This window comes from Amyelois transitella, chromosome 8 (assembly GCF_032362555.1).
Source record: "Amyelois transitella isolate CPQ chromosome 8, ilAmyTran1.1, whole genome shotgun sequence".
Taxonomy (NCBI): Eukaryota; Metazoa; Arthropoda; class Insecta; order Lepidoptera; family Pyralidae; genus Amyelois; species Amyelois transitella.
In genome coordinates this window covers 7,531,867-7,820,224 of record NC_083511.1, presented here as the reverse complement: position 1 = coordinate 7,820,224, position 288,358 = coordinate 7,531,867, and the positions used below count along the sequence as shown (strand labels likewise).

At 34.4% G+C, this 288,358-nt stretch overlaps 14 protein-coding genes and 2 non-coding genes across 18 annotated transcripts; 6 read left to right on the top strand and 10 right to left on the bottom strand.

Moving 5' to 3' along the window:
- Nucleotides 1-10,435: 10,435 nt before the first annotated feature.
- Trnaf-gaa (transfer RNA phenylalanine (anticodon GAA)) lies at nt 10,436-10,508 on the bottom strand. The gene has a single exon. It is a non-coding gene; the product is annotated as a tRNA-Phe (tRNA).
- A 6,882-nt stretch (nt 10,509-17,390) lies between these two features.
- Nucleotides 17,391-17,463, bottom strand: Trnam-cau (transfer RNA methionine (anticodon CAU)). Its single transcript has one exon. It is a non-coding gene; the product is annotated as a tRNA-Met (tRNA).
- Nucleotides 17,464-63,116: 45,653 nt separating this feature from the next.
- Nucleotides 63,117-64,328, top strand: LOC132902002 (uncharacterized). The gene has a single exon (XM_060945500.1). It carries the CDS (start codon nt 63,194-63,196, stop codon nt 64,100-64,102), a length of 909 nt encoding a protein of 302 aa, XP_060801483.1. The 5' UTR covers nt 63,117-63,193; the 3' UTR covers nt 64,103-64,328.
- Nucleotides 64,329-85,786: 21,458 nt separating this feature from the next.
- LOC106136705 (transcription factor collier) lies at nt 85,787-163,955 on the bottom strand (the record flags this gene model as incomplete). The annotated part of the gene is made up of 20 exons (XM_060945627.1): nt 163,896-163,955; nt 163,535-163,651; nt 160,031-160,143; nt 159,502-159,667; nt 158,381-158,503; nt 157,003-157,158; nt 143,186-143,318; nt 142,094-142,232; nt 136,065-136,221; nt 134,067-134,130; nt 132,339-132,394; nt 125,369-125,442; nt 123,498-123,566; nt 95,026-95,107; nt 91,632-91,785; nt 89,079-89,236; nt 88,804-88,930; nt 86,750-86,841; nt 86,234-86,408; nt 85,787-85,851 (listed from the first exon to the last, which is right to left on the bottom strand). Coding segments are annotated over exons 1-20 (2,280 nt in total), but the record flags the coding sequence as incomplete, so codon positions are not given.
- A 120-nt stretch (nt 163,956-164,075) lies between these two features.
- Nucleotides 164,076-169,000, top strand: LOC106135159 (kallikrein 1-related peptidase b3-like). The gene is made up of 7 exons (XM_013335387.2): nt 164,076-164,094; nt 165,220-165,257; nt 165,607-165,764; nt 166,495-166,657; nt 166,949-167,077; nt 167,943-168,068; nt 168,770-169,000. Exons 1-7 carry the CDS (start codon nt 164,076-164,078, stop codon nt 168,998-169,000), a joined length of 864 nt encoding a protein of 287 aa, XP_013190841.2.
- A 373-nt stretch (nt 169,001-169,373) lies between these two features.
- Nucleotides 169,374-172,391, bottom strand: LOC106135151 (uncharacterized). Its single transcript, XM_060945626.1, has 6 exons — nt 172,337-172,391; nt 171,851-171,972; nt 171,179-171,341; nt 170,834-170,944; nt 170,245-170,376; nt 169,374-169,592 (listed from the first exon to the last, which is right to left on the bottom strand). The coding sequence occupies exons 2-6, from the start codon at nt 171,955-171,957 to the stop codon at nt 169,374-169,376; spliced, it is 732 nt and encodes a 243-aa protein (XP_060801609.1). The 5' UTR covers nt 171,958-171,972; nt 172,337-172,391.
- Nucleotides 172,392-176,551: 4,160 nt separating this feature from the next.
- Nucleotides 176,552-179,562, bottom strand: LOC106135365 (acyl-CoA Delta(11) desaturase-like). Its single transcript, NM_001312665.1, is given in 4 exon segments — nt 176,552-177,157; nt 177,445-177,781; nt 178,699-178,914; nt 179,436-179,562. Coding segments are annotated over 3 exon segments (981 nt in total). The 5' UTR covers nt 178,901-178,914; nt 179,436-179,562; the 3' UTR covers nt 176,552-176,715.
- A 2,960-nt stretch (nt 179,563-182,522) lies between these two features.
- On the bottom strand, nt 182,523-184,250 carry LOC106135143 (acyl-CoA Delta(11) desaturase). Its single transcript, XM_013335362.2, has 3 exons — nt 184,049-184,250; nt 183,416-183,752; nt 182,523-183,024 (listed from the first exon to the last, which is right to left on the bottom strand). Exons 1-3 carry the CDS (start codon nt 184,248-184,250, stop codon nt 182,523-182,525), a joined length of 1,041 nt encoding a protein of 346 aa, XP_013190816.2.
- A 1,970-nt stretch (nt 184,251-186,220) lies between these two features.
- Nucleotides 186,221-191,954, top strand: LOC106136048 (mucin-2). The gene is made up of 3 exons (XM_013336487.2): nt 186,221-186,270; nt 188,719-189,849; nt 191,215-191,954. Exons 1-3 carry the CDS (start codon nt 186,231-186,233, stop codon nt 191,379-191,381), a joined length of 1,338 nt encoding a protein of 445 aa, XP_013191941.2. The 5' UTR covers nt 186,221-186,230; the 3' UTR covers nt 191,382-191,954.
- A 127-nt stretch (nt 191,955-192,081) lies between these two features.
- On the bottom strand, nt 192,082-201,355 carry LOC106136040 (cyclin-dependent kinase 8). Its single transcript, XM_013336478.2, has 8 exons — nt 200,940-201,355; nt 200,126-200,377; nt 199,597-199,786; nt 195,446-195,659; nt 194,841-195,009; nt 194,068-194,193; nt 193,352-193,424; nt 192,082-192,262 (listed from the first exon to the last, which is right to left on the bottom strand). The coding sequence occupies exons 1-8, from the start codon at nt 201,186-201,188 to the stop codon at nt 192,135-192,137; spliced, it is 1,401 nt and encodes a 466-aa protein (XP_013191932.1). The 5' UTR covers nt 201,189-201,355; the 3' UTR covers nt 192,082-192,134.
- A 529-nt stretch (nt 201,356-201,884) lies between these two features.
- Nucleotides 201,885-223,425, top strand: LOC106135138 (uncharacterized). 3 transcript variants are annotated; one of them, XM_060945551.1, is made up of 9 exons: nt 201,885-202,215; nt 205,529-208,250; nt 208,599-208,857; nt 209,320-209,436; nt 209,834-209,943; nt 210,302-210,434; nt 212,644-212,777; nt 213,249-213,359; nt 213,761-223,425. In XM_060945551.1, exons 1-9 carry the CDS (start codon nt 202,098-202,100, stop codon nt 213,837-213,839), a joined length of 3,783 nt encoding a protein of 1,260 aa, XP_060801534.1. In that variant the 5' UTR covers nt 201,885-202,097; the 3' UTR covers nt 213,840-223,425. The 3 variants fall into 3 exon arrangements, with proteins under 3 accessions (XP_060801534.1, XP_060801535.1, XP_060801536.1); XM_060945552.1 differs by lacking the exon at nt 201,885-202,215 and adding an exon at nt 202,273-202,667; XM_060945553.1 differs by lacking the exon at nt 201,885-202,215 and adding an exon at nt 202,870-202,942.
- A 13,638-nt stretch (nt 223,426-237,063) lies between these two features.
- LOC106136030 (cuticle protein 16.5) lies at nt 237,064-238,148 on the top strand. The gene is made up of 2 exons (XM_013336465.2): nt 237,064-237,085; nt 237,291-238,148. The coding sequence occupies exons 1-2, from the start codon at nt 237,074-237,076 to the stop codon at nt 238,113-238,115; spliced, it is 837 nt and encodes a 278-aa protein (XP_013191919.2). The 5' UTR covers nt 237,064-237,073; the 3' UTR covers nt 238,116-238,148.
- A 2,705-nt stretch (nt 238,149-240,853) lies between these two features.
- On the top strand, nt 240,854-241,938 carry LOC132902000 (cuticle protein 16.5-like). The gene is made up of 2 exons (XM_060945487.1): nt 240,854-240,865; nt 241,264-241,938. The coding sequence occupies exons 1-2, from the start codon at nt 240,854-240,856 to the stop codon at nt 241,936-241,938; spliced, it is 687 nt and encodes a 228-aa protein (XP_060801470.1).
- Nucleotides 241,939-244,285: 2,347 nt separating this feature from the next.
- Nucleotides 244,286-251,269, bottom strand: LOC106135916 (ice-structuring glycoprotein-like). The gene is made up of 8 exons (XM_013336328.2): nt 251,252-251,269; nt 250,436-251,125; nt 249,018-249,802; nt 248,263-248,383; nt 247,636-247,855; nt 247,366-247,495; nt 245,430-245,475; nt 244,286-244,960 (listed from the first exon to the last, which is right to left on the bottom strand). Exons 1-8 carry the CDS (start codon nt 251,261-251,263, stop codon nt 244,286-244,288), a joined length of 2,679 nt encoding a protein of 892 aa, XP_013191782.2. The 5' UTR covers nt 251,264-251,269.
- A 2,718-nt stretch (nt 251,270-253,987) lies between these two features.
- On the bottom strand, nt 253,988-265,006 carry LOC106135100 (pupal cuticle protein G1A). Its single transcript, XM_060945527.1, has 3 exons — nt 264,982-265,006; nt 263,628-264,166; nt 253,988-254,654 (listed from the first exon to the last, which is right to left on the bottom strand). Exons 1-3 carry the CDS (start codon nt 264,991-264,993, stop codon nt 253,988-253,990), a joined length of 1,218 nt encoding a protein of 405 aa, XP_060801510.1. The 5' UTR covers nt 264,994-265,006.
- A 4,465-nt stretch (nt 265,007-269,471) lies between these two features.
- On the bottom strand, nt 269,472-270,258 carry LOC106135092 (pupal cuticle protein G1A-like). Its single transcript, XM_013335289.2, has 2 exons — nt 270,247-270,258; nt 269,472-270,125 (listed from the first exon to the last, which is right to left on the bottom strand). Exons 1-2 carry the CDS (start codon nt 270,256-270,258, stop codon nt 269,472-269,474), a joined length of 666 nt encoding a protein of 221 aa, XP_013190743.2.
- Between the last annotated feature and the right edge of the window lie 18,100 nt (nt 270,259-288,358).

The following is a 288,358-nucleotide window of genomic DNA, read 5'->3' as shown; positions in this document are numbered from 1 at the left end:
TAGTCCTGAAAATGGTTTTTCGCTCAATTAGTATCTGTTGAGAGATGTTGATGACAGTAGTACAAAAGAAACTATAGAGTTGCTTTGAAGAAATTTAAAACGAGTTAATATATTTTTTTCTAGTTTAAATGAGTTTTATAACTTAAAATACCACAACAGCATAACAGCTTCTGACGATACAAACGTGAGAGCATGTGGAGGAACAGAGATGAGAAACAGAGAGTATCATGAATTGTTTTTTCTTTCTTAAATGCTTCTGTATATTAAATATGTTCTATTCTTTTTTGTGTAATTACAGGAACCTTTCCAAAGATATCTGTTGCAGTAGGAATACTTGTTTTTCCGCATCACGTGCTTATAACTTGGACCATACCGCAAACTGCATTGTATAGGCTCTTCGTCCTTTTAACGCCACTCGTGTGTTTGAGTCGCCGAGTATTACAAGTCCATTAGGATCGCTTGCGGATATGTTCTAACTTCTTAGAACATAGATGGGGAGGAGTCGGTTTAATATATATTTTTTAGTTTGGTCGTACAAGATTGAAACAAATTATTTTTAAATATTAATAGATTTTTTTATTATATAATATTAGAAATTTAAAATCAACTATGAATATATCTACAAAACAAACTTAATGTAATAGAAAATGAATAAAAACTTGTACGTTGATTTTTGCACTTTACGTTTTACCGTACACCAGCACCTAACGATACTGTTTTTTTTTTCTAATTTAATTTCTTTACTAGTAACGATACTCCTCGAGAAATATTTTTTTCTAGATAGAGCAGAAACATGGACAATATTCAAGAGGTAAAAATTTCATCCAATGGGAAATAAAAGGTGAAAAAGAGAATTACTGGTGTGAAACATTGCGTCGTTTATTTTGTTGCGTAAACTTCAAATTGCTTATTAAAACAACGTATGAGTAATTTCAAAACTTCTAGTAATTGAACCTGAGACTTGGTTCTGGTTTCCTGTCGTTTATAAAGACGTCAACAGAAGATAATGTGGCAAAGACAAATAAACATATTCGTTTTAAATTCTCTAAGCTTATTACTTTTGCGTATGGCAACATTACTCTGATGTGTTTTATATCTTTTTTGATAACTGCATGTCGTTTGTTTTCCAGTTTGTTTCTGCGAAAATTCATTTTAAACCTTTGATATAAACTGATTGAGAGACATACACATTTATTTTCGGCGCTAACCCAATGCTAATTTACTAAATTTTGATGGGTAAAACATGGGTCGAACAATGTCTTATAAATTTTCTAATTGGGCGGACATACTGTAATCAAACCTACTTGCTGTTTGAAATAAAATATTTTATATATTTTTTCAGATTGTCGTAGGCATTTTTGTTGGCGTCATCGAAATGGTAATATTACAAAAGTCTTATAACAAAATATTGATAATTTTCAATTGTAGAGTATTATTCCTATTTTGTTTCTGTGTTCCTAGCGCCGTCCTTTGGGGTCTTTCAAATTATTTATCTATACCCATTACATTTTTGGACAAAAGACGTCGAGTGTTTGGTCGTCGGCTGTGGAGAGACGAACAAATAAACGGGCAAATAGCCATGGTTCCCACGGGTTTGTAGGACTTCGACCTGAGTGAACCATGATTGATTGATGAATTAATGATTATATATGCTAATAGAAGAAAATAAACTAAGGATAATATTTTCTAATATCTATAAATAAGATTTATTCTAACTATTATAGAATATTCCAATCGGCACGAAGTTTCCTACTGGCCTTTAAATTTTGGCACGTAAGTTCCATGCCTAATTTTGCATATAATATGTAATTACATACATATATACCTTACCTTATGTATACGGGACAAATTACACAGATTGAGTTAGCCTCGAAGTCAGTTCGAAACTTGGATTACGAGATACTAACTCAACGATACTATATATTAAGACCTAGGCCGATCAGAATACGATTGTTTCTTTAGATACGATTGTGATTGCCAATCATCATCATCTGGTCGGGATTCAAACCCGGGAAATAATAATGTGGTCTAAACGCAGTGCACGTCGGAATCAATCTAGGTGAAGTATGGTATGTAGGGCGACGAAAGGCTACGCAGACCGCCATTTCGGTCCAATTTGGTTCCTGGTATTCTAAAATATCTATGAATCTTGGTCTTTAAAATTCCAAAATATTCACATCAAATACGCAAAGCATGTCTCACGTCACGTAAAAATCAGTAGACGAATAACGCAGAAGGTTCATTTGACGCGAGTGGAACAAGTTCAGAAACACGTCAAGGCCGAACGCGGTGCTTCAAATCAATTTGAATCTACACACAGACAGATAGACATTAAAAGTCAATCGTTCATTCGATAACATACTAATGAGTGCTCGTTGAGAACAGACTTATCTCGATGAGAGGCTCAGCCACTCCATTAATAATCCGTACATATAATAACATCATTACCTCAAAGGTGGACCACCCAAAATCATCACCTATGTATGTACATTTCGTGATCGTAAACAAAAAGATAAGAAAGAAAATGCGCGGGAAATCAAAAATTAAGAGAAATCGCTCTTATGGTAATTGACTTTAGGCCAATTTGCATACGATATGAGCCGCTAATGGCTGTAAGATACGATTTTTCTGAACATTCCCGGTATGAGCATGTACAATCGCTATTAGCATAGATAACTACCAAAGATGATGATAATGCACCGTGTCATTGATTTTTATACTTTTTTAATATGTAGAATTGAGTACAATGTAGTGCATTAGGTATTTAGTAAAATTCATATTTTATATGTTCTTTACCTTTCTTTAGATAAGAGATAATATTTTTTGAGGTTTATCATTAACGAACATTAATAAGCTATTGGTAGGCGTTCTCTTTTGAACCAAAGAGTCTTTCCACTTTGGTCACCTGGGTGAGCAAATTCCACATTTGAACTATTGTTTTAAAATGGCCTATATTGCCACTTTATTTTTTTAAAATTTAAATATTGGTATTTTTGTTTTTATTGTTTACTAACTTAGTTTATAGGACTACTAACTAACCAATGTGGGTCCTAGTTACATTAAATAAAAAAATTCATTTATTCAAAGGCTTCCTCCACTTTTATGACACTCTGCCTTAAAATTGCATACTCTTTGTCTTAACTGTACTTCAATCTTGCTAATAAAATATGCATCGACAGTTTCGGTAGGCGTTCCGACATGTAATGAGCGTATTTAGCAGACATTATTTAAAAAAATAATTTATTGACCACACAGTTAAGGGGAGACCAATTCTCGATACAATTCATTCATTTGATAAAATGTGGTTTATTAAGTCCCGTCACATTCCCTTTAAAATATGGTTACCTTAAAAATGTAGCCTCCTGAAAAACACTAATTGCAATAATTTGGTACAAAACTTAACGTCCACATAATAGTAAATATTTAGCAAACTTTTTAGGACGGGCTGTCTATTTGACATCTTAGGTTTCAGATCGATGTTTTCTGCACTGTTCCTAGTCTCAGATATTCTTAGATTTTATCCGACTTCAAGAAAGGATAAGATTCTCAATGCGACCGTTTTTTTTTATTGTTGTATATTGCCATGGTAAAGAGTTGCGGTTTAATTTGACTTTAGCGTTAACTATAACGAACCGTTGTCAATGGTAAGCAAAACTAAAGTGGTAGTGGTAAATTTTGCTAAACCGAAGAATTTTTGACAGCTTGATAACTTTTTGTTTGGTTAACTCGTTATGGTGCAACCCACACTCATTTTCTGTAAACTTGCTATTCCGTAGAAATCACAAAATCAGTTTGTTTGTCGTTTTAAACATATTATTAGTAGCCGTGTGGTTTCAGTGCGAGTGACGTACATACGTGAGGGTACAATTATTTTTTAATTATGAACATGAGATCCTTAACACAATATTTGTGATAATTCAGACGTCACGATATCACGTTTCTTGTTCAGTTCATTATTCTTCGGATCTAGTTATATCCTGCGGTATTATATTAACCTTTTTCGTAGAGTAGCTACAGAATTTAATCTCTTACGAAATTTAAAATCAAATTTAAAATAACCAAAAGGCTTAACTTTGCGCAAGTATTTGATATGTAATGCAAACTAATATTATAAATACGAAAGTAAGTATATTTGTTTTTACTTACTGATTAATGTTAATTGCTGAACCAATCTTCTTGAAATTTTGCTTGTATGTAATTGTGAGTCTAAAGAAAATTTTGATAAGATAAATGTCTTGCCCTTATACGGTGCTAAAAAAATGGTTATTGATTAAGTCTTGTAATCTTTCAATTTGTGACGCCGCCTCTGGCTACCGGCGCCCGCGCAGTTTCCCTCAAAAGATATCGTAATTTTGTAGCGATTTGAAAGCAGATTATATTTAAATTGCTTTTATGCATTTAGAATATTACACGGATATGTTTTATTTTTCCTTTTCAATTTCTTTAAAATGCAGTCGCTCCACATAATGGTCTGACTTTCTCAATCCTGTTTTATAGACGTAAATAAATTTCTGTACTGAACGGGAACAACATACTACACAGGAAAAATCATCCTTATATTATAAATGCGAAAGTTTGCAAGGATGCGTAGATTTGTGTTTGTTACTCTCACCAAAATCTACTAGACGGATTTTGATTTTTCATTTTCGTACAAATATAACGTGCATTTACATAAGTACTTTTTATCCCGAAATTGCCACGGGAACGAAGTCCCGGGAACCAGATAGTAAATAAATGTGAGAACCATTAAAAAATCTATTATTGGCTTTTTCCCTATCGCTATTGATTTTTATTGCAACTTATCAAGGATTTTCTTTACGTAATACAAGAAACACTATGTTACTATAAACATCACAAAGTTTAAATTCAATAAAAAAAAACGACTTATATTCCGTGGTGCTTTATAATTGGTCGTGATTATAGTCTTATGCTTAACCTCATAAGACCAGAGAACCTTGGCTGGAATTACTTCCATCTGAAACAATACGAATGAATTATTTATGCAATTGACTAATTCAAAATTTTACTGATAATATCTAGGCGTTTTTATATTTATGACTTATCTCTTCCTATAGAGTTAAAATGGATTTTTATGGTCTATTATTTTCGGCAAGTCTATTGATACTACATTTTCTATATTATGTTATTAAAATTATCTTCATCTGTCATAAGTTCTGGTTGTCCCCTCACCCTGTGGTAGCCAGAAGTCCGTTTATAACTATGATTCTGGAGTAGGTAAGTTAATTAGTTGAAGCAACTGCAGTCATTAAAATTTTAAGTCTACATACATACATACATACATAAACTCACGCCTCTTTCCCGGAGGGGTAGGGTATTTTTCAAAGAATTAACAAAATCATGTTACTCTATTTTTCTTGTGTTTCCTTGTCCTTTAATACCACAAATCTAATCATCCATGAGCATTATTGAGGCAATTCTCAAACTGAAATGGTTTAGTTCTGTCGTCTATTGTAAGACCTTGGTTCGAAGAATTATAATTTTAAATTTTAGTCACAAATAGTTTTATTGAACTGAAATAGTAATAAAGTTACATACTAATTAATTAACGCAGTAAATTAATATACATACTAATTAAATACTAATTTCCTGTTGTTTAAGATTCCACATAATAAATCAATCAGTCTACACAATAAAATTACGTTTATGATCTTAATGCGTGTATTTTTTTGCATTTTGGTCTATGATAACATATTTAATAAGATTCTTAAGATCAGGGAATAATATTTAAATAATAAAATCAAAATATAAAATAATAATATTCCTTAGATTTTCTCAACATTTCCCAAATTTTTCCGATCACTAGATTATGATCAAAAATACTTTGTCGTCAATGAAATAATCCGATGTTTTGACGTTCTTACGTAAAAGTGAGTAGCATATCAAATATCACTAATTATATTTTTGCAAGCAGTTATCGTAAACAATCAAATGTGTCGTGATTTAATGCTATTTATATTATAAAACAATTTTGATGATAACATTTGATATTGTACAGGATGTAATTAATTAATGTAATGAAGAAATTCCGACACATGATTGGAATTCTATGCCCAACTAATAAGTAGTGGATTCTACGTTTATTTATCTAATAATATCTCAACAAAGTACTTATAAAAGTTATATAAGTATTAAAATTAAGTTTATATTATATACTAGCTTTGCCCGCGACTCCGTCCTAGTGGAATAATTATTATGGGCATTATTCCTCAAGGGTAAATTTTTTTTTTCACATTTGCCATTATTTCTTCGCTCCTAATAATTGCAGCGTGATGATAAATAGCCTAAAGCTTTCCTCGATAAATGGTCTACTAAACACAAAAATAATTTTTCAATTCGAACCAGTCCTGAGATTAGCGCGTTCAAACAAACAAACTCTTCAGCTTTATAATATTTGTACAGATAATCTAACTAAATGCCTTTATTTAATCACAATCTAGCCATATTTTATAGGCAGAGGAGTAATTTTACTGTTACTTAGTTTTATAAAAATGTGTTCATTGGTACTTTACTGTCTCTAATTGAGAAGAGGTCACTTTATTCATGTAATCAAAAAATTGCACTTTTTGACTAAGTGTAAACATGTCATGGATTCAGTTTTTTTATTTCTTTTTTGATGAGATTCAGTTTTTTGACGCAGAAAACCGATTGTGATTATTTATTTTAATTATTTAAGTGGATTAAAGTAATCATTTCATACTTGAAAAGAAGAAAAACAGTGGAATGGAAGAAAGTGTAGTATAAAAATTACGACGAAATTATCATGAAACTATTTTGCACAAATCTATGGTACTGTATATGTTTATATCACCTTAAACATAATCACTTATAAATACGATAATCAATAATCCGGATATTGTCGCCGAATATCACATCCGGTGTTAGCATGGGGATCAGTTAACAATATACATACATATTGTATATCACATCTTTATGCCTTACGGGGTAAACAGAGCCAGCAGTCTCAAAGAGGCTGGAAGCCCACGTTCAGCAGTTGTCAGCCATTGCGATTTCTTACTACGACTAGTGACTTGTAGCAGTCTTATGGCGTTCTGCGTCTGGTGTTTTCTAAAATCAATCAAGGGAAAGAGTAATAAACTTGGGATTCTTATTTTTGACGATAAGCTAGCAACGTGTCACTATTTGAATCTCAAGTCATCATTAAGTCATTTACTTACAGCTTCGGCTGAACGTGGTCCTGGTCATATCCTTTTCACAAGACCTGTCTTTGAGATGAAGCCATGATTCTATGCATGTATTTAGTTTAAACTTATTAGTTGAGAAAGCAAATGGAACATTTGAGAATTTAACAATGGATTTATAAAGATTATTTTATTTATCTATGTATAGCCGAACAACTAAGGTTAGTAGGTACTTAAAATTGTTAGTAAACTAGTCGCGGCGTTGATAAAAACAAATTCCATTTGTTTTTATTTATTTTATTTAACATCATTAGACATTTGCATACAATATAACACGTTCGGAACGGTGGCGCCGAAACGCCTACGCGAATCTTCAACAGATTGTACCTTGTCGTAGTAAACCTTTAGTTAAAGGTTCGGCAGATTTATAAGCACTTTGAGAAGTTGCTTATTATGAAAAGGTTGTATTTCGCGATTGTAAATTACTTGTTAAATAGTAATTAATTATCACGAAAACTAGTTTTGGTCCTTCGAATGTAATTTGTCTGGTTTGTTAAGAAGACCTTATAATTTATACTGATGATTAATTAGTCTGATATTTTATGATTAAATAAAATAAATCCGGCTATAACTAGATGCATTTTATATTGTATTGTTTTCTTCTTTTCAATTTAATTAACATTAACTGTTTCTAAATGAATAATCATGTCGAATATTCTATTAATTAATACTTGTTTTGTTTATTTAAATTAATTAATCACAATTGTAAATTAACAAGATTCGTAAATACCACTTATTTTTATATTTATACCTCAAAATTTTAATAATAAGAAGATATTAAATTTTACGAAGTATTTAATAATAGAATAATGTAACGCGATTGAAATTTTTTGTTTGTGAGCATTTCGTTTCTTATATGTCTACGGGTTCGACAGAGTCTAATGTTTCAAAACTTTTTATTGATTGACTTATACAATCGGCAGCCATCGTGTTTTTTATTCGCTGCCAAATCAAAATGGGAGCTTGTACAACAATTTGTCTTTAAGAAAAGAGATGGGTTGGTCCTTTTCAAGTGCAGAGAACCACACGGCTATATGCAGAAGAAAGAGTAACTAAAATATCCCCTTCATATCATAATTGACTACAAGTAGGGTTATTTATTATTATATTTAGTCACCAATTACACTGCGTGGCAATAATTAGTTGGGCATTACAAGAGTAATTTACTGCGTAATGGACGATCATCGGGCCATTATTTTCGTGCGAGTATGTGTATCGATTTATTTTCAATCGAGTAAACGTGGGAGAATATTTTCAAAGTGGTTGAAAAATTCTTTTCTGAACAATAAGTAAGTCACAGTCCATAAATGCATAATATAACACACCCCTTTTTTTCGGAGAGATAGGCAGAGATATCTTTCTTATAGCTACGATCCCTACATAACTACTTCTTTCGCGTTATCTATCATATTTATCATTGTAAGTTCGCCAGTTTAGGGTACTCTTAGATTATCTAACCTATCGTCAAGCGTCTGAATCTTTTTGGTCCATAAATCTTATAAAGCTTGTAGAAAACGGAAATTTGTTCCTTGGCAAATGTAGCGGAGGATTTTCCAAAATTGACACTTGAGAGGCAAAAGGTGGTATGCTGAGCAAATAAACAAAACATTTCCCGGCACTTTCATAGAATAGGACCATTCTATCACTCGTGGATGTCGTGAAAGGCGACTAAGGGAATGGCAAATAAACTTGGTATTCTTTTTGAATTTGATAGGCTAGCAACCTTTTACTATTTGAATTTCGATTCTATCACTAGGCCATGCAGTTGAACGTGGTCTTTCAGTCATTTCAAGACTGTTGGCTCTGTCTACACAGCAAGGCAAATAGACAACATTATATGTATGTATGTATAAAGAAAAATAATATCGTAATTTACCTAAAGTAGGTACGTCCAGTGTGTCCAACAAAGTCGCAATGTTTAAAGTACCTACCATAGGTAATGTTAACATCGAAAAAAGGCTTATCGAGGAGGCCTTCACCTAAGTACGGCAACGACAGTACTAATACATACTTACACCACAATAATCGACCATCGCTGATAGATTTACTGACGTTCCTACTTGATTAATTTTAGCATTCATTTCTTTTTTATTACACTACATATCATGTAAGCGGGCTGAGAGGCCCTATAATTCGCAGCGATGGATGGCGCGATTAAAATTAAAAACTACAATACGTTTTCGCCAGCGTAAACCAGTACACAACAAATGGTCGAGCATTTAAAGTAACACCCTATGGTATTACCCAATGAATTCCCTATTCGTGGTTTTGCGCCATACGTTAAGTACAATTATTTAGAGTAGAACGCGCGATTTAAATTATGAACTTAAAATTTCAAAATTGGGACTTTTTTTTTTAATTTTTTGCGTGTATTTATTCGACGTTGTGATTAGTTACAGATTTAGTGCAAGATTGGTTTTATATCCTTATTCCTTATGGAGTAAACAGAACCAATAGTCATAATCGCAAGAGACTCAATGGCCACTTTTAGCTGAGTGGCATAATGATGGATTGATAATGGCAAGATGACAGTAACAGATAAAATGTATAATACTTTCCTTTGATTGACTTACAATTTGCACGAAAAAAAAGTACTTACCTAGCTGATATACTTTTAAAGGGTCATTCTGTTTATCTAAAAATTTTAACTAAAGAACCTATTTATTACTATTAGGTACCTACTGAACGCTTAAAATAAGCGTGTATTACTTGGATTTAATTGAAAGCAGAATATTGTTGGCTTCAAAATGGTCTTCGCTAAACATGTTTTTATGTGCACCTTATTTTTAATAATAAAAATATAAATATATAAAATAAAAATTGCAACTAATTTGCGCATTCTACATTTATTTTACTCTTAGTTTCACACCTATTTGTCTGGACTGGCGTATAAATCGGGGATTGTTAATGATACATGCGTGTGTTCGCAAATTGATACCCATCGAGGAAATATTACAGGTATCAAAGTTAATAAGCTGAATTGTATGTGTTAAGCGAGAACATGGATATCATCGAATATATCGTCTTGTTCTCCTTTGTAACGCTAAAAGTTAAACACGTTAGTACTATTGATAATCCTATGCATATTTGCTTGTGTGCGTAAATACGAAGGTGGGGCGCGTCACTTCAGCTTAGACAATCTCTACTAAATTTTACATTTATCTACAAAAAGATTGAAAAAGTTAAATTAAAAAAAGAAAGCGAAAAATAAGGTATGCCGAAACCCGGGATTGAACCGGGGACCTTTAGATCTTCAGTCTAACGCTCTCCCAACTGAGCTATTTCGGCTGATGTGTGAAGTTGTAAAATTAGTGATACTTTTCCGCAGTAAAATATGTGTGGCATTTTATAAACTTGAAAAATACTTAAACAGTTAATAAAATTTGGGTAAAAGAGTTTCAGACAAAGACTACTAAGATTATAAACTACTTAGCTATTTATACCTACTACATCCGTACGAATGTGTTAAAAAAAAATTAAATCTGTATGGGTATCTAGCTAGGTCCCTTCACTGCCTATAGGAAAGAGGACATGAAGACAAAGAGGACATAGATGAATTACTGTAAGTTATGTTCCTACTTAATTTTACTATGAGACAATAGGAATAACTTACAATTTCTGTGGAAAATAATCTTTGTAAGTCCCTACTCAATTTAGAATTCATATGCAGAATATATTTTGCATAAACACATAAATACTTTAACACTAACATCGATATACTAATCCGAGCAACGATTTCGATTCTGAGTGTGATTCCGAGTAACAATAAACAGTAAAGCATGGGAACACACAGGCGGCTCGCGAACAACCACCCAAGTCACTGCTACCTGCCGTGTTCCAGTCAATGACATTGGTTTCGACACTTAAATGTTTGGCACATAATGCTTCGATCAACTATATATCTAAATAATAATAGGTAAGCTATATTGAGTTAGTAATAAAAGTTAGTATAATTTCAAAAAGATGGGCTAGCAAACTGTCATTATTACAATCTCAATTCCATCATTAATGGCATTAAAAATTCTTCTTGCAGGTCTTCTAGTTGCAGATACGGTTCGTTGTATCTTGGTGTGTAAATTATATGACAGTCTGTGAAATTAAGAAGGTAAAAATTATGAAACTGGTGAGATAATTATGAGAATACGAGTACCTACGATTTGAGGACAAAATTTTAATCAACATAAAGTAATTGAAAGTTTTCTTTATTTCCATAAAAGCAATGCTTAGTGCGCTATGAGCAGGGATTAAACTTTTAAACTCGGGCTATAGAATCTAATGCTCTGACCTCAACTGACATAACTTATAACAAGAAATCGATCCAAAATTCGATCCTTTTCGTGGATCCCTATTAAGCTAACCATAGATTTCATCGCCAATCATAGGGATAAACGACTAATCGGCCCATTACCTGAGTAGCTCTTGATTTGAAGTGCCGTCACTAGTAATTTTATATAATTTATGATTTTGTTTTGAGAATGAAGGAAATATCAAAATGTTTTGGTAAAATATTATACTCTTCTGGAAGAGAAGAAAATGTAGAATGTGCTTACTGCTTAAGAGCTGGAATATTTTTGGTCCAAAAAATACACCACCTAATGCCTGCTTGCTATTCCAGAACTTCTTTAGTCATGCACGCATCAACCTTTATTTTGAGACAAGAATTTTCCAAAGATAATAACGACAAAATATAAATTCTCCAATTACTATTAAAAACTTTTTTTAGTGTTTCTCATATTATCTTGGTGACGAACTAGTTATGAACTACCTGCAACTATTTCAGACTGGTTTTTGACTTGTAAGTTTGAATGATTTTACAAACTCAAAATGTTATAACCATAACAAGGCATTAAATGTCTTGATCCATATGAAATAATTAAGGAAAAGACAGGACTTATGGATCGAAGAGAGAGAGAAAGCGAAAAAATGTTGTATAATAAATTTTGTGTCTTCAATTACATATTGTACAGTCCGCTTAATTTACAGCATGTTTTTTTTATAATTACGATTTTGTAGTATAATAATTCCATAGATTTCTAAAAAGAGTATTCGTAAAATGAGGACACCAATATCACAAGATCCTAGAATTCGGAGTAGTATAAGACTATGGAAGTGGTAACGTGTGTACTGAATGTGAAGTCGCAAGTCACAGCAAGTCGCAAGTTGCAGCCGGTGATTGGCGATTGTGACATTAGACCGTTTTCTTCTTGCATCTCAATACTGAGATTTATATTTTTATCGATTTACAATTTCCCTAAAATTGTATGCGATTAAAACTATTATGATTAAGATTATTCCCATAGTTTCTATTTTTTTTTTATTATAACAAGTGTATTATGGTGTCGGCTGTACAATCTCGGTCGAATTCTCCCTTAGGCCTGACGTTACCCTAGCGATCAATTTGGGATAACATCGCCGCAGGTAGCTTCATTAATTGACTATTAAACACGTATCAGCACAAAAGGGCATAAAAGACCAAAAACAATGAATTTCACGAAAGTTGATAACTCAATTTCGATCGGTGTGATAGAACAGAAATGGAATAGAGTAGCCCTATACTTTATGTCTTCAAATAAATTATTATTATACATACATAAATTATTATTACATATGAGCATAAGATACTATGACAATAAAAATAGTGAAGTATTCGCAGAGAAAATATTTTCTTTCAATAAAATGAAAAATTCGTAAACTAGAAAACCATTTCATAATAATATGAAACATTTTAAGAGCATCGGTGTGACAATACCTTTTTTTTGTATGAAATCTCCAATATTGGGATTTATTTGATTAAGCTTGCCCTAAAAAGTAACTCAAATTGGAAAAAAAAATTTGCTTATTACAAATTATGTGTCACTTTTTCTTACTAGGTATGTATTTGTTAGTTAACACATACATTGTTTATTTGTTGTAGATTTATGTATCAAGTCAGCGTCACCGCGCAGCAGTTCCACAAAATATCAGAACTATAGTTACTCAATACATTTTTTAATCGATCGTGTCGGCGTCCTTTGTGAAAAATGCAAGTTGAATATTAATGCGGTTATATATTAAATTTAAGAAATTCCGGCCACACGCACTTAACTATATAAACGTCTAACGCTACTCAGAACTTTTGATTCAGATCACGTATTACTGTTTGAATATCTTGAATTATTTAACAGTATGTACTGTAAACACGTTAGATTGATTAAATTTGTTTATTTGTATGTTTACCGCCCAGGTTGTATTTTTATAACGTCATTTATTTTAATAAAAACTTGGATTTCTGGATACTTTAAGGAAGTGTTATATTTTTAAACAACCAATATTCCATGAAATTGTGTTTTTGTTTGCAAAGTCAATTTAACTTTCAATATTGTCATAATGGAGTCCATGAAATTCAGGGTTTCTATGATTAAGTCCCTATTGAGTCACACTTAATTCTAGTGGTGTTGTAAGTAATAACCAATCTTATTTACAGCTACCAAAACCCTTACAATAGGCGTTTTTTCACCGTCATCCGTTACTAATCAACTATTCTCCTAATGACCGAAGATAAATCTGTAGTTTAGCAGTTAATAGCATTTTAGGCGGCTGCTTGAAAAGGGTATAATTGGGTGATTTTAAGGGAGCATAGTCACTGCCGATTTTAAGGGGAAGCTTACTGGAGAAATTTAAATGCGTTTCTGCCTAAAGAAGAATGAAAAGTTTAATAATATAAGTAAAAATAAATATTGCATTTTCGTTAAGTAGTATCTATAAAAATAATTATATTTTATAAGTATATGTACCTACGAAGGTACGTTAAATTAGAACAAACAAGGATTTTATTATAGTACACTAACTGTTACATACATAGGTAACACACAACACACTATCACGTCCGTTTAAACAAGATACTTATGAAGTCCACATGATAACAAGTTGCTAGCTCATCGTCTTAACGAAGAATCCCTATTTTATAAACCTTTTCCCAAATTTTACAATCTGCGCTATAATAAATCTCTTTTATATAAAAAATATATCATTACATATATTTTTATAACATTAAAATATTTTGAAGAATCATAACAATATTTTTTTTCTAATACTCGTTCAAGTTAAGGGCTTCCCTTTAAGAGTTAAGTGCAGATGTCAAGTTGTGAGGTCAAATGCGAAGGTTTTAATAATGTAATTTAATTAAAGATACCGCCTTTGTAGGCTTCTGATGGAACTGATCGGATAGGGGTGTGTTCACCTTGTTTTGTCAGCATCAAGCGGCATTTAGTCGAACATAAATATTTCTTTGTTGGTTGGTGATTTGTTTTTTCTAAGTAAGTTGTAGAGGGGATGTTTTATCAGTATAGTACCTATAGTATTAAATAATAATACAGAGACGAATTTAAAGTCAGCCTGAAAAATCAAAATACTTACAAGATACAAGTATAAGTTTAATGAATTAATGAAGATTTAGATTTTATTGATACATACCTACATACATATTTATAATCACGTGTATATCCCTTGCGGGGTAGACACAGTCAACAGTCTTAAAAACACTGATAGGCCACGTTCAGCTGTTTGGCTTTATGATAGAGTTGAGATCCAAATAGTGACAGGTTGCTAGCCCATCGCTTAAAAGAAGAAGCTCAAGTTAATAAGAATATCCCTTAGTCGCCTTTTACGACATCCATGGAAAAGTGATGGAGTGGTCCTATTTTTTTTTCTATTGGTGCCGGAAACCACATGGCACTTACATCTTGACCTGACTTCGCCCTTCATGACCCCGCTGTGTTTGGCAATCAAACTACTTGAACACTGGTTAAACATATTTTTGGAATAGGGATGTAGGCACTCATCAATAAAGTTATGAATGAGTTGAGGAATGATAATCGTTGAAACGTGCCGACCGCGGGTGTCAGTCAATGCAAGGTTTACAAGCACGGTGGTGCCTTACCAACATATAATTATGGTCTTACGATGATCACTCATTTGTTTCCTGGGGATCTAATTGCGATTATTCCATTAATTCCGATGCCGGCTTCACAGTTGTGATTGTTAGATATATACTTTTGTTTTAGGATTTGCTTCAAAAAAAAAAAATTGTTTCTTCTGCAGTGACACATTGGAAGCGGCAGTAAATTAAGTTTTAAGTAATTATTTTAACGTCAACCAAAAATATTTGTGAATTTAATAGATATGACAGCTGCTTTTTATTTTGTTAAGATTTTTATTAAAAGTCAAATAGTGTTGTGATTTGTAAGTGGATTGTTAAAATTTACTGTACTAGTTATGGGTAATTGTTTTAAATGGTCCAAGACATATACAAGACAATTAGGTACCTACCTACTTAAACAACACATTATAAATCAATTATTAATATAATTTCAGTCACAAAATCAATTGAACTTTTTTTGTTATAGCTACCTGTCAATTCACTAATACTACCTATATATAAAGTGACCATACGTCCCGCTTTCGGCGGGATTGTCCCGCTTTCAGGCTGTCTGTCCCGCTGTCCCCAGCGAGAGCAAAAATGTCCCGCTTTTGCAAACAAACCAAATTTTTATACTTATTTTATATCAACATTGCACTCAAATCTCGCTGACGAGAACAGTCAGTCAAAAATACTAAATGTACAAACAAATATATTTCTACTGTTTTTTTATATGTATACATAGATACATACATACATACATATGATCACGTCTATATCCCTTGCGGGGTAGACAGAGCCAACAGTCTTGAAAAGACTGAATGGCCACGTTCAGCTATTTGGCTTAATGATAGAACCGAGATTCAAATAAATAAATAAATACATAGATAATTATTTATAATTAACTTATATTTTAAGTATACAATATATTTTTTTATTTTCTTATTCATACAAAATTCCGAAAACGTCCCGCTCTGACGCAAAAAAAATATGGTCACATTACCTATATATATCAAAATTGCATCATCCAGTCATCCAGCTTAATGCAACCTTTGAGTCTGTCTTTTGCCGTGGCTCTGTCTACTCAGCAAGGGATATAGATTTGATATATGTGTGTATGTATGCTTCAATCTCCCGGTAACCCAAGTTACCCGTGCTACAGTGACCTTAACCTAAGGGTCTGGTCGGCGCGTGAAGGAATTCGAAACAATGCTCCATCAAGTAACCACTTTTGTTGCTTTTCTAACTGTCAAACAAGTGTGGCCGGTAGTGTTGCCCACAACGAATTTGAAATTCCATTCATTTTCTGCAATTTATTTTTGTTTTTAAGTAAAGTAAAATTACGATTTTTAGTTCACAAGACGATTACAAGATTTTTTTCTTTTGGATTTGGATTTTTTCATTGTAACTTATCAGATATGAAATAAAGCTCAAACTAAAAAAAAATAGGTTAACAACTTGGTTCGGGTTGTGGCACGGCATGTGAGATCACGAAAGTTCACTTGCAAACTGGTAGTCAAACTCCATATTTTAATATGTCATTATTATGATTAAAATAGCCTGCAAATTTGAAATTTACTTATATCATCGCGCGACAAATTATCAAGGTTTCTCGTGACCAAAGGGCTGGTCGTGGGAATGCTGCCAACCTTCTGGGCAATATACATTAGGGACATGAATCTGCCGGGACCGACATTTTTGTAAGTAGTTTTGTAGTTAAGAGTATTTGAAGGTTTACATCTTATTTTAGGCATTATTTTTTATCATGAAATAAAATGTAAAATTGGTTTTCAAGCTTAGGAAATAGTTTAGTAAAAACAAAATACGCTCTGCGCCATCTAGCGTTTTATACAGATATTACGAAGTAAAACTACCAGTTTATTCTTGGATTGTCACAATAAATAGTTCTTATAAAATATAATAGATGGCAGCTGTCTTAAAGCATTAAAGTGACATCTACATTTTGTTTGAGTAAATTATCATCATTCTTAAGTTTCCATATTTGTTCCATAGATAGCGCTACGTTGCTAATTACAAAATATTAAAAAAAAAAATTCACGCACTATGAATTATTTTCATCGTCGATTTTATTCGGAAATGTTTTTAATTTTCACGTCTTTACAGTTGAAGAAAAAAATTGCAATAAACAAAATGGATAATTTTATATCATATATGCATGTTTTTCTAAGAAAACATAATAATATTTAACTCATATGAGAAAGGAAGAAAACAAAAATATTTCAATGATTTTTTTTCTGACACAAAAAGGGATTTGCCCCGGGTGAGGATCGAACTCACGACCTTAAGATTATGAGACTTACGCGCTGCCTACTGCGCTACCGAGGCTTGCGTAACATGATTGAAAATTTACTATACAATATAAACAAAGTCAACTCAGGAAATGTGTATGTATGTGTATTAGCTGTTTTTTTACCCTTACGTAGATGGTAATACATACTCACTTACCGGAATCCCAACTAATTTCTAAAGTATTGTTATTTGGTTGTTTGTTATCTCTACGTATTATCTACTGAATCAATCTTCTTGAAATTATGCGTATATGATTCTTAAATCAGAACAGAGAATCAGACATGGTACCTACTTATAATCCCGGTAAAAACTATAGTTCCCGTGGAATTAGCTAAACACCTTAAATTTTTTCTAGGTAGCGCTAAATTCGCACGTATAGGTGATGTAACATTCGAGCAGGCGAAGCTGCAGGTAAAAGCAAGTGTTTTTGCAGTTATTCCATCACTTGCGAATCAGCTAAACTTTGCTTTAATGTTTTGTGACTTTTGTCTCTGTCTACCCCGTGAAAGACCAATACTTGATTTGTATCGAAGTGAGTGAATGTGCGAAATTTGCAAAGATGTCGCATGAAACAATATTCTTATTGCTATAATACCTAACTGGCTATGTAGTCTGATAACTTTCAAATCAGTCCCCTAACCGAGGAAGTATTGTAACATCCAATGGGCCAGCCGCCGGCTACACATTTTGCACAGTGGTCATGGATCAAAATATAAGAAACAAGAAAATGAGTTTTCTTTGAGATAATGGAAAAGGACACATGGTTTTATTCAAGTAACGTGTTATGGTATTTTATACTTTGTACTTATGTTTGCTACTTCGCTAAACAAGGCTAAACTTCCGACAAAAAACATAAAGAAGAAAATATGGAATACCTACTTATTTTCATTTATTTATTGTCATGCATCAATAGGTATTTTCAGTCAGTACTTATTTATATAATATAGTTTACAATACAACATTTTAATTTTAGCGTTCATATTTTCATAACAGCACTTTATTTAAGTAAGTATTAAATGAACTTTTGGATTTTTTGAGGTTATGCTCATATATAGTATGTTATTAACGTAATAATAAGTAGCGAATGTCATTTCGTTAAAAAGTGCAAAAAAAGAACGGAACGTCGGTGTAATTCTAAATTGACTTTATTTTTATTTTAAACATAAAACTGTTAGCTATCAGCTTATGGTTAAAATAACAGTTTTTAAGTTGTTAGTAAATGGGTACTAGATATGAGTTTCTTTAAACGAAGATAAAATAAGAATAATATGTATTACTTTACAATTGATTCACGTTGTTGATGAAGGAGTTGCAGATCTACTTAAATAAATATTTTTATAGTATTACATTTAAATTATATACTTATGTATATACGTACAAAACATCAGTCTCCATAAACATTGAAATTTCGAAATTTTGTTGCAATTTAATATTTTGTCCAGCAGAATCCGCTTTCAAACCTCAGTGTACAGCCTTTGGGATTAGAAATCTAATGAAAACTGTCCACCGTCCAGTCCCCAGGTTATTTCTGGACAGACAGACGGAACGACGGAGCTACAAACATATTTCTATAGTTGTCGTACGTACGGTGTAACGCAATTTGCCTAGGATATTGGAATCGAATACAGAATAGATTTCACTAATCCTCTTAGAAAATAGGAAAGTAAAAATAAATCATAAGTTACATCATAGATTTTGATAGGGCTAATAAGTTTTAATATATCCGTGGGTTAATTTGTGCAGCGTTTATTTATCACCGCCTTACGCGCGAATTAAACGCTACCTATAAAAGATTTTTTGGAAGTATACATTTTACTGAGATGAAAGTACCCTATGTCCTTCTCCAGACTCTTAATTAAGTATATGTAGATATGCAAAATGTCAAGAAGAGTAATTCAGTAGATAATTCGCGAAGAACAAGAACAAACAAATGAACTTACTTTCGCATTTATAATATTAGTTAAGATGGGATTAAAAACTATTTTAGAGGGTAAAAAATTCACGTATTGTTGAACCTTAGTTATTTTACTAGGCAAACTACTTAAGAAATTCAGGGCAGACGGTTCCCTAGTAATTACTTTTTGTTTAATGTTGTACGCGAAAATAAAAAAATATATGTAAAAGTGTACTTACTTGTAGAATCCCTCATAGCAAAGGAATATTAACACGATGAATTTTCTTAAATTTTTTTGTAGGGACCTTTTTATATTTCAATAAGACTCATCAATATTCTAAAATATTTTTACGTCCAACTCCAAAGCATAGCAAAGCCTTCTCAAACTTTCGCTAATCGACACGCAAAGTGTCATTATTTTCGAATAAATCCTCTCTGGGGCGATAAATTTTAGGATGTTTTAGACTCAACCCTTCTCCGCAATGGTGAATATTAAAAAGTCGTTGGCAACATTTTAATTGGGCAATCCTGCAAGGATTAAATTATCAAGACACCTAGTTACGGCAACTTGATGAATTCAACATGAATTAACCGCGGTCCCGTTTAATCACGGATTTTTGCATGTCCATACTTGGCCACTTTACTTTCTTTATTGTTATGACACTTAACTTCCAATGACAGTACAATGCACTAGTGTAAAATGTGAGGGAAAATATTACAAGAGTGGAATAACTACATATTTTTCCTTTATTATGTGAACGAACGGTCTTACAATATTTAAACGTTTTTACCGTATAATTTCCGCCAGAGTAGAAGTACCTTATAGAAACTAGTAAGTATTCCTTCTCTTATCGATACTTACCAATCCCGAAGCTTTGAAGCACACCAAAATACGATTTCATAAGCTAATAACGAGATTAACTTAGAGTTTTTTTATTTTAATTAAACTTGAAATCTGTAAAGTTTGGTTACCTAATGTACCTGAAATTTTATTCCGGTAACCAAATTTGTACGTTACCTGTTATTCTCCAGGCTACAAAGAGGTTTTTTAATTCAAAACTCCCGATTCCTAAGCGGACGTAAAATGTTTACTCTCTCCAACGAGGGGACATTCTTAACTTTATTTTTTGAACCTTAATTTTTTAAGGGAGACCTCTTGAGACCCATCCTCGATTCGGAACAGCCGTGTTTAAAAGTTTTAACAGTTAAAAGACTTTCACAATGGGTTACATAAAGCTACGCGACTCTCGTGAATAATTTTATGGACCCCACGAGTTTAGATAAAAACAGCAGGTAAGTACAACAACACACGGTGTTGTTGATACTGATTCCGTAAAAATAATTGAGAAAATTTGTGACAGTATAAATCAGTAATTTTAAAACACTAGGCGGATCGTCTAGCGAAGTTATGGAACTTTATTATAAAGATATAATTATACATCGTGTTCAGACCAAGTCAAACGATTATACAAATTTTTCTATTGAAAATATACCTAATTTGAAACATTGTAGTTAATTTTTTTTGAAATGAAAACATATTATTATTCGTCATCGTCTAACCTTTTCTATATTAACCAAATGTTTAGGTACAAGGGGAGCCGAATGTGTATGGTATTTGGTCATAGTGTTTTTTTCAGGTTGAACCGTAAGTACTGTTAAAAAAACCTCTATAAGTTATTTAGATAAGACGACCTTTTTAGGAAGTTAAGATGCAACCAGCAAGAATGTGATATTTTATTAAGTAAATTCACGAATTCAGTTACCTTTACCTCGCGTAGTTACAAACTGCGCATTACGGAGTCCCTACTACGCGACAATATTTCGTTCACATTAAAATTTATCGCAAGCGAGAGAGTTTACGCGAGCTAGGTGATAAAATAAAATGACAGTTGTTTACTAGGCTCGGGCACGTAGAAATTGAAAGGTATGGGGCGCTTGAGACCTCTTTTATTTATGGCAGAATATGGCTTTTGGATTGCCGCGAGCAAATGCGCTAGACGTTAGGCACTGCCAATTGTTTATTGTTTTTGTAACTCCTTGTGTGGAAAAGGGTGTGTAAGTTAGACACGTTTGTCTTACCTGGCTGCGGCGTTAAATATATACTTACATAAATACATATCATCACGTCTATTTCCCTTGCGGGGTAGACAGAGCCAACAGTCTTGAATAGACTGAAAGGCCACTCATATACAGCTTTTAATACATATTACCTGAAAATATCGTAAACATTTCACATGGTCCGTAATATGAGAAGAAACAAAGTTGATTACAAGCGTCTCAAAAGCAAAGAAAGGTAACTTAGGTTGATAAACCTACATTATTATTGCATAAATAATGTTAAACAGAATGTTAATGTGATTTTTCTTTTAAAATAATAAGTAGTTTCTAAAGCATGATAGTCTTAAAAATAACTATTTTATCTTGTTTCGGAAAATACCTGTAATAATTATATCAGAACATCATAACGTTAGCAAGATCCAAAATCCAGGAGTACATAAACAATACATAACGGATTTTAGTATCCCGACATAAAGGGGTGTGCACACCAGTTCGGATGAGTCTGTCCGGCGCCGTAAACCGGACCGGATTACTTTTATATCTCGTAACGAATAATAGCACATAAAACTTGCGCGAAAAACACTAGTTACGGCGCCCGGATGAATGAGACGTCCGTGGTACGGATAGCATATTGTAAAAAAACATTGTAGGTATTTCGTGTTTTCATCTTTTATGCTATCCTTATCCCACATGATAGTCAATAGTTACAAGATTTGAACCAGATATGTGACAAGTTGCTAGCTCATCGCCTAATAAAAGAAATCTACATATAGTTAGAAATTCCATTGATTGACTTTTACAATCTACGCGCTAAGAAAATTAGCCATGGTGCCATACATTTTTTCTAATAAAAGATTAATCTGATACAATAACCGTTACTAAATAAGAAAATTATGTAGCGGTGTAGATTTTCGTAGCAGTCTCGTAGCCAAACTCTACGAGTTTTATGTAGTACCTAAATCGACAACTTTGAAATAGAGAAAATGTTTTTTTTTGTTTGTAATGAAACTTAAAAACTACTAGACCGATTTTGGCGAAACTAGGTACAAATGTAGATTAGACCTTCAGGCATAAGTTTTTCCACGGGAGATTTATTTTGTTGCAGTCAGTACCGTAATTCCTAATTCGAGCAAAGCAGTAGGGGTGAACCTCTTATAAAAATGTCAGGCAAAGATTTACGCGCTCGAGTGTATTGGGATGTGAAAATATACGTGTTTTCATTGTATTTCCGTCATTTTGTTTATTTAATACTTGTTGTAAGTAGGTATCAAATAATACGTTAATATATAAATAAATAATAAACATTGCGCTGAACGTGGTCTTTCATTGGCTCTGACTCTAATCTACAAGGGATATATACGTCATTATATAATATATATAAATAAAATCGAAATTTTGTGAAACAGAGGGGCAATAACCTAAAAATATATGTGATTTGTTTAGGAAAAGTTTGTCTGTGCAATTAAGAAAACTAAATGAATACTTATTAGTTCACGGTTTTGAAGTCAGCAAGATAAAATATTTATTCTTTGTAGGTAGCATAAAAATATCTACTTTCACAAAAGAAGGTCTCGGAAGTGTACAAAATTAAAACGAAATAGTGTGCGTGTTATTTACTATTTATATTAAAGGAATCTAATTCATTTATTGGCAGTGTTTCTTTCACCTCTTCCCAAAAGAAAAATTGTTTCTTCAAGGACCTTAAAAACCTTAAGTGACCATAAAGCATTCTCCCCCTGTCCCTACAAGACGTCACAAAGACTTTACACCTCATCAAACATTCAGGAATTAATCGCGCCGCCAGCCATATCGTTCACAGTAAAAACTTGGGCAGTAAACTATGAAAATTTTATCAAGCTCAGATTGTCCTTGTAATAATTTTCTTGGAAATGCAATAAAGATGCATTTAGTTGGCTTGTAAGGCCATCATACATATGACAAGATTATACACATAGTTTCGTCCGCATGAATTTAGCATCTTCTACAAAAAGCGACAAATTTAACGCCACCACCTACAAAAAGCGATTACCTAGTATAAATAGATAAAATATGGTTGAGTCGTTGAGTTGGTATCCCTTATCATACGTCTTGAAATACTTTGGCGCTATTAAATAAGCAGTGTGTCCCAAACATTTTTGCTAACTCAGCCCTTTGTGTCCTTTGACTATTTGCTCTGTCTACCCTGTAAGTCTTCAAGGCGGGAAAAATAAAGGAAATGAGTAAATGTGAAAATTCGCAAATGTTCGCATATTAATTTAGGCGCACAAGGCGTGTTAACCCCAAAAACTGCAAACAAAACTTCGTCAACAAAATAAATTGCGTTGGCGATCCGTGCTCCATATCATCCTTCAAAACAGGACCCCCGATGTCATCTGGAATATAATATATTGCGATGACCGGACCCGCGCCTTCCCTAAGGAGACCCTGTTAATTACCAAGTACAAGTCCGCGACAGGGAATACCTTTTAGTTTGTTTATCTTAAACGTTTAAATGCAGTGAAAGCGATATATTTACATTAATATTCATTTATGTGATTGGTCGAAGTTAGATTCTCATTTTGGCTCTTTAAAGCTTAGGTTAATACGAAAATGAAATTCATCTTATGTGTATGTTAAAGACAATAATGATGAGAATCATATTATAAGCACAATAAAAAAAACCCTTCCTGAAATGTGGTTGAGAAAGTATTATTGTAAATTATTAAGAGCTAAATCCTGAACAAAGAATTTAATTTATACAGGAAAACAGTTTAAGACTAAAGAAGGTCGGCCACAGTGTTCGAAAATAAAATAAAAAATAGTATATATTTAAATTTTTTCGTTTTAAATCTGGCTGCTTTCCATTTACTTGTAAATGTTCTTTTTTTGTAATTTTTCAAGATTCTGTTCTACGACGTTTGAACTTGGAACAGCCGCTGGGGATATTTCGCGTCGTTCCAGTTCGAAAATTAAATTTAAATCCCCTCGCATTTTTCCCGCCCTCCAAATTATTGCGAGTCGTAAGGAATTTCCTTGTGTGTTGTTTAATTTACTTGGGGTCAATGTGACCCGGTCCTTTATTGCGTTAAATTGATAAATGTGATTTTTGCAACTGCTTAAATATTTGAAATTTTCATTTTCGTAAATGTCTTTACCTATGCCAAAGTTAACTGTTGTATTTGGACTTTCTATGGAAATAACGTTATAAACTTTTTTTTTGCTCTAAGCTTATTATGTAATTTACTTTATGAGAATGAATTTCAAACCATAGGCATTCCAGTGGTACCATATTATTTCAACCTAATAGGGTTCATATTGTACCTATTTATAACTGTTATTCAACTGATGTAAGTACCATATGATATGTAATAAAAGAAACATGGAGAAGGATAGATTAATGTTGATACCATCATTAGCATTATTTTATAAAGAATTTGAAGAAGTTGCTTCCATATCGTCTTTGTTTTTTTCTTATATGAAGTTGTAACTGAAAAAGGTAAGACTTGGCCGCTAGGGGGCAGCTTCAGGCACTTGTCAGACCTCGTAATATTTTATTAGATAACCAAATAAACTCCGAATTTGCATTTATGAAAAGATGGCTGCTATTTTGTGTTAAGAGAGTGCTAGAATTTTGTACAAGAGAGTTCAGGATTAAAGCAATGTTTTGTTGTTTTTTGATTTGACATATAATTGCTTTATCGACTTTTGGCTTCAAATCGGGGTTAACATAAATATACCTATATATTTTTTTATAACAAAATCAATGAATATCTTTATATTTTCTCTCTATTATTTTTTAATTGTTAGTTATTATTTGATTAAAATAAAATGTTTTGCAAAGATTCATATATTGATAAATTTACTTATGTAACTACAACGTACCAAATTCTTAGAGAAAATTAAGTGCTGTACTAATTTTCTGCCAAAATCTGTGCCATAAAGATGGGTCTACACTCAGCCATATAAAATAATACATTTACCGCACACGCACACCTATTAATATTCATAATACAATTTAACGCAGCGAGGTTAATTCACCTAAATATGTAAATTATCATGAGCCGACCACCGTTAATTCAGAGATGTCAGTTTGTAAATATTTCTCTCTTGCTTTCTCCTATTTATTTGTGTGTTGGGGAGAAAGAGACAGGATTTGTGTGTATTATGAATAAGGTGGTAGGGAAAATTTTAACGGCGCCTATGAGGGTTGTGAATGCTGAAATAACTTTCAAATATTGTCGCTAGGTGGACGGAAAGTTTGGCTCCTAAGGGAGGTTGTTTGGCGGGTCGGCTCGTCTCTGTTTATAAATGGAAGGCATTATTTAAAAACAGACGGCTATGTGTGCCGTCCTTTATTCATATTATTTGTCACAAGAACGAATAAAATCCTAAAAAAAAAAAATTAAATGAATAATCCATTGACTTGATAATTTTATCACATTGTTTTTATCAATGTTCTTTTCAAACTATAAGTTTAAAATGAATATTATAAGATATATTCTTTATAAGATTTAACCATGAATATTGGTCAATTTTCGTTCATCAATATTGTGGTGTAATTTCCGCGGGGGTGGGAATATCGTCACTTTATTATAATATAGCCATAAATAAGTCACTTTCATTTTAAAAAAAGTTAATAGATATGTGTGCGCGTTCCAGCCAAGCAAAGTTTGGTTATTAAAATGAATAGGCGGATTGTCCAACTTTGGATGTGTGTCCCTGCCTTAATTAGCGACATGAGCGCATTAGTAAGGTCATTGACTGGGATGAAAATGAAGAAACGCCTCTATTATGCAATATATTATTTTACCAATGTATTTTGTTGTTTGTCGAGTAAACTCAAATTTAGTTCATATTTGGCACAAAGATGACTAAAATACAAACAAAAAAGCTACTTATATTAATCTTTATACATACATATCATGTCTTTATCCGATACGAAGTAGACAGAGCCCAGATTAATTTATATTTATTTTCCTAAAAATTATATCTGACGACCTTTTTTCAACGTATAAACAAGACTTCTCGGCAAATATCCTCAATTTATTTAATAGTTTAATAAAATATTTACCTAAGTAGTTGTAAGCATTTGCTTCTAAGGTTTTACGAAAACTCTAAATGGTAGGTATAGCGTTCCTGTAAAGGCTACTTTGTTGTAAATAAAAAAAGCTTATAAACAAAGCAATAAAAATCTAAGCGTAGTTAATCTACGAAATTGCGATTCGCGAGTCCATAAAACATAATTAAAAATTCAATTCGGAAAGAGCGCGCGAAAAAAATACCGTTAACGCGGGAATCCTCGTCATCAATCTGAGAATTATTTCATTTGCGTATTAAAATTCTCGTTTTGTCGGTACTGAATTATTCCGTCGCGTTAATTACGCCTGGTTTACTGGGCCCAAGCGGTTTAGATGATAAAGAGGTTCTACTGAAGAGACGACAGGCTACATGTAGGAAAAACACACGAATATTTTTAACGGTGTTTTTTTTTAATTCCTTTAATCTCTTCTTTCTCCTCTTATATTGACACCTCTCTGGAGAAGATCTCGGGGCGTGCCGTTTTGACCATGATTTTGGGCAAGTCAGGTTTTCACACGAAGCGACTCCCGTCTGGCCTCCGCAACCTTTGCACGCTACCTTAAAACTCCATTTTTTTCTAATTAAATTTGATTAAATCTTATATGCTGTATGTCAAAATTAAAATTAGGCAACCTGAAATTGGCATTCACATCGGAATGACATTCTAAATTTCTATAACATTTCACGGCATGAAGTATGCGAAGAAATTGAAATTTAGGTACGTGTATGCATTGTTACTTATTATTTCTTTATTTAGATGGTTTTATTAGGTAAACAAATTTTATAACAATGTCATGTTCACTTCAGATTATTATTAATTTAATCGATGTGCAACGCAAAATACACATTGAGTTAGATAAATCAATAATGGTCATCGGTCTGCGTTGCATTGTAATGAATATCTAATACAACCACTTTAACGGCTTACATTAAATATCATCTGTCTATCCGCTTTCTAATAAATGTTACTTTAGACGACTAAGGGATAGGCTTATTTAGTTAGGTTTCTTCATTTAGGCGATGGTCTAGCAACCTGTCACTATTTGAATATCAATTCTATCTTTTAGTCAATCAGCTGAAAGAGGCCTTTCAGTTTTTTAAGACTGTTGGCTCTTTCTTCCCCGCAAGGGAAATAGACGTGCCTATATGTATGTATATGTTTGTTACTTTGCAGAAGTAAAGATTAAGATTATTAAACCTCTATAGCTTAGACATTTAATAAAAGAGTACACAATCTTTATACGTACATATGTATCTTCATCTTTCTCCTGCCTTTAGTCCCGGTTACATCCTTATTACTCTGGAGAGGAACCCGGGGTATGCTTTTGACCATGTATTCTGGATTTGGTGAATCAGGTTTTTACATGAAATAACTCATCTAACCTCCGTAACGTTTGCAGGGAACCTAACCCATATTGGAATCTTTACATATGGAAAAGTTAGATAGATTGAAAAAACAAATAGTCCCAAAAAGACGGATGAATTAATGACGGAATTAATAAAGATTCAGATAGTGATAAATACGTACTATGTTTTTTATTTAGATATCAGATCAGCATGGGAGATTATAGGCACTTGAATGTGCTTATTTCCAATACATAGTCGACTCATATGACATTTAATAGAAAGACATAGAGAGTTTCTATTCTAAAACAAAAAAAAACTTTGAAAATGGCGGATATTTCTCGTTTTTATAGTCTTGTTTTACAAATGCTACAATGCTATGCTATAGCCATACCTCTAGATTCACCGCAGAGAAATGAGGCATTTAACAGGACGTGTGCCGAGGTGTTAATGAGAGGGACGCCGCGCGTGACGTCACTGCGTGATAACGACGTGATGGGACAATAATGCGATTTTTCAATACGGTCACATTGGTATTGGTACTGTTATAGAACACCATATGACATTTAGTTTGCCTTTAGTATATTAAATGTGCCATAAAGATTTTTATAAATAAGTACTTAGTCGTCATTCTTTCGGCGTTTGTTCTGGGCGCATCCTCACCGCTCTGGAAAGGCCAGGTCCTTGATCTTGTTTGTGTAGGCACGCTTTAATACGGTGCAACTACATAAGTCTATAGCTGACCGTTAGCTCTTTCTACCTCGCAAGGGATAAAGAGGTGATCGATTATAAGTATGTATATATTTGACCATGGTAACATAACCAGTTGTATCGAAAGCCAGGTTTTCCTGATTTATAGATAAGCTAGTCATGAATTTTTTCCTTATTCTAAAAGCATCGCTTGGCAATTTTTAACTATAAACTAAACATACTCGTATTATTCAGAAATCTGAATAAATGAAATGATTTAAATTTTTATCGGAAATACCACCAACGTCTGATCAATTTTAATTCTTATTTCAAAATCATAAAGGTGTGTACAGACTCCCGCGTTCTCTCCTGCCAACCGTCACGCGCTTGCCTAATCGTGTCACGCACCAATGACGCACGTTTGACGTGTTTAATTGGACATACGCTAGAGTAATTTGCGTTAACTAGATCACTATTAGCGGCGGGTATGCTGCGTACCTAATTGCACAATGGTTTTACGTGATTGGCGGGATTATGTGGTTGTTTCCTTACACAATTTTTTATTTTACGTTAAAGCACCAAAATATTTTTGAATAAAGAATAGGCTTTCCATTATCCTTTCCTATGGGTGCTAAATTATCCAAGATTTTTGGCTATACAAGGGGAGTGTAAATGGAATTGTTGGATGGAGAAGGCCAAGACGAGAAATATGGTGTCGGCTCACCTCACGTCACGTTAGGTCAGGTTGCAGGTACTCTAATTCGGCGAACTGGTATGAAAATATTACTAAATGTGGAAGAAGGAAGAAGTATGCAGGGATCGTTAATTTAAAAGATTTTGTCTCTGCCTACTTAGCCGGGAAAAACACATGTGATAAATAAATAGAAACACTAAAATAGTAACCTAAAAAGCAAGCAGAGCGATTGTAGTCACATTTTATGGTCTAGTTTCACGATATTGAAAATTTCTAAACTCATGTTGACTCCGAAAACGACACAGATATTATAATCGCCATCGAATTCCACATTAAAAGAGATAACATCTGCGAGGTCAGGTAATAAAGAGGAGCCGCAAGCAGCAATATTAACATTGGCGATGTAACGACGGGTCGAATGTGCCCGGACGGACGCAACCGCGGCCAAATTGTAAATAGTGCCGGCTCCAGTTTAGTTTGCAATATTCGTGCGGTACCGTGTAAATGGAAAAAGGAGGTGTAGAGTAATGGAGATGAACAGAGCTTTAATTTAAAAAAAAAAAAGTTTTTTTATAAGTACCTAATTATTTTTGAAAAAAGAACAGGAATTGAAAAGACAAGCAGGTAACGAATGAAGAGAAATTTGTTTGCTCTTTACGATCAATACCCATTATACTTGGATTACAAGTATGGACAGGTGTCGGCAAAGACATACAGGTAAAACTATTCTGGTTATTATTATAAGGATGCGAGAATCCTGGAGCTGAAGAACAGAACTTCGAAGGGACGAAGTACTTTTACATGACAAGCATGATTCAAGAAGTTTAATATTTAAGCTGGCTTGTTAACGGAGTCATGGAGGTCAGGCGTAAATAACTTACTCCTTGACTTGCCCACTCCTCAAACCTTAAACCACTGTGTCAATACAAAAAAAAATACATTTTGATTTCTCTGCGCGAACATTGCTCTATGCGTTAAGGGGGTACAACACGATATCGGAAACGCTGATGTGTGTAAGTCGACGGGAATTAGACATTACGACGGTTGGGAATTGCCTCAGACGGGTGGACTCGACTTCCCATAGCATTGGAAAGGTACGTTCCGAACATCAAATTATTGCTGTAGACGATACTTTAATTTTCTTTGTCTCTTGTGGCCCCTTTCTGAACGTTCAAGGGGTTTGAAAAAATAGGTAGGTGTTCAACACTTTTCGGTTTCAGGACTTTTTCTGATGTGCCTTTTCTTATCGGGAGCGTGTAGAGATTATGGCATGCTGCTCATATTGTACTATATAAGTAGTTTTATTTTATAAATAACAGATTTTTCGCGTACATAGGTTTCAGTTCAGTTCATTATTGGACTTCCTAGTACTTATTACTAGCTCGGCATTTGTCTTTTCTCCTACACTATTCTGTATCATTGCGTGCCTATTTTGCGGTAAGTTATTCGATATTTCACCAAACCGGTGTTGTGCTTTTTCTGCCATTGTTCCTGCTGTTAAGTCTTTTCTCGGGACTGAAAATGTTTTTACTTTTTGATTCCATATCCATAATATAAAACAATGTAAGGTTATGAAAATGTCACCACTGTGGAAGAAATCATTTAATAATTGACGACTAAATGAATGGTTAACCTAATCTTAGCTATAACGACAAACACATAGCAGTACGGCTGTTATCAATTTTAATAGCAACATAGTATTTACGATTTTGTAATATTTACCAGTACAAACGACGTAATTAAACTCAAATATGCGCATGATATTTAGTAAAGTCAAGCAGCAGACAGTGCCAAGAGACTTGAGTTCAGCTCCATTATCGTATCGCAGATATGTTGACTGTCGCTTTGTTGCATAGAGTAGACATAAGCTTATTCACATTGAGCTGTTTGAGCGATAATAAGTGCTTCGTTTATTTGTCACTTAAAATCATCACCTAAATAAAATAAGATAGTTAGAAGTTAAACAAAATTAAATCAAATGAACTTCTTGTGTGGTATAACTTACAAACATAATCTTTATTGTACTTATATAATTTAAATGCAACAGAGGTCAAAACATAAAATCATGAGAGTAAGGGTGCAACTGCAGAAACTTAGTATACCGACTATTAGGCATGGCATCCCCGGTGAAGTTAAGTTACTAATGTGTGTAGTTTAGTAGGAACTTTTAGAAAGTAGGTACAGATAACGTAACAGACATTTAAAAAGTTAATACATTGGATTCAGCCATTCATCATTTAAGAGTACAAAAGTCCAGATTTCCATATTTTTTTTCTGGTAATTGTTAAACGTTATTATAAAGGTAACAAAACCATATCCACTAAACTACCTCACATAAATCCACATCGAGATTGACTCTAAAAACAAACAAACGCCAACCAATTTTCCGATTACCGCCCCACGTAATAACGAGCAAGTTAATTTTTTCCGTAAACAAACGAGCGATATTGTCGCCAATAGTGAAGCAATAACAGGGTAACTCCATGTCCATATTTACTTATTGTAAACTCACATGACAGGTGCCCTAATAGGCGGAATAACGTGGCGGGTGCGCCGCTCTGCTGCGTCAAAGATTAAAAGAAACTCTATGAAACACATTAGGGTTATTAGGTAAAATGAACCACGTGATAATTATACTAATAAGGTTTCTTTTCATTATTTATATCGGGTGTTTTATAAATCGCGTTTCATACTTAAAAATATAGTAAATCAGGAACATGGTTAAGGTTATTTTCAAAAATAAAACACCAACAACAATGACATTAGTTTAAAATATCAAAACTAAGGATAAAATAATCTAAATAGTGCACAAGGTCATAGATCAAATAAATCTCTTAATAAGATGCAATATGAAAAACATTAGATATTGTGTCACAAGTCACAATCATCGTTGTGACGTCACGTTCACCAGTAGTGATCAAATTCTCTAAATGCAAACAACACTTACAATCTGTAAAAAAAATTGCTTAATCTGTGTGATTTGACGTTCCATCTTTTTCGCACCTACAACATATTTATCGCTCTATCCTGCTGTCACAGAGATCATATATTTAAATGAAATGAATGAATGAAATCACAGAGACAACTGTTAACAGTGTTTCATTCATTTTGAATGTGTTATCGTTACTGTACCTACTTGCTCTTTGGCAAACGTTGAACGGGGACCTCCTGGGAAATCCACTGTTGCTCGGTAGTTATGGTAGGTGCCACGACCCGGCCGCGCCTCTACCTATAAGTTACCGTAATTAATTAATTTATCGATCTCATATTAACTTCAATATGAGTTTGGGTTGTTATGAGTACTAAGTTGCTAAATATTAACCTTACCCGCGTAATCGTCAAGAATGTATGAAGAGAGTAATGGGTGTGGAGGAAGTAAGAGAAATCTGTTAAGATCGAGCTAGTCTAGAGGACACCCATTGTCTCTGCGTACCCCTGTTTAAAGCAGGCGTAAGTAATGTAAATTTCATGATAATAGATTTATAGTTTCGTTTTCTTAAAAAAACCTACTAATTAAATCTTATTTAAACATATAGACAAATATCTTATTGAAACGGGATAGGCAGAGCCAACAATCTCAAAAAAACAGGAACACTACGTTTAGCTGTACGGCTTAATGATGGAATTGATATTCAAATAATGACAGGTTGCTAGTCCATCGCCTAAAAGAAGAAGCCAAGTTTATAAGCCTATTCCTTGATTGACTTTTACAATCTTTGAATTCTTTTTGAAGTGAGTGTCCACTTTGCATTCAATTTATATCGATTAACATTCCCTAATCTCATGCCAATTTCTACAAAGTACCTGCCGACGCACATAAATCTTTTACCGAAGATCATTCACATAAAATATGTTTCGTTTACCGTATAAAGGGTGAAAATAAAAACAATAATCCAGTGCCCTTTGTCCCAGTAGGCACATTCGCGCCCCAATAATACTTTTTATCATATTTATTGACTGATAAATGGAATGCTATAGTCGAGTGCATTTGTATGTTACAAACATTGGGATTATATTTTTAGATGGTATGGGATTCACATTATTTGAATGAAAATTGATGCTGGAAAGCTTTTAATAACATTGTAAATTCAAATAATAAAAATATGTAAAATTATATGTTAAATGGCGTGTTAAGAAATTAATTTTCTTTTTCCTTATATGTAGAACAAGCCCGCTTAATTCTAATGAAAAAATTGTTCTTGTGAAATTGAAATGTGATGAATGAAATCACTACAGTGATAAGAATGTTTATAACTACGGTTTAAGTAAGACAACAATGTTATCACTAAAATATCGGACATTTTACGAACCAACCTCCTTACCAAAATGGGCCGTCTAAAAAACCCTTTGAAATTCTACCCACGGTGTTGCCAGCGGATGGAAATCTGAATTCCCCGCGCTTTTACCCGATACGCATACGATATGTTATCTGCTAATACCACTGGGGATTACAAGAGTAGTGCTTTGTACTCAAAGGTACCTGTTTTTTCTATAAACAGTATCTATTTCCACTGGTTTGTAACGCTCGAATCTTCAGTGACATTTTTGGGAAATCATATTTTGATGTCTCGCGATATTGAAAACACTCAAGGAATAGGTATATACGTTACTGACTTTTTTATTTTTATAATATAGCAAAATTATTAATGTATAAAAAGGTATATTATTTTTTTACACCCATAAAAAAAAGTAAATCAATACAGCAATTGACGAAAAGATAAAAACTTTACTTTACAAATTAATATAATGATTGATGAGGATGGCACAAATATAAAGTACATTAGGATATTTGTAGTTTAAGATAAAACACACTGACATAACATTTATTGTTAAAAATCTTTAATTGAGGAATGATACAAAGAAAAAATCGTTTAAGTATTAAGTTAATTGAACATGAGTATTTGTGTTAAACAAATATAAGAAGATATTTTATTTAATTATTACCATAAATATTTAGACAAAGTTTTTAGTAAAAGTGTGTAGGATTAACCGATCCCAAGTTAAATCAATTTGTTTTTGAGGCAGCCTATAATATTTCTTTTCGTAATTGGATGGGATGTGAGTAGTAATAAAATTGTAATTAAAAATTAACTTTTTGGTACCATTCGATTCTCCCGAGGGCGCATACTAAGTAGGACTATGCGGACCCATTTGTTTTCTAAACAAAATAAACTATTAGAATTTATAACGCTGCTACATACGACTTATTGGGTTAAGCATGTTACAATTAGCGTAATTAATTATTTTGAATTTTATTACTAAGATATTAAACTTTGGTATCCAAAAATTTTAACATTTTGCGTCCAACCAATTGCATGATGAATTTAATTTTAATTAAAATATTAAATTTAATCTGAAAGAAAACTTTACTTTTTATCAATTATATAGAATTCTGTAGGCTGTGTAGTGACTTCTAATGGATACAACTGCAGCTGCAGTAACCCTTACTATTTGATTATTGGTAAGGTAGTTTTATTTTCCTTAGTCTTAATTGTATAGTTGTCTTTTAGGTTTCATTTTAAATATTTATTAAGATATTTCTTAGAGTAAAAGCCTCTTTCTGATTAAAATGCCTTTGTTACTACAAAAATTTGTCGATATGTCCAGATGAATTATATTTAAAGAAAACAATTTAAACTTTAAAATAACCTCTGAGGTGCAATCCAAACCCACAAGCGATACAAACGCAGCAGGAATCACTCTAAACCTCATAATGTAATTAATTAAACAAACCTCATTACCATGCCATCATTACCATATTATCATTATTTTTATCATTACAACGAGATTAAGCTGCGTCATTTTAACGCTAGCTAAAGTAAACAGAAATTTTGTCACCATGCCCAATGAAAATTAACCTTACCTACTAGATGACTGTGACTTATGACGAAATGACACGCGATGGTGTCATGGTAATGACAGAATAATAAATTATGTTGTAATAACTTATTATACAGGCTTACGATAGCGTCCGGCTAATGGAAATGGGGTAAGTGGCTTAATTAGCAAATTTTGTAATTAAATGCCCGCTAGTGTTTTGGTAGCGATGAAGGGTTGTGACGCTCCTAAATTTTATGAAGATTGATAATATTAAGCTACAAGCTTTCGCACACAGCTTCACCTGCTTTAGAATAAAATTTTCATTTTCATGTTCCGTAAGAATTCCCAAAAAAAAATTACCCTAATTTTAAATTTAAAATTAAAAAAGAAATAAATTTCATTTTCATTATGCGGAAGATGTAAAATAATAAATGAATTATATTTGTGTATTTTTTTCTTTTCTAATAATATCTTTTTTTATAAAATAGCCTAAAATAGTACCTACGTAAATAGTAATACCAATAATGCCTGCAGATAACTTGACCTTATTTTGGTATGGTTTATATGATTAAACAATATTTTTTTCTTAAATAATAATAGATATCATGGTTCGTCGAAGTATCTAAGTAATTCATAATTATTGAATATACTATAGCTGCATTAACTTATACAAGTTAGGGTAGCCACACGTCTGTCAAAAAGAGACACGTCCATCGTAAACCGAGTGAAGAACGGCAGTCGGGACCAAATCGGACAAGTCATCAATTTGTACTGTTATTGATATTGGCGGTTTGTGTTCCAACGTTACATTGCATTTATTGCGCGGTAACTTTATTGAAGATTGTAAAATTAATATTGATTCTGATTTTTATGTGTGACTCGTACTTACAGAAAATTTATGTAGGTACCTGTGTCGAATTGATGTATACTTTTAAAAATTATCATCCTTAGGTTGTAGGTAAGTAGGTTGATATGGCAGGTATTATTCTATAAAGTGAATTAGCGAACAATAAATAAACCAACACCTAAATCCGTAATGACACTTTTGCCGTAAGTATTTGTTTAAAAATTCACCTTAATATTTTTAGAATTAACAAAACTCCTCGCTTAAAAACACACACACAAAAACTGGCCGCAAATGCGCAAGCCCAAAAAAATAAAGGTTAAATCCGCCGGAGGATAGACAACACCTGTATTACCATAACAAGACGTGAAATTTGAATGTACACAAATCGAATAACCCGGCCGCCGCCCGGCCCGGAATTAAGTTATCCACTTTTTGCAAGAAAAGACGGACACGTTAACATATGAATATGACAAATTGTCGGACGGCGGTCAGAGCTCCGGAGTTCTACGACACCCTAGGGATACAAGGGGGGACTTGAAAATTTTTCATTCCACTCCACTACTGCGGAAGAAAAACGGCCAGGTCACTCGTCAAAACTGTTACAATTTCTCAGAAACAATAATGGGATAAAACGTGCCCCCTTGACCAGTGAAAAAGCTATTATGGCACTGTCAATGTTATTTATTTGGAGGCCGCATGTTGAGAATTTTTATTCTATCATGGGATTTCAAGTTTTATTGGCAACGTAACTGATGTGGAAATTTTAGCACCTGCTGCCGTTGAATTTGGAAAGGCACTATAAAAGTAAAGATAATTTAAATTTCATTGAGCAGAGGTATACCAATTCTGCGTAGTACTGTCATCATGGCTATATTAGCCTTACTTTATTTTTTGCAAAAGTGCACCTGTATATTAACGTATGAAAGCAGTTAAAATTAAATTTAAAAAGAATACAATACAATAACAAGAAGTTAATCTTTATTAGAAAAGCTTCGTTTGAAGATAATTTAAGTATTTATTAAAAAATAATAGTTTAAAAAAAACTAAAAAACTACGCTTTTATTGCTAATCAAACTAAAAAATAGAAAATAAAAATTAATGACAAAGGAATTATAAAACAGTATTAGCAAGTCGAACAATCAGTTATAGTCAATTACCTCCGATTAAAATTATAACAAAATTAAATTTATAAACAAAACAATTTAAATCTGAGTAAAAAGCGTGGGGTGCTTGATGTAGTAAATATTAAAATCATTCTATTAGCATATATTTATGACAAGAGAGATATGAAAATGAAGTAAAATGCACCCCACGCTTTTTACTCTGATTTAAATTGTTTTGTTTATAAATTTAATTTTGTTATAATTTTAATCGGAGGTAATTGACTATAACTGATTGTTCGACTTGCTAATACTGTTTTATAATTCCTTTGTCATTAATTTTTATTTTCTATTTTTTAGTTTGATTAGCAATAAAAGCGTAGTTTTTTAGTTTTTTTTAAACTATTATTTATTTTCTATTTTTTAGTTCAATTTGCAATAAAACGCATAGTTTTTTAGTTTTTTTATACAATTATTTTTTGGAAGTTAACACTTCTAGTATAACTATCATACTAGAAAAGACTTTTGCAACCATGCGCCCATCGCCGGAGGTTTTCACAATTAACTTTCTTAAAGTTATATGTGGCCTGATTGGATTAAATCTCATAATGTTCTCATAATGATGATTCTTTTTTAGGCGATGGGCTTGCAACCTGTCACTATTTGAATCTCAATTCTATCTTAAAGCCAAATAGCTGAACGTGGCCTATCAGTCTTTACAATACTGTTGGCTCTGTCTACCCCGCAAGGGATATAGACGTGATTATATGTATGTATGATGACTGTTAAACCCAGTTGAAAAGAATTTTATAGTGATAAATCACTGTTAATAATATTTTTGACTATCCAGCAAACATAATAATTTTCGATTGTGGCCTTGCCAGGAATCAAACCACAAGATTAAGAGGCAGATTGATACAGGAACAAAAATATTTCAAACATACCTCCACTGCCTTTACAACCAGGAACGCAACAATGTTTATCTGAAGACATCGTGGCACTTTCGTTGTAAAACTGTCTTTCACAAAAACAAACACAAACTTGGGACTCCTATCTCAAATAATCAGGTACTTTTTACAGGAGTCCTATCTAAAAAATATCTGCACAACACAGTGAACACAGTCAGAGTCCAATCTCAGATGATAAAATCACACGAATATCCGGAAGAACAAAGCTCGACTCAACGGAAGATTCCAAACTACAAATAACGACAAGTTATCAGCACAAAACAAAGTGCAAATAGGTAAATACACAGGCACCGGTAAAAAACAACAGAAAGAAAGTTTACAGGTGTTCGAATCGAATTCAATCAAAACTTACTGCAAAACTTATTTGACATAAAAAACTGTCACTCATTTTTCAAACGAGTATTACAGTGTTGCTATTATAAATAGGCAAAAGATACCTAATGTTAATTCAAGAATTGCATTAATATGTTAAATACGTATTAAATATCGCAAAGTTCTGTAGGTAGTAACTTTATTCTTGTATTGTTGTAAATTTAGTTGTTCAATTTTCATTTATTACTTTTGTTTTATTACTTATATATTTTTTATTGTTTTAAAATATTCTACTAATTCTACTATTGTTTCTAATGGTAATTCTAAATGGAGCGATGCGATGAAATAAAAAAGCCTCAGGTTAATAGTAACATTATATGGAAATATATTACATCTCTTTTTGGACTCCTTATACGTCAGAACTTCTTGGTTTCTTGTATGGAGATTACTGGCACTGGTGCTATCTCTGTCTCTCTTACTCTCATACGAAGGATCTAAAAATGAATTTATTAATCCTGGCAGTTTTAATAAGGATAATGAGAAACTCTTATCAAAATATTGCATTGTCATCGGTCCTTGATACGTGTGCAAAGTTTCAAGTTGATCAGACGTTTAGAAATCAGTGAAAATTAAGCTCAAAGATTCCGTTACATACATACATACATACATACAACCCAAGCTAATAAAAGCGTAGTAAAAAAATGATACAAAATTTGAATTACGTCGTCATTTAACCAAATCAAATTCACTTCAAAATTTGTATCATTATGTTACCATAAAATTAACGTCAAACAAAACAATTACTGCATATTTGTAAGTTTGTAATATTTTTTTCCGCTTGTAAAAACATAATAAAAAATCCTTTAAAAAGAAATCAATATTGAAATCAGAAAACAACGAGTTTTGTAACAAAAGAAGCGATTTGTGAGTCAGTGGCCATGTGTTATAATAATAATAATAATAAAGCCTTTAATTCCGAACTATAGACATTTTACAAAATTAAAATAAGGTAATTAAAACTGAAATCTTCATTTAACTACAAAAGGTCTCTCAGTTCAGTGTGCCTTATGGCAAAGGCCTCCTCCAACTCTTTCCACTGCTTTCTGTCTTTCTTTCTGGCCATGTGTTAAAAATATTAAAATAAAAAAAAAATATCAAAAAGAAGGCAAACTTTCATCAGTCGTTCAACTCCCGGTGTCAACTACATAGAACAAGCATAGTTTTGCAATGAAAGTACTGATTTGTGAGTTTGCGGCGTCGGTAATTCCCAAATGGAATCAGGAAGAGTGCAGCCGTGCGCCGAATCGCAAATACAGATACGTCGACAATTTTACTGCAGTGGAAATATGGACTGGAATCGAAAATATAAATGCTATTCTTTATATAGGAAGCCCTTTTTTGTTTTAATCAAGAAGTGTAGGTTCACCAGGTTTTTGAAATGGCTTGGTACGTAAAACCTTTTTTTTTTAATTTACTTCATTAAAGATAATCGTCTTCTCCCTTACCCAAAATTATTTCTGGCAAATCTTACAGATAAAAAAACATAATTCTTAAGTTGTGTGTAGCATAAATGGTAATGACCTATTTCGGTATTAATTAAAACAGGCGCAGCATAAATTGTCCAAACGGCTATCAGAAATTTACATTCAAATCTTTATTTTTCACCACATTTCACTCCACAAAGTTCCCTCAGTCGATCCAGCACGCCTTCCAATATAAATGTAAATACAGTCCCGTGAAATATGACAGTTATAATTGCTTTATTGTACTTGGGACGTTCCTAGTTACGCATACATATGCTAATCTGGACAGTGTTGATGCAAAACTAAGTTTGTTTTGTTCAGTTCTGATGCCACGGTAGCTATTTCAGTGACAGTTAGTGAAACCTGTAGTTTGGTGTTGCTAAGTAAAGTGGGACGGAAATGGATGATGGTTATTTAAACTGAAATAATTGCTATTTAGTTTGGAAAATTTTGACGCTTAAAGCTGTTACTGTGATGTTGTGTACTGTTTCGTTAGCAACAAATTAACCTACGTGACGTACCAGTAAATAATATTGTTACACGGAGAACGCATAGTAGGTACATACTAAACGAGGTAACCCAACTTCCAACAATTTACCTTAGTATGTAAGCTGTTGATAAATCTTAATAATTCATGCATTAAATAATTCCTATATTATTCGTATTAACAGGACTTTATGGTTTAAATAACCATCGACATATCTACAAATCCTTTAAAATTTAGTTAGTGATTGGTTTGAAAAAAATAATGTAGGAAGCACATCTCTCTTTATACTAAATCATCTAAATAATATCGTTGCTAAGATTTTATTACTGATTTTCCAAAAACCAGAGATGCTAGAAACACGCTCAGATAAGAGACTGTATTTCTAAAACATTTCTTCATCTATTTACATACAAAAAACTAGAAGCATTAACATCGGCTAAGCAGATCGCCGCTCATAAATATTCAGAGTAACACGAGACGCCTCATTTAGGTCTCTGCCCCTCTTTTTTGCGTTATTGGCTTAATTCGCAAGGGGGTTGTTTGGATCTTGCTTGGAAAATCGATCCCGTTAATGGACCGCTTCTATTAATTACAAGTAAATTTGGAAAGAAAAGCTTTTGCAAGCTGAGTAATGTGCCAGTAAAAAGAAGTGGGCTCGCGAACATCCCAATTAATATTATTAATACAAAAGTAAGTTTATTTATTTATTTGTTGTCTTTTCATGTGTTATCTACTAAACCAATCTTCTTGAAATTTCGCGTACCTATATAAAGAGTCTAGAGGAGGTCGGTTTTTTTCGTCCCGGTAAAAACTTAAGATCCAAGAAACCTGTATTATTTCAGAGTAGGCGTTAAATTCGCGCATGTAGGTTAATCTGATGCGGATGAAATTGCGAGTAAAAGCTTAGTTAAAATATAAGGAAATTTCAACTTAAGACAACAGAGTGCCTATAGTAGACATGTGTAACACAGTACACAGGTGTAAAATTTAAAAATTACTGTTTCTACAACGATTGCCAATAATTTTAGGCCGTTTTAGTTAAAATGTGTTCATAAACCAAAACTACTTTGTAAAAAAGGTGGAAAGTCCTATATCTACATCCTATGTACATACATAACACGTCCTTTTCTTAAATTTACTTTCCCTCGATAATTGTTCTATATTAACTCTTTGATACAATTAAGCATCATTCTCACTGCTGTAAATCAGACGTAGTATTGGGAATAGATCGGGAAGTTAAGTCACGATTGTTGTTCCCGTGCCGCTCCCGCGGGATTCATTACCGCTCGACTGATTACCGGCTAGTCTGGACGGACCCTAGGAATTGAGGAACGTGAACGAAATTTCTAGAATTGTTCGAATTTTGGTTCATTTAAAATCATACAAGTAGTGATATTTCCAGCGCTTTTGTTTCAAAGTTGGTAAATACATACAAGTTAAAATTAAAATAAAATAGAAAATCTTGTAGGTGATGGACTAGCAACCTGTAACTATTTGAGTCTCAATTCCTTCTTTAAGCCATACAGCTGGCCTTGCAGCCTTTTCAAGACTGTTGGCTCTGTTTACCCTACGAGGGATAAATAAGTGACTATATGTATCCATACAAATTAAATATTTTTTAAATTTTCAGGTCTGAGTGAAAAATATATGAAACAACATTAAAGTAACTATATGAAACAATTTAAAAATATATGAAAACATGCGAAAATAGGCTGATACTTGTTAAAAATGTACTCTTATATTTTTTATTACATTTACATATTATTATATATATACTCAGTAGCACCCTCCGTCTATGCTACGTGGCCTGGGGTCTTCTTTCGGGCTTTTATGGTGTTTCTACTTAGTATTTATATTAAAGAAAAGTAATAAATTAGGTATACAGGCTAAGGTTGAAAAATAAAAAAATATGTATCTGAAAACAATCGTATTTAATATACGATTGTTTTCAGATACATATTCCAGTGTGGAATGGATTAAAGAACTCAAGTGTTATTGTTATCATGCACTTGTACAAAACAAGTGCATGATAACAATAACACTTGTCTTCCCAATTATCATAAATTATGAAGCAATAAATAAAAACTGTGATATCATAAGTTCCATAATCAAGTATCTTTTGTTGTTCAAATAATTGTTTTGATAGGAGGGGCGTGCGAAATAATTTATTCAGCACAGCGGGTGTACAGATCAGTGCAAATTGCGCAACATGTGGCCCTATGGTGAAATCGATAGTTTTGTGTATGAAAATTGTATGAAAGATCGAGTAGGGATCACTTTTCTTATTTTGTAATTAAAAATTCAGAGAAGTTGGTTTGTTAACTCGGATACCTAAACATTTATCTTTGTCGCGATATTTTTTCTCGTTACAAAAATTCTAGAAAGAATTTATTTAAATGTGCGGTTAATCTTATTTAATAGGTTTGTTGAAGAATACGCACACGTTTAAAATTGTTTTATAATTAAATTGAGAACTAATTTTATTAACTAGAATTTTAGTTTCAAACAATACAAAATATCCTAAGGATTTTGAAATTCACATTTAGAAAAAACATTTTAAAAAAGAAACTCACATGCATACATCATCTTAATGCATCACGATATAAGCGTATAATGGAATCTATCAGAAATCGAAGGGGTGGGTCGTTGCATCATCCCTAATTTGGTTTTTATATTACAACCCCTCTTACATGGAATTAGTCTTACCATATGCGATGGTACTTGGGTTACACTTTGCCAATGACTGCTCATTTTCAGCGTTTCGCGCCATTATTTTGGCATACATCCAACAATGGCGATATCGTGAATTCTAAGTATTTGGATGTTATTTTCAGATTCCCGAACAATCAGAAAATGGGTGGTAGTTTTTGGTCGAAGATTTCGAAATAAGAAAACGAAAGAAAAGAAAAATTCTAAGCAATTGAACTCCAAAAATGATAAAACAGAATATCGATACATTTTTTAGGCATTTCATTAGAGCCTTTGATTTCGTTAAAAAATAAAAAAAAATGAAATATCTATGTGATATCCTCCTATTTAGAGTTGGGGTTTAAGAATTAGTTGCTTTCTACGCAGCTGTAACATATGATATAGGGGGTTTTACACCGCGTAATCCGAGTAGTGAACATGTGTGCGCGGCTTTAAATTCTGATCTAATAGCGATTACCATCACGCACTCGAAAGTAGCTGTGGTTACAATAATAAGTATTTGTTATTAATAAAAAAAAAATTTAAATTTATTAATAAAATAAAAAAATGTCGGACTTGTGCACTTCTTGAGGTGGGTAAAAAATGTTAAACCCGCGCACCTGATCGAAAATTCGTAATACTGTCATCCGTAGTTGCATAGAAAAAATATGTCTAACGTAAACCCAAGTTTCCACTCCTAGCGACACCGTCAAAGTGCGACCCGTTGCTTCTTATTTTTTTCTCGCAAAAAACTAAATCTGGTTTATATTACGAAGTAATTCGTTATTTTCCTTAATTTTAGTTTTACTTCAAATATATTACCCAAACAAAACCACCACGTCTCAAAAGAATAAAATACTACAATACTTACATATCAGTTCCTATACAATATAACGCCATTTAACCTGTTTACCATAATAATACCTCCTAACAACCATATCATTATCAAAATCGGAATAACAGCAGCAGTTTGCATAATAAAGGACCTTATCAAGTCATTACAACTTTTAAAGGCGCGACGCCGACATTAGACGAACCATATGTTACGTGTTTAATCTATAATGCGTCTTATCGCAATATTTTCCATTTCCTGGATAACCGGGAACGTCGGGGCATCGCCAGGGGAAATAAGCAAGGCGGAGTTTTACTTTGTTTTTTTTTTCTCTCCCGCGCCCGGAAAAATTTTCGTACTTTCTCTTCGTTTACACTTACAGTTACCGGTGTTTCGCGATTGTTACCTGAATCCCGGGGCTTGAATTAAATATGCCCGGGCAAAGGGTAAAACGTCTGGATTTGCATTTTGTTTGCAACAAAGGATCGGTCTCTGTTTGAGTTGAATTGCAGTTTTAAATTAGCAATCGACAAGGTCTTTTGCCATATTACGTTTTTGGTTGAATGTAAATTGTATGTTAAAGTTTGTTTTTTATAAGAAGCGCTCAATAAATGTAACATAAAAGAAATTATGTTGACTGGTTAGATTTTGAGACAGCTTCAAAATCATTTTATTATGGCAAAATTTATCATGTGAAAATATCAGTGTATGTATATTTTGAGAACGATCATAACTTATGTATATTGAATTATTGCTTACAATATTTATGTTCTGTCTGTGAATCAGTCTAGCATTTGGGCATAATTTCTATTTCAATTTAATATTTTCATTATACTCTACTCTTTTGAAGTATGAAAAACAAAAAATAAATACAGCTTCAAATAACCAAAATATAATACAATATCTCATCGATACTCCAGGTATTCAGTAATTAGTTAATGTTCCGCTCATCTCCGATAATTTATTGAGACGGAGCGATCCTCCCGCCTCCCGACTCTCGGGAATTCCCGATGAAAAACTCAGCCAAAATATTAATGCACAGCTCTATGGTAAGTATTGGTGCAAATATAAAAAGCGATTGTACGGTTTTGATCAAAGAACATTCTCTAGAACACTAATTATTTTTAATTAGAACTAGGATCATTCGAAAATGAATACCGATAATAATACATTCCTTTAAAACATAGTCAAATTTCAAATGTTCCTCCATCAACCCAGGATTTTACCTACCATCCGTTTTTTTTGGTTTATCGTGTTTGTAAGTTTGTTTATCGTTTTTGTAAGTGACCAATTTTCAAATCAAAATTTTTGCCATTCTACAGGTGCATTAAAGAATAATGTTGGTCTAACATTTTAATCTCATGCTCTAAAAATTTGTCTCTCTAGAATATTTTTATAATGCAATAATCGCTACGCCAATTTTGCGAGTATCAAAACTAGCTGGTCCACCAATTACCTCTCGCGCTTCAATAGTCTCACGGATTAATCAAGGATTGTTCTGTACCCACTTCGCTGAAAAATTGTCGCCATCAACAGAGCCGGGGCGTCGGCCGTAACTCGATGATGCATCGGTCCGTGCTGAGGTAGAAAAAAAACTGTTCTTTTTCGAGCAAAAGTTTTAGAAAAATGTTTCAGGAAGTGTAATGAACGAATATGAGTTATGTGTTTAACGTGCTTACAATAATTGTTTAATTAAGTTTCGAAAAGTAACTTTAACATGTGCATGTTTTGTTGGTTAACTTAATAGTAAAATAGAAGTTTACTACAATAATTTTGCATAGAGCCTTGGATCTTTATCTCTAGCGGTCTAAACATGCATTGTTATTAGTAAAGATGAAATGGAAATAGGTACTCGTAATATTACGCTACATTTAAAAAACAATGGATTTTGAAGATTCGTGCCAGCCATTGTTCGGCGTGAACATACATACATACATACAAAAAATCACGCCTCTTTCCCGGAGGGGTAGGCAGGGACTACCTCTTTCCACTTGCCACGATCTCTGCATACTTCCTTCGCTTCATCCACATTCATAACTCTCTTCATGCAAGCTCGGTGGTTTCGGCGTGAAAAGCGTACAAAACTAAGCTAGCAAGAAATGGTGTTTTATTGCTTCTTTGAAAATATAAAAACAATTATAATTTTTCAAACTTTGTTTATCATTTTACCGAAACAAGCCTAAAATCACATAACCTACATTTTCAGTCTATACCTACAAGGTTCAACTTTTTCCCATAACAAGTTTGCTTCGCCCCGTGATTGGCTGAACTCCCAGGGGGCCAAACTTCGTCAGCAAATGAGCAGTGAGCTAACACGATAATAATTTATAAGGCTGCAGTGTTATTTATTATGAGTGTTATGGTATCCGATATTCTGGCTACAGATTTTCTTGAACGTGAATGGAATTGAGATTTCATTGAAGGACATGGCGGATGATCAAATGAGAAGCTTGAGATCTTGTAGAGAGAACTTGTACTACCTACCAATACACATCATGATTCAAATCACAAATATCATTGTGTGCTAGTTCAATTAATCTGCTGGAAATCATTGGATGATAAGCAATAAGTGAAAACCTGAACTAGATCCGTATTAGAGAATTATCAACTTCTATAGAAAAAATCATAATTTAAATATAGATATGTTCGAAACTATTTCTAATTAAATTTTAGTCGTAAGCCTGTAGACCTTCTGCCCACTTCAAACCTGTGTATCACATCAAATTTGATGAAATTGTCGTAAAGCGTTATCATGTAGTTGAAAGACATTCTAATGTGAATTTTCACGAAAAAAAGTACCACGTCCTAAATAAAAACAGTTTTTGAACGAGCAATGCTTTTTTTATAAACAAAAAGTCACAAAAGTATTCAGAATGTAACTTATCCGTGCCGTTATAAATAAGTGCAGTGAGGAAGATGTATGGTGAGACGAGGGAATACAATTCGGAGGTCTCCGTTAGTGGAATGTGAGTAAATTTGAATAAAACATGGCGGGCTGCGGTTGCGTGGTCTTTGGCGGGAATCTCGTTTACACGATGTTGCCTGATAATCTTCCATTTTTAAAATACGCCTAAATATTACAGTACCTACTCGTAAAAAATTTCTATCGCTATTTTTGCGTTTCTGGCGTAAACTTTAGCAAAATTTCTAGCAATCACTAATATCATTTAAATATTTTTCATATATTTTTTAATAAACTAGTGTATTAGATACTTTTACTAGGTAATACTATTTTGCTAAGGTTTGTTGGGGTTATCGTCAAACATTTTTTGTTATACTTTTTAAAAATCGTGATATGCAGCCATTTCTACAAGCCACATGTTAAATTGGATACAAAGGAGAGATAACAAAGCTCTGATTCATGACACATTTGTAGGGTCAGAATATAAAATAAAAGACAAATATATTTGAATTATTATTTAATTATCTGTTGCCCGTGTCTTCGTGCACCTTAAATACTTTTTATTTTATAATGTTTTTCCAATGTGTAAGCTATGTTTTTACGTGAATGATATATGAAAAAAATAACAAAACAATTAACCAACTTTTGTTAAATAAAAAAATAACGTCAATTATGAAGTAAAACATGTAAAATAGGAGAATGAAATATAATATTTTAATATTTCTATGGACAAATTTCTGTAAAATTGATAAGGTCTAAGATAGTACATGTACTTACGCTGAAATAATACCTTTTCAAAATATATATGTAGAATTAAAAAGAGACAAAATAAGTTCCTAATAATAAAAAAAAACTTTTTCTGTCCGTACCGTCAAACCAAAAACGAATAAATTACGTTGACAGTGTGATATTTAAAACAGAAGGGTTAAGTAGATACGGGTGTAATCTGCCACCGACTAATATTCTTAATTTTAATTAACGAAACACATTAGTATTGTTAAAATTGTACAAAGTATGGTAAACTGATTCATCTTTTGGTTTGTATATTTTTAATACTTTATTTTAAGAAAATTTTGCTGTGTTTAGACAAGACTAAAATTTTGTTGTTCCTTTTGTTTGGTAATGGGATGGGATAGGAACAAACTTTAGTTTCCTCTGAAACAAAGCACATTAAATGTCACATGTTTATGGGATTTCTATGTAATGTTAATGTGAGACTTTATTGGAATCTATTTCAATCTTAATCTACTAACTTGATGGGATGGAAGCTAGGTCAAGGATAACAACCTTATTTTTAACCAAGCTTAGACTTCATTCTTTACTGTGTACCTACAGATTAAGTACACAATAAAGTATGATTATATAAGAAAACACACAATCAACTATAATAGACAGCAAACCGAATTACTGGTCACCCCAAAGCTGAACTAAGCTGCGCTAACCCGATCAGGCATAATTTGTGACCAATTAGAATAATGGTCGCAGCTCGTGATGTATGCACGACGTGAACGCAAACTGAAAACTGTGGAGTGGACGGTTTCAAAATATTTAGTTGAATACAAAGGAAATACTAATAACAGTAGGGTTTGTAGTCTGTGGTGTAATCTCTTATCTAAATACAACACAATATACTTTTAGCTTCAACGTCTAGACTTCACCAGATATCATATAAGTAACTTAGTTTACAATATCGAACAAAATTTTGTGCATTTTTGTTAAAACTGTATTTTTAATTACATAGTTAATAGAAACAAATACGGTTCATCATAAGTAACAGTGTCCTGTGTTTTACTACAAAATTAAAGAAATTATTTAAGAAATATTTTAAATTGAAAAACTCTTTTATTTCATAAATACAATTACTAAAACACAATAACAGTTTAATTTAATAAAGTAGAGAAAATGTGAGTATTACAATTTCTGAACTGTACCAACTTATAATTAATCTACCTAATTGAACTAAATACTAAAAAAATATATTTTAAGTTTGGACTTCTTGGTTGGATTCTCATCACACAGGCAACATTCCGCTGTGCAAGAAAGCTGCCAAGTGTCACCCGTTGCCTCTCTCAACAGTTTGCCGAGCGCCTTGTAAAGCCCACGTCGCTCCGGCCCTACGAACCAAGTGTCTCGATACCAAAGGGTATAAAGTCATACTGGGTGCCGAGACAATGGTATTTATTTGTCTTATACTTATATACTGGTCACTGGAAGATAAAACGCCGCCAGCGTGTCTGCGCAGATGGCGTTCCACATCAATTAATAATATATATTGAGAAAATAATTCGAATTACTAGATATATGATTAAAATTTTATCTAAATGACAAAACTAACTTTTACATTAATGAAACTCCAATGATTTCTCTGTTCGTTAATAAATGTTTGGGAAAGCGTTTGTCCGGTGGCAGAACGTCAATGTCGCCAATTGTAGTTTCTAGTTATGTATTTATGCACGCCACCGCAACGTAGGGAAGTGGGAGTCTGCAGAATGATTTAAAAATTTGTTCTAGAATTGACATTAAAATAAATCAATATGCGTAGGAAGAGGCAGATCAAGGAGATTATCAACAACTTTTACGTATATAGCTCAATAAGCTTTCAATTAAGATTAGGTAATTGGAGAATAATTCTTAGCTTAGACCAGTAGAAAATTACTGATATCTTCTTGTTCTGACTGTTCCGACGTATAATTTACTTTATTTTATTGTTATCATAGGCTTAAAATTAATTATAGGTACTTGATGTTAATAACAGAGCCGCATTTAGAAAAATTATAATTACTTTTATATAATGATATTGTAAAAAATATATCGACTTCTTAAATAAATCTTTGGCTTTTTATTTGGATGTCTTATAATAGGTATTATCACACTAGTTAATAACTTTTCTATAAAATCTAAGAGAGAATTAAAGTTGACGCTTAAAACTGACACTTAATTAGCATCTTAGTTATGAAACACATTTGAATGTTACATGCATGCTATAAATTAAGTCACCGAAGCATCTCAAAGTACTCCCTTGAGTGATAGGGTTGAACGTAGATTCTGAATTGTTGTTTCTGTACATAGGTGTATGTATGCATCTATAACCAATGTAACATATGAACATTCCATAAACAAGTTATTCTTGGTATATCGACATCAAAGAAATCGCTCAAAAAATGCCATGAGTAATAAAAGCTTAGAGGAAGTGGCTACCAAAAGTTAACCATACGTAATTGTCCTATTTATTCTTTTCTTGTTAGATATGTTGATTTGTATTCCATTTGTACCAGCTGGCAATTTTTTTACCCAAACCTTTTTTGATTCTTATAAGAAAAGTAAATAAACAATTTTGTACTAAATATTTTTTAACTCACCTATTCGATACATACTTACTTGTCACAATTTTGTACTCATAGTTCAAAGAAAGAACATCTTTAAACTTCCACAATTTTTTCCATCATATGTAGTCAATATATTAACATGAATTTTACCTTATAAGTAGATATATTATATCGAATTATTAACCGTAAAACAAATTATCTCATTTAAAACTCATTCCATCTTCGTAATGAGCCATGAGCCATAAATACGGTTGATAAAGTTGCGTCTGCGTTATTATTTACGCGAATAACAAGCGAGCGCGCATTGTCGCGATTGGCGGGAATTTGTCCGGGATATTTATGGCTTTATGCAACATTCAGCCATAAAATAGTAAATTGAACATTTATTTTTAGAGTACAGTTTTTGATCAGTTAGGTTTTCTGACTAATAGATGAGTTGGCGTACACCACTTGAAGAAGAAAGAAGTAGGTACTTACATATAACCATGATTACAATTACTGATATTGCGCTATTTTTTATTTATTTTTATTTGTCAAAATAATACGTTTGTCAATGTCCTGCAGTACTTTTTTATACATTATATTGAAATTTTGAAAGCTTCTAAACCGAACATCCTCAAAATGCCTAATAAACCTGAAATTCTATTAACGTTTCCTATGTAGTATTATAGTATAAGTACTAGTATCCAGACATTTATAAGGAATACATTAATTAATCCAATAGAGAATTAGAGTCTTCTCCTGGCATTAATCCCATTACCTCGTAATCTCTCTCTCTCTTATGACCCTGGATACCAAATCCAGGTTTTTATACGAAGCGACTCACGTCTGACCTCCGCAACCTCTGTAAGGGAACCTAATCCAAATTAAATCATAGTAAATGCTTAGATGAATGTGTCCACTACTGTAGTCGCCTTTAACGAAATCTATGGGAAAGATATGGAGTGGGCCCTCTAGACTATACAAACCTCGATGTAACAGTTCTTTCACCAACAGAAAATAGGCCCATCCATATTTCTTTCATCTAGGTCGCTGCTCGTAAACACTCAATATTGCATACAATTTATGCCGGGGTAATTAAACGTATCATGTTAATTTTGTCCATACTATAGTGCTTAATGTGCTTGCTGTAATTTATCGCATTTAATATTTTTTAAATCAAGAAGGATGAACATTGAACAATGTTTTGCCTATTTTTGTGGTTGATTAGGGCAGTCATTTACATAATAAATAATAAGACTCATGTGTTTAAATTTTCAAAATCATTAACTGCAAAATCTTTTTATTATTTTTATAATCTTCTGTAATTTTAATTTTTACAGCTGTAATTTTATTCGAATATTTACTTTTAAGGCTTATTTTCTTCCTTTATGCGTCTATTTTATCATTATTTGAGCTCATTTAAATTCTTCATAAAATTAATTTAATTTCAATATTTGTTATTACATTCAAAATTGGAAAACTGTTTCATGAAGTGATTCTTGACATGCACAAACATTTTTTGAACCTTGGCTTAAGGTCGCCATAGTTTGATTATACTTAACTTATGTGTAACAATTTAGGCAAATTCATGAGTTTTTAGTGTAGTTACTTAGTTTTCCTGTAAACTCTAGATGACTGAACGGCAACAAAACGACCCTTGTGCCCCAAAATGGCCACAAGAAGGGCTATTTGTCCGAAAAAGTTGAGACAGCGACCGTAAATCGCCGTTTTTTGGTCAAACAAATACGGATATAAATTAGCTGAAGATTGACAAGGGTTCGCCACGCGTTTAACGTACGGGTATTTTAAACTGATGTGTTTCCTTTTCGCGGAGGGTTAAATAGCTAGACTTACATTTTGTTTTTATTTGTTTTTATTGTGATTTTATATTCTCATTAAATAAAAACATTAAAAAATATTATTATATTATATACTAGCTGTTGCCCGCGACTTCGTCCGCGTTAATTTCGAGTTGAATCTTAATCATACAGTCAGATAATCTTAATAATAACACAACTCCCATCAAATCTGTCTTTAAATTTAAATATGTTAACTCTGATAATATATTAAAGGCGTTCAAACAACTTAATTTGAAAAAGTCTGAAGACCATTGGGGTATGTCTGTTAGTATCATAAGTCAAATCATAGACATTATTGCATCTGATCTAGCTTTTATATTTAATGAATGTATTGATGAGGGTATTTTTCCAAATTTAATGAAATGTAGTAAATTAATACCTTTATTCAAAAAAGGGGAGAAAACAGTCCTTGGCAATTATAGACCTATTTCTATATTGCCAGTTTTGAGCAAGGTGTTTGAGAAGATGATGATTAATCAAATGCAACAATATTTTAAAATCAATAACATTTTCCATTCCCAACAATATGGGTTCACTGCCGGGAAGTCCACCACTGATGCGGGAGTAGCACTTGTTACTCAAATCTATGACGCGTGGGAGAGCTCACAGGATTCAGTTGGAGTCTTTTGCGATCTCTCTAAAGCATTTGATTGCGTAGATCATCAGACACTTTTGCGTAAACTTCGTCAATATGGGTTTGACCACAAATCAACTAAACTAATGGCATCCTATTTGACTGATAGGCTTCAAACTGTAGATATTAATGGAGTAAAGTCAAGCGGATCAAGCGTCTCAATGGGTGTTCCTCAGGGCTCAATTTTAGGACCATTCCTCTTCTTGGTATATGTCAATGACCTGCCTTTTATGGTGGAAAAACAGGCGGGTATAGTGCTGTTTGCCGATGACACTTCTTTAATATTTAAATTAGATCGCCATAGCGAAAATGTAAGTTCGGTTAATAATATACTGTCGGCCATATCTATCTGGTTCTCAACCAACAATCTTCTTTTAAATGCTAATAAGACCCAATGCATTAAATTTACCCTTCCAAACGTAAGGCAGACCAATACTGACATAATACTGGAAGGCCAGAAATTAGAATTTGTTGAAAATACAAAGTTTTTAGGAATTATAATTGATGCAAAGCTACAGTGGGGTGCTCATATTTCTAAACTATCCAATAGACTTAGCTTTGCCGCTTATGCTGTTAGGAGGATCCGACAATTGACAGATGTAGCTACAGCTAGGCTTGTTTATTTCAGCTATTTTCATAGCTTGTTATCTTATGGTTTACTTTTATGGGGTAGCGCGGCTGATATACAAACTATTTTTATAATTCAGAAAAGGGCCGTTCGCGCAATTTACGGCTTAGGACCAAGAGACTCGTTAAGACAACTCTTTAAGAAAATAAACATACCTACAGTAGCGTCTCAGTACATTTTTGATCTTATAATGTATGTTAGGAAAAATACCTCTTTTTTTCAAAAAGTTAGTCCACAACTGATAGAAATTTACGTAATAAACATAAATTAGTCATGACTAATTTATGTTTATGCCGTTTCATAGGCTTAGCAAAGTCAGTAAATCATTTATGGGGAACTGTATACGATTTTATAATAGGTTGCCGGAGTCTGTTCTTGATATGCCCAACCGAAAATTCAAAGATTATGTAAAGAATGTACTTTGTGAGAAGGCTTATTATAGGACTGATGATACCTTAATGATAAAAACATCTGGCTCGAGCTTGGCATAGGAACCTCGTCATTAATTGTAGTTTGATTTGATCTAAATCAAAATTCAGTACACTCTGTACATAAATCTTTTTAAAACTGGCAATCCATAAAATATATATAATTATATATATTTTTCTTTTTTCAATATTCTATCTCATATATAAATCTGAACAATGTATTCTCTCGTCCACATTCTATTCTAAGTTTAATTAATATTGTAAAGTTGACGTTGTTGAAGAAAATGCTGCAGTGCAGTTTGTTACCGCTTCTTCTGCACTGACGCCTTGGAAGCGGCAGTAAACTTAGTTTTTAAGTAATTTATTTGACGTCAACCAATGTTGTTAAACAATACGTTTTGACAATTATTAAGCGATATATAGTATCCTATAATAATGAATAAAAATTTTGAATTTGAATTTGAGATACAGACAGACAGACAAAAAATGTAAAAAAAAGAATTCTCTATCCGTTTCAGTCAAAATATTAAATGTACAGTACAGACAAAATATTTTTACCGTTTTATTATAAGTAGTATTTTGATTTTCAGTTTTTTTAAATAAAATACTCAAACAATACAAAAAAAAATATTAAAAAAAAAATATCTTGTAATTGTTGGGATTCGAACTTGGACCGCCAACTTCACAGTCTCACAGGCTAACCACTGGACCATCGAGGCCGTTGCGTTGATGGCGAAATTAAAGTAGATTACATACATATGGTCACGTCTATATCCCTTGCGGGGTAGACAGAGCCAACAGGCTTAAGAAGACTGAATGGCCACGTTCAGCTATTTGACTTAATGATAGAATTGAGATTCAAAAAGTGATAGGTTGCTCGCCCATCGCCTAAAAAAGAATCCCAAGTTTGTAAGCCCATCCCTTAGTCGCCTTTCACTTATATTTATATGTTATAGGTATAATGCTGTCGTATAATGATAAATGACTTTGAATTTTTAATTTCATAACTTATTTGCAGGCAAACTGATGCCTTGAGTTCATTCAAATGTCGATAACTTTTTTTTTAGTGAACCGATTTAGATGAAACAAACTTTAAATGTTATTCTGAGTTAAAACAAAGCAATTGGTGAAAGTTTGAAGTAAATCGGTTCAGTACTTTCGGAGATAATCGTGATCATACATACAGACAGACAAGAAATTAAAAAAAAAAATTTTTGCTTTCTATTATTCATTTTTAGTGTCCCTCTATCCATTTCAGTCAAAAATACTAAATGTACAGACAAAATATTTTTACTGTTTTATTATATGTATAGATGTATAGATTTATGAAAATAAATATTGGTTTTCATTGTTAAATATATTTGTTTTCATTGTTAAAATTTTATCTTTATTTACACACAAAGGTTCCAGGGGTTCCAAGTGAATAATAATAATGAAATTAAAATCATAGATTGCCTACTCACCTCAATTGTATACTCGTAACAATTTACGTATCTCAATCTCCGATAAATCTCTCTCTCTTTAGTCATTGCAATACCGTTCACTGTCTACCCCTTTAGTCGTAAAGACGTGAATATGCATAAGTAAATTTACGTATTCATAATAGACCCGTACTTATTTCCGCATCAGTCCATTGATTCCAATCATACCTAAAGCATTTCACCCCAATGTAAATATTAAAGTGGTTCTCCCATCTCCACATAATTATACGAGAGATAATGTCTCTAACATTAAAGACGGTCAGCCTCTGAGGACTTCGGGACAGAAATTCGAATTGGATATTCATATGGTTTTACAAAAATATTACTTTCCAATTGGATTTCAAATTGAGATGGTATTTGTAGAGCATTGCAATAACGCGGTCTGTTTCATATGCAATTTCTAAAGAGATTATATTTATTAAGATTTATGAAAAATCTGCTGTTGATGTATAAAACATAAGTCATTCCGCTGCACAAAATATTTTTTAAAAAACAATAAAAGCCCAAGACTGAAACTGCAAAAGCATTTTATGTTTAACACCTAAAAATACGGCAAAAAACCAGACTTCTCAATTTTTCGCTTTACAATACAAAATAAACATCTCCAAAACAATGTCCTGATTCGATTTTTCAACCTAATCTCGAATTTGCATTATAGAATATACCCATTACCATCCCCTTATAGATTCCATAAACCAGCTCAGATTAAAAACACAGGCAGGAGGCATAGTCCATTACATGAGCAAGTTTATTGTGATTTTGTGTTTAAACAAAAAGGGGGGTTTACACGATGTAATGAATTTGAGCAGCGAGACATCGGGAGTCTTAAAAATTCAGATGTGAGGGTAGGCGGAGAATTTTCTGCACCTCATTGAATAACATTGCTTCATGCATAATTTTAGAGAGAGGAAATTTGTCGCAAGATGTAGTATGGTGCTTCGTTTTAATAGGTTAATATGTATCTATGATGTTTTGATATGTATTTACAATAAATTAAAAAAAAAGGATGTTGTCGCTCAGCTTAATATTTTTCAAATGAATTGTGTGAAAAAAAAGTAAAGCGTAATACTTTTATTACAATAAAGATTTCATAGATGCTGAAATATAGATCATCATTTAAAACCGTTAAACAAAACCAATCTTCATATATTAAGTAACTATAGGTACGTCTATTCTTCTCATTATCTGTTCTTAATGCATATAATTCCCAATAAAGTCATACATCCATACGCACGGTTCATTGCACCGAAAATATGTAACGAAGCAATGCTTTGTATCATTAAATAGAATATTATGTTTAATATTCCCAAAGGGTTATGGTCAGATACTGTTGTATGGAAAATTTGGCGTAATGTGGAAAATTTTGGGTAATAATAGAGGAAAATTGGGCAGTTCTGCTCAATTTGGCCGTAATTGCTGTATTGAAATATTCTCGCTTCATTGGAAAGGCCCCAAACTAAGTTACCCTGATAGTTCCCTCATTTGAGAATCATTTATTTAACTTACTTGATATTACTACAATAAAACTTTACAACAGCGCTACTTTTTTCATAAGATTTGACTCTTTTATTTATATTAAAAACTGAATGGATTTATATGAAAATGTTTGTACGGAAAAAACAAAATATAAAAAAGCAACTGGAAGTGTAATCATAATCGACCAAATACAGGTAGGGTTCCTCTGTAAAGTTCGCGGAGGTCAGATGGGAGTACCTTCGTGTAAAAACCTGACTACCCAATCTATGGTTAAAGGCATACCCCGGCGGGATCCTCTCCAGAGTGGTGAGGATGCAACCGGGTCTAAAGCCAGGAGGATGAAAATGACAATTTCTTAAACAATACGATATCTTTTAAGAACTGAACCTTTATTCTAAAATCTAAATGTAAAATGTAATGCATAGAGTATATAACTGAATGTTCTCGTAGAGTGACCAGCGACGGTGACGTCATGTCTTCTGGGACCTGCCGTCCATTGCCAAATGAACAGGCTTGATTAATCCGTTTTGCATAGATTCAGACATTGCTAACTCAAAGTGTCTCAGATTCGTATGGGTTGCCGCTTCGGGATACTGTAATAATTCTATACCTATGTTGTATGGAGTGTCCAAATTAACAGGAATGAGAAGGTTTGTTTCACGTTTGTATATTTAAAATACTTATGTATTTTATATTATGGCATTAGATCCAACAGTACTACTGTTGGGTTTAGATGATTTTCATTATGTAGTAAATAATCCATATTGATTTTTATAATTCAAAGGAACAACGACATATTTTTAATGATTGAATCTATTTTTGTTTTCTTTTGATCATAAAGAAAATCCAGTTTTTAAGTTCGCTGTAATATCCATATCTATGCTTAAACATAATGAATAACCGACGAAATTGAGTTGTCAAATACAATTTCAACAAATTACGAACCCATCAATTGAACTTCGTCAGAAATTCAAATTCTGACGTCTGATAAGTTTATTAGTAAAATTAATAGCTATCTAATACGGGCAGGTAGCCATTCCAGGGCCACTCCTGACCGAAACTAATCTCTCCCCTAATTGCGTTAGCGACAACTTTGATCCTCGTTCCCAAGTCTTCCCTCAGGATATGATCTAACAAGGAATTAGATTAGTTATAGTTGGCTTCGCTAATAAAGGGCAAAAACTTGAAGCCATACCGCAGTGGAAGTTTGGATTATTGCGTTTGCGATTGTAAACCGATTGTCGGTATGTTCCTTTACTGTTTTCTGTAAATACTTATTATAATGAAAAGGAGCCATTTTAAGTTGTAAGAAAAATAATGAAAAAAATATAATCAAATATATTTATTTAAAATTAGGATTTGGTATGTTACCTTTGACTTATAATCTGACTGACTGTTCGGTTAACGTACAGCTAAAATTTGTAAACACATCACTGACTAGCGAGAGGCTTTACCTTTTTAAAATATTCCAAAATCCTTCCTTCTATATTGTTCTGATTTTAGATGATTAACCTGCATTTTCATTTTAAATTAATAGTCACATAAAGTCGCATTATAATAATATTCTAATGCAAATGAAGTCACCTGTACTTATCCGCTATTTGCCCCAGAGCTCCGTCATCAGTGGTGGCTTGTTAACTCGTCTCATATATTATGAAGCAGTGTCAAATGTATCTCACTCTACGAATATAGGATGTTAAAGTTTCTACTCAAATCACAGAGTTGTTAATAGGTAGTTGAATATGCTTTAAAATTTTTGAAAAAGTCATCTTACCAATTTATCGTTGCAGCTATTTTAATTTTATAAATATAAGTAGTTGAGGAATTCAAATCCCTGTTATTTCCTTGCTGTAAAAACCTTTTTTATTTGCGGTGCAAAATAAAATCTCATAAGATAGTAAGTATGCAATCTAGAATAATTATTTTGTAGAATAAAACAACAAGAGCGGGTAATCAGCGAAATAAAAAAAACAGTATCAAAAATCGATTGCGTGGCTTTAAAATAAGAAAGCTTATTTCTTATTTATACTGGAATTTTACTTACATTTATTTAAAATAAATTCCGTATTAGATTTAAATTTGGATTCACAACCTGATGTCTTTAAAACACATCATGTATAACGTTTCCAGGAGGCAAAATAAAGGCTCCGAATGTCGCGTCCCGCCGACCTTTGGGGAATCGCCGGCGGCTTACTTATTTAGCTACTGTCTATCTCCCGGTCTAATATTTGCATGTGCACTATTCACACAACGTTAACTGCTTTAGTTACTTCTTTGTTTCGATTTCTAGTCTTTGTTTAATATAAATATTTGTACGAGTATTGTTTGTAAGTATCGTAAGGAGAGAACATTGGTGGAACGGTTAGTGAACATGGATAAAAAAAGCGTGATGCTCGAGAGGCACAGGTTCAAATCCTACTGCGACAATGTACCAAAGCTTCTTTTCTCAGTATATACATAACCCTTATATCATGTTATTTTGATCGCTATAAAGGTTCGTGTTGAGCGGTAAGAGAAAATTTCGTGTGGAGACCTTAGTCTACTGGTAAAAGCAAGTAGAAGTGTAACTATAATGCAATTTAGGTCAGGTTTCTTTGCCAAAGTTGAGGATGTCAGACGGGACTCAATTTGTAAAAATTTCCCAAGATCGTAAACAAGGAAATATTATTGTAACTGGCAACAGCTTGAAAGTTCAGTCAGACAGTTCCTTAAATTTTTCAAACTCGTAAAACGGTAGATAAATTTTGTGAAAAAAAAAACAAACATTGCGGACCCACACAGGTAGATAATTTGTCAAAATAAATTAAGCATAAGACAGTCGAAAAGGCAGGAGTCGTCACAATGTAGTCAAATATTTACAGGGTTGGCAGTCCGGTGTTGCCAGTGGTAATATACGCAACTTTCTACTACTCGGCTTGAAAATTTGGGGAATATTATCGGATTTAAAATATTTGCCTGAATGCAGTATAAATTAGGGATGCAAGTTAAGTTGATATAAATTCTTTCGAAACACAATTTTTCTCAGTGCACAAACTTTCAAAGTTACCTCTTTTAATAAGAAGTCCTCAATAAATATATTGGTTAATTTAAAAAAAAATAATATCATAAACTTTTCTGATGAGAATTTTTCGTTGTAAGTAAATACAAAACATAGTTAGATAAGGTACATAATTGTTCACAAATCTTTTACACAACTGGTTAGCTTTAGTCAAACATAAAAATAGAATATTTTTAGAAAATTACCTATGCATTAAATAAACCCACCAATGTTTATGAATAACAAAGCAACACTATGTATCTTACTTACTCCATTTGTGTACCGTGTAGCGGTATCAAATCTCCTGTGATTTGGTGCTTACAATCCATCATCGTCCAACCGACCACCGTAATAATGCGGGCCAGAATACCAAACACGGAAAAGGTCTTGTTTGACAAAGAAACAAACGAACCGAAATAAAATATTTATCAAACTTTTTGCGACAAACTGATTGATACACTATGAATTTGTCAAGGTTTACGAAATACTGTATAAAAGCAGTTGTTATTTTTCAAATCGAAAATATAAATAAGATCCAATAATCATATCTTTAATAAGTTTCTAATTAAAGTCATTAAAGTCATCAAGTGTATATTATCATGTGCCGTGTGGATCCCGGCACCGATAGAAAAAGGATAGGACCATCTCCTTCCCACGGATGTTGTAAAAGGCGACTAAGGGATTGGCTTGTTATTCTGGCTACTTGGTATTCTTCTTTTAGGTGATGGGTAGTAGGTTATGGTGGTAGCAACCTGTCACACCAAACAACAGCTGAACGTGGCTTATTAGTCTTTTCAAGACTGTTGGAACTGTCTACCCCGAAAGGGATGTAGACATGATTATATGAATGTATCATCAAAATAAGCAAGATTTTTGTCAGTATGAGCCCCAGGGACCAAAATTATTTCAAGTTATTGCTGTATAAATATTATTTTTTGTATTCAAAACCACAATATCAAAAGTACTTTGTAGATGTGGCGTGAATCCATTCGTGATTCGTCATATCTGCATAATGAGTGCATGCGCACTTAGTATTCATTAATTCTAAGCTCGCCTACGCACTCTTCCGCTACGTTGCATTTGTAGATTTGAGTGCATTCTTGTTTTACATTATGTTATGTGGGTTGACGATTTAATTTAGATTTGTAAAGAAATGTTTAATAAGGATAAGAAAGTTTGACCTACATAAAGAAATGATGCTAATGTCGACAATAATGATTGCGTAATCTCAATTATAACTTATTTTATGATTCAGACTGCGAAAATGTATTATCAATTCCATACTCTGATTTCAAGAGTGTTTATCTGTATTTAAATCCTCGAAATACATATACAACATTTGATGTCGTCTATGCTGTTCAAACTATTTTAATGGCTTTTATACTATCTGCATTCTGCATCTAGAGTAAAATATCCCTATTATATTTGGGTATCAATATCTCTAAATACAGAAACCCGTTGATAAGTCAGCGGGCACGACAAGCAAGAAATTAAGAGTGGACGCCATTCTCCGGGGAAATCGACCAATCACGGTCGTCGGAATTGCTCATCGCAATCCCGAGGACACATTAGGACACTTCATATTTCATGATATTGAAAATTTGTGTTTGTTTGTGAACTATATATATTGCACAGAAATATGATGTAATTCCAGTTCCTTAAAATTATGAATTAAAAATATGAACCAAGGCGGACTTATCCCAGTTGGGATTTTTTCCAGTCAACCAAATTATTAGCCTTTTGATAATTCGTAAAGAAGGTAAATAGTTGATTTATCTAAAAGTTGACATCAAATCACACACTTTTCTACAAGGATAGCAGATATATCATCTTTCCACTTGTTACGATCCCTACACACTTCTTCCGCTTCATCCATATAAATAATTCTATTCTATTCATGCAAGAACGTTCCCCATATAATCAAGGTAATTCTTTTGCTTAATTTAATGCTTATTTGTTACTATAAATCTTTAAACTATTAATATAGGTAGGTATATATTGTAAACGCACAATGCCGAATATTTGTTTGAATTAGGAGTACCTGAACATTTCCTTTACTGTGACTGACAGACCTACAACGTATGGTCGAAATAACTGAGCATAGCAAGTAGAAATTTAGGCACGTATGCTCCTTGAGAGGTGTATTTACTAATTAATAGGAGAAATACCTAAATTTGTAAGAAAAACGGGAAAACCATGACATTTTCAATCTCAAAGCAGTTGCGGGCGTAATCTGTTTTTTTATATATAAATCGTTAGTAATCACGAATGTGAACACACATACCTACATATTATCACGTCTATATTCCTTGCGGGACAGACAGAGCCAAGCCAGACTTGTAATGACCGAAAGGCCACCTTCAGCTGTATGGCTTAATGTTCGATTAAGAATTCATATAAGTTGTGACAGGTTACAAGTCCATCACCTACAAGAAGAATTCCAAGTTCATTAGCTTTTCATTTAACCTTACGAATTTTAAATAATTGGAAATAAAGTATCCCTGTATGAACACAGCTCACCAACACGATTTATCTCGCACGCTTTCCCCAATTTCGTCTAGAGGTTATGATGTGCGCTTATTGTAATGTATCTCAGTCACCTTTATGACAAAGGGAAGATGGATGAATTTTGCATGTACAGTAAAGTGTACAGTAAATTTTCGCAACAAAAATGTTTTACAGGCGTGAAATGAGGTGCTATATTTATGCAGTTCTGAAGAATTCATGTCGCATGCATGATATGGAAGAGTTTGTTGTTTTCTTGTTACAAATGTTATTTTATCTCCTTACAAAGTGAGTTTTTTCATATTAAAAAAAGTAGAGTGACAATAACAAGTACCTACTTATTTTTTAAATAAAAACCAGTAATAATCTACCAAGTATGAGAGTATTTACAAATCCTACGTCATAACTCAGTCAAATAGCTCGCACCTTCCCATCCATTACCATAATTAATCCAAAATATAAGTTGTCAAAACATCAATAATCGAAGAAAACATCCCAAAGGAGCGGAGGCAAACACCGAAAGCCGTGAAAGCTTTTAAAATTACAGACTATTCATTGTGAATATTTCTTTGTCATTCCCTCCAATAGAAAACCGCAGTCGCATTCTAAAAACCGTGAATCCAAAGCCATAAAATAAAAAAAATAAAGATTCGAATCTTTGTTCAAAATTTGAATCCCTGGTGATTCGCGCGTCAAACGAACGCGACGCTCCTGAATTACTGATTGATTATGCATTCGCGTCATGCTTGACATGCGACGGTGGCGGGGGTTGAAAACAATATGAAGCAGAGATATTTTTATGTTATTCCTTGTTGGTTGCTCTTTACTGATTTTCAAAATGATTATTCGCCGCTGTTCCTCTTAACATTAATTACGTGGTACGTTGGTTTAATTACGACTAACCAGTTACTTATTAATTACTCAGAACAAAATTTGTAGATACGTATCCAAAACTAACGAAGTTTTTTTAAATGTTATTGTAGCAAAAAGAATCTAGTCACTGCTTAAAATAAATAAATCCAAAGGGAACATATTACACAGATTAAGTTGGCCTCGAAGTTAGTTCAAACTGGTGTTACGGGATACTATCTCAACGATACTATATTTTTAAGTCGCCGTGAGGCATCTGTAGTAAGCGCACGCGCTTGTCTGTTAGAATTATAATTCCCAGTGCTTCCCAAACCTCGGTTACGATGTTCACCTGTATCAGTTGCAATAAGGAGCACTCAGATGGGCCGGTGTGCTGTGTTTGTAAGAACCAGTTCGACTTCGCATGTGCCGGCGTCACAGAAACCGGGTTTAGAAGACTGGGTGAAAGAAGAAATAACTGGCGGTGCCCTGGGTGTAAGTCCGGATCTTCACTTTCGCCTGCCGCAACATCCCCAATGCCTTCCCAGTTGGACAGTATACAGGAGCAGTTGAGTCGGATCACTTTCCAGCTGGAGCCGTTGAAGTCTCTCACGGCAGATGTTGCCGTTATCAAGGCCGAAATGTCAGATTTAAAAGCCTCTGTTGAAATGGCTCACTCGGCTTTTGCGTCTTTGGATGCTCGCGTCAAAAGTGTTGAAAAGGCTTTGACAGAGATCCCTGATTTGCAGGAGGAAGTATGCAGACTGCGGCAAGAGCTTGAGGATAGGGATCAGTGGGCTCGAGCGAACAATGTCGAGATCCGTGGGGTACCCTTAAGGAAGGGAGAAAATCTATATGAGATTGCGGAAAGGATAGGGGAGTTGAGTAATTTCCCTATAAGAAGGGAATCTATAAGCTACATTGCGAGGATACCTACTCGAGTGCCTGATGCTGAGAAACCTATAATAATATCGTTTAATAATAGATATATTAAAGAAGATTTGGTGGCGTCCGCGCGTAAAAGCAAGCAGCTTACGCTCGCAGGTTTGGGTTTCTCTGCTACTGGTCCGTTCTACGTAAACGACCATCTGACCCAGAAGAATAAGACCTTGTTAAGTAAGGCGAGATCACTGGCTCGAGAGACGGATTTCAGATATGTTTGGGTGAAGCATGCAAAAATAATGGCCAGAAAATCCGACACGTCACCTGTTTTTATTATAAGAAACGAAAAAGACCTTTTAAAAATAGTTTAACTTTGTTTCTTGAATGCGTTAGACTCCCGAAGTTGCAGTCTTTTAGATTTTGTTATAAACTTGTAAGCAGATTGAGAACCATGCGTGCATTCCTTCCTTTGTGTTTTTATGTGAGTCGGCTCGGTGGAGCGGGCTACCTGTTTCCGCAGGTAAGTGCTCGTAGGCAACGGCAGTGCGCGCCGCAGCTTCGACTGTGCGCACGCGTTGCAAGAAACACATTTGTATGTTGGAGATTTGACTACGCACTTCGCAGTTTGTTTACATCGCATGTCATTATTTACGCTGAGCTTACGGTATTTCTTATAACTCTCCATTCACTCGCCTGCGTTCTATGCAATTTATTCTTCGGCTTAAATTCCTTATTTGCATTTAGTTTTACCTGGATGCTAGGACACTTTTTTCGGCTAAATAGTTATATTTATTTTGCATATTTCTCTCAGACTATTTTAAATCCTCATTTATCGCCAAACGTTAGTTTAATTTATCTTTGTTATAATTTGCTTAGTGCCAGTGCAGTATCTGTCAGTAATATTTTTATTTGTAGGTTTTTGATGTCATTGTTTATTTTAAGTATTAAACTGATAACGTACATAAATTATTTGCTATATGCAGTACCTTGTGTCGGAACTGATAATATTATTATATATAGTTCGCATAAGTTACTTATGTTATATATAAATATTATAGCTATAGTTAATTATTTTTATTTTATCGTTAACGCATTCGGTACTATTTTTATTTTATGTAAGATTGTGACGTTAAGTAAAAGTAGATTGTCGTTTTTCGTTTATTTACATTATTTCCTTATATATTTTGCAATTGTTCACTGTAATATTATTATCAATTTCTTGATAATATCGATATTGAATAGAAGACTTGTATTGAATACATGTTATTTATACAGATTTCTGTATAAATCGATTAGTTACAATGCTGACATTAATATTATTTTTATCTGGTATCTAGTACTGAGGTTCATTATATTATCTACTATAGTCTTTACAAAGTTTCTACTTAGACTTATGTTGATTATTATTAATTGTGGATTCTAATATTAAAGTTTTTTACCAAAATACTCGAGGGCTTCGTACAAAGACACAAATATTTAAACGTAATCTTTTATTAACATCTTTTGACATTGTTTCGCTGACAGAGACGTGGTTGCTTGAGGGTTTGGGAGACAGTGAGTTGTTTGATGATAGGTACGTAGTATTTAGACGGGATAGAAATTACGAAATGACTGGCGAAAAATATGGCGGCGGAACATTACTCGCCGTTCATAGGGACTTCGCAGCCATTGAACGACCTGAGTGGCGGTCATCTGCAGAGGATATTTGGGTGACAATTACGCTAAAAAATAACAATCTTAAAGAAAACATAAAACTACATGTTTGTACAATATACCTCTGCAAAGAAGCGCTTGGTAACTCTTTTAACATGCAGTTGAGTAATTTTTCAGAAAAGCTTTCGTCTATATTTGATACTTGCCCGAATGACTCGTTTTTAATATTAGGGGATTTTAATTTAAAAATTGTAGAATGGTGTGATGAAGGAAACTATCTGCGTCCTAGTGGGGTATCTGGGGTTTCTCAATTGTTATTTTTTGATACTCTGTCAGAATGTAACCTTAACCAATTTAATTATATTAGAAATTCCTCCTGTAATCGTATCCTGGACTATGTACTATCCAATGGGCCCGTAGTTGTCTCACACTGTGAGGATCCTCTGGTTCCTGAGGACCCACATCACAAATCGCTTGAGATCAAATTATCCTTCTTAACAAATGTCGCACTTAAGAGCAATCCTAGAATTAAATTTGTGTACGAGAAAGCCGACTTTGAGGCAATAGTGAGTTCACTTAATGAAGTCGATTGGAAATTGTTGTTATATAATTGCTCCTTAGATGATGCTACGGATGCCTTCTATAATCACCTATATCGCTTGCGAGATTTATTTGTGCCTAGAAAAATAATTTCTTCAGGCAAATTTCCTGTCTGGTACACGTCCTCTTTAAAAAAATTACTTAAAGAAAAGCGTAAATACTTTATTAAGTTTAAAAAGTATAGAAATTTGAGTGACCGCGAAACTTTTAATCTTTTGAGAGAGAGGGCGAAAAGACTGGAAAAAGAATGCTATGATATGTATATTAAACGGTGCGAAGATACTATAATTGAGGAACCTAAATTATTCTGGTCTTTTATAAAATCTAATAGACATGGTTCGAACTCTTTGCCTTCAACCATGTATCTTGAAGATCAATCAGCTGATACTAGTGATGATATTTCCAATCTTTTTGCTACATATTTCCATTCTAATTTTCAAGACAATTCCACTGATTCTTCAAATTCTGTTCCTGCTGGTCATTTGCATGGATTTAATTCGATCTCGAATATTGAAATTGACACTGATTTTGTTCTCAAATCGTTAACAACTGTTGACATCTCTAAAGGTGCAGGGCCTGACCTGATTGATGCTAAATTTGTTGCTGGCTGTGCTGCTGGTTTATGTCATCCTTTATCGATTCTGTTTAGAAGGTCTATTGTTGAAGGGACTGTGCCTAAAATATGGAAGCAAGCATTTATTACTCCAGTACATAAAAATGGAAGCAAGAGTAATATTAAAAATTATAGACCAATTTCTAAATTATGCATTTTCGTAAAAAATTTTGAGAAAATTATACATGATCAAGTGTACAATGCTTTGGCTTCATCATTTATCGAAGAGCAGCATGGTTTTCTAAGAAAGAGGTCGACTAACTCCAATCTTATTAGTTTTATTGATTATGTTACAGTTAATATGGAATCAGGTGGACAAGTGGACTCTGTGTTCACGGATTTTAGCAAGGCATTCGATCGTATCGATCATGGAATCCTGCTAAAAAAACTTTACTTAGCCGGAATCCATGGAAACCTATTTAGGTGGTTCAGCTCTTATATTGAAAACCGATCCCAAGCCGTAGCTATAAATGGCTCCCTATCTATTTGGAATGTGGTGCCTTCTGGGGTACCTCAAGGCTCATTATTAGGACCCTTACTTTTTAATATTTTCATAAATGATGTGCGCTCCTGCTTCTCAAACTCTCAGGTTCTCCTTTACGCGGATGATATGAAAATTTTCAGTAACATTTCTAGTGTGTCGGATTGTTTACTTCTTCAAGAGGATTTAAATAAATTTGCTGAATATTGCTCTAGTAATAAATTGGACTTAAACATTAATAAATGCTACTATATTTCATTTACCAGAAAGACAAAACCGACGCATTACAATTATTGTTTATTAGGCAATGAACTAAAGAGAGTCGAAGAGATTCGGGACTTAGGTATCATACATGATTCAAAATTAACATACGAAATTCATATCGATCACATAGTTAAAAAGGCCTCTAGATCTTTAGGATTTCTTAAAAGGTCGTGCTCTCAGTTCACTAATGTTAAACTGATAAAAATACTATACTGTGCCCTGGTTCGTAGCTCCCTCGAGTATTGCTCCCAAGTCTGGAATCCTCAGTACAATATATATATTGATAGGCTTGAATCAATCCAAAGAAAATTTTTAAGGTACTTGCAATTTAAAACAAAGTGTTTTGATTCTTACTATAATTCTATGTGTTCAAGGTACCATTTTCTGCCATTATATATTCGCAGACAAACTGCCGATATTATGTTTTTAGTAAAAATTGCTCAAAGCCAGTTAGATACTCCATCTTTATTAAATAAAATTTATTTGAAAGTGCCTACTAGAACTGTTAGGTTGCCCACATTTCTATATGTTCCATATAGTGCATGTAAATATAGACATAACTCTTTCTTTGTCAGATCTGCTATTGAGATAAATAAAATAGCTGCCCACCCAGATCTTGATTTATTCAATTCTAGTGTCAATAAATTTAAAAACACTTTATCTCAGGCATGGTTTAATGGTTCTCTCTCTGCAAGTTAGGTGTTCTCCTTGTGTGATATATCTCTTTTTTTTCTGATTTCTCTCTTTTTTATGTTAGTTTTTTCCCCCTAAATTTTTCTTTCCTTCTCTTTCAGACAAGCTGCTTAGTTACCCATATGCGAGAACATGTTAATGGTCATTTGTTGTTTATTTCTTTGTTTATCTAGTTATGTAAGACTGTTTGTTCTCCAAATAAAATAAAATAAAATAAAATAAAATAAAATACATACTTATATTGATTAACATCCAAGACCCAGACCAATCAAAGTTCTTTTCTCATCATGCCCTGGCCGGGATTCAAACCCTAAACCTCCGGTGTGACGGAAAAGCGCACTACCGCTGCGCGACGTAGGCCGTCATTAAAACGTTGTTAATTAGAATACAAAAATCTTGAAAATTTTAACAAAATAGCAAACCAATTCTAAAATTATCACCAATATTACCCCAGCAATAACTCAATCTAAATCCACGAGAAACTCATTAGCGGGCGACCCTACTCATAATACAAGCTTTTCATCTTGACACCCGGGTTTCCCCAAGACCTTTGCTGACCAATTACGACCCCAGAGATGGCATCCACAGATAGCCGCAATGGCCGGCGACTACAGATAAAACAGTAAAAGCCAACTGTTTCGAAGATACCCCACCGTCCCCTTTAAAATTTAATTTTGTACTATGTTCGTGATTTGGCTGGAACAACTTTTGGTAAAATTTTAGTATAAAATAAATATATTATTATGATCTCTCATTCTAAGTTATGTTATTATTTTTGTGTGTTTTATTAATATATACACATATTTGCTTATTCTGGGGCTTGGGGTATGCTAAAATAAAAGGTTCCAAAGAAGAGTTAAACTTTAAATCTTTATTGATTGTTTTTATATAAGATTATTCTAGTTCCGATCGCTCTATCGCCAATGGCAATGTGCCCGAAACTCAGCCCTTTGTCTTTATAAACAAAACATTATTTTATTTCTTCTTTTTCAGCCCATAAATTCTATCTAGATTAATATATTATAATTTTAGTCATGTCTTATATTATTTTAAGAAGAAATAATTGTATGAATGAATCACTTTTTTACGCCTGACCAGTTGTAAAATGGATCAAAATGCAAGGCAAAATAAATAAACATGTGAAAAAAACTATATCAATAAATCATTGTAATTATGGCAAAAGAGCTTTCTAAATATTTAAATGTCGCATCGGGTCAAAGTGAGGGGTGAACGTGCCGTAGTGACGTTTATAATATTGAATCGATAAAAATATCGATGTAACATGACTGGAATCTGTTAAATATTGTTTTTTTATTGTAGGTCTAATTTCGGTTATTATAATTAAAATAAAATTAAACAAAATTTGCTATTTCTAAGGGAAATTTTTCATAAACATGGCTGTTTCTAATATTATCTTGAAAATTTACCAATACAAAATAATATTTAAAGACTTATATTCAACTATTTTATTTATTACTGTCTTAAAACAATACGGTAGATTGATATTTCAAAATATGATTATTTATTTATGTATAGTTCCTACTACTCTAAGTATCGATACCTATGTTGTTTCCCCATGCCTAAGGCGAGCCCTTTTTTTAAAGCATGTGCCGCTTGGCCACTGAAGCTCTTCACCCAAATTGAGTGCTACTCCACCGTTGATATAGGGCACGTGCTCTTGTTGGTCTGCTTTTTTTTGTTTAAATTTTATTTTGAATTAAAATTATTATTTTAGTTCCTTCCTATCTAATTTATCAAATAAATATACGGAGATACAAAAATTTCATCATTAAGCCGAGCAGCTGAATTGCTATTCAGTTTTTTCGGGACTATTGGCTCTGTCTACCCCGTAAGGGATATAGACGTGACTATATGTATGTATGTATGTATATAAAAATTTTCTTGCTTATTTTCAATCACAGTCTTCAACATAAGTGTTCTTACTCCTTACTTCCCTCTTCTCTCTGAAGAGGAGCCCAGGTTGGCTTAACTTTAGACCATGATCAGGGATTGGTTGAGTCACGTTTTAACATAAAGTAACCCCCATCTGACCTCGCATCGATTAGCGCTCAAACTATTATTCCATAAGACAGAAAACTTTTTCCTACTTGGTGAAGATGAATTGTACACGGCTGAGGTGGGATTTGAACCTGTGCTACCATGCGCATCACGCATTTCAATCACTTTATCGATTCGACCACCGTCACTCTTCAATGTAGGTAACTAAAAGTCTAAATCAGCTAGTGTATCAAAATATTCCTTAGTACTGCTGTTTGATAGTGCTTTGTCAAATCTTTTCGTGACATATTGAGTAAAATTACTTTCTGTCTTCATTACTTACATCCCTTGTAAAGCTAATTTTAAAATACCTATGTAAAATTCTTAACATTAACAAATAGTTTTCTATATAATCTAATTTTACTTAATTCATAAATTTAACCAATCTGTTTTCTTAATATAAATTAATCTCACAATCAAAACAGCCAATTAAAGTCGGCAACGACAACTGTTTATACTATAGGCAATATTTTTAATTGACTCAGACCCCATATGGTGTAATTCAAAAACCATTTTAAATTGAGCCGCGTTAGATTTCAACCCATAATGTTTACGAAGGATTTTTATAATTTAAGGGTAAGTTAGAGGTCTTTGTAAGATGGTTTTGGATTTTGAGGTCATTGTTTACACAAACGGGCAAATAATCAAGAGACAGGGTTTGTTGTCAACATTGTTTGGGTTCAATGTGCTTGTGGTTCAATTATGAAGGACTCTATTGTGGTCTAAAGTATGTTTATCTACGACATTTATTTTATGACATACATTGATTAAAAGTTTATGTTCGTGAGTAAATATAGGTTTATTTTTCTTTGTAATATCAGTTACTCTATTTTTTTAGAAGACCCAGGTTTATAGTGTATCTTCATAAAGTAATATGAATGAAACATTGATAAATTTTCTATGAAATATTTTAGTACATATACTTTGACTTTGAAAGCAGGATAAGTAGTTATTTATACTAAATTGATTGGATTTTTTTATTACGTTGTTCGTGTGTAATCAAATCTTTAACGTTTTCAAAACTATCAACAGAAAAAAAAAATATGAAAAACAGAAATTGCTAAATTAATTTCTTAACAGCCCAGCGCAATTTAAAAAAATCACTTACTCCTTTTTTCGTTGCCCGCGGCGACCCCTTCAGAACCCTGACTTTCTATTCTTAAGGGAAACTTACTCATTCCCTTATTAAGTGTTTGTTCTGTGTTGGAACAGGTCATTATAGAAGCCATGTGATGCGTGAAATGATTTTGTACTTTACACAACTCGGATATGTGCGTATGCGCGGACGAGGGGGGCGCTAGTTTAGTGTGGATAAGAAAATAAACCTTAATTTAAAATGATTTTAATTTGTGCTGAATTGTCTCAGCTGCTGCGTTGTGTTTTATTTAGTTTGAGCATAATAGAATGGAAGAACTATTTCCTCGTGTCATTTCAAGAAATAAATAGTTTACAAGGCAATTAAAATAGGACAAAAGCATTTGTCAAACCGAAAAACTTTGCATATTCTTCTGCCATCAAATCAAAACTCAAATTTCTAAAAATTGTGAAAATAGGTAATAAATATTTTCAGTTTCACTTGATAATAATGATGTTAAAATAGTTTCTCGTACTACGAAATTGTCTTATCCATCCTATTCCCCTTGTAGGCCGTTACTGGGCCCTACTCGATTACGATTCCTATAAAATGAAGTTGTAATGTAATACATCTGCTACCGACCTGTTTGACACTATGATACATTATTCACAATTCCATTAAACCACACCCTTACTTCACTCAAAATAAAGTTTAATATCCCTTGAAAATTTATTGAATTCAAACGAAATGCGAATTCAATTTATAATTGTATAATACGATTGTGTTTATAGAAGTGCCGTTACTGCCTTTTGTAAAGCAATGAGGCGTCAAGAAAAGGATAATTTGAAAATACGTGTTTAAAGTGCTTTATATTTCAGCGAATTGAATGGCTATTAGCGGGGTATTAGAAACACATTGTTTTGTATAAACACTTTGCTAAAATTGAATGTGTTTAGAAAGGATATTTTCCTTTTTATCATATACGATTAATACACTTGTATAATTGTTAGTGAGTAGGATAGATTACTATAAAGTATTAGAAACTGCGATGGTATGATGTGACGTGATTCGTACAAAAATGAGTGAAACGAAACGAAACGAAACAGGTACTTTAGATCATAAACATTGACTACAATTATTTTATTTTCATAATAATAATACTTACCAATTCTATTAAGTCTGGTTGGATCATGGATTTCGGCCTCATAGTACTTTACTTTAGCCATTTCTTTTATTTAGATTTTTAAGTTTAAAATAAATTTTACACAAATACATTGTTTAAATATTTTGATAAAACAAGACCATTTTATGCAACAAACCAAATTCTCTTATATCAAATCTCATACATCGCCCTAAAATACTCGAGCAAAACAAATTTAACACGAAACTCTTTACGCCGAGATCCTACATTCACAAGTATCGTTACATTTGCATTAAAATCTCCCGCATTTCCCCGCATGTCTTGTCTCATCTCGTTTCGCAGTAATAAATTAAATCTACGGAGGTGCTGAAGTGGGTGGATAAAGTCTGCTATTGAAATAAACGAAAACATGAGATTTAAACAGGTGTCTGTCTCCGCTGCGGTGCGAGAAACGGAACGTTTATTTCTTCAGTGGAAGAGAACTCAAGAAGTTGTCCTGAAGAAATAAACTCATCATTATACCTAATTGTTAGTCGCATTTTCGTTTCTGGTTGTACTTTGAAGAAGGAACTTTGTAGTTGTTTTCAGGCCGCTGACGCTGTGTCCTCAGTTAGTCTGCAGGCAGCAATAATGTTATAAGTTTACACGTTTTGACTTTTGCAGCCAAATGAATGATGAGATGAACACTAGCTAATTGCAGGTTTAAATTTACATCAATCGGATATCAGAGTCTATTGACTAGCTTAATAAATTAATAAAAAGAAGTAAGTACAATGGCACAATGCTTCATATTTGTATTGCGTATAAACGAAGTATTCCTCCGCATTTGATTGTTGAGTAGTTCTCAAAAATTTTCCATTTTGATTTCTTTTGTAATATTAATATTTTTCTTAGTCCAATAAAATCTATCTATCTAATACGCCGTCGACGGAAACGCACACGAAGAATAAATCTGATAAGTGCGTGTTTGTGAAAGAATTTCAATCCGCTCACCTGCCAGTGGGGGTTACGGCTAAACTGATATTAATGATTTTTGCGAGATTTTCGCTATTGCTAGGGAATCATGTTACGGAATGTATTTTTCTCCTTTAATTCGGTATTTTTCTTTCTGTTTGAGATATGCTGGTAAGTTAACTTCAATTGATGATGTCAACATGGCATAGCAATAGAAGAAAACAAACAAACATAATTTATATGGAAATGCATTGTTGTTTACTAAACTGAAGTTATTTCTACAATGCAAAGTCAATAGTATCGAAAAGACTCGAAAGCCACGGTCAAGTGGATGTCTTAATGATAGAAAAACAAGGACTTTTTAATCTGTGCAGGAAAAAACACATCGCGCACACACTATATGTTCTTTCCTCGCTACAAGAGCGCCATAAAAGTTAAATGAAATAATAATATCTAATTTACTCGGCCAAACCCTAACGACGCGTTAATACTAGTTTCATCGTACATTGAACACCAATACACACAATACTAACAACGGGACAAATCAAATTTATGGCTTGTCAAATTTCTAAACTACCATTGTGCGATCACCACCACTATAATTGTTCTAACACATGGTATTAAGGAGAAAGGGGTGAACAGACGGACACATGGATTTATTATAACATTCGCGAATACGTCTTGTTACGCCGTATTATTTGTGTAACTCAATTTTTATGGAAAGTTACACACTATTATTTTTTTATAATGATCACATTCATAGATTACATTGTACGGTATTATTTCCTATAAAAGTTTAAAATATTTATTTGTAAAGCAATATTATTTAAAGTAGCATACTATCACCTTTCATTGCAGACTGCTTGATTGAACTTCTTTTTAATTTTTAAATACACATTTTAATCTAGTAGGGTTTATTTTAGTACCTAGTTGGTCCAGATTACGCCTACCTGAGAAGCCTGGAAATAGCCTAATGTCTCTAGAAAAGTCTGATCTGGCTATATGTGCAATTGCCACACAATACAGCCGAACATAGCCTTTCACTCTGCATGAAACTCTTAGCTCTAAATGTGATTACATGTATGTGAGAATAAAAGCGAAACAACGTTGTATAAAAAGTATAATTATCATAACGCTTTCAGGACAAGAGCAGTTACATACACATCAAAAGAAAATTCACGAAATGTCCAACAGTAAAATTCCAAAACAAGAAACTACTAACAATGTCACCGTGAAGACGTCATGTTCCACTGTAATTGACGTACGGGCCGGAGAGACAGCCGGAAAGTTTTGAATTAAACTTCGTGGTTTGCTTTTAAAACTGCCCGCGCGTGTCGTTTGCTAGTTTCATGACTCTATGTTACTTATATGTTGCCGGCTAAGTGAAGATTCGTAGTACGCTGCAGTGGAACCGTCGCCTCTTTTGGCAGATAATTTTCAGTATTATTTTTATAAAAACATAATAATTATAGACTGTAATGTTTTAAATGTTGACACAAAAAGAGGCCTTGAGTGTCTCGCTATTCGCTCTGTTAACTCCACGGATTATGATTAGACAAATTATTTTACGTCCGTGGTTTACTCTTTGAAGAATGAAGCTGATGTTCATGATACATCATCAAATAAGTAATTATAGAATTATGTATTTCTAATTCTTCATTTTATACTTATTTTCTTTTTTAAACAAGATTGAAGTGTAACTTTGAAAAGAGTCACACATGACCCTAGTGGAATTCATAGTAAGAAATTTCCTTTTAAATTGACCACCTCAACAAATGCATTAAAACTCCCATGTCACAAGTATAATTCGGAATACATTTTTTCAATTTCAATAAATCGGCGAACTAAAAACACAGAATAAAATTTAATATTCCGACGGCCACTAGATAGCAACAAACACACGAGCACACTTTAAACTCAGCATCGGGTTCCCTTAAAAGTGCTAAGCCGTGTCGAGACGATGCTATTCCCAGGGACGAGGATCCATCAATATCTTTTGCATATTGTGGTCGGTTCTACGCGGAGGTGTTTTGGATATAGGGTCGAGGGACGTGAGTGATGTGTCTACTTACATTTTATAACTTTGAGTATGATATCAAGTAAACAAATCGAATCAAAAAGTTACGTTGCGTTAACTGAAATAAGTTTATTATATAGTTAAATAGTGCGACTTAACAATCAAGTTTTTCTGGTTTGTTTTCTATGTAGTCGGACTTTTCACTTATAACAATGTTACCAAACACTCTCTTACATACACAAGTCTATATACCTTGCGGTGTAGGCAGAGCCCACAGTCCCGATAAGACTAAATGGCCACATTCAGCTGTATAGATTAATGATAGAATTGAGATTTAAAAATTAACAGGTAGCTGACCGCTTTTATAAGTAGAATCCCAAGTTAATTAGTTCTTCCCTTAGTCGCCTTGAACGATTTCTATCTCCCTTTTTCTTTCCTTCTTCTACAAATTATTTCTTTCTTATACAGTCAAACTACATCCTTTACGTAACATTTTGCATCATGATACTAAATATTCAACATTATGCATTATGTTACTTCAAGTAAATTATAAATTAAGTACTGTATAAGATTGGACTCTTGAACTCTAGGATTGGATTTCTACTTCCCTCTTTTCCTCCTTGCTTTAGTCCCGGATGCATCCTCACCTCTTGAGAGGAGCCTTGGGTATGCCTTTGACCATAAATCCTAGTTTGGGTGAGTGAGGTTTTTACACGAGGCGACTCCCATCTGACCTCCGTAAACTTTGCAGATAAATCTAACTGGTTTCATAACCAATTGCCTGAATGTACAGGCTTCCTCACGATGTTTTCCCTCACTGAAAGAACATCGGTTAGTATTCAAACTAATGTACAAAACTTTGAAACTAGTCATTGGTATATAGCCGATCTTACTGATTATCGAATTGGACCACTTCCCTTTACTGCCCTAACTACTAAGGAGTTAGGAAAAAAGATAAATAAAAACTGTTCACCTACAAAACTGGTATAATGGATATAAGAGGCAAATTCACAAGATTGGCACAAAAGCCGTATTAATAACAGATTATGTATAAGAATAAGTGGTCCATTAAAAGTGAAGATACAATGACAATGCAAAATGAAACATATAAAAAAAAATATAATTTTATATGTTCAATATAGTTTTAATAGGCATTACTAATAATTATAAGTAACGCCTACGCAGTGTTGCTCGCATATGAAGCGTTTAGTTCTTGCTATTGAACTATCAAAGTTTGCAAATCAAAGCAGTTTCATCAAGTAATCACTTCAGATTTCTTTTTGTTTATTTACCATTTATAGACAACAAAAATCCTTAATGTAGCTACTGTATTACGTATCTTTAAGTAGAATTATCCTGAAGATCTATATTCTGTTCTTTTTTTATGTTGTTATCCCGCTAAGAACAATATTGAAACCATTCGCATATCATTTAAAATAGTCATGTAAAAATCTTGTCCTTTTTCGAATAAAAAGCAATGCCTGATTTCTCCCTGTCATCATAAAGCTTTCGATCAACGAACGCAATTCTGCTGCCATAATTTCCAGCAGGTAATAACATAAAATAGCAATTACGTAGCCTACAAACGCCATTCAAAATTACCTATTGCCAACATTTTTCTGCCAACTCCCAGTAGGCATTAAGCTGGGTAGGAGTGTCTTTTAAGACCACTCCCATTGGCCCGTGAGGCCGCCACCCACCTTTATAATAAAAAGGAACGTTTCAACAAAATCCCAACACGACGGTAGAAACAGAGCCTTGAGAATTCATCCCTCCCTTTCTTGAGTTGTTTCAGGACGGAGCGCACTGAATGCGGGTTCGTATCTGGCTCCCGAGAGACTAAACAACGCCATCTATCAGTTTTAGGTTGAACTACTTGGAGGGAAATTCTGCAAGATGGCGCCGACGGTCCGTGGAGGATTCGTGGAAAGCGGAAGTTTGCAAGTTAATTTTAAGTTTTGTCAGAATTATACGCAGTTTAGTTTTAAGCTAATAGTAAACGCAATATACAATGTGGTGCGTCTTTATAGTAAATTTTTAACCGTCATAATTAAGTACATTTATGTCATTAAACCTTATAGTTAGTTTTTTATTTTTTAAACCCAAAAAATATAAAGAAATACTTTTTGGTGGAGCTTACTATAGAAAAGCCAATAAGCTTAAATTCTCCTTCTATATTTTTTGTTACTGACTTTACAGGTATACTTATACATAATTTTAATTATTTTTCTTTGAAAAGTGCTCTTAATTTTAATCTATTATTTATTAATTCAAGTATTAATTATTAGATAAAGTAATGTTGTGCTACCCTATAACACAAGTTTTGAACTTGTTACAGCGAGAGAAAATATGTGAAATTCCTTCATGAACTTGGGACCAGCGCAGTTTGTAATAAGACTTAAAAATGCCTAATAATATCTAAGTATTTTCCTACAGTAATTTTATTGATTGATCCTCTTCCATTTTTTCGTAAACTGCACTTGGGTGTACCTCTTAATATAAAATATGAATATAAAAGTTGGTCTGTTTCATAACGAATGTAACTACTAGACAAAAGTTACTTCAAAAAATCATGTGTACGTAGTTGGGAATTTCAGAACTGACGTGTGCTGTCCAAAAGTTTGTAATGCAAAAATGGTCTAAATATGAGAGTCGAATAACGTCTGGATAGTTAGTGGAAACTATTGTATTGTTAGCCGAAATATAATGTTTCATCGTTACAAAATCCTTGTATTACAACTATGTATGTAAGTACAGTGAAGAAACATCAGTAAGTAACTTTTCGTTTGAAATCATAAATGCAACTTTTATTAAATATGAAAGTTAAAGTATTTGTTTGCTCCGCTCCCGTGGATTAACCTCATGGTGCATATCTTTGTCCTGGATAATTAACTACTTGTATAACGATTCAATTTACGCTTCCATATTTTCTAATGCTCATTAATTAGCTAGCTATCGTGCTGTAATCAAAGCTATATAACATATAGTTATCAGCGACCTACAATAGCGTGTACATTTGTTGTCGATTTTCGCGCATCCCTTATCAAGATTGCGCGAGTTTTATGGGTCTAATCGCGCCGACCGCAAATAGGGCCCTGGCGGGTAATTTCCTAACCTGACCGATTATGGGATTACGCCTAATTAGCTATTACCGATATATCGTAACTTACAACGCAATTTTGCAGTGTAATGTGCAATCACGGATTCCTTTCATTGTGAAAAAAGTATATAGGAATTTCTGTGTTTTTCGATAAGACATGTTGGATTGTCTCAGTAATTTCAGATTGGCTTATTGATTACTATTACGGTGACTTTCATTGAACTTAATCTCCAAACTTCCAATTAATAATTGAGATCAATGTTAATTCATAAGGATTCTGAGCTTGTAAAAATAATAAGAAATTATCTTTTCTTTAATTGTCTCACTCCTTTTGAATCCTGATAGTAAACTTTCCCTATTAAAAAGCTACAAATAAAGATACAACAAAGCTTCTTATGACATCAAATCTTGCTTCTACGTTGGTCTTTTTGTCTCTTCATTTTTAAGTCGATGGACTAGCAACCTGTCTTTGAATCTAATTTGTACCATTAATTTAGTCAAACACATTCTATCTTAAGTCTTAACTCTTTGCTCTATCTACTCTGTTAGGTACAAAGTCATAATACCTCGTTTGAGTCTATCAAATAGATTATGCCGTGTGGTTCTCGGCACCAATACAAAAAAGAATAGGACCACTCCATCTCTTTCCATGGATGTCGTAAAAGGCGATTAAGGGATAGGCTTACAAACTTGGGATTCTTTTTAGGCGATGGGCTAGCAACCTGTCACTATTTGAATCTCAATTCTATCGATTGGCCAAATAGCTGAACGTGGCCATTCAGTCTTTTCAAGACTGTTGGCTCTGTCTACCCCGCAAGGGATATAGACGTGACCATATGTATGTATGTAAATAGATTTTTTTTTAAACATCTCAAGTTACTTACAATTTAATTGCGCAAGAAACTAGATCACACGAGTTTCCTATGCTCTGACCTATAGACTCTGACATGCCCGTAAACAAACAGTACTTTTGTGTCTGACAGCGAGACGCAAAACAAAGTGCTACAATTAACTCACGACCCGCTCCGTCGGAGTTCAACAGTTTTTCCCTCGTAATTCTATTACATTATTAACTTACACCGTGTTAAGAAAGTAGGGACGGACTATGTTGAAAAACATCGATACTCAAATCTTAAATTACTATACTATTGAATTTTTAACGTACTTGCCATGAAAATTTTAAACTTTTATGGTGTATACTCTTAAATATTAAGCATGTTTTTATTCCTAACACACTTCCATATATTAAATAAATAAATACTTACTTTTGCTCAAATCCCATTTTGGGATAACCTGCCTGTTACCAAACCCGGTAACACCTCATAAAAATTTTGTCAAATCTTTTCACAATATAATTGAATGTAGAGTTTCTGTCTTTATCGGCCTTTATATGAAATAAAACCACAACGTATGGTGTAACAAGATTTAGTTATACAGACTATGACTAATAATAAAATATCTTGTAAACAAAAGAGTACTTTGCCACGAATCATTAAGGATTTTCACAAGAGCAAAAGCATCGATATCGCCTTATCGACTCGGTCTCATCACCACTTCCGCGTTGTCGGCTCCAAAGATCGCTTGCTGAAAACTTTTAATACTTTAACTCGACTTTCACTCAATTTCGCTTAACGCTCGCCCGTTGACACGCTCCGATGCGATATCGGTTTATAACCGTTTTGCCACGGAAACTTCATTGTGGTGAAGCAATAAAAGTTGCTTTATGTTCACACATTTATTTGGTTTAAAAAAACGTATTTGTAGTCGTGTTTTAATTTAGAAATGTCGTTTGAACGTTAAAGCCTATTGCCACATTTTTACCTCTCTCTATGTATAAATATAATTAAAATAAACTATTAATTTATTCATTTTTTAAGTAATCCTTGCAAATAGTGTATTAATTTGAAGAAATAGGGTTGAAGTAAAAAATGTTGCGTACATGCGAATTCTGTCACTCGCACTGAAAAATACTGTATTATAGGAATGGCTATAAGTCACGTCACTATGTTATACTGCAAATTCCATTCCCGAATTCTTACCGAAAAACTAAATTTTCTTTTACACAAGCCAAAAATACCTAGTTTCTCTAGAATCTGTGCTAACCGCGACCTACGATCCAAAAATAGCGCCTGAAAAAAAAATTGCAAAAGGAAAAACAAAATAAAACCCCATCACGACACGACAAATTGATGTCATCCATCCCTCTCTCACTAACCGTCGCAACATATCACCCGTGCGTCCTCCACATTTTTCCTCTATATATTATTAATACATAAGTACAATCCGATGCACTCCTCACACTTGCGTTTAGCGTATGCGTCTGTCCTTTTCTATATTGTTGGGTCTAGTTTTCCCAAGCGACCGAGCCTCGAGGGTAAAACTCCCTAGGGTCGGTATTGACTCTACTATGGAAGGAAAGTTATCTGTACACCTATTGTCGCCCACCCCACGCCTCACCCCCTTTCGCCGCCTGCCGAAGGACTTTCTTATGCGTTTTACGTTTTCTTTTTGTGGAACATCTACGATTTAATTCTTCGACACTTGTTGAATGATTATTTTACAACCAACTTGGCTTTGAAGTATTCATCTCATCAATACTCATTGCCAAATCCATACCCTTCCGAAAAGTGTTTAAATAAGTTAAAGACATTTTGTGAAAAAAACAGATTATAAAAATTTGTTACAATATTTTTTTTATTAGTTAAAACACCATCTATTTTACGAAGACACGCGTAGTTTAAATAGATTACCTAAAAAAATATTTCCTCTAGCATCAATGCCTTCCACAAAGAGCGATTAAGGCTAGGTGCACACCGGACGCTAATTTGGTAATGCGCGATTGGCCACGTGCCTGCCACGTGGCGTCACCGCCACGCGACGGATTCACATACTGCGCGATTTGTTCACTTAACTTATTTATCACAGAAGTACAGACAAACACGTGTAGAAAAATAAAAATGTCAATCCCGCCCCCTCGTAATATGATATCCAGTCATATTATTATTCAGAGGAGAAACCATCACTTTTAATGATATCTCAAAATCGTGACACATTCTTTTTTTATAAATTTAATGTTAACATTTTAGCTTATACAAGTAGGGCTCTTTCTCTCTCTTATCTTCTTGCGCTTCTGACCCAGGATTTCCACTTTTCAATTTCACTCACAATCACAACACATTTAGTGAAAAAACCATTAAACGGGCAATAGGAGAATGTGTAAAATATAGAGTGTAACTGGAAACACGCAAAGATCTTTCATCTTCATGACTATGTCGGGTCAGAATTTAAAACAAAATATAAATGATTTTTGTCAAATTTTCAAGATAAGTTTCTGTCGGCCAACACAAAGACTGCTTTTCTATTTCAAATATGATACTTACCAAAGGTCACCGCATTAAGTAGATTGCTCCAAATAAGCAACAGCATTGGCATGACATCCGCCGGCGCGTGGACGCACGTGCGCCGCACACGACGACAAACGCGAGCGACTAAACGCTCATTTGTATTATCGTGTCGTAATCAAGTTACAATTTGTATAGATCCAGCCGGTGGTGCGGTGTGTGTGCCGCCTTATGTGAGATTCGATTTCAATTCTGTAATGTTATTTGTAAGTAATTTTCGGTAAGTATATGTATCTTTTTTTAATAAGTAATAATGACAATTAAATAGTTACTTTTCCTGGGAATCTTTTTTTTTTTAATAATAATAATATATTATTTGAAGTGCCAGGAAGCAAACGGCAAATGAACTGTATACACCTAATGAACTTAACTATTATTTCGCCAAATATAATATCTACTACTACACTACTACAGTACAGGAACAATATTTTAAATGTAAAACAACCTCTATTAAATGATCACAATATTTGGGAACCCTAACTACGTTTAAATCACCATAATTAATTTACTCAACAGTCATTGCTATTTTAATGCAAATTTTTCGAAACACGATCTTCGCTCAGTAGTCATATGATTGTAGCCTGATAAAGCCCATGCATTATCTAGTCAAAAGTAACAATAGGAATTGCCCTAACAAGTATAATATTTCAAGTGGGGTGCGATGGTACCATGTGTGAAATCACAATGGTTTCAAAGAGGATGGTAGAAGGATGATGGATGATCGAACAGTAGCACTAAAAGCATTTTCATGAACATAACGTTTAAAATAAAAAAGGCATATGGATTAATATGGTAAGAAATGATTATCTTCTTCACTAAAAGTTTTACGTAATTTAACTTTTTAATTGTTGAAGTATATTGGTATAAGATTTGTTGTTTATTTTCTGGTCAAAATATGTTACCCTTAAACTTTAACTTATAAAATTGTTCTCTTAATTTTAGTATCACCTGAAAAATCAAATAAAACGAATTCTTATTATTCATATGATTTAATTTCATATTTTCTGATTGTATTTATGACGATTATAATGTACATTATATGTTTTATTTGATACAAATTTGCGTTAAACAATATAGCTACATAATTCATATTCAGAATAGATATCTGAATACGGTTCGATTTTCGTGGAAACGCTCAAATGTTTTGGAGAAAATATTTTCTTTTTCGTATACATTCTGAAGCAACTTTCTTGTTTCGTCATACTCTTACATAATCCCATAGACTTTATAATAAAACAGATATGTGTAGAACGATATGGTAATCAAATGGAATTTCGTTGATGAATCGATAAGCAGTTAAACAATATCCTAAGAGTCGAAAAGTTTGTACATTATTAAAATTTACAATGTTACTTACAATAAATATATCACAGATTGTACAAAATAAAAATTACAAACACACGAATTGCGAAAATAAAAAAGGGTTTGTATATTATGCATAATAACTTTTTACAGATGTTAAACTTATCGCCCTGAGCATTTTAAAGGGTAACCTTGTGGGCTTCTACTTTTATAAAAATCTACGAGGCTATTTGGATCTAGCAACAATACTAGAGCTTAATTTAACTATATACAATACATTACATAGTTATTTACAATTTACTACACCGCGCCGCATGAAGTTACAATTATTGAAGTAACTCAGTCAGAAAAATAAATATTAAATAAAATAAAATTAAATTCAAAAGTTTGACATCTTTCTGAGAAAACCTTACTCTTAACATATTATTATTGATAAACAAACGATACCGTTTTTCCTAAATATAACTACTTAGTATGATTATATATTTTCCATTAGCATTACAAATTGAAACATGTGATTTGTGTAGTCCGTAAAGGGCAGTTAAAAAAAAATAATGATAGCCTTTAAAATTTTCACTGTTAAAAAAATGTACTTATTTATTTGTAATGGATATCTAAGCCCGACGAAATTGATTGAATACGGTAAATGTTATAAAAAAAAGCACCAACAAAAATGTTATTTGTGTCATTTTTGTAACAGTCTTAATTACCATAAACATAAAATGTAGTCCTTCCAAGATAAAGTGGTCCAAATTAGAAGATTTAAATTTTCTTGATACAATGTAATTTATTTTACGTAAGAATTTTTTTTAACTGCATTGAACAAGTGTCTGGGATTCAACTCAAAAGTTTAAAAACGAAACTTTTTTTTGGACAATTAGGTAAAAACAACCAAATGAGAATATTTTATAACTTAGAATATGTAACTTACAATGTCGACACAGACGTATTATTACGTTCTTATGTTGTTAATCATAAAAAAAACAAAGTCGCTAATGAAGTGATAAACGATTGAGAATATTATTTTTTTCTATTTATATGAGCAGCAACTTTTTAGCAACATTGTTATGAATTTTCACGTTGATAACGGTCGGTTGATAACGGATATTGACTTGAATGAACATAATACCGGTTACCTTAATTCCAGACACGACCGTAACAATCGGATACACTAACCGACTTCAAATGGCGATGTGTGAGATTACTTGGACGCCAGCGGTGCTGTCTGCGCGTATTGTTGGGCGCTGCAGGTCGGCAAAGAGAACGGGTTTACGGAGAAAGGAGACGAGACGAGACCTCCCATTCCTGGTGAAAAATACCTGGGCATTAATAATAGGAATGACATACAATATGGACACTCGCAACCTCTTAAGAGATTCAGATAACTCTATCAATATGCTGGAAGCTTCTTATTGCTTTCATATTGTTAGTGATTTTTTTTTTCTTTTTTTTTAGCTAAAAAATTTGATGTATATTGTAGGTAATCAATAATCTCTTTAAAAAATCTAATACATACTATTATACAATACGAATAAGAGCTTCACTACCTAGTTTCTGATTATCGTGATTTTATGTTAAGTATTATAAATATTTGGTGTACTGTCTTTGTGTGTGTGTTTGAAACTAAAAAAAGAAAGTTTATTGGAGAAAGAAATAAAGGTAATACTTTTTTTCCCATTACTAAAGCTAAAATTAATTAAAAACAGAAAATTTCCTTTTTTCCCACCATACTCTTACTTCTATTCTCCAACAACCAAAAGCGAAACACAAAAAGCGAACAAAAAGCAAATAATGATTACTAACACTGAACTGCTAGATGTTGCCAATTCTGGTGACTAACCCTTGGCGGGCTGTTTCTCACTACGGCAAAGGCGCTTCTCAGTTTCCCGTCTCTGCCCGGCCCTTTCATATCGCTGCCATTGCATTTTGTATGACTGTTTGCTGGACAGTCGGCCTCTTTAGAACTCCCATTTCTTTCACTGTAATGTCCGCTATCTTTCGTATTATACGCGTTATACTGATGGTCAGACGGTAAATGTCCATTCATGTTCGCAGGGTGATACGGGCCGAGAGACACTGGACGATAAAGAAAAAGGGTTAACACAAAGCAAAGTAAACAAACACGGCGTGCAGAAGCGAGGAAATGTAACTCAAATCTTGTTTGTGTTTTAGTATGTATGAGAAAAGTGACTTAAGGTTGAAATGTAAAATATTGTGAAGGTAATACTACTTATTTTATTTTATTTTATTTATTAATGGAAGTCTTACAGTCTAATTTATATGATATATAAGTAATAATAATATAATGCGATTGCTAATTACAAGACTTCACAAGTAGAATTGGTATAAGAGTAATAACTTTACAGGGAAACATATTCGATTTTATGGTGAAGCTGTTATGTGATCAAATTTAAACTGCATTTGAAAAAAATCAATAAATATTTGGTCCCTGAGATTAAGACGAGTAAAGGAATTGAGGACTAAAAAATAAGGCCATATTTACTTGCTTGTGATTTTGCTGTGTCGCTAAAACCGAAATATTAACCTTATATGCACCATTTCTACCACGCGCAAAGAAGTTTTATTTTCAAATAGTTGTATTAACTACAATCTACAAAAGTAACACTTACGAGAAGAAGTGTTGAAGAGTGATGTCGGTGGCGCTGGATAGTGTTGAGGGTGGGGGTAGGAGGCGGTCGCGGCGTGCGGCGTGGACGCGGCGGAGCAGTACCGCGGCGAGACCGACCCGCCACTACGAGCGTACTCCTCTAAAAGAAAAAGCCTGGGGTCAACACGAAATTATCGTTAGGATTCGGCAGACAATTAACCTACTTTTTTTGGAGGAAGTCTTGTTTATATTGGGGATTTTTGGGGAATTTGACTAGGCATTATTTGCTGGTGTTAACTCATCTGATTAAAAGCTCAAAGCTAACGACTACATCGATTTACCGAAAATCGAAATACTAAGAAAGTTTAGTAATAAGATATGGCATGAATCAGCATTGCAGCCCTTCCTTGATATACCTAATTCTAAATATAAGAACACTTAAAGGCAGAGAGGCAATATAAATAATATCGCTACAAAAGCTTGAAAATTAAAAGAGTCAATAAAAATTCTAAGTACCACTACTATTTAACCAGAAAACCCACCTTCAGTCCACTGTGACGCAGCGGTATCCTGAACGCTGACGGCGAGCTGGCCGGTGTAAGAGTTGAAGGGCATACTCGCTGGCGGGGATCGAGGCGCTCCTAAGCCCAGTTGGTTGTTCCGAGGCATCGAGTATAATGCCTCTGCAAGGTCTGCTGCCCTTTTTAAAATTATTTCCTACAGAGGAGAAATCACATGAGTTATGTCTTATAGAATCAAATATAAAGCACGCACACCTCTATATTCCATATGGCGGATCATGGACATCTTTTAATTGTATAAATATTGTTTGGTATTTAAATAATAATACAAACAACCTTGGATTCAGATAAATCAGATGTGAAGTTCATTATTTATTTAAAGCTTGATAATTTTACTTTAAAATTAATGAAGTCACACAAAACAGTTAATACAAAAACTGTATTATTGTAAAAGATTGCGCTATAGTCACACGAAAGATCCTAATTCCTACTACACCCTTTCAGTAACACCATTATATTTCCTTAATAATTTTTTACCTTAGGTAATTTTTCCGGATCGCCCGGATGCCTCGGTATGAGTTTCTGCAGTCTTTGGAAGCCGTAGTCGATCGTGGGCTCGTTGAGCGCTGCTATGCGAAACACAAAAACAAAATCAATCATTAGTTGCCCACTAACAAATGAAAGCCTAATTGATGGATCGTGCAAGAGATTGCGTATCAGAGTTCCCAAATTACGGCTTATTTGGGGAAAAGTATCTTGGAACATAATGAGATTCGTCTACATAATATCTGACGATATCGTGAAATTTATTTTTATATCTGTTGTGTACATTTCGTTGGGAAAATTCTATTGGAATGTCATTAGATACAAACAAACTCATATAAATATCGTTGGAAAAAAAGGACACTTAACTAGAAGAGGTAAAGTTATCGTAAATGTGAACAGATTTTACGACTGGATCTCTGAATTTGTGAAAAAAGCATTTGATCCGTTGATATATTTGCTTATATCGCAGATATATGTAATTTATTTATTATACACTAACTAACATATCTTAAATATGCTGTCCACCCGGTTCCAGGATTTTACCTTTCACTACCCAAAGGTTGGCTGGAAGAGATTGCTTAGTGATAAGTCCGCCTTTGCTCAACATATTCATAATGTATGTTTCTACTACGTTTGTATTTTTTTATGGGCAATAAAGATAATTTGTATTGTATTGTATATTTAATCACTGGTACCACTTCTCAGGCCCCACTTTCAGTTAAAGTGGCCACAGATCAAAGGCCACTAACTGGAATGTATGACATTCACATAAAAACGTATATAATAACGATTTTAACAAATATGGTTCTGTAGAATGCACAGTCTAAGAATAAAAAATAGGTAAAAAAACTTTTTAAGTTAAACGGTTTTATGTTAAACATACATTGCAATGTTTAATATAAATGTACTAAAAACCAAAAAATAATAAAATAGATACAGTCGTGGGAATTATAAACATATGCATAGACTAGACTAAAATAAAACCGTGGGGCACGTCAATTGTCTACAAATTATAGACTTAATGTGCGATAGAAGAATCGTTTAATTCGTCGTTAGGCAGTTGGCCCGCGGACGGTGCGCAAATTACTTACTATTTTGCTGGCTAGCGAGGAATCGTTTCACTGCTCGTAGTTTGTCTTTAATCGACAAAACTTATGATAAAAGTACTACTCGCTCAACATTATGAAACCCTAAAACTCGCTTAATCGAGCTTGCTAACTTGTTTCCACATTCTAGCCCTACTTATCACACGTCCATCGTTGTCGGTTGAACAACTGCCTAATTATAGTGTAACATTACAAAACAAACATTTTAATCAACGATTGTAGACAATTGACGTGCCCCACGGTTTTATTTTAGTCTAGTCTATGCATATGTTTATAATTCCCACGACTGTATCTATTTTATTATTTTTTGGTTTTTAGTACATTTATATTAAACATTGCAATGTATGTTTAACATAAAACCGTTTAACTTAAAAAGTTTTTTTACCTATTTTTATTTTCTAGTTTTTTGTTTTTGTAACGAATAAACTCAAAAACTACTGGACCGATTTGAATGAAATTTGGCACTGGGATAGACTTAACCTTCAGGAGTAACATAGGCTACATTTTATCCCACTGCTTAGATTTTAATTTTGAATAGTAAATTGTATTCTACTTGTTGAGACCTTTCATTTGATACCCATGTTGATGGGATTGATAAAACCTAAGTTATCCGCCATTTTGTAGAGGCCGCCATCTTGGATTTCAATTTTTTATAGTATATTGTATTCTGCTTGTTGAGCCCTTTCATTTGATACCCATATTGATGGGATTAATGAAACCTAAACTATCCGCCATTTTGTAACGGCGGCCATCTTGAATTTATAATGATAATTAATAAACATAATTATATTGTCACCAAAATCCAAAGTGTATACAAAATTTCAGATTAATCGGTTGACAGGAAGAGGGTGAAATTTGAATTACTAAATTTGACCCAAGAATAAATAAAACAAACGGGGTGAGCTAAATAAAACCGTTTAATAAGATGATGTTACTCACAAACATAAACAAATCTCCCTGGTGCGCCCTTGCAGAACTGCTTGCTCTTGTAGGACAGCGTCACCTCCACCACGCCTGGTATGTGTCTCGGTGGCGTCTGAACTCTTATGGCGTGTGATGTTATTAGCTGTTAAAGAAGGAATTTTTAGCCAATCAAATTTAATAAGTTAATGATTATTTCATTTTATCTTTCTCATTATTTTTGTAATGTACATCAAATGAACTAAAAACTTAAAATTCCTAAAAGATGAATCTAAAGAATTGTTTGTAATTACCTCACTCCAAACTAACATAGTCCCGAACACAACCTGTAGCCCATCAAAGAAGTTGTCGCCCACAATGATAACGGTTGAGCCCCCTGACGTCCAGCCCTCACTCGGTGATATCGCTTTGATGCAAGGTGTTGCTACAGGTAAAGGTGGGTATAGACCTGCTGTGGGAAAAGAAAAAAAGAATGTTAACCACTTCTCTGTATAAAGTAAAATTGTGGGGTTTGTTAAAGGCTATTGTTGATCTAATGCCAAGATATTAACATAAATGTTTCAAAGTATGTTCGGTTCGGCAAGTAACTGAAATTTTGAAATTAAACAATCAAGTGAACCAGTTTCTACTGTGTAAAATGAAAAGTTTATGGCTTTTTTGAAGTTCTTTAGTGTTATATACGTACTCGTACTTATTTCTTGTTCATTTTGACTGATCATAAATAGATTTGACTGTGTCGCCTAAATAGCACCCTAAGTTATAAATGACGTCTTTCGAGAAGTACTTCACTTCGCAAAAGTAAAGACTCTGCAACTTTCAATGTCGAATAAACGCCAAACAAGTAAAACTCCTACTGTCCCACTCAAACATTTATCTTGAACTATTTCGGAAAAAGGACAATTGTAGAGCGTTAAAATTGTGGTTACAAAGCGGAAAAGTGTAACATGTAGTTTGTAATAATTGAAAATATATTTTAATATGTTGTAATAAAGTTGGGTATGGCATTACAGTTTTATGGTTGTTATGGCACTGTCGTGGTTGCAGGGTAGTCAGGGGGATACGCGTCGTAAGACAACAGGGGGAATCTGGATTCTCGAACAAAACGACACAGTAATAAAGACGAGAAGAAAGTGAATTTAAGGGGACGAAAGCAGATTACGTTCGAGGTCTTTTTAATTTGTCAGATATTATATTAATTTTGCTTCCGTTCTTTCAGTATTTCATGGTAATAAATTACTATGTCTTATATAAAATAATCTTGACTCTAAAAGTATATTGTTACATACATATTTTTTTAAGATTACTGTCTTCATATTATTTAGTTATCTAATAATCAAATATTTTTTTTATAAAACGGAATTAATTTACCCCACTTTTCCAAGTAGATTTTCATAAGTCACCAATTTTAATGCTGGCTATTCTCGAGGTTCTCAGACAAAAAGATATCAAGGTAAATAGTAAAATATGTTCCATTTAGTAGTACAGGTAAGTATCAAACATTTTCATGTTGCTTTGTTATTTTCAGCAGTATTTAAATTGGAAATGACGCCAGCAGACGGTACAATGGTAACGGTGGGCCATGCCGGTGGCGGCAATGAGCAAATTTTCTCATTCGCACCGTGTAATCCTTCGGAGTCGGTTTCCCGCCGTCTAGCCGACTTTGAACTTCGGCCTTCTTAATATGGACAAGCCTGTTATTTACAAATTACATCGTTTTGTCCTCAAATATTCATAAAAATATTTCGACTGGTATATCTCGACAAACAGAATAAGCATCCCCGAATTTATATGTAGAGAATTTTGGAAGTTCATCTTTTCTGCCTTTGAAATCAGTTAGTGAAAGTTCCTAAAGTTCGATTTTTAAAGAAAAGTTCAGATAATTTTGTTCAAACTGTTGATTTGTTTTCTCGTTTATTGATTCAAATGACAGGTTTTCTCAACAGTTTGTTTAGCATTTATAGTACTCATTATTTATGAGATCAAACTAAAAAAATCAAACAAAAAAATTATACCAAAAATTTGTTACGAAATTACTGAGTCTGACCGGTTTGAACTTATATTTCTCAGGGTAGAATTCCTCACTAAATTATCCCAGCCGCTTCCTGCCCGCTTCAGCGCCCTCCCAAGTTCTTGCGAAATGTCTACAGTGATTCCTTGCATACAAACGACGCTCTCAAACGTTGTATTATGAGTTTTGCGCATTCGTCGCCGATTGACTGCCTACATATTTATAACGTGAATTGGCAAGTTCGATGATAATGATATTTTTGTTCTAGATAAGTGATGAGAATTTTTTGCTAATACGGTAGGTAGGTAGCAATATGCTTGTTTGCAATTTTCAATTATATAGAGATTTAGTATTATTGATTTAGCAGTAAAATTTTACTTTCTGGAGTAAATCACTCACGTTTAATAGATGCAGAAGTACTATCTCGATATAGATAGGGAATTTTCATAATACATATACTATTTAAGATACATGTAACTAAAGATTAAAAAATATGGTTTTCTAAATAAATTATACTCAATTCAACCAAATCAATTAATTCAAATCATTACTTAAAATTATCATTAAAACAAGAGAACATCTGAAAACTAGGATAATGTTTACATTACGATAAAGAAAAAAAATAAGATAAAACCAAAGAAAACGAAAACGTACAGGCATGTTCAGTTGTGGCGTCAATACCTTTAGTGGGATAGGCGCTAAAGGTTAGCCGCTTGGTTCCTCGGCAAAACTTGCTGTTATTATGAACGAGGTTTTGTATCTTACTATGACTAGAAAGATATGTCTATCATCTCTTTGATAATCCACGTTAAAATAAAAATTAATGAACCAAAAAAACAAAACGTACAAGTATGTTCAGCGGCGGCGTCAATACCTTCAGTGGGGTCTAGTCGCTTCGCTCTTCGGCCGTGCTTGCTGTTGTTGTGAACGAACATGTTGTCTGATATCGCTAAAAGAGGCCCGTCTACCATCACTTGAGTTGATATCACCACCTGTGGAAGAACTTACACCTTTAGCAACTTCCTAAATGCTATTAAAACTTGTCTGAGTCACTGGATCGTTTAAAACGTTTGATTCACGTCAAGTGGACGCACTACGAAAGGCTTACAAGTTGAGATGCGCAACTGGTCCCTATTTTTTATTATATCATTATATCAATTCGAAACTTATTATTATCATTAAATGTAGCTTTTGAGTCTATAGTAACAAGTAGATCCCGTTAAAAACGATAACGATATATGCGTTTTTATTTAATTTGCGTTATAGGTAAATTACGAAACAATCATTCTTTACATGTTCTTAGCTATATCTTGAGATTTCATATAAATCCCAGGTCTGTATTTGTTCGGGACAACAAGTCAAGTCCACATCAAGCATCCACCGAAGAAGCCACAATTTTACTAAACTACTATGCTACCAAAGATTATTATTAGTCACGGCAGTTACACATTTACAGAGCAAAGTTCAAGATCATAGAAAAAGGGACCGTACAGTCGCCGAAAATAAAACCTGTCAATATACAGCGGGCGGCGGCTGTATTTCACCAGGAAAAGGGAGAGTCCCGTGGGAGGAGGGGCGACGTCTCGGGACTCAAATGGACGCCGATAGGGCATGCAAGGAAGTGCATTGTGTGCCGTGGGTGGCCGCTTACGCAGGTATTCGATCAATGTGTGTACTTTATAGCGAATATTACGTCATTTTGTTATAGTTTAGTTTCCTTGTTTAGGTTTAAATTGTGATGCGCTGTTTTTATTTTTTTCTGATACTTTTGTAGACTGTCTACTAAATACTATGCAGGGTCTTCGATTCCGCTCTTTTTTTTTAAATTTATTTCATAGAATAGAACTTAGACATCTTAGTCTAAGTTTTACCTCATGATATATAGATTAAATAAAAATTTGTTAACTTTTTATTGGCAGGTAAGTATAATTTTCTTAATTATTTAAATAGCTTTGATATTTGTGACTTTTGAACCAATAATATAAATATTTTTACACTTTAAAAATAAATACGTTAGTACGTAAGGATGCATTTTACTAGAGTGCCACACGACATCAATGCCCTACCAAAATTGCACACCTGAATACAATATTCAGTTCGATAAAGAGGCTGCATTATTTCGATTCCTACCGTCTATAAATATGTACATACTTATACATTACACCCATATATTCTTACCCTTGAAACGGTGGGGAACGACCACTGAATTATTCAATGACACACAGAAAGCCCAAATATAGACATAACTACATACACAACTTCAGACATAACTATTGCATGCAGAAATGGGCACTATGTATGCTATACCAAGTTCTATATTTCATTAAACTATATGAGGACACGTAAGACAAATATGTCTTAGCCGACGGCACAAGCAAATTTGTACTCATAAGTAGACTGTGTGAATGCACCTTTACAGTTAGTCGTTATAGGGTTGTCACTAATTAGTTAAATTATGAGATATACGACTTGAAAGTTTCCACATGTTCTGTTTTTGAATTATGAATACATTTATCTTATTTAAATAGCGCTGGGAAAATTCTAATTGTCTTCAAAACTCAAGTAAAGTTCTGTTTTTGATATGATTCGACAAGAAATACATTTAAATTATATTATACATCTTACTTTTTTAGACACTTGACATCATTTATCTCCGGATCACAAAATAATTTTGCTTATTCGAAGATCTGGTGTTTCATGCTACAGCCAACTGAATCACAGATATTTCATTGAGACTTGTTCTTATAGATTCACGGAGACAGTCAATTGATAAGAACAATACCAATAAGTATGAGTCTCAACGTAATTCTTGATACTAATTACATACTTTTCATAGTAAAAGAAATCTTCGCAACAAAGCTAAGACATAAATAAAACACAGAACAGAAGAAGTGTAAAAAAATTGTTCGAGAGTAAATAAATAAACTGGTATAAATATATTTAATTTCATCCCTCCCCTAAATTGGAGCCGTTTCAAATATTCAAGAGTCGTGAACGCAACCCTTCCTTCAGTTAAGGGCGATACAGTGAAATTTGTGGTCCAAGTTGTAAAAGGTGAACGAAAATGTTTAAATGAAAGGAAATGTACTGTGAGCACCAAGAAAATAATTCACAGTAAAGAAAATGATATTACGATAGGTCTTTTTTTATTAGTATCTGCTTTATATAAAGTTATAGATATAAGAAGCAGGCCGAAAAGATCATGGCTGGACGTCGAATAAGATGATATACAAGTCAATGGACTGAAATCCGAAGACGCCGAAAACCGGACCAAGTGGAGGGAGTAAAGTCGGAAGACCCCGGGCCCCGAAACATTTCTGTGGATTGTGTAACCGGCAACAAGAAGAAATAAGATAGATATATCAGGTTATAGAGAATACGGGTTGTATTCCATCTAATCATTCAAAGCCTTTCCTTAGTGGGTAGAAATAACCAATGGTGTCCAAAAGATTGAGTTTAGTATGCCTAAACGCATTTAAAGGCATAATCGAAAAATTATTAATGTATTAATAAAATAAAAAGAGAAATAAAGCCCGCTTTAACTCACAAAACGCGTTGTGCACTACTCGTACAAGCGCAACTAAATCAAAAATAGATCGGATTTAAATCGCGAAAAGTTTTAACCTAAAAATAATTTTGATTACATGCACACAAAAAGAAACAAGTAAAACTGAGAGAGAACAGATAAAAAAACAGAAAATACGAAATCAGTAACAAGCCCAGTGCCGCTTATTCTTTGGACCACACTACAAGGGCATCGCAGACGGCCCACGTAGGCACACGCTATTTTTCCTCGCTACCAGTAAACATCAGCCATTTACTTGTCGACAGCGAGACTAATTACGGACCTGTGTTTGGAGGGCATTGTAAATGATGTAGACTGGACGTACTCTGAAGTGTCTTTAAGATGGAGACCTATTGCGAACTGTGTAAGATTTCTTTTTCTCAAATTTACACCAGATTTGCAGATAATGCTTTCATCTGTTGTGTAATTGGCCCGTGTTAATTTGTAGCTTTATTAAACTTTTAATATGTAAAAGTAATGTTTGTTGATAGATGAAGTTAGTATTTTATTTTATCCGGGACAGGTTAGGTATACAGATTGAGGTAGCCTCGAAGTTTGCAATGCATTTGCACGCATTGCTTTGAAAAATTAAAGTCTATAGTAAATGCTTACATCATAATGGTGGTATACCTAGTATCAAATAAAGACTAGGAAATTATTTACTTACTTGAAACCTTCTCATGTCTCGTGGATTGCCCGCATTTTTTAAACAGTTTTGATTGCATTTCAGAAAGAATTTCAGGAAAAACCTGGAACAAAAGCAAAACAAGAATTAATTCTATTTGCTTGTTAATAATTTTATTATTTTTTAAATTAAATCTTAAACAAAGCCGAATTAAACATACGACGGAAAAAAAAGCAATTTTTATCTATTCTTCGTTGTATGTTCTCTATGTATTAAGAGTTAATCCAAATCTACGTGGCAATCTTTATTCGTTTGGTACTTACTTACCAAACGAATATACCTTAAAAATAATACATTACTAACTTATTAAACGGATCCGAGACACAAAAATCTCGCCGTGTGAATGTGAAACAGATAATGCAACACAAATGATGCGGACACATAAATCTAACGTTGACTGATGCCATTAAACATCTAGCTACTGGCGTCAAGTGGATTTTTTATTGATTACAGTTTGGAAATAGCTGGGTTTTTTAACCCTCACCACAAAAAATGGTGTATAAAGTAATTGGGTCTGTCTGTGACCAAAACACTTTATGATCTCTTCGTTATATGGGTGTGTACATGTAAAACATTATATGATGGCGAAAATGATGTTTTAGTTTGCGAAGGTGATGACGGCCAATTTTTTTAGTTCAACACAACATATAATTCTTTTTTTTTTCAGAAAAGCAAAGAACACCAGAAAAAAAAACATTTTCTATATCCAGCTACGTAAACATATAAGGAATTTGTTTTGATTAAATTAAGCACCTAAATAAGTTGTTGGTTCATTTTTTGTTTGCTTATTTTGTGGTTTACTGTCTTCTCATCTGTTTCCACTTAACACCACTCCGTATAATTTGCTTCCCATGTTCACAAATTTGTACTTTCCGCCCTTCTAGGGAATCGTTAAGTTTTTGCCGTTTCGGTAGCGACGAGTTTATGACCGCAATATGTTTAAACATGTCCAAGTGATCTCGATGATGAATCAATTTAACATTGTAAAAAAATACTATCATAATATTTTTGGTCACTTTCTTATTTCTTAGGTGTAGGCAGTGGTACTGGGGATTTTTATTCTTGTGACTTGTACAATTAGTGCCCAAAAAAAATTTTGAGTCTTTTTTTGTATTGTTGTGTATAGGAAATTTCATAACAAGTAGCAAATATTCCCAATTATCTTAAGCATAGTATGTATTTCATTAAGATAAATATTAAGTTACATATCATACCAACAACAAAACGAATAGCAAAATATATCACGAACAGGAATCGAAAAAGACATTGCTTTTTCATCGGTTGTCAAAACGAAATCAAACAATTTCCAGCCGAAAGACTCAGGCCAACTATCGTCATATCGGATTACATACAATAGTTCAGGTTTGCAACGTTACATATTTCCTTTTTAAAGGAATTTGGGCTTTATTTGGTTGTGGTAAGGCTTTGATAGTGTTTTTCGTAAGTATGTTGGTGCGTACGATCAAGCCAGCAACCACGATGAATGCTTTAGCAGAAATATTTTACATCGCCCGCGGCTTCGGCGATGCCATGCCGAATATTGCTGTGCCAACAGTTTGATATATTTATAGAGATGATAGGACCACTAAAACTGCTATAAACTCCCGCGTTAAATTATACTATTTATACAAAATACAGTTATTAAACGCAAATGTAATGAGCCTTTATTTTATCTTTGACGTTTCGAATCATGTTACAATGATCCCTAGTCACCGAGCGACTCAAGATTAAATAAAGGAGTAGGTACGTTACGTGCGCGTTTAATACCTGTATTATTTTTTAAATAGTTCCACAAATAATGTAAAAATTCTGATTTTTTTTCTGTCGATTCACTTTTGACCTTAACTTTTGGTTGGCGTTATCGATATAATCACAATAACATTCACGCCTGCCTAATACCTTATTTATTTGGCTATCATCTTAGCCCGGCCTCGCATAGTGTTTGTTTCGTGCTGCTTTGTATTTTTTACACTTATGGTGCAATAAAGAGTTTTATCTATTAATCTATTTGTTTAATGCTTTGTAGTGTTTTTCAAAGAATGATATGGACTTTAAGGTGACCATTTGGCGCGTAAAGTTGTGAAACTAAGAACAAGACTATATCTTGGGTGGCACAACTAGTTGTGCATGGTAACATGGTATTTCTTACCTAAAATCGCTACTTAAAATCCTAAAGTTTAACGTATAAGAAAAAAAGAGAAGCAGCCAAGGAAGTCCACATCAAATTCGTTAATCGTACAGTGGTAATATCATCTCTATAGAAAAACAGCACGCATCCGAATACGAGCGGCGCGAACGTATTTGTAGCGCCCGAGGCGCCACATCTGTTCGCATTATTTATGTTAAACACCTTATGTCACAATATTGCGAGTTAGAGTTTAGCTCACGTGGAGATATTTTTGGATGAGTGACGTATAGGAGCTAGGAGCATAGAAGGCATTGCAGGGTGGGTAGGTAGATTGAAGCCGCCGCGTGGTTTCGACCTCCGTGGTAATTTTTCATATTTAAGACTAAAATAACAGTGTAATAGGTAATAAATTAACATTGATTGAGGGATTATAAAAATAGTTAACTAAGAGTAAAAAATAGTGGTTGCAATAAATACTCGCGGCCTCTGAAACTGTGGTAATAGCGGGCTTAATAAGAAGGACAACATGCATTCTTTCTTTATACTTATATACTAGATTGTAGATATATATTTTTTTTCAATTTATTTAATAGGAATACAAACAAATTCAATCATGGACAGCTCTTCGCTACCACTTTCTTTATCTCTTCTTGAAGTGTTCATTTCCAAGTTGCACTATCCGCATTCGATATAATTAGAAAACCGTGACGTATATATGTATGTATATATCAATATTTGTTTTCGCCATAAACCTATAAGAACCCCATAAAAGAGGTCACATAAGCTATGGCCATTAATATCATTGTAAGGGCTACCATGCCATCTTTATCCGGCTTGTGGTAAGCCAGTGTTATAGCCATGGGGCTCTAAGTAAAATATATAGTACCTACACCCCATATGTATTTTCAGTAAAAATTTAAACATCTTCATACTTATATCTATAAAAGCAGGTATACAAGTAAAATTGCTTATGAACTAAGCACAACCCCTCAGTTTTTCATACTTATGTAATATACTTAGACATAAAAACTAAAACACAAAACGCTTCAGCTATGAGGAAATCAAACCATCCCCAATAAAAGCACCCTACATATATACTTACTTAGAAATAAGGATGTTATTCGTTAGGGCTTATCGATAAACTAAGATTTAGTTAAACATCCTTATTGCTGTAATAAAATTGATATATAAAATTTTTAGTGGAACTTTTCTAAAGGTACTCTTCTAAATTTATACTTATCATGAAGAAAACATTTTTTATTTTTATTTGTAACGAAAAAAATCTGAATTTATGCGATCGATTTTGATTAAGTTTTCTCTTAATGATATTTACATAGTGGCCTTAACTAATAATACACGCCATATTTAATTAGAAATATCAAAAATAATTTCATCAAATGTACAAAAATCTAATATTTGAGTGAATAAATGGTTTATTTATGGATTTAAATCATACTTATCGATACAATCGATTGGCCAACACTATTGAAAATTTACCTATCGCATCACGGAGGGAACCGTGGATCCATCGTAAAAACTAACTCCCTTGTTCATCCCTTCTACAGAGGCTAGTAACCCACGAGGGCTTATCTGTTATAGAAAGGCACGAGGTAAGTACATTTTGAAATTTTTGTAATCTCAAGGAACTACGTCCAGTAGTTTCGGCTGTTACTTTGTCTGAGACCGTCACTAAGCCAGTCATTAGCACTAAGTAACGTAAGATCTTAACACACAATCACCTAATCTTCATATTATTGGATTTTTCCTTAGCTGTCTAATTTTTGAGCTTTGGATATCACAAACTCGTATACGAGTATTGTATCGCTGAAAACAGCATTTACATGCTATGACGTCAAATATTCTTGGAATGTTAGACACACTATTTAAAATTCCGTATTATTATAGCATTGACTTTTGTTTATGACCTACATCCTTCATAGCATCCGTTCATATAGATCTTCCTTTTTTGTAAAGAAATATTTCTTCAAACATTGTAAGACAAATATACACATATAGCCCAAGTTGCCAACATGCCGCACTATTATAAGAAAAAATCGAGTGCGGCATTAAGTCGAGCGGTCTGCCCCCTTTTCGTAAAATAAAGGTGTCACAGATGTCTAAAATTCTAAGAAAACAAATCCCTGCTGAAGATGAGTAGGTACAGCTCTATACTAATATTATAAAGCTGAAGAGTTTGTTTGTTTGAACGCGCTAATCTCAGGAATTACTGGTTCGAATTGAAAAATTCTTTTTGTGTTGAATAGAACAGTTATCGAGGAAGGCTAAATAACATCACGCTGCAACTATATGGAGTGAAGAAATAATGGAAAATGTGAAAAAACGGGAAACTTTATTCATCCTTGTGGGCTTTAATGATGCCCAAAATAAAAATGAATATGAAATCTCTGTTGGATGTAGAATATAAAGTAAAAGAAAATGTAGTTACTCAATTATCGCCAAAGTCTCCATCAAAAAATAATTCGTTAATTAATTCTCTATATTCTCTTTAATTTGTACTCCTTTCAGGAACACTTGAACACCCCCACCGCCTCATACTACCGTCGTGTATTATGTTCATTTACATGGTTTACTTGCTAAAAAAGTTTTATTTTCTTTTATGTTTAGATATTTTTCAAATAAGGGTTTATTTATAGCATAATAACTTTTCAAAATGATGAACCTACTCAATTGATAAATTTTTTTGAAGTAATTAACTATGAGTAATGTGAATTGACTTTCAATTCAAAATTTTAAGTAGGCAACTTTTTTATTAAACTATTTTTAGATCGCCTGATACTGGCCTTCACAAAACTACAAAAAAAAGACACATTCACATATCGAACGCGCATTGAAGAACGCGGGATCTGACAACAAGCGGTCTTGATAACTTTTCCCTTTTAACCTTTCGTCCCGCGCCCCGCGCTCCCTCGGGAGGCGGTCCCCTGGGCCGGGGTCCCCCGCGTATACCGCCCCCTGCCACCACTCAATACCGACACGCCATGCGGACGGCAAAGATTAAGTAGGCCAGTGTGGATGGTCAACTATTTTTAAACGGTTTTATTTAGCTCACCCCGTTTGTTTTATTTATTCTCGGGTCAAATTTAGTAATTCAAATTTCACCCTCTTCCTGTCAACCGATTAATCTGAAATTTTGTATACACTTTGGATTTTGGTGACAATATAATTATGTTTATTCATTATCATTATAAATTCAAGATGGCCGCCGTTACAAAATGGCGGATAATTTAGGTTTCATTAATCCCATCAATATGGGTATCAAATGAAAGGGCTCAACAAGCAGAATACAATATACTATAAAAAATTGAAATCCAAGATGGCGGCCTCTACAAAATGGCGGATAACTTAGGTTTTATCAATCCCATCAACATGGGTATCAAATGAAAGGTCTCAACAAGTAGAATACAATTTACTATTCAAAATTAAAATCTAAGCAGTGGGATAAAATGTTCATCTTATACACCCGAAAGCCATACAGTTTCCAGCTAAGTACAATTACGGGACGGCTGAAAGAAGAATGTTGCCTTTAATACTATCATGGGCTTCTACAATACATAAAATGCAGGGCAGCACTGTGGATCACGCAGTCGTATACTTAGGTGCGAAACTGTTTGAAGAAGGTCAAGCCTACGTGGCTCTTAGTAGAGTAAGATCTTTGCAGGGACTACGTATAGAGGAGTTGGACTGCAATAAACTAACGGGCAAGAAACCTTGCAATAATGAAGCACTAAATGAATTAAACAGAATGCGAAATAAAAACTAAAAACTAGAAAATAAAAATAGGTAAAAAAACTTTTTAAATTAAACGGTTTTATGTTAAACATACATTGCAATGTTTAATATAAATGTACTAAAAACCAAAAAATAATAAAGTAGATATAGTCGTGGGAATTATAAACATATGCATAGACTAGACTAAAATAAAACCGTGGGGCACGTCAATTGTCTACAATCGTTGATTAAAATGTTTGTTTTGTAATGTTACACTATAATTAGGCAGTTGTTCAACCGACGTGGACGTGGACGTGTGATAAGTAGGGCTAGAATGTGGAAACAAGTTAGCAAGCTCGATTAAGCGAGTTTTAGGGTTTCATAATGTTGAGCGAGTAGTACTTTTATCATAAGTTTTGTCGATTAAAGACAAACTACGAGCAGTGAAACGATTCCTCGCTAGCCAGCAAAATAGTAAGTAATTTGCGCACCGTCTGCGGGCCAACTGCCTAACGACGAATTAAACGATTCTTCTATCGCACATTAAGTCTATAATTTGTAGACAATTGACGTGCCCCACGGTTTTATTTTAGTCTAGTCTATGCATATGTTTATAATTCCCACGACTATATCTACTTTATTATTTTTTGGTTTTTAGTACATTTATATTAAACATTGCAATGTATGTTTAACATAAAACCGTTTAATTTAAAAAGTTTTTTTACCTATTTTTATTGTTATCATTATACTTAAAGCAAGTAGAAACGTGTACTCTGTGTCTTCTCTTTCGGGAAAAAGACGATAAGTAATAAAATAGCCTTCGTCTTTATGGCTTTATGTAAATACCAACAGATACACATGAAAAAATCTTATATCATACGTGATACAAAGTATGTAATTCCTAATGTATTTATTAAAAAAATATACAATTGAAAAAAAAATTAAAGGAGTTTGAGAGTAATTACTTGGTTTTTCATTAAAGGAATAGAGACAAAACCCATACAGATTCAAGACAAAACATGAATAAAATAAAAAAAATGGATGGCTGTCAAAAACACACGATATTTTAAAACAACACAAATTAATAACGATACAAACAGTCGAATAAAAACAAATTGACACAAAAGTCCTCTTAAAACTATCACCCGTCCACTCTGCAACACCCAACTACTCGCACTAATCTTTGCGAACGAGCGACGGGCCCATAACGCCCAACATTCGACTTTTTTCCGCGAGCCATAGGCAGTGTTAATATTTCAGTGTGTACCAAATTCAAGGGTTAACTGCCCGTCTCGACTGGTGTAAATAGACCCAAACAATTGAGCGATTTCTATTGTGATCAGGCTGAATGCATTTTTTATGAGTAAACGTTGTAGGTAGAGTTTGAAGTTAGATATAAGTTATATTGAAAAAAGGTCGTTTGGTTCACAACAATTAAGATTAAGGCTTTTTTCCTGTTGATATCGTAACAGGTGACGTCAGGAATAAGTACTTTCATCTAGCCCAATTACCACGATTTAAGCTAGGAATGGTTCCCGGCACAATTAGCAAGAGGACTTTAGTCATTTCTTTAGATAACATAAGTTAGCTACGGTCCAAGTGGCGCGAGGTTCCCCTATAAAAGGTTCATGTTGGTAAGACGGAAGAGTGTATGAGTGTAACCCTGACCTTATATTTCTGCGTCGTGGTCATACTTATAAAAAAATGGAACCGATACAAACGCAAGGAGTGATACTCGTATTAACGATCATTTTGATAAAACCCTTTGTTTATTTCTTTGCGTGCAACAAAACGTTTCCCACAAATCAGCAAACATTATGAATGATATTTTGTTCCAAAAAATTGCCTCTTCAGACTAAATGTGGAATGGTTACTCCATGTTTAGGCTGTCGAGTAAAACGAACAAAAACTATAGCTACTACTAATACCAACATCCGTTTTCGGTGAAACCGCTGGAAATATACGACGGCGTACACGGCGATTCTGTTCGACGAAATTGGCTCAGTGTTAGAAAGGAACCCGTTTACGTTTTTATTGAAACCTAGGCTATAGGTATAGTTTACTTTACTACAGAGTAGTGTTGATATTTAAGGCTCTGTAATATTCAGTTATAAAAGCTTGTATTTAAGAGAAAGAATAAAAACTTTTCACAACAGTAGGTACTAAGGAACGTTTCAAAACGTTTTTTCGTTAATTGAATCATGAATTGATATACCTTATTGTTATGGTGATAAGATTTAAATCGCGTTTACAATATAGCAAAGATCAAAAGTAGTGCTACAAAAATGAGCTACGACGACGCTACGAGAAAATGCCTACGCCGTAGCAGTAACCCACAGAAAACTAGCATCCATAAACCTGCTGCTACAAAATAATCTTTAATACATAGATGAACGCATATGAACGAGTAATTCTAACGGTGAAACATTTTTTTACACTCTGAAAAGTAATATAAATATATATATTTTTATATAATAGTTTTCACAAACAACGTTTAGTTATATATACCAAGAGCGGAGACACTTCGCCGAACGTACGAGTATCGTACACATATCGACTAGTAGTAAATATATCGTAAAGCACAGTAGTTTTTCCTATGTGTCGAATGCGGAGGGTATCGCGACGCAGCATCCCGCCGTCGCCATGGCAACGCGATAAAACCTCGCCTTTTCAAAGCCCTCCGTGTAGTAAACACTTATTATTGAGATAAATCTGATTTTATCTTTAAATTTTGATTATGCGAGACAGAGCCTTGATGGCTCAATGATAAAATTGAGACTTAAGTAGTTGATCAACTTTTACAATTTGCACGCCAAGAGAAGGTAAGCGCACACTATTTTTTCTTCCTAGCAAACCTGTATGACGGCATCCACATTATATCATTTTAGAGAGAGAGAAAAGATAGGAATTATTATTTGTGTCGAATAAACAAAAACTACTAGACACTGAATTTAATGAAATTTGCCACAAAGCCAGATAAAATATTTAAAACTTTCATTGGTTTTTGCTTCAAATTTCTGCAAGAGCGAATACGCGAAATACTACAACTTACAAGTAAGTACTTTTTGAATTATCTGTAATCTTCGCATATACTACATTAGGTACTCTTTCAAATCTAAAAGCGCTTGTACTGAGAGTAGTTTCCAATTGACAATATACCTACCCACTGGCTGACTGCGGGCAATCGCTCGCGAGTTGTAAGCCTTTACCCCTCCCCTTGTGTACTCCGTAATATCTGGCAAAAATATCAGGCGAAAATAGTAACATTGATATGAGTATATTGATTCGATTCGATAAAGATGGCATGACATTCATTCATGTTTTTTAATGTAGACAATGTGCATTCGTCCACGATTTAAATTTAAGAGATCTATATTTGTAAACTGACGTCCGGTGAAAATACTGCAGTGTAGTTTGTTCCGCCGCTTATTCTACACATGCGCTTTGGAAGCGGTAGTAGTTAAAATTAGAATTGAGTTATGTGACGTCAATAAGTGATACCTTGTTTCCAATTTTGAAAATAAAACTATCTATGCTATTCTATGCTAGCTTTGTTGACTAGGCACTTTCAAACCTGTAGTTTTTTAACCAGAAAAAACTTAGATCTAGCGGACCTCAGGCCTCGAAGCGTAGCGGTGGAAGGTGCTACTCGAATATCGCAAAGATGAAAGACAAACTCGTTAAACTATCTAATAATATAATGTCAAATACATCCATCCTATCCAGAAACATTAAAAACATTTCTGAGTTACTATTGAACAACCCTATTTATTATGTAACCCTATAGTTCGAAGGCAACAAAGCGCGAAAACATCCAACCACCACCATATCGAAATTAATTTAGCTCCACAACTTCACTATCAACAGGACCTTTGCAATCACCATACAAAGACAAGGCGGCATTACGCGAACATCACTTCGTTGTGGGCACCGCTCTAATTGTAACTACACTCTTGGGCACTATCACCCGCTCAGCGCTCCGCCGGGTAGGCGTGTGCCACTAATCTTCGACCCCTACACCAACACCCCCACCAAACCAACCTCAAGCCTACCCCCAAAGAAATACAGATCAATTTCCAAAAACATCCACCACCACTATTTGCAAACGTAGCGAGGGTTAACGCACACTATCAAGTCATTAAATTGCATCGCCTTTTTAATGAGTCTGAAGTGAACAAAGGATATTGAGCGCGATTACATTAAGTGCCTGTAAGATAGTCTGTTTCGGTAACTTGTTTTTGTTGTCGATAGTTTTGTGGTTTTGAACGGGTGAGGTGTTAAATTGGAATTAGAGTTTCAACGGTCATTAATGGTAAGGCAATACAAAAGTTGTACCTAATTAATTTCTACAATTCGCTCTTACTTCGAAAAAGATTTCTAAGGTATAATTACCCTGGTGTTCGTCCCAGATGCATTTTCCCTAGGGCACGATTCAACGTGACAAAACAACAAGAACAATTGAAGAGTGGGTCAGAAATGCAGCAAGCATGGTGAGCTTTCATTGAAAAATCTGATTTTCAATGAAAGCTCACCATGCTTGCATGCAATAAAGGAACCGTAGCAGTTGAGATCCCGGTATCATACATATAGTTTCCGTGTTAAGCTTTTTCGGGATTAAAGAAAGACAAGGGAAACTGAAAAATCCGCTTTCATTATTACTGCAATGTATTCGTGACAGCAGTCACTTAATAATTCTCGTTCTAAAACACTAATAGTTTCGTTCCGTGCCAGACACCTATGTGTAACATAGGTGTGTGCACTTACTGGTAACATATTACATACTCCCTTCATATTTACACTCGGAATAAGCTATAAACTGATATCACGTGATCGTTTTCGGCCCGGTAATAGTTATAAATTACGCGGGTAGTTTATAAAAGCCGGTTAACCCGAGGTAAGCGGACAAGGAGTATAATTTATTATTTGGAAATACGCGGCCGCGTATTTTCATACGCCACAGCGGATCATTGTGCCCTTAATTATTACGGTATAGTGCGGTATAAACTAGTAACTTCTGTACGAGTATTAAGCTGGTTTTCTTATCAAAAGTTAGACGCAAAAATGGGTTTATGTCCTTCTTTCATATTACCGAAATAATGTATCAATATAAGTGATAAATGTGTATGCTTTTGAAAACAATGTTGGCATTTTGAAAGAAAATAATTTGAGACAATCATATTATTTTGAAATAAAATTAAGTTTGTTGCCTCATTATAGGACCTACATATGTATGTATGCAACCAGAAATTATTAATCATGAAAAATAGAAAAATTATTGAGAATCCTGTGATCATATACTTAATAAGTATAAGGTAGAACAATTAAATCTTCAAAAAACATATTCACTGGCCGGCAAAGGGTAAAAAAATAAATATGATAAATGTGTAGTATACACACTGTATCACTTACGTGAGGGTCCGCGAAGCTATATGGCGTTGTACAGTCACCAACACAAGTTTTAGATTGAATTTACTATGAAATAAAATATTTTTTTTGCTTTAAGAATGGTTTAAATACAGTTCTTTATATTTATAGAGGTAGAGGATATTTATAGATAAATAACAGAGGTGGGTATGAAATATTTATATTTTTACGGGTATATCTTTTATTGTTTTACGGATTGAGAAAAAGAGGCTTTTAAACTAATGTATCTTACATTAGTTTAAAAACCTAGCATATAGAAGAAATTATTGCTAACTCTATTGAACTATTACAAGTATCGTTTTATTAGCCAAATAAAAGATATAAACATGACCTAACATAAAATCACACCCCGTAGTGACGTAGGCAGAGATTATGTAAGTACATCCTTCTTCTACTAGGCACGATTCCGGTATACTTCATTTTTTGTGCAAGCTCTTCGGTTTAGACACTCTTGACCTGGGCTTTTGCCTAATTTTTAAATATAAAGCCCAACTAAATAATATTGTATATTTGAATTATTATTTTCTGTGCGACTATACAAAGTATTTTATATTCGTAAGCCCTACGCAGTATTTATCACTGGAAACTTTTAAGGTAAGCATATTTATGTCTCTGAAACTTATGATACTTAAATGTTACATCACATAAAATTTTGAGAAGATATTTAGAAAAATATAAAGACAGTAGTAGGTTTAAGTCAATAAATTAATGAACCTTTAAATTGACCTAAGTAATAGGATATAAATTATTTTCCAACGATAAGGTCTTTGGAAAATAGTTTCAGTTCATGACGTCCAGTAGGTACATATTTATCACATCTGTATTTTCTTACAGGGTAGACAGCCAATAGTCACAAGTCTGATAGACCACGTTGTATTGAACAGCTTAGTGATAAAAAGAGGAGATTCAGAGATAGTGTCCAGATTGCTGGCCCATCGCTTAAAAGATTATTATTGGCCCTTGAGTGCCTTTTACAATCTAAGCTGGAAGAGAAGCAGTTAGCACACCCTATATTATTTTTACCACCAGACTAGCATAGAAGTTTACATAACATGCTGTCGTAAAATACTCCAAATTTTGAAACCAGTAAGTAGCTGAAAATTCAATCTTGGGTAAGCTATGATTAGAGGAAGAACATTGGAATGAATACTTAGTAACTGACTTAACTATTTATTTCTTTTTTGATTTATGTTTTAAAAACAACACATACAGTGCAGACAATAAAGAGTAAGGTACAAACAAACCACAACATCGTGTACCAAAAAGCAAAACATAAACGTTATATCGGACGATTGCGAGGTTCCGCCAAACCGTGCTATCAAAATATAACGACCGCGATAAAAACGATGGAAAAGAAAGCAAGCGTTGCCGACCGATTTCCAAAGATCGTACAATATTTCTACATCTCTTTCTTGCTAAAGTTACAAGTATATGACCATCTTTATCGCACAGACTTTTCCGTTTTATAGGCTAGTCGATAATATTCGGACCGCTCCACAAGATATGAGTGTTAAATATTTTATGTTGTCCAGTGTTGACGTTCGCGGTCTAGATAGTTCAATTTATTATTTTGTATATGGAAATTAACTAACTTCAATTTGATGAAATTACTCTCAATTCTTACCATTTATTTTTGTTTTATTTCTGTCGAAATAATTTACTAACGGTATTACGTCACTGACGAAAGACATACTCGTAGTTTCGTGAAAAAAATCTTTTAGAAAATATTTCGAATTTGGTGTACTTAATTACAGTTTTTCACGTTTGTCTCTTACAAACCGTCTTGGGGTAATGTCATTAATCTTAGAAGGCTGGCAGCGCAGCAAACGACCTCGCGTTAAGACCCTCCATGGGCTGGGTGTCCCGTAATATACTAAAGAAAGCCGAATAACTATATACCAATACCCTACACTCCAAACGCAACCTTGTTTTAATTGGTATTAGTATCTTTAACGCGTGCACAGTTCTGCGCCTTTCGGCTTTTAATTATAAATACAAATTGAGTATAAGGAAGCTCTGTTCTGGAAAAAAGAAAATACGTAAGATATATTTTTTTTTTGCAAAGCGTGGCATTGTTAAATATATCGTCCAATCAGTATCTCGGAAAGAGGAATTAGCGTTTGAAGCGAGCGCGACGAATCTCGGTCTACCCTTTTATGCGGAGTAATAAAAAAAAGAAATCTTATTTGAATTTGGAAGAAGAATTAAAAAGAAAATGAATTCTGCACTAATTTGAGGCAGTGGCTTTTAGACGATGAGATTTGAAGTCCGAAAGCTATTAAGCAAATAATGTATTGTACCTCTGGGAAAAAAATCGTGAAGTTTAGATAAAGATATAATATATAATACCATAGTATATTTAAGTTGATTTTACTGTAATGTGTAAATTTTTGTTAATTTTCAGTTTCAGTTAAGAATTCCAAGTAAAAGAAAACATTTTCAAATAGCTCATAATAAAATCGAATTCTTTGCGTAGCAAATACTCCACATACGACAATGAGCTTAAAAATAAGTCAATTAATTTAAAACGAAGAGAAATAAAAAGTAATAATGTCTACTACAAAAAAAATGTATTAAAATTTACATCTTAACTATGCAGCCATATACCGTAGTTTAGTGAGTTAAAAAGTAATCGCAGATAAGCGAGAGGGCCTCATTGATCCCCATCGAAAAGGTTACAGAGGTACTTCGTCTTCATTCGGGAATCCCTTTACGGAATCCTATCAGTTGTAATGAAAGCTAATTCTTTCATTAACTCTCCGTGACAACGGAAAAATTGTAAGCCAAAAGAAAATAAAGTAAAGCGGATTTTTGTTAAGAAGTTCAGTGCGAACTTCTTGTTATGGCAATTTTTGGAAAGTTACGTCAGCCTGCTTTTGTTGCTTATTGGTATTGCTTTCATTTGAGTCGCAATGTGTGGGGTTCAAATCTAGATGGAAATCTAGCATTTTCTGATAGCCTGCACCTAATGCATGTAAATAATGGTTAATCTAAATGATGCACTGTATAAAATATCAAGTACAAAGTACTAAACTACTTGCGTGTTTTAAAAAATACATACATATATATATGGTCACGTCTATATCCCTTAGTCGCCTTTTACGACATCCATGGGAAAGATGGAGTGGGCCTTTTCTTTTTTGTATTGGTGCCGGGAACCATACGGCCTAAATGTTGTACTGTGTAAAATATTAAAACACAACTAACTATTCTATCCTGCGTGTTTTAAAAAATGTAACCATTAAAAACGACATTAGTACTTTTCTTTTTAAAATCGAACTCAAATGATAGATTATAGAAGTATGGTATAAAATTTGCAAAAACTGTTCTAAAACTTTTAAAAATAAATCCATTTGTACCCTGCAATGCATGTCTCGAATGCAATATATCCCATTTATCGGATGTATAAATCGAAATCCGATCTGACAAGGCGTTAATGGGTGGCTCAATGTAATTTAAGCTACCCCTCTCCAGGCATAACCGAATTTCTTTTTCCAGATACATTTTACGTAGTAAAAGTGTTGCCTGAATAGGTTAAGGGACTGTGATTGACTACCACATTTTCTTTGCGCCTGATTGCCACTATCCAGTAGGTATTCAATAAAGCTGCTTTTAATTATTCTTCGTGTAAAAATGTAGTCATCAGGTTAACAGTTAACTTACTTGTTCTTATCTAATTTCAACTATTCTTAATATCAAAGTAGCTTTTTCGGGGCTACTTGTTTGTGGTAAACGGAACGTTTGTCGAAACATTACCACGTTTCGAAGAAACTTCTTAACGAATGGCCTCGCTATTTTACTATAACTAGTAGCTGTTTGTAAAAATTTGGATGTGCGTTGATAGAAAAACAACAAAAATAAACTTTTTGCCGCGTCATGTTCCACAATATACCTACTTTCTAAGTATTTCGGATAATTAAATTAATGTTATGTCATTTGTTTTCAATACAGTATCACGAAAAACGTAGTTGTCTAAAAGTTTAGATAAGATCCCAAAAACGTACAACTTTTACAAAACTCACCCTACGAAATGTGAAACTAGCAATATAAAGCGAAAATTGGATTCACAACTGACGACTGGGCCGATCAAAAGCAACCCCGCCGCGTGTTCGCCGATATACACTTTAAAAGCTTTCTATTCTATTCTTATACGAGGCAAATTTTAGTGTTTGCGTGAACTTTGCTATCTATTTTATCGGTTACTACTAAAACAGGCCCAATGGTTGACTGGATCTGCCAGTACAACTTTTACAAAATACATGCTCCGCCTATTGTGCTTTGCACCTATATTTTGTTCTATAATGTTTGAATTCCGAAATTTAAATAAAAAGAGAGGTAAGTTTCGTTAAAAGGAACGGAAGTAAAAATTAACAATTTTAACAACAACTACAAAATTGATTGTTTATTAAAGAAATTTCACTTAAAACGTAAAATTAAACATCATTCAATATAAAAATCTCAGTAGCGACTATAAGCACTAGCTCAAAGTAGCCTTATTTTTACATCCCACTGTACAAGACAGAAACCACTACTCACTGTATATATGCAAGCAGTTAGTTCCCTCCACAGAGGCTCAAGACGTCAGCGTTTAAGCGCCTATTAATTATTAAAGCAACCGGTTTCCTTTGGCTCTTTGACGATGCAACAATGTGGCTCCGTGATTGCCTGCTTTGGAAATTGCATTACACTGGTCTGCTTTTGTTTTGTGTGCAGAGCATAGGTGAGTGCAGGGGCGGCGCAAGGCCTAAATAAAATGTGAGCAAATGTGAGAAAACACCTTGTTTTGCGCGAGGAGAACGGAACGGAACCTCCTTATAATACCGGTAAGGAGAAGTGATTATAAATAATATGAATATTTAAAGTATACCTATATTAATTTTTAAATGAATTATTTTTTTATAAAACCTCGTTGGCGTGTTCTTTAGGTATATATTGTTTTTCGACTTTGAGAAGCGAGGCCCACGCCTTACGCCGCCTCTGGGTAAGTAGAGAGAGAAAATACGAAAAGCAAAATCCGTGCCCTTAAGCGTAATGTGCCGACCTTACATAAATAATGGGAAGGGTAGGTATATAACGAAGAACAAGAAGCGTGGTGAATCTAGACATCTATGGTTCTCTTCGTAAGTCGATTCCACTCGCGAATCCTTAGTAAATTTCTTTTTATTACTTTCAGTTCTAGTATGTATATATACCCTTTACTTTATTTCACCCTTTTTAACGGTAAAAAAAAACTTCCTTTAAATCTTAATTTTATATTTTTGATATTATAATGAATAAAGAAACTGACAAAATATAAGGTTCTATTTAATTTAAGTACATACTTCTAAGGACAAGATTTTTAGGTTCAAATATTCATATCAAATTAAAATCACTAAATCATAATGACACATTTGTCATCAACTTAATGGATCAAATGGAACCTCAATTTGGTTCATACACAACAATTAGAGGTGAAATTGAGGATTGCAGTACATCAATCAAATAAAAGCATGATTACCTGAAATCTAGATAACTAATTGAATGAGCCACTCGGGCAAATTGAATCAAATCGACGTTTTTCTCTTTAAAATTTCGGAATATGAAATATTTTTGGATGGTCAGTTTATGAACGACGAACATTAAAAAAAATAAGTAGTTTACATCGAAGAATAATTTCCATTTTATTTATATTATTGCACATACAGACGGAGTCAGAAGTCACAAGACCATAGCATAGTTTAATGTCTCTGTTGCATATTCATGTGAGTGAAGACAACTGGTAATATAATATAAATGATGTGGTTTTTTTAATAAGCACACATAATCATGGCTGTCAAATTAGTAGTAGTGTTAAATTTTCAGAAAATAATACGCAATACCACAGCTGCTACTTGATTCTTAACACAGACTCTTTGAAGATTGAAAGAATTTTTTATAAAAAAAACTAATAAACACACTAACATACCGTATCCGGATGTAGTATTTATAATCGTATTACCACATCGCTGTCAATTAATTTGCTGCGCGACCACAGAACACGCAATGTCATCATAAAAGCTGCAATTAACGTTCGTTTGTTTTACTACCCACTACAAGCATGAGTAAACTACCCTCTTTTCTTCAAAGGAGATGTCACAAACGCATTTGTAATTTAACGATATTGTATCATTTATACGACTTTTCCTAATGAACAGTAATAAAATATCCAAAAATAGCCAGTAAGGATTTTAAAAGAGAAATTACAAAAGAGATTCTATTATTAGGCCCTCCCAATATTATTTAAGCCTCGCCAATATGGCAGTATTACATTTGAAATTCTCGGCGAACGGACGGGAACTGGGAAGAGGGGGGGATGATAAAACCCAGTCACTAATTAAATGGGCCCGAGACGTCCTGTTCTTAATAGATTTGTCGCTAATTTGGAGTCATTTCGAGCTCTATCTAATATCAAACGTCAAATTAAAATTTGATTTTAAAGATTGTCATGTTTGTCAACAACATAGTATTAAGACACATTTTGACCGGAATAGATATATAAATAGCGTATTAGTTATATTTCTATGATAAATAGAAGGTAACAAATAAAATCGCTTCATAGATTAACTCCCAGATCGGGCTAGTTGCAATTCATCATTATTATTCCAGACAATTTATCAAGCGGTTGCTCGCTTCGCCCGGCCGAATCGCACAATCTAACGAGGTGCTGAATTTTCACCGAATAATTTGCGAACCGACGAATCACGTATCGGAATCGAGAATGAGCTCGAAATTGAGATAGAAGAGTCCGACATGCCGATAAAAGTAGCTTGTATTTTAGCGAAAGACGGAGTGATTTTATTAATGATCTTTCAGACGCGATTGGAGTTTTAAATAGATGACTGTAAATTACAGAAATGAAAAAATATAAAATCAATAAATATTAAACATATTATCGTCACTTTTTCACTGCAATTACTCATAGCACATCTTTTTCCCACGGATGTCCTAAAAGACGACTAAGAGAAAGGCTAATAAACTTAGGATTCTTCTTTAAGGCGATAAGCTACCTGTCAAACTTAAATTCAAAATTTTTATTCATTATTAATATGGGACATTTTAACATCACAATATTGGTTGACGTCAAATAAATACTTAAAACTAAATTTACTGCCGCGTCCAAAGCGTCAATGCAGAAGAAGCGGTAACAAACTGCACCGCGGTAATATCTTCAAAAACGTCGTCTTGTCACTATTTGAATCGCAATCTCACCAAAATTTAAAAAAAATTAGAAGGAATCCTAAAATATAACAAGTTATGATACTGCTTACTGGAATAGAACCGCATTCGAGGGTCGATGCGATTACCGAAGCTTATTACTGCGACTTTATCATATTTCAATTTACGATCGTCACCCAGTCTTATCGAGTAGAAAAATCAGGGGGCTCAGCCTCGCTCCGTCGATATAAATCATAAATGAGATGTCTCATTACACTTACTGATTTATTTATATGAACCGTATCCAATTCCATATTGCTAATTTGAAAGAAAAAATATTCTTGATATTGATAACCAAACGAGTACCAAATTTTAGGACTATTAGAAGAACAAGGAATGATATTTGAAATCACAATAATATTTTAAATCCTTATTATCCCATAATTCAGTGTATAACTACAAGTACTCAATAATATAAAAAAACTAAGCCACACATGACAAAAACTATGAAATACATCAAGTGTTACAAAATTACCATGCAAATTGATGGAATAAAATGTATAAGCGGATAAACTTGGCCGCTAATATTCATGGGAATCTTAAGCGAACTGTGGTTGGCGTTAGATAAGTCGGTGGGTCAGAAAATGCTTCGTTGGAGGGAATAAGAAAATGGTCCTAGTTGTTAAGTCTTGCACACTTTCTGTCGCTATCTGTTGGATAAGAAGCCTAATCACCAGTCGTCGAGTCTGTATCGGGGCGGGCGGCGCGAGCGAGGCGTCCCCCAGGGTACGGTTTTGGGACCAGTTTTCTTTTTTGGTTTACATTACCCTGTAAGTGTGCCGAATTCTTTTGTTGCGCCTCGCTTTTTGTACAGATTTGCGTGATTTGTATTGTGTTTATTTAGATTCACCGTGCTAAAAGAATACATTCATTGGATTTATTTTAAATTACTTACTTGCAACTTGCTGTAGTACTTTGTTTTAAGTTTTAATAATATGTCGTCTTATTTCAGGGAGTAAGAAATCGCAAAGCTATTAATAAAGACTTATGAACTTGAAAGTTTGAGGCGCCTCCGCACCGAGGCGTTGCGAGGTCGTGCACCAACAAACTTGTAATACCGAACTATTTGTAATATAAATTTACAATTTAGTGTTAACAGTTGCTTTCTACTCCATAATCATTATTAGTTTCGTATAACAACACAATGGAAGTGTAGTGAACTGGAAAATGATATGAAACACTTGACTTCAAAAAAGGTTATCTCAGTTTTAGTTTCAAATCATGATAGTATACATATTTTAAGTATCCTAAAATAAAATGTGACTCGTCATCCTATGATTGTCTTACACATCGACTTTGAGAGGAAAACGACTATATATTAAAGTAGTACATCAAAGAAAACTTTTAGATATTAACTTTTTGATACATATATATTTTAAATAACGAACATTTTTAAATTTTGCTGAAATAAAATAAAAGGAGTATCAATAACTGAAAAAGGAATTTATACGGCGAGAAAAGAGCGGCGCATAGCGGCGTGTCTAATGAGATAATATAATAGCCGTGATTCCCCGTACCAAACGAGAACCGAAAATTACTGGAATTTCCCGGAAAACTGCACTCGAAGAACACCAGGCTTAGAAGCTTAATTCCGAATTAGAATCTCGTCGTACGACGGTTGAATTGCTATCTCTAATACTGAAATGTCACGGTCTGTTGTAGAATTGCTGTGATTGGATTATATAAATGTTATTTAAAAGATAAGTCACTGTATATTCTTAACTTTGCTTGATAAATGTGTCTCAAAAAACTTGATGAGTTGTAAAGTCATATTCAGATTTCCTCACCTCAAAATGGATTTGTAATGAGAACCTATGTTCTCAAGATGTTCTCCACAAGACCAAATGGTTTCCAGTTATTTTTATTGTGAATAAAATTGCGCTATCAGAACCAACTTCTTATCTTTTATAATAATTGAAGTGAAGAACAATATAAGTAAATCATTATTCCCAGTCATAAGCTTGGGCTTTCGATCCACCTTATACATTTTGCAATGAAACTCAAGTCAACGTACCAAACCAAAATGGAGCAGCTACGGGCAATTTAGGCTCCGTTAGTTGTATCTCAAAATCCCTATAATATTTACCATTCCGTGTATCCAGAATGTCTCTATCAAATAGTGAGCACAAGAGGGTCATATCGAATCGGGAATCGATTTTGTCGCACCCGAAATAGGGTGTAAAGATCCCATTGTAATATAGATGTTGCCCATATGTCGACCGAATTTGGGCTTTTTTGCGCGTTTGTCATTAGAAATAATTGGATTTAAAGTTCACCTATGAAAAAAATCAATACTTTATATTTTTTATACATATGTACCTATATCACGTCTTTATTCTTAACTTAATTCTAAAATTTAAAAGAATCACTGTTTAGAAAAGATTCGAAAATAAGATTTTGGTGGTTAGTTCGATAATGGACTTAATTATTATGATTCAGATGCGTTGTGATAGCTCTATTGCTTTTTTTCGGTTTTGAAATTTTAAGATGACGGAGATATCTTTGAACATATAGTCAAAACTACTGAAAAATAACTGATATTTATTACGACAAGTGCAATCTAAGATATACAGCCTGAGATTATTTTTTTTTTTTGATAATTCCCATTAAATAACGCTAAACTACCTACCCATTTGTAAAAGAAAAGTTATCATGTCTACTCAAATGGCATAGATATATTTTCTGTTTCCTAGTCAATTAATTTCTCCCCAATAAAGCAATGACTTTAAAAACGCAACTTAATCCTTTAATAGCTATTCCAGTCACAATATGTTTAACACAACAATCGTGTTTAATGCAGTTAACCCTCCGAATGCATCGGTTTAAACTCAGACACAAAACATCTTAATCATTACGGTTCATAAAATTCTTAAGTGATTGAATAGGGGACCGATTGCGTGGCCACGAATTGATTTCCAAAGTCCATCTAGTAATACGTGCGTATATACCCTAAGTGTTTAAATTGTTAGGGGTTCAAGAAGATTTGATTGTCTCTGGTAATGATCAGGTGTAATGAAATTTTAATTTTAACTAAATTTACTTTCTTAAAAACACACAAATATACATACAACATGTCTATACTGCTTAAGTGGGAGCCTAGACCTATAATCACAAGACTCTAAGTCACTTTTAAACAAACTTAAGTGTTTATACGAATAGAACTAGTCTAGAACACTTATACTTTTACCGAGACTACCGATCAACGATTGTTAAAAGCAACATTCGAAAATAGAACGCGTGAAAAAATGAAAAATAAATTCGAATTTCCATAGCTGAACACAGCATCGCATAAGTTAATAGTAGTCGGCCGCGGGCAGGCGGGCAGAGATAATGAAATTGTGTACAGAAGCGCAACGAGCCGCGAGCGTGTCTCGGGCAAAAATCCACTTAACAAATTGCTGCTGATTCGAAGGGTTCTGGATTGTTGCCTGCTTTTACCGGTACGTCAATTATTCGCCGTGTTATCGATACCCGAACGCTTTCGTGTTTTGTTACAATGTTTCAAACATCAGCGCTTGTTGGGTAAACTTCACTTGAATGCAATGTGTGACAGTGAGATTAATAAGTAGTAATTTTAGACTGCCACGAGGAAACAACATGTTATTTTTCTTTCTAAAAGTAAATTAATCATCAAATTTATTTTCCATGTCTTTGTACTATGTACCTATATCAAAAACCGTGACCTAAACTTGCACGCTAAACGATTATGACTCGCATATAAAATAATTAACTTATGAAAAAATTTTGCCTGTGACAGCACAAAACGGATGGAAAATAAAAAAAAAAACAAATTGCAAACACGAGTGTAATGAATTCGGTGCCGGCGCTTTCGCACGCAATTGCACAATTTCAATTATCGCATTAGTTCGCGACTGTACGGGTGCGGCTGGACTGATGGATTGTCACTTTTCAACGTAATGATACTTAGTATTTTTGTAATTTCGAGTAACTTGGTCAACCTAGGTAACTTGAGTGCGTCATTTATTAAAATCCTTGCCTTAAATAGCTTAACATCCTGCATTAATCACCTGCTCATATCTCATTTATCAGCTCTAGCAGTAATCTAAGATTGAAAAAAAAAATTTTGGGTAATCAAATAACTATAGTTAAGTCTATCAAGTTATTTCCGAACAGTTAATTATGTAAAAGAGATAAAAATATTGTTTCGTAATTTCATTATTTGAGTATGTTTTTTTTTTAAATATCGGTTTATCAAATACTTATCTCTGAAACAAAAGCTACCAATTACTCATTTAAAAAGGCACGAAATACCAAAGATCATATGAATATTCATGTACTAAAGCCAATTTTCCACGTCAGCGTCTAATAATGAATGCGTCAGGTCGTTAATATACATCAAACGTTAAAAATCACCATTTACTTCATGCGTCAAACCAAAAGAGAGTTAGCTTACAAAGGGCGATGATTTTTTGTTTCCAACGTAGAAATTTGGATCGAGCGAATTACAAAACCCACAATAGCATAGGGTTGCCAGCTCTGTTTTGAAAAATAAACGTTCTAAAGAAACATTGTAAATTGTGTATTATATTTTTATTATTATATCTTTCAAGATTAGATATATGTAAAATTTGGTTAACTGAATCGAATTTAGGAGTTGTGGCGTTGAGACATAACTAGAGTATTTTTTATTTGACGTCCATTTGGAGTGCATTTAATTTACATGAGATCGAATATTATTTTAAAGAGTAAACTTTAGCCCTAATAAACCTATTATCTAAGTTCAAATGGAAATATTTTTATAACCATTTTGCTCTTCAGTTAGTGTTTTTTTCTAATGATGGTCGGTCATCTTTTGAACACCTTGCTCTTACCATAACATAAGTACTTATAATAAATCGATGACTAATACAAATTTAACCAAAATTTCTAGTTAATACAACAAACATACACCGTTATTCTTGTATTAGGTACTCAACGTTTGTGTGACTTTAGTCTATGTATCAAACTATTTCTGTGGCGTAGCGGTAGTACGCTTGTCTGTAACAACGGAGGTCCCGGGTTCGAATCCCGGCCAGGGCATGATGAGAAAAGAACTTTTTCTGATTTACCTGAGTCGTGGATGTTTATCTATATAAGTATTTATTATAAAATATAGTATCGTTGGGTTAGTATCTCGTAACACAAGTCTCGAACTTACTTCGAGGCTCACTCAATCTGTGTAATTTGTCCCATATATATTTATTTATATTTATACTCATCATGCCGTGTGGTTCCCGGCACCATTACAAAAGAATAGGACCACTCCATCTCTTTCCCACGGATGTCGTAAGAGCCGACTAAGGGATAGACTGGGGATTCCTCTTTAATGTAAATCCCTGCCAATCTAAGGTCTGCCGCGCCGATGGATGCATGGCTAGGGGCGAGCCTAGTCTCGAGCGTGCCACTTCCGCCATGGGGTTGGGCGACCCCCAGGTAATGGCTAGCCTTACCCTGGCATGCGGGGCTCTGCTGGGGCGGACAAAATTTTTCCCTAGCGTCTCGTGGGAATCGCATTATGAATCTTAAAAAGCATATAAATGGCGGCGATGGTGTCCGCACCCCATCACGTCTCGTTCCCGGCGGGAGCGGTATGCGGTCTGCTGAATGCCGCTTTGCGACGATGAATGTAAGAGGAGGAATGAAGGATAAGATTGAGGAAGTATGCCAGATGATGGATGAAAGACGTTTGGATGTGTTGTGCGTGAATGAAACGAAGCGGAAAGGATGCGACGCGACGCAGCACGGCCCTTACACGGCGTATTGGTCTGGAATGTCCAGTACCAGCCGAGGCTGTCAAGGGGTCGGTCTAATTCTTTCTGCACGAATGGCTGAGTGCGTGAATGAGTATGAGTGTGTCAGCCCTCGTCTTCTATGGATTAGGCTGAAAGTTGGAATCACTCGGATCTTCGTTCTAGGTGTTTATGCACCTTGGGATGTGGGTTCGAGGGGTACAACATCAGCAAAAAGCGAAAACGAGGAGTTCTGGAATAGTGTAAGAGAAGTATTGAAAGTTACCAAGCCAAATGAGAAGATTATTATGTTAGGTGATTTTAATGGATGGGTGGGTGTAAAGCGTGATGGATATGAAAAGGTGCTTGGTGCGTTTGGTGACGAAAAGGTGAATGATAATGGAAGAAGTGTATTAGAAATTTGTCTAGAGTGGGATCTTTTTGTGTCGAACTCAATGTTTCAACATAAAGAGATCCACACCTACACAAGAGTGGAAGGTATTTTAAAAAGTATGATAGACTTTGTGATTGTAGATGAAAGATTGAAGAACAAAGTGCTGGATACCCGTGCATATCGCGGTGCTGGCATTGACTCGGACCATTTACTGGTGATATCCCGGATAAGGGGTATCTTCAATCGCTGGCGGCACAGGGTAAGGGAGCAAACCAGCGCTTTGGAAAGAGTAAAAGTAGAAAATTTGCAAGATATGGATGTAGGTAAGAAGTATATTAATAGACTGAAGGATGAATTTGAAGATTTGGATGAAATGAGCGATATTGAAGATGGATGGAAGGAATTTAAAGAAAGAATTGTGAAAGTAGCTGTTGAAGTGTGTGGTGTAAGTAGAAGAAGGAAAGGAAAAAATCACAAAAATGCGTGGATGAGTAAAGATGTGCAAGAACTTGTGCGATTAAAGAAGAAAGCATGGCTGGATTTGTTAGCAGCAAAAGCTAACTTGAGAATGCAAGAGGTTATAGATGAAGATGTGAATGAAGCACGTAAGGAATATAAGAAAATGAAAGATTTGGTTAAGAAAGCTGTGATTAGAAAGAAAGAAGAGTATAAAGAGGATTTTGATAAAAGGCTATCAGAAGACTTTCAGTCAAATCTGAAAGTATTCTGGAAATCCGTAAGGTCAGCCCGAGGAAATACTATAACCAGAGAGCTGACTAGGATCAGATGCCAGGATGGTAGCGTTGTGAAAGGAGAAGAATGTGTACTAAAGATATGGAAGGACTATTTTGAAAGTTTATTTGAAAAAAAGGAAGGAAATAAGAAAGATTTCTGCTATAGCGAAGAAAAAGAGAATGAGATGGAAGGCGAAATTGAAATGTTCGAAATTGTGGAAGCACTTAAGAGTATGAAAGCGGGAAAGGCTGCTGGGTGTGATAGAGTGTCGGTCGAAATGCTTAAAGCAGGAAAAGGCGTAGTAGCTAGTCAGTTGTACTGCCTTTTCAATTTGTGTTGGAGAAGCGGCCGAGTACCAAAAGATTGGTGTAAGGCTGTTATCGTGCCACTTTACAAAGGAAAAGGGTCACAGCTGGACTGCAAAAATTATCGTGGTATAAGCCTGCTTAGCGTCGTCGGCAAATTGTATGCTAAGGTATTGATTAATAGAGTCAGGAATGAAACTGATGACAAAATATGGGATGCTCAAGCGGGATTTCGAAAGGGAATGGGATGTACTGATCAGGTCTTTTCCTTGCGGTGCATAGCCGAAAAGTTTTTGGCCAAGAGTCAAAAAGTCTATTGCACATTCGTAGATCTGGAAAAGGCCTATGACAGAGTTGAGAGGAATGAATTGTGGTCAGCACTTTCTATGCATGGGGTGAGCAGTCTCTTAATACGAGCACTGAAATCCTTATATGAGGATTCGAGTGCTTGTGTCAGGATAAACGGAGCGCACACTGAGTGGTTTAAGATTGAGAAAGGCGTTAGGCAAGGATGTGTTGCGTCACCGTGGCTGTTCAACCTATTTATGGATAGCTGTTTGACAGATTTGAAAGAGTCTAAAAGTGGATTAAGGATGAATGAGTTACTCGTCAAATGTCTGCTCTATGCCGACGATCAGGTTATACTGGCGTCATCAGCGGAGGAGTTACAGGAGATGGTAAACTGTATGCATGAAGCTTTAAAAGAGAAAGGAATGAAAGTGAACGTATGTAAAACTAAAACACTGGTTTTTGAAATGGAGAAAGAAATGACAGCATGTAATATTTTGATTGGAGGAGATAAAGTGGAGCAAGTGAAAGAGTTTGTATATCTAGGATCAAAGTTTACATCAGATGGCAAGTATGATAGTGATATTGAAAGGAGAGTGAACGCGGGGAACATGGTGAATGGAGCTTTGCATGCCTTTATGAGCAGTCAGAAACTATCCAAAAAGGCTCGACTGGCTGTGCACAGGGGCGTGTTGGTCCCGACATTAATGTATGTATGGGAGTGAAAGTTGGGTATGGCAAAAGAAGCATGAAAGCAGAATAAATGCAGTGGAAATGAGAGCGTTAAGGAGTATGATGGGTGTGAAATTGAGTGACAGGATAAGGAACAGCGTGATAAGGGAATGTTGTGATGTGAAAGAAGATGTAGTTACAGGAATAGAAAAGGGTATGTTAAGATGGTTCGGTCATGTGGAGAGGATGAATGAAAGCAGGTTGACTAAGCAGATATACAAGGAGAGTGTGGAGGGAAAGTTCGGAGTGGGAAGACCTAGACGAACGTATCTTGATCAAATTAAGGACGTCCTGGTAAAGGGTCAGGTCAAAAGTACCCGAAACCGCCGAGCTTGTATGAAGAGAGTTATGAATGTGGACGAAGCGAAAGAAGTGTGCAGGGATCGTGGCAAGTGGAAAGAGGTAGTCTCTGCCTACCCCTCCGGGAAAGAGGCGTGATTTTATGTATGTATGTATGTATGTTATACTCATTATGAGATTAAATCAATTAACTTGAACCTCAGACGTTCAGGTACTGTTCATTGAACCAACAATAATAAAATGGTTACGCTCTCACATAAGAATTATACCACTCGGGTTGGGCATAATGACGAAAAACGTATCTACACTAGTGATAATGTTGTATAAAGAAGTTACCCAAATGAACATTATAGAATTGATGCAAATTAAAAGTACCCTAAGGAATGTAGAGAAGAGAACATGTTAAATTTATCGTCTACTACATTAAGAAGTTCAAAAATAACACACCACTCCAAAAATTTCGCTGCCAACCCTAAATTTCAAATATCGAACGAGGTACCAAACGGGAGACGCCTATCTATTGAATTCCCGAAAAAGGATGGAAATAAAAGCATCAGAAGCTGCCTCCCCACGTATCAATAGTGGCGCATTGAAGTTTCGATATTTGTCAGCCTGATTAGCCTACACTCCTCCCATCTGAATTATTTGATATCGAAAATAAATGAATGGCCCAGCAGGAGATCCGTGTTGGGGCAATTTTCGGTAGCTTTTGTTTTTTTTTTCAATCAGTTCTATCTGGTATTCGACTAGTATTCGATTATTAAACTTTTCACCTCTCTAAACTATTTCTTTTACTTAGGTTCCTAAAATATAATTTAAATTTATAAATAGAAGTTATGACATAAATCAACAGCAATTTTGTATCAAAACCACTCAAAATGTGAACTTATCAAACAAATCACGTGAAACAGAACGGAATCGCAAAACTCCATTTCAATAGACGCCACAGCGAAAACAAAATGCAGACTCAAAAGTTTTGTATCCAGAAAATGCATTTGCACGGCTAACTTTTGAGAATCTATGGCTTGATGAATTGCCGCGAATTGCGAATACTAAATTTCTGTTAATACTTTTTGACACTTCCACTTTTTTTGTTATTCCTACCTCAATTTAGAGTGATTCCTTACTATTATTTTGCAGGTATATATGTAGATATACCTTCTTATCATACAGGTGCCTGGAACGTCTTAATGAATAAAGGAAAATCAAATAATTAAAGCTCAGACATGTCCTAAGCAAAACCACTAAACAAATCAAAATGTTTCCACTAAATTAATTCATTTAGAAAAATACTTAATCTCTGAGCTAAAGTTCAGGGCTCCGTTGAAAATTTAAAAGTACTTATTAATTAAAGAATATTAGGTTAATTTTTTATACATATGCGAGTCATCAAAATGAACTCGATTCTTTATATATCTTTTACCGAATTGTCAAATTATCACTTATCAAGTACTTACCTATCTATGATGACGGGGTCAGATGGCGTCTCGTTGCGATTTCCGCAACTTTTCTTATCACAACACCGACTGGGAACAAAAAGAAAAACATTTATTATGAGTTAGGTATAGTAATATTATCTTTTTAGGAAAAATCCTTTTTTTTTTAAGATGTCGTTTAAGATAGCGTAGATATAGAGTCATAGGCTTAGGCACTTTTATATTTTTCTTATCAAAAATACCCAACAATTATTATAATGAAGTACTTTTGATATATTTACTAGATTTATAGAAAAAGACATTGCGCTCATTTGTGCTGTATACTTTCCGATATCCTATTTTTTAAACATTGTACCTACATATGCACATACATAGAAAATCTTTATAAAAGCTATTACCATATTGTAATAATATTTTTTCTATAATAGAATTAAGATACTCTTCAAAAATCGAAAGTAAAATAATTATAGATCACGTGGCTACAGAATAACATGCTGCTACTAGCTGGTATTGCAACATAAAAAAAATAAACCGCATCCACCCAAAGCAAACAGCGTACACTGCACGCGCCCTACCGGGGTTTCTTGACGCAAAGGGCAAAGACATTGAAAGGACAGACTCCCAAGAGACTCCTCCCTTGAAGACGTGCAAGCGGGACGAACATATAGAGCGGAATGAAACAACAACACTGCGTCTAAGGTGGAATAAAATTTTAATTGCTCACACAAATGCGATACTGTGTTTGTATACACGCACACATAGGTAAAGTGGCGAGACGATACGCTCCCGTTACGACCGGAAAAACCACCCCAAACAAATGTTTAAATTAATAAGGACATTCACTTCTTTGTTAGGGAACAGAGTTCAGTAATTACGAAAGTTACGGCTAGAACAAGGCGGCTTAGACAAGAGGCGTATGGATTTCCCACAAAAACATTATTAAACAAACATGATACTCTAATAAGGATTACTTTTATACTAATAATTGCGTGACTACTACTACGTAGGTACTATGTTTTTCAACAACAACTTTAAAAAAAACAAATAAACAAATAAGAAAGCTTAAAAAGAAAATTCTCAATTTCTCGATATCCTGTTTTTAACCTATGCTGGACCAATATTATCGAAACAAAAACAATTCACGAAAATTGTAATAATTAAAAAAAAAACCGCATTTATCTTTTATCGTGAACAGCTGCACAATCTTTATTTATTTAGTTGCCAAGAAATCTGAAAATCAAACTTCCAATGGTACATAATAAAATCATAAATTATCTTCATTGACATTACATAGATACATTTCTCAAAAAAAAATATGACAAAACAACTACCAACAATGGAGTCGATGATGAGATTTGAGGAAACATGACAAGCAAGATGTCCAGTAGCCGAAGTTTATGACAAATGAACGCCCAGACAGTTCTCCGTAGGATGGGAGAACTTATTGTAGGCTTGTTATTTATGTAAGGCAAAACGTTCAATTCCCAAAAATGTAGTTTAACATGTTTAAAAAAAAATTGAGCCGAAGATATTATTTTGTTTATATATATGTATCTAAAAACTTGTTGTCTTAGAGCTTTTGATTAATATATAAGTAACCAACACACTCTGTGTTGGTTACTTAGGTACTCGTACATGAGCCGTTCAGCAATTACAAATCTTTTTGTAAACCCTCCCCTTGCAGATTTATTCCATCTTTTAATTTCATGTATTCAATAATTTGTACTTTTCGTTAATGATAGGTTTATATAATAGAAAAAGGAAAATGATGGTTCAGAATCATTAAAAAACAGTTAAAAAAGTTTCTTGGAATTATTCCGCGTTATTTCCTTTTGTAATTATATATGATTTGTGGTACCATAAAAACTAAACTATATCTAAATTATAATTACCTGCACATAACTTCATGTGTTAGTAACACTCTGCACATTTCAGGATTCTTGTCTTGACCTTCATATACGATGGGCTGAAACAAAGATATTAATGCAGTTATCCTTATTTTTTCCCCTTCATTACTCGCTAAGGATACGTTGAAGAACTGCAAGAAACTTTAGAATCACAGTTCTCTTTCTTTCTTAAATTTAAAAGCTAACTCTTGTCGGTGAAGTTAAGTAGGAGCGTCGTCCATTGATCTCTTTTTTCTGCAATATTTTTTATGTGTTGGTATTCAGATATTCAGAGTGTTTAAATATGTGTTATTCAGAGAACGAGAAGAAAAAACCATTTTAAAATGAAAGAAAATAGGAGAGGGAAAATGATAGGCCACAAAATCCGAACAATAGTTCATAGAAGGAAACATTAATGGAAAGAGAGGAAGAGGAAGACGAAGAATAAAATATTTTGATCAAATAAAAGAATAAGTAGCAACACATCAGTTTTGATTCATTCACATGATGATCAAAATATAAATCAGATATTATCAAATATTTCATTATACGAAATTAAAAATTTACACTAAGATAAGATAAAATGGAACTTCTTCATCATATAATTACTTTTTGCTAAAATATGCACCCTTCTTGCATAATCGCACTTCATTATCTTTGCCAAAATGCATTTACATAGTTTTTGCAACTTAGTTATAAAAATATTTTAGGCAAATTAATTTCAGGGCTATTGAGTCATACAACGTACACTTTTATTTAAAAAAAATACAAACAAGAGTAATATTATTTTTGTTTTGTTTCAAACAGGATAAAGATATGATATTTCTTTTTCTGGAATCATGTAATTCATCTGAAATATAATCAAAAATTGTCAAAACTTACTTTTTTGTCTGGAATTAATTTGCATTTTCTTTTATTCATCATCACAACAAACTCCACTACAGCTGATTCCCATATGCAGACAAAGTGTAAGTATAACCATTATTTAAATAACTATTTTTTACCCTAAATCCTTAATAACATGTCCAATACTTACAACCCAGGCATTAACTACATCAACCCTAATACGATTCTTTCGTCCCCAACAAAATATTTAATTGAATATGAAATGGCGGGCCTTATCATCTTTTGTTCAAGGATTTTGAGGATTTCTCTCGTAGGGTGTTTTTGTAATATTCAAGGGTCATATGGAAGTATTTAAGCTACCAGAAATAGCTTAGGGTTGTTACAAGTTGGGGATAAAGGTGTCAGGTGCACTTGTAATCCTAATGAGTCAGAAGAAAGATTTAGGTTATGTTCTTCAAATGTAACATCAAAATGTTTAAGTTCGTATTTGTAAACTTTTGGACTTAATTCGGCAAAGCATGTTCGATACAGGTAAAAAATATTTTCTTTAAATCACAATTTCGAAACATATCAGCAAAAGTATTTAATATCCAAATCTAACAAATTTAATGTCATTTTCAATATTGCTAGTATTAAAACATTATTTTAAAAATGTTAAGACTGGGCGAGAAATTTCACTTAAGTAAGCGTTATATAATAGAGGTTAAATGTTTTCCAAAGAAGTCAAACCGCAAAAGTTGCGGATTAAACCGATTCACTCCTTTAATAAAAACTAAAAGTTTCCAAGTAAAAGTGTAGTGGACAATACGGTCGTTCCCTGCCCGGGGAGGTCCCGTAGGAGTCGTGGCGCGATGCCTCGGTGGGATGCCCCGCCGCATGGGATTCAATCTCTGGGGAATTTTGGGGGATTTAAAAAATAGCCATTAGCATTACCGGTAATGGCAATTAGTGATTGAACATTGGGGCTGTAAAAATTGCAAATGAATTGTTTGTATGTATTATGTACCCATAGAAATCTTTAGTCACTTCTATAGTCTAATATCATTTCGAATTCTATGATGTCACAACAAATTTTTGGATAAAATAGCTCTTGGTTTTTTTTATTATTTGATGCACATTTGATATTTTAAAATAGTATGAACTTGTTTATAGATAACTAGCGGCCCGCCCCGGCTTCGCACGGGTGGACATATTTTTGTGGTTTTTTTTGAAATAAACAAAGAGTAAAAACAAATTTATGCCTATGTCACTTTTGAAGGTCTATTCTATATTTGTGCCAAATTTTATCAAAATCGGACCAGTAGTTTTTGAGTTAATTCCACACAAACATACAAAAATACAAATCTTTCCTCTTTATTATTAGTGTGGATTTAAAATAATTTTAACAAAGAGTCCCCACGACGAAATTTTTAACTTGAGTATTGTTTTTCAATCACAATTTCAAATGCTTAACATCATTTGCAAAAGGTTCCAACGACATTTACAGTCCATTTAAACTATACCTCGGTATAATATAAAACGTGATCGCTCAAATAAAATTTATACTATCTGAGCAAGTGGCTCCATTGCGCTAAATTTATAGAACAACAAATGCAAAAAGTTCTGGAAGACGAAGTGCAGCGAACAGGCGTGATTTACATGAGCGACAACGGAGCTAGACTGCAGTAGGTTCATGTTAAGAAAACTACCTATATTTCATGTTTTTGTGTACAATTTTTGATATTGTGGTTGGTTTGTGTCACCTGCAGTGCCTGCAGAGAACCTTGACCCATCTATAAATTTGGTTTGTTTGAACAGGGTGTGAAAAAACAATACTGCTGTTGGCTGTACAAATGCTATAATTAAGGAGTACATTTATCACATCTATATTCCTTACAGGGAGACAGACACATCTTGCCACAAGTCGTAAATAATAAGAACTGACCATAATATTTGCCAATTTTTAAACAAAAAAGTACAAAAGCAAAATCAAGTTTTTTTTTAATGAAACAATTTTCTGATCGGGGCGTTTCAGTCTTTTTGAGACTGTTCACTCTTTCTACCCCCCAAAATGGATGTAGACGTGATTATGTAGGTATGTAAGTTTCAGAATATGAGATACGGGTAACATATTTTTCAGTTGTTAATTTTAAGATCTTACTGTAGTTTATTTTATGTCCACTTAAAGATACTTGGTTTTAAAAAATAAAACGAATGTAAAAATACAATAAAGTGTTATTCAAATGGTAAAAATAAAGCGACGTTAAGGAGCCAAGAAATGTGATTTATGTTTCGCGACAACGCGGCGTGCCAGCACTGTGCATAGATATTGTTATTATTGTCAGTGTACTGGAGAATGTAACATTTGTTATCTATATATGAGTAGTATAAATTATACACCAAAATTTTTTCATATTTCATCTCAATATAATGAGTTTTCTTTGAGAGATTTCAACTGTGCTTAAAACTATGTGCGTCACAATAGAATAACACATCATTCCTAATTTAAAAGACAATATGGCATTTCTATTCTCTGAGTTATTCCGACTTCTAACTGACAAAAATAACATGAATAATGTTATTCAGAAACAATGTATCAAAGAAATCACATACAATTATACTCATACAAATAGCATACTTACGGACACATTTTAGCTGAAATTCATATTGTACGAGAAAGCAATACAAAACACCGTGTCAAAGCCATCAATAAATATTAAAAGCGCCCATAATTCACGATTTAGAAGATCGCCCTGATACAGTTATATAGCTTCAAAGTCATTTTCCCAACAAAAAGAACTAAATTAATATGTTGTTTGAACACCAAGTAAACATAATCAGACGCGCACGTGTATAACACACGGCCGTGCATTCATACAACTACTGGTTGTATGGGATTTGGCTGAATCTCATTCGGGGAACGCGGCCCGCTATCTTAAGACTATAGTCAAACAGAGGGACAGTAGATTGATGTTTTAGATATTGATACGATGGTGATTTAGTATGGGAACACAAATAATCCGGTTATTCAAATTGTATGGTTTTAAGGTTAGTTGGTTTGAGTTTAAAGACTTTTGAGAATAAACTAAGTTTATGGTTTTAAAAAGTACCGATTTTGCAATGGAAATTGCTACAAATGTTCTCATTATTATGAAAAATAAATTTTCATATACTTTTGTTCAAAAAAATGGCAAGCCTTCTACGGGATACAGGTTAATAAAAATTTGTCAGGCTTCAGTTGAGACTTAAGATATGTCATCAAACTAATTACTTTTTATTTTATTTTTTGCGTACAAAGGAAATTGTTTAATTGAATTGATTGAATCGTGATTGACTAATTTCATATCATAACCTTTATTGTTAAATATGGTACTAAAAATAAGTACAATACATTAAGTATCTAAATTAGTAAAGATGTAAGTACCTACACTCAAGAGTTGCGTGTTTGGTTCGCATGCACCGGACATTAGCTGATTGCCGTGTGCCCTCAGCCTAACGTTTTAATACAATTAAATCGACCGCTCTTATTATCCAAATGCCATCTTTCCGTCGCCAATTTTACTCAACGACTGTTTTGCGTGTCATTTGTTTGAGTTTCTTCATAGATTTTTATTAATTATAATATCATGTTTTGATATTAAAATGTTATAATAACTATCTAAGGATTCATATTACTACCTATTTTTCAGTTTACATCAGAAATAGTTATCATGTGAGTCCCGGTTAAGTCCTTACCTCTCTTAAGAGGATCCCAGAAATTGCCTATAGCAATGACCTCGATGTGGGCAAGGTAAGTCATTAAAAAGATATAATAAAAATAAACATACATACATACCGCTGAACGTGGCCTTTCAATCTTTTCAAGACTTCGTCTATCCCGCAAGGGATATAGACATAACTGAATATATATGAATAAAAAATTGAGGTGTTATTTTTTTCTATAATAAGGACATGTCTTCTAAGTGATGTAATAAAAATTTCATTTTAGAAAGTTATATTATAGATATTTATATTTTTAATTAAGTTCAAACTTTAATTCCAAATATTTACACCGGTATATTTACCGATACAAAATAATGATACCCCATCACATAAATGTAAGTACCTACCAACACATAATTTACCGAAACGTGATGAAACTCGCGTCGCACTCGCATATATAATTTCAACACGTCCCATACTCTTAGTGTTGTGAAACAAGAGGCCAATTACGAAAGATTTATACGGCGAACGTAATTAACTTTGGCCAAACGCTAACTTAGTGCAGGAATTGCTTTCCTTTCTGCCAGATAGGCCTGTGATAAATAATGAGATTTTTAATGTTTGCAGTAAGTATCGAGTTTTTACTAAAACACTCGCTTTTATAATAAGTAAATTCTATCGCTAAGGTAATATAAAAAAAGTTTTTTTTAATAAGATTGTTTAATTATTGATAAGTTTTGTACGCCAAGGTAGATATTAATGTTTATTTATTTTTAATTTACTTTAGAAAAAAATTATTTCATTACATTCACTGAGAAATAGTAGTAACTATGTAGGTAGCATTTCGTAGAAAGCTAGGAACTATAATTTTATACAGAATCCCACAGCAATTTTAACTGCAATTTTCTTCATTTACTTAAATCATATTTTTCTCTACCAATACTTTACTTCACACGAGAAGCCAATCCAACCCATTATAAAACTTTGAATGACGTCACTCAGATTTCATAGCATTCATAATTATAGATAATCACGTGACACCACAACCGGACACCCCCAACTTAACCCTTCATATGTCAATGCGAAACTAACGTGGAATAAAATTGCAACACGAGATAACGAAAGATAACGCAAGTTGTACGGGCGTGAGAAGGGCGCACAATTAAGGTCACTATACACATAACATAGTCACTTAACGACGAACTTTCATTAAACAGTCGAAAAAATATAATATAGGTATATACAAACATGTAATCACGATTATATCCCTTACGATACAGACAGAGCCCACAATATTTTAAAAGACTAATAGGCCTCGCTCAGCTGTTTTGGCTAAATGATAGAATCGAGATTCAAATAGAAGCAGTTTGCTAGCCCATCGCCCAAAAGAGAAATCCTAAGTTTATAAGCCTATCCCTTAGTTGCCTTTTACGACATCAATGGGAAAGAGATGGAGTGGTCCTATTCTTTTTTCTCTTTGTGCCGGAACCACAATGTTATGTAATTTTAAATGACAATCAGTAATTAAATTTTCATCGCAAGATTCAGTCAGTTACTTAGAGGCGGAATAATGTTATAATTTTTTTTATATTCATCACAGTACTAATCCTCGGTCTCGAAAATACGCAAATCCTACCAGTACTGCTTCGACCATATCTAACGCGACCCTAACAGGGCGTGTGGATTAGGTCCTAATCGGGTCCCGATGACAATCTGACACGTGACCACACGTGTCGGACACGTGAACCAATGGCATCGCGGCTGAATTGCTGCGCAGGAGTGGCAGATTCAAACCGGTGGTCAAATTATTATAATGATCGTTCTAAGGAAGAATCAATGCATTATTATGCAATGAAAATTCGTAAAATAATTGTGATTGTAATCAATTAAAAAGACGTCACTATTTAAGATATAAAAATGAATAATATTACTGGATAGTAGGTAAAGTATTGGCCTTGTGGTTCCCAGCACCAATATAAAAAAGAATAGGACCACTACATCTCTTTCCGATGGATGTCGTAAAAGGCGACTAAGGGATAGGCTTACAAACTTGGGATTCTTTTTTAGGCGATGGGCTAGCAACCTGTCACTATTTGAATCTCAATTCTATCATTAAGCCAAATAGCTGAACGTGGCCTTTCAGTCTTTTCAAGACCATTGGCTCTGTCTTCCTCGCAAGGGATATAGACGTGGCCATATGTATGTAGTAAGTAAGTAAATGCTTTATTGTTCACTTAAGAAGTACATTACAAATATAAAACAGTAGTACAGTATAAAGGCGGGCTTATCCCTAAGTGGGATCTCATCCAGCCAACCTAACAATATATGATAGCTTACTGATAATGCATTTGTAATATAATCATAGGTAAAATAGTTAATTGCATAATTTTCACCGATAGTAGCTTAAAGGCTCGATAAAGTTTAAATCAAAATTATATTGCTCACTTACCTGTTTTGTTACAGAATCTATGAGACGGACGAAAATATCCTGTTCTTGCCTCAAACCTGTGGACAAAAAAATCATTTATCATAAAAAGATTTATCTCAATACTTTCTAAATTAACTAAAATTAAATCTTACAACACAAGCATATAACGTCCTTAGTCCTTACACAGAGCCAACATACCTCAATGATGGAATTGAGATTCAAATAATGACAGTTTTCCGGTCTCTATAGGAAGAATTGTAGCGGGAAGTTGAAGTTTCTGCCTATTCTCCGGAAAATAGGTATGATTTTAATATGTATATCATCAGGGGCTTTATTAAGTTGATGTTAAATATCCTCCATTAAAATTTCTATAGATAACTTTTCTATAAAGTAGGTTCCAACTTTTGTGAAGTATTTTGATAAATTGCATAAATTATTGCCCTCGATGTTGAGTGCATGTGTTCACTAATTCTCGGTATAAAGCATTTGCATTCTCGTAGTAATAAAGATCGTAGCGGCTACGAGCTACGCCGTAGCTCGTATTAGCGTATTGCAGACGTTAGATTTACAATAATAATAATAGATGTTACAATTTTTTTATTTAAGCAATATTATATATTTTATTTTCACATTTTATTTACATCCATACCCAAAGCCTTATAAACTTGGGATTCTTCTCTAAGGCGACGGGCTAGCAACCTGTCACTATTTGAATCTCAATTCTATCAATAAGCCAAACAGCTGAACGTGGCCTTTCAGCCTTTTCAAGACTGTTGGCTCTGTTTACCCCGCAAGGGTAGACAAGACCTGATTATATATGTATGTATGTCCATATCACTCCATTATCACTCACCTGGTAGGTGAGGTCAAACTCACTACAGAAGTGAATTCATAGCCACGTTTATTGGATACTAGTGGCGGTAATTATATTTACAAATAATATTTATACTGCCTCTAATTTTTTGTTTTGTTTTTTGTTTAGCAAGCTTAATTTCATAATTCTTAACATGGCTTTTAACTTTTATGAATGTCGGATGTCTCATCATAAGCGGCATCGACGTGTTGCATGTAAAAGGTAATAATCTATACTAACCTTTTGTGTATCAAGTACAAATTCCTAACAATACACTCACAATATAGTACAAGAGCTAGGAGCAGCCATCATTCATAGTCTAAGAGCCAGAGTATTCTGCGCCAATTTTCCATTATCTAGCTCTAAGGCCAAGATACCAAATATTTACATTGCAGTGTACATTGTCTCCGGTTCTCTGTCTATTGAATTCAGAATCAGGTTATGTTTGATGTGGCCTTTAAGTCAAAGCGATAGAGACGATTATTGAATGCACGACCGACCTGTTTGCACGCTCCATTGAGGTATGTGTGCAAGGAATTGATCAATACAAAAATAATCATTGCTATCTGTTTATTCTGATGATAGCTCTTTAATATTATGATTTTTATTGACATCATAAAACATTATGAAGAGTAAATTAAATAATCAATCTCATAATCAGGCTTTTGTGAAACTTTTGCACCAGGCGTCGTTTTCGTGGGAATTTCTAGAAAAATATTTATTTTTGACCTCGGATAATAAACTATATTCAACCATTTTTTTTATCAAAACTTGTCGAGTAGTTTATCCGCGGAAGCGTTGTTAATAAATGTTACAAACAGAAGTTGTAATGAGTGTGAATGCGATGATTTCACAAAAATAAATACTCAAACTAATTTTATCTCTTTAATACTTACCATTAGCATATAATAACTGCAGTCTATATTGGATACCGTTGTTTGTTTTCTGCCCTTCAGCTTCCTGTAATAAAAAGAAAACAATGAACATACAATAAGAAGAATTTTCTGTACCTTATTAGTTAGTACTACTGTTTATTTTATATTGTAAGTAAGAGCTGTTGTATTTGAGCGTCAGTGGTTAAACGAACAAGGGTTAAGACTTAAAGCGACGCACAGATTCAAAACCTACATCCGGCCATGATTCTTTTCTGAATTACGATTATATACACAGATTGAGTTAGTCTCGAAATAAGTTCGAAACATGTATTATGAGATACTAACTATATATTTATGGCAGTGTGAATTAAGTCAACTACATTAAGTAATCTATTAATTTTACCGATTCCTCTGTCAACAAACACATTTAACTACATAACGTAGACGCTTTAAGTTAATAGATTTTATTTTAGGATTTATTTTTAAAGCGAAAGAAGTATGCAAGTGGAGAGATGTAGTCTATGCCTACCCCTCCGGGACGAAAGTGTGATTTTGTGTATGTATGTATATATTTTTAAATAAACAAAAAACATCCAAAAGGACAAACACCTTAAACCCTGGTAATTACGCCACAGCCCAAAAAGGAGTGTTATTTTCAATGTAGTAAAGGCAGTATCGTAAAAACTTGAACAAGGGTGTTTGGCCCTGAATAATTAAAGAGAAAACTCAACTAACAATATTGTGAGAACTGTAGGACGATAGTGACAGTTGTTCTACATTGCTGACCCACTTTTTAAATATCACATGTAGTTAAAAAATTAAATAAGTATGGATAGATATTTTTTAAGGTTAGGTCACGTACTTTATCAAAGTATGTGACGTAGTTAAATTTTTTCAAATACCTATGCAAAAATCACGATGTTTATATTACTAGGGATAGGCTTATAAACTTGATATTCTTCTTTTAGACGATAGGCTAGCAACCTGTCACTATTAAGATCTCAACTCTATCATTAGGCCAAACAGGTGAACGTGACCTATCAATCTTTTCTAGACTATTGGCTCTGTCTACTCTGCAAGAGATATAAAAGTGATTATATGTATGTATGTGTTTAAATTACTTAATTAAGGTCGCTTTTTGTACTGTTTTAATTCTTATTGTATTTTAAGCAATAACATGTTTTATTTATCATTGGTTTTTACTTAATCATAGGTTTGTATCGCTCCGAATCATGAACATAGTGTAAAATTAAAAGGATATGTACCTATTTATAAATTCAAAGCCACCCTGTACGATACCTACCGAAAAGGTTACAAAGCATGCTCAAATAAATCGCTTATAAATAGACCCCCTTTCAATAACCGATAAACTTCTGATTTGATTGTATCTCGATCAGTTTGTCCATTAATCAGGATCGTTCAGACATCATGTCCATTGTGTGTATAAAGCCTTATTTACATAATACGCTACTGCGGTGGCATGAGTATACATGAACCTTTTTAATGTAGCGAGACTAGAAATAAGTATCGATTAACATTGCCCAAATACGTCCTTTTTTTTGATAAATTTCATAAGTACGAGTATAATTATGAGTAAAAAAGAGCTGCTTATTATCTACTTCTGATACTGATTTTCTCTATAACATTCTCTTTTACTCTCTCTCTCATTATTGCATTATATTATCAACTGTTGGCTTTATAGCTTACAATATAAAATTAAACAAGCTGTGAATGGATTTGCTTAACTGTTATGGTTGACTTGTACAAAATATGCGTATATGTAAATTGTTCAAAGGAAACATATCAATATTACACTCAGTTACACAAAGTTCAACAACTTACGCAAACCCACTTGACATGTTTAACTTTGAGTAATCAAATTTACTGTAAAATATCCGTTATTACCACCTCACAGAGTTTGCTGTGGCGTTAGTAGTCGACTGTACAAAGATTCAGTTTAATTTAAATCAAATTTCTTCCAGCTGACTCTTTTCTAAAGGAATTAAAAGAAGAACTTACTTGGTCTTTCTCAATAAATCCGATGAAGGCAGTCCTCTCAATTTCTACTGGCTGTCCCGCTCGGTCGTATAGGGCTACGACGAAGTGGAAGAAGTTGCTCTTGCGCAGGTTACTCGGCGGTTGCTTTTCGAAATGAGCTCGCCCAACACCTACGCCACTGTTGTGACAAACCATTAGTTAATTGTTCTATCTTAAATCATCGGTTACCAGAATAAAAAAAAAATATTTGTTCAAGATCTATTACGTCTATGTAAGATCTACGCTACTCTTATTTGTATTTACAAAGAAAGTAAGTATTTGATTGCTAAACGATGCTCTTACGGTGAGCGTGAAACATCGTAAGGAAATTTTCATATTCTGGAAACTGAATATTTAGTCGTGATCGAATATGAGTGCACGTAAAACTATGAAAATAAGATATTTTTAATCCCAGGAAATATCAGTATGAGTCATTAAAAATACCCCTTTCATTAAAACGACAACGGAACAGGCCGAAAATAAAAATATATTATGGAACAAAAAAATATAAATGAACAGATTAAGTTATGATTTAAACAATGTTCCTTTTTCAAATGCAAATTTTTTTTTCATGTCTCACGTCAATAATGCGAAACAGACCTTATAACAACAAACAAATCATTCGTTTCGAAACATCTGAGTCTGGGCATGCAAAAACGTGCATCCCGTAACAATGTCATAAATTAAAAGTTTAACAGTTTATTTTTGTCTCTCTTTGTCAAAGCCACATTGCCACAGCAATAGTTTAGGAGCTATTGACAAACCCACAAGAATAATAAAACTTTTCAATATAGTTAGAGTTATATTGTAGAGCGCGCGGTAACATGGTACACGTTTTAAATAATATAAATAAAATCATTTTTTTATTTTGATTATCTTAAAATCAGAGCCATATTGTCACTATGACAGTTCTAGCTCTTTTTAATCCTTTAGTAGTACAAGAAGTATAAGAATAAATGTGTATTTTAGACGTAATATTTGTTCATGTGTTTTATAATTTTTAATAAAGATCTATTTATACTTTTGAGGTACATTTTATTTTAATGTTACTTCCAGTATTTTTGAAGAAATATCAATAAAATAATAAAACTAAATATTGGCCAAAATGTCCTCATGACAAAACATAGACCTCGTCTTATTTTCGCGCTCTATAAAAAGCAGTTACTCTTAGCTCTAATCCTTTTAAAATTGATTTATTGGGGCCGTTACTCGGTCATGGAATTTCGCAAATCATACTGTTGCCTTTGTAAAGATAGTTTTATATTATATTAGCGGTGATATCTTCATTGACGGGAACTAAAAATTAACCTTTTACTGCTCATAATGACAGTAAAATGTTAACAGGTTTTTTCATTAGGGTAAGTAAAAATTAAAAACAACCGCAATACGCGCAGCATTCTAAAATATATGTAGTTAGAGGCGTTTATTGTACTCGATTTTTATGTGACGTATCTTTGCCTGGAAGAGATTGCCTAATGCGATAAGATAATATAAGTTTAGGATAAAATTGTTATAATTGTATATGCAACAAAAAAATATACATATCTAGGTACATAACGCATAAAAATTAAAAAATATGTAAATAAAATTACGTAAAACAAAATCTGTCCAAAGATTGATAATAGTCCAATGTAAGCGAAAAAAGCGGTGCAAGCTAAACGCGGGCGCCGAAACTGGTAGCGATAAATAAAACAATGGAGTCGCGAGCGAGTATAAAATGGCAATCGCGAAACCAATTTGTTTACGCAAATTCTGCAGCGGAGATGAATGGGCGAACATAGTAATACGCTGCGAACGTAGTAATGTGGTGAGTCGATGTCAACGACTTGTCGATAAAATAATGTTTTGTTGTTTAAATATTATGGGAAGGCTTGTGGTTAGTAGTTAAGTGTTAATGCCTTTCATTTCACTAGTTTCTTATGATGTTAAAACGTACGCATTTCTTCAATTAGTATTTAACCTTATAAGAGCTAGCAGGAGTGATAAATAAAATACTCAGTAGGTGTAAAATAAGTTATAATAAAAGTTAAATGATTTGAAAAATAATATTTTAAACCTTTTTATTATAAATTATGTATGTATGAACTAACTTGTTCAAAATAAGTTAATACACACATACAAATGGTCAAGTCTATATCCCTTGCGGGGTAGACAGAGCCAACAGTCTTGAAAAGACCGAATGACCACGTCCAGCTATCTGGCTTAATTATAGAATAGAGATTCAAATAGTGACAGGTTGCTAGCCCATCGCCTAGAAAAGAATCCCAAGTTTGTAAGCCTGTCCCTTAATCGCCTTTTACGACAATTTTAAAATAAGTTAATAATTTTGGTTATTAATATTACAGAAACTTACAAACTCTACATGGTAACTTTTTACTATTTTCATTAATATTTAACTAACAAATTTTACTAGACATCAAAATAAATTCAAATATTATTGCATTGGTATTGAATAATTATTCTGCTATGCAAACGACACTAGTCCAAAACACGCATCCGGTACAGTGAGAAATGAGACCGAAGATTTGATGAAGTGCCGCATTTCAAATGTTCTATCGATGTATTTATTGCACGTATTTTCATTCAATCTGTATTCAAAATCGATTCCTAATCGCCGTGGAATAAGGTCGATAGTAACGGATATATTTTTATACGTAACACATGTCGATATCGAGGTGTGTGGCACAATTTGTGCGTCATCACTTCATATTGTGCTATCGATATGGTAGCATCTCTTTCAGATTTATAATCTTACGATATTTATGAATAGGATTTCGGGTATAGTATTGTTACAGATAACCAATATTATTTTAATAAAGTTATGTAAACTATATCATATGTAGGTATTTAATTATATATTTTAACAAAGAAGCTTAGAAGTAGAACAGCAGATGATTACCCTTTTTGCTTTTTAAAATGTCGAATTCATTGTTTGATTTCTTTCATTTATTTGAAATCATTTTCAAATAATCAAAATTATCTCCCTTTTAACTTTTGTGTTAGTGTTTTATAAAATTAAATTTCTCTCTGGGACCCACATAATATATACTCATTGAAAAAATTACAAAAAATTTGTTCGTCCATTCCAAAATGTAGCAAATTACACGGTAGGTGTACTAAAACGTAATTTATTAAAAACGCGTCTAATCGGCGGGGTGCGGCATATTAATGATTTAAACACGGCATATAAATGACTCTGTCATCACTGCTGCCTGCCTATCTGTCAACATTTGTCATCGAGAGCTGATGACTGCCGCGATTACTTTAATTACGAATATTACTGGCCCGGTTTATAAGTAATTAATTTTCCGAGGAAGAGTAATCGGATTGAAAAGACTTTGCGCGAAATTGGTTCAAGAAAAAGATTAACGTTGTGCAAATTATTTACTTTCATTATACTACGTACTTTGTGAGTACAAAAATTTAGTATAGAGTTGGGTTGCAAATTAAAATATTTGGAATTCTTCTTCTACTGTCAGCTGAACGTGGCCTGAATTTTCAAAACCATTAGATCTGTCTTCTCCATTTTGAATAAAGACGTGAAATCTCTTTGATAAAAATCAATATTAGAAACATGCACACAATTTGTCCATCCTTTATCCCTAATCTATCCCTATTTATAAAGTCTTATTGGGGAACGCAAAGAACTCATTCAACTTTTTGAAATATTAGGAACATTATTCTTATTTTTTTTTTTGATGTGTTTAATTAACGTCATCATTTTGTAAAAATAAATAATTTACGGTATAACGGATTATTATCATATTTTTTTTCTTTCCTTTTTTTATCTATCGATTCTTGTTTTCTAATAAAACTGAGACTCATTAAATTAGTTTCCCAAAAAAACATATATTAGACTAGTACAAACATTTTAGAGGCGAGTAAAACACGACAGATGTCAGGAGAGGCCCTCCTCAAACACAATGCTCACTAATTCGAGCACATCATCAATAGTCAGCATTATAAGTTATCTACACCAAATGTTTATTGTTACGCAACTTCATTATGCTTGTGTAAATATTACAAGATGGCCGTTTGGAAAAGAGGGTTGCAAAATTATGGTTTGAGGAACTAGGTCTGCTTCATAATAATTATTTAATATGCAAGGGTACAATTTTAGAAAATCGTAGAAATAATTTCAAAATGTTAAGCCTTTAAAGGAAAAAAAAATCCTATAATATATTTCAGTCAAATACTTTCATCAAATATTCAACACTTTTTAATAGAAAAACTAAACTCGTTCTATAACTAATTATTTTAACTATTTTCTAACTAGTAAAATTACATGAGATCATCTTAAAACCAACTTTTCGAACAGCGTTAAACGTCAAAATCACAGGTAACTAAAACTAATTTAGCCAATTCAATTTGATTTCAATACGTATAGTCTTCACTCTAACATTATGGATCTTGTGTTTCGTTACTCACGCTTAATTTCAACAACATCTCACAACATAATTTTAATTTTCCGCTCATATTACTTACAATGCAAACTTCTCATAATCGAGTACAGTCGCGAACAAAACTGTATCGCGCGCCCCACCACGCCGCATCATGATTTATCGCGCCCTTTGCGTTTATGAATACACACTTGTTACGGCGCGGTTGATTATCGCCGGCCGTACTCGTCCCTGATTGGACGACGCTCTATAATGAACGTATTGTGCATAAAACAGTATTTATGACTAAAATCTTGCAAATTTTTTTGCTAACTCTGACAGTAATGCATTCTATAATTAATACACCAGAATTAATTTATCTTGTTCGGAGGAGAAAACATGGCATTATATCTATTTTCTTTTGACCATATAAAAACTAAAATTTTAGCTTCAGAACCTTGTCCGGTCTAAAGTTAAATTATGGCCAGAAAATTTAAATAAATGTATTCTAAATGAAGAAGGGATAACAGTCGCATACTGAATTACAGTAGCAAACCAATTTTTGGAATAACTGGTAATATTGATAAATTCAGTTAAGATATACCATCTTAATAAATTAATTTAAAACATTTTTTGATAATATTTTACATGTAAGTGTAAAATATAACTTGGTCACACCGAGTGAGTAACGCGTGGCTGGGCAGCTAGTATTCTCATGTTATCTTTACCATCAGTTCACCATTGCCCCTCTGTGTACCAACTTAATCCCATACAGCTATTTAATGTCAAACCATGCACACATTTGGTACGATGTTTCTGCGGAACCCTAATACAATTTGGCCAATAATAAGTTTAGCACTGCTCTTTTCCCAAAAATGTTTATTAGAAATATAAATATTTATTTGGTATAAGAGTAACCTCATTTATGACTTATGCTGTTTATATAAGGAATTTTATTTATTTTAATGTTGCAGTATAAAATAAAATTAGGACTAGGACTTCCAAGCTATTATTTTAAAAGAATCTAATAAAAATATCCACTTTGTCATCTAATGACTATTGTATTCATGTTGTTGATTTTTTATTTCATTTATTATTATATAAAAAATATTTCTTTATTTATTTAAACTTTAATTTACAAACAATGTTGATACAATAGACGGACTTCATTCCAAATGTAGTACTTACAAGCAGTGAAAAGTTTTTTTTTACCAAAACTTAAATTTCATTTCTTTCTTTAAATAAGACTATGATATTGTTTTTATTATAGTTCAGTAAATTTTAATCTAGTTCAAACAACTACATGTATTACTATTATGACAGAGATAAAACAAAAAAGGTATAATGGTAGTACCAATAAGGTTGAGCTAAGTATAAGTAGAACGCCATAACTTCAATAAGCAACATTGCATTAAATGCATCAAAATTTCTCGTACTTAGTGAACAGAAAATAACAGTTAAAGTAGAATTGATACATTACAGTGAGAATATAACAGAAATACATTATACTGCTGGAGAAACTGTTCGCACTTAGAGCTTTGTCACCATATTTGCTCATGGTTACCCATCCAGTTTCCTTACGATGTTTTCCCTCAACATAAGGGCTTCGGTTAGTTCTCAGTCTATACTTACTTGGTATTGTCAACTAAAGAGCTGGGTGTCATCCAAGCTCTGGTGAGCGGCTCTTCTTTGAGTGAGGTGACAGGCCCGCGAGGCTGAGTGTGCAACCCGCCCGCCGCTTCTTGGTGGTGTAGACCAAACATCAACCCGCCTGGTTAAAATATATTTTTTTTTTTAATTTGAACACATGATTATTGTTGATAGGGTGTCAACTTGCTTATATATTTTTAAAACGAAAGTTTAAAAAAAAAACGAGTTTATTTTAATCCTGTTGTTCGATATCAGAATCTAATGTAATTTACACATTATTTTATATTTTAAATTAATTTCTTTTAATTTTATGCATTAAAAAAATTCACAATTAAAAATCTTTAATGCGTTTGATTTAAATCGCTTTATAACCTGAAGTAATATTAAAATAATATTTATATTCTAACTAGAAGATAACATAACATACCTATGTAGATAGATACCTAAATATGTATAATGTAGTGACAAACCTAATTGTAGGAATTTATATTTAAGCTAATAGTTTTGTTACAATATTTATTGGATTAAAAGCTTAGTCTGTATTTTGCACTTTTGCGAGTAACGGTACTTTCCCACAAATTGGACTAAAGGTAAAATTTACAGACAGTAAAAGCTAAGTAACAAGCCAAAACTGTTATATAGGTAGGCACTAGGTAATGATAAACTTTAGAAGCATTGTTCGTATTTTAAATTATGGTTTAGAATAAAACTTAAGGCACAGATTTTATGTTTTAAAATAATTTAAAGTTATATACATTTGTTATCTATATACCTACTTAAATATGTTTTGGAATGTCGGATTTAAAATAAAAATACATAAATGTAAATCTATTTTTTTTCTATAGGTAGTGTAAATAAAATAGGTACACGTATGACAATAAATAACTTTTTACGGGAAAAACTAATACCAAAGTGAGTACAATGACAAAGTAAACAGAATTCAGTAGGCAAATCCGGGAGCCATAATAACAATATTAAACATAAACAGCAAATGTGAAGGTTTAAGATTTGAACAAATAAAGAGATTCCTTAATTTGATTATACGGCCGTTAAAAACATAAAAAAAATACACACCTGAAGATCTTGGCGCCCCAGACGGGTATAGCTTTCGGCCCCATCCCACGGGGTCTAGCTCGAGCGGCGGCCACGGCGAGCCGGTGTACCCGCCCGCCGCCGCGTTTAGCTCGTCCGACCGAATCGCGAAACACTACGCGAAATTCGCCTGAAACCCCGCGCCCGAAAGCGCACGAACACAAACGGGTAATTGCGAAGATTTCCGAACGCGAATTCGATATTTAAATTCGAACGCGCACTAATCAAAACTCTTTTGTTTTTAAAATTTTAAAGTCCGGAACATCATACGCGGTTACGACACAAGTTTTATTTAAATACCAAATTTCTAATTCACTGTGGATCAGTTTATTTCGAGTAGAAATAAACGCTAAAAATTTCTACTTTTAATATCGCTTTTGTTTCAACAACGTAATATTATCATGAAACTAGGTATCTGTAATATATCCGATAGGCGGCTCTGTATTATCGTATGTGCGTACTGGGATCGAGTCCCGGTTGTGCGGGCGATCCCGCTGTGAATTTGCGGAACACTAACAAGCGTCGCGGGAGCGCGCCGCCGAGTGCCCGGGCATCGCGGCGCCCCCGTCCGTCCCCGCGGACTGTGGGAGGCGCCCTAGGGACACGCCCTCGCCTCAAGAGCGGGACGGCGACACAGTCACAGATGGCGCCACTTGCTCTTACATTTGCAAAATTTCTAAATTCAAAAAACGTTGTGACCATTTTTGTAACTGGTAGGAATTAAAGCGTTCAGTTTTATTTTTTATTTTTAAGTTAAGTTCGGATACACGTGTGGCGTTTACGGCGAGGTTTATAATAATGGATGCTCGTTGGCGTGGTTTCCCTCAGAGACCGCGGGCGGGTAAAGGATAGCGGGCGAGATGAGACGCACAGCATCTCGCTGGACCAGCCGGGCTCAGCTCTGGGACGGCCCACAGCGCTACAAGTATTACTTATTAAAACAAGTTAGATTGACGATGATGAAATTTCAGTGGGAATTGACTTTAACTACATGCAAGATGAGGTTTTGTCTCCTCATTATTTATAATGTTTGAGGTCGTCGTTCGGTATTGTAAGGAAAGATATTCATATTTAAGTAAGTATATCGTAAATGTGAAGAATGCCTGTCTAGTCGGGCTAGTAAGTTAGCCTTAATTTTAATTATTAATCTTTATTCCTATACCTCACTACGAAATATGTTTCTGTTTTCGGTCTCAATAGTATTTCTACACTTCAAAAGAGTAAACTGAAAATATTCCCTTATGTATTTACTTCGTCAACCATTAGGTACTTTTGTCATATGGTCAAAAAAGTAGAACGATGTGGCGTCGTAGCTCGTAGCACGTACTCAACTCGTAGCATAGCACTAACTGTTTTGTAAATAAATAAATGAACAAATAAATAAACGTCTACGAATGTCTACAAAAAATTGTTACGTAACTGATTGGGAAATGTTAAAAATCCTTATACTTAGGTACCTAATTAACAAAAAAAAATGTAACAACAATATAGATAGTAGGTAGATAGGCAGGTTTTTACAAATGAACTTCTCAACTGTCATAGTTTTCTCCCTTTCTTTAAAATATAACTGCGGTTTTATTATCCGCTATTGGTTTTAAGCTCAGTATGACATTAGTACCATCGTTCTAAAAAGTTTTCTACAAAATATTTAGAACTAAAGGTTACCCGTGCAACTGCAATGTTCTTTGACGAAATTTGATGCTTTAAAATCTAATCTAGCGTAAATAAAATTTAGATAAAAGTTTCCGAAAGAAAGCTAATATTGAGACTTCCTATGAATATCAAAGCGGTTGCTTTATGAACATATGCTCCAATAAATGCACTATTTATTATATTACTCTTTATTAATTTGTATGTAAAATGCTCTTATCTAACTACCATACCTTATTTAATAATAACTATCACTTGCAACTGTATTAATTAAATTATAAATAGCGTGTATAATTTTTTTTTTTTTTTTTTTTATTAATTATAAACTAAACTGTTTGTCAATTTACCTTTAAATGTACTTATACTGCATCTTGCACGCAACGACATACCTACATTTGTATATTCTAAGCCTAGATTCTAAGTTCTCATGTAAGTGAATATTTTTCTTATGAGAATAAAGATTTCTTTAACCCGAAAATATGTTCGTCCTTTGTAATAACTAATCAAATTCTAACAGTAAGACCTGTAAATTGGCTTTTCGTTTTGTATAACTGTTAACTTGTTATTAATATTGTAAGCTGTTGGTCTTTAATAAATAAAATAAATAAAATAAAATAAAATATCGCTAAAAGTGACTTATAAAAAATCACTAACACCTGCCTTTAAAAATAAATTATACTTTGACGAATTTCAAATGATGGAAACTTCAAAAACATTAAATTTTTTTATGATTTTTGCAGTTAAAAATGCACTTGGGAATGCTTTCTGTTGAGACAGGGACAGAGAGATACCTGCGAGTAGGAATATTTAATAAATTGATCGTAGATACCAACTCCTAATATTTGCTATACCTACTTATAGGTAAGTATTTCAAAATTTCTGTTATGGGTACCTACTTTCAGAACAGACACTCGATCGCATTGGAATTTACAATAAATACCTATTATAAGCGGACACCTACACAATTTACAGGATAATTAGGTACATATAGGTAGTCCGTCTTTATCCCTTGCGGGGTAGACAAGGCCAATAGTCGCACAGCTAAATGGCACGAAGATGCGCGACAGACATTGATTTGGCTTCATCCGCATTCATAACTCCTTTCATGCAAACTGGTTAGTAAGTACTTATCCGATATTCTCGACCTGATCTTTATTCAGGACGTCCTGGATTTGATAAAGGTCGTTCGTGTAGGTCTCCCACCCCAACGTTTTAATCCACACTCACGTATACTTGCTAAGTAAACCTGGTTTCACGGGGCAGACATGTCAACACGATAAAAGTCCTCAAAAAAAAAGAATAAAAGAAAACACCATCAAGTCCACTTTATTATACGATCTAAATATTCCTTTCTCTTCTCTCATAAACGAATACAAATTATACAATGACTAATTTTCGACACCTAATGATTAGGTACTAACATTTTCTTGAATTTTTGAAAGTTCGTAGGTAGGTCGTAGGTAGGTACTTATGTCTCACAATATACCATCGATACTAATATATGATAATACTATGTAAGAGTAATATATTTGTATTTTTGTTGCTTTGTTCGTAAACTACTGATTCATTTTGATGATACTTACTGGACCCCGAAACAAGCAAAATTTTTTTGGAAAATCCCATGGGAAGTGAATATTTCCATTCCATCATTTTTCATCATCATCCTACATCTGAACGTGGCCTTCCAGATTTTTCAAGACAGTTGGCTCTGTCTACCTCGCAAGGGAGTAAAGACGATTAAGGGATTATTGTTTTCAATTCCCACTATGTTCGTAAGATTACTCACATATAATATTGATCGGAATTCTTACATCATTTACCTACCAAACATATTTACAACATACCCTAATATTGCAATTGGAACAACAAACAAGTAAGGCCTCATGGGCCATGCCATGCCCTGGAGATCGCAGGCCACGCCCACCCCTCGCCCCGCCCACCTCGGGCCACGCCCACAGCCTACAGATTGCGAAATATGCTGGTCGGTTAAGATGTTTGATGGATTTGGTATACCGTAGAGATTATATGGATGATATTTTGGTTATAGGTACCTAAAGGTTTCGGGTTTCAACAAGACGAAGGTAAAACATATTCTTTAACAGGATATTTGATTAATTTATGGTTTTACTTTTAACTTACTTAAATTTTTGGACGCACTTACGTAAAGAACGCCATTTTCCAACAGGAGGAGGGAGGACTTTTTCGGGCACAGGACTAAAAGAAGCAGTTTCATAACTTTTGCAACTGTTATCGTTATCATACATAGTTTAAATGCTGGGTACTTTCGTTATCTGCTTCTGTTTTACACGATGCGGCACTCATCTGGCCTCTGCAATCTTTGAGGCGAATTCTTACCCATTTTGAATCATGGTTACACATACAGTCAACTTGAGATTCAGTTTATAGGATTTCAGACTATGAGGAATGTTTCGCAATGTTTAATTTACCGTAAGAGCTATCAAAGCTGGCAATAAAATTCATTTTGGTTGGTATTACTATTATATTAAACTATATTTTTGGCTAATTGAGTATATTAATACTTCGAAGCTCGATTTGGATAAAGGCTGCATTTCAGCCAATTAGTATTATTTCTATCACAATTCTATTTTCTAATTCGATTGATTTGCATAGTAAATCGGTTTCCTGAAGACCTTATGGAGAACAATGGCGGCTGAATGACAATCAGGTAGCGATTGTATGGAATGCAGTCAGCTGGGAAACGCATTTGCATTGAAACTGTAACGAATTGAATATTAATTAGGAGATTTATTGATAAATTTAATTATAAGGATCAAGTATTCATTGTAAAATTTATATCGCATAAGTAAAGTTTAAAAAATACTTACATACAATTTACAAGTACCCACTTCGCCTGTTTCCCATAGGGGTAGGAAGAGGTTGATTTTCCCTTACTACGATTCTTGCATTCTCTAAATATTAAAAATAACCTAGACATGTTATAAGGGTTACACATAAGTATTTTTCTATGCTTTTATCTATCAGTCTGTGGTTTCCATTTCGAGTACCGTAGTGAAAAAATAAAGCCGCACTAATTAATCCTTTAACAATACTTAATCCTTTTTCCATAAAAATGTTGTAGGTTAGGTAGGTTCATTACATCTAATATAGAAAACACGTTTAATCATCTTCATAATAACTTTACAACAGCTTTCCTTTATTTTCCTTATCACGAAAAAAATACGAACTCCACAAAAAGGGACGCTAACAGCGTATAGGTATAGGTACTATTTATACCTTGCGAATGGGGCATTTTAATTCGAGACCTTAAGTCCGCTTTAAATTACTCTTTTTGCCGTTCTTACGACACCCTTGGCAGCCGTGAGGAATCAGGGTTTGATCTTGTAGTTTTTCGACCCGTCACGAGCATTGCCTCGGCCCTAACTGCCCCGTAAGGGCCCTTTCAGGCCCTTAACATTTACGATGTCCCGATTGCTTTTCTATGAAGGGCGAGCAGCAAAAACGGACAGATGTGACCACGGAAGTCGATAATCTTGTTCACGGTTTTCAAGTGGTTTAGGATATGAAAAACTGTTTTGACGTGATGAATGCTATTTGGTGGTTAGGTGTACCGTTACATCATCACCGTTCATCTGAATAAGGTGAAGAAAAGAAATTATTTTTTTGTCATCTTAAATACCTACAGGTTTTTTTACACACACTTAGTCAATCTTTACATTATTTAAGCGTTTACCACCTTAGACATCATTTCGCAGTTTTAAGTTTAAACAGATAAACACGCTCATTCTAATTTTTAACAAAAATTGACAAAAACAAGATTTCGTTATATTGCTTACTACCTAAGTGACTTTAAGCAAGGTATTCATTTAGCAAATATTCTTTTTGGTATCTATTTTCAAAGCATTGAATGACAAACTAATTGTCATGCTGTGAGTACAAAAAGCAATGAAATAAAAAGCTGCGCTAAAAGGAAATATTTTGAACAATCCCTACATTATAACTCATTGAATACTGTAGCCATCACAAAACAATTGAATGATGTTATAATAAGTAGCAGGGAAAGGGTTGAATGGCTGTCATGTCATGTTATACTACTGTATGGCTTTCTGCATGGTTAAGATGTGCCGACGATTCTTAAGAAGACCCCGTGCTGTTTGCGGTAATTTTTTTATTTATTGTGTGTATTTTGGTAATTTAAAAATGCTTTTATTTTCTTGTTCATAGATTATTTAGCTTTTAAGCTGATTTATGTTTTGTACGTAGGTATTCCGGCTATTTGCCGTATTATTATAAGCTCACCTCTTTCTGTGGTTGGTGGATATGAGGGCACTAAAATATATTTAATTTTTCACTACCCTTTACTCTGCTTATATGACAGATTAAAAAAGCTATAAGAGGTATTAAATTTGCCTTTTATATATTTTTTACAGAAGTTTAAATAAAACGTAATTTAGAAATGTGAGGCTTGTCAGAATCTTTAATCGCAACCAGACTGTTTACTTATTTAACAAAAAAGTATGAAAGAATACTAAATTTGTAATTGCGCGGCAGCCGACGTAATGCCCGGTATGACAGTTTAAAATAAGGTGCAGTGCAAAAATGCATTTGCTAACGTCAGTTAAACACATCCCACTAAAAATAATGCAATAACTAGGAACTATGAAACGTGCTGCTAAACCTGACTGCATACCTGACATCAACGTAGGCAAGCGCGATACAGACCGTAGAATAAGTTCAGTATAATTTCGATCTATGATATTTTAGTCAATCATTATAATCCCAACTTGTATCTCAGTTTTATGTATAAATTCTTACCACATCAAATAAAAAAGATTATCTCTTTTGCTACTCTTTAGTGGTGGTCTTTTTTAGTGAATATAGGTATATATAATTAGTGATCATTTGTGTTTAAAATTTGGTACAAGAACAGACTTACGAAATAACAAAGGCTACGAATTAAAAACTATTAACAGCAAAAAATATTTTCTACTTAGGAACTAATTAGTTACAAAATTTGATGCATCAGTAAATCGCGGCTCTAACAGAAATGTGATCCTTATAAAAATAAGAAAAGGGTATCTTAAATCCAAACACAACCGCCGCAGATTATACCAGGGAACCCCATTAACCTGGTTGTAAAAATGAGAGACATTCACATCACCTTAATGGCGAAGGTTGTATTTCCATGCCCGACCAAAATTACGTTTGTGGTATGATAAAACGAGGGAAACTCCTCATAATGTGTTTAGCCGTAGCGCCTCTGCTGTCTGTCATAGATGAAATATGTTTTGTAGAACTAGAATTTTATTTTTCTTCAGAACATTGTTATAACATTTTTTATTTGCGTATTCTTTTCTATTTTAATATAGACAATAAATTGACTTCAAATTCCAATTATTTCAACCACCAGCTATAATGACCTATAAAAGTAAATAATTAGGTACGTTTCATTCAGTCTCTAACAGAATTACCTTTTCGCTGAAAATCAATTCATAATGAATGACATAAATACAAGAATACATATACATATGGTCACGTCTATATCCCTTGTGAGGTACACAGAGCCAACAGTCTTGAAAAGACTGATAGGCCACGCTCAGCTATTTGGCTTAATGATACAAAATACAAGATACAAGAATAGGTAAGTATTATGTAGGAATACATAAAGTCATATTAAATAACAAAAAAAAACACAATACTAAACACAATAATAATAAGTTAAATATTTTACAAAAATAAATTGAACTAATCAATTCAAATCATCAATAAATCGGAACTCTGATAATTTTCAGTCTTCTTTCTTCTATCTCTGTCGCTCGTTCTTTCTCTTTGTTTCTTTTTCTCTCTCCCTCTCTCTTTATCTCTTGGGTTCTTACACCGGAACTGTTTTATAAGTCGAATATAACACATAAGTAATCAAAGTTTTGTGTTTTTGTTTCGTAAATGTTATTTTTATTTTATTTCTAATTCTTGTTGATTTGAACTTTTACGCCAGGAAGGTATAAAATAGTGTCTATTCTGCTTGCAAAACTCTCTGTATTCATATTTCGGGGCGCGTTATTTATTCAATATTTTCAAATTGGCCTCGCATCGTAGTAATGGAGCAGAAAAACTCGGAAACCGGATCAAATGGATTCGCGAGCTGATTATTTATTTAAACTTCCGCCGTTCGCCTTCAAAACTGTAAACTTGCATATAATTTTTTTTAACTTATGTGATTTATATTCGGCTAAATTGGAATGACTTGAACACTTAAAGTATCTGAAATAATGTTCAAATTATTTCTATAATTTTCTAACAAGTCACACTACGCAGCGGTACTTAATTTTTTTAACAAATCTTTACAACAACTAAACAGTCCTTGTAACAATTCAATTAAAGAGCCCATGAAAGTGATACATTAGACGGCTTGATTGGGTTAAGATGGTCCTGTCTCTGAGATCTATAAGTGTATCTATCCTCGGTCAGGTCTTGAGTAAAATTAAAGTTTTCTGAACGGCCTTGGATTTTTATCTAAGTCATAAGTTGTGTTCATGTAGTATATACTTATCTTAACAAGATAATACTGCCAAAAAGCAACCAAAAAATTTCACAACCAATCTGATCCAAACAAAAAATACTCACCAACTGGCACAAGTGTTTGCACCAGCCCTCAAAACTTCGAAATAACGAACCTGGCCATAACAAGTGGGTCTAAATTCGCCATATGACTACCATGTCATTGCGAGACTGCGACCATTTATCATTCCGATGTGACAACTGAATTTATTTATAAAAAAACAAACAATTGTTGCCGGCACCAAGAGCCCTTGGATAACAGTTTTGCTAGTACTCCTTATCACAGAGCAATGTAGGGTAACACAGTCTACAAAAATCTCATGTATTATTGGACTTTTTTCATATTTCCTTTTTGCATTTTCTGATCTTTTTTGTAAATGTATATTATCTTTATGTTCCTTTTATTATTATCTTTATATTACATTAGGTACACATTGTTTATACCTACTTGACAACGACGCAAAAAAGAGAGGTGTTTAAACATTAACGTGTGTCTGTTTGCTTGTTTGTTTTTCTGTTAGTATCTCTATTCTATTTTGGTTAACTTAGTAGTTTGTTAGGCGCAGGCGTTTATGTCCTATGTTTTGAGTAGGTATATAGAATAGTTTTGGAGACTATTGGTTCTGCCATTCCAAAAGAAATATACGTGACTAAATCACCCAGCATTCAATGTAATCAAGTAAAATTGCCATGCAAAATATAGCGTATATGAGTATCACTTTTTCAATTACGCCAGTATCTGTATACCGAAAGTACTCTATGCAGTTCAAAAACGCAGGGGCAGCGGTGCCTGCGCAGCTTAGGGTGGAATACAAAAGGAGATAGCAATTTGATATTCAGGCCACATTTTTAATAAGCATCGTCGCAGTAATGGGCAGATTGGGCCCACTGTTTAAGTTTTTTATGCCATGAACAAGTTGAGTGCCTTTTGTTGCCCTGGTCAGTGCCCTTTTTGTTGTTTTGGTAGAAATTTTATTGCTCATTGGATTACGTAGATCGATATGATAGCTTTCTCATTTTCTTTTTTTTTTTTTACTCGATTTTAACACATCTTTTTCTTTTTTCTTTTTAAATTAGATTGTTTTTTAAATTACACCTTAGATTCAGAAAGAGTGTCAATTACACCACGGACTGACGCTAAACTCACAACACCCCTATTTTTTCGCCGGGCGTAAAACAACATGCACTCCTCTGCATTTATGATTATGATATTTTTATGGAATGGGCGAGATGTGTGTAACGAAGTATTGTGTTGCATCTGTTCCTTTTGATGGCTGAATGTTTGATTTAGTGAAGAAAAGTCTTAAATGTCAATTTATTTATTGTTAGTTGTTGCCATATTCACATTTTGCAATACAATTTTGTTAACAAAATAGGAAAGAGCTATGAAGTCAATAAAAGATACGTTTTATTTAAATTTTTGAGAGAACTTAATTTCCTTTTTAATTGTTTAAGTTTTTATTTCACAAAAAAAACTTAAACAAATGATAAAGGTGATTTATTTAAATTGTGATTTGCAGAAAATGTAACCAAACAAAAATTAAAGACATCTATCGTTAGTTTTTGAAGCATTTCATGGGTAATCACACATTTTAAATTTTAACATATTTTAATTTTCCTTTCCATAATAACCAGACAGAGACACAAAAGTTAATTAGTGAGAGTGGCTAATTATGAAACTACACAGCCTAACCTTGCCAAAACACAACAATGCATACTTGTATAGTTTCAAAGTTAATTCGGAAACTTAGCGTGCAAGTTAGCAACATAGCCGTACTTAGCAGCCCTGTATCGCTTAATTAGAATTGGTACTAATCTACAAGTTGTCCAACTTGGTAGACCTAATTAGTGCTACTTAGATTGGTCGTGTAAGTAGGTACTTACGCGTATAAATAGTATATTCATACCTATCTGTCTAGGACAAGGATTGAGACTAGGACCAAAACATCAGAAAAATTAATTATACACGTTACAACAAAAAAATTATGGATATGAATTACTCGTATAAACGTTTAATCATTTTACAGAATTTACAGTATTATATACCTACTTAATGATTTTGGCAAATATTTTGCTTTAATAAAAATAGATTTATTATTGAGCCCAGATTAGCCAACCTAAGCTTTGCTCGGAATACATAACCTATCGATAAATAAATTTAGATTCTTAGGCAATAGGCTGGCAACCATGTGTGAATCTCTGTCTGAATCTCACCACTCAGTATCTAATTAAATGCGGCCTGTTTTTAAAACTGTTATCTCTACCCTGTTAACATTACCGGGTAGACCCGTAACGGATTAAGACCTGATATATGTATGATATAATTTTTTAGCATAACTTTCATTGTTGAACTATCTTGTGAATTATGGCAATTATTCAGTGTAGTTGGAAATGTCCCATAATAATGAATTATATTTTGAATTTGAATCCATTAATTTTAACTATCATGCTTTAGTATAAGTAAATTTGCCAATAATAATATCTCAACTAGTTATTTGGTATTTATAGTTAATATAAGTTTGCGATTATATCCGGCGCAGCACGTCAGATGAGGTCGTGCTAATTAAATGCGGATCTCAAGACAATTCACAAGCAGGGAGCTCACTATACTGTTCACATTAGGCGAATATTGCAAGACATTTTAGTTTAAACTGCATTTAATATTATCTGTTTCTTTTAACGTAATTAAAGTTGCTGCCTACATACATAAAATCACGCCTGTTCCCCGGAGGGGTAGGCAGAGACCTTTCCATTTACCACAACCCTTAGGTACCTACACGAACCGGACAAAATGAAAGAAAAAATGTTCAATACCGGACCTCAGGCCCCAAAGTATTGTAGCGGAGAGTGCAGCTGATAAGACGCAAAGATGCAAAGTGAGAAAGAGTAACCTGACACATTTTACCTGCCGACTTCTACAGAAAACCACCACATAGTGCAAAAACCACCACATAGTGCAAAAAGCAAATCAACTTCTTGGGTTTATTTTTAGATCTACCAAAGACTTCAAAGGCACTCGTTCTTTTCTTTATCTTTTTTATACGTTGGTCAGAAGTGTTTTAGAATACGGTAGCCCAATATGGTCTCCGCACTATAAGGTTCATATTGATAATATAGAGAGAGTGCAGCGTAAGTGCCTGCGGATTTTATGCTACCGCCAACAGTCAAAGCGAAACACCCCTGATTATGAAGCTCGTCTCATTAAATTTAATGTACAGAAATTAGATACACGTCGAAAATATTTTGATTTCGTTTATTTTTATAAAATAATTCACTCCTTATTAGACGTCCCTAACTTGCTGGCTGAATTATCATTTAATACGAGATTTAGTGCTCGTAGAGCTAATCAAATAGGACTTTTTGTTCTACAAGTGTATCGCAATAATACCTCATTTTACAATCCCCTGGTTAGGATGGCTCGTCAATGCAATGAAATCGCCAAAGGCAACCAGACCTTTGACGTTTTTCTACCTAAATTGGCTTTGTATAGTAATACAATCAAAAATATTTTATACCACAAGACGACAGTTTAATCCCTGTCGTGTGGAACATTGGTCTCCTCCTATTATTGTTTAGTATACTCATTCTTTTATTTTTATTTATATTATTTTAGACATAGTTTAAGTTAACTCTTCTTTTAGCTTTTATAAAAACACATTTTTTGGAATACAACCTAGATTATAAGTTTTGTTTTATATAATTTGTTTAGATATAGTTGTAATCTGTTTTGTGTAATAAATTAATAAAAAAAAAAAAAATCGTTTTAATAACTCACTGTCTAACTGATATGCATAAATTCACCTAGTGTGCATCACACACATATCCATCCAAGTTGAAACTAGTCGGAAGTTATAATTTATGAACAGAGTTCCGGCCTCTGCCTTCTGCCGCTAAGGGGCCGACTAGTCCGTAATGAAGCACCTGATATATTATGTATAACCGTCTGAGATCGCCTTAAACTATAATCAAGAATTAAGACATTGGGTGGAAGATCATACTTCAAGTACGTACTTATGCAAAATAGTTCATTAATATCAAATTCAATCCGGTTCTTTCTGTGGTGGTCTGAGAAAGAAAAAGAAAATAGTTTGTGTGAGATACTTTTTAAATCTGTAATATACAAAATGTAGTCGTGGTAGTCATTAGAAAAATAATTTTTGGACTTGCCCTCGAGCGCGACGTCTAAAACACTGCCAAAGTAAACCAACAATTTTCTGTATATAGGTACTGACTTATAAGTTTGAGATTATTATTAACCAAATAATATATATCATTTTGGAATAAGCAAAATTAAAACTAAAACTACTTATAAAAAAAGATAATCAGAAACTAAATTTAAATTTACAAATTGTACAGTCCCTGCATAGTATCAACTTGCGGGAGTGTGCTCAGAAGGCTGGCAGCATTGCCATTTTGAAGGGCAACGCTGATTCTCTGAGCCAGATAATTTCCAGCCCTTCGGTCACGAGATACTTCAATCAGCTTTTTCGTCAATTTTCCGACAATTGTCGAAAAATCTGATGGGCAGATGGGCCCCACGGTCCCAAAGTTTCTACCCCAAAAGTTTAAAATATTGTTAATTAATATATTTTTATTTTCTGCCTCATTTGCAGCAGCGGCCTTAGATTTAGTAACCTGAAGATAAGACGGCGCAAATGTATAGACACAAGTATATGTATATTTAAAAGGAAAAAGTGTCAAATTTCAAATCATTTATGTAAACTCATTTTTAAACACGCCTCTAACACTGACTAAACCTTAACAAACTGACAAACTAGTAATTATAACTGACAATTTTCAGATGTCGACTACGTAATAACAAAATAATATTTTAAAGTAAAATTTTTCAATGACTTCGTGATGATAAGATCCACATCGAGATGATCATATCATTGAAGCTCTATACGATCTACTTGGAAGTAGTTAGTAACGAGATTAGTAAAATTTCCAGTCTGCTTCAACAGTTGTAATTTAGTTTTCAAATCAAATAAAAGATGGCGCTATACAATTTACCGTAGCGTTTAAGCTACTATACTAAAGGATAAGTGTGTTTTTGTTACGCAAATAAACTTATGATTTTACAATGGGAAATAAAACTTAATTTCTTACATTCATACATATAATCACGTCTATGTCCCTTTCGGGGTAGACAGAGCCAACTGTCTTGAAAATACTGATAGGCTACGTTCAGTTGTTTGGCTTAATGATAGAATTGAGATTCAAATGGTGACAGGTTGCTAGCACGTCGCCTAACTAAAAGATGCATCCCAAGTTTATTTATAAGGCTAGGGATAGCCCCTATCTATCTACGAATGAGATGGAGTGGTTCTATTCTTTTTTATAAGACCGGGAACCCACGGCACTTATTTCTTAAGGTGAAATAAATGTTTGGTGTAAAATTATAGTACCTATCACCTTGCCATTTAAGCATTTTTAAATCTACAAAACAGATTTTAAGATAACGAAGAAAACAAAAAGCAAAATTAATATAAACTAAATATAATTAATTACATATAAAATAACAAGCCGATGAACATATTATTACAACACAAATAAACTAAACCTATTACATAAAAAAACACTGACAAGTCGGTCCGGCATGGCAACCTTACGGTCCTCACACCGCCTCCTACGACGAAAGGCACATGCATTCCTGTCGCGTAGCTCGCAACACGAGTGTACACTCCCCCCTTCTCCCCACATTTCCCTCCCCACGATACCAAACCAGCCAGTACTCCGTTACAAACTAGTGGACCTCCGGAATCACCCTGAAAAAAGAGATAGACTTTTTTCGGTATAAGTACTTTGTCGTTTCTACTTAGCCTTATTTTTAATTTTTATTTTTCTAGTTTCTTTGCGTATGCTTCCATGTTGGTCTATTTGAGGAGAGAGAGAGAGAGAGAGAGAGAGAGGAGAACATATAGTGTGCGATTTCACTTCAATTGTTAAGATATCCAGCTGAATGTGGCTTTCAACTCTTTACGAGAACATTGGCCTTATATGGGTAGTGTGTGTGCCGGAACTTAGTTGGAGCTTTCTAACATAACATACATACATACTTTTAATCAAGTCTATATCCCTTCCAGGGTAGACAGAGCCAACAGTCTTCAAAAGACTAATAGGCCACGTTCAGCTGCTTGGCTTAATGATAGAATTGAGATTCAAAGAGTTACCACCGCCTAAAAGAAGAGTCCCAAATTTCCCTTAGTCGCCTTTTATGACATCTATGGTAACAAGATGGTGTGGTTCTATTATTTTTTTATTGATGCCGGGAATCACACGGTACTAAAATAATTATGAATATCAAGGGACACAAACTGTTTTTTAAAAAAACTTTTCCTTAGGATAATAAGCTAGAAAGCCTCAGAAAAGGCAAACAACTGAACGTGGCCTTGTAGGCTTTTCAAAATATTGGCTCTGTCTACCTCGTAAGTAGTCCTTGTATGCGCGGGTTCAAACCTCAATACCATCATAAAATAATAGAACAACAGCTTTACATCAGAATTCCTCTTTTTAATAAGTAATTAGGTATCCAAGCCGTGGCGATACTTCAAGCGTTCATTAATCACTCACTTTGGAACCCAAAAAGACGTCAACGTACCGAACAGCTGTCCTTATTAAAAGCGCCTGCGCACACTGTACTGTCATGTAAGTAGGCGTGATGAAAGAAAGCTCGACAAGTCTTGGCTGAAATTATAGGTACACACACAATCCTCAATTTAGACGAACGTTGATTCTGAAAAAAATTGGTGTAACGTTATTTTCCGCCAAACTTGCATGAAGAGGGTTATATGACTGTAGATAAAGCGAAAGTATACAGGGATCGTGTCAAGTGAAAAGATATAGTCTCCGCCTCTGGGAAAGATGCGTGCTTTTATGTATAGGTATATATCCTATAGTATGCCTTGAATAAAGTGGCGTGAGGTGACGTGGTAAAACTCTTATAATTAGGTAAATTAGTATACAAAAGGTAGAAATAAATAATTTTACCCGTTCTACGAGACCATATCCTGAGACTACGCATTGTATACCAGAGTCAAGGTCTAAATTCAAATCCGGGGTATGAAGGCGTATAGTGTTCACCTTATTCGATAACTTGAATCCTTTATTCACCTGATAGAAACGAAAAATCATCAAAAATCTGGCAAATCCTCTTTTGCATACCCTCGTACCAAATGAAAGTTTTCTGCGCTATCGCAAGAAATAATTAAGTAATTATTGCCAAGACACATTTACCAGTAATTACCACTTGCCAGAAAACCTGAATACCTACGTCTTTAATCGTACCGTAGAAAGAAATGACAGCATGTAATATTTTGATTGGAGGAGAAAAAGTTGAGCAAGTGAAAGAGTTTGTATATCTAGGATCAAAGTTTACATCAGATGGCAAGTATGATAGTGATATTGAAAGGAGAGTGAACGCGGGGAACATGGTGAATGGAGCTTTGCATGCCTTTATGAGCAGTCAGAAACTATCCAAAAAGGCTCGACTGGCTGTGCACAGGGGCGTGTTGGTCCCGACATTAATGTATGGGAGTGAAAGTTGGGTATGGCAAAAGAAGCATGAAAGCAGAATAAATGCAGTGGAAATGAGAGCGTTAAGGAGTATGATGGGTGTGAAATTGAGTGACAGGATAAGGAACATCGTGATAAGGGAATGTTGTGATGTGAAAGAAGATGTAGTTACAGGAATAGAAAAGGGTATGTTAAGATGGTCCGGTCATGTGTAGAGGATGAATGAAAGCAGGTTGACTAAGCAGATATACAAGGAGAGTGTGGAGGGAAAGGTCGGAGTGGGAAGACTTAGACGAACGTATCTTGAACAAATTAAGGACATCCTGGTAAAGGGTCAGGTCAAAAGTACCCGAAACCGCCGAGCTTGTATGAAGACAGTTATGAATGTGGATGAAGCGAAGGAAGTATGCAGAGATCGTGGCAAGTGGAAAGAGGTAGTCTCTGCCTACCCCTCCGGGAAAGAGGCGTGATTTTATGTATGTTAATCGTACCTCAATCTTTCAACAGTACGTGCCAGATTTGATCAAAAGACTTTCTGATCTTGCATAATCCCAGTTGCACCCTGTGCCATAATCCAATAAAAGCAATAGTATTACCTCGACTACTGCAATATCGTTTTTCACATACTTCAACATGTATTCAGAGTGTTCGTAATAATTCTTTATTCTGCTATACTGTTCATACGTCAACATGTAGTACATACTGGAATAAGCTTGCGTTGTTCCAGCTGCAACCATTAACTTTTTCAAATTATATTTATTCCTGAAACAGTATTCAGTTTTTTTTTAATTACCAAGAACAGGAAAAAGGGTAAGAGGTCATTGATACTTTAATTATGCCCTTACTCCTTGTGTAAATCCCAGTAACATCCTCAACTTTTGGAGAGTCCGGGGTGAGCCGGGCTGTATCTTTACCAATATTATAAAGAGGAAATATTTTTTGTAATGATTTCACACAAAAACTATTGGACTGGAATTTTGGTGATTTTTGGCATAGAGAGACAAAACTTTCAAGTATTAGGTACTTACATGGTCTTTTCTGGAAACTCACGCGCAATAACTAGTATGTACTTATAATTGTAAGCAAATAATATAAGGGATCTAAATTAATGTAAAAGATTTTTACTTTCGAAACCTAAAGCAGTGAGCGGCTGTTATCACATATTTTGGCGCAATAAGGGCTCCTCCACAAAATGTCAACCAGTAAATCCCGCCTAACTGCCTTTCGCGTAATGCAACCTAAAACCACAGGAACAATTATCTATACTAATATTATAAAGCTGAAAAGTTTGTTTATTTGTTTGTTTGAACGCGCTAATCTCAGGAACTACTGGTTCTAATTGAATATTTTTGTGTTGAATATACCATTTATCGAGGAAGGCTTTAGGCTATATAACATCACGCTGCAACTATTAGGAGCAATGAAATAATGGAAAATGTGAAAATAACGGGGAAAATTATAATCCTTGAGGGCTTCAATGATGCCTAAAGCCCTATACCACGCGGATGGAGTCGCGGGCACAGCTAGTTATAGTACATATATATAATATAGTTTCCTTACTTAAATTACACTATGTGTTTAATTATACACCGTGTGGTTCCTGCCACTTTAGATTAGGACCAAGACTTATAAGACCACCATAAGGTACCTACTCGCCAAATTAGAAATCTCTAGACCCAGCGGTTTGGGCAGTGCATTGATATGCTTCATTCCTGACTTTCGCATTGGATCATGATCAAAGGTGGACGTCATATGTACGAGTATATGAGAAAATAATAACTTTACGAATATGATTATTTCGCACTCTAATCGTCTGCCCAAAAAAAATGTGGTTCCCGGCATCAGTAAAGAAAAATAATTGGACCTCTCCATCTCGTTCCCATGGATTTCGTAAAAGGCGATTAAGCGATTGGCTTATAAACTTACATACATACATACATAAAATCACGCCTCTTTCCCGGAGGGGTAGGCAGAGACTACCTCTTTCCACTTGCCACGATCTCTGCATACTTCTTTCGCTTCGTCCACATTCATAACTCTCTTCATACAAGCTCGGCGGTTTCGGGTACTGACCTGACCCTTTACCAGGACGTCCTTAATTTGATCAAGATACGTTCGTCTAGGTCTTCCCACTCCGACCTTTCCCTCCACACTCTCCTTGTATATCTGCTTAGTCAACCTGCTTTCATTCATCCTCTCCACATGACCGAACCATCTTAACATACCCTTTTCTATTCCTGTAACTACATCTTCTTTCACATCACAACATTCCCTTATCACGCTGTTCCTTATCCTGTCACTCAATTTCACACCCATCATACTCCTTAACGCTCTCATTTCCACTGCATTTATTCTGCTTTCATGCTTCTTTTGCCATACCCAACTTTCACTCCCATACATTAATGTCGGGACCAACACGCCCCTGTGCACAGCCAGTCGAGCCTTTTTGGATAGTTTCTGACTGCTCATAAAGGCATGCAAAGCTCCATTCACCATGTTCCCCGCGTTCACTCTCCTTTCAATATCACTATCATACTTGCCATCTGATGTAAACTTTGATCCTAGATATACAAACTCTTTCACTTGCTCCACTTTTTCTCCTCCAATCAAAATATTACATGCTGTCATTTCTTTCTCCATTTCAAAAACCAGTGTTTTAGTTTTACTTACGTTCACTTTCATTCCTTTCTCTTTTAAAGCTTCATGCATACAGTTTACCATCTCCTGTAACTCCTCCGCTGATGACGCCAGTATAACCTGATCGTCGGCATAGAGCAGACATTTGACGAGTAACTCATTCATCCTTAATCCACTTTTAGTCTCTTTCAAATCTGTCAAACAGCTATCCATAAATAGGTTGAACAGCCACGGTGACGCAACACATCCTTGCCTAACGCCTTTCTCAATCTTAAACCACTCAGTGTGCGCTCCGTTTATCCTGACACAAGCACTCGAATCCTCATATAAGGATTTCAGTGCTCGTATTAAGAGACTGCTCACCCCATGCATAGAAAGTGCTGACCACAATTCATTCCTCTCAACTCTGTCATAGGCCTTTTCCAGATCTACGAATGTGCAATAGACTTTTTGACTCTTGGCCAAAAACTTTTCGGCTATGCACCGCAAGGAAAAGACCTGATCAGTACATCCCATTCCCTTTCGAAATCCCGCTTGAGCATCCCATATTTTGTCATCAGTTTCATTCCTGACTCTATTAATCAATACCTTAGCATACAATTTGCCGACGACGCTAAGCAGGCTTATACCACGATAATTTTTGCAGTCCAGTTGTGACCCTTTTCCTTTGTAAAGTGGCACGATAACAGCCTTACACCAATCTTTTGGTACTCGGCCGCTTCTCCAACACAAATTGAAAAGGCAGTACAACTGACTAGCTACTACGCCTTTTCCTGCTTTAAGCATCTCGACCGACACTCTATCACACCCAGCAGCCTTTCCCGCTTTCATACTCTTAAGTGCTTCCACAATTTCGAACATTTCAATTTCGCCTTCCATCTCATTCTCTTTTTCTTCGCTATAGCAGAAATCTTTCTTATTTCCTTCCTTTTTTTCAAATAAACTTTCAAAATAGTCCTTCCATATCTTTAGTACACATTCTTCTCCTTTCACAACGCTACCATCCTGGCATCTGATCCTAGTCAGCTCTCTGGTTATAGTATTTCCTCGGGCTGACCTTACGGATTTCCAGAATACTTTCAGATTTGACTGAAAGTCTTCTGATAGCCTTTTATCAAAATCCTCTTTATACTCTTCTTTCTTTCTAATCACAGCTTTCTTAACCAAATCTTTCATTTTCTTATATTCCTTACGTGCTTCATTCACATCTTCATCTATAACCTCTTGCATTCTTAAGTTAGCTTTTGCTGCTAACAAATCCAGCCATGCTTTCTTCTTTAATCGCACAAGTTCTTGCACATCTTTACTCATCCACGCATTTTTGTGATTTTTTCCTTTTCTTCTTCTACTTACACCACACACTTCAACAGCTACTTTCACAATTCTTTCTTTAAATTCCTTCCATCCATCTTCAATATCGCTCATTTCATCTAAATCTTCAAATTCATCCTTCATTCTATTAATATACTTCTTACCTACATCCATATCTTGCAAATTTTCTACTTTTACTCTTTCCAAAGCGCTGGTTTGCTCCCTTACCCTGTGCCGCCAGCGATTGAAGATACCCCTTATCCGGGATATCACCAGTAAATAGTCCGAGTCAATGCCAGCACCGCGATATGCATGGGTATCCAGCACTTTGTTCTTCAATCTTTCATCTACAATCACAAAGTCTATCATACTTTTTAAAATACCTTCCACTCTTGTGTAGGTGTGGATCTCTTTATGTTGAAACATTGAGTTCGACACAAAAAGATCCCACTCTAGACAAATTTCTAATACACTTCTTCCATTATCATTCACCTTTTCGTCACCAAACGCACCAAGCACCTTTTCATATCCATCACGCTTTACACCCACCCATCTTGGATTGTTCTTTTCGGCGATGTGCTAGCAACCAATCACTATTTAAAATTCAATTCTATAATTAAACTAAACAGCTGAATGTGCCTATCAGTCCTTTTAAGATTGTTGGCTCTGTCTACCCCGTACCTGATAGGGAACAGACTCAATTGGCACGCTAACACCACCAACGATTCTAAGTGCACATGTACTGGATATGACATCAGGATATTTATTACCATGCTTTTTGTTTTCATGTACAATTTTCTGAAAAAAATATTGTACTTAAATTAAGAAGTAAGCATTTACTTTGTGAATTATTGTTTATGCTCAATTTAATAATTGGACTGGCGAATCAGGACATCCCTGTTTTGATCAAAGTACTTTCGTTAAGGTCTTCCCCTTCTAAAGTTCTCATTCACTCTCCTTGTATATTTGCTTCAACCTACTCTCCATCATCTTACGTACACCTCGTAATACTAATAGTTCTACATTATAAAAAAACATTTACACTGAAATCAAAGGGTGAACTACTTTGAGATTCAGCCTCAGGCTGTGTTATTAGCAGCATGATTAACAATAAAAATGTTCCCGAATATTGTAAATTCATTTGATCATTAATTGTTTAAATAATTTACACTTTAACAGAAAATTATTCACTGAGACTTATTATTATAAAAAATTAATAAACATGACAATTATAAAGATAGGTAAGTATGCCTTTGCACAATGCAATATTTTGTCAATTTTGAAAGAAGCATCTTTGAATTGAATTCTGACATTTAAAAATTTTGATCTCGTTTCTCATATAAATTTCTTGGAGATTTTAATGACAACAAGAAATAATATCTAATAACTTAAATATAATTAATATCTAAATTTACCTGTCTCAACAATAATATATTCAAAACACATCGGGTATAGTCTCAGGTCTGTCTTTATTCTGAGTCTAACATTTGCCATAGACCTTTAGCATTAAGTAGAACCGTTCATATGGCATGACTATGAATCATGATTAAAAAAATTTAAAGCATACACACGTGTAAAGGGAGTTGTCAAGATAATGTCACTAGAAAGGAAAATAGAAAATTATTGAGAAAAACGTAAATTTGAAAATCGGATACAAAACAATATCTAAAGTGAAACCAATCTTGGCCTAAATCCAGGCTAACCGAACAAACAAGTACAAGTGCTTGTAGTCAATGACTTGTTTTTCCTAAGGTAGGCCCGCTCTATTATATGTATAAATGTCGCTGGACGAGTAAATAAGTACTTACAAAAATAAACATCCAAAACGCAACCCAATTAGAAAACGTTCGTTTTCTACGATGGCATTATTCATGAGCGTTTACAAGACATATATGTACGTTTACAGGCCTTTAAAACAGCGTCGCTTCGTATAATAAGCTGATAGAACTATTTACATTGCCCCTGTAGCATGGCATGCGCGACGCCGTTTTTATAGCGCGAAAAGCTATTGTTGTCTCGTTTCACGTGATAATGAAAAGCAAAACAGCAATAGTTACGATAAGAACATATGCTAGGTTCTTTTTTTGTGAAAAACGAGACCACGCCCACGCGCAACAAGTAGTACTCGCAAACAAAAAATAGTACTCTCATACAAATTATTTTTTGCAGATATCACCTTCATCAGCGACTGGACTTTGCATGGACAATATTTTTACCAATTTTGTGATGTCACATATGTGACTAAAGTTAAATGTTTCTGGGAATTTATTATATTTTCGTATGCATTATTTGTAAACCTTGTTTGTCTCAACGGATATTTAGATATGCACCTGTAAATAGGTCGATTTTGATACCACGTATTATAGGAGGAACTCGGGCGGCGCTTGGCGATGTTCCATTTCAGGTTAGTTATTAAGTCTTGATTTAATCTATATTATGAAAGGTCAGATACACACTTACATATATCACGTCTCTATCCCTCACGGTGTAAAAAGTGCTAATAGTCTCGAAAAACTCATGTCACGATTTTTTTTATATTTTCTATTCAGCGGCAAAGTCCCAATTATTAAACTGAAATTCTGATAGTGACAGGTTGCTAGCCTATCGCCTACAAGAAGAATTCCAAGATTATAAATTTACCAAACGAACGAAAATCATAATTTTATAGAACAAGTAGTTTAAAGGAATAAACTACTTGTTCTTTAAAATTATGGTTTCCGTACTAACTTAAATTTAATGTGTGGTGTTTTCAGGTGGCCTTCAAACAAAGTCGAAATAAGCGCTCTTCTCAGTACAGAACTTTTTGCGGAGGGAGCATAATAACACCAACAAAAATCCTCACTGCAGCCCATTGCTTTGAAAGTAGGCAATTGTGTGACCTCAGCAAATGTAAATTTTGGCAGAGAGAAAAGTACGAAGAAGTTAACTTTTATATTAAGACTATTACACGATACTTCACTGCAGAATATTACTGTAAGGTGTCATACCAATCCACCTAATATATTTTGCCTGAGCAACAGATACTATCGCATTTATTATAGGTATACTGAGGGGTAAGATCACCACATCACGGCCTAAGGGTATTTGTTTGTACTTTTGTTGTTTGTCTCTTTTAAGACTTGAATGTTGTTTAAAACCACTAAGAGATAAGCCATAATTCATCTGTACTAAATTCTTGTGCCTACGCCTTATATCGTCTTAGGTAGTAGTAGCGTCTTTAGGTATATATACATTTACCATGACCCAACATGGGTTAGATTCGCCTTCAAAATTGCAATGGTCAGACGGGAATCGCTCCGTATCACTCCGTGTGATAACCTAACTTACCCATTCCAGGATCATGGTCATAACGCGCACCCCGAGATTTTCTCCAGAGAGGTGAGGATGTAATCGGCATAAACGCCAGGAGGCAAAATAAGAACATATATACATACATATTACCATCCCTTACGGAATAAACAGAGCCAACAGTCTTTTGAAAAGGATATGACCACGCGCAGCTGTATGGTTTAATAACGGAACTTACTCATAATAATTGAAAGGTTGCTAGTTAATCGCCTTAAAGAAGAGTCCCAAGTTTATCTGCCTTTCTCTTGATTGACTTTATAAGACAATAATTAAAAAAATTGTGTACTTTTCAGAGCCGTCAGCTCGCACCTCATAAAAAATACATACGCCGTGGCTGGTACCCTCTTGAACGCAGAGGATCGTCGACAGCAAAACCCATCAAGCCAGTGGAAGAGGCTCTCAAGAGGAGTATACCCAGCTAGCTACAGGTTCCCTAGATCGGACATAGCTATCATAGTAAGACGCCATTTGACTTTCTATCTTCTCCTCGCGTAAGTGTACCTTATGCCCTTCTCTGTACTCAACACTATGTATTTTCCGTAGTTTTGACGTGAAAGACGGATAAACAAACGCACTTTATTATTTAGAATATTAATATGGATGCCAACTTACATAGGTTTTCCCGGATCTGCAAACAGAGACAACTCGTACATGTTTTCACTTGCCACGATCCCAGCTAACTTCTTTCGCTTAATCCACATTCATTATTCATCATGCAAGCTCGAAATATTCTTCTTTTTTTTCAAGACGATAAGAAAACCGTTCACAATAAACAGCTACGTTCAACCGATACCTACAGCGATCCGCCATGTAGAATATAATATGGCCTGCCAGGCTTCTGGCTACGGTAGACTGTCACATTCAGATCGCGACCAGGTAATATAGCTATTCAGTACCTAATATGCCAGATATGTATACCTATCTATATCATGATCATGTGCCGTGTGGTTCCCGGCACCAATAGAAAAAAGAATAGGACCACTCCATCTCTTTCCCATGGATGTCGTAAAAGGTGACTCAGGGATAGGCTTATAAACTTGAGATTCTTCTTTAAGGCGACAGGCTAGCAACCTGTCAGTATTTGAATCTCAATTCTACCATTAAGCCAAACAGCTGAACGTGGCCTATCATTCTTTTAAGTATGTTGGCTCTGTCTACCTCGCAAGGGATATAAACGTGATTATATGTATGTATCATGTATTACTCTTCCGTTAGGTATTGAATGACTGATAGACAATGCACATCCCAAACCGCTTGGTTGACTTGAAATTTGGTTTAGGATCCTTAAGTGGTCTAGGGGTGCAGCGAGGGACGATTTTCCTAAATTCCCCCTCGAACGGGATTTAACAGAGTTTTTCGTAATACGCTGTTACTGTGTAAATTTATATGCAATAAAGATATTACAAACAAACAAACGCTGGTGGAGCCGCGGCCTCTATTACTTCATACTAGTTAATTTTGATTACAACTAGATGCTTGGACTTCCCAGTGAGTAATCCAAAGATACTCGTGATGGAAATGAACCCTACTTCCTATAAAAGTTAATCTTACAAACTTTTTAGAATATTCTCTCAGGATACAACCCTAGAACACAAGGTATCTAACAAGACAAATTTGTATAGAATCAGCGATTTGATATTATGTCAGTCAGTATTTTAATTTAGACGTCTAAAGTTATTTTTGGCTTATAATGAAGTTTCTTAAATACTTTATTTAAAAATACCTTATTTGCTTTTCTCAGCAATTATCTCCATATTTATATGTGGCAAATATGCATATGATACCGACGATTTACTGCAACAGAATGCACGGCAAAAATATGTATCGCTTCGTTTGTACTTCATCGAGAATGCCTGATACTGCAAAAGTTAGTATAAATCATTGAAATACTTGGTATAATCCTTAGCGCACATATGTAGATTTTGTTCCCTTTTTCCTTATCCCACCTCGCAATCCTATTTGATACCGCAAGTTTATCAATCTGTACGAAAACCGACCGTGTAGCTTCATATTCATAAGTAATAGTGGTGTATTAGTAGCTTAATTTTTTAGAAACAACCCCTGCATTAAAACTCTCTCACGCGGTATTGTTAAGGTTGCCTGGAAGACCTCGCGAGCCCTCTTTAACAGAGTATCCTTTCTTGACTTCTTACAAAAGCTCTTTATTGTCCCTTTAAGTAGTTCTGTATCACTCACCCCCTATTCTTTATACGTAATGTCAATATGAGACAAAATTTAGGACAGCCGGCTACGCTGGTAAGGCTACATTGTTCTGCCTTAAAACTATCTGAGAATAAATGTCTAGTCATGCCACCTCCGTCGGGACCTGGTACAAGGGCCAGGCGGAACAAATCCTGGCTTGACTACGCAAAAAATGATATGCGTACCAATGATCTTAAAACTGAAGACGATACAGACCGGACAACGTGGAAAGACAGTATGTTCGTAAGTGGATTAACAGACTCCAAAACAAAGTGACGGAGAGTTCAAGTGGGAACGCACAGATGAAAGAAAGAGAGAGAGGGATGATTATTTTGAAGTCCCATGTCTAATAATTCATTATTCTAGGGAGATTCAGGCGGGCCTATAGTTTGCAAATCTACTGGCGATCCCAATGAAAAAGAAAAAGGAGTTTTAGTTGGAATTGTAAGTGGTCACCGCGTCGGTGTTGGCTCATTTTTCACAAGAGTTTCTTCGTTTACAAAGTTCATAAAAGCACACAGCCAAGCAACAAGGATATCTAATACTGTTAAGTCTGCTGTAATATTGACAATATACGCGGCGTTTTATCTATGTTGATCTGGTTTAATTTCTATATATCAACTTGTGAACAACCTTTGTGTATAATGCCTGGATAATTCGAAGTGTAAACATAAGTCACGTATCCCTTTAAGATTAGTCAGAAGCGATAGTCTAAGTAGAGATGGCTTCTATGATAGAATTTAGATTCAGACAATGATAGATTCCTAGCCCATTTTTACTAGTTTTCGATTTACTATGAGAATTTTCGATGACAAGGACATCAGCTTCTAACATTTTGAAGAATTTTCTTATTTTTTAGCTAAAAATGTATAACGTTGCCACTTCTTATGGGTCTAAACAAAAATATTTTTATTTCCAAGTTTTTTATAACGACAAACAAGAAATAAAACTAAACATTTATGTACCCAAATCATAAAACCATACACAGACAAGTAAACAGCAAAATAAAAGGTAGATTGAAGACTCGGTACGCGCCGTCAGCCACCCATTTGTCGAACATTGCAATCCTGTGGTGCAAGGATGGTAGGCCGATGTTGATGAGAACCGTGACCCCGACCAGAAGACCGCCTTGTGGATCCTCTTCAGCGGTACCAGTCTCGAAGCACACCAGACCAGCGCCTGCTGTTTCCTGTGAGAAATTGGGAATGGTCATCATGAAACAGCTCATAAACTGCAAAGCTTGTCATGTGGATCAGATAACTACCTGATATGGTGTGACTGCGGACCAGTTGTGCATCTTTCCCGTGCATGCCGTAAAGAGAAGCTAAGGAAATAGGCAATTTCATGAAGTTTAGCTTTTATCATGATTCAATATGGCTTAGGATTCCCTATGAAGGTGGCGGCCAGACGGGAGCCGTTACATTTAAAAAACTGACTAACCCTATCCAGGATCCTGATCCAAAGGCGCACCCTGGTCTCTCGGCCGGGAGAGGTAAAGATGTAACCGGGATTAACGCCATGATAAAGAAGATAATGAGCTGATGATTTTTGATATCTCTGCTAACACATAGCATGCAATGCAAGAGCAGAACTTCATCAGAAAACATTATTTACAAGCTTGATTTTGGTACATTTAGAGAGGTATCAGAGGTACCCGATTGCGTCTTACTCCTCTGGAGAGATGCCCGCGCCTTTAGCCACGATACTAATGTGAGTCCGCCTTACGAATTGAGAGAGGAATGGTGGTAACACATTACAAAAGCCACAATGAACCCTACAGGTGATCCACGAGTACCTATGTCCATTACTTCAGAAGTTTATTATTGAAAAGTAAAACTTACTGATTCAGCTTGAGCTATTTCGGCCATTGTGCATATATAGAGTCGACATGTTCTAAGCAGCTTTCGCTCGCATTTCTCCCGCGGTACGATTCTGTGCTGTTCCGTGAAAAGATATTTTTTGTACGCCCAGCTCTGTATGCAAGCATTAAGAAGGAAATACTATAAAATTATTATGTATCAGGCATATTATAACATCAAAATAAAATTATGGTGCGATAATACTCTTGGCAATGACTTTGAATGAAGAGAATCATGTTTACTTTTTAAGACTAACGTAAACCCTCGAGGTCACAATCTACAAGCATTAAAAATCAAACCTGTAGCATACCGTATAACGGCATAATGATATTTAGGCAAAGTGTTTTTCGCATAATTATTTAAAGCATAACTAACCCAAACTAGCCAAAAAAATAATTTATCCACATTTACCCGCATGTCAAAATCAACCATTAGCCCTTAGACCATATTATGCCAATATATTGTATGCTAAAACAGTTATGCCAAAAAACATTAAGACGATTTAGTTTTTGTGATAATAAGTGGCCCGGTTTGGCATTTATATGTCATTCAATGTTCACAGTACTTTTACCTTAGTTATCTTTACCACTGCAACATTACACACTCCGTCGTAATCTAATGTTGATTTAGCGTAAGGTATTTTGTTAACGATATGATTGAATTTCCACGGTAAATTAATTTCCTGAAAATATGTAAAAAATTTAATCATTTTTAAAATGAGTTTCGTTACCTCTTTTTGGGTATAAATTTTATACTATCGTCCAAAAAATTTTGGGCAATGTATTTTCAAATACAACTACCATGAACTGATAAACCACTAAAACGATCTCTAACAATTTTTGCATATGTTCATTTCTAGTATAGAGTACTTTTTACGTGGGCAAAAACTTATGAAAATATAAAAACAAGAACATACAATAACAGCAAGGCTGAAAGCAGGAAAACGATAGAATTTCTGTGTAAACACACGGGTCGGTATCCTCCACTGTTGTTCTGTGTCTGTAACGTTTGACGGATAGCGCTGTACGGTAAGCAGCAATCCGGCAACTATTTGGACCTCATTCAGCTGGTGTCTCAAACTGAAATGTCAATATTATTGTGAAGTATGGATTTGAATACAATATGAAATAATCTATTTATTTATTTATTATAGTGTATTCGGATGCATTGGCGCAATTACTATCAGATCAGTACAATTGCATATTGATCCGATTTACACATGCTTTCAAAATTTCAAATCAATTGATAGCCGGAAGGTGTTAAATTTCACTTAGGAAGATTTGGTGCCGTTTGGCACCAATAAAAAAAAGAAAAGGACCACCCCATCTCTTTCTCATGGATGTCGTAAAAGGCGACTAAGGGATAGGCTAGCAACCTGTCCTTTAAAACTCAAACAGCTGAAAGTGGTCTTTCAGTCTTTTCAAGACTATTGGCTTTGTCTACCCTGCAAGGGATATGGACGTGATTATATGTACCTATGTATGGGAAGATTTAACAAAAATTGTGACAGGGGAATTCACAGGTACCTTTACATAGAACTACTATGTAGGTAAGTGAATCTAAATAAAAGCATGGTAAAAACAATTACCGTTTTCTGTTCGAGTAAAAGCAATGTGCTGATGACAATACTCTTTGTCTAGTGATGATGCTCCCCGCGCAGAACGCTCTATACTCCATTTTCTTTGCACTGTACATTTTAAGCAAAAATACCTGTTGATACGAAATTGCATAAAGTATTAAATGTTTTTCTATAACTATTTATGTATTTATAAAAATTTTACACATCTTAGTGAAACCTTTAACAACAAATTCGAATAAGTAAACTTATAGAAAATATTGTTAGTACCTACTAATCTAATAAACTAATTGTCTTTTTCTATAAAGTAATTTGAATTAAGTGGAATTGAATAATATAATGATAATATAAGTTTAGTATAATAATTTATAATAATAAATCAAATATAAACTAAGTAATTATAAAAATAGATCGTTTGACGTTTATTAAGTGCTACGGACAAACATACTTTCATATGTATAATATTAGTATGGATATAATTAAAGAAAACTCGCTTACATGGTGCCTTAGATCTCCCAATTTTGCTTCTTGACTTCTAGCAATTCCAATTGAATCACTATAAAAACTAGACTGAAAGATTAGGAAAAACAATTAAAATTATTACCAAAGTAACAAAAAATAGAGGAAATCGAAATATTTCGACATATATATAAATCTTAATACATATATATCTAAATTGATACTTGTTTATTATATTATTAGTATTAGACAGAGCCAAAAAACTATAAGGCCACGTCAAGCTTATGGTTTAGGAATTAAGTTTCATATATCACCTAGGCATACCTACAAGTAAAATGCCAACTTTATGATACATCATGTCAATTTAATAGAAAGTAAACAAATGTAATATAACTTGTAGTTTCAGGCACTTTAGAATGGAACCATTCCATATATTTTTCATGATTGTCGTGACTCAGGTTCATAAAATTCACATTCCTCTAGTTGGCGATGGTCTAGCAACCTTTAACTATTTAAATCTCAATTCCATCATAAAGCCTTTTAGCTGAACGTGGCCTTTCACTCTTTTCAAGACTGTTGGCTCTGTCTGCCTCGCAAGTGGTATAGACTTCACTATAATATGTTTGTATATATATAATATTTATAGACATACATAAATATAATTAATATGAGGAACGAATGTTGAATTATTCCGCTGTTATGTTGGTGATTGCGCTGATAATAACAGAAATCACTTACATATTGCCTAAGTCCTTCAGGTTTTGCCGCTTGACTTTCAGCGAGTCCAACTGAGCCACTATATAAACTAGACTGAAACATCAGGACAGACAATTTTAATAGAATAAAGACTAATATGTCGTAAAAGGCGACTAAGGTCTAGGCTTTTAAACTTGGGATTCTTCTTTTAGGCGATGGGCTAGCAACCTGTCACTATATTTGAATCTCAATTCTATCTTAAAGCCAAACAGCTGAACGTGGCCTATTAGTCTTTACAAGACTGTTGGCTCTGTCTACCCCGCAAGGGATATAGACGTGATTATATGTATGTATGTATGTATGAAAGACTAATATAGAAGACGCCCAGGAATTTCGTATACATAATTTTGTTAACAATAACTTATACACAATTCTATCATTAAGCCAAGTAGCTGAACGTGGCAGATCAGTCATTTCAAGACTGTTGGCTCTGTCTACCCCACAAGGGATATAGACGTGCCAATATGTATGTATGTAATTTTGATAAAATATGGCGTATATATCATTGTGTACTTACCTAACAACAGAAAACTCTACTAACATTATAAATGCAAAAGTTTTTAAGGATTTGTTTGTTACACTTTCACAATACTTTGGAACGGATTACGTAAAACTTTTCAGTTATATAGCTTATACAATGGAATAACATATTAAGTTACTCTAATTCAGTTGCTTTATTGAAGTCGCGGGTTTTGAAAAAAGCTAACAGTAAAAACATATAACTAGATACTCATTTATTGTTTTTTCAATGTAGCGATTACCTCTTGTGTATGTAGTTGGCTGTATTTCTGTCGTACTTACATTGTAATATTTCATCTGCTTCAGCCTTTTATATCTATCTATGAAGTCTTCGGTAGTAGTTGAATATTTAGGCTAAAATAATAATAAATAATAATTCTACTAGAAAATAGAACTTTTGAAGTTGAATACGACCATTTCATTACTACCTCTTATGGATTAAGTAAATTTGTTCTACATCGAGGCATCCATAGTAGGCGAGTAAAGAACTTAAATTATATTTATTATTAAAAATAATTAATGCATAAAAAACTGAAAAACAAATTGGTGTAAGATACACGTCATCCATCACGTCTTTTTCCGTTATACGGGCTAAACAAAGCCCAGTCTATTATAGAATTCAGAGAGTTGGTTACCACACTTATAAGAAGAGAACTTGACAAGTCTTTTTTCTCAAGATACTCTTACAGTGAGGGAAAACATCGTGAGGAAACCTACACATTCATGCAACTGAATATGTAACTGTATGAATGATGAATGAATGTGATCCAATATGATTAGGTTCCCTACAAAGGTTGCGGAGGTCGTCGGAAGCCGCTTCGTGTAAAAATCTGACTAACCTAATCCAGGAACCATGGTGTTAGAAATCTGTCTTAAGTCGGAATCTTCCTACTAAAACGATATTATTATGATGAAAACTCACCTCGTAGGATTTCAATTGTTTACTCTTTTCATAATTATCTAAAGCATATACTACGGAAGAATTTAAAGGACCTTCCTGTAATAAAGCATGATTTTGATTAGCACAATTTATAAAGTGTAAAATAACGTGTAAATATATAAATTTTACACACATAAGTGATATCTTGCCGCGGGTCTCAATAAAATACATTTTAATTTTATGATCGTACATCATTTTTATTGATAATAAAGTATAAAAATAAATAAATCACAAAGTTTATGATTATGATGATAAATGACTACTCAACAATTTTAACGTTAGCTTATTACAATGATACCGAAATTTATCGAGTGTTTAAGATACAAGCATTTTCCCGCGATTTCTTCCGCGTGGTCTTCTCCTTTTTTTGCAATAAAAAATTTATTCTGTGCTCTTCCTCATGGTCAAGAATTAGCTATTAAATTAATTAGTACCAAATTTCATCGAAGTCGTTTCAGTGATTTAGACGTGAAAGCATAACAGATAGACAGAGTTACTTACTCACTTATAAATTAAGTACGATAGAGTGCGTACCCCTGGCCCGCCAGACTCCGCTTATATCGAAAAATCCCGTTAATTCTCGCCAGAATTTCGAGAAAATTTCTCTTAGCGCACTCATACACATATAAGGAACCTACATACCTCTGCATTGTCTATCACTCAGTTAAGAAGTAGTTCTATACAGGGTGACTTTTAATTCAACTGCATAAATTTAACTGTTAAGCCTACTTATCTAAAGAATATTTAAAAACGTTAAAAGAAAAATATCGGTTCATATTTCAGAAAGTACGAAAAAAAAATAAAAGTATCAAAATCCACGATCCTAAATACGTCTCACCCCGGCCGGCGAAAAGCGGCGCGTAAGATTCAGAGGTCAATGACACAATTCATTCAGCTGAGCGATCTCGACAACTCTGTACTTTACTTGACCTTGATACTAGAAAAATAATTTATTTTTCAGACATTTATTTACATGTTTAGTTTTAATTTCTTTTTGTAGTATTGGTCTTTAATAAAGCGTGTGACGTAGTTTTTGAAGGTTTTTTAAATGTGAAGATGATGACATTTAAGTTAAATAAAAATAGGCTCAAACAGCTCAGAAGCATGGGTATAGTCTATGTTTAAAAAGATGCAGTTGTTTTAAATGTCACCTTGTATGTATATTGATAAGGTTTTAATATAATTATCTTATATCTTGGGAAATATAAAAATAACTTACAGGTTCCTGCAATTTGGTTTGAAGATTACATTTACATCTCCGGCAGTTTGTATCTGTTAACTTAGCAATTTTCTGCAAGATAATATTTAATTAGTAATACGTGTTGCCCGCTACTTCACTCGCCGTAAAAGTTCAGCGATAATCTTGATAGAAAAAAGCTGCCCCTGCATTACCCCTTAGAGAAGTGGGGGTAGAAATTTTTGTTAACCAGTTTAATAGTTGGACCAAGCCTAATACATCTGACAAAACTGCATTCAAATCGGAGCAGTAGATTTTGCGTGATGCGAGTACAAACATACCTACAGATAAAAAATTCTAAAACTAACATTTTTGTCTTCGATCGATGGTTTTATATAGATATAGATAGTCATCGGTCAAAATCACTCCTCTTGTCCAGAGGGGTAGGTAGAGACAACATCAGTCCACTAGGCACGATCCCTGTATTCACATTACACAACTCTCTTCATACAAGCTGATCGGTTTAGGATATTTTTGAGCTGACCTTTCGCCAGGACATTCCCAATTTGAAACCAATTGCACAAAAATAATTACCTTTACGTATGGTAGTTGACTTCCGTAAACGGAAGGTAAAAGCAGTGTTGTGCATATTAAAAATATATATGTTTTATGCCCAAACACCTTTGAGAATCTGTAATGATTTGTCCTTAAAATAATATCAGGATCATAGTACGAAGATCACGATTTATTTCTATTCTTGTTAATTGCTCGTTGATTCAACACAATGAAGGGCAAATGAACTGACAGAATATTGAATAAAGTTTTTAATCCATAATATAAAAATAAAACCTATCATGAGATAATTATTTAAAAAGTTTAATTACAAAAAAAATATTTTCTTATACAAAATTAAAAGAAACATGTATTTTGCCATCTTTTACATAATACATTATAAAATATGTGTCGAAAATTCAGGCATTCATTCATAAGAGTAATTAAGGGATGTTTTGGTCGTTCCGGGTTGAATTATCGTTTTCGACCCCACATATCCGTTCCATCGCCGGTTTTCGCACACCTTTTTGCAATGGCCTCTTGTGGCACAGACTTCAAGTCATAAGCCCAGCCGATCCAAGCGAAGAAATCTATGAAAGCAGTAGTCATATTTAGCCTATTATTTCCTAATTCTGCCGCACGATAATCCCAGGGGTAAGTGTGATGGTAATTATGGAATCCTTCGCCAAAAGTAGCTAAGCTAACTGAAATATTCTGGACTGAAGCTATGCTCTTATCGTATGGTTTGTTGCCAAACATATGCGCTGCACTGTTAACTAAGAAAGTCATGTTAAGATTCATGACGTATCGCAATAGATTGATGTTCCAGGCCGTGCTGATGCTCTCGGCCCAGAAGTATACGGGCACAAATGTTGGCATAAGGAAGCATAACGTGCCTATAACTAGAATAGCGTATCTGTGGAAAGAAAGAATAAATCCCATTAAATTTTCCCTAGGCAGTGAAGTAATTTTTAATATTTATATAATATATACGGGAAAAATTGTTCAAAGGTTTTTTTTTATTAGAATTCAGACACTAGGTTCGAACGACCTTATTACTGTTACGATATGACCTTGGATATACTCTGCTTACTAACGATCAATGTGGAAATCCTTTGGAGAAACAGTCCACTTCATGCATTGAAGACGATAACGCCAATAAAATATTATACAAGATATTATTAGAGTCTAACGCCAACTTACTTCTTTTGGAATTTAAGCAATTGATTATTCTTAAGATCATCTAACGACAAGAATTTTCCTCTTGCTTTGACTTCAGGGTGTTTCTTCACCAAAAGCCAGCCTACATGTGAATAGAAAAACCCTCGTGTAGCATTGTGGGGATCAGCGTCAGTATCCGAATATTTGTGATGAAGACGGTGATCTCGAGCCCAGGTGAAAGCAGTGTCTTGGAAGGCAATAGAATTCATTATGAGTAACAAAATCTCTAAAGGCAACTTGGCTTTATAAGTCCGATGTGCCCATAGCCTATGAGCGCCACCTGTTATACCGATTTCCGCGATCACGTATAAGAAAAATGCTGAAACAGACCAAAAGGAAAAAATAAAGGGCTATGTAATGTATTTAAATACAAGAGGGTACAAAATCAACCAATCTTGCAAAGACTAGTCACCATATGCTCCTGAGGTCAATGCCGATTACGTCGTTATTCTGAGGAGGAACTCGAGGTCCACCTTTAATCGTTTTTATTCCTGGATTAAGTCAAGTTTCTGACGGCAAGGTTATATCATAAATCAAATTTTAATAAATGAGGAAGTTTCCACTCTACAAGAGCATTAGTTAGGTATAAGTCCAACTTAAGGGCGTACGTCAGAAACAATTTTTAGACCATGGCTGAAGCACGTCGGGCTCTGAAGCAACATAGTTAAGGATAAAACAAAAACATGATGATGATTTTGGGGGTATTTAGGTAGTAGGGTTATCAACGTGTATCAACGGTCGTGTTGTTTACGGCAATGTAGAATAAGACCAACAGAAGTCAATGACATAATTTCCATCGCCGCTATTCTTTTTTTCGAGCGATTATCTCAAAATGTACCTAGGAAAATTTATTACTACAGTTAATATTCTGAACCCTGGCTAGTTTTTCTGAGAAGCTATTACATCACAAACATAATAATTGGATGCATCTTAATAACTTCAGAGTCAAGATAAGTTCATACAGTGTTGACAATTTTGTATTTTACGACAATGTTTTGTCACTACAAATCTTTTATGATGATGACAACATTTTAACTTGGCAATCTTAAACCTATTTCAAACAAAATCTATTCAATGTCTTTAAAGTGGCAATTTCTTATATCTCATCTTCTACTCCATTTACATTCTAACAAGCCATAGAATCAAAGCTACTAAGAAACAGAAATTTAATTTTTTACAATAAATTTAGTAGCATTGTGTTAAAACGTTCGCATGGTAAAAGTTAACTGTCCTCACCAAATAAGATGGTAGCCCATTTCGCACAAGTAAAGCACAAGTAGAGCCCATAAACAGCTGATAAGTGCCAATAGCCGAATGTGAGCAAATTTCGATACACTATCTTGTATTTCCTCGGCCCTGCTTGTGGAGCTATGAGTTTAGTGAACTGGGGCTCAGAATGTTCAGACAAAACGTCACTGGAACCCTTGTTAGGGACCATGGTTGATACTCGATCTGAAAATTTATAAGATTGTTTATACATCTTCATATAAAGTATTTCGACAACTTTGGTTCATGCGACGGGGCCAAGTGTGCGGTCAACTTAAAAAAGGCATAGTTGAGAAAAAAAATTACCACCAATCAACGTTCAGCCAGAAACATCAGGATTTCTTGACTTAATAACAATTTTTACCTTCCTGAACAGTCGTGGTTCGACAAAGTAGTTAATTCACCTAATTGTTTCATGGTAATATTAATTTTTTTGGTTTGTTTTTGTAGCCCCTTGATTGTTGGGTTTATCAAAGATGAATGGAAACTACTTTATTTTAGAACGAATAAGTATAACCTTTTAATTAAATAAAAAGATGGAAGCGACCAAATGTTTTCTTTAAAAAAGCATATATATTATCAGCATTATGTATCTTCGTTAAAGTACTTAGTATCTTTTACCATTAAAAGAAGATGAAATTGAAAAAGATTACATTTCTTGACCGTAAACACTGTGAGTTACATTAAAAAAATCGTAAACTACATACCGAATAATGTACTGAAACATAAATCCACTCAACAAAGCACTTCTAATTTACTAAACACGCTACAATACACGAGTACTCTTAAAACCGTGGAGTACTAACTCCTTCAGATACTAACGCAAGAAATACCTAAGAAATGTACTTGAGAATATATATAGTAAATTGTGCTACATTGAAGCTTATTTGCCCTAGCGCGATCTTTTGCAAAGCAATAAGTTGCGAGTTCCAACTCATTGAGAAGGTTCCGTAGATAATAATTTGTACCTCACATACATTATGATCACGCCAATACGGGTAGTTCCTATTGGAATGTAAGCGGAGTTCAGACGGGCACATCTAACAGTATTGAAAAAACTGAAAGGCCACATTCAGATGCGCGGCTTAGTGATGGAAATTAGATTAAAATAGTCCCAAGTTGCTAGCGCATTGCCTACAAAAATAATTCCAAGTTTATCAACTCGTCCCTTAGTCACTCTTTAAGATATGTAGTAGTTCTATTATAAATAAACCACACGAAAGAGGATACTGATTTAACATTATGACCACGCTTTCTAGAGAGATAGATATAGACTAAATCTTTCCTCGATCCCTGCATAGTTCTTTTGCTTCACCAACAATCATAATCTTTTCATGGAAATCCGCCAATTCAAAGTTCTCTAGACCTGAACTTTCACCTGTACTTCCCCGAATAGATCAATGTATGTTTAATGTTCATCTAGGCCTTACTCTTCGAACGTTTGACATTTATATAATCACGTCTTTATCCTTTACCTAGCAACCTGACCAACGGTTCGATAGTTATCGCGTTATAAACACACATACTTAAAAAAGGTTATGTTGTAAATGTAATGCAACGCCCAAGTTGATTGGTAGACTTCAATTGCTTCGCTCGCTCGGTCAACAAGTTGTTCGTGATTCTGTGGACCTGCCGTTTACCCAATAGCGTACAACAAATCATTGCGTTCAGACAAGGGTGAAATTCAATGAGATTGCCGATCTAGCAGATCAAGTGCTGGATGCTGTATCACCGGATTAAAAGGAAACAGGAGTTCAAGACAATGATAATAGTAGATCGAGTGCGGTAGCGGCAGAGTGAGCAGTAAACCTAGTTTTAAATAATTTATTTGACGTCAACCAATGTTGTGTAACCAAAAGATATGGCAATTATTAAGTAATAATGTCCCATTATTGAATCAGTGAATTTGTAGCATTAACATCGCCAAATTGAAGTGTTAGCCAGTTGCCGTTTGTCAACAAGATCGCTCTCGAATTACAGAAAGATCCCAATCTGCTGGTTGATATCAGTTCGGTAATAAAGTAAAAAGGTGTGACTACTCGTATACGGAAAATGAACAAAGCAGTCAAAAAAGATAGCTAACGAATTCCGGAGTACTGGTCGCTTATTTGTTATTGACAAACAGGCTTAATTACAATTTTAACAGATACTTATTATCTTTTAATAGATAGTGTGGTATACACACTAATCACTGCCCGTATCTACTCGAAAATTTAAAATCTTATTCGGCTTTGTGTGCTGAAAACGAATCTAATACATCATACGGTTTCTATCATTGCGTACTGAATCTAGGGTTGCGTCGTGACTTTGCTTGGCATTTTATTGTAGCCGACGACACGAGGGCAATAATAGGTGTGGATTTCTTATCACTACAATATCATAGTAGATGTCGGAAATCAACGCCTCATGGACGGCAATAAAGTATTTCTTTGTGGAGGTGGTTTCTGGTGTATCACGATATCCCAGCAAAATTACCCAAATCTCACAAGGAATCCTTCGTACCCTACACTGTCCATCATCTCCGCACTACACCTGACCCAACCAGTCTCTTGGGATCCCCGTAGGCTTTAGGGTTAAGGCTTACGCCTGATAAATTGCTAAGTTGAAATTCCTTCCTTCGAAGTCGAATTGCCTTCTGAATCGGCATGGGCTTCACTCCTTCGCCTCGCGCCCAATAAGGACAATTGGAGGCGTCCTTGTGTGGATTACCGGACGCTGAATGCCTGGACAATACCCATTAAACACATTCACAATTTATTCCACTCTTTATTAGGCTGCACTGTTTTCTCAAATATTGATTTGCAAATGGCCTACGACCAGATAAAGAACAGCAATCACAACGCCGTTGAGAAAATAGCAACTATCCGTTCATAATGTTTAAACTTGATAATGCCAGACAGACATTTAAGCGATTTGTCGATGAGATGCTGCGGGGCCTGAAATTCACCTATGCGTAACTGAAGAATTCAGGTCTTATCAAACGAAGTCCCACGAAGAGCACCTACATCTTACTAAACTTTTTACTAACAAACGCAGTATAATATGGTATCTCTCTCAAAAAAAAAATTTTACGGCTGCTATCCACGAATTCGTTCCTATAATATCCTTTTTTACACATTCTTGGCGTCCACTTTCAAATCTACGCTTAGTCTTTTTCTGTATTGGTTTATACGTCATTGAAGTGAAATTCCGCTTTTATATTGAACCTATGACCGAAATCCAAAAGTGGTTAAGTCAGGTAATAAAACGAAGCGAATTCTGCCTTATCAATATTTTATTCCTGTTGATAGAGGAAACTAACCAAAGTACAAATAACAGATTCAGGTTTTTTCGAAAGTGTCTTCTTGTTTTCCGTAAGACCCTGTTAACATTCAAACGCTATATTGAGCTCGGTTTCCCAATACCTACTAATAGTTATAGGCAGCGTATATTGACCAACCGGCGAAAAATGCGAAACTAGGGTAAACACCATGACACTCGGAAATAATACTTCTCCAAAGAGGAAAGATTTTCTGCAACAAATAAACTCGAAACTCATAGAAACATTTTGTCAAAAATTTTATAGTACAGTGAGAGATACATTAATCTTATAGGATAGGTAGATAACAAAGGCTATACTTTATTCTTGAAATTATTCCAAACGACCGTTACAACTTTTTTTTCATCAAGATATAAACTATATTAGTAATAAATACTTATTAAAATAAAAAATAACATATAATATAAGAAGAATAAAAATAAAAGAAGATCGTTTGAATTGTTTACATAACAGTGGTTAGTATCTAAAAGATCAACTAATATTCATTGTTATCATATGTTTCAATGTTATCATCGCTTACAATATTCTCGTTTATCTTCACTTTTCGGCCCCACAAATCCGTCCCATCACCCGTCTTGGCACGTCTCTTCGCAACGCCTTCTGAGGGCATAGACTTCAGGTCATACGCCCATCCGACCCACGCGAAGAAATCTATGAATTTCGTCGTCAAATTGATTTTATTATTCCCTAGCTCCGATGCTTTGTAATCCCAGGGGTACGTGTGATGGTAATTGTGGAATCCTTCACCTAAAGTAGCAATACTTATTGGTATACTTTGAGTGGCGGCAATGTTTTTATCGTAAGGCTTGTTCCCGATTAAGTGGGCCCAGCTGTTGATAAGAAAAATGACGTTCAGGTTCGTCACGTAACGCAGTAGATTGATGTTCCAGGCCGTGCTGATACTCTCGCCCCAGAAGTACACGGGCACAAATGTTGGCATAAGGAAGCACAAAGTGCCAATCATTGGGATGGCGTATCTGTGAAAATAGATAAATAATTAACGTATATCAATATAAAACAGATATACCAATTTACAACAATTTCGGCGCAGAGATAGACAAGACCTTTACTTAAATTAAATTAACAGAAGCAAAGCCCTGAATAAAAATTTAGCTAATGTATGATAAAATCAAGAAACAATATAGAAGTCATAATTGAATGCTTCATTCTGTACTGTTGTATTTTATTCGTTGCAGAATAAATATTGATATTTTTCTTGACTGATATCTTCTAATGTGCAGCTGAGACCACAAATTCTTGGAAATCTAAGAAGAGAATTTTGAACATAAAGTTATTATCAAATGTCTAAAAAATTTAAAAATTCCTACGAGAGCAAATCTCCAAATAAAAGATTCTTATACAACTTACTTCTTTTGAAATCTCAGCAACGGATTGTTCTTCAAATCGTCTATCGGCAGGGCTTTCCCCCTTGCTAAGACCTCAGGGTGTTTCCTCACAAGAACCCAGCCCATGTGGGCAAAGAAGAACCCTCTAGTCGGGTTATGTGGATCAGCATCAGTGTCAGAATATTTGTGATGAAGGCGGTGATCTCGCGCCCAGGTTAAAACAGTGTCTTGGAAGGCAATGGAATTCATTATGAGTAACAGAATCTCCAAAGGCAACTTGGCTTTGTAAGCCCGATGTGCCCATAGTCTATGAGCGCCACCTGTTATACCGATTTTAGCTATGATGTATATGAAGATTGCTGAAAAAGATAATTCAAAAAGACATTTTAGGGCCAACGTCCATAGTGAATCTAAAACTTAAATATATCTATTGCTTAACTGTGTACTTAGACATGCGGATGGAAATACATTACAATAGTATTAACTCTTTAGGCATGCAATATTTTCATTTACTCTGCTTTGGGAGCACCCACACATTCAGACTACTGGATGTGCTGGTTTCACAAATATAGAAAGAGAATATGCATATTAATTTGGCTCCACGTTAGCTACATTTGTGGTAACTTTTCAAATTACAATGGGGTTAACTACGTACCAAATATAATCGTAGCCCGTTTAGCAGAAGTAAAGCACAGATAGAGGCCGTATACAGCAGATAAGTGCCAATAGCCGAATGTGAGCAGGTTCCGATACACTATCTTGTGTTTCCTCGGCTCTGCTTGTGGAGCTATTAACTTTTTGAATTGACCCTCGGGAGTTTCTGGCAAAATGTTGCTTGAACCTTTATTGGGGACCATTGTATTTTTTTTTTCCTAAAACATAATGTAAATATGCACCAACATCTTTTTCATGTTTTAAAAACCATTCGGTAAGTATGTTCCAACTTTATTAATAAGTTGATATCATTATGTAATCGTAATGATTTAGCATGAAATCTTAAATCCAAAAGGATAAATTATCTACCTTAACACGTGTAAGTATACTTTCATTTTTATTTACTTAAATTATTCTATGTCTAAACGTGGTTGGGAATGGAAAACCTATGTTCACTTTAACAAGTAAAATATGTTTTTTGTTATTCTGAGAAGGTAAAGAATAAAGGAAATATAATATTGACTAGGTATACAAGAGTTATTGTGTAAAATCACAATAACTCTTGTATACCTAGTCAATATTATATGAAATATGTAATAATTATTATTTTCATTATAAAGTGGATAACGTTACTAAAATGAAAATACTAAGGTCTCAATAGGATTAATATTTACGATTATAACCAAGATTTTTAGGAAAGGGTTTCCTAAAAATTGTTAAATACAACTTTATTTTATTATAAAAACATACGTACCGAAAAATATATGAAAGCATGAAATCCAATTCACTGATTCAAATACAGTATCTTTATTTTAAAGTACTTCGGTATTTTTTTTATAAAATGGATATTGAAACTTTAGATGTTCATTCTACAAGAAAATAAGACAAACTAACATGAAACTGTACATCTTATGTTTCCAAGTTTATTACACGAGGTGAATTAGGTATCGTAATAAATTTGAAATAAAAGACAACCGGACAAGTTAAGAGTTGTGCTCGGATACTTGGAGTTCCGTACCTACCGTCCGGTTTCTATTATGTGAAGAAATTGATATTTATATCGCTCTACAAAAGTGGGGCTTTATAAACACATGTAATTAAATTTGATGTTCAAAATTAAAGAAATTAAATGCAAGATTTCTATGGTAAAACATATATAGAGCGCTTTAAAAGCACTGAAATAAAAGTAAAAACATAGGAACTCTATAAGTAATACCTTTATATATTTTTTAACAAATAGTGCTCCTATATATTTAAAGGATATTCTAACTACCAGTTATGAGAGAACCCTTAAACAGCTGAGTAGAAAAATAAATACCAAGGGATTTAATTGTGTTCCGAAACCAATACATCATCACATCAAGAATACCGTCAAGCAAAAATTTGAGTAAACTGCATTGTATTTTAGTAACTTACTGCGTTCTTTTCAGCGAAATTCCCAGCACTTTAGAAACTTCCGCTCTTTCTCATGGATGTCGTAAGTGGCAACTGAGGGAATGGGTATTTTCACCCTGTCCTACAACTCAACCTTTTTGAGTTTAACCAAAAATATTGCAGACACAAGGCTCCCCCAGGGGACATCGCTGAGGGTGCCATGGGAACTTCGGACAAAACATATAGTGGCTAACCCCCTTAAGTTATACGAGTTACGAGAATAGGATCATAATATTTTTGTAAAATTTAATAGAATTTTCAATAGTCCTCTTGAAAAATTGAACGTGGCCTCTCAAACTTTTTAAGGCTGTTGGCTCTATCTACCCCACAACGTATAAAGACGTGATTATATGTATGAATGTAACATTTTTACACCCTCACGTATACACGAACTTATCCCAAATACATCGATAGGTATCTCATCAGTTCATTGATTGATATTCACACAAACGGTAAATTACCCGTTCCTCGTACCGAGTCAATGGTTTTCATCGTAATTAACATGCATACTGATTGTTACTCCGATCTTAAAGGAAAGTCTACCTCAGGAAAGTGGCGTGACTTTTTGCTGAAATCATTAACAGTCAACCTTTAGGTTACCAACGTTACTTTTCAGATGAATCGATTCCGATCTCAAAAAAAATCACACAATTCACGCGAATAAGGCTCTGGTACCCCACTTAGTGCAAAATAAGTGAACGGTTCTGCGGGCTACAGCGGCCTCCTCAGTTCCCTCACTCCAGCCAAACATGGAGCACGCCATTTTGAAAACGCTCCTTGTTTTAACACGTGAGTAAATTCTGTTTATTTTGTAGGTGAAAACTAAAAACAAGTGCCTTACGCTAATCAGAATAATATAAGTGACTTCGTTTCAATTAAACGGCATAGTTAGGTTTGACAAAGTGATATCATTAAGGTTGCAATGTCGACATACATAACTTGAAAGATACAAGGTATACTTTTTTGAGTGGATAGGTCAATTTTTTATTTAAAATGAAATGTGTAAGTGCCTCCAAATTATAGGTAGTTTGCAAGGTCAAAAACGTCCAGAACCTGTATGTGCAAGTTTTTGTCAAGTTTTATACTTATTGCATTCCTGAGAGCGAAACACTATCCATATAAATACTTAAGTCCTTTAAGTATGTTTTTGTCTTACAAAGGATCTAACTTATAACATCCTAAGTATTTTTGCAAAAACTTAGTGGAAATTATGCTTTCTATACAGAGCTAGTACACGGGCTTATTTCCTCAGATAAAGACGTAGAGCACTTCGTCTTCGTTATAACAAACCGATTTCCACAAAAATTTTAGTCCCGTGAAAATCTGTCTCAGTAGTAATAAAACTGAATTTTCATACCAATACTTCAAAGTCAAACATTTTTTGTTTATACTAATAATCTTAAAAAATTCTGCGGGACTCATATTGATGAAGTTTGGCACAGAGATAAATTAGACATTCAGAAGAATAATTATAATAATTAGATAACACCTTCACTTAGGTACCTACTCTAGAAATTCATACAGGAGCGAAATGCATAAGTATTGGTTTTTTTTTTAAATACCCATGAACTCAAAATTTACTAAGAAGTAGGTATTGTTTTAAGTGACTTTTTGAGGGAAAGATTCTGATTCACTTTTCCTAATCAATGTAGAAGAAATACCTACCTCTTAAATACAAACCAAAACTGGACTAATCGGTAGGTCAACTTACCTAAAGACAATATAAAATACCCAAATCCGATGAAATCCATACATCAATAACTGTCTGTCTATCAATATAGACAATGCAATCAGTATTGCGTGTTACGTATATAAAAAAGTAGATAGGTTTGGATCGGCCAAAAACGGAAATGATTATGTTAACTGCATGCGTGCGCTTGCACATACATAACTGGATTTGCAGATTCATAATAAACTTACTAAGTCAATCTTATTCAATACTTGCCTAATTATCCAAACTACTATCTACTAACGATAAAAAGAAAAGATTTGTATTTTAATGTTTGTAACGAATAAAATAAAATCACCTATGACTTCTTGGACAGATTGGATCACATGAGGCACAGCAAAATGTATTGGAATTTCGAGAGTAACATTTTATTTTTGGAAATCCAAAAGGGAGCGGAACGCAAATTATCGTTAACTCAAAACGTTAGTTAAAGAAACAAGAGTTAGCTCTTAAACATAAGAAAAAATGAAAAAGTAAGGGAAGAACTGCCGTGTGGTTTCCGGCACCAATACAAAAAAGAATAGAACCACTCCATCTCTTTCCCATGGATGTCGTAAAAGGCGACTAAGGGATAGGCTTACAAACTTGGAATTCTTTTCTTGGCGATGGGCTAGCAACCTGTCACTATTTGAATCTCAATTCTATCATTAAGCCAAATAGCTGAACGTGGCCATTCAGTCTTTTCAAGACTGTTGGCTCTGTCTACCCCGCAAGGGATATAGACGTGACCATATGTATGTATGTATGTATGTAAGAGAAGAACTAAATAAGTAGAGTTTATAGCAACATTTTTTGTAGTAGTAGGTACTAGTGTCTACTAGTACTCTTGCTAGTTATCAGATCAAGAAAAGTCGGGGCAAAATTAAGTATCTTACGTCACGAAAATCTGCCTTTATACAGAGGTGATGTTTAATATAAAAGTATCTACATATACAACATCAAAACAAATCAGTTTCGACATACGAGTACATGAACAGTGAAAGCGATCACAACACGAGTAGGTACGTGACTCACATTGTATAACATTTTTAGAGCATAACGACTGATCAATGAAACGTAATGTTTTGATTCTTAGCGGTGCTTGACCCAAAAGATTCGCAAAGCACGACTTGATAACCAGTTTTAAACCTGAACGTGACTTGGCCTTCAAATCTGCAGTATTCACTACACATACTAAGTTTGTAGATACTAACTTGGGAAAAACTTGACGGATATCATAATGTCTATTTTATGACCAATTTTATAGGTTTACCTATTTACATTTTAGTTGTGTGAAAAGGGCAAAGGGGACGGAAAGATTGATTCTGCATGTGACGCTTAACAATACTTGTTCTCGTATGTTACATTTTAATAGCATTTTCCAAACGAATACATGAGACTCACGGCACCCGGAATATTTACAGTTTTTCAAACATCTTGATCATAGACCGTTGATAATCGTAAAAATCTTTAGTATTTAAGTAGTACGTAGTTTTTTTTAATAGCCAATATGTTTATTCCCATTTCAGTTTTACAACTATGCCGCGCAGAAATATCGCAAATTCTGCCAGGACAATGGTTTTCAGCCAACGCCATTAACGACGACTTCTCCCCGAAGCCAATCTCAGAACTATTCTCATCGAGCCAAAGCCCGCCTGCGCAGTCTTCGACTTCCTTCGTCACACAGCCAGTCATTGTAACTCAATCTTCACCCCAAAACTCTGTAACACAATCTACGCCTCAATTCACGGTCACTCAATCTCCACCTACTTTAACCGTGAAACAGACGCAACCCAGCTTTTCTGTAACACAACCAATCGTCGTACTATCACCCTCATCTACGCCACAACCCACTTATCCTTCATCCAACCAACCTGGAACAACTTTGTTCCAAACGATCAGCACTTCAAAAGCTCCAGAATTCTCAAGCACACCTTTACCAACATTCGGTGAAATAGACCTTTCCTCAGTAAATTTCACTCCATCAACAACTCAAACGCCTACTTTCTTTGATAGTGGTTTAACGTTTACTCCACCTACTGTTCGAATTGTACCACCGGCTTCAACCCAATTTTCAACTTTTGCCAGTGAATTTCCATCAACAACTTCGACACCACCGCCTAATTTTGTCGTTGTGTACCAAGCACCACAAAATACCCGGCCAACTGAAGTTCCTCCGCCAGTACCCACTGTGTCTACGCCTCAAGTCACATCTACTACAATCTCAACATTACCAAGTACGACAATCACCCCTGCTGTTATAAGCACTACTACCACTTCACCATTTACATCACCTGCTAATATTTGTCGTACATCTCCTATTGTAACGCCTACAATACTTACATCAACTTTAGCACCAAATACACTATCCAACAGACCAATCTCCACGAAATCACCAGGGCTTATAATAAGAGTTGTTGCTCCTAAAGGATCAATTACAAACGTAAAGATAAACCCAACTACAAGTACACAAAGGCCACGTACGAAGAGGACATCGAAGCCAAAGAGAAACTCATACGATGCGTGTATACAGTCCTGCAGAGGGAGAAAAGATATCCTATGCAGCATTCCACTGTCCTCAACCATAATTGATCCAAAGGAATTAAAGAGTTTCCCTTCGATCTGTCACATGGCTTGTCACAACTCCTACAGGACTCCAGGTAATTGATACGCCTTTCAACCATTTATTATTTTGTTCGCCTTTATTATGTTACACTTACTACTTAAAGTTTGTCTGTTTGGTCAGCTGGTTGACTGGTAGAGAATGCCAAACGGCATTAGATCCGCCTATTGTACATTTTTTTTTTGTGCAATAAAGTTTAAAATAAATAAATCAATAAATTATGTTCTTTGGCTAACATTATGATCATCACAATATAATACTTAAAGTTAATGGAGCTGTTTACAGGTAGTTTAAATTGAAACACTAGAGGGACATATTTGAAATCTCTATCGGAACCTATTAAAAAAAGGACAAAAAATAGTAGTAATTTTTATATTTTTTAATAGCGATAGATATTTGATTTAGATTGAGTCAACATTATGTACCTACCAGCTGTCATACCTTCTTTCTTCACATGATTGAAGAGTAGTTTAGTAAACTTATGTTTTAATTGCGAATCATTGATTACAAACCATGCGTGAACCTACTCAACACAAAGATGAGAAAAAACGATTACTTACATATATATACAGTTAATAGTTACTCAAGCCGTTATCTACGCTCGTTGAATTATAAATGTTACAATTACGCATTCAGTGAACGTCGAATTACTAAGTTCAATATTTTTAACACATCCATTTGACCGTAACATGTTTTATGTCTAACTTAAAAAATGCGAGCGGATCTATGTACTTGCAAGCGGGCATTGCAAATACACTGGCCATCCTTTATTACATTATCTAATGGATCATGTGCAATTAATTGGACGAAAACGCAGTTTTACATATTTAATTGTTAAGTTATAAAAAAAATATTTGTTTGTTTGTAATTTGATTAAGTAGTGTCCTGTGGTTCCCGGCACCAATACAAAAAAGAATAGGAAACTAAATCGCATTCCCATGGATGTTGTAAAAGGCGACTAAGGAATAGGCTTACAAACTTGGGATTCCTTTTTAGGCGACGGGCTAGCAACCTGTCACTATTTGAATCTCAATTCTATATGTAGGTAGATATGTATTCTATATATATATATATATATATATATGTATTTAAGCTATTCAGGTGCGTTTTTGTTTGCGTCTTGACTAAACATTTGTATGGTTGTAAAGAACAATTCAAACAAAACCGCAATAAATAAAATCATGGATTTTTTAATTGTAGAACTTACACGTTTTCCATGTAGAGATAGAGACTATAACTTCTCTGAAAAAAAAATAGAAATGGTAGGTTGAAAAAACATTTGAATCAATAGGACCAAACTTTAACAAAAGCACACACAAAACTTTGAAATGTACATAAAGCGCCTCTAACTTCTAGTTAAGAGCTAATACGTCATCTAAATAAACACATTTCCCAATTCCAGCTTACGAGAAGATCACAGACGGCCGCTGCAGTAGACTTCGTACGCGAATCGTGACAGTTGGTAGCACCACCAAATTAAGAAGAGACGAGCTCAAGAAGAGTGAGTACAGCATTGTGAACGCCGGGCAACAAGGCACAGTCGTTGAATTCTCAAATGGGTCTATTTAGCGTCGTCAAAGTGGAAAGCCACTCATGAAAATTGTATCGCACAGAGTTATAAAGTGTGGTCAGGCAGATAAAGCTGAATAATAAATCTCAGATTAATCCGAATTTTTCTGAAGATAACTTTTGCGGTACGCCTCCACTAAATTTTGAATGCTATTATTGTATGTTCGGAGATTTAATATAATACTATGACCATTGACATTAGTAGGCTTCTATCTTTCCTTACTTGAACGCTCAAGTTATTCGATAGTATGTAAGTACTGACTATGTCTCATAAACTACAATTTTACGAAATTTTAGCTTTAAAATATCATAAGTGACTGATAGAAAATAGGACAAGGTTGAAATTGTTAATTTAGTAGTTACGTTAGTACTAAGAAGAATGTGCCTTTTATGAAACTAATTTTAATAATTCATTTCATTTTTAACTTCCATATTTTTTATACTTTTTGTGTAGATATTAATGATTTTAATATTAAACTATTGCTTTTTTTTTAAAGATATAAAATATATTGTTAAATTTAAACGAATAAAATATTTGATTTTTTTTATCCCAGCGAAATCTAGTGTCATAGAGAAATGAGAGCAAAGCAAATGTTAAGTTTATAGGTATATTATTTACAAAGAAGGGAATCGTTAAAATATTTTTTAAGCATTTAGCATGGAACCAAGTACATAAAAAGACCCAACAATTACAAACAAAACATTTGATATTAATCATGTATATTTCATATTTCTTATAACTAACACAGTCTCTTAGAATCTCTGTTGAAAGTTGCCCTGTTGTTGCGAGCTGCCTTGTTGTTGCCCGCCGAACATCATTTGTTGTTGTTGATGGAACTCCTGCGGGCCACCACCCGTCGGATTATTGCCTTGGTTTGGACCTATACGACAAAAAAAAACAACTTAATTATTTGCTTCTTTGCCAAATATCTGAGTAAACGGCGGAATGGAGAACTTATGAAATGAGAGAAGTTATGGCGATAATAAAGTGAAAGAAGTGTTTGTAGCAAGTAAAAAGATGTAATCTCTGCCTAACCTCCTGAATGAATTATAAATAACATACATACATACATATGGTCACGTCTATATCCCTTGCGGGGTAGACAGAGCCAACAGTCTTGAAAAGACTGAATGGCCACGTTCAGCTATTTGGCTTAATAATAGAACCGAGACTCAAATAGTGACAGGTTGCTAGCCCATCGCCTAAAAGAGGAATCCTAAGTTTATAAGCCTATCCCTTAGTCGCCTTTTACGACATCCATGGGAAAGAGATGGAGTGGTCCTATTCTTTTTTGTAATAGTGCCGGGAACCACACGGCACATTATAAATAATGAAGTCCTTATTACTTATGTGATTTTATTTATTCGGCAACTTAAAAGCCATTTCACATTTTTAAGTCCATTAAATTGCTTGTAATATTATCTAGTAATTTAATGTGTAGCGGGAGCGATAGGTCGGGCTCGACCGCCACAAAAGGAAGATTTACCGCCAAAATTTATAAAATTCGTCTTCGTTTTATTCGTTGAAAAACGTGAAATGGCGCTTAAGGTAGTTCAATCATGATTGGGCATAAGTTAGATACATATGTGTTTAATTATTCGGGTTTCATAAAATAGGTAAGCATGATAGAATTAAGATTCAAATAGTGAGCTAGCCCATCGCCTACACGAGGAATGTCAAATTGATAAGTCTATCACTTTGTCGTCTTTTACGATATCCATGGGAAAGAGATGAAGTGGTCCTACTTATTCCTTATCACTACATAGTATAAAACAAAGTCGCTATTTTAGTCTGTTTGTCTGTATGCTTAAATCTTTAAAATTACGCTTTTTTGTAACAGGTAGAGTGATTCAAGAGGAAGGTTTTTATGTATAATTTTTTCCGAATATTGCACCCGTGCGAAGCCGGGGCGGGTCGCTAGTTCTATTATATAACAATAGAAAGATATAATAATAAAAAGCTAATTTACCTTGCATTCTCATTCTTTTTGCGTTATTCGCCGCATGATCGTGGCTGTTAGCTTGTACTTGATTCTGTTGAGTCTGAAAAATATGTAGGTATAGAATTTTTATTTTTTTCAAAATTGATTGATGATTTAACACAGATATTTTATACCTTACGGATAAGACTCTAAGGCCACTTGCTGTCATAGATACAATATGGATTCAGATGATGGAAGATTCACAGCCCATAGCCTAAAGAAAGAATCCCTTTAAAAGCAGTTCCCTCGACTTATTTCGTTTTTAAGAAACAGCTGGCACTCTATGTTTTGTCATGGCACGCGCAACGCCGTCATTATTGCGCGAAATATTATCGCTGTCCCGTTTCACGTCATAATAAAAAGCGAAACAGCGATAGTTTTTCGCGCGATAAAACAGCGTCCAGCATGCCATGTTACAGGGAAGCATCCAAGCTTGAACTAGATAAATAGGCTTATATCCTAAGTCCTGTTTAACGACATCCATGGGAAACGGCGTGATTATATGTATGTATGATCCGTGTTGTATATACATACATATAATCACGTCTATATCCCTTGCGGGGTAAACAGAGCCGACAGTCTTGAAAATACTAAACGGCCAGGTTCAACTATATGGATCAATGATGGAACTGAGACTCAAATAGTGACAGGCTGCTAGCCTTATTAGTCTTTATTAGGCCGTAACTAGCTTTTACATAACTTACATTTGCTTGCTGTTGCTGTTGCTGTTGCTGATTTTGCCTTGCCTTGGAATCACTTTTATCATCCTGATCATCATCCGTTAAGAACTCCCGTTTTGGGTACGGGATGGGACATCCAGCGAATACATCCTGGGAACAAATTACAATAATTGAAATACGCCCGCGGCTCCGTCCAAGTAAAACAAAGAATCCCATTAGTATACGTTCCAGTGGGAATTCCGGGAATCCTCACTTAGAGCACCCCTAGAGCAAATGAGAAACCTGCATGCCACATTTTAAATCTCTTGACCCCGCGGTTTAAGTTGTATGTTGTTATGACAGTCAGCAATATTCGCTTTCCACATCCACACGGATAAAAAAGAGAAACTACTGAATTTTTATTTTGATGAAATTTGGTACCTACACAGATACAATAGAATCTTTAGAAATAAGTCTTTTTTTCTGGAAATTCCTAAAGGAGCAAAGCCCCGTGCTAACTATAGTACTTATATATAAAATAAAAAAAGAATGGGAATATTGAAAGAGGAAAAAAAAATTTAATATAACAAAATTACCAAAATTATCTTGTCTCCATTTAGATTCATAAGATATTGGGACCTTGGTTGTCATAAAATGAAGTTATTTATTATAATTTCCCCCTTTCATTTTTCATTATAAAAAAATTGTATTTTATATCCCCTTAATCCTTTTTCAATCTACTGACACATCAAAGGATCAATGTCATTATATTGCATTCCAAACTAATGTGACCTGTGAGTATATAACAAAATAAATACCTGAGTGGGAAGCGGATCTTCCGTGAAGTAAGGATCCTGCATGGCTTGCTCTGATGTGATCCGTCTGTTAGGATCCATGAGCAGCAGCCTTTGTAGGAGGCTGAACGCTTTGCTCTCCGGCTTTATCTTATGCCGGTCCATGTACTTACTCAATGAACAATTCTGGTAACTGAAAACAGATTAATATTTGGTTATATTATATAAAATAAATAAATAATATTACACAGACAGAGCAACTTATTGACTGGGTAGACCACTAAAATTCAGTAAGATGATGGTAACTTGGAACTATTCTACGTAATTCCACCTTAATATAGTAACTAAAGTCCTACCAAAGAACCCTACATAAGAGCAAAATAATTACTATCCCCAGCTCTTTCTTTCCTCTCTCTCTCTCTCTCTCTCTCTCTCTCTTCTATCTCTGTCATCTATTTGGCAAATGAGGATCTTCAAATGGACTTTCCCCAAGCTGGAAGACCTGTAGTCTTCTTCACTTCACTTCTCTCCAAACTAAATAAATTTCAGTACTTGTACTCAACCCACATCAGGACTTCTGAACAGAGATGTATGGACCTGGATCTACTAGTTACATAAGAAACACTAACTTTGATCTCTTGAAATCCTTCACCAAGGTATGATGTTCAGGCATTTTTCTAATGTCCTCCCAGTCTTTCTCCTGTGGGAAGCCCATAACATTGAAGATCCGATCCAGTTGGTCGTGGTGGTATGGGTTGCTCGTCTTTATGTCCTCTTGACGGCAATGGAATATTGGCTCTGAAGTTAAAAGCTCCGCAAATATGCAACCTATGGCCCAAATATCTGAAACAAAGAATATATATGTATACATAAAATGACGCCTCTTAGCTGAAGGGACAGGCCTTGACACTTGCCATACAATTCGTTTTATATGAATGATATTGACGGCCTCTGTGGCGCAGTGGTAATACACTTGTCTGTGATACGGAGGTCCCAGGTTCAAATCCGATCCGTTCAAATAGAATTTATCTATATAAGTATATATTATAAAATATAGTATCATTGAGTTAGTATCTTGTAACACAAGTTTCGAACTTACTTTGTGGCTAACTCAATATGTGTAATTTGTCCTGTATATATTTATATTTATTTTTTTATATATAATCTATATCCTAATAATGCCGTGTGGTTCCCGGCACCATTACAAAAGAATAGGACCACTCCATCTCTTTCCCACGGATGTCGTAAGAGCCGACTAAGGGATAGACTTGGGATTCCTCTTTAATGTAAATCCCTGCCAATCTAAGGTCTGCCGCGCCGATGGATGCATGGCTAGGGGCGAGCCTAGTCTCGAGCGTGCCACTTCCGCCATGGGGTTGGGCGACCCCCAGGTAATGGCTAGCCTTACCCTGGCATGCGGGGCTCTGCTGGGGCGGACAAAATTTTTCCCTAGCGTCTCGTGGGAATCGCATGGATGCAAATTTTTTGAAAGAGCACCTAGATGGCGGCGATGGTGTCCGCACCCCATCACGTCTCGTTCCCGGCGGGAGCGGTATGCGGTCTGCTGAAAGCCGCTTTGCGACGATGAATGTAAGAGGAGGAATGAAGGATAAGATTGAGGAAGTATGCCAGATGATGGATGAAAGACGTTTGGATGTGTTGTGCGTGAATGAAACGAAGCGGAAAGGATGCGACGCGACGCAGCACGGCCCTTACACGGCGTATTGGTCTGGAATTTCCAGTACCAGCCGAGGCTGTCAAGGGGTCGGTCTAATTCTTTCTGCACGAATGGCTGAGTGCGTGAATGAGTATGAGTGTGTCAGCCCTCGTCTTCTATGGATTAGGCTGAAAGTTGGAATCACTCGGATCTTCGTTCTAGGTGTTTATGCACCTTGGGATGTGGGTTCGAGGGGTACAACATCAGCAAAAAGCGAAAACGAGGAGTTCTGGAATAGTGTAAGAGAAGTATTGAAAGTTACCAAGCCAAATGAGAAGATTATTATGTTAGGTGATTTTAATGGATGGGTGGGTGTAAAGCGTGATGGATATGAAAAGGTGCTTGGTGCGTTTGGTGACGAAAAGGTGAATGATAATGGAAGAAGTGTATTAGAAATTTGTCTAGAGTGGGATCTTTTTGTGTCGAACTCAATGTTTCAACATAAAGAGATCCACACCTACACAAGAGTGGAAGGTATTTTAAAAAGTATGATAGACTTTGTGATTGTAGATGAAAGATTGAAGAACAAAGTGCTGGATACCCGTGCATATCGCGGTGCTGGCATTGACTCGGACCATTTACTGGTGATATCCCGGATAAGGGGTATCTTCAATCGCTGGCGGCACAGGGTAAGGGAGCAAACCAGCGCTTTGGAAAGAGTAAAAGTAGAAAATTTGCAAGATATGGATGTAGGTAAGAAGTATATTAATAGACTGAAGGATGAATTTGAAGATTTAGAGGAAATGAGCGATATTGAAGATGGATGGAAGGAATTTAAAGAAAGAATTGTGAAAGTAGCTGTTGAAGTGTGTGGTGTAAGTAGAAGAAGGAAAGGAAAAAATCACAAAAATGCGTGGATGAGTAAAGATGTGCAAGAACTTGTGCGATTAAAGAAGAAAGCATGGCTGGATTTGTTAGCAGCAAAAGCTAACTTAAGAATGCAAGAGGTTATAGATGAAGATGTGAATGAAGCACGTAAGGAATATAAGAAAATGAAAGATTTGGTTAAGAAAGCTGTGATTAGAAAGAAAGAAGAGTATAAAGAGGATTTTGATAAAAGGCTATCAGAAGACTTTCAGTCAAATCTGAAAGTATTCTGGAAATCCGTAAGGTCAGCCCGAGGAAATACTATAACCAGAGAGCTGACTAGGATCAGATGCCAGGATGGTAGCGTTGTGAAAGGAGAAGAATGTGTACTAAAGATATGGAAGGACTATTTTGAAAGTTTATTTGAAAAAAAGGAAGGAAATAAGAAAGATTTCTGCTATAGCGAAGAAAAAGAGAATGAGATGGAAGGCGAAATTGAAATGTTCGAAATTGTGGAAGCACTTAAGAGTATGAAAGCGGGAAAGGCTGCTGGGTGTGATAGAGTGTCGGTCGAGATGCTTAAAGCAGGAAAAGGCGTAGTAGCTAGTCAGTTGTACTGCCTTTTCAATTTGTGTTGGAGAAGCGGCCGAGTACCAAAAGATTGGTGTAAGGCTGTTATCGTGCCACTTTACAAAGGAAAAGGGTCACAGCTGGACTGCAAAAATTATCGTGGTATAAGCCTGCTTAGCGTCGTCGGCAAATTGTATGCTAAGGTATTGATTAATAGAGTCAGGAATGAAACTGATGACAAAATATGGGATGCTCAAGCGGGATTTCGAAAGGGAATGGGATGTACTGATCAGGTCTTTTCCTTGCGGTGCATAGCCGAAAAGTTTTTGGCCAAGAGTCAAAAAGTCTATTGCACATTCGTAGATCTGGAAAAGGCCTATGACAGAGTTGAGAGGAATGAATTGTGGTCAGCACTTTCTATGCATGGGGTGAGCAGTCTCTTAATACGAGCACTGAAATCCTTATATGAGGATTCGAGTGCTTGTGTCAGGATAAACGGAGCGCACACTGAGTGGTTTAAGATTGAGAAAGGCGTTAGGCAAGGATGTGTTGCGTCACCGTGGCTGTTCAACCTATTTATGGATAGCTGTTTGACAGATTTGAAAGAGTCTAAAAGTGGATTAAGGATGAATGAGTTACTCGTCAAATGTCTGCTCTATGCCGACGATCAGGTTATACTGGCGTCATCAGCGGAGGAGTTACAGGAGATGGTAAACTGTATGCATGAAGCTTTAAAAGAGAAAGGAATGAAAGTGAACGTAAGTAAAACTAAAACACTGGTTTTTGAAATGGAGAAAGAAATGACAGCATGTAATATTTTGATTGGAGGAGAAAAAGTGGAGCAAGTGAAAGAGTTTGTATATCTAGGATCAAAGTTTACATCAGATGGCAAGTATGATAGTGATATTGAAAGGAGAGTGAACGCGGGGAACATGGTGAATGGAGCTTTGCATGCCTTTATGAGCAGTCAGAAACTATCCAAAAAGGCTCGACTGGCTGTGCACAGGGGCGTGTTGGTCCCGACATTAATGTATGGGAGTGAAAGTTGGGTATGGCAAAAGAAGCATGAAAGCAGAATAAATGCAGTGGAAATGAGAGCGTTAAGGAGTATGATGGGTGTGAAATTTGAGTGACAGGATAAGGAACAGCGTGATAAGGGAATGTTGTGATGTGAAAGAAGATGTAGTTACAGGAATAGAAAAGGGTATGTTAAGATGGTTCGGTCATGTGGAGAGGATGAATGAAAGCAGGTTGACTAAGCAGATATACAAGGAGAGTGTGGAGGGAAAGGTCGGAGTGGGAAGACCTAGACGAACGTATCTTGATCAAATTAAGGACGTCCTGGTAAAGGGTCAGGTCAAAAGTACCCGAAACCGCCGAGCTTGTATGAAGAGAGTTATGAATGTGGACGAAGCGAAAGAAGTATGCAGAGATCGTGGCAAGTGGAAAGAGGTAGTCTCTGCCTACCCCTCCGGGAAAGAGGCGTGATTTTATGTATGTATGTATGTATGTATCTATATCCTCTACCTGTTATTTTATCCTGCAAACTCAACTAGTTCTTCAGACCACTCGTTCAGTCCAGTGGTGGGTAATTTTCCTATACTGCACCTGTCAGTATGTAAACTCAGCACTTCTACATACACTCAGCTTCTATAGGCTTAAAATCTTATAAAAACTGTTACTCACCAATAGCTTTTGTGTAATGTCTAGCTCCAAGCAACAGTTCAGGAGCTCTGTACCAAAATGTCACTACGACAGGGTCCAAGTCAGCAAGGGGCTTCAGCGGAGCATTGAATAATCTTGCAAATCCCATGTCGGCTATCTTCACTCTTCCTCGCTCTGGCCCTTCTCCCATTACAAGAATATTTGCTGGTTTCTGGAATCATAAAATACAATGATTTAGTGAGATGTTCAATATGCAAAGACCAAAATCTTACAGTCAACTTTTATTGCCCTGTGGTGTCCTGCAGGGTAAGTATTGGTGGGAAAATAGTATGAATGAAAGATTTATAACATAGATGCAACACATTAACTAACACAAATGGCTATACACTCAGGCAGCCAACTTCTGATTCATAATCATTCATTCATTGAAATATAGTTACAATATAGGTCTTAATTATGTACAGTTATAAAAAGATTTATAGAATTTCATGTAAAAACTGATATTCACAACTCTCTCTTTCTTCCATTTGCAAACCATTGGAAATCTTACCAAATCTCTATGAAGAACCCAATTAGAATGAAGATAATGTATACCATCTAGAATCTGGTAGAGAAGGCTCTTCACCATGCCCTTTGGGACCATGACAGACTTCTTGTTAGCTTTAGCAGCTCGATGAAACTTGATAATGTGCCATAGATCATGTTCTGCATAGTCAAACAATAACCAAACTTTACGGTCCGTATGGGAGAGGAACACCCTTATCAAATTTATCACATTTGAATGTTTTAGTTCCCTGAGAAGCTGAAATAAAAGATTTATATTTCTATTAATGAATAAAATATATAAAGAAATACAATAGTAACCCATGTTAGTGGCAAGTAAAAAAAAATGTTTAAAATTGCTGAACAATATATGAAAAAACTTTGTGTATTAGCAGTTCTTTTATACACAGAGACATGGAAGGGGTTGGAGGCGGCCTTAGTCATTGGACAAATGGACACACAATTATAATTTATGATTTATGAATATCTTGTAAAACCTACATACATACATACATATAATCACGTCTATATCCCTTGCGGGGTAGACAGAGCCAACAGTCTTGAAAAGACTGATAGGCCACGTTCAGCTGTTTGGCTTTATGATGGAATTGAGATTCAAATAGTGACAGGTTGCTAACCCATTGCCTAAAAGAAGAATCCCGAGTTCATAAGCCTATCCCTTAGTCGCCTTTTACTACACCACACGGCACTGTAAAAACTGATGTTTGAATAAAGGCTATTGTTATTGTAAGTTTTGTATACGATGTTTAATGATACAGCAAAATGATAAGGATTCGAATAAATCATACAGGATCACTTACGGCTATCTCTCTACAAGCAGACATAGAAAGACCAGTGCCTTCAATCTGCTTCAAAGCATAATCTTTGGTATCGGACCCGTCTTTCCTTCGAGCTTTATATACATGGCCGTATGTGCCACGACCGACCTTACAGCCCTCGAAATCAAACAGATCCTCTACCTTCGACCGTTCATTTTGTGTCTTAATTTTAAAGTCGTAATCCATCATAACAGATGCCATTGTTTTGTTGTTCTGGAAATTATCTCCCATTTTTTTTTTTAGTTATATTATCTACTAAATCAACTAACTATTTTAATTCATATCTGTGGAAATACGTTCAATTCCCAGTTTTAAGTTTTTATTAATACAAATAAGGAATCATCACATCAACACAAAATTAGGTACCTACTATACAGACGCATCAATTACTGACACTGACAGTGACATCCCTTCTAGACACTGATGAGATGTCAATTAACAAGAGACATGAAAACGAGCCAAGCCAACGAAGAACCAAGAACGACAACGAAAAGTTGCGGGTTGTTTTGCTAAAGATCTATTTACAAAAATCCACGGGATATTGGAACTCTGTTTTTTTTCTGGTTGAATGTTAATAAGTCAGGAAATGTTTTAAGTTAATGTTTAGTGGAAATCGATCCAAGGTAGCTGCAGCTATAAAATATCGGTTTACATAATAAATTATTTAGTCAAGACTACTTCAATATAGGTATCAAATTACTGGACTTAAATATTACCCAGACTATTTTAAAAAGACTTCTTACTATTAAATTCGTTAAAGAATCCTACGTTCTTCAAATAAGTTTAAAGTAACGGAACTTAGCGGTTGGTCGCTCAAAGTCTGTGGTCGGATGAAGTCGACGGCACGCTGCACGAATCCTCATAGTCTTTAGTCTATGGTGCGAGTGTTGTCATGGTTCTGTCAGTGTCAGATGCTGCCGAGCCGAGGTATGTCTTTGTTTTGTGTTGTTTTCTCAGTTGATTGAGTTGAAGTTAGTCATGTTTCGTAACAACAAGCACGTTTTTATAGAATTGTTAAATATTATGATAATAAAAATCGAGAAAGGATAACTTTAACACTCATTGATTGACTGTAGACGTTATAAAGTCAGCGTGACTTTGTTTGGTTAAATGCTGTTTTAGAAAATATTATCAATCAAGATGGATAACGTCGAAGATAGCGAATTTAGTTCTGTTGTCGATACTCTGGTAAATTTGTTCGGAAATGTATTGAATAAAGACGTTATTACAGCTGTAGTGGAGAATTGTGCTGGCGATCGTAAGTATTATCTTTGTTTGTGTAATAAATCATCTTACCCTGTACTCAGTTTTGGCGCGTTTTTTCGTATTGATAGCGTTGGCCTTGATGTCTCCCAGGTGAGCGATGTAGCTGAAATCCGGGATAGCAACAAATAATCAATGCAGGGCAGTTAATCAATATAAAGTGCATAGCATGCGTACATCGCACCAACGGAGGGTCCTTTTGTTTTTGTTATGCACCGCGCATTTCAACTTCGCATCCGAACCGATTAGGTGTACGCCTTTTATATTTTCGAATAACACTATCTTAATAAAATTGATTTTTGAAATTTAGTGATGAAATTAACGTTTTAATTATTTTTAATTAAAAAGTGATTTATCTATCTTCAAGAATGTAATAGTCTACAAAACAGGGATTTTTCATCATCTAATAATATTTTTTTTTAATAAATAGCTGTTTGATACACGTAGGTAAGTATATTTATTTGTACATTAAAAATATAAAAAATATTAAAGTGAACTTATATACTTTCAAAATTATATAAATCAGGTTTTATGTTTTTTATTTATTACAACATAGATAAACATTTTCTTAGATATTAATTTTTCTAGATATCTTACTTAGATTAAAGATTAATTAAGATAATAATAATTACTTCATAAATTAAACTTCTATTCTGTGGCTCTGGTGGTGTATAAACAGCATTATAATTTTGTTAAATGTTATTAAAATGAAAATATCTATGGTAAAAAGTGTAAACATTTGTCTTTTTGTATATAAAATTATTGGAATGATTTTAATGATATTTGGTTTAGAGTCAGACAAAACCTTTAGAAGTAACATAGGCTTCTTATTTTCTGGAAATTCCCATGAGAGTGAAGCACATCACAGAATCTAGTATATATACCTATGTATAATTTATATTTTGATTAGGTTATTATTGTCTTTATATCCTACTAATATTATAAATGCGAAAGTTTGTGAGTATGTCAGGATGTAAGTATAGATGTTTGTTCCTCTTTCATGCAAAAACTACTGAACCAATTACAATGAAATTTGGTATGTAGGTAGCTGAAGACCCATAATAACATATAGGCTACTTTTAATCCCGTAGTTCCCGCAGGATTGATTCTACACGCACGAAGTCGCGGGCGGCCTCTACTTTTGAATAAGAATTATAAGTGCATCTTATTTCTTGCAAAGACTTATTTCACAATAGATGTGATGATCCTTGGCTCAAATATATATATATTTTATGATAAAAAAAACAGATGTTTTTGAGAAAACTTTTGCCAGCAAAAGCATTGACTACATGTTCATAAGGAACATTTGATTTTAGATCATTTTACAATACAAGATCTTCTTAGAAGTAAAAGAACTTGTCTGAAATTATTGTATTTTTAAGATATTGCTATGCTGTGTATGCTTGCTATAAACATGAGTAAGAATAGTAAGTCAAGAGATTTAAGAATGAACTAAGTATATTGATAATTTGTTAAGAAATGTGAAGTAAATTGTTTTTTTATTATGTAACTTATGTTTCTTGCTTGGCGAGTTGGTCATTAATAAGGTGGCAATTGCTATTGTTACTTATTCACAACCTAAGCTTATGGTTACTAAAATATTTATTGTACATGTGATAAATCCCTGTCCAATCTGTTATGTAGCAATTAAATATTAGGTCAATAGCAAATGTTGTCTTGAAAAGCTTAGATTATTCATTAGTTTCTCATCATAAAATAACCATAAAAACACATGGCAACATAAACACAATTTTCTTTGTTGCTGGATTTCTTTCCAGAACATGCAGCTATTGTGATGAAATCACTTATTTTAAAGGCTTGTTTTCCGATAATACACCACAATTAGTAGGGAACACTATTATTCAATAGGAAAAAAAATCTTGATAAGCACCAGTGTTCCTCATCGCAACCTGATTTTATTTTGCTTATGAGTTATACTGTTACTTCTTATCAATATTGCTACAGTGGGAATATCCAGATAAAAGTAACCGATGTTACCTCCCTGTTTTGCTTGTCCTTTGACAAATAATATGAAAAGTCTGCAGTTTTTGAGTTTATTGATTACCAACAATGAGTAAAAGATAAGATAATTTCTACTGACTAGAAAAATAAACTTTAATATAAGTCATTAGTTAATGCCTCATGGTTCCTAGCACTTAAGAATAGTACCACTCCATCTCTCTCGCATGGATATAGCGGTGGCGACTAAGGATATTAGACATTTTCACCTAGTGCATAACCATGATCCAAATTTAGTCAGGTTTCCTTTATATAGAGTCATGAAGGTCAAATAAAAGATATTTCCTGTTATTACCTCTCCTTGATTGTGTTTACATGCCTAGGCCTGTCTTTGACTAAGTCAACCTACCAACACGAGAATAGTGACGATAGTTAACAGATTTATATGTCTTTTTTATAAAACCTTAAATTCTTCTTACCTATCATTATACTTGCTCAGGCTATTGTAAACCTCAAAGGTTCAAATTTTGGCGCAATGTGGGGGCGGAGAGAGGAAGGGAGTGGCAATAGTGAAACCGAAAGATTATCAGTTGCCAAAACGTGACTCCTAGGTCGGAATATGGTTCACCACAAGACTGGCAGTGCTCTACTTAAGCACCTTGAAGATAACTTGTTCACAAAGGAAAAGCAGCACTGTCCTCACCAGTATTGTAGTTGGCTAAGGTCTTGTGGTAGATACCCAAAAACAGAGCTGATCAAAACTACTGCTTCTCAATATACAGCTCTCAGGGTTAAAACTTTTAACCTAAAATGGGTTCACTGAATAATTTTCTGACAGCCCTGCCTCCATCTTGTGCCTTGGTGAAAACCGTTTAGAATTCTGTCTGTCAATATAACTTCAGGTTTGGAAGACGTGCGCATGTAATTTACCTGAAGCAGGAAGTTAACTTTGCTGACTTCATTCATTAAAAAGGGGCCCGATAGTGTATCGTGCCTCTGGATGACAGCGCCCGCGCTGTGGCTGTGGAGCGAGAGTAGAACACGGCAACGCAACAGGCAGTGTGGGCACCATATGTGTAACAGTTCAAGTTCCAAACTGACCTACGGCCTCATCTTTCTACTAGTGAAAAAAAGGCTTTATATGAGAACTTAATATGATTAACTAGCCCAGTAGGTCGCATCTTTAGGCTCTTCTGATCTCCTCATGCACCGCTTCAACCTCACTGTCACAGTACTTTTAAATTGTGTTACAAAATTAACTCTTCGCTCATCTGTGTGATTTACGTTTTTTTTATTTTTTCTTTCAAAAATCCGTCTTTTAAGTTTATTTGATTTTGTATTCTTTACAGTTAATTTATCTGCCGAAGCCATTATGAATATGACCGATGGAAACTCATCTGAGAAATCAGATCTGTGTTCGGTCAACATCGCTGCAAGTGAAAAAGCTGGGAGCTCTAATATGGATCTCATATCTTTTACTAACAATGAAGACTATGATGTTAGGACATCTAAAGATAAAATTAATGCAGGTGCAGAGAAAGATGGTTTAGCATCTTCAGCAAGTGCTTCTTCAGTAAAAACAGAATTAGAGAGCAATGATCTAGCGCAATCTGTTTCGAAAGAAAGTAATAATTTAAATATAAAAACTGATTTAAATAAAAAATCTACACTGAATGTAGAAGCAAGTGCTTATGTTCCACGTTTCAATTCTCAGATTGAAGGATTAAATATGCAAAACGATATTACTCCTCTAAAAAAAGATGAAAAAATAAAAGAATCTGGGTCACATATACCAGAGAAAAATACATTTCAATCGCTTATATCGTATTCCAACGTTTCCCGCAGAACAGGGGCCGTACCGAAGAAAGTAGTGAAATCGGTAAAACATGAAGACGAAATAAAATTATCACCTGAATTACGACGTATTGGAGAGTATCACAATCACGGTTTTAGGATGTTAATTCTCATGAGAGGCGCCCCGGGGTCTGGTAAATCATATTTATCCCGACAAATAGTCAAAGTAACTGTTGGAGATAATCCTGTGAATTTTAAAACTCATATATTGAGTACAGATGATTTCTTTTCCCTTAGGGGTTCTTATGATTTTAATAAATATTATTTGAGAGATGCTCATGCTTGGAATCAACAAAGGGCGAAAACTGCTATGGAAAAGGGCCTAAGCCCAGTAATTATAGATAACACAAATATAGAGGTGTGGGAAATGGAGCCATACGTACAAGCCGGAGTTGCTAATGGTTATAAAATTCAAGTAGTGGAACCGAAAACGCCGTGGGCTAGGAAACCAAATCAGTTGTTTAAAAAGAATACCCACGGTGTTTCCTTGTCAAGTATCACGCGTATGCTGGAGAACTATGCAGAAAATGTAACTGGTGATTATTTAATTCAATATTACAAATTGACATACCCTGACCATATGACACCACCTTTTTTAAGGAATGATCCCCCAGTAATCACGTCGACTTCAAATAATATAGAATATGTTCCTAAAGGCGTTCGAATGGTGACTACCACTAAACGTGTATCACCTGAAAAAGAACAACAATCTGCTCATTCATCTATTACAATTCCAAATGAAAAAGTAAAAGATAAGTTTTTTCGTAATTCCAATTCTGTTAAAGATCCTGATCGTATAAAAGATGAATGTGTGACGCCTAGTCAATACAACACAAATCCTAATAAAAGTCCAGTATCTCAAAGTCTGGGCATTGATGATACCAAAACTAAAAGCGAAGAAAACAAAATGGATCTATATGAAAACATACAAAGGGAATTAGAGGATTTCGAAAGACTAGACAGAGAATGGGAAAGTAATCCTCCATGGGAAGAAAATGCTCAAAATCAAAATGACAACAAAAGTGATTTATCTAATGAGCCTAAACCGCCACGTAACTGCAATTCAACTCAATCGGAATTTGTGAAAATAAATTGGAATGCTGTGAATAACTGCTCAAACTGGACAGAAATTTCTATGTTCATGAAGCCATGGTCTGATGGGACAGAAGTCGTAGAAAAAGAACCCGTTATACCTGTTGAGAAGAAAACTACAGGTACCTGTGTGGAAATAGGAGACACAGACATTTATAACAGCCAAAATATTTACAAAGTAGTATCGGCTATGCCTAGAGACATAAATGAGCATCACATATCGCCATATAGAGAAAAAATCCCTGAAATGCGTATGTTAGATAAGAGCAGCATGACTAATGAGCAATCGCTTGTTCAAAGACCGCGATGCAAGAACGAAGAGAGGCATTTCATTGCATTTAGAAAAATGTTCAAAACAATATCTAAAACAGGTTTGCGGGACATTTTCGACCAATGTCGAGGTGATGTTAATTGGGCGGTAGAAATAGTACTTGATGGTATATCTAACAATCAACTGCAATTTTCGGAAACATTAGATGTATCTGATGTTGAAGAGGAAGACCCTGAGCAATGTACTTGTTTATCTGCTTATGATATCGTCCCTACAGTTGTAAAACACGAAAATGAAAATTCCGGTGAAAATTTGGAAGCAGCCACAGGTAATATTATGTATTATCAAAGAAAACCAAAACCAGAATTGCCACTTTCAGAAATGTCTATTCAGTTAAAGAGGCAAATTGAGCAAAATGTTGTCATTGCTGAAAATCACTATTCGCAGCATTGTTTAAAAATAAGAAAATTGCGCCGTGGCGAATCTCATAACGAGACCGAAGAAAATAATGTTGATGAGACTGAAAATGCTGGGGCGTTAGTTTCTTATTCACAATCAAATAATGAACAGCCAGATTCATTTGCAGATAATAGTGACGAAGATTCTAATGCTAGTGTGGGAGAATTTGAGAAAATTATTAATATGAATGTTGGTCGGGAATTTATTGAAAGTATGGATGCAATGTTCGGACGTCAAGGTATTACATATCCAGAAAATGTTGTACCTAGGTTAAGTATTCCCGTATCACTCGTAAACGAATTGAATGCATTATGGATGGAGTCATTAATGTACCAACTTGACGAATGCGATAAGCAATCTTCGGCAATGGTAAAGCAAGATGAGGAGTTTGCTAGGTAAGTTATTGCACAAAGATAAAAAAAGTACTCTACATAAACCTTTGGCTCGGTCATTTTATATTAAAGATGTTAAATTGCTTTTCGATGCAAATTTTTGTTGGCGACTAAGCTCTATCCTATATACGATATCCTTTGTTATGTTTAGAATTTAATTTAAATTCTGCTCGACACCCTTTTATTGGAAATTTTGGTGCACTAGTTATTAATACTTTTATCTTTTAGTCGACCCCTGCTTCTTCTATAGGAAGAGATGGTGTTTAATATTTAGTGGCTTAAAACCAAAAGGCTGAAGTATAAGGTAATTACAATAAAATTTTACTGCAGTCATCAATATTTTGATTGCAGGCAACTAGCCGTGAAAGAAATGGAAATGGCGGAAGCCGGCAAAGAACCAGAGGTGCCGGATTTCAAAGAAATCATGGATATGGATTTCGCCATGTCATTGTATCAAAAAGACGTAGAGGAATGGCGCAATAAAGAGCCTGATAACTGGGCAGCTAAGCTGACTAGAGACAAGTTGTTTAACTTATTCCCAGATGTTCCACAGGAGACATTGTCTGAATTACTTGTGGCTCATGACAACAATTTTAAAGCAACGGTGGAGGTAAGTTATGCGTTTTGTTTGATAAATTGTGTTTTATGTTGCTATTGTATGTGTAGTGTATATATATATCCGATAGCCAATGGGCTAGCATTAGATCACTCTTTTTTCGAATATCAATTCTATCATTAAGCCATGCCGCTAAACATGCCCGTTTCAGTAATTCCGAGACAGTTGGCGCTGTCTAACTTGCAAGGGATGTAGACGTGATTGTTTGTATGTACGTATCTACTACAAGTCCACATGTAGGAAAATACCATAATATCCTGAATTTTACAACGTTATAAGCCACTAAGTTCTGGTCTTTTTTCAAACCAGAAAGTAAGGAGATAAGTTTGAGTGTAATGAAACAACCGTTGGTGCAATAAACCAACCATCATAATTAAAAATGTTGAAAATTATTAATAACATTATATGTTGTCGAAAATATCATGTTACTAAATATATATGTTTTTATTTATTCAGGTTCTCTTAATGTCTACTGGGAGGACTGAAGTTCTTGAACAAAATAATGGCCTAGTAAAATTCGTTATGGCCAAAGAACTGGAACGCCAAGAGCGTATTATGGAGGAGCAAAAGAAGGTAAATTTCATTTTGTTTAACTTCAGTATGCAGTAAGCAAGATCATTTAGTTGAAATTTCTATTTTTAACATCATAGTTTGGTTTGGACATATTCTAAATTGGAAAGATTAAATAATGGTCTAATTCTATATGAGACATATTCTACACAGGACAAATTCTGTATTAAATAAATTTTCAAAATAGTGAGATAAATGTAAGGAACATTATGGACGCAAAACTCTTTTGTAGTGATTACTACAAATTAATTGATTTATTTTTTTACTACATATTAATTATTGCTACTCGTGCTGAACTCGTTTTCGCGAAAATAATTCATTTATAAGTAGTAACGAAATTGCCGATAGAAATATAGGTTTTAATGTGGCTATGTCAATTTATATTGTTTGTTTCTATCAGGCTCTTTCAGAGGTGGAATGGCCGCTGTTGCCTAGAGGCGAGACAGCCGACATGGAGACAGTGAACAACTATCGGAAAAATGCTGAGCGCCATCTGGTTAGGAGGAACAAGTTAGTATTTATTTTTGCACATTTATTTTAATCCCATGAACATGTAAGTGTGAGTTAGTTAACGCTATTCAAGATAATCAATACTAAAGGCGGTGCTATTTATGTACAGTTGGTCACATTAAACTACCCGGAATATACATACATAAATATATCACGTGTTATTCCTTAAAGAGTAGACAAGGTCTCGGTGAAACGTATGCCCTCAACTTAGTACCGACAACATACAAAGGTAGCTTTACTATTCTTAAGGCCTAGCACGGACAAACTTACAAAACAGAAATTTTTAAACAACAGTTTTAAGTCTACGAGATTATCTAAGTTTATATTGGTGGTTTTAATTCTTATATACTTGTTACAGAAGCTACGATAAAGCTCAGGAATACTTCAACCGGGGTATGACGCAAGTAGCAATGTACTATTCTGACGTCGCCACTTTCCACAAACAGATGTTTGACCAAGCGAATAGTCGCGCTGCTGCAACACTTATCCAGGTTGGTACAATTCCTTTCGTAGCATTCAACTATATATAGTTCACAGACTTTCGGAAGGCCTTCGATAAGGTGGATCACAGGATACTAATGTATTAGATGGCAAGCAATGGCGTCAAAGGTTATATTTTACGCTGCTTTTTTATAATGAATTCCAAAGTTAAGGGAACAGTCGCAGGGAATGCAAATGAAGCCAAAACTATTTTCACAACTTCTGGAGTTCCTCAAGGGCAGTACTTGGGCTATTATTGTTGTCATACTTATTAAATATATCACCAGCTTTTTATAAGCAAATGTTCGACTTAACGAACACTCGTGCTGCTAAGACCCTTATGCGGTTAGGTATCATTATTCTTCAGTATGTATTATGAAATCATAACCCTGATTTCATAATACATACTGAATAGTTATAGAATGAAACGAAATTAAACATTCATGTACCACTGCCTTCAATTACTAGCTGCATTCACACAAAATACGTAGTTTTACAAAATCGGTGCAGCGGTTTAGCCTTGAACGTGTCACAGACAGATAGCCTTGTTCATTTATATTTTATACAAGTCATAAATAGTGAAATCAATCACTACATAGTATAAAACAAAGTCGCTATTTTAGTCTGTTTGTCTGTATGCTTAAATCTTTAAAATTACGCAACGGATTTTGATGCGGTTTTTTGTAACAGGTAGAGTGATTCAAGAGGAAGGTTTTTATGTATAATTTTTTCCGAATTTTGCACCCGTGCGAAGCCGGGGCGGGTCGCTAGTATAATATAAATATATTATTAATGTAACAACCGTAATTTTTATTATAAGAACTGCACTTCTGTTACTTAATAAAATAACTGTTTAATGATAGCGCAAAAGACTTTCCTGTGTTATTTTAAATTAAAAATTAGTTACAAAAACAGATTAAGATTAAACAGGCTTTTTCTGAGTATTACTTCACGCGTGTTATATCTATTCTACGAACGCATTATACAAAGAGGAAACTTCAATTGATAAGCATACGGGGAATAACCGAAATGCGACGCAACAACTGGCTTTTTAACGACATATATCAGATATCGCATAAAAACTGTGCAAATGCTATGTTGGTTACTAGACTAATATAATTGACTAAACTTTATTTGCGCCCGTGTGTGTCCAGTAAAAAACTACTCTTATTAAGTATAATGTGTCAATTTTGTGAGTTAAAAAAATCAAATTACAAATGCGATGACGTTAGTCCTGGTAACGTCCTGTGGAGAGCGGCCCGGGAGTGATGTTTGTCATAAAACCTTTTCCATTATCCATTAAACATAAAAAACTGCCGTTAAAAGTAGGGGAAATCCCTAATTTACAAAAAAAAAGTATCCACTTCATAGCATGACGTTTATCGATTGGTGAACGTGATTGATATATCTTTAGAATAGTTCATGTAATAAAAACATAATGTTCAAGATTGATAAAGAATCAAAATCATTAGCAGCTGCGGACTTCGCTCAGAAAACACATTAATAACATCACGCCTGGCTCCCACTGGGGCAGGCAGAGACTATTTACACAAAAATATATCTAGAAATAAATGTTTTTCTCTTAGTTAATTTTGGCAATATAAGTATTGTTAGGGAATCTATTACTACCAGTCGAACCCAGTCCAGCGACCATAATTAAATGCTAAACTCTATCCCTGTACTTATTACGCTTTTTTATACATATCATCACGTCTATATCCCTTATGGGGTAGACAAAGCCAACAGTCTTGAAAAGACTGAAAGGCCACGTTCAGCTATTTGGCTTAATGATAGAATTGAGATTCAAATAGTGACAGATTGCTAGCCCGTCGCCTAAAAAAGAATCTCAAGTTTGTAAGCCTATCCCTTAGTCGCCTTTTACGACATCCATGGGAAAGACATGGAGTGGTCCTATTCTTCTTTTTATTGGTGCCGGGAACCACACGGCTTTTTTTATTATTGTTGGTAAACGTAGTTTAAACGCAATGCTAACTACTCCACATGATTTGCGAGCGAAGTAGGGGGTACCAGCTAATGCAGACAACACAAGGTTTAGTATCCACCGGTCTTATTCCCGGGAAATTATTCAAATACTAATTCGATTGAATACAATCGTTTATAACGGCTTGCCCATGGCTTACATACAAGAATTTATAAACCGTTCTAGGGGAAACAACTAGTACTCAATATTTATATTTTTTATTTATTATTTATTAACAGGTTCACGCTTTAAAGTCCCCTAACAACGCTACGATCGACCTACATTACCTACGCGTGGGTGAAGCGTTGGAATCCATGGATTTATTCCTTGATTCCCACATCAATAAGCTGAAGGAGCTGCAAGCTGCGAACAGGTAAATCTTGATCAGTACAGTTTCTTTATTTATCAGTGTAGGATAAAAGGTATCACTTATTAAATTGCATCATAAAGCCGTAGAGCTGAACATGGCCTTTCAGTCTTTTTCAAGACTGTTGGCTCTGTCTACTCCGCATGGGATATAGACGTGTATGTATGTATGGTATCATTTACTTTATAATTATTAATTTAACCATCGCTTCCAAAGCGCAAAGATAGTAAAAGTTTGTTATTTTTTCTAAATTTGAATCATTTCTTGACTTAAAAACAGTCGAGGCCTTTGGTGCTAGTAATTCTTCTGGGGGGAACTAGTCGTTGTGAGCGATGTGAATTGTTGACGGCAGAGATTTAGCAGAAAACGATGCCTGAGAATAATCTATAATAACATGAATACCTCGTTTTTCAATAATTTTAAAGACACTTCTTACAGTACAAGAAGTACAATTCTTACTGTTATGTTTGTTGGCAGGGGCCCGAGGCAACATATGCTGTTCTTCATCACCGGTAGGGGCCTTCATAGCCAGGGCGGGCCAAGGATCAAACCCGCCGTGAAGAAGCGCCTTATGGAACGGGGATTGCTGTAAGTGTATATTGATTAAAAAAAATTGAGCCAAATCAGGTGGAATGAGATAGATTTGGTTTAAACAAGAACTCTCTCACACACATATTATATTATATCAAGATTACGGTTAAAGTTAAAATACTCGAAGGTTACGAATACGATCAGTTAATATATATTTTTTTTTCTATTTCTATTTTGGCATAAAAGCAGCAAAATATTTTAAGACAAAAACAGTGCCGAATCTAATTAAATTATACATATAGTTAGGTTTATAAGAGGGACAGAGATAGTGGCAGGTGGCAATGGAAAGTTTGGTGGAAAAGTCAGCCTTGACGCCTATGGCCGTACATGTTTTGTCATTATCTTTTCTATCACCGTATGTAAGAAATTGTCATAATCATGTGTTTATTCAATTTCAGTTGCAGGGAAAGAAACCCCGGTCTGCTATGCGCACGCGTCACCGCCGACAACAAGCTGACCTATCAGGTGCAAATCTGATGCATCCGGATATGGTGGGTCTGCCGCTGCCCTTGGCACTAAGTCGGTCGATGCCATTATTTATAATTATCATGAACATGGCCTATAATTCTGTTCGTAGTAGATTATACTCTTACTCACACGTTAGAAATGAAAATACAATATACCTCTTTTTTGCCCTTTTCATTGAGGTTAATTGAAGTGAAGAAAGGGAAAGGAATTAAAATATGTCAAACACTTCAATTAACTTCAAAGAAACATTGTAAAATTAATGAGTTCGTAATAGGATAGTCTCCTTATTCACGAACGTAAAAAGAAAACAGCGTCTCTCCCTAGCTCTTTCTTTGAAATTAATTTGAGTGATAGAAAGTGATAGGCTTCATTTAACTTCAAAGATAGAAAGAGACGGAATATAAGCATTATCAAAGTTCGTTAGTATTAATGCTGGTCGTAAAAACTAAGTAACACACATTTCACTTTGAATGTTTTAATAGATATGTATGTATCCTTATTATAATGTATAATATTTATTGTCTCCTAATTGTATTATGGTATTATATAAGACGTATTTTTTTTTCTGGTTGCATACTAAACGTTACATTGATGTATTGACTATGCGTCCGTCAATAGATAAGAGTTTAAATGTTGTCCAATAAAGAAAAAGAAAAAAAACAAAAAAATCATAAAAATAATTAAAAACACAAACAGAAGATAAAATAAGTTTTGTGACTACTTTTGCATTTTAAACATTCCATTAATAGTCATAGTTAAAAGAGTGGAAGTTCCGAAAACTATTTCGGATCTTTTAAATTGTTGTAAGTGATATCTTTTTATTTCATTGATTACATATTACATTTATTCGTATTTTAAAATTTATAACGATGTATGTGGCAACATATTGATTAATTCGTTAAAAAACTGACAATCATTTTCCAAATTTTTGAAAATAAATATAATGATTGCTGGTTCGTTTATTTGGAACGATATTTCATTATTATAAGTAATTAAGTGCGTAAGTATTATTAAAATTTATACAATAATCTTAACAATAACTGATCGAATTTTTAAGTAAAAATAATTATGGTACAAAAGTGCCAAATATTTTCTTCGAAATTCGTAGGCACTAATGATTCTTATTGTCAATTGTAAAATATAAATACTTGTTTAAGAAGTGTCAAAAAAAATCTACTATTTACAGGAAGTAAAACTTAAGTATCGTGTCAATTTCTTGTTGTACAAATAAGTACAGTAAATATGTTTAAATTTTTCAATATAAAGGCGAGTAAAGGGTTTATGTCATCATACAACTAAAGCCGTTTGTTTTGTCGCTATAGAGGTGCGTACACATATATGATGCGTCAAAACATTTTGCTATTCGTAAGTGTTTTTCATCTAAGGAAAACCTCTCATGGCAGATTAAGTGGCATCGCTGCGCCATCTTGCGACAATAAGACGTACTATTCGCCTTATGACATATCGTTGGTGGAACGCCTGATCAGAATTTGAGAGTAGTGCCAGAGTTTATCTAGGCTGTGGATTGCTAGTTGTGATTAAATATTTAATATCAATATATACTTCATAGTTGTGCCTGGTCAGGTCCGAAAGGAAAATCTATTACAAGGATTTACCATTTAGATAGGAATATCTTTTGTATGGCTTGTAATAACGAATATATAGTTTCGTTAAGTCTAGACTTTTCAGACGTTAAGAGAATCAAATTCTCATGTATAAAAATAATTGGCAGCACAATAAATTTGTAAAAATAAAGACTAATAGATGCTGGGTCCCAAGCGAGTGCGTTACACACATTGTTACCGTCCCTTGCGATGTTTGTATATAGGTAGTGAGCTTTACTATACACGTTTATTCACTGTTTGCTTATAAATGTTGTCCCGCAATTTCAACAGTGTGTAACTGACTGCTTTCGGCTGTTATGCATCAGGCCTTATTTCGGTAGGAATCGAAAATAGATGGAACTGATTCGATAGTTCGTTTAATCGATAAAATCCAAATTTATCAAATTTGACTTAGAAATTAGATAGAAAACAAAATTTATAAATAACCCAATTGGCATTTAAATTTGTTATTTGGCTTATTAGTCAAATTTTATTAGCCATCTTAAGGTATTTTCTATTGATATTTATTAACGGTTAAGACGTTGTTTGAGACAATTATAACGAGTCGCTCACTTTGGCCTAGTTAAACCCATCGAGTTAAATTATTGAAATGACCAAAGGGTTGTTTTGATTGCTCGATGTTTTGGTGAGTTTGACCGTTTGGCAATTGTCAGTCAAAATAATTACAGCAATTGCAGCTTTATGAAGCTGATAGCGTGCACGTTCTTATAGGCACAGTTAGGAGCATAGAATATGGATTGACACTATGGTCAAAACTGTACTTTGGTGCATTATCGCAGGGGGCAAAAATCCTTTTGGATATGTCGATTTCCATCGAGCTTATTACATGCTTATAACCTCTTTCGGGGTTTCCAGGTGAGAATACAATTCTAGCCTTTAGTATAAGGTTTGATGTCGTAGCCGTTTGGATGTCGTGAAAATATATCATAAGCTTCCTTCTTCGCTGTAAAGTTCAGTTTCCCTCAATAGATACGCCCATTTATATTCATTTTATCTCTATGTGCTCAGTATTTTGCTATGTTTTTCACAGTTTTGTAACAAATTTAAGCGTTTTAGAACGATAACTGCTTACAAGCTGAAAGTACATTCAGTCAGAAAAGTATCGGGAATGGATTATTTATTTATGGTTCCAAACTCAAATTTTTGTTTTTTTTGTTGTTGTTAGATTGGCACAACTGTTTTCCATTTTGGCGCGGAGTTTGAGTTGCATCTGTTGTTTACATTAAATACAGTGCTATTTTTAGTTATATCATATCTAGTGTGTATTGCTAATTTCATAATGGATAAAAACATCGAACAAAGAGTTTGTCTTAAATTTTGCATTGCCAATGGAATATCGTGTTCGGAGTCACTGAAAATGTTACAGAAGGCTTACGGTGAATCGACTTTATCAAAAACTCGTGCTTATGAGTGGTACAAAGCGTTCAAAAGCGGTCGAGATGTGATGGAAGATTTGCCTCGCTCTGGTAGGCCATCAACGTCTGCAACTGAAGTTAACATCGCAAAAGTGAAGGAAATAGTGACTGAAAATCCTCATTCAACTTTGAGAGAGATAGCCACCGAACTTTCTGTATCTCACGAGTCGATCCGTACCATTTTAACTAATAATTTGGGTATGAAACATGTTGCCGCTCGGCTAGTCCCAAAAGACCTGAATTTTTTTCAAAAACTCAATCGCATGAGATTCGCTGAGGACATGCTAGAACGAGTCAATTCCGACCCAACATTCATGAAACGCATTGTTACTGGTGACGAGACGTGGGTTTACGAGTTTGACATGCAAACTAGTCAACAAGCTTCGGAGTGGCGCCTTCCAACTGAACCGAAACCGAAAAAACCACGCCAAAGTCGTTCAAAAGTCAAAGTCATGTTGACTGTTTTCTTTGACTATCGCGGTGTTGTGCACTCGGAATTCTTGCCGGAAGGTCAAACGGTAAATAAGGAATATTATTTGAGTGTTATGCGGCGTTTAAGAGAGCAAATCCGACGAAAAAGGCCAGATTTGTGGAAAGAAAATTCTTGGATTTTGCACCATGATAATGCACCTTCGCACAAGGCCATCATTGTGAACGAATTTTTAACCAAACACTCAACAAATACCATCGAGCAACCACCATATTCACCAGATATGGCTCCAGCCGACTTTTTTCTTTTTCCTAAACTCAAATTACCACTTCGTGGCACCCGTTTTCAATCGGTAGAAGACATAAAAGAGAATTCGCGGCGAGAACTGACCTCAATTCCGGAAACAGCGTTTAAAAAATGTTTTGATGATTGGATTATTCGTTGGCGTAAGTGTATCGTTTCTAAAGGAGCATATTTTGAAGGTGATAAAATAAATTTGGATGAATAACAAACAGTTTGTGTATTATTGATCTTTTCCTGCTACTTTCTTGACAGAGTAGTACATCGTGCAAAAACAGTTATATTGTGGGGTGTTACCGGTTTTTTTATTTTGTGTATTTTAAATAACTCGACAGTTAGAATTATGTGAAAATTAGGAATGATTATTAGTTCATGTCTGATACTGCATAAACATTAATTGCGACACTATATACAGGGTGTCCGGTAAATAGCGATGCATATTGAAAAGGAGCACTTAGTATCTGATTCTCCTTTCAAATCATAAGAAAAAAATGGGGTTAAAATTTTATTTAATAAATCTACAAAAACTGACTTGAAACGAAGAGGTGTCAGTGTGGCGGTGTCTCGCTGGATGCGTGTTGCGAGCGCATGGTGTCCAGACATTGTGCTCTATTTTGATTATTTTTATCTTTTGAACTACACAGTAATTTGTATTTTTTTTTGTATTGTAATTGTTTAGCGAGTTCATGGTTTAATTTTTCTTACAATTATGAAACGCGTTATAACGGACACTCTGTATATTCCCACAGAAACCCCCAACTTGATCGGTGCGTAATTTTCCGGCTTTAATTGAAAATCATTACATACAAAACTGATGGGATCATAGAATATATACTAATCTTAACACGTGGTTCGGAACGAAGTACAAAAATTATTTTTATTACAGGAAACTAAAGTTTTTTTAATTAGTTTTTTACTGTTATCGGTAAAAACCCTAAAATTAAGAAATTTTATTTTTCTGACGGGTACTTTACATACCCTCTTTATAACCATGTTGGAAAATATTTAATAATTCCTAACTTCGTCCAAATTGACAATCTTTTATAGGTTATAAGTTAGGTTTTTGACCTTAAAATTATAGACCGAGGTCATAACGGATTTGTTAATTTTACTTTTTAGTAAAATTATTTAATTTTTTTGGGGTTTCGTACCGAAAATGTGCCAAAAATCGTAAGTGTAGGTGTATTTAAAAGTAGTTCACATACTATGCCCTTTCATTCTCTTAGTACCTGATATATCAACTACAAGTCGATGTAGGACCATATAATACTTTAATTCTCCTCATATAAATATTAATTTGATGGCAAACTACTATGACAAAATAAAATTATAGTTAGATGATTAAGGTATAGGTTGACCAAACTATTAACTAAGTAATTCTTATTTATAGTTATAATTTCAATTTATTAATTTAAACTTTTTACTTTAATTCATATTAAACAAAAAAGCAACTAAATTAATAAGTACACTTTCGATAGCGAAGCAGAACTCAATCTTCCAATATTTAGTTGTAACTACTACCTACTAGTCCAGTCGCAGCATGGGACGTCGTTTCGCGCGAAATAATCGCAGTTCCGTTTTACGTCATAATAAAAAGCGCAGTAGCGATAGTTTTTCGCGCGATAAACACAGCGTCGCGCGTGCCATGCTACGGGGGCTGGAATACTGCCTTCATCTTTTTTTATAATATTAAGCTGTTATAAGCGATTCGTATGCTCAAGAAACTACTACTTTCTAGGATTATAATGATTCCTAGCAGTTGGGTAGGCGACCGAAAAGTTATTTTTCAGATACAAACTTATACGTAATTTTACATCTTCTGTTTTTATTTGGCAGCGTTACTTTGTCAATTAAAAATCAACCTACTTAAGGTACGAAATCCTGCATCCGCAATGTAAGTTCGAATATTTGTGATACTGAAGGACAAGTACCTAATTTGAAAATTTTCAAGTACAATCGAGTAAATCCTATGTTAATGATAAATGGTGGACAATATTTTGTACTTGTGTGCTCTTCAATTAATTTATTATTTTAATACTATTCAACGTCTATTAATAAAAATAATCTTTAATACGATTATTTCATTTGATTGGTTATATTTTTCTAATAAATAAATTTATTCGCTTAAAAGTTAAGTCAAATACAACGACCGTACTAAATTCCCACTGTTATGAGAATTTAATTTGGGCTTTTCTCTTGATCGTATGATAAGTATTAAAGATTTTCTACTATTACCTATACATATTAATTTTATAATATTTTAAGGCATTGGCCTACTTAGTGCTAATTTGGTGACTATTTAGTTATATAAGTGAAACAAGTGGGTGAAAAAAACCAAAATGATAGATTTGAGCTTCTAAAGCAAATTATTTTACTATCTTATGTTAGAAGACTCTTTATCTTTCTACGATTATATGTAGTGATTACAAATAAGGTTTGTTCGTAGTTATAAATGTGTATTTGTCATTATAATAACGATCCAATCGCAAGTTTTTAAATATCAGTGAATAAAAATAATGGGGAAATATTTCTATCTGAACTACTTAATAAAATAAAAGCTATACCAAAATATTTGTAATACATTCAGTAAGTAATTCAAAAATAATTTTAAAAGTGTAACTTGCGTATGGATCGCGATCTAGTTATCATAATCATATACATGTATTCCTATATTGTATACGTCTAGCAAAAGAAGGAGATATGTCGATAAATCTTCGATTGATTCGCATCTACGGTTAACTAGATGGCGTTCTATTGAGAGGTTCTATTTTTGAAATCGAGACATGTCGATAAATCATCGCTTGATTCGCATCTACGGTTGATTAGATGGCGCTCTATTGAGACGACGAAAGAAATCACTCTTTTTCCTGGGCGTGCTGAAGTCATCAAATTTTAAAAATAGATACCCCTTAATGCATCTCCTTCAATGCTCGATATGTGTAATACATTCCGCCTACACAAATAGCAGTAGATCAAGTTACTCCACATTTCAGAGTAAATGCAATAGTGTAATAGAGAGCGTTGAAAACTGTTTTTTATGTAACGTTATACAGTTATGTAACGTTGTAAAGAACAAGTGGTTTTTCTTTATTATTTATAGACAATAAAAAATACTATGTCCTGAAAAGGTAATGCAAGAAGCGTAACCAAATTTTCTTAGACCGTATTTATTTGTTTTTGCATATTTTGCTGTGATCCTATATTTTGGTTGCATTTCATTCGGGGGCAGTAATAAAGTTAGCAAAAAATCAATGTCACATTAAGATTTCGTAATATGATAACTTGATTTACTGTTATTTTAACTGCACCCTTTTATATACGTAGAAAATAAGTAATATACGCGCTTGAGTATCGGATAGAAGAGGATTATTTTTTCATCTGAGAACATTCAAACTCAAGTATGTAATTACATGTGTATTAAGAAATGCGTTTCATTCGCAGGATACATTTAAATTCTAATGCCATTCCCGTTATACTGTCAGTTTCAATGTTCTTTGATAAAAAATAATCAAATCTGTAATTCAATTCTATTCTGCACATTCATTATATATTGTCGTGACTATTCAATGTAATGTGAATTGATGTTTTGGTTATCGAAGACAATTAAGACATAGTATTAGTCCTTTTTATTTAGTTTTATTATTAAAAGGTATTGCCAAAGTTTATATTGTTTTTGAGATTAAGTATTGAATATTCGATTAGTTTGGGTTATGGATGAGACTTGTGTAAAATCTAATTCATCGACGGTGGTTCCTCTATTTAAAATTATGAAATAAACGCACATATCATAGTTTTATCAAAATATATTATAATTGCATTATTCAATTTATTGTTATGTTCGTACTTTATGATAAAATATCCACAGTCATAAGCTATGTTTGTATTAATTTTAAGTTTGGAACTGTCCTAGATGAAAAGAAAACGTTTTTTTATTTGGCAAGTTAAAATATAGGAGATGTAAAGTATGGTTGAATCCCACCTTGTTCGTCCGATTTAGCATTTCAAGATGATTTATCATGAATTAATTGAGCAGAAAATTCTCTATTAATTACATAGAAATTGATTTTTTTATTCTCACTCCGCCTTACTCTTCCATTTGTGTTTTCATAGTCGTTCTATGGAATTGATGCAATATTGTAAGGATATTTTTAAGTTTTTCTGGAAATTATTTGATGTCTGTTTGTCTTATACGTATGAACATTTATTAAAGTATGTTATGTATTATCAATATTGAATATGCTATAAATGAAAAAAATTGATTTTGAGTCAAATTGATATGAAATCTTTATTCCATAATCAATTCTTGTACAATGAGTATATTTAGAAGTTGCCAATATTCAAAATTGGTAATATTTCTTAAACGGTTCTTAGTTGGGTCGTCACCCCCTAAGTTACAGGGTTTATCAATTAAGATTTTTTTGTTACCCGCCATTTTAAGTAGATATATCTTATCAATAAACTTTTTTTTATTATAATTACATTTATAGATTTATTAAGTTTTATTTACTTAATGAAGAAGGTGGGTATTAGTAATATGTAATAGCGCTTGTACATTTAAATTATTTAGAAGTTATTTACTACCCATAAATCCAAGACAATTCGAATAAAATAAACATGAACAAATTAACTAAGCCGGTCAAACGTTTATAAAGATTAAAAAAAAAATACGCAACATTTTTTACTAGGCGGGAATACACAAAGCAATGAGAGCGTTTTTGAACCGTTTTGTGATCACCAGTTGGCGCCACTGTTGACTTAAGTCGTAAAGAAAGTCTTCTTAAAGTTTTCATTATTAGATATACATGTTAATTTTAGATCAAATACTTTTGTAAAATTCATCGAACAAAACTGCTTTACTTTTAAATTGGTACTGTGCAAGCGCTATTATAAAGCAAAACAGAAGCAATATGGCGCTTTAGGTAAAGAGGGTGTTTATTATAGGGCTTGTGAGGGAACGGAGAAATTGGTGCTGCAAAATTAGGCATATTTTTATTGGACTTAAATTGTTTGTTTGGTTATTAATAATTTTGGGTCAAGATGAAGGTCGGAAACAAAGAAATTATGAAATTTATGTTAATAATAATATTGTTTGTTTTATTATTGACTCTATAATTGTTTTCCTAAATTTGTATACACTTGCTAGTCTTAAATTTTGTAAAGTAAATACACGAATCAACGTATTGGTTTACCATTCCGTGGAACATATTGGTTCGAAATGACAAGGCTACAAGGTCCCTCTTGAGTGAGAGAAAATTAAATAGTACTGATTGTATTGGATTGGTGACGGGTAGATAGTGTTACATCGTAAAATATATACATTATATACCTTAAAATCACGTCTTTATCCCTTGCGGTCTAGACATAGCCGACAGTCTCGACAAGATTAAAAACGCCACGTAAAATACTTTGTTGAGTTTATATCGCATATGGAATCTCTTTTCGGATTTAAACAATATTTTAGTCACTTCCTTACTTAATTACAAATTTCTTGGTACAAGAACCGCAAGGAATAAATGTCAGATCAAATCTTTCAGAAAATGCAAGCACTTAGTATATGTTTTATAATCTCTTTTTCGCTTTAGATTATGATGAAGAGCTCTGATGAGTAAAATTTCATATACGTCACGTAATTTAACGTCACCTAAATTTGTATTTAATCAGTATGTGTTGGGACCAAAAATAAATTGCTTTTACAAAATTTGAGACTTGTTAGTGTTAGTGACAATACTGATTTCGTTATGTTTTCATTAAAAAGTAGTTTACACATTTTAGCTGTTAGCCCTTAATATTGGTGTCTGAAAACAAATAAATGTATGTTTAATGTGTCTGTGACTTTTATTTATATTAACGTATTAACGTTAATTACGTTAACACACTGACTCTAGCTAACATTACATCTAGATGTTTTATATCTTTGCACATTAAAATCCTTAGAGACTGTTTTCACTCCATTTCTTTTTAAATCGAGCCCATCAGAACAATGCATTGTTAAAATTGTATATTTTTAATAAGACGTTTGTTGAAAAGCTAGGTACGTTATTCTACGTTCGATACTAGTAAACCAGAGCCAAACCATAATTTTTTTTATTGTTAAAATTTTATATAAATCAATTAATCTGAACAATGTATTCAGATTCTGCACTGACGCTTTGGAGGCGGCAGTAAACTTAGTTCTAAGTAATCTATTTGACGTTAACATGAAACGAAAAGATATGACAATTATTAAGTGATATGCAGTGCCCCATAATAATAAATATAAATTTTGAATTTGAATTTTGAAAAAGATAGAAGCTTCTGCCTTTCTGCTAAGGTTCGCCTGTGAAGCAAAATTTTCATACAACGTAGTTACGCTTTTATTATTTGTATTGTATTGAGTATAATATTTTTAACACCAAATTTAATTTAATATTACTAAATTATGATATTACAAAAAAAAAAATATCGAAATCGAACAGCTAGATATTAAAAAGGATTGGGTTCAAATAATATAGTAAAAGTAAAATTATGCTTATTTTTTTTTTATTTCATACGCAGATATTTATTTGTCTGAAGTAGCGGAGTCGAGGTGATACAAAGCAAATAAAATCCATTAAATAATTGGACCAGGTTTAACGGAAATGAACAAGTCGAGGCCGTAGTGAGTCGCACCTCAGCTATTTTAATAAAATATTACATCGAATGCCGACCTTGCGATGGATATAATTTTCGCAATTATAACTTGTCGTCAAGATTGTTAATGTACTTACCTACTTGACTTAATACAAATGAAACTTGGCATAGTAAGGACATAAAGCACAGATAAAGGAAACAAAATATATATTTAGAAATTTGTATTTCAAAGGTGGCTGTTAACAGTCTTTTCAAGACTGTTTGTTGGCTCTGTCTACCCCGCAAGAAATAAAGACGTGAGTATATGTATGTATGTATTCAGAACAAAGATGAAAAAGCATTACAAAGTGTATGCATACGCTCGAAAATATTTGCTAGTCACCTTTTAAATTATGTTGTCCAGTTTATTAGTCAAAATTGAATTGAATTACTCTAGTTTAACGTTTTTGTTGAGTATAATAAGATTGTAAGGAACTCTCGGTGCGCACTTTTCGACTCGCAATCTCAACATTTTGCATAAAATCGTATCATGATAAAGAAAGTTTCATATACCTATGTGTAAATTATTTCTTACATAAAAATGAAGTAGGTGCCAAGTCTAGCCTACTTATTGTGATGACGTAAAGGTCTCTTCAAAGGCCAGTAATAATTGATTCATTCAAACCAGACATTCACTGTTAGTTAAGTATGCACTTTTAATGCAGGATGATGTCATTTTCATTTCTCATTATCTCCCTTCCTTCATATCGATATTCCGTAAATGTCACACACATTACGAGTAATTTTACCCAACGTAAAAGGAGGGTATTGCAGATGTTTAATAACAAATCTGTCCACTTATTTTTGCATTAAAGTCGGCTACACGGGATTCTTTTATTAAGTACCTAGCGATTCCTCCATATTGCAAATAGCGGTTTCTTCTTAAAAATATGTAATAACAATATACCTACATGATCTCTTGGTAAACTTTATTAAGTTCATTCTCCTACATTTCAGAACTGTACAAAAAAGGTGTTCTTATTACTTATAATACCTAGCTACCTATCATAGAGAAAATATTGCTTTGTTTTGATTTTGTTAATAATGTTTAAATAAATTCAAACAAATGACTTGATATCCAAAAATTATTTTGTCAATCATCTTTTGTTCTCGTTCTTCATTCATCGTCGACCATGTAATTTAGTAGTATGTCTGCTACGACTATTTTTGGACAGTTTCAATTCAGTCCACCATTAATCTGAATTTACGCCAAAAGTGCTTTTGCTCGCTGCATGTTTTTATTCAGCTTTAAAAGTGATACCACAATTGTATTTAAATTGCTTTTACCGACTGCAAGTTATTATTCGTGGTCATTAAGATGTTTTTCCACAAAAAAATATAATAAGATTAAGTTTTTGTTTTTGTGTGTTAAGGCGATAAGGCAGTGTCTAAAATGGATCCAAAATCAAAAAGTTGCTTTAAAAATGCTAACCGAAGTGCTTGCTCTAATAGCATTTCATTTGTTATTACAGTCGTTTGTCCGTGGCATTTAAACTGGATCTGAATTACGAAGTTAGATTATAAAACAGACAAATTAATAGGAATTAGTAATTTATGTCCCCAATACCTATATGACTTTCATAAAAATAGATTGAATTGAATAGCACATGTTTGTCGCTTGGGGTGCGAGGTTAAATAATTCGCGATCATTTAAACTTATTGTTAAAAATAATAAAAAAATACATTTAAATTTAAATTACCTATATGTAAAAATAGTTAACAACTTAAAAAAAATCAATAGATAGTTATAGTAACCATATACGAGTATTGTAATAGTCTGTTAGTTAAACTAGAACAAACGTAAAATAACAGTGTAGGTATAATCAACGGTCGTGACACATGACCCCCTGTTCAAACAAACCAATACCACAAAACGATCATATTTTTTGCAGGTTACTGTACAGTACATATATTAAGTAAATAAAGAAAAAGCAAGTTTATCAACTTAACATTAACACTAAATAATAATAAAAATAAATAAAAATCTTTTATTTTCAGACAACAAGATCCATATACACACTGTGTAGGTAAATAAATTTAATAAACTACCTACACAGTTAACCTTTTCTTAAAATATATTTTCAGTAGCAAAAAGCTATTGGTCAATGACCTGTCGAGGCCAACCAAACAAGTTAAGTGTTACATAAAATACTTATTTAAGTAGGTATACAAAGACTTGTTAATGCCAGATGTTCACTTGGTTCAAAATTTGGGTTGATTTTCGTGAACAGAAATATAAACTCAATATTCGTTACCTTACCCAAAAACCTAACTTCCCTGTGTCATATTAGTGTCAATGTCATTGTCAAGAGAGATAGACTAACAGTTGTAACGGCCATACAACCAATAAATCAGTTGGGCATTGCGTCATCATGCAAGCGAAGCTAAAATGTGTTTTATTTATAATTAATATCCTAAACAATCATAAATTCCTATATGAAACATGGTGTCAGGTGAAAACAATTTAAAAAAGATACTTAGTGTTGTATTAAGGGGGAAAAAACAAAAAGAAAATAAGATTAGTAACAAAATATCTACATGTACTTCAGTTTGAGGTTTGCTAAGCGGTGCTTAGAAATAAAAGATGGGGGAAGACAACAAAATGGAAAAAATAATGGTAGGATCCATAAAGCCGCCTGTGGGATATTCAATAATTGATGGAGACTCATGGAAAAAGTATAAGCAGATATTCAACCTATATTTAGTAGCAACAGGCTTGGAAAAACAAGAGGATGAAAGGAAAATTGCAGTTTTCCTATCATGTGCGGGAGACGAGATGCTGGATGTGTACAATGGATTAGGAGTGATAAAGAGTTGGAAGGCATTAGAGGAAAATCTGGACAATCACTTTTGTACCAAAAATAACACAGTGGCCAATAGTTACAAATTTTTCAATTTAAGGCAAGAGGAAGAGGAAAAAGTAGATCGTTTTGTTACAAGGCTTAGGAATGCAGCTAAGATCTGTGATTTTAAAGAAGAAAAGAGATTGATAAGAGATATGTTAACAATAGGAGTAAAAGACGTCAGTCTCAAGGAAAGATTATTATGGGAAGCAGATTTAACATTAGACAAGGCGATAAATTTATGTCAAGCAGCAGAAAATAGCAAAAAACAAATAAAGGAGATGGAGAGTAATGCAAAGGAAATAAGTTTCATGAAGGAAAGTTCGGCTAAAAAGGATCATCGGCAGAAGATGTTTCATTGTAAGAGATGTGGAAGACAACATGAATATAGAAATTGTCCTGCGTATGGAAAGAAGTGTGCTTTGTGTTCAACATTCAATCATTTTGCGGTAATGTGTCGATACAAAAATAGAAAAGAAGAAAAACCAGGCACAACGAAACAGTTACATAAAAAAGTACAAGGAGTGAAGGAGTCAAATAATAGTGAGGACAGTAGTAGTGAGGAATTCGGACCATATTCAGTAAGTAGTTTAAGTAAGTTACAATGGCATGAGGTTATAAGTGTAGAAGGCTATAATATAAAATTTAAGTTGGACTCTGGAGCAGATTGTAATGTTATGCCGCTTAGGTTATTTAATAAAATTACAAAGGGAGAATATATGTTAGGAAAGCCAACGGTTCTGGTAGTTTATAATGGTCAAGAGGTAAAAACATCAGGAAGTGTTGAACTAAATTGTATTGTTAAAGGACAAAAAGGTTGTATTAGGTTTTGTTTGGTAGATATGCAGGTTCAGCCAGTGTTAGGGTTGCCAGATTGTGTAAAATTTAATTTAATTAATAAAGTAGACAATATAGTTGTACAGGATAAAAGCACATTTTTAGCAATTAATGAGGATGTGTTTTCAGGATTAGGCAACATAGGAACATATACCATAAAGTTGAGAGAAAATGTTCAACCAGTAGTTAAGCCAATTAGAAGGGTACCTCAGGTGATAAAAGATAGGTTGAAAGAAACTTTATGTAATTATGAAAGTAGAGGTATTATTGAAAAGGTAGAGGGACCTACCACTTGGTGTAATTATTTAAGTAAGTTTATATCAAATTATTCAAAAACAACAGAGCCGCTTAGAGATTTGTTAAAGAAAGATGTGTTGTGGGACTGGGGTAGTTTGCAAGAAAAAGCATTTCAAGAGGTAAAATGTAAAATTTCCAGTGCACCTACTTTAGCAATATTAGAAAAAGATGGTACATTAACATTGCAATGTGATAGTTCTAAAAGTGGTATGGGTGCTTGTTTGTTACAGAAGGGTAAACCTGTTTCTTTTTACTCTAGGTGCTATACAGAATGTCAACAAAGATGGGCACCCATAGAAAAGGAGCTATTTGCAATTTGTTTAGCTATGGAAAAATATCATCAATTTGTTTATGGGCGTAAAATAGTTGTAGAAACAGACCACAAACCTTTAGTTGCCATAATGAATAAAGATATAAATCAAATCTCAGCTAGGTTACAAAGAATGGTATTAAGACTGTTAAAATATGATTTTGAAATAAAGTATATTCCGGGATCTAGAATGTTTGTAGCTGATTATCTATCTAGACATTATAATACCACTAACGGGCAGATAGAAAATACATTAAAAGAATTAGTTCATTGTGTGAGTTCAGAAACTGTGTACGGTTTAGAGGGTGAATTACAAATTTCAAAAAGGAAACTGATAGAATTACAACAGGAATCAATGAAGGATGGTAACTTGCAACATATTATGACTTGGTTTAATACAGAGTGGCCCAAAAATGCTAAAAATATATATGGTACAGAATTAAAAAAGTTGTTTAAATTAAGAAATGAGTTAATGGTAAAAGATAATATTGTATATTTTGAGAATAGAGTGTTAGTGCCTAGATCATTAAGAAAGGAATTATTAAGTATTGTGCACTCAGGTCATGCAGGAGTTGTGAAATGTAAAAAGAGGGCAAGGAAAGTTTTATTTTGGCCAGGAATGTCGAGAGACATAGAGAATTATGTATTATCATGTAAACCATGTGAAAAATATAGAGTATCTAACTGTAAACAACCTCTGATGTCTCATGAGATTCCGGATTTGCCATTTAGTAAAGTAGGTATGGATGTAGGTCACTATGCAGGTAAAGATTTCTTAGTTGTGGTAGACTATTTTTCCAAATGGATTGAAATGGTATGGTTAGAAAACAAAACAGCTTCAATTATAATACAAAAGTTAATGAAAATTTTCAGTACTCATGGATTTCCAAGATATATAGTCAGTGACAACATGCCATTTGGTAGTTTTGATTTTAAGCAATTTGCATTAAAAAATGACATTGAGTTAATTATGTCTAGTCCTCATTATCCTCAGTCTAATGGTTTATCAGAAAAAGCAGTTGGAATTGTAAAAAGTTTGTTAAAAAAATGTGAAGAGAGTGGTACCAGTTTTGATCTGGCAATGTTGCATTATAGAACCAGTCCAGTGGCAAATTTAGATTATTCTCCTTCAGAGTTGTTAATGAACAGGTTGTTAAGAACAAACTTACCATGCTCAAAAGAACTTTTGAAATCTAAGTTGTGTGTAGATGTTAAAGAAAAATTGTTAAAAAATAATGAAAAATCTAGGACCATTTATAATAAAACTTCTAAATTGAAAGGGTCTTTTAAAAAAGGGGAAGATGTGATTATACAGAATGTACCTTATAACAAGTATTGGTCTTCAGGTAAAGTGATGGAAGAAGGAAATGGTCCTAGATCGTTCACAGTTATGAATGATAAGGGAAATTTAGTCAGGAGAAATGAGAAACACATAAGAAAAAGTAAAAACAAATTTATTAAAAAAGAGGAATGTTTGTGGGGTAGTATACCAGGTGAGGCTACAAGGGGGGAGACTCCGGTGGTGTTAGATGACCCAGGGGTATCTCAAAGAAGTGTAGAGTTGGGTACAGCCGGCAGTAATGATGTAGTCACTAGGGCAGGTAGAGTTGTTAGAAAACCAGTTTATTTGGAAGATTTTGATTTAAAATAATATAGTAAAATAGATAATAAATATTAGTATATAATAATTAAAAAATAAATAAAATAAATAACATAAGGGGGGGATGTGTCATATTAGTGTCAATGTCATTGTCAAGAGAGATAGACTAACAGTTGTAACGGCCATACAACCAATAAATCAGTTGGGCATTGCGTCATCATGCAAGCGAAGCTAAAATGTGTTTTATTTATAATTAATATCCTAAACAATCATAAATTCCTATATGAAACATGGTGTCAGGTGAAAACAATTTAAAAAAGATACTTAGTGTTGTATTAAGGGGGAAAAAACAAAAAGAAAATAAGATTAGTAACAAAATATCTACATGTACTTCAGTTTGAGGTTTGCTAAGCGGTGCTTAGAAATAAAAGATGGGGGAAGACAACAAAATGGAAAAAATAATGGTAGGATCCATAAAGCCGCCTGTGGGATATTCAATAATTGATGGAGACTCATGGAAAAAGTATAAGCAGATATTCAACCTATATTTAGTAGCAACAGGCTTGGAAAAACAAGAGGATGAAAGGAAAATTGCAGTTTTCCTATCATGTGCGGGAGACGAGATGCTGGATGTGTACAATGGATTAGGAGTGATAAAGAGTTGGAAGGCATTAGAGGAAAATCTGGACAATCACTTTTGTACCAAAAATAACACAGTGGCCAATAGTTACAAATTTTTCAATTTAAGGCAAGAGGAAGAGGAAAAAGTAGATCGTTTTGTTACAAGGCTTAGGAATGCAGCTAAGATCTGTGATTTTAAAGAAGAAAAGAGATTGATAAGAGATATGTTAACAATAGGAGTAAAAGACGTCAGTCTCAAGGAAAGATTATTATGGGAAGCAGATTTAACATTAGACAAGGCGATAAATTTATGTCAAGCAGCAGAAAATAGCAAAAAACAAATAAAGGAGATGGAGAGTAATGCAAAGGAAATAAGTTTCATGAAGGAAAGTTCGGCTAAAAAGGATCATCGGCAGAAGATGTTTCATTGTAAGAGATGTGGAAGACAACATGAATATAGAAATTGTCCTGCGTATGGAAAGAAGTGTGCTTTGTGTTCAACATTCAATCATTTTGCGGTAATGTGTCGATACAAAAATAGAAAAGAAGAAAAACCAGGCACAACGAAACAGTTACATAAAAAAGTACAAGGAGTGAAGGAGTCAAATAATAGTGAGGACAGTAGTAGTGAGGAATTCGGACCATATTCAGTAAGTAGTTTAAGTAAGTTACAATGGCATGAGGTTATAAGTGTAGAAGGCTATAATATAAAATTTAAGTTGGACTCTGGAGCAGATTGTAATGTTATGCCGCTTAGGTTATTTAATAAAATTACAAAGGGAGAATATATGTTAGGAAAGCCAACGGTTCTGGTAGTTTATAATGGTCAAGAGGTAAAAACATCAGGAAGTGTTGAACTAAATTGTATTGTTAAAGGACAAAAAGGTTGTATTAGGTTTTGTTTGGTAGATATGCAGGTTCAGCCAGTGTTAGGGTTGCCAGATTGTGTAAAATTTAATTTAATTAATAAAGTAGACAATATAGTTGTACAGGATAAAAGCACATTTTTAGCAATTAATGAGGATGTGTTTTCAGGATTAGGCAACATAGGAACATATACCATAAAGTTGAGAGAAAATGTTCAACCAGTAGTTAAGCCAATTAGAAGGGTACCTCAGGTGATAAAAGATAGGTTGAAAGAAACTTTATGTAATTATGAAAGTAGAGGTATTATTGAAAAGGTAGAGGGACCTACCACTTGGTGTAATTATTTAAGTAAGTTTATATCAAATTATTCAAAAACAACAGAGCCGCTTAGAGATTTGTTAAAGAAAGATGTGTTGTGGGACTGGGGTAGTTTGCAAGAAAAAGCATTTCAAGAGGTAAAATGTAAAATTTCCAGTGCACCTACTTTAGCAATATTAGAAAAAGATGGTACATTAACATTGCAATGTGATAGTTCTAAAAGTGGTATGGGTGCTTGTTTGTTACAGAAGGGTAAACCTGTTTCTTTTTACTCTAGGTGCTATACAGAATGTCAACAAAGATGGGCACCCATAGAAAAGGAGCTATTTGCAATTTGTTTAGCTATGGAAAAATATCATCAATTTGTTTATGGGCGTAAAATAGTTGTAGAAACAGACCACAAACCTTTAGTTGCCATAATGAATAAAGATATAAATCAAATCTCAGCTAGGTTACAAAGAATGGTATTAAGACTGTTAAAATATGATTTTGAAATAAAGTATATTCCGGGATCTAGAATGTTTGTAGCTGATTATCTATCTAGACATTATAATACCACTAACGGGCAGATAGAAAATACATTAAAAGAATTAGTTCATTGTGTGAGTTCAGAAACTGTGTACGGTTTAGAGGGTGAATTACAAATTTCAAAAAGGAAACTGATAGAATTACAACAGGAATCAATGAAGGATGGTAACTTGCAACATATTATGACTTGGTTTAATACAGAGTGGCCCAAAAATGCTAAAAATATATATGGTACAGAATTAAAAAAGTTGTTTAAATTAAGAAATGAGTTAATGGTAAAAGATAATATTGTATATTTTGAGAATAGAGTGTTAGTGCCTAGATCATTAAGAAAGGAATTATTAAGTATTGTGCACTCAGGTCATGCAGGAGTTGTGAAATGTAAAAAGAGGGCAAGGAAAGTTTTATTTTGGCCAGGAATGTCGAGAGACATAGAGAATTATGTATTATCATGTAAACCATGTGAAAAATATAGAGTATCTAACTGTAAACAACCTCTGATGTCTCATGAGATTCCGGATTTGCCATTTAGTAAAGTAGGTATGGATGTAGGTCACTATGCAGGTAAAGATTTCTTAGTTGTGGTAGACTATTTTTCCAAATGGATTGAAATGGTATGGTTAGAAAACAAAACAGCTTCAATTATAATACAAAAGTTAATGAAAATTTTCAGTACTCATGGATTTCCAAGATATATAGTCAGTGACAACATGCCATTTGGTAGTTTTGATTTTAAGCAATTTGCATTAAAAAATGACATTGAGTTAATTATGTCTAGTCCTCATTATCCTCAGTCTAATGGTTTATCAGAAAAAGCAGTTGGAATTGTAAAAAGTTTGTTAAAAAAATGTGAAGAGAGTGGTACCAGTTTTGATCTGGCAATGTTGCATTATAGAACCAGTCCAGTGGCAAATTTAGATTATTCTCCTTCAGAGTTGTTAATGAACAGGTTGTTAAGAACAAACTTACCATGCTCAAAAGAACTTTTGAAATCTAAGTTGTGTGTAGATGTTAAAGAAAAATTGTTAAAAAATAATGAAAAATCTAGGACCATTTATAATAAAACTTCTAAATTGAAAGGGTCTTTTAAAAAAGGGGAAGATGTGATTATACAGAATGTACCTTATAACAAGTATTGGTCTTCAGGTAAAGTGATGGAAGAAGGAAATGGTCCTAGATCGTTCACAGTTATGAATGATAAGGGAAATTTAGTCAGGAGAAATGAGAAACACATAAGAAAAAGTAAAAACAAATTTATTAAAAAAGAGGAATGTTTGTGGGGTAGTATACCAGGTGAGGCTACAAGGGGGGAGACTCCGGTGGTGTTAGATGACCCAGGGGTATCTCAAAGAAGTGTAGAGTTGGGTACAGCCGGCAGTAATGATGTAGTCACTAGGGCAGGTAGAGTTGTTAGAAAACCAGTTTATTTGGAAGATTTTGATTTAAAATAATATAGTAAAATAGATAATAAATATTAGTATATAATAATTAAAAAATAAATAAAATAAATAACATAAGGGGGGGATGTGTCATATTAGTGTCAATGTCATTGTCAAGAGAGATAGACTAACAGTTGTAACGGCCATACAACCAATAAATCAGTTGGGCATTGCGTCATCATGCAAGCGAAGCTAAAATGTGTTTTATTTATAATTAATATCCTAAACAATCATAAATTCCTATATGAAACATTCCCAAATCCAAGATCGTAGTGATTGGAGGACTCAGGGCTTCTCTCCTGGTGGATGAGGCTGCAACTTATGCCGTAAGTATGATAGAGTGTTGCTATGTTAAAAATTATACACTATAAATAACATTAAACTCTCATCGTACCGAATTACCGATCATTTCCACCTCTTGTCTTAAATACTTACAAGTATGCTTCAAAAAGGATTACTTACCAGATTTTTTTTGGTGTGGTCATAAAAATGCTAGTGCGCAACAAAATATTTAAATAATTGAATTATTTTTTAATAGGTAGACAATTTGAATATCGTTATTTTCTTTTTCAATAAGGGCTGTCACTATAGCTTTAGGACCTACCTAAAGCTATAGTGACAGCCCTTTAAGTATTTTTTTTTCCAAAACTTTAAATTTTTTTATTGGAGTAGAAGTTCGAACTAAATAAACAAACACGATATTAAAAGTAATACATACGGCACTGTCCTACAGATTACTTCATATATGATATGACAGCATTGTTGTATACATTTGTGATTGATGTAGGCTGTTAATTTAAAGTTTAAGGTTCTTTAATCTGGAGATCGGATCATTCTAAACTTTACGGTTTAATTTGTCAATACATAGTTCCTAATCATTAATATTTTTGCTTCTTTATCTTATCTTATTTTTCGAAATCGAATGAATCATAAGCATACACGCACTTATATTTAGGAACTTTGGAAATCGTCTGACTTAGATACTTTGATAAATCTTAACTAGAGAAAATATATAAGATTATATGATCAAAGTAAACTTTTTCACTATCAATTTTTATAATTTAGTTTACATTTCGATACTACTTGTCGCCAGCGACTTTGTACGCGTGGATTTGAGAAATGTGTTGGTATTAATTGAAACTGACTATTTTTTACGACAACAGTTAAATGCTCATCAGGTTGAACGACTGTCATTTCCATATTATTTTTTTATAGGTTATTTACTTCTTTTGGATTCTTCATTAGAATTGTTACCAAAGTACCTAGAAAACTGAATTCCGTAGATGAGACACATGACACTTTTTTACTGTGTGAAAATTTGATTTTTTGTTTATAAGTAGGTAGTTGTTGACAACTTTTATTTGTTTGTTACCGTTAAAAAGGAAAAATATGTAAATGTTGATTCGTTATCAAAATTAAACGTGATGACCTTCATAATCAAAAACCTGCGTCACAAAAAGACGTATACAAACCTGTCAGTCGATGCCTACGTATGGGTAGGTACTGTCAAGTCCGGAAGAGATAGTGTTGCCTACCCATGCGACATTGTTCAATCTGGTTTACCAAAAATCAGGTTTATCTTATTTAAGACGATAATCTGAGTATCAAACATTCACTTAAACCAAACAATGTCAGTTATCTTATTGATTTACATAGATACATACATACTATCACGTCTATATCCCTTGCGGGGTAGATAGAGCCATCAGTCTTGAAAAGACTGAATGGCCACGTCCAGCTATTTGGCTTAATGATAGAATTAAGATTCAAATAGTGACAGGTTGCTAATCCATCGCCTAAAAAAGAAACCCATGTTAAGCCTTTCCCTTAGTCGCCTTTTGCGACATCCATGGGACAGAGATGGAGTGGTCCTATTCTTTTTTGTATTGGTGCCGGGAACCTGTTTGTTTACGTATTGATTTATTACCCAAGTAGTTAAGTAAGTAGGTAAGTAAATGCTTTATTGTTCGCTAAAGAAGTAGGTACAATACAAATATAAAACAGTAGTACAGTACAAAGGCGGGCTTATCCCTAAGTGGGATCTCTTCCAGCCAACCTGACAATATTTATTAGATACTAATCGTAATGCCACCATAAAGCTAATTGATTTTGAGACTTTTCGTAATAATTGGCTCTGTCTGCTCCGTAAAAGATAGTACGTGATAATACATTCAATGCCCAATCATTTATTGCAGAGTAAAAAAAATTAAAAGAAAATTTAGTTCTGATATGGGTCCTGTCGGGCACACTCACATATGTATTTTTTACGTTATGTATAACATGACTAGTAGTCATGTTATACATAACGTAAAAAATATGTTACACCGTTTTATAAATCAGTCAGAATCATATAAAATAAATGAAGATTTTTACTTTATTACATTATTGATTATATATTTCCCTGATGGACAGTGGCCTTTCCTTTTGTTTGTAAATAAGTAGTATAGTTACTTCTAATATTGCATTTTGAAAAATTTCACGTACCAAAACCACAAACTAAACTGTAATCTTTTACGACACAATGGGCGCTTTAATGACATCTTAAGATCGAATAGTGATATCCAATCCTCTTTGTATGAATGGTTAATATCACACTCAAGGCTTGGGTGCCCTATGCTTAAGATTCCGCTGTACGCTCAAGTTATCGTACAAAGTAATTTCGTTTCAATTTCCAAATAGTAAGTAGTAGGGTATTGATATTATACCATAAAAGACATAACATATAAAAGATATTTAGTCTTTATAGGTTTCATTACAAAAAGGAGAAAAAATAATTAAAGATTATTGATTGTTATTTTCTTATGTAGAAAGTCATTAAAATAATGATCCGTCTTGGACTTAATGCTAGCCAAAAATTTTGACCAAGACAAAGAACTAACTTTGAGTGCTGCGACAAAAACAAAAAAAATAAGCTAATCATATAAAAAATGCCAAATTACTTGGAAATAAAACTTACGCATACAGGGGAGTCTTAACATACGTAACTAAACGGAACAAATGAAATTGAAAGGCTATCTCTGAGTCAGAGGCGTAGGCTGACAAACACTGGTTTACCTTGACAATGAAAGTACTCGTAAATCGGACAGTGTGGACGGTGCCTATGCAATATAAAAACCGGAGCATTACTTGCCAAATTATTCAGTTGCCAACTTCAATAGCATCAACATGTACGCTAAGGTGTGTTCTAAGTACTGTAACTGTTTTTCAAAACAAAATCATTGGATATTTTCTTGGTAACGCGAATTCCGAATTATTTGCAAAAGCTCGCTAAAGTCAGCAGTCGGATGCGTATTTAACAACAACCCTCTTAATAAGAGATATGGGATACTAAAATATATTACTAAACTCATAATTATAATATTAATAAATATTTCCTTTTTAGCTGATCGTCGCTCTGTGCGCTGTGGGCGTAGCCCGCGCTGGTGGTCTCCTGGGAGCCGCTCCCCTGGCCTACAGCAGCCACGCCATCGCCGCGCCCGCCGTCATCACCAAGACCATCTCCCCCGCCGTCTCCTCAGTTTCCTCCTACTCCACCCACACCGCGCACGGCTCCCCCGTGGCCTACGCCGCCGCTCCCGTCTACGCCAAGACTTACGCCGCTCCCGCTGTGACAGCCTACGCCGCTCCCGCCGTCGCCGCATACTCCGCGCCCGTCGTGACCAAGACCATCGCTCCCGCGGTGTCTTCTTACTCTTCCTACTCGACCACCACCGCTCACGGCTCTCCCGTCGCCACCTACGCCGCCGCTCCCGTCGTAGCTAAGACCTACGCCGCTCCCGCCGTAGCTGCCTACGCCGCGCCCGCTGTGGCTGCGTACTCCGCTCCCGCTGTTGCCGCGTACTCCGCTCCCGCTGTTGCCGCGTACTCCGCTCCCGCTGTTGCCGCGTACTCCGCTCCCGCTGTAGCCGCGTACTCTGCCCCAGTGGTGACCAAGACCATTGCCCCCGCCGTTTCTTCCGTCTCCTCTTACTCTTCCCACACCTCCCACGGATCCCCCGTCGCGTACGCCGCTGCTCCCGTAGCTGCCTACTCCGCTGCTCCAGTGGTAGCTAAGACCATCTCTACTTACGCTGCTCCCGCGTACACCAGCTACTCTGCCCCCGTTGCGACATACGCCGCGGCTGCCCCCGTGCTGAAATCGGCTGTTGCGTACTCTGCTGCACCCGCCATCGCTTACGGCGCTCACGGTGCCAACTATGGTTGGTAAACTGAATCCGATATTTAGGTAACAAATTGTAAATAGAAAAGACGAAAATATAACTAATTGCCATATATTATTTTGTTTACTTTCCTTATACCCATAAAATTAGGACAACAAATATTTTTAAATAACAAGTGAAACCAGGAAGACAAATTATCATATCAAAGAAAGATAGCAATCATACGATGTCATTGATCACACGTAACTGGAGATTTCCAAACTTCCTGCCTCGTTGCTAAAGGGCGGGCGTAACGAGAGCCATATTGGTTTCTCCCGTTGTAGGCGAATGTCTTATTGGTACGCTTCCTGATTGTCATGAAAACGAGTCTGTGTTGTCGGCATATCAAGGTCAAAAAAGATTTAATTATTACCAACTTGGACATAATTGCCATTATGCATATTTGGTAGGCTTTGAGAATGATAAAAAATCCATTCACATTTGCAAACATACTAGTCCATAGATACTTCGCACACATACTAAGTAGGCCTAAGTAATATGTTAATGAATTAGAAAAAAAAAATAAGAAAATGCCGCAATAAAATTATACAGCCTGTATGGTGTTCAGGGTTGAAATATTTTAACAAAAGTTTGAAATAAAGCTTTTGAAATTTGGTGACTTAAGTTTTTTTACAGTTTAGTCACAACATTGTAAGGCTTTTGAACTAAACCATGGTAACAAATTAAATTCCCTGCTTCGAAAATCAAGTAAAGCCATAGGCCTCGTCATGACACAACGTGCTATGAAGAAAATAACTCCATGGGGTGAAGTGACGGTACAATAACCATAATAATCTTTTTGAATAAGTATATGAAAAAAAAATATTGATTGACTCACCTATCAACGTACAGTCGAAATTTGACATATAAATAGTTATTAATTTTGTTATTATATACTTATAACAATAAAACCCCGATATAAACTCGTTAAAATTAAATAAATATTTTGGAAAAGCCAAGATCGTACACTGTTCTTCATTAAAATACAATTTTGACAACCTTTTGATTTTGGGAGATACTTAAATGTGATATTAATACTTACTGTTGTTGACCACTAAGAGAAAAATTATACAAATTCATGATCTAAGTCAGTAGCTTGCATCTTTTGTTCATCGTAAAAGTCACTGCAAATGTTTAATTTTACTGATTTATTTATGTCATATAGGTACTAATCCTTTGGTAACACACTCTATAATGTAGTTATACTTACTTTATGTGAAATCCACCATGGTTACAGTTGCTATGTGCATATTTTAAATGAATGATTTATAATGCGAAAAAATTAAAATGTTTTATTTAACAATTTTTTTCTAGATCGTGGTTAAAAGTGGACACTATGCTACCTACTCCCGCGAACAAAACACAAAACACACCAAATGCCAAGAGAATAATGAAAATAAATTGCATGAATTATGACTATCTCATCATCATTGATATAGTGAGGAAAAGAAATCGGTAATTTACAGAACGAAATTAAATTCCGCCACGTACAAATAAATTATAATATATATATGCAGCTATGTATAATAACATCTGCATTGTTATTAAAAAAACAACCGTTAAAATTGTTAATCACTGACATTGGATAATAGGTCTCGTGAGTTTTGGAGGTCACATGAAGAATTTGATATCCATAAACAAATAAACACACGCGAGTCTTTATTATAGCAACTCTTAACTGAAGGCAGGTGAAATTAGAGACGGATTAAACGACCTTTGGGTATTAAAAAAATTTCTAAACATTATCTTAGTATAAATTAGGAATTTAATTGTAAGCTGCGGAAATATGGGGTCCGCTAATATTTTACAAATGTAGTATAAATATAAATAAATATATTACATTGGCAGCACAGAATAAGGTAATAATGCTTTATTAGGCAGCATTATCCGTTTACATAGAAAGTGTCATAGTTACTTGTGGAAAGTCAATAGCCCTGTTTCATATTATATCAGTCTAATCATTAATTTATTTGATTTTAAATTCTGAGCCCCATTCACTTTACTTTCCCGGAATTCCCAGAGGGCACGGCAATATGTCCTTGACATTCTCTTCTCATTGGTAAAACCTTTATTAAATCCTGCATCAGATCCCCTTCCGGCGATATTTTTTCCTCTACATTTCCCAATATTTATGCCTTCATGCTAAATTTCAGCTTCCTACGCCAAGTATTTTAGGCAATATTGTATTATTGTATGTTATTATTTGTCAAATTTTAATATTAATATCTAATATTACTAAAAAAAGATATTTTTTTTATCAGGCAAGCACTTACTGAATCAAATTTTAGGTTAAATATGTCATAACTTTTATTGATAGGGAATATTTTCACACATTGTTCATTATTATAAAAGCACGCATGAGTCAATTCGGAAATAATCTTAAATTAAAAAATTAACTTCTTCTACACTTGCGCTCTTAAAGTGGTAAGTAGTAACTAAAAAAAGTCGGGTTTGATGTCAATTCCTTGTGTGCTTTTATTGAAAAATGTTTATATCATTCCATTAAATTTCAATACTCCTCTTGTCCTAAATACCCAATTACCCATCTATACCTATGTGAATTCGAATCGTCCAATAAAACGACGCGTTCACTGTTCACAAATAAAACAAAAATAACACCTTCATGGCTACAACTACAAAACTAAATAATGAAAGTAAATTGGATAGATCACCGGTAGCTCATTGATATAAAAACGAGGGCATTACTCACAGAAATTATTCAGTTACCAACTTTAGCAGCATCAACATGTACGCAAAGGTGTGTTGAAGTATTTAATTATAATTTTACCCAATAATTAGGAACCAAGAATCATTCGGATATATAAATTATTTTCTGAAAATCATAAATAACAAGTAATAAGTTAGCAATGTAGTAAGCTACATTTACTAAGGTAAAGCAGTTTTAAATTGCAAAAGGGGTTTTAAAGCTTTTACTTGCTATTTCATTACTTGATACACCTATAGGTAAATTTTGTAGGTGCTACATTGACTAAGGATCCTAAAGTGGTTGCAAGCCATCGACAACAGAAAATACGATTATTTTCTCATCTTTTTTGAGTTATTACTTATATTCTGCATATTGTGCCGTAAGCACGCACATGGTTTATTAAATATGGTACATATATATATTAATAAATATATTTGTTTTTATTTCAGCTGATCGTCGCTCTGTGCGCTGTGGGCGTCGCCCACGCTGGCGGTCTCCTGGGAGCCGCTCCTCTGGCCTACAGCAGCCACGCCATCGCCGCGCCCGCCGTCATCACCAAGACCATCTCCCCCGCCGTCTCCTCAGTCTCCTCCTACTCCACCCACACCGCGCACGGCTCCCCCGTGGCCTACGCCGCCGCTCCCGTCTACGCCAAGACCTACGCCGCTCCCGCTGTGACAGCCTACGCCGCTCCCGCCGTCGCCGCATACTCCGCCCCCGTCGTGACCAAGACCATCGCTCCCGCCGTGTCTTCTTACTCTTCCTACTCGACCACCACCGCTCACGGCTCTCCCGTCGCCACCTACGCCGCCGCTCCCGTCGTAGCTAAGACCTACGCCGCTCCCGCTGTAGCTGCCTACGCCGCGCCCGCTGTGGCTGCGTACTCCGCTCCCGCTGTTGCCGCGTACTCCGCTCCCATTATCGCCAAGTCTTACGCCGCAGCTCCCGTAGCGTCCTACTCCGCGTACTCTGCCCCCGCATACGGCAGCTATGCCGCCCCCGTCGCGACCTATGCTGCGGCTGCCCCCGTCCTGAAGTCTATCTCCTACTCCGCCGCTCCTGCCATCGCCTACAGCGGACATGACATCGGCTATGGTGCCCACGGTGCCAGCTATGGTTGGTAAACTGAATCTATAGTACTTTTATGAGTACAACAATTGTAAATAGACCAAATAAAACATGTTAAACAAACACATTGGATTTCTATTATTTCCAACTCAATCTTTATACAAGTTAATGCCAATTTCTTTTTCTTTGTCCGCCTATTTGGCATGGCATTAGGTCAAAAACTAAAAAAAAAACGACTATGCGCGAAAAGTTTAATCTGGAATTTATCCTTGAGCTGGAAATTTGCTTGCTCATAAAATCAGCAATCCTTCTATTTCTTCAAAATACTATAAAAAATGTTTGATAGCTATGTTAAACAATAAAATTTTTTTAACACAAGCCTTTACTCGCTCTTAGTCTATTTTTTTCTGGTGTACCTACAAAATGATAGTAATATAAAGAAACAAACATTAGCATTAATCATTCATAAAGAAGTAATATAGTATCTGCATATTTTTTATCAAATCTACTATTTATTCAGTAAAAAGTTGCAATTTACTACTATAAATAGTTTTTACTGAATTTACTGATATATTTTACTGATTTTTACTGAATAAATAGTAGATTTGATAAAGAATATGCAGATACTATATTACTTCTTAATGAATGATTAATGCTAATGTTTGTTTCTTTATATTACTATCATTTTGTAGGTACACCAGAAAAAAATTGATAGACATATACCTACACGGAATAAATAAGAAATTTGGGTTTCATTATTTAAGATTCATACAGTTTGTTTGCTATTGTCTCTAGCGGTTCTCTTTATTATTATGCGTTACTCGTTCTTCAGGTACAAAGCTGGTATCATAGTGAACCAAAACTAATCAAAGAATAAGAAATAATACTAAGAATATTGTAAGTACAGATGCCATAACTGTTGTGAGGTCAAAAATTTAGGCAGTTTTCAGACCCATTCAAGAAGAATTTTAAACGTTATAACTCAATAATACCTTATATTCATTCGAAGAAAATAATATTTACAACGTTTCTTAACTTTTTTAAAGCTAACAAACCACTATAAAACACAAATTTAAGCTCCATACCCCATAGTGATAACTGAACAATAGTAACTAAGTAGGTAGGTTAGGTTCCTATTGTATTATTCTGAAATATTATTATGAAATATACTTAATAATTATTATGAAATATATAACGGTCTTGTGGCAAGGAGTAACATTGTGTGTCAGGTGCTTCTCTTTTCTTGCAAACTTTAGACGTCAACCAAGGGACAGGCTTATAAACTTGAGTTTCTTCTATTACGGGCTAACAACTTGTCTTAATTTCACTATTAATCTATACTTAATCGCGAGCTTTCAGTTTTACGAGACTGTTGGCTCTATCTATTCAGAGACGTGATTATGTACATAATTATGTATGTATTAATTTATTATTATGTATGTATTTATTTATATTTATGTATAATTTTATAGTATTATTTAGATTATAATTATGTATTTATATATACATACATACATATAGTCACGTCTATATCCCTTGCGGGGTAGACAGAGCCAACAGTCCTGAAGAGACTGACAGTTCCTATTCTTCTTTATATTGGTGCCGGGAACCACACGCCACCCGGGAACCACACTAAAATACTTATTTGTATTTAAATAAGTATTTTAGCTAACAATTCAAGAATAGTAGATATTAAAAATTTAATACAACTTTTTTCATATCAGAGTATCGGTATGTGAGTGGATTTGGAACATAATAACTAATATTGACTTCGTCCGCCTTAAAATCTCTAAAACTGTTAACTTATGTTATTATTCCGATAACTAAGTTATATTACTGTTTAGTTTCCTTAAAATCAGTTCAGTATTTTTGCGTGAAAAAGGAATAAACAAAAATTACAAACTTTTGCATTTATAATATTAGTAGGATTCCAAATAACCGTGTGGTTTCCGGCACCTTAGAGTAGAACCACTTCATATCATTCCCATGAATATCCTTAAAGGCGACTAAAGGATAGGCTTACAAACTTGGGATTCTCTGATAGACGATGGGCTAGCAACCTGTCACTTTTTGAATATAAATTCCATCATAAAGCCATACAGTTTCTTCAAGACTGTTGGCTCTGTGTACCGCGCAAGGAAAAAATGTTTCAACTAGCTGGGTGTATGCAAAATCTTATAAAGGAATATCGAATGTACTATAACTTTAGCAAAACTATGCTTGTATCCTTAGTAGTATAATTTCAGCAAATTATAGGGTTCTTTTAAGGTTCGGTGATAGTTTCTGAATTTTACTAGACTGGTTCAGGCATGGAAAAAAAAAGTTGAGTTTATCACAATCGTATATTTAAATTGATCTATTTACAATGTTTGTACTAAAATGACTATTGAGGGTCGATTCAGTTTACCAACCATAGCTGGCACCGTGGGCACCATAGCCGATGTCATGTCCGCTGTAGGCGATGGCAGGAGCGGCGGAGTAGGAGATAGACTTCAGGACGGGGGCAGCCGCAGCATAGGTCGCGACGGGGGCGGCATAGCTGCCGTATGCGGGGGCAGAGTACGCGGAGTAGGACGCTACGGGAGCTGCGGCGTAAGACTTGGCAATAATGGGAGCGGAGTACGCGGCAACAGCGGGAGCGGAGTACGCAGCCACAGCGGGCGCGGCGTAGGCAGCTACGGCGGGAGCGGCGTAGGTCTTAGCTACGACGGGAGCGGCGGCGTAGGTGGCGACGGGAGAGCCGTGAGCGGTGGTGGTCGAGTAGGAAGAGTAAGAAGACACGGCGGGAGCGATGGTCTTGGTCACGACGGGGGCGGAGTATTCGGCGACGGCGGGAGCGGCGTAGGCTGTCACAGCGGGAGCGGCGTAGGTCTTGGCGTAGACGGGAGCGGCGGCGTAGGCCACGGGGGAGCCGTGCGCGGTGTGGGTGGAGTAGGAGGAGACTGAGGAGACGGCGGGGGAGATGGTCTTGGTGATGACGGCGGGCGCGGCGATGGCGTGGCTGCTGTAGGCCAGAGGAGCGGCTCCCAGGAGACCACCAGCGCGGGCGACGCCCACAGCGCACAGAGCGACGATCAGCTGAAATTATAGGGAAAATTTTGTTTTGATAAATCACAGGCCAAATGGATATCGTTGAAATTTGGCACTCAAATTGACTCCGGGACCTAAACACTGTAAAGAATTTTTGGAAATTCCTTAAGGATATTCCTATATCCTTGGTATAACAGATTTTATTCCAAGGAGGTATGCAGGGCAGTTTCTTTTATACTTTTCGTATACCTACTTATACGAAACGTACATTGCAAATTTCAATATGAGAGAATGTGGTAGTAGTATAATTTGAAAATTAAATGTTGTGTTTCCTCTTACGGTATTCACAAGAAGAGAATTGGTTCCACTCTATACTGTGGGAAACCACACGGCTAATATATTTAATCACAAAAACTATCAAATCCTTTCGAACGGAGACAAAAGCCTTTTTCAAATCACTGAATCCAATTTGAAACACGAAAATGCACTACGGAAATAAACAGGGTCTCCAACACACCTTTGCGTACATGTTGATGCTACTAAAGTTGGTAACTGAATAATTTCTGCAAGTGATATTCAGGTTTATATACGATACGAGCGAATATTGCCGTTGTATTGTCCGTTACTTTCATTACTTAGACCATGAAGTTGTTACGTTCCGTAGGATGTAAAGATAATTGAGATTTTTACGCTTATGAAATTTTTACAAGCACATTTTTTTTTCAATCTGATTTAAATTGATGAGTTACGAATGAATGATACTCAGTTCCATTCAAAGTTATCTAAGTTTAATCCTAGTATTTGTTCAAATTAGTATCAGTGCAACTAAAACTCTTATAAAGAGGGGAAAACGCGAGGAAGTCTGCACTACTAAAATCACAGGAATAGCCGAACCTAAAGATCCTGCAGCTATACGGTATTTTTTTGGGACTAACCTAACCCCTTCGAGCATCAAACTCACTGAGGCTGTTATTTGATCTCGTTTGTGAAAAAGTCAACTTTTCTGCAATCTGTAAGAAGGTCGTCTGATCATCTGTGAATGATGAATATAAATTATATTACCTAGATTAATTAAACTCATTTCTATTTAAATTATAATATTTTTAACATTTATTATTGAAACCAATACAAAATTAGATTTTATTGACAGGATTCTAGCAAGGTCACGAGATGACAGGATTCTCACAAGGTTTTGTTTTTATTAAACGGTTTTATTTTATTAGAATAACTTAATTATAGATTGCTTTTATTAGATTAGCACGCAATTAGCTTTATACCGTTATTCTCATCATGAAATTAGTGCTAAACGTAATATTAAACTAGTCATAATGCATATATTTTTTTTTAATTACGACACTTTTTTGTCGTATACAAGTAGGTATAAAAGTAATATGACAGCTTAGCTCAAAAATAATATTGTGGGTTTAATTGTTTGGATTTGGTCTTTCTCACTCGCACATTCTTTTGCTACAGTATATTAGCAGCTGTTTTAGGTACCGAGGTATACATACATAAGTCAATCTAGGAATCAATTAGAAAGATACCGATACCTATATACATACATTTATGTAACAAATTTTACATAATATTTCATTGGATTTTGTTACATTTTCCACATAAAAACGAACGATCGATGGAATTGTTAAAGAGTTAATTGATTGTGAACCTTATTCGATTGATCGAAAACATAATTTACATCCTTCTATGATATATCATTTGCATATTGTTACAATTTGGAGATGGCATTTACCAGTTTTTTGCGAGGATATAAAAGCGCGAAGATGATATAAATTACATAATCTGCCATCTAGTTTTACACCGAATATGTTCGGAAAGGTACTGTGTCTTTTTTTATTAAAAGGTAGTGCAAGTGGATTTATGTGACTCATTAAATTATTTGTCGACGTTAATTTTGTCATTAAAACCAAGAACAAGGCTTGATTGTAATTAAAGAACTCAATAATATTTCTCATTGTGATTTAACATTTTTTTTTAATATAGTTATGTGGAAATGTATGATGACAAGTTTCATAATGACTGTTCTAAAATGTATGTTGGCGTGCCTGATTGACGAAGTTTTGTTGTGGTGTTTATTATGTATGGAAATAGAAATCTGAAAAAAGGTAATAACTTTTTTTATGTGCATGGTGTGTAAGCGTACTCCAGGCCCGAAACGCGACTGAGAACGCGAAGATGAGAGTGGTGAAAATCCTTGGTTAACTCAAAATGTTGACACGGATTTTGAAAATTTATTATTTGTTTTTTAGTTATTTTACACTGTTGTGAAGATTGGTAGCGTTAGCCGGACGACAAAGCATTTGTGAATGCAGCTGCCATTTTAGTTCAACTTACGTATGTATGTCTGTATTAAAATTTTGTTTTAGCTCGTGGCCCTTCTCCTCATCGCGGCCATCGCATCTGCCACTTACACAGGTCCTCCAACCTATGGATACGGATCCACAACAACCGAATCATACAAGGCACAACAAGGGTCATTTGGTCCAGTCGCTTCAAAGTCTGGACTCAAACCATACAGTGGACCAACAATAACTGAGATCCCAACCCCTGTTCCTGGTACATTTACTGCGACAACAAAGAATGGAAATCCAGTATCTATTCCTTCATACCCTGCAGTTCAGTATCCTACAAAGAGTAATGCCATTTCCTATTCATTTAATATTCCTGCAGCAGCATATCCTAGTCAATACTCTGGAGTGACTGACTATCCAGCTTCATATACCCCACAGTCTTATGCTCAATCATTTCCTCAGGCGTACCCTCAACCTTCACCTCAAGTACAACCTCAAATCTACTCTTATCCTCCCCAATATCAAGGTTATCCTTCTCCCAATCAGGCTTTCCCTGTTCCTGCTCAATATCAGCCTTACCCTGTACCTCCTCAGTATCAGACTTACTCTCCTTCCAATCAGTATCAAGCATATCCTGCACCCCCTCAATATCAAACTAATCCCGCTCCTTCTCAATACCAAGGTAATCCTTCACCTGTTTATCCTCCTCAGTTTCCAGTTTATATTCCTACTCAGAATCAAGCTTATGCCCCTACTCAGTATCAGGCATATCCCGCTCCTGCCTCGTATCCCGGTTACCCTTCAGGAATCCCTGGGGTACTGCCAAACCCAAGTGTGCAGCCTTCATCCCCGGTCCAATACTCCTCGGCGCCTGCAGTATCGCGGGTGCGATACAGTGGGTCGGATGGCAGTTATTCTTGGAAGAAATGAATGCCAAAAATTTGTAATTATTTGAGACTGGTATATTGAAATAAGGTTACGAATAAATTTGATAATAAGTGGTGATGAATTTAATTTGTAATTCTGTATTTAGTATCTCACTTCACTTTTCCCACCCTTTCCTGATTGCGAAAGAATATTACTATAATATGCTACTGTTGAAACTAGTGAAATAGGTAGATAAGAAAATACAACCATTCTAATACCGAATATAAGTACACAACTGGGTTGTTATTTAAAAATAATTTTATAATTTGTGTTGCTTCGCTTATTAAAATTCATGTATACTTAATTATATAATCAACCGATACATTGGACGTGAGCTTCTTATATTAGAAATCTAGTTTATTTGAATTTTAATATAAATTTGTTACGAGTAACACTGTTTATCATTATTCATTTATGAATTGAGATTTTGATTGAATGTGAAGGCTTTAGTAGCTAAATGTCGATTAGTTCAATAAGATGTCAATCATCAAAATAGTAACAAAATATTATCATTAAAAATGTGATACGTTAATACATTTTGTCACTATGTATAAATAAATATTTTTTTTTTAAACCGTTTAAGGCTTAAAATCAAATTCGCTCATAGGATTAATTCTTAAACTACTTTTCAAGATCTGAAAATGCACTCAACGTTGACAAGTGCATTGTGTGAGGTACAAATAAAAAAAAATCATAAAACCTTGAAATTTATCATTAACATTTGAATTAAACGCAATAATATAATGTTGATATATTTTTATTCATTGGATCAAATGATAAAATGAGAGAAATAATTAAACACATTAAAATTTTGTTACAAATTATATTACTCGTATTTTATTAGAGAGGTGTATAGAAATCATTTTTACCATGCATAGCTTGCATCTGAGCTGGAGTAGGAAACACGAGACACAGCTGGAGCAGAGGAATATCTTACTGCAGATCTAACAATAGGTGCAGACGCAGCGTAAGAATACGGAGTTGATGCGTAAGAGACTGGGGTAGAGATACCGATAGAATGAACCGATGAATATGCTAAGGTAGGAGACGAAGTATATGCTACGGTAGATGATGGTGAATAGCTCGTGGAAGCAGGTGCAGAATAGCTTGACAAAGCTGAAGAGTATCGCACTGGGACTGAAACTGGGTAGTTGGCTGGAATTGAAGAATAACGTACAGATGGGGCAGGATACGAATAACTTGAAACAGTAGGTACACTAGAATAAACTGCTACTGGAGCAGAAGAATATGATGGAATAATAGGTTCTGGGGTAGCGTAAACGGGCGCTGATGTATATGCCTTTATAGCAGGGGGATTATACGATTGCAAGTTCACTGTTTGGTAAGAATTTGCTAATTTATCTGGTGCTGCCAAAGTCACTGGTGTAACTGATTTCAATAACGGTGCTGCGTAGGTAGTCACAGGTATTGATGCATACGCCACTGGAGTTGCTACAGTTTTAATAGATGATGTATCGTATCTCGTGAAAGATTGGTAAGAAGTTGCAGGTCCTAGTGGCCTGGCATATGTTGTTGGAGATGTTACGTACGTTGCATAGGCTGGAGCAGACGCATACGGGGCATATAATGCGGCTGTTGGTTGGTAAAGATTACCAGCAGATGCAACTGCTGCAATGCAGAAAAAAACAGTTGCCTGCAAACAAAACAACATGGTAAATTATTTGTTAAATCAAGATATATAAAAATTGCAAAAATTTTAAGTATAACTATACCTGTGGAAACATGTTTGCAAAGTGACCTGGTCTATGTATTCGTAGTTTGGCATCCAACGTTCGCTTTTATACTTGTCAGCCCATCATCGAACTGGCGACATTAAAATAATGCAAATTGTCACCGCAATGTCAAGGTGTATTGGTTCTTTTAATTCGCAAATCGCGTCAAAAGATCAAATATATAAAATATTTTATTAGAATAAATTCTTTGAATTAAATCTTTGATTCCAAGAAAATTATTCTTTTCATTTAAACTTTTTTATTAGGGGTGGTAAAAAAAAAACAGAAATAACAATTGCAAATTGATGAGATTATTGATAACTATGTGAAAATAAGAAATCTCTTCACTTTTTCATTGAACTAATTACTGTTAAATCCATGTACTATTATTAAGTACTACAAAGATGTAGGGATAATAAAAACATAATGTTCACATTTTCATGTTTATGTATTTCGTTTTCGTATCTAAAATATTTACATGTACTGCTAATATAAATAAATAACAAACAGGTACAATTCGTATCCGAGGATTTCATTTACCAGCCATAGCTTGCACCAAGGCTGGAATAGGAGACATGAGAAACTGCTGGAGCGGCTGAGTAGTGGACAGCGGATTTGAGGACAGGGGCAGCGGAGTATGCGACAGCGGGGGCTGCGGCGTAGCTCACGGCAGGGGCGATGGTCTTGGTTACAACGGGAGCGGAGTAGGAAGAGTACGCAACGGCAGGAGCGGCGTGGTAGGCGGCTACAGCGGGAGCGGCGTGGTAGGTGGAGATGGCGGGTGCGGCGTAAGTCTTAGCCACTACTGGGGCAGCTGCGGCGTAAGCCACAGGGGCGGAGTGGGTGGAGATGGTCTGGTAGGAGACAGCGGGAGCAACTGCCTTGGCGACGACGGGAGCGGCGGCGTAAGTTACGGCGGGAGCAGCGAGGGTCTTGGCATAGACGGGGGCAGCCGCCGCGTAAGTCACGGCGGGAGCGGCGTAGGTCTTGGCGACCACGGGGGCTGCGGCATAAGCCACAGGAGAAGAGTGAGTGGAGATCGACTGGTAGGACACTGCTGGGGCTACAGCCTTGGCGACGACGGGAGCGGCGGCGTACGAGTGGTAGGCGGGGGCGGCGGCGTATGAATGGTAGGCGGGGGCGGCGTAAGTGGCGACAGCGGGAGCGGCCGCGTATGTCGCCACAGGAGAGGCGAGGAGGTTGCCGGCGGAGGCGATGCCCGCAGCGCACAGGAAGATGACGACCTGTTACCAAAAACGATATAATGTATTATTGTATTAAACAAAAATGAATTGTTAACTTCGAATGATCCTGATATTCACACACAACCGTAATTTTTTTTTGACCAAGATTAACAAATTAATTCATACCTTGGAGTACATGTTTGTTGTTCGTTGATCTGGTTTGTAATGATTTTTTGGGCACCGACTTTCGCTTTTATACTGGTACCATAAACTGGTTGATATTATGTTTGCATATAAGTTGATCGCCCCGAGCACTTGATTTCAATGCAATGTCAAGGTTCGCTCCACCCATGGCCCAAAAACATAATAATATGTAATCGATGTCAATATCAAATCCGTAATTTTGTGGCTCAATAAGGAAATAATTTACGGTAGTAAATTGAGTGTTAATTACACCGTTAATCATCTACATACTCATTATGATCAAGTTATTAAAAAAAATATTTTCAGCGCGCCCCAGTTTCATCGATAAAATTTTAATGAGTTTGTAAAACTATCAGAAGCTTGTTGATTGACATCATTATTTGTTACCCATTAGTGCTTTAGTATTGATTTTTCAGTGGAAAATTTGAACTACAAACTTAATAATCCAATTATTTCATACTTATACTTCTTATTCTTTGGTAACCATGACATGTTTTATGGAAATAGCTTTTCTTGAATGCTAATTTTAACCTATGAAATCAGTTTCACTAACTTCTATTATAGAAAAAAGAAATTTAGGTACAATTTATTCAATAAATATTTAACTGAGTCTACCTTGCAACAATTTTGAAGTGTTGTTAGTAGTTTAGTAAATTAAAATTAAAGTAATAATTTCATTTCTATGAAGGTAGACAAAAGATTGCGAAGAACAACTAGAGGACTCGTTTTTGTAGGCGATGGGGTAACAATTTGAATCTCAACCTGTCACTATTTGAATCTCAATTCCATCATTAAGCCATACAACTGAACGTGACATTTCAGTCTATGCGAGACTGTAACTCTGTCTACTCTGTTAGGGATATAGGCGTGAAGAAATATATGTATGTAGATTGCAACAAACTATTAGTGATGGATTATAACCATGCTTTTTAAATGATAAATTGCGAAAGTTCGTACTTACTCTCTGAGCAAGTAACCTATGACGGTGTCTCTGTAATCATCGAGTTACGAGAGTAGAATAGTTCAGTAATCCATTGGAAACTGTTCTTAATTAAGGAGGTTGATACGACATACGGAAGCTCACCATCATAATGTATGACAAAACTTCTAAGAAGAAAAAAATTTTTTACTATCTCGCGTATTTATTGAGAATCGATAAAAAAATCTGTATTTTCTTGAAATCTTTACATAATTTTAATTGTGCTAGATAAGAAATCTAGCACAATTAAAATTATGTAAAGATTTTTAATAAACAATATTTAATAATTTGATGGTTAAAAATCATTTACCTAATTTAAGTTGTTTTAGTGTACTTTGTTGATAATATGAGAGAATGCATCTGGATATATGTAGATACTTTATGGTGAGAGATGGAAATAGAGAGCTGGTAATTATACGAGTATTTTCATGTAGATCGTATTAGGTGTAGTCTAGGACATAGGGCGTCTTCATCTTCTTCTTAATAAAATAAATTGTAACGGGCATAGACTGCGGCTATTCAGAACACTGTTGTTTTAGATTTCATTTACCAGAAATCGCCCCGATAAAATAATATCCATAGAATAACTGTACGTCATTTTAATGAAAATAAAAACAAATAAAATATCAAGGAGCATGATAAGGTGGAGAATGTGTAATGATTATTCTTGAAGAAATAAAAACTTAAGGATTTAGTTTGAAGGAAACATGTACTTAAAAATAATAAAGTTGAAATTTTTTTATATAAATATGAATACTGCCACAAGAGTATAATTTTCATTCTTATTTGCTGAAGTTCATCCTTAGAATTCATCATTTTAAAATTATGATGGTATTTTTTATAAATATAGAAAGGTATTTCCTTCTTAAAACATAGGTATTACAACAAGGAGGCTAAAATACTTTTATTTATTTATTTATTTAAACTTCATGCACGTAAAATGTACAACAGGTGGACTTACCTGTGAATACTTTAGTGTATCGACCTTCATACAATTTACGTCCTTCTTAGACACTACTTAAAACTCCGAAATAAGAACCTATGGGCCTTGCTTCGCATATTATAAATAAACTGACCCTGGTCCGGCTTAAAATATCTTTCAATGATGAGTTATTTGCAATATGAAGTGAAAAAAGCACACTACCGCTTTTTTTGGTAAGATCATATCTCTTAACAAGAAATGACTTAAAACAAACATACAATATACCAAGTAACCAAGGTAGATAACAAGGTAGCCAACCTGCTAGATGTTAACGGTAAAAAAAGAATTTAATGTTTACGTAATGCTTGTTATGTAAAAGAAGTTCAATCTTTATATTTAATGTAAATTAAAAGTCAGTTCTTTGTTATAATTTTGTCCATCATGTCAAGATTACCATATTCATACATCTCACATCTGACCTACATGCACTTATTCACACTACACCTACATGACTGAGGCCTGCCGAAGTGCGTAGGTACATTTGTCGATATATGCTCACTCTCGATGAAACACTCTCGATTTTATTTAACCTTTATAAAAGATTATTATGTATAAGATAAATCAATTTGTCAGTTCGGTCCATTTAAATTTTCTTGCCTTAATCTTCAATTTATCAGAGATGCGAAAGTTTAAACTGATACAAAAAAGGGATAAATCAAAAAAATATATGATTGTTATAAAATATGTATTTTCATATTTATAATAAATAAATTCATTGTATAGCACTAGTTCAAACGTAAACAAAGTCTTTGGTTATTTACCAGCCGTAGCTTGCGCCCAAGCTGGAGTAAGATACATGAGAAACTGCGGGAGCAGCAGAGTAATGGACTGCAGACTTAAGGACTGGACCGGCAGAGTATGCCACAGCGGGGGCGGCAGCGTAGCTCACGGCCGGGGCGATGGTCTTGGTCACAACGGGAGCGGAGTAGGAAGAGTACGCGACTGCGGGAGCAGCATGGTAGGCGGCTACAGCAGGAGCGCCGTGGTATGTGGAGACGGCAGGAGCGGTGTGGTAGGTAGAGATGGCGGGCGCGGCGTAAGTCTTAGCCACTACCGGGGCAGCTGCGGCGTAAGCCACAGGGGCGGAGTGGGTGGAGATGGTCTGGTAGGAGACAGCGGGAGCTACTGCCTTGGTGACAACAGGAGCGGCGGCATAGGTAACGGCGGGAGCGGCGAGGGTCTTAGCGTAGACGGGGGCGGCTGCCGCGTAGGTCACGGCGGGAGCGGCGTAGGTCTTGGCGACCACTGGGGCTGCGGCATAAGCCACAGGAGAAGAGTGAGTGGAGATTGACTGGTAGGACACTGCTGGGGCTACAGCCTTGGCGACGACGGGAGCGGCGGCGTACGAGTGGTAGGCGGGGGCGGCTGCGTATGAATGGTAGGCGGGGGCGGCGTAAGTGGCGACAGCGGGAGCGGCCGCGTATGTCGCCACAGGAGAGGCGAGGAGGTTGCCGGCGGAGGCGATGCCCGCAGCGCACATGAGGATGACAATCTGAAAAATTAGATTAAAATTAATTTAAAATATTAATCATTTATGACATTATTTTTTTATTTCGTACGAATATTTTCTCACCTTGGAGTACATGTTTGTGTTGTGCGTTGGTCTTATTGGTAATAATAACTGAAGCTTTCGCATTCGCTTTTATATGAGCAGAGTGAAACTGGTATTGGTACGATATTTGCGTGGAACACCCGAGGCGTTTTCTGGCAATGTCAAGGTAATGCTCCACCTATAACCAGGCTGTTAATGAAATTGTGTAATCGATGTGCACACCAGAAGCCAGTTATTAAGAGTATTATTGGACCATAAGGAAATCCGTCTCGGAAGTACAACGATCAGATGAGTTTTCTTTGAATTTCCATCGCAATAATTAACATGAGCAATTACTGTAATATAAGTTGAATGATAAGTTGATGGCGTAATTTTATTAGATACTATTGTGTTTCACGATTCGTAACTAGATAAGTATTTCATGGTGATGAGCTAAGTTATCATTAAGTATTGCCTGTTATTCTGCTGTCAATAACAACATACTATATGAACATATCGGTTTTAATTTCGGAAAGTATAATATGCTTTTTGTTGGTTCAAACAAAGACAGATATATGCTTACATCTGATTGTCACTACTTTTATGTTGTATATTTTCTTTAGTAGTTGTGAGAAACTTCTGACTATCTCGAAAATACGCTAAAACACAAGACGCGTTTTTTCACATGATGTATTCATTCATAATGAATTTAAAACAAAGAATAGAGTACAATCATTTATTTCAGTTTTCAATCCAAGTTTTGTCTACCAGTATTTTCCGTATGAGCCGTATCCGTAGCCAGCATAGGCGGGAGAAGCGTAACCGCCATATGCTGGGGAGGCGTAGCCGCCATAGGCTGGGGAAGCGTAGCCGCCATAAGCCGGGGAAGCGTAGCCGCCGTAGCCGTAAGCGCTGGGACCATGGACGCTGTATTGTGATGCGTATGACACGGCTGGGGCGTAGGCTTGGCTGTAGGCTACTGGGGTGGCAACTTGCTTAGAGACTGCTACGTGAGAGACAGCGTGGCCGCCGACGTAGTTGTTGTAGCCTCCGTGTCCGTAGCCACCGTAGCCGCCATAGGCTCCGTAGCCACCGTATCCGCCGAGGCCCGTGCCGTATAGGGCTCCAGCGCGGGCTAGGCCGATAAAGCAGGCAATTGCGGCGATCTGGAATAAAGTAAGATTTATTATTTCATAATGTTATAATTCTTATAGAAGTGCTAACCTATCGTCTATATCCCAGCCTTACTGGTATTGCGCTTGATCCCTGGGTTCACTATATAACCAAAACTTGGTGGTTTGACGAAATATCTTTACACAGTAAGACTGTTGTTTAATTTTCGCTACTTAATAAAATGATGAATAGGAAAATAATTGAGTATCTAATACCATTGTAAGCTCAATAAACATTCTCAAAATGTATTCAAGGGTAGGGAATTTATGATTATTTCTGTTTTATTTTTTATGCTTACAAATTTTATAAAGTACATAGGGTAAAAATATTGGTGTCTTATTTTTTTGGCAAGTAAACGTTTGTAATGTTTTGATAGGATTTGTCTACGGCATCTTATTGGGTTTGTGATACTGTTTAAAATTATAAAAAAAGTACAATTAGGCGGTAATAAATAGGAAATTAATTTAATTTAATTATAAAATTAAACTAGGATAATGCAAAATTAAAAATTAAATACCTTTGCAAACATTTTGCTGGTTTGATGATTTTTCTTCAAAGGATGATGAGTGAGTATATTGTTTAAAGCATTGTTTTGTGTTTATATATGTTTAATGTAGGAAATAAATATTTGAACCAAGGTTCAGTTAGTTTGGAAAGCGAACCGTGACGAATTTTAATTAACGAGGTAAATGATACACATAACTTATATTAAGAAATGTGTTAGGTAAGTATGTATGATTTGGAAGTATCAGTTAACATTATGATTAAATACGAATGCATAGTGACTCTAGGAACAAAAAATTTATTATCTTCTTATTGCAGTGTTTTTTAATGCGTACGGGCTGAAGAAGAATCTGTTTTTTTTTCAAGTTGTCTCCGATTTGTTCAAGGTATGCTTGTCTAGAGCTCTGTCTTCCTGCTTTCACATTTTCACTCTACTTCTATATTTGCTTACTTAAGACATAGTTTTTCATCTTCTTCCCTCTGGAAAAACTCCGGGATCTTATGTAAGTATATACTTATGTTAACATCACACAGAGCGTTGGTGGTCGAATTAGTAAAGTGCCCGGTTAAAATGCGTAATGGCCCATGTTCAAATTCTACCCCGGTCACGGACCCATGACTATTTTCGAAGTTATGTACATTATGTGTCAATACTCACCCTTGATCATATCGTGAGGAAACCTGAACATTCAGGCAACTGAATGTGTAATCATGATCGATCCAATACTGGTTCGGTTTGCCTGCAAAGTTTGCGGAGGTCAAATTAGGAGTCGCTTCGTGTAAAAAACTTACTCAACCAATCCAGGATCCATGGTCAAATACATATTCCGGGCTCCTCTCAAATCAACCCAATACTGCATAAAAATAATTTAAGAGCGTTGATAGTCGAACTGTTAAGGTGCCCTGCTTAAATGCGCACGTAATGCGGGTAGGGGCACAGGTTCAAATCCTACCCCCGCCATGTACCAATGACAATGATTTTTTCTGAATTATATACAAAAGTTTGACTGCTAACCGATGCTCATATCGTGAGTAAACCTGCACATTCGTTTTAAATGCATACATGACCCAATATGGGTTAGGTTAAATATAAATTTATTTTCAAAATTGTATAAAAGGTATTACTTATTGTCCTCACATCAATTAAATCTAATTGCATATATGGACGCTTCCAAAGCGCATGCGCAGGATTACGATCGTATGGGCGCACCCCGGGCTCCTCTCCATAAGGTGGGGATGTAACGAAGGTGTACATTAAATATCCCTAAACCAGGTTTGTGTCATGAGGCAGTCAGCTTTTAAATCTGTGTGAAATCCGCAGCATAAGACGTATCATCATCGTGCTGTGAGAATTTTGAAACAGACTGGTGAGAATGACTGAACACTTCGACATGTTTATATTGTGTCATCACCATATCATGTCAGTTTTGCATACATACATATAATCGTCTACATCCTTTCCGGAGTAGCCAGAGCCAATAGTCTTAAAAAGGCTAAAAGGCCACGTTTAGCTGATGGCATGATGATGGAATTCAGATTCAAAGGTTGCTAGCCCATCGCCTACAAGAAGAATTCTAAGTTTATAAGCCTTTCCCTTATGAAATGGAGTGGTCCTATTCTGTAGTACCAGGAACCACACGGCACAGTTTTTTTTACTAATATAAAAGTAAATATATGTGATTAGATATAATGCGAAATTTTAAAGGCTGGAATTGTGCTTAAAAGTACCATTAAAATGGAGCTGGAGCTTGTACAAAAATGTACCATGAAATTTAAGAATCTAACGAGTATATATTTAACAGGTACCTATAGAGATTGAAACGTTTCAGACATTAACCTTAACCTGACAAGGTAAAGCTCATTAATATAATAATAATTTTAATTAGAATCACTTCATTAAGTGTATATGAGAAGTTGCGTTTAAGCTACCACTGTAATTTAAATGATTATAATACTAATGGACTCATGGCATACTCAGACGTTACAAGCTATTATTTTTTTTCATTTGAACCAACCAAATCAAATATACTTGTACTTATGTACATGGGATATTATTCCTTTATTTTACGTTAAATGATGATATTTAAAATCGTTCATAGACTTTTAGCCATATTTTTCATTTCTAACATACAGCTGAACGAGGCCATTCAGTATTTTCAAGACTGTTGGCTCCATCTACCCCGCAAGGGATATAGACGTGATTATATGTATGTGTGCATGTTCAATATTTTGTGGTTACCAATGACAGGTTGAAGGTTTCAAAACTAAAAATAAAAAAAAGACATATGCGTAATAAATACCTAAACATTTATTCACTTGAAAATAATTTACAGAAAGAAGTCATTATGATGAAAATATAAATAAACCATAAGAATCCAGGGATAAATACAATTACCTATTCAAAGTTACCACGCGTATTTGCCGTATCCGCCATAGCCGTAAGACAGGGCTGGAGCATACGAGTATGAGGCTGCTGGGGCAATAGTCTTGACAATAGGAGCGGAGTGAAAAGACACCGATGAAATAGCAGGAGCAGCGTAAGAGATGGGAGCTACAGTTTTGATAATTGGAGCGGCGATAGGGGCAGCAGCAATGGTCTTTATAACTGGTGCAGCGGCGTAAGTAGAGTACGCTGGGGTAAGTCCGCTGTATCCGAGACCACTGTACCCGAGGCTACTGTAGCCGAGGCTACCATAGCCTAGGCCTTCTCCGTAGCCTAAGCCGCTGTAGCCTAGTGCACCGCCAAGGTAGCCGGCGCGGGCGAGTCCAAGGAAGCAGAGGAGAGCAGTGATCTGTTGATGATAAAAACAGGAATTTGCAACAAGAAATAATAAGCTTATGGGCACATATCTTAATTTATATTAAGAACACCCGTTGATTGGTGAATGGTGCTTTATTTCTCTTTCATCTTTGTGCCTCAACGTAAGCTTTAAAGCAAGCAAGCTCGGAGTTAGATATTTTCCAGTTAGAAAGAAAGGTCTTCGGCATTCTTAAATTTGGCGTCAGCATTGTTTTCACGACACTATAGGTTAACACTACTCCGACACTAAAGCTTACTTTGGCACTATCTACACTTCTATATTTATTTATCCATGGATTATCTACACTATCTTACCTTTGCAATCATTTTGATTTGTATCTTCGGTTTGTTTCTGAAGTAGAATGATATTTTGGAAAGAACTCATCGTTTATATATGTGCGAATCTCGGAAATCGGCCTCCATTGTCAAGGCTCAAATTTTTGACTAAGTGGTTCATTATAAAGTTACACAAACCCTATTTTTAAATGAATATTTAGTTTTATAGCGTGCGGAACGAAGGTGAATATGAATATTCAATGCAAGGTAACGATGGGTTATGTTGCGAAAATTGCGGAAGTATTCATTTCCTCAGTGCATCCAAATTGTATAAAATATCAGCTTGCATCGATGCTGTGAGCATTTCCTGATGGCGACTATTGGGAAGTAAAGCAAAAATCTTGGTTCGAATTGTAAGCTTGAATTTTTATAAGCTCAAATTTTGGATTACGATGCGGTCTCTGAAACACTCACAAAAAGATGAAATAGTTCTATTTTCATCATGACTGACGACCGCGGATCGAACACGGGACCTTTCGGTTCAGAGGTGAGAATCCGAGAAATATCATAGTAATATTCATCAATCTTCTTAAAATATCAAAAACGACCCTAATGACGCTACTCGTATCCATAATAGAAGTGACATAATTTTCAAATTATGAGATGCAAGAAGTTGATGCGCTCGAGTTAATAACATATTCAAAAACTTTTTGTGCTTTTCTAATCAATACATGTCATCAGTACCTACTACTGCCTACTCGTGACAAGTGTTATTGATAACTCTTTGGTAAAAAGATTGAGTGTAGCTTTATTGAAATCATTTATTATTCTCATGCCACGATCATTCGATTTAGAACAGCAGAGGTCAGTACTGTAATTCAAGTTCATTGACCTCTGATTATGCAATGCACAATCTAGATTATGGAATATTAGTGAAAAAATGTGGTGTGGTTTTCGGCACCAACAGAAAAAAAATAGGACCACTCCATCTCTTTCTTATGAATGTCGTAGAAAGCGACTTAGGGATAGGCTAATACTTTGAGTTTTCTTTTAGGTGATGTAACTTATTTGAATCTCAATTCTATCATTAAGCCAAACAGCTGAACGTGGCCTATCAAACTTTTCGAGACTGTTAGCTCTGACTACCCCGCAACGGAGCGTAACAAACAGACATTGGCATTTATATTTCTGGATTTGAGGAAAATACTTACAAGCAATGAGATACGAGGCCGTAGACTGAACGGCGTCGTGTATTTTTAAACAACTGGTGTTTTTATTAACAGATTTCTTCGAAAATGTGCTCAGATTATTAACTTAAAGGGCATAGCTATCAAAAAGATTTAAAAAAATGTAACGTCTATAGGGACTCGACTCTTAGACTTATTTTGTATTATATATATTATAGATAATTAAAGCGAACTACCTGTTTCATGTGGTTGATTAGAAAAGGACATTTATTTGCCAATGGCTCTAACATTAATCTCAAAAGTCCAAGGCACCAACTAATGCAGACATAAATCGTGCGATCTAGTAATTTAGTATAGAACTCATGGATTTGTAATGTAATATAACGAGAAAACAGAAGTGACACATCGTATAACTTTGTGATTGAATAAAATATTTTTTATTTTTTAAAAACCTAGTGTATTAGCCAGCAGCTTTGTTTGTGTTTTGTTAAAGGAAAGTAAATATGTTTTAAGCGAATTTGTGACACAATAGGAAAGCAGATGAAAGCCCAAGACAAAGTTAAATTAATTTAAAAGATTGAAATAGAAAATTTGACATTTGTGAAAACTAAAAATTTTAAAGATCTGTATGAAAATTTAATAAAATATAATGGATTAAATTTTTATGTACTTATAAACTACAGTAAAAAAAATTTTGTAAGCGGTGTGGTATCTTATAGTGTAGTATATTTAGTAGTAGTAGTAGTGTAGTATAGTAGACAGAGCAAACTATTTAAAAAGGCTCAATACACGTTTAGTTGGATGGCTTCATGATGATGTACAAATCAGAAGATATATTTTTGTCTTCTTTTTAATTTGTTCTCGTCAATCAGCACCTTGCGCGTCGGTATGTAGAGCTAGGTGTGTCCGAAAGGATAGCAACTTTACTATTATTTCATCGCAAAAACATTTTTATGATCAACACAATCTCGCAATGTCGTTAGTTTTTTGATGAATATTTATATTATTAACCCATTTAAAAGAGGAGGTTATGTCGGTTTGATCGATATAATAAATAATATTTTAATTTAACACTTATGTTATTATTCAACGTAAATAAAGATTTACAAATGTATAATATAATTTAGCTATGAAATGCTTAAACGTGAGTTGTACCAAAAGATGCCTTATTTTTTACATAAAAACTGTATTAAATGTTAAAATAAAAGTGAAATCATTAATTACAGGAGGCAAAGTGGTGCTTCTTGGAGAAATGTAAACGCTCGAAGAGATGAGGTTACTCAACTAATCTTTATAACATAAAATTCATAGTTAAAAAATGGTACATACAGGAAAAATAACATAGTTTTCAATGTGAATTCCATGCCTTCCATGTTCTTCACCTATTGCTTATGACTTTATGCCTTTTAAAATAAATAACTCAATGAAATGAATGAATGAATGTGCCGTGTGGTTCCCGGCACCAATACAAAAAAGAATAGGACCACTCCATCTCGTTCCCATGGATGTCGTAAAAGGCGACTAAGGGATAGGCTTATAAACTTGGGATTCTTCTTTTAGGCGATGGGCTAGCAACCCGTCACTATTTGAATCTCAGCCAATCAGTCTTTTCAAGACTGTTGGCTCTGTCTACCCCGTAAGGGATAAAGACGTGATCATATGTATGTATGTAACTCAATGAAAATTGCATTTAGGGTGGCAAAAAGAAAATTCACAAGATTTTGTGAACTAAATCTTTGCAAATGTGTTCACTTTTGAAATGACGTCATCTGATGCTTTAATCGGAATACATTCGTAGCCTTTAAGATTGCAATTAGTCCTTGTAAACTGCTAATTATATTTAAATGAACCATTTATAGTCTCTTTTGAAATAATTCGACCATATGTCTTTTCGGCGAACTCAAAAATTGATGCTCCGCTTGCCAATTTTGACCTTGTTAAGTAGGCCGTGCGAAAAAGTCGTGACATAGTTTCATTTTGCTAGTTAAAAAGCCCTAAGTCCAATTTAGTATGGGTGAGAATTATCTTATCCTACTAATATCAATAATTGCGAAAGTTTATAGGGATGTGTGTGCATGTTTGTTACTTTTTCACGCAAAAACTACTAAATAGATTTTTATTGCACATTGCGGTAATATACTTAGCTAAGACATTGGAATAACAAAATAAGTTAAGTTAGAGTCTTGGTTGGACAAATATGCAATTAGAGATACAGTTGATAATTATTTTAATCACTTAAAAAAGAGAAGTTTCTTCATTATATGATTCATGACTTAATCACTTTATAACTATATTTCCTTCAAAATACATACCTAAAAAAAAACGTATCTGATAATATTACGTGAATCTATTATCACACCTACCTATTATTATAGCGGATTTTTTGTTTATAATTACTACCTGTTTGTTTATATTGAGTTACCAATTTTAATTAACAAGATTTTATATAATTAAGAAGATTTTTAACTGCAAATGTAATATGTAGTGTTTTAATTAAATTATGCCTACCAGTCGGATGTACATAACATTGACCTATAAAAATAGGTAATAATAAATTACACCGACGCCTTTAAATGCAAAAAATATGTAAATTGAATATGAACTTTTCTCGTACAATTTTTACAATAATTTTACGTGAATTTTAGTTGTGGTTAGTTGGACAACAACAATACTAACCGTATTAAAAACTTTAGTTAGTTTGCAGTTTCTTGGAAAATATTGTTTAAGCATAAACTGTTAAGTTTAAACTAATAACTTTTTCACCAGTGTTTTATTTATTTAATAATAAAAACAAAAGACTTTTGAATTTAATTAAGATTTATTCGTTTCACATTATAAAAAATAAATATAAAATAAAATTTTGTATAACAACTAGATTTACAGTCGTGGTGATCACCAGCCGTAGTTGGCAGCTAAGCCGCTGTATGACACGTGAGAGACGGCAGGGGCCGCAGAGTAGGTCAATGCGGACTTCAGGACGGGAGCGGCGGCGTAGGTTGCTACGGGAGAGTGCGCGTACGCCGCTACGGGAGCGTGCGCGGCGTAGGTTGTTAGAGGCGCGGATGCGGCGTAGCTCGCGATGGGAGCGGGCGCGGCGTAGCTCGCGTATCCCAAGGGAGCGTGGGCTACTGTCGCTACGGGAGCGGCGGCGTATGTCGCAACTGGAGCTACGGCCTTAGCGTAGAGGGGAGCAGCGTGGGCGGTCTGAGTGGAGTACGAAGACACGGAGGACACTGCAGGGCCGACGGCCTTGACGACTGGGGCGGAGTAGGCGACTGGAGCCGAGTAGGCTAAAGACGGAGCCGCGTATGCGGAGAGCGCTGGAGCGGCGTAACTTTTGTAGACAGGGGCTGATGCGTATGCGTACGGGGCCGCAGGAGCGGCGTATGTGAGCGGCGCGGCGTATGATGCACCCAGGAGACCGCCAGCGCGAGCGCTAGCCACCGCGCATAGAAGTACTATAAACTGAAAAAAATAAGAGTTGGAATTATAAGATTATTTTATAGATATAAATATTGATTTTAATATTTGCTGCCAAAGAAGAAATTCTATGAGACTTTTTTATATGAAAACGAAAATTATTGGTGCAATATTCTTGTTATCCTAACATAATAAATAATTGTATGGTCTATTTCCAAAAACTAGTACTCAATTGACGTACCTATGTGGAGAGTAACATGACTTTTTTAATTTTACAGACTATAAGTGCAAGTGGGATAGTTTAAATCAAATTTGATATAGATGTGTAATACGACTAGATTACCTAGATAAATCATTTGATTTATCTCGTGCTACCAAAAGTTTTCTACATCCCGTAGTTTTGGCTGTACCTACGTTGTCTATCAGTCAATGAGTAAGTTATTTATATTATGCAAGAAAAGAATGAATTTCTATTATTTGCCTTGATATCTATTTTACATAGTAGAAGAACGGAAGCAATCCATTTTCAGTGTTTAAGTTATGTGACTTTTCCGGAAAATACGAGTCGCTATAAATTAAAGCCATAACTTTGTGTAAAACATGACCAAAAATATTGGTTTGAAATCAAATACTACAGGAAAAGATTCCATTTACTTTTAAATTAGACAAATTTTTTTCTTAATAATGATCAAAACAAGCACCTTCCCTTTTTATAAATAGGTTAAAAGCTATTACTCCATGTAAATGCAACGTCACATTTATAATGTCTCAACTAATTTCCTTCTAAGAACTACGTAGCACCACTTAGTACAAATCCAATTTCACTGAAAGATGACGTCACATTAAACTAAACACCGTACCTTGGCTGCCATTGTGCTATATTGAACCCACTACAGCAAGTGATGTTAAGTAAATCTGCTCTTCAACTTATATACTAACTGGTTACCCCCGTGTATGCACTGGCATAGTTAGAACCCTGTCGCAAATGTCAACCAAAAACGGACGGAGTTGTACAGTTTTATGTGATTACAGTGTAAAGACGTGTGCTTGTATGTTATCTGGGAATTAATACGTTACCTTAGTATTTTATTAGGTAAATAAAAAAAGCAGATAGGTATTAGTACTAAATAATGCAATTTATTATTAAGTCGCGTTTGCTGGCTTGCGTTACGCACTGGCCGGTTTAACCGCGTCGTAAACAGAAGAGCAATAATCTTTTCGTGTGTAGTTTTTATTTTCCACAAAACTTGTATAAAATGAAATATCATTCAAAGGTTTTAAATTATTTTAAAAACATGCTAGGTTTTGCAGATATAAAATTGCTTATATATGAATGTTATTTAAAATAACTGTTCGTGTAAAATAGTTTGAAAATATGTAATAAAAACTTAATCGGTATATATTACAAGTGATCTTGTAATTTTCAAAATATCGTCCTTATAATCATCGTATTAGGCAATTTACTTGTAACGAAATCTTTTCGGTTTTACAGGCATGTACTTTGGCGTTTGTATTTAAAAAATAGAACCTAGATATCTAACCTTATTCACGAATAATTGTTTGAATTTTCATATTTTTGAGCTTTGACGCAAACTCGGAAAATGAAAAAAGTTATTGAATAAAAATCAGAAAAACGTTAATGAAAATAATTTATGTTTTTAAATTAATCGTTACCTCAGTAACTAATATGTAGGAATAAAAAGCAGGTACTGGCAAGCAAGATTAGTAATAAATCTGAGTTTAAATAAACAGATTTATCGGAAAATCTATCATTCATTGTGTAGATTGAATTAGTTTATTCCGTATATTTTCTCAATTCGTTCCTGAACGAATTGACAAAAGTCTACCTGAGTGGTTTTGTCTTTAGATGCGGCCTGTTTCTAAGGCAGTGTTTACAATACTACGTCATCTGAAATTATAATACGTCATCATTTATGCAAATTATGTAAACTGTAATTGAACATTGATTGAGATTTGAATATTATGTTACGCTTATTAATTTTCCCTTTCTATGTCTATTAAGGGAGGTGAATTAGGAAAATAATAAATGATCTTTATTTACGGCTAATGGTATTCCTTGTCTGTAGGACGTTTTGCTTATGCGTAAGATCATACATTTACATATTCATAAGTACACTACGACGTACTCTTGTCTGTCTTCTTAGAACTTTTGAACCTGTCTTCTTCCTTACTTACTTTAGTTTAGTCCCGGTTGCATCCATTCCACTCTGGAGAGAAGCCCGTGGTATGCCTTAGAATATGGATCCTGAATTGAATGAATCAAGTTTTTACACGAAGTGACTCCTATCTGATTTCCGCAACATTTGCTGAGGTACTTAACCCGTATTGGATTGACCTGCACATTCACACAAATCCAGTTGCCTGAATGTGCAGGTTTCTTCACGATTTTAGTCGAGTTTCTTATGCATTGACTCACCGGGTGCCAATATATTTACTAGTTGCTAAGTATACTTTATGAAATTGATCGTTAAATTTTGAAAGCGCCCTAACCTATGTAGGTATGATTATTCTTAAGGATTCTTTTTTTTATTTAAATTAAATTCAAAGGCAGTTAACTAGCACGTACATAAATAATTCAAATTTTACATGGCACAGTAATATCCTTTTATGTATTAATTTGAAACACAAATAAGTCAATTAAAAACGTTCAAAATGTCTCACATATTCTAGACTCAAGATTGCGCAAACGTTCAGTGAACGCCCATAGTTGCGCATGCGTCACATCCGCGTACCGCGCATGTGAACCATGCTTTATGTCTCCGGCTGGGCTTGCAACACGTGTGTAGACAGGTCAATCGTGCGGCTAGCCTTATCAGACCAGTATATGAATAAATGGACCAAATATCACAACATGGAGATCACAGAATTCTCATCCTATCCTGCGAATGATAATGTCGTACACAGAAACAACCAAAGCGCACTAAAAATGGTCACAGAAAATATTTTTTCTAATAATTTTACATTTGTCATGACAAAGAAAAAATTTACAAACTTTATTTTTAAAGTTATTTTGCATTACTTATTAATTATTAGTACTTACAAACCAAATGCTGGTCATTGTCAGAAGGAGCAGTGCGGTAGACGGCACACTGCGGTAGCATCTAAGCAGTTGTAAGTTTTATGTGATAAAAATTAAGCAATCTTTAAAAAATCATGTCATAAATAAAATTGAAACATTTAAACGTTAATACATGTATGTCTAACATCCAAAATATCTGAGTACCTATAAGGCAAAAGTTTCAAATGAGATTCTATTTTCATTGTAAGGCATAAAATAATAATCTTCCAGGAAACCTTTAGTACGGTACATTTATAAAAAATAAATTATAAGATACGATTAACATGAAATTGTAGGTTCTTCTTCTGCACTATCAGTATTTCATGACAAAATGAGTAAAGTACTCGTCTATACAATTCTATCGAAACTGGCAACAAAAGCGACTTGTTTGCGATTCGCAAAGCTGTGAGGCAATTTGAAACGAGAAATGCAATGACCAGTAATGGGTGTAAAAAAATTATGAATATTCATAGAAACAAATATGTTAAAGAAAATACTATATCATATGATACGTACACATTGTTGGTTCTGGGTTCCGATAAATCATTTATGTTTTATTAAAAATGAAATATGAACGATGCGCGATTCCCGGCATCAATAAATAAAAAAATAAGACCACTCCATCTCCGTTCCTGTAGACGTCGTAAAAGGCGGCAGGAGGGATCGGCTTATAAGCTTGGGATTCTTCTATCAGGCAATGAGCTAGCTACCTGTCACTATTTGAATCTCAATTCGATCATTATACCAAACAATTGAACCGGCCTTTCAGTCTTTTGGCTCTTTTTGGTCTGTCTACCTCGCCTTTCAGGCTCTGTCTACCTCGTATGTAGTAGTATGTATTTAAAAAAAAAATAAATAGATAATATATATTTTTCTCATTAGTTAATGTCTAACTTGTATATTTCTGAAAGCATACAATAACCTAATAAACAAAGGCTTTACTTTAAAGAAAATATAAACAGATGCTATGAATATTTATGGGCATAGAACACTTGCGAATCATTAATAATTATGCGAAAATGAAGCATTTCATTAACTTGCCATCAAACTTGTCAAGGTATGTACATATGTGGTATGTTTATCTTGAACAAAGTTATAGTTTTACGTAGTAACAAACTAGAAGATTATTTTGTTATCCATTGAGCATAAAATGGATAAAATTAAGATTTGATAAAAAATATATATTTCGACATTTTACTAAAAATACCTACATACATAGTAAGAATGATAAAACGATTCTTCAATTTCAATTGAAAGTTACAAATTTATTGACTGTAGAGTTAAAATTGATCTTATTTATAACTGTTAAATGGAACTTTCAAAATCTTAACTATTAAATTCGCCTGATATTGTCAAAGTATAACTCTTCGAGTGAAGCCATACGAGCGTAATTTTGAGTTAGGTCGCAGATAAAGAGTCTGAAAATGTTTGTATTATATTGCATTAATATATTGGTATCAATCAAAAGTGTTTTTGTCTCACGGCAACGCAAAATAAATCTGGCGTTTGTATAAAATTGACATACTATCTGAAATTATATATATTATTATAATCGTCTATGTGTCGTGTGGTTCGCGGCACTGTAGGACCACTCCATCTCTTTCCCATTTCGTTAAAGGCGACTAAGGTATAGGGCAAAGGGCAAAACTTGACTTTCTTCTTTTAGGTGAAATTTTTCATATTTAAGCCATACAGCTGAACGTGGCCATTTAATCTTTGTGAGACTGTTAGTTCTGTCTACCCCGTAAGGGATAAAGACGTGATTATATGTATATTATTGTCTAGTTTGCTTTTATTTATGTTAGTAAAATTTGCTTTGAGAATGTTTGCTTACTCGGTTAAGTCTAGACTTAATGTACTCAGAGAACTTAAATTGCTAGATGTAATTTTGTATATTACCTTGTAATTATGGCTAATCGTTGTTCAAATTATACAAATATTTACATGTTGTTAATTCCAAAATGTTTTCGTTACACAAATAACTTGGTAAGATTTATAATGGACCGGCATTTTCACAAATTTATAAAGCAAGTGGGATCATCATAATAAATAAATCCATACATTTGAAATGTTAAGATTAATTGCTATAGAGAGATTAAATTTTGTTCTAAAATTACAAATTAAACAAAAGTTCATACTTTAAAAAGCTTTAATATAATTTATTTATCTAAGACTTCGATTACAAATTCTACTTATAAAATTAAATAAGAATATAAACATTGAATAATATTAATAACATAAAATAAAGTCAGTCGCGCAGTTAACATATTTTTACCAGGAATAACTAGTTCCTAGGCCAGTGAAAGAGGCATGAGCTACTAAGGGCGTTGGGGAATAAGCTATAGCTTTCACTGGAGCAGTTTGAATAACCGTAGGTGCTAAAATAGCTTTATTCAAAACTGGTTTAGTAATGACTGGAGACGAATAAGCAAATGGAGGCTCTTTGGTTACAATTGAGGAAATTACAGGAGCAACATGAGATGTTAAAGCTGGAGACACTATTTCACTTTTCTTTAATACAGGTGTAACAGTTTTTGTTACAACAGGAGTATGGTAGACAATTGGATGAGAAACTGTATCATGATACACACTATTCGACGAACTGATTGGAACAGAATAAAAAGATGGTACAGATTGCGTTAGAACTATGCCATCATTTGATGTATGAGACTGAAATTTGTTAACTTTGGAGAAAGAAGTATCTAAAGTTTTAGAAAATGATGAGTGTTGAGATCCATCTGAAGACTTCTGATTGCTTTCGTGTGTCGTCACTATTGATTCGTAATAAGGTCCTTGGGAGTAAACTGGTGTGATAGTATTGGTGATTACTGGTGATGAAACTGTCTTGACCAGAGTTGGGTTGTAGTTAGAAGCTATGACTCCAGCTTGACTTAAACCCAACCAGCACATTAAGAGAGTTGCACTCTGAAAATCATATTTATAATTTTAAAACAGAAAATCACATAAACTAATAATATAAAAGTTGACAAGTATTAAATAAATCTTTATCAAGTTAGCAGCTAATTCTAAATTTACTTAAACCTACCTTAAGATCCATATTTTTGGGTTCTTTTATCTGTGTTAAGTTAATAAATGATAATTTCTCCTCAGGTCACCGCGTTTTTATACTTTAACTCGTATCAGATCCATTATTCCCGACCGAATCCACCTTGTAAGCAACACAATACATCATGTGTGTGGCCAAACCTGTTTACGACCTTAAACTCACCTTTGTCTTAATTATAAAAAAGTTCAAAAGGCTAACGAGATACAATCAGTTTTATTACCTTCTCTTATATATGCTTATATACCATTGTGACATTTGAGTAAAAACCTACCTTACACACTCTAGGACCGTAGTCAAACAGGCGTCAGGGTTCTCTTTAAATTAGCACTGGTGATAATAAATAACGTATTTCAATAAAACGTTACAATATTTTACTTCATTCATCTTCTAATCATGAACTATTGCTACTTCATTCAGATGAGAACACAACGCATTTGTCAATTCATACAGATCGCCTTAGCCAATTACTGTTGTAATCACATCATTATTATCCAATTCCAATGGTGCAATGTTCGTTTCTGATTTATATGTTGGCAAATTAATAACAATTGAAATGTTTTATTCATGTGTGTCTTGCAAACGTTTATGTTTGTTTATGGCCATGTAATATATAGTATAGCTACTCCCCGCGGCTTACGGTGTTGTTTACACTCTAAACTGGTTCTTGGCCGACAATACGTCTGGTAAAAATATTAGTTGCTTCGGTTGCGCAAGCCTTCTTAGAGTCACTCGTCTCTTGCTCGAAAAGGCTTTCATTGAGCTGTTCAATAATATTAGCATCAGTTAGCATTCTTATTTAAATTTGTGCGTAGGCGTGGCCTAAATTTGGAGCGAGCGAAAGATTCACTTGTTTACAATGTAGCTTTTGCATTGCGACCTTTATCTCAAAGTGTACTACTATGTTGGCTTCTTTTTTATTATAACCGAACAGTGCTTATTACAATGAATGACCTTATTTATTTTATCATATTTATAATGAATATAATTTGGTAACATAGATGTAATTCATAGTAGTTCAGATTGAAGGCCAATTAGGGACCTTTACTTGATTGTATTAGTTGATCGGGATTACCCTTTACGCCATCTTACAAATTATTGTTAATAAGTATTGTTTGCTTTAACCCTATTAACGTTAGTAAAAATAACATAAAAACTGTTAAATATAACAATGTTAATATATATAAATTGTGAATTGAGAAATTTCTATTGATTGTCCTTTGGAAGTGGCAAAATACAGTTTCACCCTCTTTTTTTATTACGTACATTTTCAAATCCCTTTTTTACTTGTAAAGCTAGGGAGACTGGCTAAAGCTCTAACATAAACTTATTCCAGAAGCGATATCGTAATTATCGCTGCCATAACCCGTCGTGACAAAGCAATGAAAGTTTAATGGGGCCGCCTATCCATAAAACATGGGATGGAAAGTGGGAACCCCTGTCAAACCACTATATATGCGCTTGATATTTTTTCAGGTCGAGAATTTGCTTCATTCGTTTTTCAAATTTCGCATACGCTCATTACTTATATCTATCTGTCTCTTGACGGTTTCCTGAAATGTGCCTTCTAAAAACAGTAGGTAAATGACAGGTGCGCTGTAAGAATATTGGCCAACTGCCTTAGAGAATTAAATCATGATTTTATCTATTCCTCTTTTTAACAGAATACGTAGTAGCATCCATAAAAAAGGTAGTATGTGCTCAAAAACCTTCTGAAAGTCATCATCATATAACAACTAGGCCCCTTTGCCTAGTAATAATAAACATAAAACATTTCTTATCCTTACAGTATAGACAGGGTCAAAAGTTTCGAACATATAACGAAGGCACGTTATGTTGGAATTGAGATTCAGTTTAGCCCATCGCTTTTATGAAGAATTCACAGCTTTTTAGTTTCAGTTTACTTTCTGTGCAATAGGAGACATTTATATTATTTTAATAAGTCTACTTTATATTATTTTCTAGCTTATCTGATGATATATGTATCAAAATTAATTTTATTTCCATTGCAAAGTGATCTAAATTTTGCAGAAACACGTATCCGTCTTATACGGCATATCATTAAATAGTAGTAATAACATTTTATGACTAGAGCCTACGCCCACTGATTTACCATTTTAGACATGTCATATGTAAATCAAATTGTTTATAGAGTATCTAGCTTATAAAATCTGTAGGATAACTAAATTGGAGTAAATTTTAAACCGTAAAATTTTATCTTTCAATACATTATTATGCGTCGTAAATGTAGTAATTCTAAAATTAGGTAGTCCTACCTAAAGTGGGTTCTTTGGTTCTACCTAAATGGTGTTCACAAATTTTGAGTTAGATATGCTGAGTAAAACAATAAAAATATGCTTATTGTTTTAATGTATTTATAATAATAATGTAATATCAAGGGACAGATCTCCATAGCTGCAGCCATCTTTCACTCATCACTTTAGTACGAAAGGAACCAAAGGGCCTCATCATGTTGTTCTTGTCAAATGACAGAGACCCCATGGGCCCGAGTATATTTTATATGTAATATTATAATTATTTAAGGTCATTATATGGGTCTTGTTACCTTAAATAAATAATAAAATATACATATATATTAAAATACATTTTCTTTGTGGAGGTCGGACGTGTGTCGCTTTGTATTATATAAAAACCTGACTTTCTCAATTCAGCATCATGATCAAGCTCAGATCATGATAAGCTCTCCCTTGGCTTCTCTCTAGAGAACAAAGGATGCACACGCCAAGAGAGCGAAGATGACGTATTCTTTATCTATTTTTCTGTTAACTTTAGAGAGAGGAAAAAGACTAAAGGTACTTTTATAAATAGGTAGGTCATGATTTGGTATACAAAAAATATGTGAGAGGGCTAGACTCGCAAACGGCTATTAGGTTACCTATCGTATTACTTTTACCTTTTTTATCGGACGGTAATGCGAGATGGCCTTGTCTATGAGTAATCCAGTGTGGTAAGGAACCTTGTTAGATTACGCAACTATTTCTTCAGACTCGACTGGGAATATATAGATTACTTGAAGAGTAGCTTTCGTCTGCATTGTTTAGTTGCTCAATTTTTATAGCCTGATAATGGAGTCTTGTGACTAATACGAGTACAACTATGAGCATTTATGGTCGAACGGTTAAGGTGCTTGACCAAAAAAGCCCAGGTTCACATACAACGATGATCATGTACTAGTGATTTTTTTCTAAGTTATATTTCATTGTTAACCGATGCACTAACTTAGAGGGACAACTGATTTAGTTGAAGGTTTCCTACAAGTCGGAATATGGATTAGGTTCCTCTGCAAAGGATCCTAACCCATATAATGGCCAACGGGCTCCGTCTTAAAGAAGCGTGCATAATAATATATGTAGTGTTATTGTATTTTTTATCATAGATATCTGATATGAAGAATTTTTGGAAATTCCCAAGAGAACAAATACCCGCAGTAAGCTAGTTTTGTGTAGGCAATTTAATTACTCGTAAAAGTGTTTACATATGCTCAATATAACTCGCAGGTGTGGTCCTAACATAGATTTTATAGTAAGGTGGTATACGAAATTATTCTAACGGCCGATTTGGAGCAATATCCTAGTATGTTTGGTTTATAGCACTTAATTATAAGGGCCAAAGCCGGCCTTGCATGTGGGTATACCCATATGCATTATACATATGCATGCCAAATGCTAAAATAAATACGGTCTACAAAACAATTCACCTTTTAATATTTAATTAAGTTTAAGTAAAGAAAAAATAGTAACTCCATAGTGCATTCCATAATTTGTTAAGAAGAGATTATTTGTATAAGCAGGATAATAATATTAGATGTATATAAATAAAAAATAGAATTATACTTTTCAAAAACAAAAAAAAATGCATTATGCATTAACTAGTTTTCAACCGCAGCTCCGCTTGCATTAAAATAAAATTACCGTTTTCCTGTTTTTATATGATTGGTGAAAAAAATAGTCCGGGTTAAAGAACTAAGAAATATTTGTCCAAAATTTATTGAAACTGATTCAGTAGTTTTAACTGCGAAGAACTAAGAGCCAAAAAACTATAAAACGTTACTAGTAGGAATTAATCAGTTCATATTAATTTAAAATAAACGAACGTACCTTGATCAAATTAGGGACGTCCTAGCAAAGGGTCAGGTCAAGAGTACCAAAAACCGCCGAGCTTGCATAAAGAGAGTTATGAATGTGGATGATGAAGCGAAGGAAGTATGCAGAGATCGTGTCAAGTGGAAAGATGTAGTCTCTACCTACCCCTCCGGGAAAAAGGCGTGATTTCATGTTTTTATGTATGTTGAAATAAATAATAGTAGTTATTCTTCCTGCCTACTTATGCCGCCAGATAGGTCAATACATTTTAATCAATAAATTCAACTTTTTTGCGCACCGTATTTTAAAAGATCCGTTTTCTCAGGTGCTCGTTATACTGCGACTTGTATGTAGTATGAAGTAGGTTTTGGTGCAATTTTCTAGACCTTTCCAGACACTTGAGTACTTTATAATGGATTTTGTAATTGAAATATAGAAATAATGGGCGTCTTATAAATTTGTCATATCACACTGACCAACTTGCCTATCTTATATTATAGAAACTGACTGTGACTTTTTGTATATCTTTCTCATGGATATCGTAAAAGGCGACTATGGGAGAGGCTAATAAACTTGTGATTATTCTTGTAGGCGATGGGCTAGCAACCTGTCACTATTTGTACTTCGATTCCATCATTTAGCCATACAGCTGAACGTGGCTTTTCAATCTTTTCAAGACTGTTCACTCTGTCTTCACCGCAAGGGATATAGACTTGATTATATGTAAGTATTTATTTTTTCTCCGTCATGAGAAACAAAGGTGCTTCATTAATTTGTTCCCCTTCTCGCAAGGTTGTTTTAGCCCGGGTTTTAAAGATAAACGTCGTAAAAATAGCAGCTTTGTGGCACCGGTTTAATTGGATGACAGATGGCTCTCATAGTTGGTGAAGTTACAGTGCAAGGGCAACTAGGCTGACAAGTTGAGGTTTATAAACTTAGTTTAAATTTTTTTCCCTATATGATTATGGTAGCTATTGGATAAACGCACCCAAACTCAGATGTAGACTTTAATGCTACGCGGCTACAAAAGATGTAAGTGATACTTTTGAAGCCGCATAAAGTTTTGATAAAGCAGCGAAAGGCAAATATAAAATTCCTGTAATGTTGTTGTGGGGTGATGAAAAGAAATGCCGTAATCGCCTTAAAAGATTAATCCCAAGTTTTTTAACATAGGCTATTATTTAGGCGATTGGCAAGCTAGGATTCATTTATAAGCGATTGTCGCTATTTGAATCTCAATTCCACATTTAAGCCATACAACTGAACGAGAGCTGAGAGAGAGAACGAGGCCTTTTAGGAGACTCTTGACTCTGCCTACCCCGTTAGGGATAAAGAAGTGATAATATGTCTGTATGTATGTCAATTAATAGCCTTTTGAATTTGGCTGCTATTATGCAACGCATCCCTAAATACACAACACTTCTCTTTTTTGTCGCGTGTTTTACCATACCATAGCTTGGACTTCTTCCAAAATGCTACCTTATAGAGGAAAACCGTTTAGAAGTAAGTGCCTTAGAAAAATACTACACCAATTTGGGTCGGTTAAAACCCAATAAAATAGGTTTATACTTGACGTTTAGTCCCGAGAATTAACTGGCAGTGGCCCAACGGCATCTAGGTAGCAATTAGTGGGTTGACGGATATGGGCTGAATATTGGCAAACAGATACATGCATCAGGCTGGAGGCCAAGCCGTGGGCAATAGTGGGCATATGTTATTTCTAATTTGACATCATTTATGGGCACATTTGTTTTGGGACTCTGATGGTGTGGTACAGATGCGGTAGGCAAATGGTAACGTCTCTAAATGGTAGGGTCTTTTAACATATAATAATCACGTCCTACCCTTATGGGTAAGGCAGAGCCAACAGTTTCGGAAAGACTGAAAGGCCACGTATAACTTAATGATAGATAGATATCAGTGGTATGACTTAATGATAGATTGAAATTAAAATAGAGACAATCGCTTATAAATGAAACCGAAGTTTTTAGCCTTTTCCTTGATTCACTTTTACAATCTGCACGGGAAGTGAAGCAGACGACACAAACTATGTTTTTCTTCGCTACTGGGCTAGTATGGATTTTAATGAATTGAAAGAAAAGTTTATTATTCATGCCTTTTTTAAAGAAAATATTTACAATGACTTATATTTGAGGTGTTCCAAAGCAGACCTAAGTGAATTCTATATAACAATTCAGATAGCGTAGTAATAATTAAGCAACCTATTCTCATGTTGAGTTAATGTAATACATTGAATTTTAAATCTAAGTTTTATTGATCGCTATCTTAATTCATCAAATACCTATCGAATACCATTATCAAGATAAGATTATATGCCGACATAAAATTACTAAAGGAAAAGAAATGCCAAGGCTATTTCAATTTTAACTACTCCAAATCATAAATATGTGGCAATAAAAATATATAAACAGTTTTCATTTTTTACTTTAATGTTCCACTATACGTATTATTTTTCTCATAGATCAGAAAATTTATTCTTTAAAAATATGTAAAAAAAAAAAAAATGAGATTATGGTTGCAAAAATATAAGCGGCATTTTCTCGTTGGAACTTCAGAAGGGTTATATTATGGTCATGCCAGTTTTTATAAAGAATTTTGATATTGATAATAGTGACAAAAAGATAAAACTACTTTTTTACCAATATTACCTCGTCTTCTACTGGCTCAAGAGAAGATTCTATTTTAGTCATTGATCCTTAGCTCAACGGATTCTTTATTTGGTATTTAATGTGAATATAGTTTATTCTTTTCAAAAAATACCAATAGAATTTGGCTTTTGTGTTGTAAGAGGGTTTGGCTTGTTCATTTTGGGTACAATAAGGTTTACTCTCATAGTGTGACTGGCATTTGATAGTGAGCCAGCTAGCTCTAAGCCGATCGTATTTGGAAAATCTCGAGTATTTGCAATTGAAACTATGTTTCACAACGTGTAGTGTTACAAGTTCAGAATTTATACGTTGGAAGCATATTTTTTATTCTTTGTTAGTTTATGTGCTAGTTGTTGCCGATTGTACGCCCCTAGTAAAACGTAACAAAACATATGTAAATGTTTTAGGTGATTTTGGACATAATAATTGATAATAAAATAAACGTCCAAAAATATCAGAAGTTCGAGGAAATATTCTGAAATCATGAATATGAAAATTACTATTAATTCCGAATTTATTCCGAGATCAGAATTCAAGTCATGGAACCTGTGATTAGTAATCTACAAAGTTATATCAAAAAACATAATTGTTTTTGCAACTGAATAATAGAATTATAGGCTAGACTTGGTATCCGGCTTCTAGCATATTTCTACACTAACTTAGACTACTGAGCAATGAGTCTGCAAAATGTTGAAATCTTAGTGTTAATGTGTCATTAGCCTTCAGAATAATTGGCATGAAATGAGAAAAGTGCGACTTCTTATGAACATTTCAATTTTTTCTTGTGTTAATTGGGTTTTACTCATTTTAATGCGGATGTCGGCCTAAAATAGGTAAGCTATGAAATATAATAATCAATAATATAAATTGTAGCTTTTTATGTCTCTCTTTAATTTGCACTTTCACTGCTATGATTCCGGACCCGGGGTTCAACGTTTCCCGACACTTCTGTCTTATTTTTTACTACAGCCAGCCCCATCGTTATCTATTTGGCAACTTGTACATATAAAAATAATTATCAGATATTATCAGATATACCTTTCTTGTATTGAATTTTATTGTCGCTGAAGTGTACTTCTATACAATACAGTCCAGATTTTGCAATAGCTTCCTCTTAGTATTTTTAATTACTTATTTTAATTAAATTTATTAAAAAATTGTTCGATACATTGAATATTGATGTAATCAATATGTTCAGCTCATAATACCCCAATTTCGTCACTAGATCGTATTGAAGAAATATCGCACCGAAACGCTAAAATTCAAACTTTTGAAATTGTATCGAGGAATCTAGTTTAAGTCATATCTGCATTTTTCCTTGCAACTTCATTTCTTTTAATTTTATTAACCTGTACAATTAATTATCATTCTTTTAGTTTTTGCTGAAATTTTTATTTTAGGGCTTTCATTTTTTGAACCCAAAATAATTTTAAAAGATAGAACTGTTCAAATTATCGTTTTGATAGCGCCAACACAGGTACTCCGATTCTCATTAAAGGTCTACTAAATTTGAATTTTGGTGAAATTTCTAATCACGGACTCTATACGGTTATAAGGAGCAAGAATATTTAAATTTATGAAACTCTTTAAAATGATAACTAATTCGGTAAAACCCTTTAAACGCAGGCAAACAATTTCAACCATCTGTCTTTAAATTTGGAATAAACAAACTTTACATTTATGTAACTCAAATTTTAATATGCCATTCGCTAGTGCTGAGCCCAGGTGCTCAGTTCTCAAAGGTCTATTATTAATTACTACTTTTTCAGTTTTTTCTCGAATTCCTTTACGTATTATGAGAACTCTTTGTGTAATTCGAAGCAAGAATCTTTCAATAAGATTAGACGTAACTCGGTAAAGAATTATTAAAAAAAAACTGGTAACTATTTCTACCGTCCACTTTTGAATTTGGAACAAAAAAATATTACATTTATGTAACTCAAACATGTGATTCGCCAGCGCCGGCACAGGTGCTCCGGTTCTCATCAAAGGTCCTGCGAGTGTTGACATTTGCTCGGCCTTCGGACCCCAATGTGGGTCAATGCGAGTCGCCAGTAATTTTTAGCAGTCAGATGACGTTTTGTAGATGCCGCTGCAGAAGTCATACATATTGTTGAGTGCGTTTATTTTTATTCGAAACTTCGGAACATTCATAAGCGATAGCACGGAATAATTGGTAATAATTGGTAACTGACACAGCTTGAGAATGAAATCAGAACATGCTTTGAGAAGGGAGAAGTACATTGAATACGTTATACCAGTTAGTTATCTAATTAGCATTCTTTTTACAGTATTAACAAGATGATATAATCTCATCTCTTTCCCATCGATGTCGTAAAAGGCGACTAAGGGATAGGTTAACAAACTTGGGGTTGTTTTTTAGGTGATGGGCTAGCAACCTGCTGTTTCCATTTAAATCTCAATTCTATCATTAAGCCAAATAGCTGAACGTGGCTATTCATTCTTTCAAGACTGTTGGCTCTGTCTGCCCCGCAAGGGATATAGACGTGACCATATGTATGTATGTATATTCCTATTAAAGGCGATGGGTAAGTAAGCAACATATTGTCCCTATATTTACATCTTAATTCCGTCATTAATCCAATCGGCGAAACGTAGCCAGCCATGACTATTGACTTTGTCTACCCCGTAATAGATAAATAATCAATGTGAGAATTTTTTGGTTACATTACATTCTTCCTGCATTATTCTTAAAATTTAATGGTATGTTTTTTTATTGTATCTGTAGGTAGAAATCATATAACTTCCTCCTTCTAATCCATTACGAATTCCGATTTAAGAATAAATTAGACCGATTTGATTATCGATAAATCAGCATCAAAATATATTAATGCAGTGAACTTTAAAGTTCATTATGTGAAATGTAAATCAATCTTTTGTTTAATACCCATACATTATTGTACGTACAGTCGTCGACAATATTGTTGTTTAATAACAAAGTTGGTATATAATATCCACAACTCAAACCAATCAGAAAAAGTTTATTTCACTTGACCTGACTGGGGTTCAAACCTGGGACCAGTAATTCCTATAAATTAGCACAATAACTACGCCAAGCAGACCGTTGAAATAAAATTAACGAAAAATATTATATCATTTGTTCTCTAACCAGTACCATTCATACAATGTAGTAGAACTTCTTATGGGCCTTCACAAATTAGTGATTGAATAGAAGTTTATGAAGTACAAAGGATATATACTTATGTGATTTTTGCTGATACTTACTAAGGATTTTTTAACTACCGACTTGAACAATCAGTAACTATTTAAATAGCAGTGTTGATTTGCAGAATAGTTAGCGTTTAGTGCGTAAATTTCATAAACGTCGTACGATTTGTTGTTGTTGCTAAAAAAAATCTATAAATTATTATGATGAATTATTATTATCTCTATACGAGGTACCAACAACCTTGTAGAAGCACTTTAATTTAAACAACACAGTGTCTATTCTATTTGATGTATAAAAGAACACAACGTTACTGGCTGACTGATTGTTTCACATATCAACGCAATTTAGTTAAACGCAGGCAGAGACGCGAACTTAATCTAGTTGTTTTTTTTTATTAAGGTAAGCTTCATCGCACCTTGTTAATAATGTTCAATATTTTACTATCAGTCAAATCTTTAGACCGAGGTTGATGTAGGTGAAAAGTAAAAAACAATAATGGAAGCAATTAGCAATTGGCCAGCATTCGTAAACAAATAAATTGTAAAAGATACTGAGAAGTTTATGTATGATTAAGATATAGGTTGCGATGGATGGATGATTCTCTGCACGCACTTTATTTTGTGATATCACACATCACCTTGAACTATATTCATGGGTAAGCTCCGTCTTGGTGGGCGAATATTAATGGTTTGTCGTGTTAAACCGCATTTGTGTGGCATAAGAGTTTCACATGAGATGTGACAGATTATTATATCAATACCACGTGTATTTTTTAAAGTAAAGTAAGATTACTAAGATTACGATACTCAATAAACATTTATTTTAGACGAAGTTGCGGGCAGCAGCTAGTATAAAATTATAAAGAAATAAAAAATAAATGAGCACCATATATGTTTATGGAATACCCCATACCTATTTGGAATCAAGCATCATGTTTTACTTCATCAGCGTTCAGGTTCTAGCTACTAATCTATAATTCAAAAGTTTGTCATACCACAAATCTTTTCGAGTACCTATCCGAATTGTTGATCATGTTTTTGCAAATATTTCATACATAAAATCATATAAGTTCAGTAACTATTCGCAGGTCGTGACTTCGGCTGTGTAATTTTTTTAATGAATGCGATATATCTTTTCTTCCTTTACGTCATGAGGCGTAAAGTTAGGTATGTCACTTTAATTAACATGGATATTATATACTCAACAACACAGAGGTAGAATTAACAATGTATTAAATTGATATCATTGAACATTTCAAGATATAAAACAAACCTCTTAATGTAACCGGTGGATTAGTTCCAATCGTTAAATGAGCAGGAAGCTACAACTAACCCCTTCGTTAAAAGTTAGCACAAGGAAAAATGTTTATTCCATTTAGTTCCACAGAATTTGCCTCGATAGCCTGTTAAAAATTCCAGACCAAAATTAAATTAGATTTATTCTGTGATGACGGAGAAAGCATTAGAACAGCTGTTTTTAAAAAAAATAAAGAATCACAATAAATGGTAATCAGTCACCGTATTGCAGTTTCAATTAACGTGACTCTTAAACAAAAGTTATGGCTTGGAGTTGACCCTAGGTCTAAGAATAGAATGATTATTTATTTGTTAATATAATTATAAAAATGATTAATAATTTTCTATATTATGCTTAATAACGTTTATTATTTTTTACCTTATTGCTTGTAGAGTTTTGAAGGTTGAAATCAGATAAAAGGAGAGTAAATACGCCAAGAAAGCTCGAATTTGAAGTTTCCCGCCAGAATTAATGTTCGAATAGAGTTCTTTCTTTGGTCGAACGATCTTCTCGGTTCATTTGCAATTTACGAGTAGGAACTAGAAATATATGTTCAAGGGGTTAAACACACACTAAAGTTATTTTGAAATAAATAGAATATTAATAAGTAGCTATACCTACATATAAAAATAATGGCGTCATTTCTTTTACCGATGAACGGATATCCTAATCCGTTTCCTGTCGTATATTGTCCTATTTGAATATTTCTCATATAACTTAAATTATTGCTTTAGTAAGGTCATCCTTTATTTAGTTTGCCTTGCCTAACTTGCCAGTTGCAAAACATTTGCAATTAGCGGGAAAAATTGCTGCAATTATGCGTCATGCACTTAGCAAAGATTCCCCGCAACAGTGCATTGCTAAGATGTGGTTATTTTTTTATAATTACCAATTATGTACCTGCAAGTGTGATTAATTTAGAATTGCGCTTTCATAATATTAAAAAATCACCTTACCCAATGTAAAAGCGTATTCAAACACGTGGTCTCCGGCCTTTGCTCTCAGAAATGAGTGTTTAAAAAGCCCTTCCTGTCCCAAGTATAATACCAAAGTAGTTCACCTAGGTGTTCCACAATAAACTTATTGTATCCCTGGTTCACCTCAATGTTCCACGGTTAACTTTCTGTCATCTTGGTGTTCTGCAGCAATGGATAGTTTTATTTTTTATTTTTACTATTTTTATGATTTCTTTGACATCCACCGATCACGGTCACCCAGGTACTGTTGTTAAAATTCATCATAAATATTTTTTCTTTTAATTTGTAAAATTAAAAGAAAAAATATTTATGATGGTATACGGTAAGGGGTCATTTACATGAGACAATTTTATAGCTGCGTAGTCGTAAAGGTTTGTTGAAAGTGTTTTAATATAGATATGATCTGAAATTCATAAATGTTTGAGTATTGTGATGGGCTACAAAGTAAAAATCGTGACTAAGTATTCATCCTAGCTGTCAGATTAGGGCAAACCTATTTAGACCTCTACGCTATATTTAGACATAGCGCCTTTTTCTGAAGGCACAATAGAATGTCGAAAATATTGCAAAACGCGCAAAATGGTAATAAAGTTGTCCATTTTTGGCCTCAATATGCCTAGTAAGTTTTTGCGTATATGTGCATAAAATAACGATAACAAATTTTTATTTGAACGGTGTCTGAACTTGAAAAATATTGTCAAGAAACGGATAATCGATATAAGACCGACATAGGTCTAAAATTTGGTTAATAGATTTTTTGTCTGTATCTTTGTACTCGCATCATGCGAAAACTATTCATCTGATTTGAATGCGGTCTTCTTCGATGTGTTTGATGTGAACCTAAATACTGTAGTAAAATTTGGCCACACCACTCTAAGGAGGTCAGCATTTTTTTTATGAGATTATCAGCGACCGAATGTGCATGCAACAGCTAGTTTATAATATAATAAATTAAACAGCCATCAAACTTTATTTCTGTACAATTAATGATTTTGTTGCTGCTACTGCTAAGACCTCTAAAATGGAATATGTAGTGCTGTCACTCTTAAATATTGTAATCATATATTTCACGCTGTCCTTAAGATGTTATAAGCATGAGAAACAAAGAACTGCCTTGTATTTACTTATCAACAGATAAACCCATAACTACTTAGAGCACAAAATCATTTCAGATACAAACTATACTAAGAGATGTAGAAACTATTTTTGGTATAGGTTCGGTGTTAGCAAACTGAACTGGCCGTAATAAAAACATAGTAAAAACTTCTAATTAACTAATTCCATATAAGTTAATAAAAAAAATATTAAATCATTAGGTATCAAAATAAATATTCTCAAAAAATAGCAAGACAATTATTATGCTTAAAAATTTAAAGCACTTTTGAAATACCTATGGCCAGACAATTTTGGGGCCCTAATATGGAGCCCTACTTAATATGACAGACATTTTATATTGAACTTCCCACAGCATAATATATCACATAATCATATATAATATAGCTTTATGCTATAGAATATGATTGACAGACAGACATGAAGTTAAATCGTTCACATGTATCCTTTCGTATTACGAAACGCTGTACATTTGAAATGCAGAATTAATTATTGGTATAACTAGTTGCTGCTAATAAATCTATGAGATTTTATATTTGCCATGTAGGATATATTTTGCCAATGCAGCTGTGGTCAAATGAGTCATTATTGTATACTAGCCGCTGCCCGCGACTTCGTTAAATGACAATTTCAATTAAAAAAAAACTGACTCCATGTATTGACTCATTATGGGCTAGGAGATAAATTTTTGTATACAAGATTTTAAGTTAAGTCAAACATGCAGATAGAAATTCAAACAATCACATTTTTTGGCTTCTGTTGGTCTATAAAAAATTTTCTATATCGATTTTTTGGAAATATCTTCTGAGTACAGATGATATGATTTGGAGGCAGCTGGGACACGCTTTGTTTTTCTTCACTACTAGACCTAGAAGCGTGCTCTTGACATGCTTTAGAAACATTCTACTTGAGCGTATCATTCAATTATTTTAATTTCCTTTTAACATTTTTAATTATTTTAATCTCAAGACTGTTGCTTCTTGTAAAACTTAATCACAAAGTTTATTAATTTTCATTTTTGATTGGTAATTTTGAATTATTCATCGTCATCGCAACGTCCTCGTTTCATTAATGGTAAACAAGCAAACTTGCAACGTAAAAAGTTTTGGGGAGATTGAAAATACTCAACATTTCGACATCTACGGATACAGTAATAAATTTTAATAAAAAGTAAAAAAAAAACTGGTATTGCAATGGAACTTGTATTTGACTTTTCTTTTATGGTATCGAATATTTATACTGCGCTTAATATTTTTGTTTAAGATTTGTTTGTGATAGGTGCCTTTATAATTAATTTTGAAGTTTCTAATAACATAAATAATAAAATTTATTTATTAACTAAAGTGAGCTAGCTCATCTATTACTTGCTTTAGAATTTCATTATTATCATACGTTACGGGATTTTGATTTAATAATCATAAGGCACATCTCCTGTCCCACTTTAAGTCTGACATTAGCTCTCATAGAGATGAAAAGAGAAAGAAGATACATCTTGTCAACATTTGAGAATAGATTCCCAGAAGTCATCATGAACAATTTCCAGTGAGCATAAAAACCGAATCTTACCAGAAGTTTATGAAAGAATCCCACTGGAAATAAATGTGTCATTGTATGTTATCAATCCTTATAAACTGCCATATGAAAACATCGTTAACTCGTTGTCCCAGTGGCTCGATCCATTACAAGTTCCATGGGTAATTTTATACGGTTGAGGGAGTTTTGCCCGGATCTTTTGATTCTATGGAAAGTGGTTGCTTTCTGGTGGCATTTAAAACCATGGCCACTTGGTAATAAAGCTCGCTTGGTAATATACCACAGAGGCAGTATATTTACAAATCTAGACGAATAAATGGAAAATATAGGGCATAAAGGAACTAAATTCTAAGATTTTGAATTTTAAGGAACAGGTTACTTGGAAACCTCAACTTACAACTAAGCAAGATTGCTAGGATTACATGCAGCACTAAGACTCTCATTACTTCCGTCACAGAATAGATTGCTCCTGTGCCGTCTTACTCGAAAGCTGTAGCTAATCTAAAAATAGTTATGTTTTTAATGTAACGATTTATTCTTCTACTTTTCCTGGAATTAACTGGCATTGGCATTGAACTGAAGATGCAAGAAATAATGTTAAATCATAATCTCTTGTTTTTGTAGACATCGCGGCATAGAAAGAGATGGAGAAAGAGAGAAAGAGATGGGTATATCTGCATTATGTTGTGCATCAGGTAACAGTCATATCAGTTTGATAATTTTGTTTCTTCGACACGTGTTGGTATCAATGTGAAGAGACCTTGTTGCATAAGTCTGGCGATAGAATAAATATATGATGAGCATAAGGATTAAAAGTAAATACAACTGAATGTTCCAATTATGGGCATACTGAATAAGTTGATCTCGCTAACATCAATTTAAGATGCCGAAATAATCAACCGGCATCTTGCTGTTTATTTTAATTTTTCGGTATTTACACAATCATCAAGATTTTAACAGTAAATGAAAGTTATACCTTTCGTAGGAAAAATATGTAGTTTAACCCAATTTCAGTCCCCTGTAAATGTCCCGTTTTCCGTCTCCCGCCTTCTAAACGCTAATTTGTGAACGATTTTTTAATTGGTTTTCATTAAAAGACGGATATCTTAATACATATAAATATTAGCAAACATTTGCGAAAATGAGTAATTGACTGGTAGACAATCTATACCAAAAAGCACTCATCTAGTACTAGTAGTTAAGAAGCCGTTTTGAATTATTCATTGAGAAGTTAAAAGTTCCCACGGGAACAAGAAATGAGCGAAATGTAACAGGCACAACTGCGGGCGTAGTCTACTAAAGTCATATGAGTAATGTATGTGAATTATCCTTGTATATATTTAGCATATTTCTATGCCGTAATTTCGCAAGGCTGCACTCGACATATGCGATTATCCACTTACGAATCTAGATCGTAGACTTTTGTAGTTAAAGGTCAACTAACCCGTCTGGCGATTGTGAAAGATGGCTTATTTATGGGCTTGTTGAGTTTGAATCATATATCTAGGTAGTATACAAAGAATTTGTATGTGTTTAACGGCAATAACTATTATTAATGATGATGCCTGAGGTTCCGGACTAGTAGATAATTCGAAATTAAGAATATTCTTAATTTGGAACCTATATTTCCTCAAGCTTCATGTTTAGAAAATCGTCAGAACTACCATAAAACAATAAGACACATTCTGATATGTTAACCAGTATTGTCTTTAAATTTTTGTAAATAAGTTTTAAAAACATATTTTAAACAAGTAACAACAACAACTATAATAAACATGCAAATGTTTGCATGACGTTACAGTTTCGGTGAATAAAAAAATTTGGTGTGAAAAAAAAATAACGATTTAAGATTGTAATAAAATTAAGGTTACACTGATGTCAGAGATGTCACTGCAAGACATAAAAACCTCAATATACCTATTTATTATTTTTATTCCTTCTATTGAATTAAACAAAAAATCTAATACAAATAAGGAAGTTCATTGACCACTATGCGATAACTATGATTCAACTATGATGCAACAGTGCATGAAGATGCGCGGGAGTAACCTCTAGCGGTCGATGACAGGAGTTCAAGGTGCTAACTCATCTTGTTCCATCTTCATTACTCACTATAATAAAACTAATGTCAGTAATGTTGTAAGCCGTGGATGAGGCATATTCTTACATAGCATTTTTTGTTTTTCTTTTTTTGATATCAATATTTTTTAGGTTAGACAAAAAGTTTTACAGCAATTTTTTTGAAATGTTATTGTTTTTTTTTCAACCTACTAACAGTTATTCATTTCTTTGTCATTAAAATATTTAGTATAAAAATTTACAAAATAAATACATTTACACATTATAAATAATAAGAGAGAATTTTAAAATTGAGAATGGCAATGCTTAAATGGTTTGTTATGTAGAGAAGAAGAATTAAAGTAGGTTGACTAAGAAAATATACAAAGTGTAAATGGCAGTCCCATTTATGTATAATGGGAAGGCCTAGACGAACATTTACCTTGATCATATCGGGGACGTTCTGGTAATAGGTCAGGTCAAGAGTACCCGAAACCGACAAACTTGCATGTTATGAATCGGTGAAGCATTTATGTTAGTAAGTATGAAATTCAAAAGATGCAAGCATAATTATTGTTTGAGGACATTAATCAAGTTTAGGATTAATTGACAATAATCATTGTAAATGATTTGATTTGAAGGAAATTGATAATGAAGTTAGAATGTGAAGAAAATTATCAGAAGCTTTAAATTTGTATGGGTTCTACATGCCTCATCCATACTGTTATAGTTTAGGTCTTCGTCGTTCATGTAGCGAGACGAGTCTGCAGACTGCGTATTTGTTTCGAGACATAATTAGATGATTCTGTGTTAGTAAGTTACTAGTTCAAGGTTATTAAATTATGTACTTACGTCTATATTATAAATGGAAGATATTTGACAGCACAAATATTTTTACTATCTGTTAGACGCTCGCGTTGTTCCTTATTTCTGGCCAATTCATCGGTTGAGTGTGCTTGCATTTCAATCTTTCTTAACTAACTTTTATCCAATATCTGAATAAGATCGTATTACGCAACTGGTTAGTGAGACATGATTCCTCATTATTGTTTATTATAAATTTACAAATAATCACTTTATATATGATATATTAAATATTCTCTTACTGTACACCAAATTCTCTCTTCATCAAATGTTTTCGTGGTTGCCTGGATG

Excerpts from the sequence above, each read along its gene's own strand:
- LOC132902002 (XM_060945500.1), top strand. The coding sequence starts at position 63,194 with ATGTTCACCTGTATCAGTTGCAATAAGGAGCACTCAGATGGGCCGGTG.
- LOC106135159 (XM_013335387.2), top strand. Across the intron at positions 166,658-166,948 it reads GATCGGACATAGCTATCATA|ACGATAAGAAAACCGTTCAC; the intron begins GTAAGACGCCAT and ends TTTTTTTTCAAG. Across the intron at positions 167,078-167,942 it reads CACATTCAGATCGCGACCAG|CAATTATCTCCATATTTATA; the intron begins GTAATATAGCTA and ends TGCTTTTCTCAG.
- LOC106135151 (XM_060945626.1), bottom strand. The coding sequence starts at position 171,957 with ATGTACAGTGCAAAGAAAATGGAGTATAGAGCGTTCTGCGCGGGGAGC. Across the intron at positions 171,342-171,850 it reads TTTTACTCGAACAGAAAACG|TTTGAGACACCAGCTGAATG; the intron begins GTAATTGTTTTT and ends TTGACATTTCAG. Across the intron at positions 169,593-170,244 it reads AAATAGCTCAAGCTGAATCA|GAAACAGCAGGCGCTGGTCT; the intron begins GTAAGTTTTACT and ends AATTTCTCACAG.
- LOC106135143 (XM_013335362.2), bottom strand. The coding sequence starts at position 184,250 with ATGGTCCCCAATAAAGGTTCAAGCAACATTTTGCCAGAAACTCCCGAG. Across the intron at positions 183,753-184,048 it reads ACGGGCTACGATTATATTTG|CAATCTTCATATACATCATA; the intron begins GTACGTAGTTAA and ends TATCTTTTTCAG. Across the intron at positions 183,025-183,415 it reads TTGCTGAGATTTCAAAAGAA|ATACGCCATCCCAATGATTG; the intron begins GTAAGTTGTATA and ends CTATTTTCACAG.
- LOC106136048 (XM_013336487.2), top strand. The coding sequence starts at position 186,231 with ATGGAGCACGCCATTTTGAAAACGCTCCTTGTTTTAACAC. Across the intron at positions 186,271-188,718 it reads AACGCTCCTTGTTTTAACAC|TTTTACAACTATGCCGCGCA; the intron begins GTGAGTAAATTC and ends TTCCCATTTCAG. Across the intron at positions 189,850-191,214 it reads CAACTCCTACAGGACTCCAG|CTTACGAGAAGATCACAGAC; the intron begins GTAATTGATACG and ends TCCCAATTCCAG.
- LOC106136040 (XM_013336478.2), bottom strand. The coding sequence starts at position 201,188 with ATGGGAGATAATTTCCAGAACAACAAAACAATGGCATCTGTTATGATG. Across the intron at positions 200,378-200,939 it reads CTGCTTGTAGAGAGATAGCC|CTTCTCAGGGAACTAAAACA; the intron begins GTAAGTGATCCT and ends CTTTTATTTCAG. Across the intron at positions 192,263-193,351 it reads AAAAAGAATGAGAATGCAAG|GTCCAAACCAAGGCAATAAT; the intron begins GTAAATTAGCTT and ends TTTGTCGTATAG.
- LOC106135138 (XM_060945551.1), top strand. The coding sequence starts at position 202,098 with ATGGATAACGTCGAAGATAGCGAATTTAGTTCTGTTGTCGATACTCTG. Across the intron at positions 202,216-205,528 it reads GGAGAATTGTGCTGGCGATC|TTAATTTATCTGCCGAAGCC; the intron begins GTAAGTATTATC and ends TATTCTTTACAG. Across the intron at positions 208,858-209,319 it reads ATTTTAAAGCAACGGTGGAG|GTTCTCTTAATGTCTACTGG; the intron begins GTAAGTTATGCG and ends TTATTTATTCAG.
- LOC106135916 (XM_013336328.2), bottom strand. Across the intron at positions 249,803-250,435 it reads TCTCCTATTCCAGCCTTGGT|GCAACTGTTTTTTTCTGCAT; the intron begins GCAAGCTATGGC and ends TTTTGTTTGCAG. Across the intron at positions 248,384-249,017 it reads TCAGATGCAAGCTATGCATG|TTGTGTACTTATATTCGGTA; the intron begins GTAAAAATGATT and ends ATAACAACCCAG.
- LOC106135100 (XM_060945527.1), bottom strand. Across the intron at positions 254,655-263,627 it reads CCTGCCGTCTCTCACGTGTC|ATACGCGGCCGCTCCCGCTG; the intron begins ATACAGCGGCTT and ends TCCTGTGGCGAC.